Raw genomic sequence first — 284,247 nt, 5'->3', positions numbered from 1 at the left:
TATCAGTTAATTGGGAATTCCAAACACCCATAGGCCAGAGCTTGCATGGGACAAATGTCTGTGATACACTCTGCCCTCTGCACAGTAGTGTAATCATTGCAGACGCAGCCTTTGGGAGGTGAAAGGCCTATCAACGATTGAATCAGCAAACCTAAAATTACCAAGAGATGACAAATGTCACACTTTACTCACACACCATGGCCTTTGGGCTTTGAGCGTGATGCCGAGGTGATTTTATAAGGAGCACGCACAAGTCCCTACTTTGGAAGCAGAAAAATGTCCTCACGTGGTTCTGCCACCCTGGGGCAGGACCGTCTTTCCCACAGCTAGGAGAGTGCATGGGTTGGCAGCGGGAAAGCCTCCTTAAAGAGTGGGCAGCTTCTTGGGTCCATACCCCTTTTAGCTAAGGATGTGTCACCAACAATTCGTAAGTTTTAAATTGCGCGCGGTTCTCAGTAGCATGATGACATCTCACAACTTCCCGCTCTGTCCCACCGGAAACGCATCCTCGTCCAGCGTCTCCACGCTGTAGACGCTCCCCCGGTCGTCGGTCAGTGAGTCGCCCACTCGGGTATCAGATCGACTGTCGGGGTACCACACTGCAGGTGCTCAAGCACCCTTCTTTTACTTCATAATGCCACATTCACATGGCTTTCATTGCAGTACACTGTTAGAACCGTTCTATTTTATTATTCGTCACGGCTGTGACTCTCTTACTGTGCCTATTTTATACATTTAACTTTATCATAGGTATGTATATAGGAAAAACATAGTATATATGTAAGGTTTGGTACCATCCGTGGTTTCAGGCGTCCACTGGGGTCTTGGAATGTGTCCCCACAGATAAGGGGCACTGCTATATACATACATCCTAGCTAATCTCCTACATATGTCGCACACACCATGTCTTCACCAATAGAAAGAGCTAAACATGATAAGGTTCTGAACAGTCTTAATGTTCTAAAAGCATAGCCAGCATTTTAGGGGGAAAACAAAAACAAAAACAAAACTACACTTCAGGAATGGAAATGCTATAGAAGAAATTCCAGGAGGTGTTATAACCTTGAGACAATAGGCGAGTGGGTGCCTATAGATACCCATGGCTGACTGGCAGTAAAAATCAGCCAAATAACTACACAACTGAGAGCGGATGCCTCTGGGATTTCTCCAAAGCCTCATCTTTCTCATAACCTAGATGTCACTGCACCCTTCTATCCAAGGTCACCTCTGCTCAGCCCTGTGCTGTCAGAGAGCTGAGTCTTGCCCCAGTCTGTCATCTCTGCCTGTCCTTGGAGTTCTCCAGGGGACCCCACGCCAGAATCCACACCAGGGCCTGTTTCCCTGCCACCACTCCCGTCAGGCACCACGGCTGCCACATGGCATGGCAATGCATGCCCAAAGCTTGTCACCGAGGAGCTGTTGCCATCTCTGAGGACAATCAGTAGAGGAGGGCAGAGTGGCCAGTCTGGCTCTTGTCAACTGCCCTTGAACCATATATAAAGGAAAACCTTCAAGGCATAGGACGCTCAGAAAAGGGTCCTCTCCAACACGTGCCTTGTCATTTGTTTGTCCCTCATTGCTTTTCTAAGTACCCACAACATGCCAGGCCCTGGTTGGCACTCGATACACATCGGTGAATGAAAAGATCTCACGCCCGCGTGGGTCCCAGAGCCACAGAGAGATGGGTCTTTGCACTCAAGTTTCAGCTTCCTCACCAGCGAGGGACCCAGACCTCGTGTTTCCTCACTCTGGACCTCAGGACATCTCTTGTGTAACAACAGTCCCCTCTCACACTAGAAGTGCTCATGTGTCTTGGCACTGACTGTCTAGTGACACACTGACCACAGTTTTCCCTTTAGCCGGACTTCAGTCCTGCGAGCCCGAGGCCAAGCTCTAAACAAGTGAGAAAACAGCTAACACCTTTTGATTCCGATTATCTGTCTGACGAAAGGAGCTATGCGTACGGATGGGGGGAGGGCTTCATTTTCCCCACGCCCCAGCTCTATTAGTGTTTTGGAGGACAATGGGAAGATACTGACGTTTTCTGGGAAGGACTCGAAAGCATCACTGGACTAAATTCACATTTCTCAGGCAACACGGGTAACAACCCGTAACTAAGTGATAACAAAGACCATTCTGTCACAGTCTGAATCAATGAGCTTTTGCCGAATTTCTGTTTTGAGGGTAGTGATGCCAGTGGCTCGCTGAGGGTGAGGGACTTGCGGTGGTGACTGCTCACTCAGTGTCCCGACCCCTCACTCAGCGTGGCCGGGGGGCCCGGGGTTCACAGGTCAGGCTGCCTGGAGCAGCACACAAGACACCAACACCCTCCGCAGACTCCAAGCCCTGAGGTGCTGGCGTCACAGGGTGCAGCTGTGACCCCACTTTCACCTGGAACTCCTCGTCAACAGCCACCTGGGGCAGTGCTTTCAAAACTGATGGTCACAGCCCACTCACTTCCACGGGTTACAACCCGCATTTTTGAAAAAGAAGGAAAAGAACAGAGTTCAGTAGAAGACAGCAGAGGACACTGGACACAGTGGGTCAGCACTGTTCTCTGAACCTTTAGTTTGGGTAGGAAGGTAAATCAGAGACGCATTGTTATCATGGGCTGTGTCCTAGTGTCAGGACGTTTTTACCGAGGAGCTTGGTCAGTGCGGACCAAGAGTGGCCAAGGGCTGTTCTCAGTAGTTCTTAGGCCTCCCTTTCTCTACTGTGCTATTTTTCAACTCTCTTTTCAGTGCTGACGAATAAACAGTTGCTTCAAGTCTTTCTCTTGCATCCTTATTCCCCAAAGCTACCCACACCCAGCTGGGATCTTATCTGCCTGAAAGAGGTGATCTCAGGATATACACTACTTCTGAAGATGAGAGAGCCTGGGTAAAAGAGGGTCATTCAGGAAAATTCCAAAGATGTTACAGAACTTAAACTGGTCACACACACACACACACACACACACACACACACCACCCTTTTTCTGGCCAAGGCAGCCGAAAGTAGAATGTTTTCAGGACTGGCCTCAGACTCATTCGAGTCCCATGCACCATGGCTCCCTCCATGTCTAAGCTTCCAATGCCCTGCCTGTTTGCAAAGGCCGTCGCCGGCTGGCGAGCCAGACTGAGCAGACGATCCTCCAGCATGTGCAGTGGCTGAAACAGGCCCACTCCGGTGACTCGGCAGCAGCCCGGGCAGTAATCCTCCCTGAGCTGACGCCTGACACGGTGAGAAGCACCACTTCCCCTCCCAGCTGCTGCAGCATTTCAGGAGCCTGACAAGCAGCATTACGTCCGACCTAAACCTCACCTGTTGCAATGCGACTCCACGCATTCACTCACTCTGTCAGACGGTCAGCAGATCTTTCCCGAGCCCCTGCAATGGGCTCCCCTTGCATGAGACGGCAGAGTCTGGGGTACAGGCACTCACAGCCCAGACACAGGGACCACACACTCCTAAACCTCAAAGCCCGGCCACGTGTAGCTAAGGTCGCTTGTGCGATGAACACAACGGCTCTAGTGCACAGGGAGGGGACAAAACGGGTGGCCCGAGGGAGGGGGCTCTGCTGGTGAGGAGTGGAAGCTATGGACGTGGAGATGGACAACGGCTGGTGTCGTCCTCCTCAGAGTGTCTGTCCCTGAACTCCTCTTTTACGTCTCAGTTCAATGTTCCACATTAGTTTTGCTCTCTATCCCCAACTTGCAGCCCTTTCATCAATTCCAGCGTTGAAGTCAATGTCTTCTCTCTATATACATAATGCCATAAGCTATGAAAGTAGACCTTGTTTTGGTCCCTGCTCTTATCTTCAGCGTCGGATACAGTGCCTGGCGGTAAATACTTGTTCAATAAACATATGTACCCATTTTCCCTGAGCTTCATTAGGCTGATGTGGGGGCTGGGCTCATGTGTAAAATGAGCTCCTGTTACGAACAATGAAACGGACGTCCCACTCTGGCCACTGCAGTGCCCCCGCCCCAGATCTCTTGTGGTTATTTCTGAGAGTTCCCGGAGATGCCCTCACTAGGCTCAGGAACAAGATGCCGAGAGGCAGGGGCTACACCGGAGGCCTCAACAAGCGGAAGAGGTTCTGTGCTCTTGGCCACCCTCTCCGCACCAGAGCTGTGGCTGGGAGCCATGCAGAAGGGAAAGCAACACCACTTGCTCCGCTGTGTAACCTCTTTCACACAGGCACTGAAGCAGTATGGCCTGTGCTTTCAATCTGGAGGACCTGTGAGGAAAATACTTCTTCCCACATTTCCTTACAGCATCTTGTTTCCCCTGGACCCAGACGTGAGTCCGTGAGGAGCTCGTTGGGAGATACAGGCAGTATTCAGACTCTCTGCTCTCTGTGGATCATTGAGACGTGGGGATTGCACTTGTTAGCCCAGCTCTCCCTTAGGGGGAGAGGTGCCCATGAGGCCATTCAGTGTCCCCTGCAAAAGGGACTTCTCTGGTAGCCCATGGTCATTACCAAGCACATCTGGATTCCAGCACGGACCACGGTCAAGCCTGAGAGCCACCACTAAATTCCTTCTTTCCAAAGGAAACTTGGGCTGGCACTGAAATCTCTCATGAGCCTGAGCAAGCCCGTGTATATGTCATTCGTATCTTACAGAACATTCTAGAGCTTGTGGATGGCCAGGTCCAGACAGCACGGCCAGCGGGGGAACGCTGTGGGAGGACACCTAGCTTCTCTCTAACCCACGGACGTGCTGCTGTTCGAGTTGTTACAAAGGCAAATGGGAGAGAGAGTGTGGACCTCACAGAAGATACCATCAGTCCTGTCAATGCACCTCCAGGGAACAGACCCACTATTATCCCTCAGATCAGAAGGACAGCTCACTCAGCAGTGTCTGGATGGAATGCCAGCGAGCTGCACGGGACGCTCATAATTACACTCTGCTTATCTGGTGCTTTGTGAGTGTTCTGTGTGTGCTGGAAACCCACTGATAACAGGGAGGCAAATTGTGCTTGCTCAACAATCAACACATCGTTATTGACTGCCTACTAAGTGCTGGGCCCCCTTCTAACCACAGTCATAAACAAAAGACATCGGGTCACTGTTTTTGTGTAGTTTACCATATGTAAGGATATCCCATAAGTACATCATCAGATAAACACCAAGGCTACTCAGATAACCATACATCCTATGAAAAAATTAAACAAGGCAATAGGACTCAGAGATGACGGGGATTGGCGGTCCCAGATTGCTCCCCTCTTTTTGCATTTGCTAGTGTAAATGACAAAAAAATGAAATGCTTGTGCCCCCAACATCCCTTTCTGCTAGGGGGAGCAGCGTGACACACATCCAGGATGCAGGAAGAATACCCCGCCCAATACAATGCGGAGTCAAAGGAAAGCTGCTGATGCTTTGAACTTGCCCTTCTGCTTGTTTGGGACACAGACATAACGCCCAGAGGTGCAGCGATCTTAACGTGATAACCCCAGGAAGAAAGTCCAGATGTTAAGGGTGGCAGAGCCGACGGTGAGAGTGTCTGAGTCCCCGGTGGCACCACTGACATAGCCCTGCACAGCCCTGACTAACTACCCTGGCTGCTGTAAGATGTGAAGATCTATCGGTCTAGGCCTGTCTTAGGTTTATTCTTATTCTCAGCCAAATACTTTCCTAACTCATGGAGGAATATAGAATTGTGGCTGGGAAGCTCCTTTCCCCAAGGTGTTCAGGGAAATCTTCTCTGAGATGCCATTTTAACTGAGACCTGAGTGAAAAGAAGGAGCGAGCCATGTGACGATCTGGGAGAAAGAATTCCAGGCAGAAGAAGTAGCAAGTGCAAAGGCCCTGAGACAGAGAATCAGGGAGACCATTGTGCCTGAATCACACTGTGGTGGGCTGTGGCCACAATGGAGGTCCTAGAGGCAGGCAGGGCCCAGGCCATGGGGAGCCTTGGAAGCAAGGTCAAAAACACCGGATCTTATTTTAATCCCAAGGGGAGATTTGAGATAGATGAATTTGAGATACGTTTTGGAGGTGAAGCCTTCAATAGGACTTATCAATGGGCTTTGTGAAAGATAAGGAAAGAGAAGGAATTAAGGACAACTCTTAGATTTTTATCCTGCTCAGCTGAGGGAGCCATTCCGTGAGTGGGGAAGTATGTAAAAGATCGGGGTGGGGAATGAGAAGGGCATGCAGGGTCAAGAACTGTGTTTTAAGTCAAGTGAGAGACGTCTGTTAGAACTGCAAATGGTAATGCCACACGGGAAGCTGGATCCGGGGGTCTGAAACTCCCGGGAGAAGCAGGGCTACACACAGACATCTGGAACCAGGCTTACATATCTCAGTGGTGGCTCTGGACAAGACTTCTGGCCCGAGGACCTAGACCAAGAAGCTTAGGCCTGAGATAATGCCAAGATTTCGACGGAGGATGGAGGAGTGTCCAGAGAAGTGAGACAAAAACTAGGAAGCTTTGAGAAAAAGTCTTTTAAGAAGGAGAGCCATGAGCTCTGTTGAATGATGCTTAGTGGTCGCTGGAGTTCGCTCATCCAGTGTGTTCACCTCGCTAAGAGCAGTTCCAGAAGAGAGGAGGGCAGAAGCCAGATTTGAGTGGGTTCCAGACAAAACGGGCGATGTGAAAAAGAAGTAGAGACATCTCTTGAGCCCTGAGTAGCCCGCCTATGAAGAGAAGCAGGAAAATGGAGCAGTGGCTGTAGGGTGTTTGGGCAAATGGAGGGTTTGGGAGAGTTTTTAGTTAGAAGAGATCTTAGAGCCCCTGTCTGCACAGTTAGGAGTGAGGTGATGGATTTGTTACTTAGTGAGCTCCTGCTACATGTGAGGCACGTTACAAATTCCCGTAAAGTACTGGTTGGTACTTCGGGTTTGAAGCCAAAAGAGTCTGAGCCTTGGACTTGTTGGCTATGTGGCCTTGACGTCTTAGTTTCCTCACCTGAAAAATGAATGAATTAAAATTCATTTCAAAGCCAATTTACTTAACTAATGTAGCTAACGAAACATGGTACTTACCTCAAATGAATGGTGACCATGAAAATAAAGTAATACACATAAACGCATCCACAAGGCCTCACACATAGTACGTGCTCAATAAATATTTGTTCTTTCCAGAGATGAGACAAGAGAGCCCCAGAGGTTAAGGATCTCTGGTTATTGAGCAAAAATTAATACAAGACCCAGTCTATAATATAATATAATATAATATAATATAATATAATATAATATAATATAATATAATATAAATCTATAATATAATATAACATAACATAATATAATATAGGTTTGATATAAATTTTTGCTCCAAAAGACACATTAGAGCTGATTGTCTGGTTAGGTCTTATTTTCGGGGAAACAAGGTATCTAGAGCTTCTACTTTTTGCTAAGCCCCATGTAATGCCAGGAAGCACAGCAGTTGACAAGCTCAGAAGTGTCCCTGTCCTCACAGAGCTTAGCGTCGGTCGGTGGTGATGGTGGTGGTGAAACCAACCATCACTAACATGTATTTACAACTCACCAGGCCCGAGGCTTCACAGTAGTGAGTAACGAAAGCGGACTAAGTCTTGTTCCATTTTGTCTTTCTATTATGTCACCCTTCCCAGGGGTATCATTTTACAAGAAGAATGAAACCCAGCTCCATTGAAATAATCCTGCTGTGTGAAGACATGTTATTGAAAGGAAGACAGTACAGGCGATGACTAACCTTCCTTGCTTTCTCCTTGATTTCCCAAAGATCCTATCAGAACCGGGTTTGAAGTATTGTTTTCCCCCGCATCCTGCCTTCTTTCCCCTTCCTTGGTTTCTCCCAACGTTGTGTGGTTAATGAATGACACAAACGTGAGAGGCACCATAGTAAAGATCCTGTGGCGTATCAAAGATCAGTGTCACGGGCTGAACTACGGCCCCTCAAAACTCATGTTGAAGTCCTAACCCCCAGGACCTCACAATGGGACTGTCTTCAGAGGTAGGGACCTTAAAGAAGTGATTCCATGGCAATGAGGTCATATGGGTGGGGCTTAGTCCACTCTGACGGGTGTCCTTGTAAGAAGAGATTAGCACACAGACGCGTACAAAGGGGTGACTGTGTGAGGAGAGAGGCCTCAGAAGAAATCAGTGCTGCCAGTACCTTGATCTCAGACTGTGAGCCCCCGGAACTGTGAGCAAACAGAGTCCTGTTGCCTAAGTCCCCCAGTCTGCAGCACTGTGTGTGGCACCTGAGCTGACTAAGACAGTAAGTACAACACCCCGCGGCTTGCAGGACCTGGCAGTGTCGTGAGGAACTGGACATCTCCTACCAGACGCCAAGCAAGGAGGGCCATGCTGGCACCATGTGAGAAGCTGGGAGGTGAAAGTCCTGGCACCCAGGACAAATTAGTCATTTCCATCCTCGGAGTGAACAGTCAGGCAAAGAGCTAAGGAGCAAATACATGGTGAACTGGAACTATAATGACCCCCGGGGATGTACTGGGTATCAGATGGTTGACAGGGCACTCTAGTGAGATGGCCTGGCATGAATCATTTTTCTCCTACTAGGAGGTCACTCTCTTATTATTATTCTTACCAGGCTCTGTAATCAAATGATCATTCTAGCATTACCGCACTGTTATGTTCATTAAGGAGCAAAGGTATTATTGTCCCCATTTCACAGGTGGGGAAGTTGAGGCACAGGAAGGTGAGGTGACTTGTCCAAGGTCACACTACTAGTAAATAGTGAAGCCAGCTGCATACCCAGCAGTCGCCTGCTTCACTAGTCATATAACTGAGACCAAGCTTGGCCAAGGAGCGGGATGGGGGTGGATGGAGGCCATGTGGAGTGAAGGGTGTTTGGGGGAGTGGGATTCTTCTCTCAAGACACATAGGTTGGAATCTAAAGAAGTACACTAGGTAGTAGCTTGAGAAGGAAGGAGAGGTGACGGAAGTTGTTTTTATTTGAGGACAGGGAAGATTAGAAACTGTGGGTAACAGGGAGGAGGGAAGAAATACTGAAGATAGGAGAGGAGGTCATTGGCAAAGAAAGTTCTGGAAGGAGAGCAGAAGCCTAGCGAATGTGCATGTGCAGGTGGGGGCGTTTGGGGTGGTGAGGACAGAAATTGGAAGGAAATCGGGGCACAGTTTCCTCTGAGGTGAACACGCAGAAGAGCTACAAGGAACAGAATAGGAGACGGGGGGCAAGAGGATGGATGCCCATGGCCCTGGTCTGGTCTTTTCTTTCTCTCTTCCTTCCTGCTTTCCTTTCTTCTGTCTTCTTTTTCTCTCTCTCTCTCTTCCTCTTTTCCCTCCCTCCCTTCCTTCTTCCTTCCTTTTTCTTCTTTCTTTCTTTCTATTTATTTTACTACATATTTTAATTTTCCTGTGACGTACAAGGCAAGGGGAGAGAGTGGGGAGGAAGACCGAAGGGGAGCCATGAAATGTGGGGACAGATGCCATAGGGAATTGGAGAGATACGGAGGACAAGTCACCCACTGCTGGGGTGTAACTCTAGCCAGGAGGGGCAGCGTGAAGAAGGCGGTGGTGGGAGGGATCAGAGTGGGGTGGGTGTGGGGCAAAGTCCCGGGGATCCGAGAACTGACAGAAGGAGACAAGAGCCCCTGAGGCCACAGGCCATGACAGCATCACCTACATCCGAAGTGATGTAAGCATGCTGGGTCTTATATTGTCCTCTATATCCCTTCTCATCTCTTTCATTTGACCACTTCAAGTGAAGGGAGAGCCTCTTGAAGGCAGGAATTATGTCCTACACCCCAGTTTGCTTCCCACAGCATCTGTTCCCCCCTCCTCATGTGCTTTCAGCTTCCCACCAGCTTCCCCATGTGCAAGTCCAAGTTCAGCTCCAACAGCACTTTGTGTGACGTGGCCGCTTCTCCATACAGAAGTATTCCTGTTCCTCGGGAAAATCATAACTTTATCTCTTTTTAGTTTTCCACATCATAGTACAGTCATTTGTTCGTGTCATATCTCTCTCATCATTGAAGATGGAGGTAATTGTTCTCAACCACTCTTTAAAAAAAAAAAACCAGGAAGAAAATTGTAGCATGCCTCAGGGTATGCATGCATAATTAGTTTATTTTCCCTCCATACTTATCACTCTGATTTTTGGTAATCTGACTATTTACGTAGGAAGTCATTCTCACATTTCAGAGACTCAGTATTTCTCCTGGGCATGCTGGGGGTCCCCATAGGGTCTGTGCGCTGGAGACAATTGTTTCAATTTGTGTGGTCTAATAAGTGGTCTCAGAAGATTAGACGCGAAGTAACGGGAATCTGCAGGAAATCGAGCCATAAGGAAACCAGGGCGACATGAAGTCACATGGGTGAGGAAGAAAAGAGCCTCACCCCGGGGTAAGGACCAGTAGCAGAAGGCTAATTGTTACCATGGCTGGTGTGAGCCCACTGTGTCACTGCCTGAGCTAATGGGAACCTGATGTGTCCGTTTCCTGAAACCCCAGCCTGGACTTCAAACACAGCAGCCGTCCTGCAAGGCCAGGCTGGCTGGAATGGAGGTTTATTTCCTCTCCCACAAAGGAGTACCTCCCCACCCCACTCTCACTCCATCCGCTAGGATGCTAGCAGGGCTCTGGGAGCACTCCCCCCCCTCCACTTTCCCCCATGTAACACTTCATTCTGACCCACCCAGCCCCACCTTGAAAGTCTCTGACTTATCTCAGTGGCTCCCAAGCCCCTCTGACTCTAGACCGGAGTGAGAGAAAGCTCACAGGGCATTTATCAGCAAAACCCACTGGGCCAGCTGGGAGCACACCCAGGTCTACACATGCGTGTAGTGACATCAGGCCCTGAGAATTCGTGGTCGGTGGGTATGGGAGTGCCAGGAAAGAGAGCCCACGGGTGGGACAAACCCTTCCGGCCACGTTCTTTTGTCCTACCTGCATCTTAACACTTCTGTTTTGCCACCACTCCTGACAAGAGAATGACAAAGTGACCTTGTTTGTGTGACAGGAAAAGTGCTTACAGTCCCTGGTGGTTGGGGCCAGTCCAAAGCCCCAAGGCAGGCCAGCTAACCCTGCCTCCTCTCTGAGGAGGCGGGTGTTCTGGAAAGTAAAGCTTCCTGGGCTCTTTTTTCTGACTTCAATTCCCGCTGGCAGCCTTAGCGTTTTTTCCTTTGCTGAGATTTCTAAAGTTCCCTTTTTTTTTTTTACCTCCCTTATCGACATGTAAGCTCCACACGAGGGTGAAAAGGTAGGTGTTTAAGATAGACGACAACAGCTGGGATAAACGGCGTCTTAAAAGGCTGTCTTAATGAAATGCATCTCTTTATATTGGGGGCGTTTGTAAGCAGAATGGGAATGAAACTCGAGAAGATTCTGTGATAACCAGACTATATCCTGTCAAGAGAGAAGACTGTTTCTCTAATGACACAAAGATGAGCTTCTAGATAGCCCAGCAGATAACCGTCTTCCGCTCTGCGTCTCCCATCATAAATCTTCGTTCTTACTCAGGTTTTCTGTAGATTTCTGTGGATAGAGCTCATTTCCCTAGAGGGACAGGCCTAAGGAAAGATCTGGAATTCCTCCAGTTAAAAAAAGCCGCCATTCCGTTTAGGGAACACGTGCTCCATGCAAACCAATATCCTGCAGAGGGTGGTCTGCGTCTTCTAAAGCCTGTTTGCAGGTGGCAGAGCAAAGATAAGTCTTCTGATAAAGATTTGCTGGAAAGGAAAATATTCCTCAGAAGAGCAAAAAGCCCCCTAAACTCTCCTTTTCCAAATAAGATTCCTTTGGTGAGATGTTCTGCCGAGTTTTGCACTCTCAGGGCAGTTTAGTCACCTGACCGACAACCCCTCTCTTTTCAGAGTTGTCTGTGATTTCTCACTGAAAGGGCCCAGCCGTTTGCTAGGCCTCTAAGTTATTTGTCCTCTTTGAATCTTAATTTCTTTATCTTTGGTAACAGTTCCCTACCCTGTGGGTAGTAAATGAGATTGTGTGTGTGAAACTGCCCAGCCCATGGTGGACACTCCATTGTACATAAACTCCCTGCTTTATTTGATTTATTTATTTACACACAGACTGTATGGGGCGGGGCGGGGGGGGTTCAGAATCTGAACTGGGTTCAAGTTCTGGCTACTTTGTTTTGCACGAGGGGTCTCCTCACAAACACCCTAGGCTGGGGTCTTCCCTGAACTTCAGGCTCTTCGTCTGTACAAATGGGGAGACTGAAGTTCTCCTCTCTTCAGAAAGGACTGATGAGAACCAAATGAGCAAATAGCAATCTTGTAATGGACATTTGTAGATGTGTAAACTGTACAGCACATACATTTTGGTACTTATCGCCATCAATCGTCTTTGCCATGGAATAAAATACACCGGATACTCCCAACACCACAGATACACTTAAGAAATCAAAGAAAAATATTTATTTATGATAAAACAATTATCTTGCTCTCGCTTTGACTGGTTTTCTTACGAGCTGACTCTGAGGACGGCTTTTGCAGAGACACGGTACCAGAAGAGAGCACCAAAACCCATACCCTGTGCTGCAAGGAAGAAACCCAGACAATTAACGACGGTCTCTTCAAGTGCAAAATCTATGGATACCCAAATGATTTATGAAACTCCACTTGAGTGGGAGATTGTTGGTGTCCCTGGCACGCCTCTCCCTGTCTGGCCTCCCTTTCTTCTTCACAGGGATCCTGGCGCTCAGGGAGCCAGTGTAGGTGGAACAGCTGGAGGTCCCCAGAGCCCCCTGGTGTCCGAGCTTATCAGTGTTGACAGACAGAGTACATGAGGCCTCGCCTCGCGACCAAACAGAAAACACACTTCTCTCTTTCTCCCTCAGGAAAGAGCAACGTTATTTATGACGCTGAAATATATAGGAAGCCTGTGGTGCAGTGATGCCACTGGGCAAACTCCATGCCTGGACCTCACTCCAATCTCACCCATGACCGACCCAATTCCTAGGGGTTCCAAAGCCTAACACAGGCAACTTTTGTTCGTCCCCCAAAGAAATAGCATAGATGTTATGAAAATGATAGGTACCCGGGACCCTCTTTTTGATGCATTTTAACTGGAAGAGGAGTAGGAAGTTTGCACAATTCGTGAATTGAAGGACACACACATTAGATAAAGCAAAGACGTCTGATGCAGTGAACACCTCCCCCAATCCCCACAATCCACTGACTCATAATTTTGGACAAAGTTAATCTCTCTACATTTTGACTTGAATATTTCAGATTTCCATACATATATATATATGGCAAGGTCTTAGTGGAATGCACTGGTTTTATTAAGTTAATTTACACCTCAAATGAGAAAATAAACATCGCCCCAAAGAAGTCTGGATTCACTTCCTCATGCCTAATATGAATCGGTGAAAATCAACGAGTGCGTTCATTATTTATTCCACAAATATTTTGTGAGCCCTTTACTGTGGACCGAGTACTGCGCTTGGTACTGAGTATACATTGAAGAATAAAAGAGATGTGGTCCCTCCTTCAGCCCTGGCATTCCGACACTAAAACCACGTGCACAGCTTCCTTTGGCATAAGGAAAGAGAAACTGATACAAGAAAACCACCTCCACACTCACAGTAACTTCCACTATAAAACGGGCTGGCAGGTAGGAAAGAGTCACTTGTCACCTGTCAAGGGGAACCTGGGGCTGTCCGAGCCCAGCCTAGCCACTCAGGCAACAGGCTCGGGAGTCTAACTGTCTGGGCCGAATACTGGCTTCTCCACTCTCTAGCTGTGCGCTTTGGGGCAAGACACTTGATCTCCCTGTGAATCTGTAAAGCAGGACTTACGTTAATACCCCCCTCATAAGGGCTGTTGTGATGATTAACTAGGCCAACACATGTAAAGCCCTTAGCACAGTGCCTGGAAAACAGCAGGTGCTCAATAAATGCTGGCAATGGTTATTCACGTCTGGGCTCTCCCATCAGGGCTCCCCACACAGGGCAGGACTGCTTCCCTTCTCAGCATATGGCATCGACATGGGACACAGTTTCCCTTGCTGGCCCTCTCCCCGCAGCCCCTCTGTGCTCTCCTTGCCACACCGCGTCCCATCAGCCTGGGTGGCCTCATCATGTCCTTTGTTCCCAGCTGACTTCTCTTGCATCCTTCAAGGCTCAGCTCCAGCTCACTCCCCTGGGAAAATCTCCTCACCCCTGAAGGCACTCTGCTCAGCGACAGCTGCACGTGACACTAAGGACTCCAAGAGCCTACTGTGTGTTCCGTCCCATCAGAGGGGGGCTGCTCTGAAGCCACAGGACAGGTTCCATTCATGTTTGTTAAATAATTAGTGAGCAAACTGACAGAGGGAGGGAAGGAGGAGAGAAGGAAGGAGGGAGGAACGGAAGGAGGGCAGGAGGAAAGGAGGGCGTCCGGGAACCACCTAGTTGGGACGCTTCATTGTAACACCTGGGCCAGCCAGTGAGATAAGCTCCCTGAGGAGCTCTGAGCCCTACCACCATTGTTACCTCCTCCCGACTCCACAGGGCTCTGCTATTGGCCTAAAGACATAAGGGCAACAGCCAAACCCCGGGAACAGCTAGCTTTATATGCGCTCCCCACCCCTGAACTCTGCGCACACAGAGACCTGCACAGTCTCAGCACAGCACATGCGCCCGCCCTGTGTGTGTCAGCACAGGGAGCCCCCATTCTCAGGAGGGGTGGCTGTCCCTGCCTCGAGTGCATCAAGTCTGCAAGCGCACAGCTCCCCGCGGAGCACGTTTCTGGGAGCCTCTCCACAGAAACTCTCCACCTTTCTTAGCCCATGACGGTTGTCCTCAAATTGGGTTCATTCTTTCCACCTCTGGTTCACCAACAGCGCTGCATTCTGATTAAGGATGGTCACTCCCAACGCAACAACGCAAGGTTAACTTCCCCAAACCAAAGGCCCCGGCCGGCCGGGCACACCAACATTTTCCAAACCCTTACTTGCTGAGAGCAGGGAGAGGGGAGATTCTGTGTCTGAATATCACAGCCCCGAGCGCTGCAGTGAAAAACAATCACAGGAGGAGGGTCTCCTTCCCTGAGATCTCTGAAAAGGGCAGGTATTGAGTTCATCCGAGGAGACGTTTCAGCTACCAAGAGCTTTTCATTCCCCCAGTCTGCACAGAAACAATTCAACGTTAGCATAACAAAGTGTAGTTTTTCAAGTTTCAAAACTGAGCTCTCCATACCCCTGTATTTTCTCTCTCCCCTTTCTTAGCCTTCTGCGTATGAACTCGCTTTGGGCACACCGTGAGTGGTACCCATATCTTGATGTCTGGTGCCCAAGGCGATCGGCTACCCTTCGCAGGAATAAGGCTTTCTGATCGCTGTCCTCAGACCAGGTTCACTGTCACACGTGCTCCTTCGTTGGGCACTCATGACCTAGGGCACATACTCCACCCACCATGCAAAGGGGGTGCAGTAGCGAGCTCAGCCTGCCCATGGCCCTCTCCCTGGGAAATCTGGCCTCGTTTCTGCCTGGTGGGTGATAACGCGCATGTGGGTACCTAACTTGAACTGGGAAATGTATTTTTAAAATATGCCACAGGAATTGGATTTTTTAACATCAAATTTAATTTTTGACACAACGAGACACTTCTGTCCTCTGGCATAGCATCTGGGCGACCGTAGGTGCTCAGTAAACATCCATTTCTTTTTCGCCTACCTTTGAGAGTCAAGTCTTGTTAGAGATGAATTTGGGGTCTTGATTTTTCGGGCAAAGCATCAGACCCCACTGCCTGAAGAAGTTATCAAGCAGGGAAGACCATGGTCCTTGGACCTAGCCTCGTCTGGCTTCCAACCCTGGTTCTCCCTGCCACTCGTTGGAGCAGCAACACCAAAGGAAGTCACAGAAGCTTCCTGAGCCTTAAGCTCCTCATCTGGAAAATGGGGAGAATGGGACCTGTCTCACCAAGTTGTAAGATTACTTGAGATAAAGTAGGTAAAGCTTTGCTCATATGAATCAGGCATCAGTAGTAGCTACTATTTAATGCAAATAATCATATCCCCAATGGATCTGTGTTGGGAGACCAGCCTATTTACAGAAATTGGATTTTCTTAAGGAAAAACAAGCCTATAATTTGCAATCAAACATCGACCCTGGAACAGAGGTCTGTGGGAGTCTGGCACATCTGTCATTTTTTAAGACGTGTTATGACAACCACCTCCTCCCCAAGAGTCCTTCTTGCCCCAGCAGGAAGGAGACCAGCACATACACTCTTTCCATAGGATGGACCCAAATCTCGCTCTCCACCTGTCTAACCTCCTTATCCGAGAGCTGTAGCGAGTCTGAAGCAGGCTGTTCACTCGTTAAAGCTCTCTTTTATGTTTTCTCTCTTTCTTACAAAATCCTCCCAAACACTGCCTCGGGACTACAACTTCTGGAACCGAGGTATCGAGGTATCGGCCACCATACGCATCCCAGGAGAGCCTACGCCACCGTCAGGGTGCAGCCAGCTGTGGGTGCGCTCTGCCTGCTATTGTGTTTATTGCTGCAGGAATGGAAGGGGCTCCCCTGTCAGTAGGCACTGCGCTGTACTTTGCAGAGCCTGCGGTCAAGGAAAGCCAAGGCCCCCCTAACATGACCTTTGGAAAAATCTTTAATATAAAACAGTAGTTCTTGAATCTGGGGGACTCTTGGACTCTGGAAAGTCTGTTGACTCCATAAGAGCTCTCTTTGTGGGACTGGGGGAAATATGCAACTTGTTTACACAGAGATTTTTAACCCAATTTCAGATGACTCACAGGCCCCCTTCCGTCTGCAACTTTTGAGTACGTGTCTAATCTGGGAGAGTCCCAAACAGCACCCCAGTTCTTGCCGGCATTCTAACTGTCTTTTTCTGTGACTCGCGAGGAACCCAGCGCAATGGTGAGCACCTAAGAATCGAGCATTGGGCCAGAGCCTGCAAAGCCGCCTGGCTCCGCTCTGGGTGTCTCTGTCTGTAACAGAGGGGTGATAATTCATCCTACTGGGGACATCCTGGCCAGTTTCCTCAGGCGCAGACATTGTGCAAACTCCAGAAACTCCTCAGTCCAAGAAAAGAAGCATTATGCAGAAAGCACACTGCATGGTAATAAACCTGGGACCTTTCATGAGCAGTTGTTTGAGGTCATTTTCTCATCAACAGCAGTGGGCTCAAAATGGATGTGCAAACCAGAAGGTTAGGGAGTGCTGGCAGCCTGGGGGGCTGTTTTCTGCCTGGTTCAGGGGAAGCTGCTGTAGGAATTTTTGCCTCCAGCCTCTTGTTGAGTGACAGGGAAAGAAAAAAGAATCATTTGAAGCTCCCCGATTCAAACGGCTTTGGTGCGTCCAGAATGCCAGGCCCTCGCTGCCCTGGAGAAAGCCACTCTGGTGCCAGCTTACGAACAAATGTGTTCCCACTCTCCCCTGGAAAGGCTCTCCCCACCCCTGCTGAGGGGGTGGATTTCAAAACAGCTGACTTCTTGCCCTTTTTACTAGGACTGCAAGTGTTCCTGTTTCAATTCTAAAACTCCCCCCCACCCCACGCCACACACACACACACCCCATCTTGCAAGACTCCAAGGCCTCCCCGGGAAAGGCTGGTATTCTGGGTCCCTGAAATGGCGCCAGGCTATTAGGCACAGAAAGGAGATTAGAGGAAGGGTTCAGCGCAGCACACAGTTATGGCACTGGAAGCTCAGGTTGCATGTTAATGAAATGCTATAAAACATCAAACCCGAAAGGTACCACTCAAAGCCCCCAAAAGCCTTTGTGCAGCCTGCCTTCTGCAGCTGTGGATCTACAAGTCCCATGCCTTTCCCATACTTCCGTAATCATGCTCTTCCTCCTTTAAAGACACACAGACGCCCTCCCAGAGCAGGGTGTTTTCAATGCTGACTGCCCCATCTCTCCCTGACACCGTGGAGCCTTTCAGTCTAAACCCCCGCGCCGGCGGAGTCTGGCCAGAGCGCAGAGGAGAGGCACTGAGGGTGCAGTAATTAAGTTAGCTGTGAGCTGCTGCGAGCTGACTCGGGGATTTCATCGCAGCAGCTGCCTGCCTCCGTCTCCCCAGCCGCCCTCCCACATCTTCCTAGAGACCGGCTGTGTGTGTGAAGGAGGTGCTGTTTCCCACAGCTCTGATCTAATTCGGCTGAAATTCAATCTCCGTGTGACCAACGTCAGCCACCGTTCTCCCACCCGCCACCAGGCTCCCCTCTCCAGGCTGTGTGCGCTGCCCATTTACACTGTGTCTCACCGCCTCCCTCCACGGGCCCCTGGGTATAGACTTACGGTGTCAGTGGGCCAGCCCTGGGGGCCTGCCTGCTGGCCGGACGCTCACCCCTCATCCCCTGTGCTCGGAAGACAGACACCCTATACCTGCCACTCAGCAGCTTGAATGGGGCTCATGAGTTATCGCTGGAGAAAAGGCAGCTGAGCCAGATGAGGCTGGGAACTCAAAACAGATGTAAAAGACATCAGGCCGAGTTTTCTGTGGGTCTTCAATGCCCAGAAAGATTTATGACCCCTTTTAACCCTCTTTTAACGTAGGTTGAACTGGGCTTGTTTTATAACAAGGAAACAAGCCTGGCAGTCATACAGAAAATCACCAGGCGACATGGCCTGCCCCGGGGTCTGGGGACCCTGGCTTCCTTTCTTTGTCCTCTCTCCCTTAAGCTGGAGCCCTTAGCCTCTGCATTCGGTGGGAACATTCCATCACAACCTCTTTATAACTCTCGATCCCCACATAGCCCAAAGCCACCAGTGGCTTTGACCCTCAAGCTGGGTGTGCATCTTTACACTGAACAAGGAGATACGTATCTTTTAAAAAGCTGGAGACTGCAAGAGGCCACACTAGCCAGTGATGCAGTGAGTGGCCCTGGTTTTTTTTTTTTTTTTTTTTTCCTAATTGTCACGTAATCACGTTATCCGGGCTCAGGCATACTTTCTTTTGAGGGAGAACGCTTTGAACTTTGCTTTGCACTTCCTGCAAGAAAAGGATTTCTACCTCAGGGCAGGGAGGTACAGGAAAGCAGAGGTTTGGAAGCCTTTTACAAGCCCTGGGAAGGGAAAGGGAAGGGGTTCACAAAGGCATGGTAATTAGGGACGATGTGTCAAGACAAGCAGGTGCCTCCTGAACCTGACCCTGCTCGCCTTCTCAGGAGCTCAGCAGTGGGCACCCAAGCCCTTCTCGGAGGCCAGAAAGCACGGCGACCTGTCCTTGCTTCCTTCATTTTATTGCGCAGTGGGAAAGTGGAGAGTGAGGTCACACGTTTTGTTTTACTGTTATCATCTGAAGAGCAATACAGCGTGCATGAAAAGATGCCTTTTGGCTCCCAACCATCTAGCTTGCTTATCTTGATACACAGATAAGAAGAGGCAGGTGGAGCTGGAAAGTGTTTCCCTCACCTTCTGCAGACTCCCTGGTCTGGGTCGTACCACAGGGAACGGAACTGCAAATCCTGCCGACTGGGGGGAAGAGGAATGCTTCGTTTCAATTCAGCCTCACACAGAGAGTTTAGAAACTATGACCAGACGGAAGAAGTCTTGAGCACTCAAAAAAAAAATGTTTTTTAACCTACTGTGGTCACAATAGGCTGGGTCACGGCGGGAGGTGTCGTGAAATAAGGAACACCATTTTGGGGGGAGAAGAGTTTCCTCTAGTCCTGAGAAAGTGCCCCCAATGTTAACGCATCAATCTTAAGGAAACAGGCCTGGATTTTACCAACTTAATTTCATATAATTATTTCAGAGTTTGAGACTTTACAGGAAAGAGGGAGGGGAGGAAACAATGAGAAAATTGAAGAGGAGGAACAGGAACGGAACGAAATTGTCTTTGTTTTTAGATCCACGTTTCTGCCCCGTGCCTGGGGCGTCGGCTATGTTTCCATCCTTTAGGAGCAAACGCACAGCACAGCGTGTGGAGCCACTCGGAGGACTGGTTCCAGCTCCGGCCTGCTTTCCAGGGACACTTTAATAGGGCGTTCTTTTGTGTCTTGAGTACTAGGACACTAAATGTGTGGTGAAACGAGGCTGTAGGACCTACATGCCAGTCTGGCCCCTGGCTACTGAGTCCCAGTGTCTTTTGCCCAAGTCATTAAGCCGCAGGGTCCCCAATTCCATCTGTACAATGGAGGTACGACTACCTCCCCTGCCCGCCTCAGGGGGTTAGACAGAGGAGGACACTTCAGAGGTTAAAAATGCTCCTCTACAGATGAAAGGCATTATTTGTACAATAATAAAGGTTGATTATGTGAGTATTTAAATAAACTTAACTATTTCTTGTATTCAAGTAAGAGGTAGATGCATAGACTTCGCTAAGCCAACAAAAAAACGCAGCGATTATCTAGTTGATTTAAAATGCAAATTACAGAGCCCCCCCCCCCTCCAGAAGTCTCCATTCAGTAGGTGCAGAGTCCAGCCCAGGAATCTGTATTTGAAACAGACACCTTGGGAGAGCAGACAGGTCAGCAAGCCAACCGGGAGAAGCACTTTGTTTTACCAAATGAAGACATTTGTCCTTCACCCCGTCCCTGGCCATGCCCACGCTCCCATCGAGGCTGAGAGGACATTACTTTCACATCCCTTCATTAATATTTCAGTATCTACAACATGAAGGACGTCAAAGAAACAAAGCAGAAGGGGGGATTATGTAGATGGGTTTGGTTTCCCTTTAATGATGAGAAAAATGCATGTCTGCTCTGAGTGGATGATAAATTGATCCAGAAAATGTTGCACAAGTGTTCCTTGCTAAGCTGCAGGGTCAGAGTCAACAATATAAAAGAAAATATACCTCCGTTCAGTTGAAAAGGACTTACGTTCGAGGCATTGCATAATGGAGCCGGTATGGGTTACACTCTGTCAAATAGCCCATTCGGTTATTCAGCTTTCCACAGAACTTTGCCAAAAAGGACAATAAGCGACAGAGAGATTTAGCTCTTGTTGTTGAGTTTGTTTTTGCACCTGTGTTTTTTTTGTTGTTTTTTTCCTTTAATGACAATAGTTTGAGAACATCATGATAATGTTTTTAAAGATAGTCCGTGAAACAGTTTGGATGTGAAGTTGGGATAAGAAAATGAAGAACCTCTTATAAAAGGAATCCCTTTTCACTAACCATTGCCTAGAATTAAGTGAAAACAAAGAATGAAACTGAGGAAGGAGTTTCTAGAAAGATAAATGACTCCTAGAAACCGGGGAGTAACTTTTCACCAAAGTTAAACTCACTTGTCTCGCAACTTTCTAGTTGCTAAAACTTTCATTCGCTAACATGAGCGAAAACATTAACAAAAATGGCCTCTGGGAAATCAAAATAGAGAAGTCACAACCTACTCAACCAACTCACAGAAAACCTGAGTTTTTCACACAGTTCTAATACACACGCGTGTGCACATGTGCTCCGTGTGTATTAGTCTTCTACACCCACAGCAAACAATGAAAATTATAAAATGAGGGTAGAAGAATTTCTGAAGATGGGTACATTAATAACCAGAAGTGACTGGTAATGGCCTGATAGAAAGCAGGGAGACAGGGAGTCTATTTACAAGTTTATGAAATAAATTCAGAATCACAGAAATCTAGGGCCCTTTCTACTCCGAAAGACCCTCAGGACCCCACTGCACTGCAGCAAGTACAAAACCGTTGTTCACGAGAAGGTTCCCACGACATCAAGAAAAGGTTAAATTATGTTCTATTTTCTCTGTTCAAGAAGGGACTAAATAATATATTTGGGAAAGAATTCCATTAAAGTGTGTAAAATTAAAGAAGTTTCCATACTGAAGGTGGCAAATCCTTATCTTTCCAGAACTCTCACTTACTCAAAAAGACTTTCTTCCCAAAGTTTCTGGATAAGCAAGGTCTTAAGAGGAAGAAGTGGGGGGGAGGGGACAGCTGTTTTGAGTTAAACAAGAAGCATGTTAATGACAGCACAGGAGTCAGAAAGATACTCGGGCTTAGCCAGCCTGCTGGTCAGAGAAGTGATGTACTAAATAGTTGAATGCAAACAATGATTCAAGGTCTGTGATAATGGACGTGAGGAGGGAGATTCAGGAGACACTGAGGAATGAGGTACCCGGCATGAAAAGCATCCTCCCCCAGGCCTTTGGCCCGCAGCTGGAACAGGAAGTAGGCGGGGGTGGGGTGGGGGGACACCACCTGTCCCACCAGGTGAAGGGGGTGCTGAAACTGGCCTAGGCTACCTCACCAACGTTTGGGCTTTACAGAGAGCATTTTTGAGCAAGGTGATAACCTGAACTACAGATGGGCCATGGCAGGTGCGAGAGGGGAGAAAAGGGATGGTGTCAACTGAATATGAATGGTAAACACAAAGTGTCAGGATTACTAGGAAAGTTCCAGGCACCAGAGACACAAAGAAAAGAAGCCAGTAGGTCCCTTTATCTTTACAGTGGTTCCGACGAGGGGGTCAGCAGGTCGGGGCAGAGACTGCCAGTTAATTACTTCCGTGTGTCTCTAAGACAGCAGAGTGCCTCGCTCAGAGAGCTCCAGCCTCTTTGCAAGGAGACCCTGAGCTTCCTGGTGTGCACTGGGAAAGGCTGCTGGGGGTGCGGATGAGGATCCCCAGCTGGAACCTTCCTGCGGAGACGATGGCTGGCACCATGTCCCCGACCTGTGCTTGCCTTTCACCCCTGCACCAACATCACAAGCCCCTGAAAATTCCCCCCAACCTCCTACTGACTGGGGAACTCTGTCTCTGTTGAAATGACTGATAATGAACTGTCCCTATTTTTGAAGAGAAGAGTAGCAGGAACACCGTCAGAATCAGGACACGAACACTAAGTCCGGCCCTAACCCTCTCCCAAGACACTTGACAAGACATAGCCACACTTAGGACTTTTAAACACGGAAATTCTTCAGAACTTTTTTCTAGTTCTGTGTCACATCCTCTAATTTATGCTATAGATTATAGGAAACACAAATACACAGTTATTACAATTTTTTTTTTGAGTACGAGGTCATGGTTATGAAACCACCCTGCTGTATATAACTAACTCCAGAATCCAGCTTTCTCCTCAGCCTTGGACCCAGATTTCCAATTGCCTACTGGACATTTCCTCCTGGATATCTATAACTTCTCAACTCTTTGTACTTGAATTTGCTTTTCTCCCAATGCAGGTCTGTTGTCACCTTCTCTTCCTGGTAAGTTCTTGAGATGAAGTAAGACGCGTAGGCTGGGTGATGATAAAAGCACAGCCCACCACAGCACAGAGACACACTGGCTCTGGCCGAACCTCAGGGACGTTCACAGGACTTAGAACTCAGGTGGCAGTGCAGACCACGGGCCCACACATCCGCAACACCCCTAAGTCATTAGCACTTGAGGTAAAGGGGAATAAGAGGGGTACGCAGGCAGAAAGCAGCTCACCTGGATTCCCATCCCCAAAGTGCTCCCGCCCCGTCTTTCCTCACAGACGCACAGAAAGCAGAGCCTGAAAAGGACCTTGGAGACCTTCTAGTTCGGCTCCTTTGCGTGCAGATGAGGTCATGGAAATTCAGAGGTACTGTGCCCTCCGTCCCAGAAACCCCGTGGCAGGGCTGTCACTAGCCAAGATCATGTTTTTCTGCTTTCACCAGGACACACACACACACTGATGAGGAACAATGCACACCCTTTCCAGGGATCTTTACACTTTAGCAGGGTTCAAAGAACCCACTAACCCAGCTCTGAGGGCAGAGCGCCAGGGCTCAGCCACAAAGCAGAGCAGGGCTGTCCAGGCTAGCTGTCCACAAGGCTTCAGATTCTAGAATGCATCTCATTTGACATCACAGAGGTCTAACGTGTACACAAAGCCTCACTATCCCTGCAACTCTCCTCAGTATCAACGCCTTCGCAGCCAGACAGGGAAACACCTGTGACTCCACCGTATAGCACAGTCTGTGTGTCGTAATTGGGGTCATCATGTCACCAGGGCCACCTTCTCACACATGCAGCCGTCTACACGATTTCCCCCCAAAGAAAACTGAGGCTAATGAGAAACTCTCGTTTCCCTGTCCAGTTGTTCTTGGTATTGTGTTGCCAATTTAGGGATTGCTCAGCTATACATTTGAGCAGGAGGGGGTACTAATGGTGTGGGGTCACAGCCATGGACCTGGGTCCAGGAGATCTCTGTATTTCCTCTTCTTGGTGATTGTCAAGCCATTTCCCCGGGCAGCCTCATTAGATTGCAAGAGAGCCAGCATGCCAGGTAGTAGGCATTGCTTCTTGAACGTGACCTCACCCATTTCTTGCACCCCCTATCCTTTCTTCCTTAAAGATTGGAAAGAGCTTTGCCACTTACATTTACCTCCACCCCGATATCCCCCACTTCCTTCCCATTTCTCTTAGCAAGGTAATGGCAAAAGAAACTATATTCAGAAGACACAGTTGAACTCACATGTCGGAGGCACGCGATAAGCACTGATCACCCAATTGACTGGTATCCTTCCCTCTGTGCTTATGAATCAAGAAGCCCTGGAGCACAGGGCATGGCATTAAAAGTCAGATATTCACGTAGACTGAAGGTGATAAAGATAGAAATATTAAATACTAATAAGGGTGAGGATTGTGATTCTAGACAGGATTCTTGACATGATTCTAGATTCTGGAGAGGCTCATGGTTCTACATAGGATTCTTGACGTGATTCTAGATTCTGGAGTGGTTTATGATTCTAGATAGGATTCTCGACACATGGAGTTTTCCACCAATCCCAATAAGGAACCTACAGGATTTATTTCACAAAGGATCCATCCACCAGCATGAAATTCAAGTCTGTTCCCAATCTTTCAAAATCATGACTTTTTCAGTCAACTCTATCATATATTCATGTTTGTTTTAATATAAAATCCTCCTACAACTTCTAATACAACGGACGCTTGAAGAAGATTCACCACGTTTATTCTATGACTCTCAGTCGCCCTTGTAAGACCATTGCATAACCAACAAGTTAGAGAAATCTAACTTGACCATCCAGGGAACAACGGAGAAAGCCATGCTCTTTCAAGGTCAGAATTACAATTTTATTTTAAGCCTTCCCCTGCCCCCCTCCAAAGAAAACCCTCTAAAATCTGACATATGTTTCTATTGAGTAAGTTTTGGGGTGCTATCCAGTCAATGTGCCATTTTTTTCTAAATTATTTTTATCCACAGCCCTGTTAAAGGAATAGACCAGCCTTCCTTGTTAATTCTGTTTGCCAGCTGACTGGACCTGACCCAAGTAGATCCAGTCAGACACTCGCCTCAAAATTTAAAATGGGGTCCCCGGAATTACCTGGTGCTGGGCCTTAGAGATGAGAGGTCACACAGAGCCAGGGCTGGGGTATTTTTTTTATACCATGAACAGTCTGAATTAGAGCAAGCCAGTCCAGAGAGAAAATGACTTTTAAACAAAGCCATTTAAAAAGAGAGAGACTGCAGCAATGAATAAGTGAATAAAATATCTTTCTGATCAAAACAGAATTAAATTAGAACTCAGTAATGAAAAGCTACATAAAAACCACCAAATATTTAGACATTAAGCAGTATACTTCTAGATAAATCCCAGGTCAAAGAAAAAAATCTAAAAGCAAATGGGTGAAGGAAAAACACCCGTTGGTGTTGATGACCCTCTGAAATACTTGTAACTATGCAGAAGGATTAGGACACTGATATCAGTGCTGAGATGAAAGCCTCCCTGCTCAGCTGTGAGCCTCTGCACTTAATTCAAGGTTAAAGAAATCTTGTGTGGGTTTTTATGGAAATCAAAAGTACACGCAATTCTTCTGAAGGCTTGCTGATTGCTCTCAGGGCATTGTGTTTTAATTTTCATCTCTGGAAAATATCAGGAACAAGGAAAGCACTTCCCACCCCCACCCGCCAACCCCCGGCTCCATAGGACAAACAGCACTGAAATAATACCAACATCTTGGATCGACCTTCTTGAGAAAGAAGCTCGCCTCGCCCTCCCAACAGGCCCAAAGTCTGCACAGTTTGTGCGCCAAGAGTGGGACTTGGCAGCACTCCTTGTAAACTCCAACCGCAGGAGGCCAGCGATTGAATTGAGATTGTTTCCTCTGGTCAGATTTTGTTGGTGGGACAGCCCCACCAGGATGTGAATTCATCATGTTCCCCTTGGGTGGAGAGACAGGGCAGGGGGTGAGGACACGTGAGAGTAACCTGACACTACCCAGATAGAATCCTGGAAGATTATATTGATCTAGCCTCAATATCTTTTAAACTGATTGTAATTTAATCGACACAAATAAGGAAATTGGTAAAATGGAAATGGCGAGATGCAAAGGCAAACTTGGCAGCAAATTTCCCACAAGTCATTACCCAGCGTCCTTTGAGGGCACAGGCATCCCTTGTAACCTCTGAAGAGCCAGCAGTATTCAAAGGGGTGAGGTCCTTTTGTGACAGGTTTATTTCACTTTGCATAATGTCCCCGGCGTCCATCCATGTTGTAGCATGGGATAGGAGTTCCATGTTTTTTAAGGCTACAAAATATTCCATTGCATGGACACACTACATTTTTCTTTATCCATTCACATGAGTATGTTGGTGGATATTTGGGATGTTTTCACCTCTTGCCTGTTGTGAATGATTTTGTAATGAACACAGGCGTGCAAATGTCTCTTTGGAATGCTTCCCAAGTATCAAAATGATTCGCAATTTCTGGAGGCCAGGTCTTTCCTGCACCTAGCCTCTCTCTGGGGAGGACCATATCATCTGAATCAAAGACTGGAGTATCTTCTCTCTCAGAGAACTGTTTGCAGTGTATGAATGAAAGTGAATTTCTCCTTCCTGTTTACTAGAAGAGCCCTAGAGGTAAGTCACAGCGCCAGACCCTAACCCTCCCACCCCAGCCCCTGCACAGGATAGGAGGGGGGGCTGCTGCTTCCTCACTCCACCCCCTCTGCCCCACCTCCAGCTCTCTCCAGACAAAGGAGGGAAAGGTGAGGCCCCATGGTTACAGGAGGAATGCGCAAGTGGCGCTCAGTCTTGTATTTTTCATCCCAGTTGTTAATGTTTCCAAGAGCCTTTGGAGGTCTGGTACCCAAAACGTGTCCCCCAAGGGGTATGGACCTGTTGTGGTGCAACATCCCATGTCATTTTTGACATTCCTGACCCATGCTTGTTTGTCCCCTCTTGTTTAATTTTGAACTGAGAAGGAACTGGAATCAAAGTTGATTTCAATTATACACCTAAACTCTAAGATCTACAGAAATTTTAGAAACAAAATAGAGACGGGGAGAGAGAGAGAGAAGAGAGACAGAGAGAATTCAGCCTGAATGTTCGTTTTCTAAAAGAAAAAGAAAACCAATAAAGGGAAATTAAGTAAGAGGTTAAGAAAATATTTTCATGTATACACATTTCAATTTTTTATAGTGTGGCAATAGTTTTTACATCACTGTAGCTGTCTTATTTTAATGCCTTTTATTGTTAAATGCATCTTGCAAAAACAAAAATTTTTCTGAAATGTTTATATCAGTGGCAAATGGATTTTGGCACATTATCTAATATGAATGCTTTGCTTTTGAATGATCAGTAATACTGTTAAAACAATGTTGGATTATTTGTTTGAATTAACCTGCATAATAAAAAAACCACAGGCAGAAGAAAAAAGATAAGGCAGTTTTCCAGCATTCAAATGGTTATTCTTACTCAAAATTTCAGCTGGCTGAACCACAGTAGGTACTTGAGAACAAAACATCTTTATGTAGATTTTATTATCGCTAAAAAAAACAAACAGCGACAAAAACACTTGGGGGCCGATTTTCGAAGTGCAGTTCCAAAATGCACTGAGGCCCAGACTGTCGTGACACTTTGGAAGTGACAATAAAATACAGGTGGCAGCAGCACATGTCCCATCATGAATTATAAGTGGGGACCTCAACTGAGCCAAAACAGTACAAAGCACAACCCTAACAATTAAATATTTTTAAATTTAAAAAATTGCACGAATGACATGTCCAAATGTTGCCGTGAGACGGTAATAACACCATGCCACCTTTGTCTATCTTTTTCCTCCTGAGTTGAGATCCATCAACCAATTGGACATGCATTTTCCTGCATCTGGGCTCTCACTTAGCCAGCGAGGTGCTGGGGGAAAGCGGTAGTCAGTGTGGAAACAGAACTGGGAGGGAGTGAGGACCAGGGAGGCAGCGAAGGGCCTCTCTGCCAGAGCCTGTCAATAACGTGGGGCTGTCGGCGTGATCGCTGAGCGCCGCCCCTCTGCCCTGCTGCAGGCTCCTTTCCCAGTGGACAGTTGGGCCAGCTGTCTGGGCAGCAGGAATGGTCCTCCTTTCCCAAGCCCGGGCCTGTGGGAAAATCTTCATTGGCCAGTAATTGATTCCACCCTGCCAGCTCCATTACTTCAGGCTCCAGTCAAACTGGCAGGGAGCTGGAGAAAGGGGCCGCTGGAGGGGTGAGGGGGTGAGAGCAAAGGCCATCAGGGCCCCCTGCAATTAACACTAATCTGAAAATTGGCCTCTGACAGCAGAGCCCAGCACCTGACAGCTAATTACTTATGTCAGACTGATGTGCACTTCATAGAGAAAGGTTATTTATCAGAGACCAGGGTGTTCTGCCCACCCCCTTCCTCACCCCCGTTTTTTTTCTGTTGGTCTTAGTTGAAAACAGTGGGGAATTGTTCCTGGTTGCTTAGATCCCGGAAACTCCGAAAGTTCTCCTACCTCATCTAACTGAAAGGTTCCCAAATTTCCTTTCTAACACGTGGTGCACGTGTGCTGTGCAGCTCACCTGTACTGGAGACCAGAGAAAGACGTGGACATGCCAGCAGGTGGGCTCACTTCCTTTTATAAATGGAGCCGAAGTGATGGAGACATAGGAAATCCAAAACAGTCAATGTAGGTGCAATAAGGGATTCAGGAAGGGCAAACCACCTTCATTCACCTCCTTTTCAGAAAGCGAGTCCACACTGGGGAAGATTAGTCAATGGCTTATTTTGCAAATAAAATCAAAAGCCTTCTGTCTTAAATGATTTCAACACCTTTTCTCTGGCTTCATCTATCTGTGCAGTGAGTGTCCAGGTGACCCACACAGGTACATTGTCTTTCAGCTGGTGATGTGATCTGCCTTTCCAATAATGAAAGAGGTTATCAATAGAGAAGAGGGGTGGACAGGGGGCTTCCCTTTTCTACTTTATACTTTCTGTCAACAAATATTTTTTGAGCACTATTTTATGTTAGGCACAGTGCTGGGCATATGAAATAGAGTCCATTCTTGCTCTTAGGAAGTTTAAGGTTTGGTGAGTGACACAGACAAGTAAGGAAATTATACTGTGGCATGATACACATTACGAAAAGATTTGGAAGCACCTAAAACAAGACCTAAGCTAAACGTGTGGCACGTCTGAGTGGAGATCTGAATAAATAGAGGAGTTAGGCAGGTAAAGGAGGGGGCACAGAAAAGATAAAGGACATATGACCTACACAAAATCCAACGCAGGACAGAATTTAGCAGGGTTGAAGCCCAGTGTAGACATGACCGAGGAGGCTGGTAAGTAAGGCTCGCAGTTAATTTGTCCCAAGGTTTTCCAAGTAGAAATCACAAGGTTTCCAGTTTAGTGGACTTTTCACTATCCACCCTGGGCATCCCCTTTCACCTAACCTGACCTCATGCAGGTAGCCATGCACTAGACGAAGCCACGCCAGGGAAATTCCAGTCCGATCAACAAGCAATAAGGCAAGTGGGTGAATATTAGAGCCGGAATCAGAGCCAGGGAGAGTGGGCAACTACAAGTTTTTGCTCACCAACCACCTGTCTTTCCAGTGAGGATCCCTCTCCCCCGCATGTCATGTGAGTCTGGGCTTCCGTAAGGATTAAATTATCCAACAAATGTTGTTGAGTGTGTCCGCTGTGCCAGGCGATGGAAGTCACCAAGGATACTGAAATGGTCCCTTGGGACCATCCCAAGACAGATGCGAAACAAACAGTTATATAAAAAATAAAATAATGACATATGTGGTAAGGGATAAAAAAGTTAAGGAGTACATTATCAAAACTCATTGTCTGTATGAAACTGTTGTGAAAACTGCATGTAATAATGAAAATGAAACATACTGTCCTAAAGGTATCTAATGTGAAGTCATGGAAAAACGAGTAAAGAAGAACACAACTTGAGTTCTCACCATGTGTCCGTCCAGTACTGGGCCAGTGCTTTGTATTCACTATGTCACTGGTTTCTCTTAACAAACTTACAAGGGAGTTACTTTTTCCCAAGAAGTTTCTGAGACGCAAAAGAGTTAGGTAACTTGCTCAAGGCCATCAGCCAGTAGAAGGGGACTGGTAAGGCCTGGGCCAAGCTGGTCAGCCTCCCTGCATCCCTCCCTGCCAAGAATGCAACCCCGTCAGCACCTCAGCGGACTTCCGTCTTCAGCACCTGGGACTAGACCACACCCAGGCACATCACCACATCCAGCGGCCAGAGCAAACCTAACTAGAATATTCCATGCTCCCACAGAACACCTTTTCACTTAGTAAGAGTTATCACCTACCATCATCTTGGCAAAAATACTTATCCTTTCACAAGCATGAGACCTTTTTCTTCATAAGACCTGGTAGGTAGACATTGTGACACAAATCTAATTTCTATCCCATTTTTTTCTACTGCACTTACCACCAGCCCCTCTAAGAAGTGTGATACTGAAAATAGAAAAACTCATCAAACTTATGGTTTTTGAAAGACAGAGAAGTTACTATCAAAGCAGAAAAGCGGGACTATTCATTGTTTCTGAAAACAGGAAATCAGGGGAATAGACCAAAAAGAAAAGACCTTGCAAACAGATGTACCATCATACAAATGTTAGTCTTAGCACACGCGGTTGATTTCCAACGGGCCCTCAGTGGCAGAATTAGGAAGGGACAGTCATTATGCCCGGTCATCACTTAGGGAGCATGGCAGTTTTCACGGTCACGAACAAGTCTCTGGGCACCGGCACAAAATAACTCTGCTCTAAATAAGTAATGAACAGAGAAGCACCAGTGCAGCTCAGACACAAACACCTAGACAAAGCAAGCAAGTTCACAGCCGCTCCGTGCCCAGCGGCCCCGGGTTCTGAAGTTGTCTCAGGATACAAAGCCCACAGTTCCAACTGAGTGACCCCTGAGCTGGGGCTCCTGTCAAGACAATGTCAGTAGCAGCTTCTGGAAACCGCAGACACTGTGATCTCCGTCCATAACAGATCATTATGTTTGGGCTTGTTAATCGCCCGTTTGGAGGACAGAAAGAGAACAGTAACCAAAGTGACCAGGCTGTGGCCTGCACTTGGCCCCCGGCTCCCGCCTGGAAGCCACCTCCCCATACAGGCTTTTTATAGGCACCCAGTGGAAACAGGCAGATAGTCTCTCAGCCCCATGCGACGTCTCCATGTCACAGCTCCTGCTATCTGTTTGCAAGAAACCCAAGGGTGTGACAACACTCGCATCCACTTGTGTTGCCTCAATGCTTCTTCAGTCAGTGTTGCAAATGCTTCAGTCTTATCAAAGTCCTATTTTTCTTTCACCTGTCTATGTTTCAAAACATCTTTTTCTTTTTGAATAAAACCAAACAAAAAATAAAACACCTCTGGTATCAAGAGTGAACGTGATTTTGGGGGGGTTTGTTTCTATGAACTGATCTTAGGCCAATTTGCTTATAAATGAATGGTGAGATGGTCTGATTTCTGATTAAAGAGTATATATCATCTGTTTTATATAAAGGACTCATGTTTTGGTCTTCTCAGAAGTACTGATTTTTCTCAAGAAATAGTACCTGACAGCATCTTCACTCCAAGCGTGCTGTTTCTTGCGAGCCAGCTCATGGAACAGCCAAGGACAAGAAGAGCAATGTACCCACCTGGCTCCCAGCACCACCAGCACCACCTCCCACACTCTTCCGCTTACCACTTACCACATATCATGAGACCATATGTATGCCCAGGACCCCAAATATTTCTGCATGAGGGGTTCCCCATACAGCCCTCTGGATGGCTGGAACTCAGCCATGGTTCTCAAAGCTTCCCAAGTCCCTGGACACCATCAAGTGCCCCTCTAAGCCGAGTGACACCTGCTCTCTGCCTGTCTGGATGGGTGGAGGCCTGCTGTGAGATGACTGGCACAGTGGCAGACCCCCGGAGAACTCCCTTCACCAAATGCTAGGCAGGTGGGCACCACGGCCACCACTCCGGGCTGACTTGGAGCACAGACTCAAAATCATCATCATCTAGAAAAACAAATATTTTGGCAGCCCAAAATATAAACTCGCATCAAGTTTAATTGAGAATTATTATGGAGACAGGCTTGACTTCAATTGTCCCTTGGCCATACATATTCCAATCTCTTTGGGACCTGTTTGACACCTATTGACAACGTCCATCTCATGTGATCTGGAATTACCTTTCTTAACCTACATTAATTGCACCAAGCTAACTCACAGATCAACGTTTTCTTAAGCATGAAGATGGTTTTTTAAAAAATAATAAAGATGACTTTGGCTCATCCTATTCCAACAAAGAGAAATGCACATGGCTCGCAGTCATTATCTGGCACTAACTGATATGCAAATCCACCTCCCACCGCCCGGTGCAGTGTGGTGGCACAGCTGTGAGTCACCAGGCAGTAATGTGGATTTAATTTGAACTGGTGCTGGAGGTCGTGGGCACAACTCAAATTAGACATGTGGTGGGCGTTTAACCACAATATTACCAATTCCCATTCTGACATCTGACAGCCCTTAATAATTAACTGCATGTAAATGGTCAAACCTTCCCTCCCGGTTGGACCAGGCTCCAGCTCTACCAGTCCCTGCGTTGTAATTGTCAGTTGCACTTGAGACAAATCATAAGCAGTAGATCAGACAGCTTCAGGGGTCCCACGCTCTCTGATCTAGCTGCCTTTTAATTGGCCTGGAAGGCCTGCCCAGCAGTTCCCATATGCTGCCTCCTAGAAAGATCTAATATTCTCTCGGAGAAGAGGGAAATTGATTGTGCTTTGAGGCTTAACTGGAGGCTGTGGGAAGCAGGATTTGTGGCGGGATTGCAGGGTTCCCCCAGAATACACCGAGGGGGCCCCAACTCAAATGTCACTTCTCCTCTTCTGAATCTTCGTCCTTGTCTGACTTTTCTTCCTTCTCCTTATAAAATCTCTTATTCAGATTAAGCCCCTGAGTGACAGAGTGAGTTTCTTTTGGGTCCTCCATCGAACAGAGATGGGAGCTCTCTGAAAATCTACGGGAAATGCTGCGGAGGTAATCAAACCCAGAACTGTAAACCCGTCATCTCTTGAAAAAAGTAATACCAATTCAAACTTGGAAGCCCATGAACAAAACATTCTACTGCTTCTACTGAGCTAAGCAAAGGTTCTGGAGCTACGTCTGTCTTTGTTGGACAACACGAACATTCAACTGATTGTTCAGGCGGCTCTGATCGTCCCCAAAAAGATGATTTTACCTGACAGTAAAGGAAACCATGATTGATAATGCGTACAGCACACATATAGGGACCAATGACACAAGTACATTTATGATCAAATTATAGATAATTTTGGGGTGGCTGGATGGCTCAGTTGGTTAGAGTGCGAGCTCTGAACAACATGGTTGCGGGTTCGATTCCCACATGGGCCAGTGAGCTGCGCCCTCCACAACTAGACTGAAGACAACAAGCTGCCACTGAGCTGCTGGAGGGGTGGCCAGATGGCTCAGTTGGTAAGAACGCGAGCTCTCAACAACAAGGTGGCCGGTTTAATTCCCTCATGGGATGGTGGGCTGCGCCCCCTGCAACTAAAGATTGAAAACGGTGACTGGACTTGGAGCTGAGCTGCGCCCTCCACACCTACACTGAAGGACAATGACTTGGAGCTGATGGGCCCTGGAGAAACACACTGTCCCCCAATATTCCCCAATAAAAATTTTTAAAAAAATTATGGATAATTTGGATAGAAACAGAAATTAGTTTGCTTTTGTATTATGGACGAAAAAGATTTACTAAGCCAACGAATGATATAAAACGGATTGTAGAATTTGTAAAACAAGTAAAAGCATGCCCTTTGCAATGTTGTGAACTTCTGTGATGCACCATTTAAGTACAACTGAAGGCCAATTACGTTTGTTCTCTTTTTAGTAAAACAGAACCCCTAAGTACCCCCCTAAATGATATTTTATGACTCTAGTTGGATATCACCAAAGCATTAACTTTGCCCCCTTTTTTTTAAGATTCTACAATTGAGACTGGATTTGTCCAAGTTCGGCAGTAGCGGCAAGGTTTCTAAAGGAGCTGGAGGAGCGATCATGGCAGCTATTAGCAAGTGTAGTGACAAGCCTGCTGTTATGTGCTAAGTAGTAAGTAAGTAAACAGCTAAGGTGGCTCGCAGCCTCCTCTGCCCCAATCCCGTCTCCGCCTCTCAGGTTAAGCACACTTGAAGTATCAGCTCAATTATAACCTAAACTACCACGGAAGAGGAGGCGTAAGAAACAAAAAATGCATGAGAGAGAGAGAAGAAAAAGTGTTCTTTAAACATCATCAGGTGTATTTGCACACAGATGCATGAAGCAAACGCTAGATGTGAGGGCCCTTGGAACTTCAGCTATGGCTGCGTCCTGCTCATATTTCTGTGTCACAGAAAAAGGATCAGCCCCCTTTAAAGCCAGGTCTGAAGGAAGGGCTAAGATCAAACAGCCTCAGAATAACCAGGAGATTAAAGCTCTTCAACTTCCTGCCTTGGAACTAACTAACTAATCTGCTTAGAGTTGGAAGAAGATGAGGGGCACCATTGTACCAGAAAAGCTTTCTAGGTCAGAAGCAGCAGCAGGGCACGCTGGCAGGAGCCTGGGACCAGCAGCAAGAACCAGAAGCAAGAAGACTTCTGCTGTGTCCTCCCAGGTCTGCTCTCATGACTTCAGACAAGTCCACACATGCCCATGCTCTGGGGGTGAACCCGCTGGTCATCTCCCCACGTGGCTCCCCTGCTCAGACACTTTAGAAGTACGGGAATGACTTCCCGGCAGGGGAAGAAATCAGCTCCTGGCATCCCATTCTGTTCTCCTGACCCTTGCATGGCCAGGGCACCTCTCAGCCTTCACTGTTCCTCAGGGTCCCTCTTTCACTGCTGGTTTCTCAGCCTTCCCAGGTCCTGCCAACTCCCGGGTCTGGCTCTCCTTTGTTCCATTCCCAGCCTCGCCTTGGCAGTCCTGGGTCCTGGCCTCAGATATCTGCCATAACTCAGGGGCCTGGCATGTATTTAACTAGAAACCTAAAAGTATTTTGGAAAATGACTGTGAGCTGATATGAAAGGGTAGAGCTACTTCCACAAACCAGTAATGCTGACCAACTTCCACAAACAGCAATGCTGACTGACAGACAGGCATACTGTTATTTGATGAAACTTAGGAGAAACTTTGCAGAAAGTTTTAGTATGTCTCCTATCTCCCTTTCTCCCCAAAAATGTCAGGTATGTTTCTCCATCAGGCTTACACTCATGTACACAGTTGACCAGCTTATGAAACTGAGAATATTAATATTTAAACTAAAAAAAATGAAGTATCTGTAAATACCTTACAGTATCCTCAAATACTCACCATATCACAAAAAGGAAATTATTATAATATACTAAGATCTACCCCAAAGGTACTGTAACAATCTCCCTAGTGAAAAAAAAACTGATGCGTTATAAAAGTAAATATAGCATCAAAAACTATGGGATAGTATTCTAAGGTAACTTAATGTTGAAATGGAACCCTAAGAATAATTATATTTTGCTTTCTAGATATATTGAACAGTGAAAACATCCAGACTGAGCAGTCTTTCCTCCATCATCAACTTCTTCCATTCAAGGTGATAATGTTATTTGTACGTGTGGTCTCTCTAAGAATAGAAAAAACAACTTGGACAATAATACAGAGATTGCAAATGTTCATCAGGCAGCATTTATTTGAGCTCAGGCCTGTTCATTAAATGCCTGTTGCATTATGAACGGAAGAATGAATGAATGAATGAATGAGTGAATGAATGAATGAATGAATGAATGAATGAATGAATGGAAGAATGAATGAATGAATGAATGGATGGATGGATGAATGGATGGATGGATGCATGAAAATCCAAATGTTCGGACTGCTGCTGAAAACATTCTAAGCCAGTATCTAATCTATTGTTTTTTCAAATCTGGTAGCTCAGAAGACTTTCCTCAGTCTATAGTGGCATTTAAGCGACAGTCCAGAAATATTTTCACAGTAAAAAGAGACATGATTTGGGTGCCTTTCAAAAGTCCAACCAGTTTGACCAGGCTGGTTTTTCTCCTTCTGCCCACTTGACCCGCGTCTCCTTGGCTGTGGGAGCTGATGAAGGGGTGTGAGCGATTCCATCTGAACTGCTGTTTTTTCAGTGCGACGAACCCCTTGGTAGTGACTCCAAGTAGAGACGACTGTGATCCCCCCTCCGACCTCACTAGAGTCATTTAGGAGCCCACGAAGGTCGGGGGGAGCGGGGTGTCCTGACTCAGGCTCCTGAGCCCCGGAAGCACAGCCGGCGAGCCTGGCGGAGTGGGCTGAGCAGGACACGCACAGAAAGCATGCCAACGCTCCATCACCACCAGCTGAGTGACAAATGCGGACGGTCCCCACATCCTCAGTCCTCATGTGCTGCTCAGTTCAGTCCTTGCTACGGAATGAACAATTAGATTGCACATCCACTAAACAAAGTGTCCTACCAATGCCCAGATGGGCCCAACAGCATTAAATGCAGGTTTTTACCTAAAACAATACACTTTCTAAAGTGCCAACGAGGAGCACAATTCAGCGAAACGTAGATTACAATACCACACTGTATCCCTACTACAGGGCAATGACAAAAACTCTGAAGACCCTCAGAGCTGGCATGGAATCCAGCTCCAGGACTTACCGGCTGTGATATTAGGTAGTTAGACTGCCCTGTGCCTCAGTTTTTTAATCAGAAAATGGAGATAATATCTATATGTAATGATTCATAAGGATGAAATGAAAAAATGTATAGGAGGAACAGAGAGCAATACTAGCATCTAACAGGTATTTAGTACCTATTAACACTGTTATTACTACTAAGTACTATTCATACTCACCTAAAGGCCTTGGACAAACGTAAGACAGTGCTGATGACCACATGCTTGGGTTTGAGGGTAGGCAGGGTGAGGGGGTGCTGTTCTGAATTTAAAGTCAAGCACACAAGTAATAGCACAGGGATAGGAAAAGAGATCAATGAAGCAGAATAGAGAGTCCAGAAATAGTCCACATACATATGGCCAACTGACTTCCAAATTAAGGTGCTAAATTAATCCAATGGGGAAAGGAAAGTCCAGTCAATAAATGTGGTTGGAACAGCTGAATATCCATATGAAAACAAAACACAACAACAAAAAACCCTTTGATTGCAATTTCATTCCATACACAAAAATTAATTTGAGATGGATCACAGACCTAACCATAAAACCCAGGATCATGAAGCATCTAAAAGAAAACATAGAATATCTTTACAACATTGAGGAAGGCAAAGATTTCTTAGACTGCATATAAAAAGCATTAACCATAAAAGAAACGATAAATCAGACCACATTGATATTAAAATTTTCTGCACCATTAAGACAATTAACAGACAAGACACAGAATAGCAAAAGTAATTGCATACATACATCTGATAAAAGACCTATCTAGAGCATATACCGTGTTTCCCCGAAAAATAAGACCTAACCAGGAAATAAGCCCTCGCATGATTTTTCAGGTGACATCCCCTGAACATAAGCCCTAATGTGTCTTTTGGAGCAAAAATGGATATAAGACCCAGTCTTATTTTCAGGGAAACATGGTAATGAACTACAAATTATCAATTAGAGGGCTTTAAACTATTTTAAAAGGGGGCAAAAGAGTTGAAGACACTCTGCAAAGTCAGAAGTATAATTGTCCAATAAGCACATGTAAAAAAAAAAAAAAAATGCACGACCGAGATAGTCATCGGGGAAACCCGCGAGGATGCTAACACAAAAAAGACTAGTAATGATACGTGCTGAGGATGTAGGATCCTTGAAACTCGCATGCACTGCTCAAGTGGGGGTGTTAAAATGTTACAAACACCTTGGAGAACTGTTCGGGAGTTTCTTAGGAGGTTAAACTTACATCTACGCTAGGAACTAGTAATTTCACTCTTAGGTTTTACCCAAGAGAAATGAAAACATTTGTCCACAAAAAGAACCTCATTCATAATAGGTGTGTCAATCAACCCAAATGTCCATCAAGAGGAGAATGGATAAATGATGATGTACTCATAAAGGAATAGTACTCACAAAAGAACTGCTAATACAGACTCACTGTGGATGGCTCTCAAGAACGTCATGTCAGGGGAAAGAAGCCAGACACAAAAGGCTACATACCATCTGACTCCATTTCCATGAAATCCAAGAACAGACAAAACTAATCTATGGTGACAGAAGTCAGAAAGTGGTTGCTTTATTGGGGAGGGGGGCACTGGGGAAAGGCTGAAAAGGGGCACAAGGGAACTTTCTAGAAAAATGCAAATGTTATAGATCATATTTCGGGTGGTGGTCACAAGAGCGCACACAACTGGCAAAGCTCAACAAAATGAGCCCTGAAGATCTGTATGTTAATATATGGTAATTATACCTCAATTAAACATACGCACACAAGGCCAGGTGACCCAGGTCCTGCCTTCGCAAAGTTTGCAGCCCGGGTGAGGACAAAGGGATGGCCCCATTTAGATTATTAGAGAAATTACCGTACGTTTATAAAGCATTTGTGGAGCCTAGTTCATTCAAGCAGCATGCTGCATGGCACACAAAATGTCCCCCATGAAGCCCGTAACCTGCGTGACCTGGACAAAGCCTTGAAGGCACAAAGAAGCTCTTTGGCCCCTGCCCCACTGGCTAGTGATTGACTTAAGAGGAGTTGGCAGGTGGCTATGAAGGGGCCATTCTCCTTTGGCAGAAGAGCCCTAGGTTATTAAATTCTTCCTCTCTGGCCTGTTCACCTCCAGTGTGTATTGTTTTGTCTTGTTTATGTCCCACAGGGAGCAGGCCTCACTCAACAGTGGGACACGATCCTGGTGGTCACGATAGGACTGATAACACAGCAACCCTCTCCCCGCCTCACACTCGTCATCCTGGGACCAGAAAGTGCAAGTGCAAACCATTTGGCCCCTCTCCCTGTTCTTCTTAAGCTGGCTTTCTGTGTTTGTATCCTAGGGCAATCCTGCTTTTGAATTTGTGATGTTCTAATTGATAGTGCCTTTGGCCGAAACCTCAAAACCACTCGACAGAAGCCATTCCTGGTTCCCTGGGTCAGTGGATGAAGGGCAGTGTCCTGACACAGTTCAGAAAGAGTCTGTGGGGTGCAGGGGGGGAGAAGCCAAGAGCCAGTCCTTTATTTGGGGCATTGTTGCTGTTTCTAAACCATTCTATCTGTGTCCCCTTTTCCCTCACAAATGGAATATTGTTCCCTTTCTCTCCGCGAACAGGCACAAAGGGGAGAGGGGAGGGACAGCTTAAGAAATGGAGCAGGAAAAGGGTATACAAAATGGTTCACTTTATGAGTAAGACACGTAGACGAGAGAAAGGGGGGAAGGCCTGTGCGGGGCCGTTGTCCCTCTCTCATTTAGGGCAGATTAAATCGCACAGAGCAGATGGAGACAGTCTGCAAGGGAAGAGCTCACACTAGCATTCCCCCTCGAACCCTCTGCTGTGTGCTCCCCATTCAGTAAAAACACTTCATACATGTGATTAAAGGTAGAAAACACCCTCACTGATAATCCCCTGGAAATGCCACCTGTGCAGGTGCTGTGGCCACACTGCCCCTAACTCCTTAAAACCAGTGGGGTCTTCCCACTCAGAAGTGCAATTCTCTCCTTGCCTTCCACCGCCCAGTCTTTTAGAGATGGAATCCTTTGAGCTCCTCAGCCCTCTGACTTCCAGAACGTCCACATCGGAGCCATGTTTCAGGATTCCAGAGCAAGGATTCCTTGACCCCCCGCTTGGATGGTCTCTTGTTTTCCTCTACTGTTCTATCTGTGCTCTACTCTCTTAGGGCACTTAGAAGTGTCAGCTATAGCCATGCCCCTTTCTTCCTGCAACTCTCAGCTGAGGGACTGACTTCCTATCATCTCTGGGAAGACTGGCCTGTGACATCATCGCACTTGTGGGTCCATGAAGTTCATTAACTCCTGTCTCTGGTCCCCAGGAGAGCAGGAATGACGTCTTGCCTTATCGTATATCCAACATGATCCCTCATGAATAGTACACCATACATGTCGCGTGTGTTTCCTGTTCATGAAGCGTTCCTTGAATTTATCTCTTCGAAGGTCACGATGGGCCTTCTGTTTTGTTTTTTCACCCCAGAAGGGAAATCAGAAACAATACTGCAGTGAGAAGAGTAGCAGGTCTAGAGAAAGTGGCAATGGTAAGTGTACACAACTCTTTCGAGGAATTTGGTTATAAAAAAAGAAAGCGAGATAGAAGAGGAAATGGAGGTGGAAAAGGAATTGTGATCAAAGTAAAGGCTTGAGGGGTTTCTGAGAGCTGAGCATGTGTGTGGGCAGTGAGGGGGGACCAGTGGAGAGAGAGACACTGAAGATAAAGAGAGAAATCACCACAACGAGGTCAAAAGCTCAAAATGACAGGAAGAGTAGGTTTAAAAGTACAGATGGAGAAGAATAAAATGCCAGTTATTCTGAGATAACAGGATGAAGAAGATGAAACGAAGAGGAAGAAAGAAGAGAACGTTAATGAACACAACCAACTGGAAATAAGAGTCTCATGGGGATAAACCTTTTGAGTGGGCAGTTCCTGCTGGAAGTGAGTCTGGGAAGTCCTAGAGGGCCGGGGGTGGGGGTGGGGGGAGGTTGGAAGGGCCAGTGGGGAGGAAGAGGGTCGGGCAGCAGCTCAGTTAACTGTGAACTTCTTCCTGTGCCCCCTTCTCAGCTCCACCCGCCTGAAATGCTCCCCAGTCTGCAAGAACCATGCAAACACAAACAGAGAGCAAAACAGACACATTTAAGTACTGGAACCAATAGGTTCAGGTTGAACCAGTATTAAGAAAAAGTTGCTAGGGGTTTCACTTATGAAGTGAATTTCCTCAAATAGCAGGGGTGCCCAAAAAATGTCTACAAGTGGACACTTTGTCCAGCGTTGCCCAAGCAGTAGTTCGCCATCATCAGAAGTGTCTGGACGCTGATGGGAACCACTCTGAGCACTTCTTGTCATTGCAGAAGTCAAAGGTGACTTGGATTCATCTTTTGTTATCGGTATATATTGAGTATGACGATTTTAATACAGTTTTCCTTTCTTAAAATGTGTATACGTTTCTTTTGGCACCTCCATATAAGCGGCTCTTGAGCAGACACCGTTAGAAGTTGTACTTCCAAATCAGTAACCTGATGACTTCAAACCCACCGAGGAAAATGTATCCAGCCTCTCTGCTATGTTAGGTCGCGTGCAAGGCCTGGGATAGAAGGGGTCTTCTGACTTTAAGAAGCACGTAGACTAGTGGTAGCACAGCGCAAGACGTCGTGTGGCTCATCCCACAGGTCGGCATGCTGCTATGTGCCAAGCGTGTCACCCTGGGAGACTGACGCCCTCGCCATGCGTACGTACGGTCTCTTAGAACTCTGACACATGTTATGTAAATACCGATCGATTATTTAACTACAGACTTCATAAATGGTACAGAAGTGCTTCATAACTGCACGAATAAAAAGAGAGCATATAACAGACCTGCCCAGGGGGTTGGAGAAATTCTTTCTCAGGAATTAAAGGACATAAAGGAATAATTTAAACCAGGGGGAGGGAGGAACCATCCAGGTGGAGAGACGTACAGGCTGAAGGCTCGGAGGCAGTAAAGAATGGGGCATCTGAGCAAGTGAGAGGTTGCCAGGGTAGCTGGCACACCTCCCACAAGGGGATGACAGCAGGATGAGGGATGAGGACGGAGAGGAAGGTAGGACTGCCCCAAGGGACAGCTCTGTAAGCCACGTTACAGAGGTCGGACTTACACTAAGAGCAGTGAAAAGCCACTGGCATTTGAGAAGGTAACTCTGCCTGCAGAGTGGAGAATGGATCAAAGAGGGTGTCCAGCTTGGATGACGGGAGACCTGTTGGACGATACGGTAGACGCTCAGCGTGAGAGAACGTGTACCAGGCTTGGACCGGGTTTGGCCCTGGAGGTGGAGGGAAGCAGGGAGAACTGAAGGACCAAATAGTGGACAGGATCTGGGAGAGGAGCGCACAGTGGGGTCACGGATGGGTAAGTGAGGGGACAAGATGCCACTGAGACAGAGACCCGGGAGGAGGACTCCTGCAGCCATGAAGTGGATAAGCATGAACCTGAACAATCTCACAGCCGTTCCCGCGCCAGGTATTCTGCCAGCACAGTCAGGACGCTGCTCCCTCAGGTCCGGCCCGACGGCAGCTTGGTGGCGGTGACGACAAGACAAGCAGTCCCGGCTCACGCACGTGCACCCTGTGCTATCTGATAGGGTGGCAGTCTTTCCTTCCCTCCTTCTTTCCCTGGCTGAGGCCTCAGTCTGACACCGGGAACAAACAGAAGTCTGTGATACGATTTTTTGTTTTTTGTTTTTTTAAATTTCCAGTAGCCCTTTTACGTAACTTTCCACAATAACCGGTCTTTGAGGGCCTGGGACAGGCTGTTCTCTGCGCTGGGAGACACTTATCTTCCACACTCAGATGAAAAGATAAGCGTTGAGTCTATAGATAGAGCACAAGGCAGCTAATGAGGCATTAGGCAACGTGTTTCCTTGCTGCTAAAAGCGCCTCCGGATTTGCCTGGGCTGTCTCAATCCCTCGTCACCTACTGTAGCTCTGTCCTACTGGTGAGGGATTTGACACCTGACACAGCATGAGACAGGCACACAGCGGACTTCTGGTCTCTTTTCTTTAAAAGGAAAAGGCAGGGATTCAAAATTCAGAAGCAGGAGCAGCTCAGATTCTGATCCTAAGGGGGGAGTCCCCAGAGCCATGACAGCACTGAGTCAGGGAAGCGGATAGGGGTGTGCAGAGGGGTGGGACTTTATATTAGGGTGATCACAGGACACTTTGAGAAGTAACATTTGAGGAGGGGAAGTTGGTGGGAGTTGGGGGGGTTCGGGAATCATTCCAAGCAGAGGGACCGCCAGTGCAAAGGACCTGAGGGCAATGGTCTTGGTGAGTTTAAGGAACCGCAAGGCCAGTGTGGCTGGAATGAAGGGGCTGACACAGAAAATGGGAGTGAGGGTGGGAGCTGAGGGAGGGGCTGCTGCACAGGGCACAGTGGGCTGGGCCTCGGAGGCCATTCTAGGGACTTGAGTGTTTATTCTGAATAACATGGTGCATTTTCAGTAGAGAATGACACGATTTGACTGGTTCTTGAACGATCATTCTGGCTCCGATGGTGAGAAACGTCCATAAGGGAGCAAAGGTAGAGGCAGGAAGACCACTTAGGAATCTACTGCAGTCATTCAGGGGAGGAACGAAGGTGGGTTAGACAGAAGTAGGGGTGAGGAGAAGGGGTTGGATTCTGGATATGTTTTGAAGGTAGAGGCAAAGGATTTACTATGAAATCAGAAATGAGATTAAATGGAAGAGAAGGGTCAAGGGTGAGTCCAAGACCTTTGACCTGAGCAGGTGGCCAAGTGAAGTGAAGACAGAGACTGGGGGAGGTTGGAAGTGAGGGGGATCAGAAGTTCATTTTAGGAGATACTAAGTTTTGTGATGCCAACCAAACATCACAATGGAGTAGATGTTGAGTAAAGAAGTTATGTGTACAAGCCTGGTATTCTAGGAGGGTTCAGGCTAAAAATCCAAATTTGGGATTGAAGCCATGAGACCGAATGAAGGCACCTGGGGAGTGAGCGTAGATAGAAAGACGGCAGGGGCGAGGACTGAATCCCAGGCACTCCAACATTAAGATGCTGGGGAAAGGAGAAGTGCAAGCACGCTTGCGTGTTCTGAATGTGTTTCTAGATTATATTCTCCAACTCCCTCACATTCAGAGCTTCCACTAGAGTAAACCGGACCAGATAGATCCTTCTGCACCAAGGCCAGCAACTTCTGAGGTTGGCAGCGCCTTGGCTACAACTTTCTAGGAAGTCCCCTCAGAACTGGCCACCAAAAGGTGTCTGTAGAGAGTATGGGCCCAATATTCTAATCCCACCTTCTCTCGTTTGCATTTGAGGAGACAAGTGGGAGGAATGAGAGGGGCCTTTTTGATCCCGTCAGTAATATTTCCCAGGGAGAGCCAGTCTGGAATGGTCAACTACGAGATGCATATTCGAACATCAAGATGTGAAAGTCCTCTGTTCCTGCGAATTAAGATGCTGTTCACTGTCATTTACAAAGAGTGAAAGACAACCAACGCCCTTGGCCGGAGTCTTTACAGAATACTTGGAGACCATGAGCCCTGAACCCAACCAAACCAGAAATTCTCTCATTTCAAAGGATGACTTTTACAATTTATTTTTCCATGTGTGTTTTATGCCTGACTCTTGAGGTTTTAACATTGTGAAATTTTTTAAAATATGAAAATTACATTAAATAAAACGTTTAAGCTATTTTCTGATTGCTCTCTCTTCTCCAGCACAAACTGGGAAGAGAGAACGGGGGTCCTATTTATTTTTGAAATATGAATAGTTAAAGTGTTAGCTCATCGAGGAGAAAACACGAGGATCTGGAAAGAAATCATAGGGAATGTAGTTTTTTTTTAAAGAAAAAAATAAAAAGGAAATCGGATACCCTCGGGTAAGTGCTTCCTAATTTTCTTTTTCACAAACCTAAACTTTGTGTTGTTACCTTATTGTACCTCTGAGAATTTCTTAAATGTCTAAACAAAGGAGTAGAAAGGACATGGCTACAAAAGGCTCCCAATCCTTTCTCTGTGTCAGAATAAGACGCCAACCCCTAGTCCCATTGACTGGCTAGACCTCGTCTCTTGGAGCTGCAGAGAGCACAGTCCTGCCTCTTAACTTACCCCTATGTTCACTGGGCAATGCTAACTGCACTTTAAGCAACTTGGCTAAATAATAAATGAGATGCAGACACCTGACTCAATTTCTAGATTGATATTTACTTTGAAAAGGTTAAATCTTTCTTGTACAAGGAGGAGGGGGGAGGAGGAAAGAGAATGCCATGTTTCTGACACTCCTCTGCTATTCAGCGTCTCAAACACATTCCCTACATTTGTAGATGCCTAAAGATGTGTGTGCATCCAGACCTCAGATGAACAAGCGGGTACCAGCAATGAGGCCTTGTTTCCTGACGGCAGGTGCGGAGGCGCGGGCTTTAGAAAAACACAGACCTGGTTTTGAAGACTAACTCCATTGCTTTTACTACTCATGTAGATAAGGGCAAGTTACTTTCCCTCTTTAAGCTTTAGCTTCCTCGTCTAAAAAAAGAAGATAATAGGGTCGGCCCGGTGGCTCAGGCGGTTAGAGCTCTGTGCTCCTAACTCCGAAGGCTGCCGGTTCGATTCCCACATGGGCCAGTGGGCTCTCAACCACAAGGTTGCCGGTTCGACTACCGCAAGGGATGGTGGGCTCCGCCCCCTGCAACTAGAAATGGCAACTGGACCTGGAGCTGAGCTGCTCCCTCCACAACTAAGATTGAAAGGACAATAACTTGACTTGGAAAAAAGGCCTGGATGTACACACTGTTCCCCAATAAAGTCCTGTTCCCCTTCCCCAATAAAATCTTTAAAAAAAAAAAAAAAGATAATAAACACCTTTCCTATGGGATTATTGTGAGTACTAACCGAGATAACTTAGGTAAGCACCCGTCACACAGCTGGCGCTCAGCAAACGCGATGTTCCCCCCCCCCCATTAGCAATGCAGAGAAACAGTCTCAAGTACAGTTACTGGAGAAAGAAGGTGGTTTGAGTGTGTTTTGAAATAGACAACATCTACTAGAGACAAAGCACAAAACTATTTTCAAATGTTTACATGTTGTAATTTGCATCATCTTTTCTTAAAGCAAGGAAAACCCGGGCTTTACCCAATCTGTAACGTAGCTTTGTGACTACTGCTCCAGGGCACGCATGAGCTTTCCCCGCTTTTTAAATTGATATCAGATGAAGTTTTTCCAAATTCAAATATTAGGATACGTTTATTTTGGAGACCTCCATCAGGCATCCTTGCAATTGAGCTAAGCCAAATGAAATCCTAATCTCAGAATTTCATTTCTGAGGCTGTATTTCTATTCACGTAAATTCTTTTCCTCTTTGTATAGCCAGGAAGAAGCGAGTTCCTCTGATCCGGTTTCCTTATTTTTGTGTTCTCTAGAGAAACTGAGATCTTCTCTTTTCCTATTTGTTGGACCATAACCATGACCAGTAGTGGTCTGATGTGCTCTGGGTACCTCTAATGTAACTTTCCATGTAATTCTTGTGGTCAGTTCTTAATTTGCGTTTCCCAGATATTTTCTGTAATTTTATCAAATTGCCTCCCAACCCTTAATGACTTACGCAGACAACCTGGTGACCCAAATGTAACATGCCTAGAACTCATGGGCTGGATCTGGACGGCACAAACTAAGCAAAACCAGGCCTTGACTCTTCTTGGATGGAAAACCAGAGGAAAAGAGGATGGGAGCTGTATTATTTAGCAGATGATAACCTTTCCTGGGATCAGCCCTGAACCAACCCCCCATCGTCGTCTGAAGTTGAACTGGAGGGCATCCATTGGAATCATATGTAAAACTAAGGTGCTGTTAGTTTTTCCTGTCACAGTGCCTCATTTGTCTAGCCTTCCTGAGGGATGAGGAATTCTACTTACGTATTTCACAACCAACTGAAGCGTATTCCCTTAAGTGAAAAAACTTTCTATTTTAAATCGAAATCTTCGCGAACATTTCTATCTACTTCCCTGCCTCTATTTTAAGCAGAGTGCAGTAAGCCTCATTTCACCTTGCCTTAACGACTCACGTTCACAGTTCTTGCCATTTGGACTGATACATATGTCAGTGACCTCCAGGTCGTTCGTGCCAAAAGGAAAATTTTGCTCACTCACACGCACAGAGGCTCCAGGTGACTGTTTGCTTTTTCAATTATTGTCACTTCTTTTTTGGGTCTTAAATTTCCTTTCAGGTTTCACTGACAGTCTGTCTTCTAATGGCTCATGATGGGTTGGGGAATAAAAAGCCAATACCGTTAGAATCATGCCTCAAGAAGAAGCAAAGAGGCTCTGAGTGGAAGCCTGCAGGACTCACCTACTAATAAGACATCTAGCCTTTAGTGTACGGCTTTCTTGCTCTTTTTTTTTTTTTTCAATGCTCTCTAATTTGCTAGTTATATGTCTGAGCGTTAAGGCTGGAGTCCTGATGTGAAGGAGGCCCTACTGCAGCAGGGTATTTCCTTATAAAAGAACAAAAAGCATTTAGTCCTCGTCACCTCCAGGCACTTTTATTTCTTTCTTTCTTTTTTTTTTTTTGACAAATCCTGCTTTCTTGCATTTATTAATGGGAACAGAGCAGTGAAGTGACTTACACAATAGGAGGGGCTGGACCAGAGACAGAAATGGCATCATTTAACTTTTCTGATCAACTCAGTAAACTCATAATTTACAGGACTCATCCTTACCTGAAATTTCAGTGGAGTTTTTTTTTTTTTTTGGGGGGGGTAGATAAATGCTATGGACAGAGTGGTACCTGTTCATAACAAGACCATATTTAGTGATTTTGCTAAATGATTAATTTTCATAAATGGGAGGGCTGAGGAAGACCTTACAGAAAGAGAGAGCAGAGCTGTATCACTCCAGTTTAAGGGACTGGATGCCTCATGGTACCTGTTTCTGCCACTTGGGCCTCAGGGATCTGAACCCAATTTAGACTTTCAAGATGAGAGTTCCTGCCAATCACGTGGCCCCTTGAGAACATGTAATAAGGAGAAGACACGTGTTCCTTGTCAGGTGTCTAATTCCACCTGCTACATAGAAGGCATTGAGTTGATTTATTTGATTTTTAGGAAGGTAAAATCCTGCACACAATTCAACAACCCTTTAGCCTCAATCTTTAGAACACGAAGTTTTTGTTAGACGTAAAGCAGTACCTGAGATTAACAGATTTATCAGGATGTATCAAAACAAATAAACAAAAAGGATGCAAGCAGCAGCCATACAGGCCACAGCAGGAAAACGGACTAAATGTATTAAGAGCCCAGAAGTTCCCACCTTACCCCTGGCCATTCTGAGGTGGGAGCACGGGGACAGGGGGGGACCCCAGGTTACAGGAGTGGAGGGTGCTGAAAGCAAGGTACCTGCTGACCGCCCTGCCAGAGACTCCCAGGCTGAGAGGAACACTGTCTGGAAAAGAGGGTCTCGCCGTCCACACCCCACCCTAAACTGGTAGCAGTGGCCCCGAGAACTGGCGGACGCCTGGTCCACCAGGAATAAGTGTCCAGTGAACTGTGAGCTTCACTCAGTGCAATTACTTATCTTTTACATTAAATTCTGCTCAAGTCTCTTAAAATTGATTTTTCAAACACAGACCTATCTCCTTGGATTTGAGCAGGAAAGCAGAACAAAACAAAATTTCAATTTCATTTTGGTGCCCGTCATCATTCAGTCACGTCCTCTGAACATGAATGTGGCACAGAAAGGGAGGAAAACGTGAACTACGGGTATGGGGCCGCTTAGTTGGAATTAAGACACTACTTGCATCCATCGAGCGTCAGGAGCTCCCCAGCCTGGAATTTACGTGGCTTTAACAGTTTTTAAGGGGTTGACTTTTACTCTGAACCCAATGCCCCCCACCCCCACCCCCACACACGTGCAGGCAGACACAGGCATAGACACAGCTTATGTAAGGACGCCAGCACGGGCAAGGAAGGGAAGTCAAGATGCAGGGCAGGGGGAGCGGTGAGGATTAGGACAGGCTCCGCCAGTCGTATTGACACAGCGCTTCCCGCAGACGCCGCCTCAGTCATCCCGCGTGGCGCTGTGCGCGCTGGCACCGCGACGAGCTGGTTCAGTGGCGCGGAGGCTGGAAACCGAACGCCCGGCTCCTGACGCACAGGCCATTGTCCTCGGCACTCAACGGGCCACCTTCCTGGCAGGTGTCTGGTAAACAGGTCAACTGATCTGCGATTAGGGCGCCTCCTGCCTACGTGCCGTTCCTTCTTCATAGGAAATGTTGGAGCACAGATCAGTGACGCTGGGGCTTCGAATATCATCTTGCACTGGAGAAAACGGACTCTGAGCGCCTGCACAGGGGGCGACCTGAGCGGGAAGCCGATGCCTCTGGGGACGCTGAGTGACAAGTCCTGGGACCCAGGGGCCGGCGAAACAAAAACAAGCCGCACTGCTTCATTTTCTTGTACTCTGAAATGCCACTCACATTCCTTAGAGAGAGAGAGAGAGAGAGAGAAGAGGAAAAGGGTCCTGAGAAATACAATGATCGGCGTCCGCACTGCGGGCCAGAAGGCAGACAAGTGTCCCCTCCAGCCCAGGCCTGGGGGCGAGCATGGGGGGCGGGCCTGGGGGGCGGGCCTGGGGGGCAGGCCTGGGGGCGCCCCGCGGGGCCTACGCGTTCCCAAGCCGTCAGGGGTGACGAGGTGGGGACTTCGGCTTTGTGGCGGCTGTTTTCACACAAGAGCCGGTCCCCAGCCGCTCCCTGGAAAGGCCCCCGCCGGTCCCAGCCGACGCGCTGCAGCCCGGGTCACAAGGGCATTTCACAGCCGCTCAGTCGGTAAATGGAACGTCAGCTCTGGGGATCCCGCGTGTGTGGGGCGCGGGCGGCTGGTGGCGCTGCCCTGTCACAGCCCCAGGTCCGTGGGCGTGTGAGGGCCTCTGGTCCCCTCCCGGGCGCCCCCGGGCTCCTGCAGCCTCCTGCCCTGGTGCAACTTGCTAGAAACCCAGAGGCCAAGCTGAAACCTGGAGAGAGAATCGTGGGGAAGAAACCCGACCTAATCTAGGTCAGACCTGGAAAGATAACTAAATTCATCCTAATTAATTATTAGATTCTCCCTTTTAGGTAACGTGTACCTCAAAGGGGAATTTTCACCCAATTCGATCAGATACCAACCCTTTCCTCTAAAGTCATTTCACCTGAAACTGGGCGTGAGCACATGGGTCAGCCCCAGTCCGGCCTGGCCTCCCTGCCCTTTGCCCAGTTCAGGGATTCCGGAACTGCCCAACACGCCCGTGCATCCCCTCGAAGCGAGATGGCTTCTTTCACCATGGCCTCTATTCTGTTTCGGGGAGAGGCAGCTTGAGCTCTTGGGAAACACACGAGGTCCTTGCCCCTCTCGGCGTCACTCACTCCTTGGAGCCAAAGGGGTCACCGCTAATTGCTGTGATATCTGGACTTACTAACGTGTGTGATGACCTCAGCGGCAGGGCACAGCTGGTGGGCCTGTGTGAGTGGAGGCTCCCCACCCAAGTAGAGGCCCCAGACTCTGCACGCCTCACACACCTGCTTGGTACCTCCACACATTTATTCTTATTTACTCCACACAACAATCTATTTCACGGATGGTAAAACAAGCTTCTGGAGGCGCAGAAAGTTGCCCAAGCTGCACAGTTAGGTGTCAGGTGTGTCAGCCTCCATGCTCATAACACATGTTCCACAGTCTTGGACTCATAGAGGAGGAAGGGTACTGTGTGTGGTAAAGCAGCAGAAAACATGGACGGGAGGCAGGAAGGGAGAGGCATTCACTTTTTGTCAGACACTAGTTCAGAAACCCAGCTTGCAGATGCAACCTTCACTTTCTCACCGGAGGCGCCCTGCATTAGCGGTTCCCTCTCATTTTCCTCTAAGGGATTTCCTCAAAGGCTTGAGATTCTGACCAGCACCAGTGGTGTCTGTTTCTCAAATGCTCAGCAGGGGAGATCCCAACGTTCATTCCTCACTCAAGTCTCAGATAAGCTAGTGAAGGGTGTGAACCTGCTGTATTGCTCGGGTCGCCATCACGAAATACCACAGACTGGGTGGCTCACACAACAGAAATGTATTTTCTCACAGCTCTGGAGGCTGGAAGTCCAAGATAGGGAAGGGTGCCAGCATGGCTGGTTTCTGGTGAGGACTCTCTTCTCGCCTTGCAGACATCCACCTTCTCACTGTGTTCTGAAGTGACAGAAAGAGAGAGAACTCTCTTTTCCATTTCTTATAAGGCAGTCCTGACAGATCAGGACCCCACAGTTACAACCTCCTTTAACCTTAATTACCTACGAATGCCCCACCTCCTGCTACAGTCACATTGGCAGTTTGGGATTCAACGTATGAATTGGGGAGGCCACTGGGGGGACACAAGTCAGTCCACAGCGCAGTGCCAGGATTCAAAGCTCCCGTACCAAACTTCCAGTTATAAGACAAATAGGTACTGGGGAGGGAATGTATAAAATGGTGCCTATAGCTAACACTGCTGTATGGTTTGAAAGTTGGTAGGAGAGTAGATCCTAAGAGTTCTCATCACAAGAAGAAATTTGCTTTTTTTTCTTCTACTTTTTCTTTTTATTGTATCCATATGATATGAAGGATGCTAATTAAACTTACTGCAGTAATCATTTCACAGTGCGTGTAAGTCAAACCATTATGCTGTATGCCTTAAACTTACAGAGCGATGTACGTCAATTATATCTCAGGACAACTGGGAGGGAGGGGCGAGCTGTGGTACCTTCAATGGCAGCAAACAATTAGATATTGGTTAATGCACTGATATTAATGGCAATGGGGTGGGAGTAAATAGGAGAGAAACAAAGCCATGCCTTGTTGCTGCCATAGGAGCGTTTTCTGTTTTAGAATCCCTGACTTGATAGCATTATTTTGCACATACCATAAAGTGAAGCTTAATGCCATCTTCAGGGTGTGATACCATGAGACCATCTTCACGATGGAATTCTAATACAATACCTTCTGACACTTCAAAAACTAGACGTCTTTCAGGGACGTCAAATAAGATCTACTTTACAGAGAATTGTGTTTAAGAAAGATTCTCTCATGTAAATTGATGCCGCTACTATGGAAAACAGTATGGAGGGTCCTCAGAAAATTAAGACTAAAGCTACCATATGACCCAGCAATCCCTCTTCTGGGTATCTACCAAAAAATTTGAAAACACTTAGTCATAAAGGTACCTGCACCCCCATGTTAACTGCAGCGTAATTCACAGTGGCCAAGACACGGAAACAACCTAAGAGTCCTTTAACCAATGACTGCATAAAGAAGATGGTACATATATACATATATACAATGGTATAGTATTCAGCCATGAAAAAGATGGAATAATGTTATTTGTTACAACATGGATGGATCTTGAGAATCATGCTAAGTGAAATGAGTCAAACAGAAAAGGACAAGAACCATATAATTTCACTCATGTAGGATATAAAACAAAAAGCAACAAAAGAACACGCAAAATAAGCAAACTCATAGACACAGACAACAGTATCGCGGTTACCAGAGGGGAAGGGGGCAGGGGGAAGATGAAGAGGATAAAGGGGTTAAAATATATGGTGATGGACGGAGAATAGATTTTGGGTGATGAACACACAATGGAATATACAGATGAGGTATTATAAACTTTTACACCCGAAACTTATACAATGCTATTAACCAATGTTATCCCAATAAATTTTAATTACAAAAGAAAGATTCACTCATAACTAGAAGAAACTTACACAAAGATTTTTTACAAAGCTAGAATCATCTCTTTAAAAGAGCAATTTTGAATGCAATTCAAAAGAGCAATTTTAAGTGAGTCAGTGGATTGCCATTTTGGTACAAGTTTCATTTATTTGCAAAGCAAGTCCAGGAAGGCCAGATTGATCCAGAACCTGATTCTATTTCTCCATATGTGAAAAAAGAATAACCTTATTGGGAAGACTTATCTTCTTCAAGCATATGGACAACAGAAGCCATGATTTCATGTTCGCTTTCATTTGTCAAATGTCACTACATTTCTGTAAGTTTGGTTGACTGTGGTAAAGAGGTAGGAACTGAGCACTGCCAAGTTCTAATAAAATTCCTCTCTGACCTCAACGTCTGGAAAAGAAAAAGGATGCACTGGACCTTGAGTGGTGAAGCACAAGCTAAGACGGCTGTAGTTCTGGCCTAAAAACCTGCATCCTTCTGCCAATAATCCTTCAGTCATTTACATCTGAGGGTGGATTTCTTTTCCTCTTAAGCGATGGATGGACTCAAAACACCTTTTCCGCAGTTCAATCTTTTTACAAACCACTATATGTTTTCTTGTAGATAGTGTTTCTTTTCATGACCCACAGCCCCTCATATTATTCCAGTGTAGGTCACTGGAAAGTTTGATGGGATAGAGCAAGAGGTGAAAGTAGGGATAATTCCGGTTGATTGTGCCTGGCTGGCAAGCCCGGGGTGGGATGGGTAACTGATGGCAAGAGGTTTAGGGCTTCAGAACTTCTGTATTGGAAGTACTGACTGCCCAGTGGGAAGAGGAAATAAGATTCCAGCAGATGGGTAAGGAGCAAAGACAGGGGATTGGGAAGCAGACTTAATTTGCTTTATGGTTGAACTAGATTAGGTCCCCAGCAGGGCAGTAATGCCATATACCCCTGGGACATGGCACCCTTTGGGGAGGAAGGCCCATGTGGACCATCACAGAACTATTAAGCCAGAAACAGAGGTTACTAAACTGCTGTTACTAAAATAACTGAGACAACTACTGCTCAGAAATAATTAAGACACTGCATCCTCAATGGTAACTATTCAACATTCCTAGTTCCTGGGCTATCTGTATCCTAGATGTATCCTTTTATCGTTTGTCTCCATAGATAAGCTATATTAAGTCACATTTACTGGGAAACCTAGGCTCTATTTCTTGACCACCAACTACAGAGCAATTACGTGAATTTTTTTTTATTGTGGTGAAATACACATAACATCATAAAATTGACCATCTTAACCATTTGTAAGTGTACAGTTCTGTGTCTGTGAGCACATTCACCTTGTTGTGCAACCGTCACCACCATCCTTCTCCAGATCGTGTTCATCGTCCCACACGGAAACCCGACCTATTCAACAACAGCTCCCCATTCTCCCCCCTCCCAGCCGCTGGGAGCCACTGTTCTACTCTGTCTCTACGATGTGACTATTCGAGTTCCCTCCTAGAAGTGGCTCATACAATACTTGTCTTTGAGTCTGGCTTATTTCACTCAGCATGATCTCGAGGTTCCTCCATGGTGTAGCATGGGCCAGAGTGTCCTTCCTTTTTAAGGCTGAATGACACTCCACTGCATGTGTGTACCACATTTTGTTTATCCAGTCATCCACAGGTGGAAGTAACGACTTTTTTAACCAGCACACCAGTACTCACATGTACATATCACACTGTCTTTCAGATGAGAGCCCTTGGAAAGTTATACACTGCTCAAGGATGACGTGTCACGGCTGAACTGGGCTTCTCCAAAGTCCTATGCTGAAGCCCGAAACCTGAGCACCTCAGACGGGCCTCTATTTGAAAAGAGGGCCTTTAAAAGGATGATTAAGTTACAAGGGTGGGCGCTAGTCCATTATGACTGGTGTGATCTCATGCGAAGAAGAAATGTGGACATACAAGGAGATACCAGGGGCGCACAGGCAGACGAAAGGTCACGTGAGGACATAGCAAGAAGACAGCCATCTACATGCTGAGGAGAGAGGCCTCAGCTGAAACCAACCCTCCCAGCACCTTGATTTTGGACTTCCAGCCTCCAGAGCCGTGAGACAAATGAATGTCTGTGTTCAAGCCACCCAGTCTGCAATATTTTGTTATGGCTGCCCGAGCAGATGAATACACCTTGTTACAAATAAGCATTTTGCATGTGTGTTTTTTTGGTGACACTGCCTCAGAATCAGTTTAAGCCCATGCACCAGGATCAGCCTCGTTACTTTATAGTCACAAACAGTGTTACTCAGCTTGACCACTGGATTTTTTCCCCCATCATATTTGGCTTTAATTTTTCTTTAACGAAAAATTAAATCCTTTCTTAAAGGATAAAACACCTTCCACTGAGGACATTCAAAAGAACACTCTGCCAATTTTGAAGGCAATTCCAAGAGGAAATTGCTTTGAGCAATCGCAACAGAGTTGAAATGAGTATTTTGCCTACCATGCACCAGAGGCTATAACACTCATTAAAATACATATGCTCTATGATATTTGCTAAAGAACCCATCGCTTTATTTTATATTCCTGCCTCTTCCATCTAAATAAAATGCGTGTACCTTTGGAACCTGCCACACCCTTTTTTTTCCTCCCAAAACTCAAGCTCCTCAAAGAGTTCCATGATCTGACTCTTAATCCAAAGCTTCAGCCTCTGTGGCCTTAATCCGCAGCTGTACTGCTTTGATACTGTGGTCAGAAGGATCAACTCCCAGTGTCTCCCTCTCTCCTCTGTCCCCAGAAGGAACAAGCAGAGGTGGCGTCGTGATGAAAACACCAAATGGGAAGGAGAAGAGGGCAAGTCCTAGGAAACGGGGCTTTCGTGCTTTGAGGGAAAAGAACTGAGTTGAAATTGGGGACCTCAAAGCATTATAGGCACTAAGCTTGGTGGAGCCAACATTTCCAAAAAGCTTTCCGTTACATTGTCTTGCAAAGTTATTTCACCAGGAAAGAGGAGCTTGGGATAGGAATCACGCATGAATCGGCATTATTGCATCAATCTCTGGCTTTACGGAGGGTCCTTGTCCACAAATATCCCAATGGAAACTTTTCAAAAATAACACCAACTAACAGTCTCATTATTTTCCTCCAAAAGAAAGTCTTATTTCTTGTGGGGCTGAGCTCCTTGTGGATGAGGTCTGTGCCTTCATCTTCCCATATGTCGCACCTGGTGACACTCTATCCATGTTGAATGAATGACCCAGACAGCCCTTCACTGGGTTTTCAGTTCCTGGAATTCCTCTGTCCACTATCCTCTCCTCCGGTTCCCATTTCTATCTCATTCCCACTTGATTTTCTCTCATTTTGTGATCCTCATGTTGAAACCCAAATGTATAGTAACGTTTTGCCCATGGCCAGAATAGCGTGTAGCTTCATCACAGCTCTGACTTTCAACTTGTAAAGTCGGTGAGGGCTCTGAAATGTAAACGGATGCTATGTAAGCCTGGGTCCGAGTCCACTGGAAATAGACCTGCACTGACCCTCTTCTTGTGGGTCATCTCTCAGGCATTTGGAACTTGGAAAAAATGGTGTCGTGGCCAAAGGAACCCAACCATTACAACTCCCTTAATTTTTGAAGTCAAGTGGCCTTAAAGTGCCAGATTTCAGATGGTTAATACAATTAGGTTTATCCAAGAGAACTCTTTTAGTTAAGAAGAAGAAATCCTAGTGCATGATGACAATTCTTTCCATCAAAAAGGAGACCAATGGACTAACACACCTACTGAAAGGCTGACCTTCATCTTCTGTCTCGGAACTCGGTGACACTGAAAGAACGCATCTGTTGCAGGTTACCCTAAAGCATGCCATATCCGAAATGACTGTATGTGGACGGAGACCAAGGACGAGACCCCCACATGGTAAAAGAAGTTTAAACTCCTTATCATTAGGAAAATGCTTTTCCAATGGTTTCCCAACTCTTTCTGCAGACCTCCTTGCAGGCTGGCGGGGGGATGTGGGGGTCCCCTTTGTGAACGCCAAAGGCCTGAGGAACTTAACTGTGCCTAAACTTGGCAATCATGATCATGCCTATTGAGAATGAGCTTTCTCTTTTGAGGACCAAGGAATGCAATATGCACAATTTCTCTTTTTTTCCTCGGGAGCGATTTTATTCCTCATTAATGCCAAGATAAAGGGCTTATAAGGGCCCTTGACATGTAAACGTCTAATTAGGAAACTTTCAAAGCTGACATCTAAAATGCTCACTTTTTTTAAAAGAGAAGAAAAAGAAAAAAAGAATTTATCATTATACTGTGAAAGAAGTCTTCCAATAAAACGAGCTTCTTATCTGTCCATTCCACTCCAGCTGGGCTACGCTTGCTGCTCTCAATGCATGAAGTCACATGTTCACAGTCTGATCTGGAACAGTCCTGGGGGCACGTCTTAGCGTGAGTTTCCCTGAAGGATGAGCCTGACACCAGCCTTATGTGCAGACAGCTCACATGGGCGGTGATCCTAGAAAGCAGGGGAGAGAGAGAGAGAGAGAGAGAGAGAGAGAGAGAGAGAGAGAGAGAGGAGAGAAGCACCTACTGTGGGAGGCAGGGGCGTGACTCTTCTCAGGGACCACTGAGAAGCCCACTTAATGCTTTCCAGAATCTTCCTTGTGAAAGACAGGAAGCAGGTCCGTCTATCTATCAGCTCCCATCCAGTTGGTCAGAGGTCACCCTCAGAGTGTTAACTGCCTGATCTAGGCATGGGCTTGGGCTAAGCCAACAGGCTTCAGTATCATGACGCCCCAGGGTAGAAAACAAAGATATGTGATATATTATCTACTTCTGTATAACAGATAACCCCCAAACTCAGTGGCTTAAAACCACCAAGAATTATTATTTCACAGTTTCTGTGAGTCAGGAATACAAAAGCAGCTGGGTAACTCTAGCTCAGGGTCATTCAGGGGGTTGCAGTCACGATGGCGACCGGGTTTCTGTCATCTGAAGGCTTAACTGGGGCTGGAGGCCCTGCTTCCAAGATGGGCCACTCACATGGCTGATGACAGATCTCAGCTCCTCACTGGCTGTTTGCAGGTGGCTTTATTTACTCATCACATGCGCTTCTCTAGAGGGTTCCTGAGTGTCCTTACAGCATGGCAGCGAGCGTCTCCCAGAATAACTGATCTGAGAGCGAGGAGAGCAGGAGCCACAATATCCTTTATGACTTAGCCTATAGTACCCATGCTGTGGTCACACAGCCCAACCCTGCTACCATGTGGGAAGGGACTACACAGCAGGGCCACAGCCGACGGTGGGGACAACGGCGGCCATCATAAGGCTGGCTACCACATGTGGGCATGGGCGTAAGGGGCACTGTCTGTGCACCATGGGCCAACACGGCACGGAACTGTCCACCCCGGCCACGGCTGAAACAACACGCGAGACCAAGGATGTAAGGGGTGCTTTCCAGATGCCAGTTTGAGCTTCGCCTCCGTCATGCCTTCCAACAGTTGGATGCAATCAAGGCCTTGGCTCCTTGAGGAGAACGTCCGATTAAACAAAGATCCCAGAAAATGCTGATGGGCAAAGCTCATCTTGAGTTCTCAAATACCAGTACAATAGGTGGTCAGACATGGCAGACATCCTGGACTGATGGAATCAGTCAGAGAGTTTATTTCTTGGTTTTCTTTCACCCCCAGACTACAGCAGACAAGCTACAGAAGCCAGCACATAACTGCCTTTCAACAGGGAAGCAGAACACATCAGATGCTACGGTTTTATGGAACAGGACAAGACACAACCCTAAAGGAAACGAACCTGTGTTCAACACAAACGTTAATCGAATGATTCATCACAGGATTTATTTTGATTTAGTCCGGTTAATATTGCAACAGAGCCCTTGTCCCAAAGTCATGATTTATTGAAAACATGTAACAAAATGACCTGAATGAGTGTAGAAAAAAGCATCTCTACCCATAGAGTAGGCTAAAAAAAAAAAAAAAAAAAAATCCAGGTCACAAAGACTACTTGCCCATTCAACATCCATCCTCCCCTTTTTCCTTATTAACAGAACCCATTTTTGAGGCCCAGCTTAAAAATACTCCCCATCTAATCTGGCACCTTGCAGTAAGCACATGACACTGTTCTGACCAATAAAAGTTATGTGAAGTCTGATGCTGAGTTCTGAGGTTTTGCTTTCCTGATACACGCATTACTCCTGGTACACACATCATTCCCTTTCTGGAAAGTCGAGCTAGTGACTACAGCTGGAGCCCTGGCGGCCACCTTGTAGTCACGAGGGAAGGGCCAAGAGAACCACAAAGGCCTGGAGCCACCCAACCACCAGCCACTGGCTAGCTCTGTACCTGTGTGAGAATAAGAAACCTCTCTAGGCTAATGGCTTTAGCCACTGTTGTCGACTTTTCTCTTTCATCCAGTCAAATGCAATGGCTAATGAACGTAGCTCACACGCATACTTTCAGATCATTCCTAACCAAGTGACTGTTTCCATACATCGTCCATTTTAAAATTTGTAATTCTCTTCAAAGTTGTCAGGTTTATAAGACCATCATTGTTGATTTTCTTCTGAAAAAAATATCCGTCCCATGGTGAGCCTGACACGCCTGCACAGCGCTGTTTTTCAGTCTCTGCTCACCTTTGGCTCTACACTTACAGCAGTGTTTCTATCCAGGTCCCCATTCCCCTCCTGACCCACTCCCAATCGCCCCCACGTTTCCTCACGGAGGCCTTCCCTGACTCCTCCAGTCTCAATCCAGTTGCTCAGCTACATTCCCATGCAAGCTGAATTTGTTCATCCTGGAACTTAACCAAATTTATATTTACACACACACACACACACACACACACACACACACACCTGAGAATGTGTGTAACATCGTGTCCACACTGAAGTGTAAGCTCAGCGAGGCCAGAGCTACACTGGCTGTGTTCACCCCTATACTCCTGGTCCCCAGAAACGTGCTGGCCAGGGTGTTATATCCACACTGTCTTGCAAGGAGCCCCTGGCAAGTCCAGGAGGAATGCTCTTGTTCCAAGGACTCCGAGAATTTAAACACTGTCAGAGAGGGTCCCCACACTGCATTCTACTCATTGACATGTTTAAGCTTTTCTATTTGTTTCTCATTGTTGATTATTCCTCATTGAAAGCCTGGAGGGAGCAGAAAGGCGCCCGCCGGGGACAGCCACCTCCCCATGCAGGCCAGCCAAGCTTCCCCACTTGTCAGCGTTTCCAGGGTGACAGGCCAGGTACTAATCCCTCTTAGTCGCCCTAAACAGGGGGGGAAATACTAATTGTCCACAGTTAAGAGGCGAGAACCTCTTAATGCTTTCTCGGGTTTCTTTCTTTCTTTTTTTTTTTTTAAGGGCTGCATTTTGAAGAGGTAAATATAGACTGGAGAATATCTGTTTACACTCTGGTCGCAGAGCAGGCATCTGGGGAGCATTTAACTATGGTGATATGCTGCTCCCAAGTAAAGGTTCTGTTTGTGACAATATGACACAAAGTTATTTGGCTTTTCAGAAAGGCGCCATTCTCCTTCTGGCTTCTGTACAGAAGGAAGGCAAGATTTCAAGATAAGCTATTTTGAGAATATTAAAACATGTGCAAACCCAAATGAAAAGACCAGGAAAAACTGAAAAGGAATCTAAGTCATGAGAAAAACTGAAAATATAATACCTGCTTGGAAAACATAATGCCATTGGCCGTTTCTTCTCTATATTTCCTTCAGGTACCTACTACAATGGAAATGCCTGTACGCGTGTCCTGACTATCTGGCAGCGTGGGTTAAGCCAGACGGTCTGGGTTTGAGCTCCATGGAGGCAGGAAGTGGGAGAAGTGGGGAGGTGGAGGCAGGCCGGAAGCTGCATTTCCGGCGTAGGCTACACACTGTGGGGCATAGTAACAGCTGGAGACGAAGGTTCTGGAAGATTTGGGTGCTTTTATACCCTGATGACTTAGGTTCCAAAGGAGCCAGGGAAAAGAATAAATAAATAAACCTCCGCCTCAGTGATTTCATTCAAGGTAATAATAGCATAGCTTGCTTCATTTTCTACTGGAATTAGAATATAAAATCTAAAAAGTTAAACATTTTAAGTTACTAAATAAAATTAATTTAAAAGTAGACTATATGACGAAGATATAAATCAACTTCCCAGTCCTTTAGTCATTATTTGGGAGGTACCCACTTGAAGAGGGGAAGTGTGTGTGTGTGTGTGTGTGTGTGTGTGTGTACACATATATACATACATACACATGATATATTATATAAATATATATATATATATATTTAAATGTAAATATACATTTATAGATATTCATGGTTTTAATGTAACCTCAATACACTAAAAGCATTGTGAGAAAAGAACATTTTTAAAACTGGTAACACTTTTCAGTGCCTTTTAGACAGGAGTTTTTGAAAGGTTACTGGTAAGTTACCTACCACAGACCCATCATAAAGAATTGACCAGAAAATGTCAGAAACACGGGATAAATCTAAGGTAGAGAATTGTATCCTTTTGTACTTTTTCTGTCCCTGTAACAAGGGTGATGGGTTTAGATCCCATCCAGGATATGGCTGCTTTTGCCAGAGAAAGAAATATTGTCTCTGAATGTTATTCCACCGGGAAAAAAAATTTATTTTTTTTTAAAACCTGACAGGGCCAGAATATCCATCAAGAAGTTATGACCGTATAAAGTCACTTTCAAGTACACAAAAATAAGGGGTACTGGCGTCCTCTCTCTTTCCTCCCTGGGAATCAGACTTGTAAATCTGAACTTAAGGTCAGAAAAATGAGTTGCTTCCAGCATACAGCTGATATTGGTGCCAGTAAACTGTACACGATCGCTTAAAAATGGTTTCTACTGTTGCTGTTCTGTTCACAACTTGGAAGGGACACAGCCAAGAGCAGGTCTACTTGTATGTCCTGAAGTCCTAACAGGGAAACAAATGAAGAAAATCCCTAGAACGTGCCCGGGAAAGGACACGTAAGAAGGCTGCCCAGCGTCAGCAGTGTGGGTCTAGCTGGGCCTCCTTCATAGCTGCCATGCTGTGTTTTGATCTTTAGGTGAAGAGCAGAAATGTTTCTCCATGTTTAATCTGTGGGGCTTAGGCTGGAAGACACACAAATGGAACTGATGGAATTCTACTGTGGGTGGGACAATGTGATTATTCTGAGTGAAAAGTGAACCCGCCATCATTTACTATGAGAATGGGGGCATCTGAGAGGTTCTCAAACCAAACAGCAGGTATGCTCTCTTTGTGAGGACAAATCTGATTAAGAGGCACCCTTGTCTCCTTTTTCTAGTATTGAGTGAGATGCCAAATGCTTAGCTTCAATGGAACCGTTAGCCATCATCCATGAGGAAAACACTCCCTGTCAACACTTGGGGAAGCAATCCTTACGAGTGACGTAGGGAAGCAGAGGCCATCGCAAGTCCACAAGCCCTGCTTGCAGTTCATGAAAGAGCCAGAATGACCCAAAGGAGAACGCAACCCCGGGCCTTCTCTCTTCAGTCTCCTCCAACGCCCCACAACCTTTACATGTGGGAAGTTCATCCCTGACTGCAATGACTATGGCGAAAACGCAATGCTTGTGCCCCCAGAGAAGGAAAGGGCAGTTAACAGAAAGTATCACCCTTTAAAGCACACACAGTCACCTCCGTGTCTACCCTGTAGGCCAGGAAAACGCTGAACAAGGAGCCGTGGCCCAGCCACCAGCTTTTGGCTAGAAAATTACCAGGACCTGTGAATCAGACTCAGAGGGAGACCGGAAGCCTGTGTGTCCCTGACATGTGTCAGTGCGGCACGACCTGTTAATTCCTGTTCAAAGCCTCTAAGCCAAGTGGTGCAACGCCCGTTACTCAGAAAGCGTGGGTGGTGGTGGAGTGGGGACGAAGGCTGTGGAAGGGAGGGGGAGAGAAACGAGGGTCATCCAGGGACTGTCTACCAATCTCACTGCCCAAATGTCTGCTCCAGGCCTTGCAGAGCAGTTTGCTGGACGTCTAATCTTTCTCTGTTGGTAGAGACTCTTGACAATGGCAGCCACTGAACCAGCTAAATTACATTCACCAAACTGAGACGACTGTTTTCTACGGGTATGACACTGTGAGATGAGTAAAATGCAATCCCTTTCCTGGAGATATTTACCACTTATGAAGAAAACATAAATAATTCTCTAAGAGATAAATCTACGAAGGACTAATTGGCTTCAAAGCAGAAATAACTAATCCAACCATCCTTCCATCCACTCATTTACTTAGACACTTCAGGCCTAGGAAATTGCCCCAGGACACTCTTAAAACTGATGTGAAAAATAGTCAATTATTTTCTTATTTGTTTTCTCTTTTTCTAAAACTTTTCATTTCAGTGACAGACCGATCACAACTTTTAAAATCTAAAACAAAGATTTTATGGAGAAACAATGGCTACAACGCTTTGAAATAGAAATCACAAAATTTATGCACAGTTTTGCAATTCTACAAAATTTCTCTCAACCCTCTTCCAGATTACTGGTAAAACAAGCTTATAAATTAGAAAAGCACACTGACACTAATAAAAGTCACAGCTGACAGCAGAGAAAGGAGGTGGCAAAAATGTTTAAAGCAAACAGAACTAAAGGAAGCCTGTCACTGAGTCAGTTACTGTATAACCAAAAAACTGCCACAGTTAAAGCAGCGTGGGAGTTACCAGAAGCGGCAGGTACAATGGGCGTAAGTGAAAGGTACCAGCTGATATCACGGGCAGCGACAGGTAACAAGTTAAAAAACTTCTAAGAACACAGTGGTCCTGGGCCATTCATTCAGCAGCAGCGGGCAGCTCTACCCACCTTAATCCCTGGGAAATCACATCATTCTGAAATTGTTTTTCGTAATGGTGGCCCTGAGTCATCAGGGAAGACTTTAAATCCTGTTCCGTATTCTCTGATTTTAAAAAGCAGGAAATGCATTGGGGCCCGGGGACTGAGTAATTCATTTTAGAGTTTTACATGCAAGGTTTGGTTGTGTAGCTATTTACCCACTCCCTAGCAACTGAAATCTGATTAATCAAGAGTTTACAATGCTTTTGATCAATACAATTTCAAAAGCATTTTCTCTACCAAGTATCAGCCAGGGACACACATATCATTAGAAATGTTAGTCAGAAAAAAAAAACCACAGGTATTTTCCATATATACCTAAAATTATTTTAAACCTGAAACCTGGCCTGTGGCAGGGAAAGCATTTTGTGTAGAATTGATACAGAGGGAGAGATGATAGGGGGAAAGTTGACAGCAGTAGAAATGGCATGGGAGTCACTTGGCATGTTTGCTCACGCTCCTATGACCTGACTGCGCAGGCGGAAGGTGGCAGGGAAGGCGGGGTGGGGTGGGGGGCTGGAAAACATAAGCTAGCGACCCCACGCCTCTATGCAATAGATGTGACAATTGCAGTGTTTTGCCCCAATATGCAAATCCTAGGGAAGGGCCACACTTCTGTGGACAGTCCCTTCTTTCATTTGGAGGAAGAGATCAAAGGAATAGGAAATAAACCTGACAAACAGGCCCTTACGGAGGGGAGAGGGAACCCCTAACGCGCTGGGCCTTACTCTCCTGGCCTCCACAAGGAGCTGTCTTTATACTTTCAGGGTGATATTTCAGGGGCCCTCTGGTGAAAGCAGAAGCTGGTTTCTGTCTTGGGGCAGGAGGGCAGGAAAAAAGCCAAAACACACCCTAGGGTCCTGGAAGGATGAGCAAGCCTTATCTAAGGAGCTAGAAGTTCTCGGTTATAGGTGAGTTCTGTGTCTGTTTCCCTTCGGACCCATGGGAGCTTTGCAGAATCTTCCTTGCTGGTGATGGCCTTTCTCAAGTGGCCAGCCAGCCCATACTGTTAACATCCGTGAGGGATCACGTCCTACGGCCCCAGGCAGGCTGAGGGAATTATTTAGATGACAGCCATTACAAAGTTAACTCACCTCGCATGAGCAAGACTGTCATTTCTGGTTTACCAGAGGATCCAACTTTATAATCACGCTCTTTCTTGCTCTTTGTGGAATAATGTTTTTTTCTGGTTTTTCTAGTTCTTGCTCCACACCCATCAAGTACCATTTAAGGTAGATTATGTGGAGGCGGATGTATAACATCCACTTGGTAGATTTCCCAGGACTTTTTCAGGTCCATTTGTCATTTCAGACTTCGTTAACACCTGCACCGGAGGGAGAGCAGGAGAAGGGATGGTGCGATCAAACACAGAAATGACTAATGGACCAGAATATTTTTAAAAAACAAAATTACAGGCATAGGATTACCTTAAATTGGTATCCATTTTGTGGTTCTATTTTGGAAATTTACTAGTATATTGGGCATCACTAAATATGTCTAAAAGATAGTTATGCAGCAACATAACTGAGACATACCATTATTTCTGACCAACAAGTTTGCAGAATTTACCCACAATCCTCATCTCAGTTGCCTGCCTGAGTGGGATTCCCACTCCTTTTAGTATTGGTTTGGGAGTTGGGACATCATCTTTATCTACTGGCTTCTGTGGTCTTGACTGCACTGAAAATGAAAGATGCTGCCTTTAAATGTTGCCTGGAAAAAACACAGTATCTTGCTTTCTTTTATTCACTCATTTGAAGTAATTATTGCTATCACAGTGTCATGCGCATTTTTTCCCAAACCATAATGATTTGAGACTTATAGAGTACAGTATGAGAGTTGGTGGGGATTGTTTTTTGAAGCAGGCAATTTTGTGAAGCAAATGGCAGCAATCTACGCCATTTTCTGCTTTCTAAAGTTTTCATCTGTCCACAGCATGATCTCAGGGGCCATACAATTTCTTACCTGGAGGCTAAGATCCTACGTTCAAAATCCTGTTTTCCATTCCCCACACACAGCACGCAAGTGTGAGACTATAAAACAAGACACATTTGTTCACAGAGTTTCCTACATACTTTTGGCTGAGAACATCTCTGGGCTCTTTGTAATTAGTTTAAAAGAAACATAGGGAAAAGGTTATCGTCTCTTCAAATAAACTACACGTTTCCCTTAGGAATTTATACTAAAATGTGTATTTATTTTTGAAAACCAAATGATATGAATATAAGTAATGCAATACTGGGTCAGCCCAATGGTCTAACCAGCCTGTGGTTTCAGAGTCTCATAGTATCCCACTCATGCTGGCCTCAGAAGTTGTGGGATTTGTTTCCATCTCCCTGCTTGCCTTTAATACTCAAATCTGGACTTACCATTCATGGATTCCCCTAACTCTTTCCTGACCTGACTTACATCCTTAGCTTCTAGCAATTACAGACACAATGAGTCCCTGAATGGCAAAGGCTCTACCCCACCAGTCCTCAGGAGAGTGTAGCCAGGGTCCTACGCCAGGTGAGTGAAGGACGGGATGAGTAACTGAAACTGTCACAGTCGTCCTCTGGTTACAACCATTCACATCTCTCCCACACGCAAACTCACGGACTCACATCCTATGTCCCCCACTGGCCCCCCAGCCACATAATCATGGCGTCTGCCAAGAGTCCAAGACCTTGTGGTCTGCACGAGGTCCAAATCCTGCTACTCCTGCTCCAGAGACCTATAAACTGAGCAGAAAACGATCTGCATTCCACACAGCCTGGTCGGCTCCGATAGCCCTCCCCTCTTGGATCTGTGGCCTTGAGATGTCCTCTCCCCTTGATGAACTGGCTTCTAACCAACAGAATATGGCACTGTTGAGGGGATGTGACTTTTGTGATTAGGTCACATACTATAGTGACTTCCATCTTGCCAGCAGTCTCTCTCTCTCTCAAAAAAAAAAAAAAACATAAAAAAGCTTGCTTACAAAGGGGGGCAGGAGGACACTTTGGGGGGTGACGGGAGTCTATGATGTGGATGGTGGTGATGGCTTCATAGCTGCATCTTTCTGTTCACACTCCTTGTGTTGTATACATCATGTACAGATTTTCCACGTCAAGCATTTCTCAGTAACATGGTTTAAAAGACAGTGTGATTTGAGGTGGCACATAGAAAGCCTCCACCTCCAGCCAGGGGCATGCTGAGGTGACACTCCCTGGGCATGTCCAGTGACTGAGCTTGGCGGCACAAACAGCAACGGGCCACCGCAGACTCATGGACACTCCTCTAATGCGCCATCTGCTCTGGGGGGCCGGACCTACGTAGTGTGTGATGTGTGACAAAATATTTGATTTGCAAGGTTCTATCTTTTGCCCGGACCCCTCCCATGAAGTCCAGACCATACGTCATGACCAGCTGCCTTCAGAACATCTCTGAACTTAGATGGCTCAGGGGCATCTCCAATGTAACATGTCCAAAACGGCGCTCTGCACAGGCCCTCACTCCCACCAGCTCCTCCCGAGCCCGGTGAAGGGCAATTCAACTCTTCTAGCTGCACAGGCCAGAAAGCTTGCTGGCGTCCCTCACTCCTCTCTGAGCACACACTCCATGTCCAGTGTCAGGAAATACCTCTGCTTCTACCTTCAATATATATCCAGGTAGCATCATGCCCCACCTCCCCCACTGCTACCACACGGGGCCAAGCTGCCGTCTGTCGCACGGATCACTGCACGTCTCCTACTCCTACCGGGCCCGTGGCTGCCGCCCGAGTTCGTCTTCAGTCTGTACTTCCAGGGATCCTAACACGTCAGTCAGATTCCACGCGGCCTCTGCTCACACCCTCCAATGATGCTCCATCCCAACCAGAGCAAATGAACGCCAAGTCCACAGCAGGACCTCCGAGATCTCCCCACGCTCAGGTTCATGTGCTCTCCCCTTACGCTCGGCTGCACCGGCTTCCTCCCTCCTTCCCCTGGACAGGCCCAGTCCTGCCTCAGGGCCTTTGCACTAGCTGTTCCCTCTGTTCGAATCCTCGTTCCCAGAGACTCACGTGGCTGGCTCCCTCATTTCCTTCAGGTATTACTCAAAAATGAATTCCTGGTAACTGAGTATGGTGAATGCTAACCAGGTTTATTGTGATCACTTCACAACGCATACAAATATCAAATCAGAATGGTGTACACCTGAACCTAATATAATGTGGTATGTCAATTGTACATCAATAATAATAAAAAGAAAGTTCTTAGAAGGGCTCTATCAGTGGAAAAATAAACAAAATCTTTTACATAAAAAAGTGAAGTCATCTGTGAGGCCTCCCATTGACACCACCCCTAAATTTCAATCTGTCACGCTGATAACCTTATAACCCCATTCTCTGCTTTCTCTTATTTTATTTTGAGATCTAGCTAACATATAACATCACATTAGCTTCAGGTATATGACGTAATGATTCGATATTTGCTCTATTGCGAAATGGTCACATTAGGTCTAGTTAACACCCATCACCACACAGAGTCACAAAAATTGTTTTCTTGTAATGAGAACTTTTAAGATCTACTTTCTTAGCAACTTGCAAATATGCAATACAGTGTTATTAACTATAGTCGCCCTACTGTGCATGACTTCCTCAGGACTCACTTTAAAGCCGGAAATTTTTACTTTTTAACCCTCTTCACCCTTTTTGCCCTCCTTACCTCCCCTCAACCTGTTATATGTATCCATGAGCTCGTTTTTTTCTTTTTGCTAGATTTCACATTTAAGTGAGATCATATGGTATATGTTTCTCTGACTTACTTCACTTAGCATAAGGTCCGTCCTTGTCAGAAATGGCAAGATTGTCCTTTTCATGGCTGACTAATATCCCTGTGTGTGTGTGTGTATGTGTGAGAGAGAGAGAGAGAACACACACACAGATCACATCTTCTTTATCCATTCTTCCATCAAATTAGATGTTTCCATGTCTTGGCTATTATAAATGCTGCTGCAACGAACACGACGGTGCAGATATCTTTTCAAATTAGTGTTTTCTTTTTCTTCGGATAAATACCCGTAAGTAGAATTGCTGAATCATATCATAGCTCTCTTTGATAACAGCCATGCTGACAGGTGTGAGGTGGTACCTCACTGTGGTTTGATTTGCATTCCCTGATGGCGGGCACCTTTCCATGAACCTGTGGCCATCTATACGTCCTCTTTGGGAAATGTCTATTCAGATCGTCTGCCCTCCCTGCTTCATTTTTGTCCTCAGCACCTATCACGATATAACATACTATATATTTTACTTACTTACTATTTCCCCCAGTTGAAGGTAAGCTCCACGACACAAGCAATTTTGTCTAATGTGTTTAGAGCTGTTTCTTTCACGTTTAGAATAGTGCTGTGCACACAGGACACTCCAAACATATTTATTGCATGCAAGCGTTTCTCAGTACAGTTTACACATTCCAATCAAAGGGAAAAATGCGTATAAGAGCGCGTAGGGAAGATACAGCTAAAGGAAATTCTAACAGTAAGAGCTATAATTACAGACTTCATTTATTATGTCTTCTTTCAATCATGTATTCACAATTTTCAAGTTGCATTCTTGGTGAGTATCTGGGTTCAGCAAAGGAGTGGATGCACTAAGCGAAGTCCATTTATTTCTCACGAGGGTCCTCTCTGGATCTGGAGTCTTTACCGTCCTGGAGCCCTAAGAGAACGGCATCGGCCTCTAGTATTGTTGTGTCTGTCGTGGCTCCCAGGAACCGAGATGTAAGTTCAAGATCTAAAAGCCGCAGCCGGACTCTGGTTCCTACCAGGTATTTCCTAAATAGGAAAAACAGAATTTCATTAATGCTGCATATGTCAAAACATGAACCACTAAAGTAAAATCCAAATTCTAATTTTAATTTGTGTGGGCTTAAGTTCATGAGATTAATACTAGTAGCTGAGAAATAGTTGTTTTTGACAGACAAGTAATTTAGTTGTATCAGAAATTTCATCTTAAAGTTGCCTTTAAAGATTTTTATAACTAAAATAAAAATGTATTCCAAACTGAAATTCAAACCAGTTGGTTCCTGAAACTGACATTTATTTTAATATGTCATTCATTTTTAAAGTCAGAGAGTATCAAGGGGACAAAAAGGTTCTCAGACACATTTTTTTCTTCTAAAATTAAAATCTTCTTTTAAAGGAAATTTTGTAAAAGCAAAATGGAAAAAAAATCTAAGTGCAAGGTGCATCCTAGTGGGGATTGATTGCACTGTAACGCAAGAGTAATGCTGGCCGTAACAGGCAGGATCGCTCAATCTGGTCAATAAAATATTCAAGTTATTTTATAGCACCAAACAAAAACATACTCCTTTACCGTTATCCCTTGATCAACTATTTTAAGAGTTTAAACATGAACATTACACAAAGGCACAGGAGAGTGAAAATACTGCTACCAATTGAAAAGTAGAAATCATTAAAAATCAAAATATATACTTAAATTACTCTAAGTTAATCTTAAAATTAAAATAATTCTATGTAAGCAAGAAATGCAGAAACCAATGCTTTCCCAAAAAGTCACTGTAAAATGATTTTGTACTCCATATAATGAACAGTATGCATACAATGTCTGGTTAGGTATTCCGAAGTAATTTATAAATGGTCCATTTGGCTTTTTAACAAGTCATTTGTCTTTCTGATCTTGGAAGTAAATGTCCTTTTGTAAAATTTGGAAAATAATGAAGTCAGTTGCATTTTCTAGTCCTTTCCTATGTGTATTTACATACATGTACATATGTGTGTACTTGACAGCATAGATCATATTTTCTGTTCGTTTAAAGAAATGAAACAGATATCCAAGACTATTGAGGCATAGCTTTGTGTTCTTAGAAAACAGCAATTATAGGACATATTGCATACGAATTAACCACTGGGAAAATAAGGTTAGTTCACAGACAGGGCAAAGCGGAACTGTTTTGCACATTACCTGTGTTCTAATGGAGTCTTTCACTGTCTTCGGAGCATGACCCACAGTGATGCCTGATGCCCCTTCCTTCCCTCCTCCCCTGCACCGTCAGGTTAGTTATCACGCCTTGTTCATTTTGGGCACGGTACTTCTTGAACTTAGCCCTTCAAGTCTTTCATCCCTGGTTAGAGCTTGAAGTACGACTCCATCTTCCCGGGGGCACCTTTCTAGTCACTTCTCACGATGGGCTCCGCATGTGGCGCGCTCCAGTGGAAGTGGCCGGATGTCCTCACACTTCTCTTCCTCTGCCCCGTGGCTTCCGCTGCCTGCACTGCTTGAACTTGCTACCTACATCCTGTTAGTGCCCCAGTATCCAGGTAGAACGCATCAAATGCACTGCCCACACACATGGAGAAATGCACCCAAGAAGAGGCCTTTAAAAAGGCCACCGACGGCCTGGAGGGGGGCTGACTCTCCCGTACAGACTGTCCGTTCTGGGAAATCCAGGACACGGAAAGGTCAGCATATTTCTCCCTCAAAGGAACAGCCATACAACTAATGTGGAGGTTATCTGCGCTTTAACTTTGAAACACTTTATTAAAGGGAAAGAATGAATATATTTCTGAGAACCCCATCTCTGCCAATGTAATCTGAGGTGAACGTCAGCATCGTAGCCTCTGATAATGGCTTATACTAATCAGCCTTCCCATTTGGGTTTCCACTGCTCCATATAACGAGATTTAAAATGAATACGCCAGTCAAGTCTTTCCCCGGATTGTTTGTGCAGCCTTCAAATGGTCACATTATTCAAAGATTTGGGCCCAGGTATAAAAAGCCTCAAGAGGGAACGTAGTGATGACAGGTGAGGGCTCTGGAGCCTGACGGCCAGGTGTGTCCCAGCTCGATCACTTAAAAACACGCGACTTTGAACTCGTTACTTTCTCTCTGCTTCAGGGTCCTCGTCTGTAAAATGAGGACAATAATTCTGCCTAGCTCCCAGGTTCCTGTGAGCACGAGCTGAGTTACCACATGCCAACCCCTTATAAATGCTCAGAAATGTCAGCTACCATCATCACCATCACTGCCCCCCCCCCCCCAACCACCATCAAAACAAGCCCGGGGACACCTGGCACTCTAGTGGCGCACACGAGAGCACTCCCAGCTCATTCCAAGTTGTAATTAAATCAGTAACGAATTTCAGTAGAAGAGAAACGTGGAGGTGGGTTTTCTTCCAGTATTTGCTTTGATTCAAATCCTACTAATTTTAATGGCATAAGCGTTCCTCTGTTAAAATATAACATAAATGTTCTACAAAAACGAAAACTGTTTCTTTGCAAAAGAATGTTGAATTTCCTTTGAGGGTGTGAGGCAAAATAGCACTGAACAGAAGCAAGTAAAATTCAGAGAACTCCATATTGAACAGTCGCATTTCTCAGCATTTATCACAACACAACTAGAAACAAGAAAGCAGCATAAACCGTCAGTCACTGAAGGGTCACAGTGATTTATCTCATCTACTATTCTTTCCCACAGTGGCTCAAGGAAGACTGCAGGGCAGGTAGAGCTGTCTAACTTTACCTGTCTCCTGTCACTTGCTTCTTTAATTCTTAATAGAATTAAGCCTTCTATGAATCTACTGTATTTTCAGCACATACCATTTCTTGGAAGCGGAACATTAATTTCTCTAGGTTCATTATTTGTTCTTCCAAGAAGCGTATTTTTAGCTTCTTTTTAAATTTACCATTTCAATAATAAACTTCTAATCAACCACCCCCCTTCTTGACTTGATAGACCTGAATCTATCTCGATTATCTTCTTTCAATAATGGGGTTTTATCATTCTTATATTTAACTGGTTTTTCTTATCCCATTAATATCAATGGACTCTTCTAAAAAATAGACAAATACCTATGAACATAATTTTGCTACAATTTCAAAGGATTACTTGCAGGTCGTCTATGGACCACTAAGAGTAACGCCTCTATGTTTTTGGTCTATTTATCTTCTTGAGGTCAAAGAAAACGGTCCTGATTTCACCTACACAATATCATGGACTGTAATAATTACTACTGTTGCTTTAATCCCAATGTGCTTCTTAAGGTGGGAAAACCCAGGAATTCACTGAACAAGCTCATTTGGCCAATGCTCAGAGCCACACAGCTAGTAAGTGGCAGAGCCAACCACAGCCTTACTTTCTAATGGATGTAAGACAGAAGCTGTGTGTGTGTGTGTGTGTGTGTGTGTGTGTGTGTGTGTGTGTGTGTGTATGAAGACATTTTCCTTTCATTATTCCTGGTCACTTAATTAAGTCTAACCTAGTAGGAATGAATAAGGACAGGTGTTAAAGAATTGGGCCCACAGCAGCATTACATTTTCAACTTAAAAATATGGAACGAAAGATAAATCAAGAAAACATACCCAACAAAGGAATAGGCTTACGATCATTATCTTAAGAAGCCAGATGGGTCCACCATCTTGAATATTTACACCATAGTGTGTTGGAAATGTTTAGAAGTGCTTTTTGGTTGTCACAATATCAGCTTGACATTTAGAAAGGGTGGCTGGGATGTAGACATTCTGTAAAGCTCAGAACTCTTTGGTACCACAGAGCTGTCCCGCTTCTGAACTAGACATGGATGTGGGGGAAAGGCCTGCTTATGATTATCTAAGCCTGGAACTATGCCTGCCAAAGACGGAAAACAAAGTTATTTGTTTTTTAATAAAAGTTTAAGTATACAGTAAATATCCAAGAATGCAATTACTGTGCACATTGATAGAAGATTGACTTTGTTCAAAATCTTAGTAAGTGTTGTTCACTATTTCAGAAAATCACATTACTCAAGCAACACCACCATTTCACTTTTGTGTTTTGCTATATATGTTCAATGTATCTTTTTTACAGGTTAAACTTTAGCTAAATCTTTGCATTGGTAGATCAGGCTCCTCTATACCTGCCATCTAAAAATACATGACTGATGGTCTTACCTTTCAATGAAATGCATTGAAACTTAATTAAAATGTCAATGATACCAAAACTCTGCTGTTCAATCCAACTTTCTATGATAATGGAAACACTCGATACAATGTGGCTATTGAGCTTTTGAAATATGGCTAGTGTAACTGAATTGAATTCTTAAACTATGTTTAATTTTAATTAACAGTGCAAATCTCCAATTTCAAATTGACAATAAAAATAGTAAGCATACTTGTCCCACGATATACTAATACACATTGTTGCAGAAAGACTAGCTTCATAGGAAAAATGGAACTTTGAAATAATTTGTTATAATAAATAATTACCACTATTAATAGTTAGAACCAGCAATAATAAACAATCAGACCCACGTTTGCCATTGCTAACCCCGCAAACATTTCTTTCCTCGTTTTGTATTCTTTCTCAAATCTGTGACACTGTACTAGACACACAGCAACTGAACTGTCTTATTAGGAATTTAGAGGTTAAATTAAATTCTCAATAAAGACCGCCCCCCATGTTATAGACATAACATTGAAATACAGGAAGTAAAGTCACTTGCCTATACCACAAAGTGGTACAAGAGGATTCACACATTCTTTTTCCTCTTCCTTTTCTTAAGTTCTCAATTACCTGTGACTTCTTGCAAGAACTGTAAACTTAATCCTTTTAGGGGAGGTAAGAATTTACCACTTCATACAGTCTTATAATGTCTTCCCTTTGAAATAAAAGGTAAGCCATGTTGCTGCCATCCAACTCATTATTTTAATCTTTCCCCACTAGAAAAATGACTGTTCGGTGGTAACAAATAATGAATTAAATGATTAGAAAAAAAAATCTTCATGACTTCATGCCCTGTTGTCTATTTTTTTTTTTTACATCTCTTAATTAGGAGAAAACCCAGATATTAATCTTTCAGAAATCTATTTCATATTAAAATCACTAAATACTGCAGTTTTGAAGGGCAACGAGGACGTATCTGATGAGCAGGTTCAAATGAAGACAGCCTAGTTTTCCCTGCTCACGGCGTTTCTTTTAACTGGGTTTCTTTTAACTGGAAGTGTGTGCCGCGGACTGAAGTCTGAACTCCAGCCCACACGGCTTCCATCCCGGCCTTCACCATGACCACGCTCCTCCACTGTGCACTTTTCAGACCATATGCTGCAGTAAATGAGCTGCACATCGGAGCTGTTTAGGAAAAGGGCAATTAAATCTGGTTTTGCATTTCTGTATTAAGGACATAGTTTAAAGGCTTTCCTTTGGAGAGGTTTTTGACATTCTTTCCAGACATTCTTTAACATCTGTCAGTGCATGCTTGTGATGGTTCTCAGACTTAAAATAGACTTTCAGACTAGATCTTTGATACAAATATATTGAATAATACAAAGCTGACAATTACAAGGCTTGGATCGAACCTCAGTATCCAAAGAACAATACTGTGAGGAATTTTGACTTCGCTCGTCAATGGAGCTGTCCTGCTGTGATCATAATTCTCCGAGGGTTTAAAAACAGTTCTTTTGAAATCATTAACCATCTATGTTTTCATCCCAGTCAGTTAAAACACTTCAGAACTTTTTCTGATTTTCTTACAATTCCTTATTTAAAGCTTTAAGACTTTACAAGTAAATTTTTCTTTTTTGAAGAGAAAGAATGAAAATATTTCTAATGGTTTAATTAACACCAATCTATTTTTTCTAATTTGTATGAGTGTTCACAGTAATGTTGACCTATATGTAAGTGTGTGTGTGTGTGAGAGAGAGACAGAGAGAGAATATGTGTGTGTTTTGTGTGTACTTTGTTCCTTAAATGAACTGTGTGCATTCTTCATCATTAAAAGGCACAGTGCTAGAATAGATCTAAGGTCTTTCCCAGTTCTACATTTTATTCTATTTTTACACAATTTTAAGTGTTTGAAAACTAATATAGAGTAGGGTAATATTAAATGCAAAATTGATTAAATATATATACAAAACGCAAAAATTTAAGATTTTTTATTAGCTATATAAAACATTTTATAGCCTTAAAATTCAATTAACAAGTGAGCCTTTATATGCAAACTACTTGATATATTTTAGATTTGTCTCACTTTTTCAAAGTACCATCCGCCATGTCTCCTTGACCCACCCAGCCTGTCGCTTCCTTCTGTTCAGCCTGTAAGACGCCTATCGACATCCTCTCACCACCAAACGCTCTGCACTGTCTACCAAGCACAGCTGCCACGGGTAACAAAATAAAGGGAGAGCGTGTGCATCAGTTCCATAGCTCTCCAATATGTCCCTTCATTAAAATTTAAAATACAGCACACATCTTACATCCTAATTTATTATCCCAATCATCAGAAGACGTATATGGAAACAAAAATTATTATAATCATGACTTCCGCTACATGAATTATTACCAAAAGCCCTTTCAAAAAACGAATGACTACTCCTTAAAAAATACTATACAAGGTGTGACTATCAACTAGGCAAAAATACACAATGCATATCAACTGGCAATGGAAACCTGCATGCCCTTAGCTATAAGCAAAGGAGATTGCTCATAACACCAAACTACATTTCCTCAGTTGCAATCATCCTGGATAAGGATTTTAATCTTTTTCTGCAATTCTAATATAAATACTTATATGATTTTGTTTTTCCTTTAAGCCAGCCAAGTTCTTTTTAACCTTGTCCTCTTAATTAGTATTTTTTGCCACCATAACCAAAAGTTTTGTCTCTTAGTCAAACACCGATTTATTTTATGAAATGTGAAAAATGAAACATGTTTACATGTCCAATAAATGACTTCACTTTTTAATAATGTAGAACATGCATAGAATATATTATATGTGGCATCAATAACGACAGTTATAATCTTCGAGTTACAAAATAAGATGTGTTAAGAAATCCGGGAAAGGAAAATCCTATCATCTAACAAACATAGTAAGTCTATTTTTATTAAAAAAAATTGTTGCTGGTCAGAATATGAACATATATATACACACTGGAAAACAACTTTGCTCGTCTCATATTTGATGTTTAAAACACGCAATTCTAACTTTGACGTCCGTAATGTCTATACTGCCTACAATTGTTAGGAAATCAAAGACACACACACACACACACACACACACACACACACACACACACACTCTCTCTCTCTCTCTCTCTCCCCAAAAGTCCAAAGGAAACAGAATGAGTAAATACTCTCAGGCACCTGAGATACACTGATGACTAAAATTGGGGTCACAGTTGGAGCTAATATTATGGCATCTAAGCAAAAAGGCATATGTTTTATGACATATAATTTTTATTTTATGAGAGAAGAAAAAATATACATTTATTGCCAGAGACAAGTTTTGTCAGTGAAGCAGAAAGGAAGGAGTATGGGCTTTAAAGAATTAGAGAAAGATCTAGGTTTGATTGTGATTGAGTTTTCTCTTTCTTTTAATCTGGTTTCTATCTCTGAATTAGTTATACCGTGTTTCCCCGAAAATAAGACCTAGCCAGTCCATCAGCTTTAATGCATCTTTTGGAGCAAAAATTAATATAAAACCCGGTCTTATTTTAATATAATGTAACGCCCGGTCTTATTTTAATATAAGACCGGGTATAATATAATGATATGATATGATATGATATGATATGATATGATATGATATAATATAATATAATATAATATAATATAATATAATATAATATAATATAACAATATAATATAATGTCGGGTCTTCTATTAATTTTTGCTCCAAAAGACGCATTAGAGATGGTGGTCTTATTTTTGGGGAAACACGGTAAGTATTGTTACATTTGCCACAAATACCTACTTAAGATCTGTAGGGGTGGGGATTTACCAACAAGGAATAGAGACACTACCTCATCCCTTCCCAGCCCACAGAGACAAGATGAAGCAAGAGGCCATCTTCCACCAATTCCTACTTTATTTTAGCAGGTAGGTCCTGATTTCTGTGCCCTTTCCTCACGAGACGAGACAAGACTTTCTCAGATGCCTTTTAGAAAGCTAAACACTAAAGAGACTGTTACCACACTAGCTTGTGTGGGCTGGCGAGGGTCAAAGGGGGAAATCTTTCATAAAAGGATCAGACTCAGGCTGCAGATTTCATGCCGTCCCGAGCTCTGAACAGCCTCCTCTACAAGAAGGACCCAGAGTTGATGAGGGGAGGGGAAGGTGGGGGTAGAATGCAAAGACGCCTTCGCATGCTCACAAGGCTGAAGGTGGGTTGGTTTTAGAAAGACCCTTGGACTTGGAATAGATCTTGGGACTTGACACTTACAGGCCCTGGTTGATATTTGCCCTTTGTCCTCCTAAATCTGCCTAAATCTGGGCATGTTTATTAAACATTCCAGTTCATGCTCTTTATTAAAAAGAAGACAACCAACTACACAAGTACAGAAAGTGAGTAGTTTAAAGGCGCTTAATGTAATATCACATGGTTTTAAATAATTGCAAGATAGTAACAGTCAAAGTGTGGTTTTGCTCCCCAAAACTTAATTCACTTTTAGGCTGACTTAGTGTAAGTACATATTCCACGTAATACTGTCACTCTCCCTTCACTTCTCCGACCACATGCCGAGCACCGTGATCCCTTCTGGCAACACAATTGCAGGGTCGTTGATCACTGGGCTCCACCCAAAAGGACACGGTGACAGAATCTTATATCATGTTGAATGAAGACCTTAAGGAAAGGAGGATACTTAGCAGATTGAAAAAGAAGTACAAAGAGGACCTTATAACTGTCTGAAGAATTTGAAAGGCTTTCATATGAAAGAGGTCGCAATATTTACTGTGTATGTCTAGTTCATACGCCTACAAAAAGCAAAAATAAGAAAAATGGTAGAAGGTAGAGGATGGCAGATGGAGCAGATTTCAGTTTCACACAGGGAAGAACTTCTAACAAGGCTGGCGAGAAAGGGAATCGATTATTTTGTGTATTAATGGAGGAAATCACAGGGAATTTTCAAGATGGAGGTCACTGTGGCAATGATGGAGTTTCAATTTAGTAAGGGCTGAATTAGATGACCTCCAAGACTCCTTCCATTTCTGAAATTCTACGACTGTTTGACTCAGAATGCCAATTACGTCCTCCAGCACCAGGAAGCACAAAAGCTAGAAAGCAAGTTAAAAGCAGCCAAATTAGTCAGAAGGTAGGTCAGATATGCGGTGAAAAATGTAGAATCAGGTCACTTTCTCCACTTAATAACTCTTCCAGACCAGGAGGCACGGCACTCTCATTAATGACCTCCCACCCCACAGGCGCCCTGCTTTGTTTCCAGACAGCACTATCTGTTACGCACGACCCGCTGATTCACCTGGCTCCAATCTGAAGCTAAAGATGATTTGTGACATGACTGCTGGCGAGATGGCCAGCTAAACAAATGCACACTTAACTTGACCAGGAAAAAAAGTTATTTTACCCCTCCTATGAATCACCTCTGTAGGGAGGCGATTTCTACATCACCTTCTAGTACAAATGAGAAGAGACTTAAAAAGGTCAAATACCGCCATCTTTTTCTATGACCTGTACTACTCTCCGTAATAAACCTGTGTGAATGTGGATTTACGCCCTTCTACTTTGGCATTTGACAGATTGTTGGAGAAAATGATAGTATTAATAAATCCATATTCTCAGATGCTACCAAAACTTGTACAGCTGGTTCTGTACGCTGTGGTCTGCCCGGGACAACTTGCCCTTGCACCAGCGGTCGGTCGGTCATACGTGCTCCTTCCCCCAGCTTCCCGTCTCAAAGCCACACTTAATTATCTTAAACCCTGAGTGGCAGCTTAGGTGCTGACAATGTGTCACTCAGATGCCTCAAGGACTCCCTGCTCTCTGGGTCATTCCTATCAAAACAGGAGTGTGACCACACAGTGACCAGGGGCTTATACGCAGCAGCTTGATGGCTTGTGCTTCGTATCTGAGGAAAGAAAAGGTTTCTGAGCAGACTGGCATCTCTAGGGGGACTTTGTCTTAAATGCTAACAGAGTAAAACACTGGCAAGAGTCAAATATCTTTGGAATAAAATTCTGCAAAAAAAGAAATATGACACACTCCAAAGTCTCTGAATCAAAATCAAAGCATCTATTTATGATGTAAAAATGTATATAAAAGCATTTTTTGTTTGCTTTTGGTTTTATTTAGTAGGAGGTTGTGCCTACTTCCTTGGGATTAGGTAATGAAATTATTTTAAAGCTTTCACTACCCAGAAAACAATGTTCAAAAAATACTAAAATTCCAAAAGAACTGTGTTAGGTTAGCATTTTGGCTAATGTAAGTGTCTCTGAATAAATTCTTATGCTTTTAAAGTGAAACAATACAGGGTAGGACAGTGATGTAATTCTTGTCTTCCCTACTCAGAGGGGGTGAGCAGCCCCTGGTAAGAAAGTCTTTGCTTTGAGGAGCATCCATTCCCCTCGCAAATTCCACTCTTTACAGGTTACCTGTAACCAGCCTTCTTTGCTCATGCAAATGGACTTTCGGAATCAGTGCCTGCAAAATGGAGGGAAACCTCAAGATCTAGGAGCTTTTTAACACCCCAAGAAAAGGTGAATGAAGAGACTTCTGTTCAGAGAGCATATATCACGTTATAATAGCTAAAGAGAGCCCGCCATAGTCTATTGGTTTACTGGGTCGAGAGAACTAAAACCTTGGATGACAAACCAGCTGACAGAGTATGAGAACAATGCTGTTTCCTGATCCACTCCTGCTATGTGAACAGCTCTGTGATCAGTTACGTCACCTTGGGCAAGGTTATCTTTATTGGGAAATGGAATCCCCGTAGTACCGACCTGCTAGGATTGCTAGAAGACTGTACGAGAATGTACACAGAAAAGTCTACCAGGACAGGCCCTGATTTAACAAAGAATAGTTCGGGCAGATAGAAGCATTCCAGGTACACACAGAGATTGCTAAAATGTAAAACGTGTATCCTGCACCTTCTGTTCGGTAAGAACACCTCACCCTAAAAGAAGAAGTGGGTTAAGAAGAAACAACCCAATTAAAAAAATATTTTCTTTAACAACAATTCTGAAACAGACTAGTAATTATGAGGGGGGGAAAGAGTTCTATCTGAAAAGTGGTTACAGTTCTAACTTTACAGCCACGGACACTCTTGTTGGATGACATTGAATAAAAACTAGTCCTTGCAAAGTCATTCTGATGCCCGAGGATGGGACAGGCTCCGCGGCCACAAAACGCTGCCAGCTCTACCTTTTAAATAGAGTTTGCCAAGATGAGTGTGTTATTAGCCAGGCTTGGCTGAAACAATCCACTGCCCACAAAGCTACTTTAATGTACTGTCTCTATTGAAAATCACAGTAATCCAACAATACATGACGATCCTTTCCCATCACTGCAGCAATTCCCACCACAGGCAGCACTTTGTCCCCAACAAAGAAGCCTCACATTCTCCGTCTGCAGAAGCCCCAGTCCTGCCTGAGCCTGTAAGGCAGCCAAGAGGGACATCTGTGTCCTCGACAGCACACAGCACTGGCTCTCTCCTTCGCCCTTTCTTTCCTTCCCTTTCTGCTTTCTTCTTTATTTCCTAGACAATAAACTGGGCGATTGCTTGGTAAGGAAATGGCCTTTCAGTCCCTTCCTCTTCCCTTTTATTTGTTTGTTTGTTTAACATCACAGTCAGACAACTGCATCTGCCATCTACGATTAAGTCCAAATCCTGAAAACACAGTCAAGTTTATTTCCTGATACCGTCTGAGCTGACTTGGGGCCATCTGAAAATGCTGCCTTCAAAGATGAAGTGTCTTAATAAAAAGGAGCTGTCCAATTCTGAAAATATTCTAGAACTTCATTTTTATTTGTAGAGTGATAAAGCCAAACAAAATACTTTAAAAAATGGTAATATACTCTTAAGAATTAAGAAAGCGTATAAACTACATGTTCCCTGTAGAAAAGTTACAATATAAGCAACTACTTGCACAAGAATATTACATTTTGGTATTTTATACCCAGAAAGACTTCTGTTATGTCAACTTTCACCTCAAATCAATATTTAGCCTTAAAGAAGTAAAAGAAATTAAGGCAAACGAGGGACAAATGGACAAAGACAGTAAGTAGGACTTCACCAGAGAAAAGTGAGGTACGAGGGTCCACAACTTCTATCTGCTCCCCAAACACACGAAAATGCTCAATTTGATTAATGATCAAATAGTTGCAAATTAAATCTAGATATTTTCATTATCAATATGCTTAATATTTATTTAAAAACAGAGTACCCACGCTGGCACAGGAATAGACAAGTTGGGATTTTAAATCAGTTCTGCCTTTCCGGAGGGCAATTTGGGGATCTGGGCGCTGATACCATTTGGCCCTGCAATTTTACTTTTAGGATTTTATCCAAGAAGAGATGGGCATTAAGAATGTTTATTGTAACTTCATTTAAAATAGAAACAACTCAGAGATAGCCAAATACCCAACTATAGAGGATTTATTAAATAAATTGTGATACATCTCTACAAGGAGTAGTAGACAACCAAAAAAAAAAAAGGTTTAAGAGAATATGTAATTAAAAGGAAGTATTCACCATATAGTTAATAAACGAAAATAGCTGGTTATGAAATATGTATATATGATCTCAACCACCTTTAGAAAATATATACTTGCTGAGAAAAAATAAATGTTACTGATGGTATTACTTTATGGTGGTATGGTAAGAAAATTCTTTATTATTTTATAATAAATATGCCATTAGTTTTAGAACCAGAAAAAAGTCCCTGAATGAACTGCCTCTTGGAATTGATGGTGTAATTTATTACCATTAAAGAAATAAAGGGTAATTCATTCCTTCTCAAACATACATTAACATTTTCCTAAGTTTCAAAACAGTTCCATTGAAATAAGGTAAAATTTCACATGAAGGGTGCAGTGAGGGATACACAGGAAGAGGGAATCAGCACAATAAGAGATCGGGACCGGAAAAGTCTCTTAGATTTATCATTTTATGTAGAGGGGGCAATCACAAAATCATAGCTCAACAAGTTTAATGAAGATTCAACAGACTGATTTTCATTCCCGAAAGACCAGACCGTGTGAAATGTATCTCTTATTATCAGTAGATGGAAACAACATAAACACCAAATAACTACAATTTGCGCAGAAGTGTGTGTGATTATTGGGAGAAACGGAACAGATGGAAAACAATGAAGTTTCTAATTCTGTGAGTCACAGACAATGCGGAGAGCGCTTTTACCTGCATAGCTTCACAGTGTGTCACATGGCAAAACTAGATTACCAAGGAAATCATTTTCCAATTAACTTTGAAAAGGACGAAAGCATTCCCTAAGACCTTACGTCTGTTTAATCCCCTGACATGTTGCAGAGGAGTCAGGAAGCTACAGGCAGAAAATCGGTGAGTTCTGAAAGCATGTAAAGCATGGACCTGCTCTCTCGAGTTATATCACTGTTTCCAGTGCACATTTTGTAAACTGGTTTTAAATCACATTGTTTGTGATTCTGCTACAATAACCTGTCTGTGTATTTCTTTTGAATGAATGAATAAATAAATAAATAAATACATACATACATACATACAATTATCTGCTTAAAATGGCCAAAAAAAAAATAGTGTTTGCAAAGCAGCTGTCACACAAATGAGCGAGGCAGAGCTGCACTCTATTGACATCAGTTTACGACATGGTATTTAAAAACCATCACCGGAAAAGCGACAAAATCTCCTGGGTTGTGATCTGCATTTCTCCTCACTGTACACAGCAGAGTTCATGTTATATTTTTAAATTATTATAATTCTGGAAGCTACTGAATTCGCCTGTTTTTTGTGTTCCCTAGAATACGACCAAATCACGCTCATTAATAAAATTAAAGGCAGAATAGCAAACGAGGTATGTGAAGCCCTGCCAACCACTTTTTAAGGATGTACCGATTCCTTCTGATGTAATGACTGAACAAGCATGCTGCGGGGGCACGCGGCCTGTCACGTGGAACGTGGGTGCCACGTACCCAGACGCAGGTGTGGCTGTGCCACAGAAACACACACGCCTCCACTGAGCGCCAGGCTTGTTTTTTAACGCAGTTTCCTTAACTCCTACTATTGCTACACATGTGCTTCGGAACTTTACATGTTATTCCATCAATTCCCACGGCTGCAGAAGGAGATGTTACCATCACTATTTTCCGAGAGAAAAAAACGTTCCCCAAGTCACAAGCTAGTAAATCGTAAGAGTGGGATTCTGACTCCTATCTGGGCTCTTTTCACTATGTTAGTGGGTCAGGCAAGTAAACTGACTGGAAGCTAAAATTACGGGGACACCTCATGGCTGAAGTGTCAGCACCTGAAAGCCACCAGATCAAAAACATCTTGCTTTCTGCGAGTGTTTCCTCGTCCTCAAAGACACTGACAAAGCCCAACTGTTTACTCCAGTTAGACCCAAGCCAGGTGTGTGACGTAAGAGAATTCACAGATAAGTGGACCATTCTGTTTGCAAATCTGTCAAAAAGGTACATTAGACTGTCAAGTTACGACCTCACTGGTTTCTGGAGAAGTTGAACTGTAAGTTCAGTGATACACATGGGTTTTCTGTGTCAGGGAACCCTGATTTGATCTCATAAATAAGTGAAAAAAAATCTTTAGATGCATTTACAAACATTTCTGCAGTGAAATGAAGCATTGAACACCACACCTTGTAAGAGCGGAGCAGGCTTGGATGTGCTGAGCGGCCTGGGCGGGGGAGGGTGTGGGGTTGTGGGGCTGCTGCTTCCACTTCTGGTTTCCACCCACAGCACCGCAACCAGAGACGCTTACTGAAAGACGAGGGCAGGGCTTCTCCACAAATTCCTCAGACTGGATTCGGTTACCTCTCCCAGCTTTCACCTTCCCTTCAAAATGATTTCACTCACACTGCAAAAGCAGCTTTTGGGGCCGGCCACCTTCTCACACACTTGGGAGCAGGACACCAGTCCTCTGAGAAAGTCACTGCCTGCTCAGGGACACAGTGATTCCTTAAGTCCCATCGTGATGCCGTCACGCAAGCCAACATTGTCTGTGCCATCAATTAGCCTGTTGTTTTTTTAATACTTTGCCTGCATGGCGGTTTGAAAGCAGAAAGTATTCCTAGTCAGAGGCACCTAGAATACGCAGACTTCCTTGCCCTTTTTAGGTCATTGCACTATATTTAAAAGTCTACGGTACAAGCAAAAAATTATTATTTTTGTAATAAAACCCAGCCAGGTCTGTCATCATTTTGAAAAATCTGTTATTAACTATTCCACTGCAGAAGGTCCTTGGAAGGAGCGTACCTTTCGGGTTTGGCCCCTTTGGTCCCCATGTGATTATTCCCTCTGTCGCCTGGTCCTTGCCTCAACTTCCTACGTTACACTGTTTTTAGACGTACACCGCGCCCGTCTCTTCTCAGCTGGGAAAGCCAGTCACCCTACTCGGAAACGCACGTTCATGAGGGTTGATGAAGCTCGTTCTGAGGCGGGAAGCACGGTTTCTGCAGTTTCAGTCAGCACCTGGAGGAGTTGGGGGATGTGCTGACGGCTGGTTTCGGGGCCTCCTCCCCAGACATTCTGATCCTTCCCATTCGGGGGAGATCACAGTTACACACTGAACAGAAAGGTCTGCTAAGACGATACCAGGTGTTCAGGGGGTTTGCGGCCACTGTGCTTAGAACTCCCCGTTACTGCAGGTTCTCTGCTCTGTTCTGGGGAGCTCTCATTATAGGAATTGTACTCTAGACAAACGATTTTTGAAGTTTCTCTTATTCAAATTTTTCTTATACAGTTTGCTTTTCACAGCAGCTTTGCAGGATGGAGTATATGCGTATACCACCCATTTGGGAAGAACAGCAGACAGGGATTAAGAAGCCCTGCCTTTATTTCACAGCGAAAGAAACCATACAGCGGAGTCTCTCTCTGCACTGTCTCCAAAGGTGGCGCGCGTCGCTTTCCCAGAGTATCAGGTTGCTGGTCTAGGTCCACACACCACCTAGGTGATAATTCACTTAGATTTAAACTACTTTTTTCAAAGCCAACTTTCCCAAACAATGCATCATCTACATTTTAAATGCTAGGTGAAATTCTACCACCACTCTCAAAAAAACGACAAGGAGTCGTATTGTACTGCACAAAAGAAATGCAGAAAAGTATTGACAGTACAAGCAATCTATAGTACCCCTGGGGTAGAAAGGACTGTTGAAAGAGTTTTCTCACACATGAAAAAGCAACAAAGAGCACAACATTGATTACATTTCATTATTTTTTGGACCTAGGTACGGAAATACCTGAAAAAAAGCCATCACCTGTAAATATGAATTATCCCTTTGCCCACAAACAGACGAGGCAGTGATATACACCTATGCTTAAAAATTAAAAATTTAAATCACATTACTGGAACACTAGTCCCAATCCTAGAAAAATGTGTCTTTAAGAAAAAGTGAGACATAGAATCTTTGGGACTTATAACTATAAATGACATCATTTGGAGAAACATGAAAACCCTCAGCTCTTCCAGCCTTTCCTCATTCCCACACGTGGCAATGTAACGTCCTGACCCATTGCTGCCTCTGTTCTTCCAGGTCTCAAGAGAAGAACGATGCTCCAAAGAGCACAAACAGGTAACTACGATTCTCCATGCCCCCTGTTATTCTCTATGCGTAACATTTTGTGTGTGTGCAATCCTAAAGCCAGAGCTTTTGCAAAGCTCATTTTCCCACACTAAGCAAATATTGACTAAGACATCTGTGGGACAAATAAGTATAGTATTAGGTGGGTGCAAAAGTAATCTCGGTTTTTGCCATTTTTAACCCTTTAAACTGCGATTACTTTTGCACCAACCTAATATAAAAATTACACCCGCGAGACTCGCTGAGAAGTGACCTATTCAAACCTCCTGCTCCTCGTCTTTGTAAATCAACATGCTGCTTCTAATGAAATACAGCTCTTCTACGATCTTAGATTCATTTTTTTTTTTTTTAGTCAAATTAGCTGGCATGAACTCATGAGCTAGAAATAAATTTGAGAAGTTTAGTTTTAAATGTTGAAAAGTTAAGTTCATTGCCAAGGATAAGTCACTTGCAATGAAAGAGAAAATAGTTTTGACAATTTATTCAGATCTAAAGAAAAGGTAGCTGTGTATACCTTCCACGGCATTATGCAGCGTGAGCATGCATGACTTAACTACTGTAAATTAGGGAGAAAGGGATTGAGAGGGAAAATGTTTTTCATGTCCCTGCTAATGGCTGCCCAGCTGCTGTGGAAGGAAGTGAAGCTTGGTGTGTGCGTCTAACTTATTCTAATGTGATCAGGTGGTAAGGAAATTTGTGGAAGAGGTTTAATAAATAAGCTAAGTCAGATAGAGCACCTGGAGATCCGAGACTCAACTTAGAGCCCCAATGCACACAACGTTAGGCACTGACGTGGCCAGAGAGTAGAGCACAGAGAACTGAAAACTGCGGGGGAAATGAGAACATTCCTGATTTGCTTCAGGAGGTTCCGGGCTGCATCCAATCCCGCAGGAAAGTGGGTACACTGGTGGCAACACAGACCGCACTGACTCCTGGCCCGTCCTGGACTCAGGAAGTCACGCCTTTGGAAGCAGGGTGAAAATAAAGTCACAATTCCCAAAGCTTCACAAATTGTCATTGGCATGGGACAATGCTTTACAACTAGCTCAGGACGGCTCAGTTTCAACAACGGACTGCTGGAAGTGAAGGTATGAAAACTCTGTGATTTTGAAGAGTCTCAAAATCCCAGAATTACCCCCAAATTTCTGGCTAAATGACCAATTCCAGGCAATGTCTGTATCCATCTGGTTCTGCGACACTAGTTTCTTTCAGGAAACTTGCGTAAACAAAGCTGAGACAGCAGTACCAGAAGGCTGCAGCCAGAGCTGTTCTGGGATCACTGTGAAGGCACCCCAGTTCTCAAGACGGCTCTCTGGGTGCTGCTAGGGCAGTATTTGTGCACTTCCACCATTTCAAGTTAATGAAACTGCTGTTGAGATTGCTTTTAAAATGCTACTAAAATAATAATTTAAAAATTTTTCTAACAAGCAATTATAACCACTGTGTTTCCCCAAAAATAAGACCCTACTGAACCATCATCTCTAATGCGTCTTTTGGAGCAAAAATTAATACAAGACCAGTATTATGTTATATTATACCCGGTCTTATAATAAAATAAGACCCAGTATTATATTATATTATACCCGGTCTTATATTAAAATAAGACCTGGTATTATATTATACCCGGTATTATATTTATTATATTATGTTATGTTATGTTATGTTATGTTATGTTATGTTATATTATATTATATTATACCCAGTCTTACTATATTAAAATAAGACCTGGTATTATATTGTATAAGACTCGGTCTTATATAATATTAAAATAAGACGGGGTCTTATATTAATTTTCGCTCCAAAAGATGCATTAGAGCTGATGGTCCGGCTAGGTCTTATTTTGGGGGAAACACAGTATGGCTAATATAAGAAAAAACCTCATGTGCCATCTACAGATAAAAGGAATTTTGAGTATGTGGTCCACTTTTGAATAAAACAAACAAAAAACCCACAGTTGTATGTCCCTGTCCTAAATCACTCAGGAAGGAGAGAGTCTGGGGAAATAAAAAGTGGGGGGGTAGGTAGAGGGGGTGCCAGCAGAAAACTTATTTAAAATTACTTCAATATCCTTCTATTATTTATATTTTTAGGAGGAATTGATAGCCCTATTTCATTCGAATTGGGCAAGATCTTGGATTAAAAGATTCTCCCGGCCAACTGTCTTGTTCGTACTTCTGTTAAGTTTTGTTGTTAATACCAAGTGCTATTTCCCCAGCTGTGAAGCCAGGCTAGCAGCTGCCTCCGCAAACCAGCCAGCGCTATACCAATACATGAAGACAGCTGCCTTGCTCGTCTTTACAGATGAAAGTAGGGTGCTGAAGGCCTAGGAAACTCCGGTACTTGGGTACTGGCAGAGCTGCTTGCCTGTCACACCGCTGGAGAGTATGCCAGGTGACAACAGCTACAGGAGACGAAGGAAAGAATGCATACAACTAATTTCTACCGATAACACACTACATTTCCAAATTGTTTTCTTTACAGCATGTTACATTGTTTTTGATAATTTAAATTTTAGATTCCTCACCACTCTATGCACAGAAGCAAAACCTCACTATTATATAAACATTCCTGATTTCTGCTTTAATTTGAATATACTATGCAATAAGGAATCTTAAAAGATTTGTGTCCCCAAGTGTAAGAGTTACAAACAACAATTGATTTTTCTAACATTAGCATTGTTATAAAACTTCCAAATAATCTGAGATCATGCCAGGACAAAACTGAATTGGAGGCTGAAAACAACTTGATAGGAACTAACATTTGCAAGAAAGTGTTTCATTACAGTGGCCTTCTGTATACATTCAATGTGGATTAAAAGTCTAGAGTTTATAAGCAGAACTGATAATCATATTTCTCTTTTAGGAAATATTTTTACTTTACTAAAAATAGTGACTGTACTTGACCATGTCTGCAGTTTCCTTTGAAATATTGAAAACATACTTATATACATTTCAGGGGATGGTCAACAGTAATCATAATAAAATCCATATTTTAGAAGTGGTTACTTTAAGTGCCTCTATTACCTGTATTTCAGTGGACAACTGACCTTTTGCTAATCACCATATCGAATGTCAGAAAATGCTTCATTAGTGAAAATAATGGGCTATAATTAGAATGATGAATATTAAAAACAGGGTCCCATTTGTGAAATAAAAAGCATTTAAGAAATAGGGGTTGACTTCCTAGTATTTGAACGCCTGCCCCGTGCTTTCAAGAACAGAGCCGAGGAACCCACGGGGGCACGGATGCTTTTCCCTCTGGAAGATGCCTCCTTCCAATGAAACGCACTTCCATCTCGCCTGAAATGTAGAAGACGCTGTTTGCCTGTCGCACGCAATGAGGGGGGCAGAACTCTCCCTAAGTGCCCTCCTTTCTCCAGGGTGTTGGTCAGAGCCTCTGAGGACTGAGAGATGGGGTTTCCCCGAGTTCCAAGAACTGCCTGTGCCTGGGTGTGAATATCTAGCTGTAAATCTCTGTGTGTGTGTCTTTATGTGCAATGGCAGGGCTCTCAGATCTCCTTTCACTCTAACTTGATAACGAGCCTGTAAGTAGCAGCTAGTCCTCACCTACCTGGAATCTCTTTGGAGGCTATCATCGTCTATCGAAAGGAACCTACAGTGGGTTATGACCACACTGGCTCAGGTCTGCGTGGCACGGTGGTAAGGTGTGTGGACTTAAGAGTAATCTCACTGAAAGCCACAATCTTGTCAAACACAAAATTTCAAATCAACATATGACTGCTCCTATCAAGTGGCATTTATTAATATAGTTATGTCGATCTGCCTAAGAACATAGGACTTCACAACAAAATACATAAAACACAGTACGTCTCAACATGGCCAGAATTTTGGAAAGTCCTAGCACCCTGTTCACATGGGAGGCCATTCAGAAATCTGTTACAGTCTATTAGAGAACAATACACACACACACAGAGAACAACTGCACAAATGTTGGCAAGAAGCCTAACCACGAGGCAGCATATTTATAAACATAAATTTACTTTAGTAAACTCCCTGGGCAAGAGAACTGAGAAGAATAAACAGCCCTGAAACAATCCTAACTATATATAGAGAACTTGGTATATGACAGAGAAAGCATTTTACATTTGTGGGGGAAAATGATGAGTTATTCAACAAATCACACTGGGAAAACTGATTTTACATCTAGAAAAAAAAGTAGGTCTCTATATCAAATCACACATTGAAACAAGCCATATAACGGGGACAGGGCTTCCTTCTGGACAGACTGAAATGTTATAGAAGTAGATGGAAGTGATGGTTGCGTAACACTGTGACTGTACTAAATGCCACTAAATTGTACACTTTAAAATGGTTAAAGTGGTAAGTTTTGTTATACCGGGGGTGCCAAAAACATGCAGACATTTTAAGAGATGTTAACACTTTGGCCAACGTTGCTCAAGCAGTAGTTCACCATCATCAGAAGCGTCTGGACGCTGATGGGAGCCACTCTGAGCACCTCTTGTAATTGCAGACGTCAAACGTGACTTGTATTCAGCTTTTGTTATCGGTGTATATTAACATAGTTTTTTCCTTTCTTAAAATGTATATGCATTTTTTGGCACCGTCTGTATGTATTTTATCACAGTTACTATAAAAAAATAATTTGTAGATATATTACAGAAACTAAGTGTGAAAACTCAAGATTTAAATTCACGTATTATACAAAAACAGGGGAAGTACCGTGTTTCTCCGAAAATAAGACCTAACTGGAAAATAAGCCCTAACATGATTTTTCAGGATGACATCCTCTGAACATAAGCTCTAATGCGCCTTTTGGAGCAAAAATTAATATAAGACCCGGTCTTATTTTCGGGGAAACATGGTATCTTTTTGACCTCAGGGTAGGAAAGGCTTTTCCAGAATAGACACACAGCGCCATATTATTCCATCTATGTAACAGAATTATCCCAACACTCAGTGGCTTCAAACAACAGAAATCATTTTGCTCCAGAATATGAAATCTGGGCAGGGCTCAGACGGGACAGCTCATCTCTGCCCCACACCGTGTCACTGGGCTGACACGCGGGAGGGACCATTTCCAAGATGGCAACTTAGCACTGGCTGACAGCTGCTGCCCACATGTCCCTTTCCGCAGGGCTTGGGCTTCCTCACAGGATGGTGGTTTCATTCCAAAAACATCCCCAGAGACAGGAAATGGAAACTGCCAGATTCTTAGAGCCTGGGCACAAATCTGTCACAATGTCACCTCGGCTATATTTTATTGTTCAAGGAATCATGCAGCCCAGATTCAAGGGGAGATACAGACGCCCTTGATGGGAGGAATGTCAAAGGCTCTGGGGGCCGTGTTTTAAGACTACGATAGCAATTCATAAAGGAAAAGATGGGCACAGTTGACGCTATCAGAACTTAAAACCTCTACAAAAGTCAGCATGAAAAAGGTAAAACATGAGATAGTTGGAAAAGAGGTAATTTGTAACACATGTGAGAAAGAACTAATATCTAGAATACATAAAGAAGCAAATCAAAACATCTCATCTATTACACTGTCAAAATCAAGTCTACAAAAAAACCCCAATGTTTGGTGAATATGTGAGAAAATGGGAACTGCCATAAACTTGGAGAGTAAAATGAAATAATAACATTAGTGCAAAATGAAATAATAACATTAGGGAGCAATTTGGAAGTAACTAACAAAACAGAAAATGTATACATAGTCTCAACCCATCAATTAAGCTTCCAGATAATACAGGGAAAGAAATGCATTTATCCCTGGAGACATCTACAAGATGCTAACGCTTACCATGTTCAAAATAAACAAAACTAGAAGCCTCCTAAAGGTTCACCAAGACGGAAAAGTATAATAATAACTGGCGTGTAGTCAAGGAGTGAAATCTACGTAGGAGTTAAAGCGAATGAAGTAGATCTCAATGTAGATTATTGGACAGATTGAAAAACACAATGTTGAGTCAAAATATTACAAAATGATAACAAACGAAACATTTAAAAATAACGTTTTAAATTTTAAAAACATACACACAAAGCAATATCATATATTCTCTATGGCTATGTACACATATAGTAAAAATGTAAAAACCTGAAGTATACGCAACATATTCTAGGTGGTAGTTGCCTCTGGAGAGAGGGAAATGACACAGGGGAGTTGAACGAAGTAAATACACCAGAGAAACTTTGTTTGCCAAAGATCTGTTTGCCTCTTGATAGTTCTTGCTGGGTGGCCAAGTATTTTATTTCCCAGCACCTTACACCAAGGTGACTTCTTCTCACCAACGGCTATGAAGACCAAGGACCATCATGTGACTTCTTCTCACCAATGGCTGTGAAGACCAAGGACCATCAGAAGCAGTGGGAATGCCTTGCCCAGTCTCTCTCCTTTCCCATCAGCTTGATACCCATGAGCACTGTGACCTTGGAAACCATGTGATGAAGATGATGGAGCCACAAGATGGAAGGGGTCTGGGTCTTTATAACACCAACTAGCAACACACACACACACACACGACAGTGCTAAGATGAGTGAGAAATAGCGGTAAGCAATTAGAATTTGGGGATTTGTTTCAGCTAGCTTCATCCAACTATACAAAAGGGGGCTTCAATTTTTTTTAACCTATTGATTTCTGTTTCTTTGATTAAAAAGAAGTCTTCAGTAAAACCACACCCGCCACCACCAAAACGTCAGTGTTTGTTAATTCAAGGTAGTGAACATTCAGGTAGCTGTTACACTGTAGTTTTTCAGTTAAAAAGCGGTTTTATTGTGAAAGATTTAACAAAGTTGGCCATTCCCCTAATATTTTACAAGGCCGCTATATTTTTGCTGCAGTTCACATTTCCACTGTGTATGCTCCTAAAAGTTACGCTGTCCTCTAATGAGGCTACGCCTGTTTTTTCCAGATTGTAAATATTGCTTTTATGTCAAGGATTCAGCTCAGTTCACAAGTGTAGCTTTCCTCCCTTAACTCCATGTGTATCTGAATAAATGTAAAAACCTCCTTAACTGTTAAAATAGGTGACTTCAAAATGTTCAAAATTATATAGGAAGAAATTGTGTGGTCTAAAAAGGTGTGAAAGAATAAAGGGGAAAGCAAGTCCGTAAGTAATCCTCTGCAAATGAGGAGAGAAATAGCTAACAGTTACTGAGTACTTGTGTGCCAAGTACTATCATAAATCAATATGCTTAATATTAACTCATTAAGTCCTTAAAACAACCGTATAAATATGTGCATAATGTAAAGCCCCATCTTACAATGGAATGAAAGAGACTGGGGAGAAATAGTCCTAAAACTACTAAATCTAATTTGCTCTGGGAGCAATCCACAAAGGTCTAACGCAATTTCAAGATCAAGGTTCTTAAAATGGAAATCTATTACAAAAACTCTCCTTGATCCCTTAAAATGCTCCATTTTAAACACCAGTTCCATTGCTTACTATTTTGTCAATGTTTCATGAACCCATTTCTCTGCTTTACATGCCAGTGCCATGGCCCAAAGTTAAACCATCAAAACGTCTCACTTTAACTATGGCAATAATTTGTTACCTCTCTTCTCACCCTTCCCTCCACCTGAAAATTATTATATCACCTATATGTGCTACTAGAATAATCTATATAAAATGCTTACCCCATGGAATCTGACCATATTACATTCCCTTACTTCTCAGGCTTGTTTTGAGTATTAAATCTACTTCAAGTATGTAGCAGAGTGGTTGGCACATTGTAGAAATTTAAGAAACGTTAGTAAAGCTTTGAAAAGTAAGATTTATCAACCCCATTTAACAAAGTTAAGCAGTCTCAGAGAAGTTAAATAATTTAACTGAAGTAACTAACGAGGGAAGTGGCTGAACCCAGATTTGTCTGGCTCCAAACATACACATTTCCATTACAGCCACATTGCTTCCTAACACCGTCCCAAAGCAAAATTTTGAAACGAAATTTCACTGTAAGTTGAGGAAGGAATGAAAATTATGCTGTTATTATTTCTTTTCAAATTTATCAATAGAATCTTTTTAATAACATCTAAAAGGTAAATTTTAAAACACACACCTACAAATCTCTGATATATAGATCTACAAACTAAAAAATGTTTTCCAGTACGAATTAACAGCTTTACTATATATTGCACAGCAGATGAATAGTCAAGCAAAATAATGATACTAGCTAGTAGGAGGAAATCCCCAATAACACTTAGAAAATCCCATTAGTGATAGGTTTTAATATACCACTGCAGCATTCTTGGATTACTATCTTAATATGTGTATGTTTGAAGTAAAGAAATAGATGTTGAAATCTAAGTTTTTTCTTACTAATGAAAGTACAAATAATCCTGCCACCCCCAAAAAAATCTTCTTATTGAACTGAAATCCAATTTAACACTCTCCAAGGTTCAAAATCTTATAGAAAGAGAACCAATTTGCCAAAATTAGAGCTAGCTATTAAAAACATCACCACCGCATATTAAACTGCGTCTTCTCTATTTAAGACATCGTACTTGGAAAATAAATCCCTAGACTATAACGTACCATTATATCTCCCATTGTCATCTATGAGTGGTAAGATTAATTTTGTATTTTTTCTTTTTGATCTTACACAATTTTTAAATTTTCTAGTTACTTTTACAGTAAAGAAAAAAATTATCAGAAAGTTACTAATTATTAATCTACAAAATGATTGCTTTCAAATTAAAACAAGCATCTTTTAAGAGGTATTATCTGAATTTCAAATTTCAAAATGTTCCCCAAGTATTAACAAAATCAGCTTAGGTAAACAGAAAAAAAAAGAAAACCAATAACTTGACACTCTTGCTCTTTGATAACAAAGTGCCACTGAGTCAACGTATTTAGAAAACAGAAAGAAATGAAAAGCATAAAAATTAGAAGGGGTGGGGGTACGTTTTTCCATTGTTCACAGATGATGGTTGTGTCCTTGGAAAACCCAAAATAATCAAAGTAACAAATATTACAAATTATAAATTTAGTAAGCTGACTGAATACAAAATTGACACACAAAAAATCAAGCAGTCTTCACATAGGCAAACAAAAATTAGCATGAAGAGATAGTAGATGAAAAGACGCCACTGAAAACAGGAACAAAAAATAAAGTACCTGGGTGGGAATGAATATGAAATTATGTGCAAGACATCTATGAAAACCAACCCACAAACCCACTAAAATTCTCATCTATATGTCTCTCCTTTCGCCAATGTCAGACTGTGATTACTATAACTTTATAATAAATACTGACATCAGATAAGAAGACACATTGCTTTGGCTATTTTCAGTCTTTTGCCTTTGCACATAAATTTGAACATCAACTTGTCAATTTCTTCAAAAATGTCTGCCAGGATTTTGAGAGATTGCACTAAATCGGTAGATCAATTTGGAGAGAACTGACATCTTAACAATACTGACTCCTCCCTTTACTTAGCTCTTCTTTAATTTCCTGTTGTGATGTTTTGTGTAGAGTTTCTGCACATCTTGTTAAATTTATTCCTAGCATTTTTATGCTACTGTAAATAGAACTTTTAAAATTTCATTTTCTGATTGTGCATTCTTACTATACAGACTATACAGACGTTTGTACACTGATCTTGTATCCTGCAAGTTCGCTGAGTTTAAGTTTAGTACTAGTAGTTTTTTGAGGATACCTTTGGTTTCTCAACATACATGCCCATGATGTTCGCAATACGGTTTCACTTCTTCCTTTCCAACCTCTATGTCTTCCATTTCTTTTTCTTGTCTTACTACTCTGGCTAGAACCTCCAGTATAATGCTGATTGGAAATGATGAAAGTGGACATTCATGCCTTATTTCTAATTTCAGAAAATAGTGAACCTTTCATCCTTAAGTTTGATGTTACTTGTAGGTTTTTTATAGATGCCTTAACTAGGTTGAAGAAATTCCCTGCTATTCCTACTTTGCTAAAATGTTTACTATGAATATGCGATGGATTTTGTCATATGCTTTGTCCATGCCTGGTTATATGGGTTTTTCTCCTTTACTTTATTCATATGAAAAATCACATTGATTGACATTTTGTTAAGGATTTTTACACCCAAGTTTGTAAGAGATATTGGTCTGTAGTTCTTTTTTCTTGTGACACTTTTGTCTGGTTTTGTTACCCAATATTTATTTTCTTATGAGTTGGTAGAAAGTGAGAAATCAAGCAGGATAAAATAACAGGGCCCTACCTAATGGGTATATTGCTGTCACCATCATTATGTTTCATTAAATACTACCTTGAATTCTACCTTCCCAGGTATCTCTTATTTTCAGATATTACATAGTATAATTAATATGTATAGTAGAGTTCTGGTATACTATACCTACGTGAAGGGTAGTTCATAATAATGGCTGCTCTCCTCACATGACAGAGAAATCACTTTTTGAGCCTTCACTTTGTTGATGGGAAAACGATTTGTCAATAAACACCAAGTCTCTGGGATGGGATGGAGGCTGGCTTACGGAAATCACTAGCTAAAAACAGAATACTGGATGTGATCATAAAAATTGGACTATCTTCTATATATCTCATGCATCCACCCGAAGGTTACAACTGAAAAGTACATACTTTCATACGATGTTTGTGCATTATCAACAAAACATTTGCTTACCTAATTTTTTTGTTAGTGACCTTTATTTTTAAGTAGTTTGGACTAAACAGTAGCAAAGCCCTGTACTTTCTAGCACAGCTTTCTCAGCAGAGTCTCAGCCAGAGAAGTAAGTCCTACCTAGAGTGACATGAATGACTATTTCCTCAATTCTCCCAAGGATGATAAGAAGGTAATTCATTACAGTGTTCCTTAGAACATTCTTTCAAAAATGACATACATAGGTAATACAGTGGCAAGATTTATCTGTAAATGGCAACATATATGACACAATTATGAAATGTCTCAGATACATAACTGGAGGTAAAATACTTCCCCAAAAATCTAAAAGCATCTTTCCCAATATAGTTATCTTTATGAATAAGTCTGTTTTGCCATCTGAAGTAAAATTTTGAGTTCAGGGGCTTTTCTTTACATCAGACCAGCTGACCTCTCAGACGTTACTCAGGATAAGTGTGAAGCAATGTTAAATGAAGAAATCTCTGCTAGCTAACCACCATCCTGGAGTTTCTAGTGTGAGCTCAGAGGACAAGTCCTTGTGAGTTTCACTTTGGACTCAAATTCCAAACCACGTGTTTTCTCTGGTCACAGGAGACACTTCTGATTCCCAACCTAACACCCACGCTTGCCTGCCACCTCCATTTCCTCCTTCCTGACAGCTCCATTCTGTGCTCTTTTGCAGGGAAGGCTGGCTGCAGTCCCAATCCCAGGAGCTCGCAGGGCCAGGGTCACGGGTGTGCAGTCACTCAGGCCGGTGCTGGGTGTAATGCTCTGTGGTCGCTAATCTGACGTTCTTAGTAAATCTCCCTATGCATTTGCCTTGTGTAAGTGAAGTGGGATGAGACAATGGTGCATGCACTCAGGGCGTGGAGACTTGGTCCACGTGTGGTCCTGCGTCCTTATCCCATGATCAGTGGGGAGGCCCATGTTCCACAGTCACCTCTGCTCACAGTGGGGACCCGGGCACAGGCGTAGGTCGGGCAAGCACCCTGAGGAACCTCAGTGCAAGGGAAGAGGAGGCCACTCCCACCCCAGCGGGCAGTGCCATGGCACGTTCTGTGGGCGAACAGGTGGCAGCCTCTCATCTGTCCACAGTCCAGCTCCCTCTGTGCATCCTGGCAATGCTGGCACAGGCAGCGATCCCTCTGGGCGTCCCTGTCCTGTGGGTGGGGGTCCAGGGGGAGGGCAGGTGAACTCCCCTGGCCCTGGCTCGGGCACTTGCATTTCACACGGAACCCAGCCCTCGAAAACCTGACAAGTCTGAATCAGTCCTGGTGGTCTCACCCATCAATGACTGCTCTACAGCTCAGCCCAGGACGTACTTCTGGCCAATGACACACAGAAGAGCACATGCAGGGACACTCAGGGAAAGGCCTGTCACCCTTAGAAGAGATACAAGAAAGACACAAAATTGCCGGTTGTGGATGTGACAGCGGCATTGTTGCTGTTATGTTGCAACCATAAAGGGACCAAGCCTGAGTACAGACCTGTTTGGAGAGGAAAGCCAGGCTAGAGGGGGGAATCACCAAGAGGAGGATCCAGTTCTTATCACAGCTGAGTCACAAGTGCCCTGCCCCTGGATTCCTTGTTGTGCTCATTATTTACCCCAAACTGCCTTGCTGTACAGGAGGGTAAGGTTGGGTTTTCTGTCAATTACAGCAGAAAGCATTCTGAATGCTGGCAGCATCTCGATGCTTCGGGTACGGCACTTCGGGCAGTCACACAGATCTCATAGAACCTATTTTATCAACTTTGGAAATTAACTGCCCATTCACTCCTTTGAGATGTTCCCACGTCTCCTTCCCCCAAGTGAATTTTACATATCACCAAGCCCGTATTTTAAATCAAACAATTCAAAAATACCCTCTTCCCAAACTTGTCAGAATATTTTCAGTGATTTCTATGGTTACAGATAAATGGATAGATGCAATTTGATTCATATAGTTTGAGGCGTACTATCATGATGGACTTCACATGGGATATTAGAAAGAAAACTAAGTTTCCGGCAAGCCTACTTTCTTCCTCTTCCTACCCCCGCCTTCCAAAATCAAGCTCGTCAGCAACGAGCTGCATATCATATAAACAGAGAATAGGAACAAACATATTTCCACCGGGACAGAAATTTCGCCATGCTCTATTTGGCAAGAGAATGACCTGAGCTAGTTTTCACGTTGAGGCTGAGCTGTCCTTCCTACGGAGCGTTCCGGTCTCGAGATCCAAATGAGCTGGCACCTCATCTCCACGTGGAAATCCCCACAGACAGTACCCCAGGGGATGCGCCCTCCTCTCCCCGGTTGAGCTCGTCCACCTCCCCGCACCAGCGAAGTGTCCTACACCCTCGAGAGTCCCTTACTTCTCACGGGAGTTTCTCCACTACAGGGAACCAGCTGTTCAATACGACGATTGGGTCTCTCTTGAGAGCTGCCTAGTTCTGCAAAGCAAATGATCTATTCCTGGATAATTACAGAGCGAAGACTGGACTGGAACATTTACCATAGGACATATTTGATAAATTTGGGTTAGGTGAAGCATCCGAGAACAGGCCAGGGACAAACATTTCATCTCATTTGGGGGGAAATCGTAATCGCTTACAAAAAACCAAACCAGCTAAAACACATGATTACAGCTTTCTTAGGAGATACCTCTGGGCAGTGAGGAAATGAATGAAACATTCTTCGGAAGCCATGGAGCTGAAGTCAGCGCAGGAACAGAGCAGCTGCCGGTGCGGAGCGGGTTCCTGTCCTAATCCTGTGCTGACGTCAGCCCGAGCCTGAGAACCTGTCAGAAAGGTGCTCTCACAGTGGGAGACGTGGGGCAGCAGCTGCTGGAGCACGCGCGCTCCGCAGGCTGCAGCCGTTTCCTCTCACTTTTAAGAACTCCAGGGCGCTTGGGCTGCGTACTTTAGGACGCATGGGGGTGCACAGCTCTCCTGGCTGCCACAGAGGACAGTGACCTTTCAGTTCCGTTAGCACAGGGATGGCAAGGGCAGGGGTCTACCAGAAGCTCTCCCGGATCCGGAGCAGCTTCTGCACGGAGGATGCACAGCGTTAGGGAACACAGTGAGGGATGTAACTATCTTTCTCCCGGGAAGTTAAACATTAGTAGTCACTGATCATTTACACACACTGACACAGAAAGGACTTTTACAATTTTAGGACAACTGAGTACAGAAATAAATGCAAATCAAAGAAAAGCTGAGGGAGAGAAGGCAAAGCACAGGCAGAGGGAGGGGGGCAGATGGGCAGAGATGAAGACCGTGGCCTGAGAGGAGCAGCACAACAGGGACGTTGCTAAGACTCTGTCCTAATGTGTGACGCTCATTTGTGTAACAGTCCTCTCCTGAGTCCCATCCCCCCAGTGGCAACATCTCCAACAGCTTCTCTCTGATTCCTCGCGTGTGTAATTGGGGGGCAGAGACGGCAGGTCATGGTGAAGAACAATGGAATTACTGGACTCGGGAACGATGATACAAACCCCCGGCAATGCCTGGCCTGGAATGGCTAGTCCATGGGCCCCTGCCTGGGGGTGCTGCTGTCTCCCCACAAGTGGTCATTTCGCTTATCTCTAGGCAGCACGGCCATTACAAACAACTCCCAGTGGCTTTGCTTCTTCTACACTGATGGATGTTATTTAATCAAACACCAAGCATTGCGTCGATTGGGTGAGTGCCTACACTCTAACCACCCTCGATAAGGGGAGTGGGCCTCACCCAATCAGTGACACCCTTGACGGCAGTGATGAAAGTTTCCTGGAGAAGACATTCTGCTGGGAGACTGCTGCGTCAGCTCCTGCCTGCGTCTGCAGCCTGGGCGCTCGGCTTACCTCAGCCTCGCCAGGCCCCACAGCTGTGTGGGCCGATCCCTTAAGTAAGTCACCTCTGTTCACCGTGTCTGCATTTCCCACCGGTCTGCATCTCTGGAGAACCCTGGCTGATACGGATGGTAACAACACCTCTGCTCTGGGAGTGGAGACACTAAATCTTCCAGTACATGCTGGGTGTCCTTCAGGGCCAGGATACTGATTCCAGATACCGTAATCGGCTCCTGAGCACGGACTCCCCGGCTCCTGGGGACTCAGTTCACTACCCCAACCTTTGATCGAGGTGAGCATCTTTCCCGTCCAGTTGGCAGCTTTCCTCACTGTCCCACCTCAGCTGGATTCTTCCCGGCTGGAGATCTGAGAGAAGAGGGACCTTCCCCTTTTGCTCCATCTCCTTTGCTACATTTGATTCTAACATATAATATATAAAAAAACATGTATTTTTTCAGGCCTATATATATATTTCTAACTGTATATATTAAATATATTAAATATAATTATATATAAATAAATACATAATTTATATATAATTATATAATTTATATTATATATTGATAGTATAACTGTTATAAATTTTAACTTATGAATAAATACAATATAAGTACAAGTTATAAATAAGTTACAAATAAATAAAAATTTACAACTGTAATTTATAATTATTATAATTTGTAAACATTATATTAAAGATATAAATAGTATAAATATATTTAACTGCATAGTTATAAACATATTTATACTTTAATTTTATATATATACATATATATAGGGTGTGTGTGTGTACTTTTCTTTCTTAGAAATACAATAGGAAGATACATATAGAAAACCTTGATTATATCAAAACCTTGGAGGATGGGGCCCTCTGGTTAACTGAATTTCTTGGGTTGCTCGAAATTTGTCTCTTTTCTTGGTTGAACATATTTAAAAATAGAAAAGGGGGTAAGCAACTAGTAAGATGTTCATTTAAACAGAAAAATATCAGTACTTACATGAAATGTAAAAGATCTAAATATTCCAATTAAAAGTCAAGGACTGGCAGACTGGATAAGATAAACAAAGCCCAACTAAACACTGCTTACAAGAGTCATACTTTCAATAAATATAACACACAGAAGGTGGCAAATAGAAGTATGGGAAAAGATATACCATATCAACAACTTAACGACAATAAACCTGGTGTGACCATCTTTCTAAGAGACAAAGCAGGCCTCAAGGCATGACGCATGAGCAGAGATAGAAAGAAACATTTCAGAGTGACAAATGTCATTCTAAATGTTTAGGAAGCTAATCATACAGCCTGCAAACACGTACAACGCCGCCTTCCACGTAGACACGGCACTATAGGCCAGTTGGGGAGAACTAATGCGTGCTGTCCATCCGTGAGCACCAGAATAAAGCTGCGGTGTAGACAACAGCAGCTGGAGCTCCCTCAGTTTCCACGTGTGAGCTTGTAAAACACTGACGTGCACAGGAATATGTTACTTTAACTGCAGCAAAGGAGACTGAACTGACGATATGCTGCTGTTACTCTAACTTTAACTGTAGTCCTAAGGCAGCTCCGGGCTGAGAGCTGGAGACCTCCGTTACACAGAGGACACAGAACATGGGGAAAAATACAACTGCGATTCCCAGGGTGCTGTCCTACCTATTTTTAAGAGTGATGGCAAAGTTGGCTTCTCTAAATAAAAAGACACAATGAAGCCATTTCTAAAAACTACAAGATTTTAAGTTACATTTTTGTGGGATATACATAGCTTTTTAAAGTGGAATTTCATCCTGAAAGATTAAATAGTACAACTCTAAATAAATGAAACAAAAGGTTTCCTTCTATCCAAAATGGAAATACTTCCCACTATCTGAAGTAATTTTACCCAGAAAAAATTTTCAGCCAATAGAAATTCAAGCACATTTATAATATGGGTATTTTGGGTATAAAAGAAAGATTACTATAGAAGCTTTTGTCCTAAAAATTTGAGTTATGAACCATCTAAATAGCAAATTGAGTCATTTTAGTTAATAAGACAAATAGAAAATACTGAATTACCATCCTTGATCCTGTAGATTTGTACACTTCACAAAACTAGACTGTTAAAAATAGTAATACATTCACAGTATTTTATTTGAAAGGCTAATCTTATGATCAATATTAATTTTAATCAATAACTACAACAACACTGGAGTACTTTCCTTTCTTGAAAAAGCGCTGAGGCTAAACACTGACTGACTGAAACTTCTTAGCACTGCCAATCTCCCCATGGATCCTTCTGGAACATCAAATTCTGACAACATCCTGTTTCACTGGAGCTGTACTTCCCACATGGTGCAGGCTCAGAGGACAGGGCTTCCCTCAGTGGCCTTAGGCCGCTCCCTGAATGGAGCAGAGCAGTGAATCCCTACACAAGTCGTGCCTGCTTTTATAGAGACAAGTACAATCGGAAAGCTGGGTGGGAAAGTCCTGGCTGCTCGTCTCTGGTCTGCACAGCTCCTCTTTCCCACAACAGGTAGGCACAGCAGACTGCCGCTCAGCGCTCCCACCATGGCCAAGATGCTGAAACCACCGGTTTCTGCGGCTATTCCATTGTTTACAGATCTGGCTCTTTGCCAGAGCCTAATTAAGCCACTGAAAATGCCGGATGGTTAAGCCCCTCTGCACTGCACCCACCCACAACTCCCTGCAAAGCACTGCGACATGCTTTCACTTTTCCCCAAGATAATGTGCCAGACTGTGAGTGTTGGCGGGTGTGTGCAGGTACCCACGGTCCAATGCTCATGAACGGCACTTCCGGTAAAGAACAGGGTTCAGGGAACCACTCCAAAACAGATGTGGAGTTTGGTTTTATTTGTTAGAGTTTGGAGAAAAGTATGAGAGAACTCTATACTTTAATCATGTTTAATCTTAGGGAAATAACTTTCCATTAAGAAGAAGAAAACAACTATTTGGATCACAATGTCTGTTGTGAATCCTTTTTACCAAATGAACAAAAACATTACAGAGCTTTTGAAATTCCCAGAGCCACCGCTATTCATTAAAAAAAGAAAGCACCCTTTTAAGATGTAGGTGCTTTATCTTTTACAAAATGAAAAGATCAAACATAAAACCTATTTGTAAGCAAAGCAATAGTGTCTCTGAGTCTCTCCCTAAGATCAACAGCCGTGAGGATGAATCAGGGGAAGCAGTCACAATGGTGCAATGGGTGCAAGGAAGCGCCCTGCGAGGCCAGCCTCCCCTGATTGCAATCTTTAGACCCGAGGCCCATAACTCTGTTTAAGTACTACATCCTGAATAAAAGTTCATTCTGCTCTAATGAGAAGTGAAGTGGCGGGTGAGAGGAACACTGAGAAGCCTAATTGACCCCATACAATCTGATAGGGGAGAAGATCTCGATCTGAAGATAATTTACGAATATCTAAATTGGAGTCGGGAGAGATGCAGGGAATTGATTAGTCAGGCTAATTTTCTCTTTTTGACAACAGGGTATCTCACTCTACACATCACGGAATGAAGTCATCTTTTCTCCTTCCACATGCTCTAGCAACACACATCTGCTGCAGATGTTCTTCTGAACAAGGAGGCAATTTTGAAGAGACCCAAGAGACAGGAGTCGCTGCGCAGTTATCCAGTGTCAAGTGCAAATTCCCGTTTCCTCCCAATAGCTTCTCCCCACTCTTCTTGTGCTTCAGTTACTTTTATTTACAACGCCTATGACTGTGTAGGAAAATCACTCCCAAGTTGACTAATAACTGTGGTAGACACACAGCAGTGTTCTGACTTGGTGAAGACAGAATATTTCACACCTACACGACCCCACAATGTGGCCAAAACAAGAGTGGCTTAATTAATCGCTGGCCAGGAGCCAGATTCTTTCCAAACCAAGGCTTTTCTACAAGACGGCATATGGTTTGTGATTTCTTAGAAATATGAAAAGCCTTTTGAAGTGATTCCACTTGATTCTGTCAAAATAATTCTGTACGTGAAACAGGAGTACTAAAAAGTAGGGGGAAAAGTATTACTTGTAAAAACGATTTTATCCTAAGAACTTGAAAATTGTTTTCATTTCTGAGGGTTAAGATAGCGAGTGGCATGCATTTTAGTAAATATTTTATTTCCACATATGTAGTGCCCCACGTAGAAGAGGCCAACTTTACTTGGGAACAATAATGAGAAATACTATTTTTGAAGTGGAAGGAATATTTCTTCGTTATTTGCCCACCTTTCAAAGGCATTACATATTTAGTCTTTGATTTTTTTTATATTATTTATTCTATTTCAATTCAATCACTATGCCTTTTTTTCTCCTTCAAAATTGTGCTTGTGGTGAAGTTAAAAAAAAAAAAAAAAAAGGCATTTATTTTACTCTGAGTTCCCTGAGGGTAAGAGTCTCATATTATTCGTCATTATATGTTCAGAACGTAGGGTGCAGGAGTAACGATGGATTGCCAGCCTTTGAAAACCACCATGAACCCAGTGCAACCAGCCCAGCGCTCTGAGATGGGCACAGCAGGGGCAGGCACTGAGCCCAGCCTATAGGAAGGACTCTGCTCAGAAGGTGGCATCGCCCAGGTGTGCGGGCATCCTAAGTGCTTTCTCATCACGGTGCCAGTGGGACCCACTTAGAGAGATACCGCACCAACACACTGAGCAGGAAGCATCAAAACCTTAGGAAACAAGCTTAGACAAACCCTGAGTTACAGTCTTAAAACTGTGTTGCTCTCTCCTGCACCAGCTCTGCTCCTGAGATACCTCATAATGCTACTGGTGACAGTGGTTAATTAGAGAAACGGAGGCAACAGGTCTCTATTTGTAAACTGTAGCCCAATATCCAGCAGAGTCCATTACCTACACGGCCTTTAACAATCACTATTCAGACTGACTCTTGGAGGTGAATGGAAACAGGCGCAGAGCACGCTAGGGCTAACTGGATTTTCTTGGTTGGTGGGAACATATTTCTAAACACCTTGTTTCCTAGTATAAAAGTAGCTCTTCTCCAGGACGGCTGTATTCATCACTTTTCCTCTTTAGAATACTGAAAGAAACTAGAAAGGATAGGCTTTCTTAACATAATTAATAGCCATCAGCCTCAATTCACTCCAGCGTACTTGTCATGACAGGGAACGTGGACCTCTCGCGAATACCATCGCCCACTGGGGGAGCCGGCAATGAGACCGTGGGTAAAACACCGGCAACAAGCGAAATGAAGATGTGACAGGCAGACTTAGTATCCTGATGGGATAGTCCAGGAAGCATAACAATCGTCTTACCTCACACGCCTTAAAAACGAAAACTGAACCCAGACTACTGGTTCTGAGTCAGGGGAAAGCGCTGTGCGGGCAAAGGGAAATGGGTGCTGACAGCTGTGGCCAGAAGTGATGTGAAAGCAGCCACCTTGGTGATCTTTCAGTCCTCCCGACCCGTGATCCGTTCTCAGTTAAAAAGCATGAATGTCCAGCATATAAGAATCTAGACACAGGACGAAAACCACGTATTTTTTTCCTGTGGGGCAGTAACCAGATGTCAATAGCTGCAGCTGTGACTATATAATTACCTGTTTGCATTAACGCGGACCGCAGTTTAGATTTAATAGGTCAAATGACAATGCAGCAAAATGCATCGAGCCTATGATTAGCCCTTTTCAAACATTCTGTCCCTCGCCACTTCGACCCTGGGAACAGAGCAGGCACAGACTTAGGTCAATAAGAAACACTGGTCCGCACAATAGGCCTGGCCTCCAACGGCACTGTTGACAGACACCAGCACAAAGGCCGTGAATAGAGGCCCCCTCAGTTCTCACACAGAGCGAAGAATGACTCAGTGTGCTCTGCTTTGGGGCTCTGTTTGTACAGTGGATACAGCTTTTGTCCTCGGCCACTGTTCACAGCTCAGTGGGGCTCAAGGGCCGAGGAAGTGAAGGCGGAAGAATGCTGCCCACTCTTCCCTGTGGCGGCCCGTTGTGTCCACATGTGCACAGGACGGGGCCAGGGAGAACGGGCACGTCGCTAGAGGCCTCCCACGCCAGCGCACGCGAGCACACACGGAGAAGGCAGGACGCAGCGCGCCTCGGGAACTCACCAGTGCTTGGGTAGTAACACCGTCATTGACGGACTCGTTGTTCATTTGGTTTTTCTTTTCTGCCATTTTTTCTCCCCAAAGGCTTGTGTTAGGTGCAAAGAGAAATCAGGACTGGCTCGAAGTAGGAACGAAAGCAACGTAGGCCAGGACTCGGCAGAGGCCCGTGGGAATGGGGCCAGGAAGCAGGTGAGGAGGCCAGATCCTGGTGGGGCATGGGCCAGGCTGGCAGTGGCATTTCATTCCTTGTTTATTAATGGCCTGTGTTGTCTCAAGTCTATACACCCTCTCTTTATGCCTACATCCCAAGGTAACGGGGCTATAACAGGAAAGAACCCACCCCACTCACCCCAGGGATTAAACAGAATTCTAGACAATTCAATGGGCCTACACAGACAGATTCCATAGGCTGAAGACGGTGTCACACTGGCCAAGAACACCTAGCTAGGGCAAGGGACAAACTCCAGCGCTGAAAGAAACATCACTGAGCTAAGCCAAAACCATCTGGGCAGAATTGGATCTGCATTTACGTGTACATACGTCCTGGAAGGAGACTACGTGTTCAAACTCCTGTTCTGCCAATGACTAGCTGTGTAACGTAGTCTATAACCCCTGTGTATCTTAATTGCTGCATCTGTAAAATGGGATGTCCATCCTATTCTTGATTCAAAAAATAACTATTGAGATAATATTAGTATCTACTTCACTGGTTGCTCTGAAGATAAAACAAATCAATACACATAAGGTACCCAGAAGAAGACCTGGCACCAGGTAAGCATTCAATAAATACCGCCTGTAAGAGTGCTGGCCCCTAATGCTGCAGGACCACCACTACAATCCTACAGCTACAACTAATATCACCTCTCCTCCAGTGAGGGAACCCCTATATTCATGACTGCACAGGAAAATTCCTACCAGGGAATCGACACTGATCCTCGAATCCATGAGGATATCTCATTTACCCAGAGGCTGTTTCTAGTAAATACATAAACTCAAGTTTTTTGGATGCCCAAAATGTGACATAGCTATATATGTATGACACACAAGCCTATTAATATGAAAACTTTAAAGAACGTATATGCTTTGAATTTTTCCCTAAACCTACATCAATGTACAGCCTAATAATTATTCCCAGGGGGAGAACACTAGCAAACATTAATTAAGTGCTTGCTACGCTAGGGGCCAGATATGCTTCTAAGTGATTTATCTAAGGTACTATTGTTTTTAAAGGAAAGAAACTGAAAAACAGAGCCCTCAGTACTCGCTGACGATCACGCTGCTAAATAAGCAAACCCAGGCAATCTGACTTCTGATCAATCTTGTGCTCACAAACACTGCACTATCCTTTCTCATTACTAACCCCACGGAAGCATCCAGAACAACTTGTTAAGCAATACTATCCTTATTCTTAACGCTCAGCAAAGGAAAGAAGTCACTTTCTCAGAAGGTTCTGGCATGGAATAAAACCATATATCCACAGTGGCCTCATAAATGATAATACACTATGAAATAAAATAAGCTTAAGGTATATCCTGTTATCCTTTTTGAAGAACAGGCAGTTGCTGACCACATCTAGTCTAGCAGGAGTCATAAAGTAAAATGTTTTGTTTAATTGCTTTCCTAAATCCTCATCTCCCCACAACCTTCGTTTCATGCCTAAGAATGTCATTTTACATGTTAATTGTATGTGCAATGATTCTGAGAATGCAAAGAAGTTAATTAATGAAAAGAAATGCCTTGAGAACAGATGCTTTAACCATAAGTGACTACTTAAGAGGAAAAAAGTCCTCCATTTCAGTACTTTCAGAATGCGCCGCCCCCCCCCCACACACACACACATTTAAATCTCTACTGGTATCTATTGGTCAGTGAAACATCAATACCAAGCAAGAACCATGTCAGAAGTTTAAGTAGAAGTTTGCACTTATTTAAAAGTTCATCCCATATGGCTCTGATCTAATTTATTCTTCAAAATCTAAATCTACAAATATTCATGAATGATCTTGATTAAATTCAAAAATAAAGACACCAGACTTCCATATCTAGCAGTATGTTAGAACAAATAAACTGACTAAAGCTTCTGCTGACAAAGGAATAAACACAGTGGTTAAAATACCGAAAACAGTTTCTTTAATGGAATCATTGAGTTGGCAACTTAATACCGATTACAGAAAGGCAGAAAAGAGAAAGAAAGCTGGAACCCAAAGAATAAACAGCATTGAAGCTAGGCTTTGCAAAACTGGAGCTTCTTTTAACATTTCTATAGACATAAAGGGTCACTAAGTAACAGACAAACGAGAGAATTACTTAGAAGACAGGAAGCTCCTAAACTTGCATGAAAGTGGCAACACGTTCGGGTTATACACGGTAAGAACTGAAAGGACTGCTAGCAGAAAAGACAAATCCATCGTCAAAACTGTTTTACAAACGAGACATTTACAAAAACTGACCAACTACTGGGCTGAAGAAAATGTCTTAACAAGTTTCAAAAATTGGTGTCACCTCCCCGATCACGATACAATTATGCTAGAAACTAATAACAAAAAATTTCTCACTTGTTTGGAAATTTAAAATACAGTTCTGAAGAACTCATGGGTCAAAGAAGAAATAATGGAATTTAGAAAACAGCATAAAAAAGTACATCAAAATTTATACAACAATTAGCAAAGTTGCTCAAGTATACTAAGTAACAACATAATATGTACTAGTAAAACACTTCATTTCTTTTCTTGTAAAGCAACTCATTTAATAGCCTGCAGTTTTTCTGGCTTTAGTTCTTTTATCTTTCAGAAAAAGAATACTTAATGAGCCCAGTATAATTATGTATCTTATGTATAAAAATGTGACCGATATGTTTTCATCATAATAAACGGTTCTACTGTACTTTGTATTTATCGGGACCCTTCTTTGCCTAGACTGTCCCAAGGTATAATTTGTTTCAGTTAGTTTGGCATCTGAACATTTTTCATCTTGGAAGGAATCTATTTTGACTCTTTGACTCCAATGTGTGTATCTTTTAAAAACTGCTGAGCAATCGCATGCATGCTTTTAAAAGCAATCTTGATTCCTGAGAGCTACAGATCCAAGGTTTGGGTTCCCACACCCACAGAATTCACAGGTGAAATCTTAATCCCCAAGGTGATGGTATTTGGAGGTGAGGCCTTCGGGAGGTGACCAGATCGTAAGGGTGGAGCCCTGGTGAACGGGACTGGTGACCTTATGAATAAAAGGACCCAAGAGCTCCCTGTCCCTTCCACCCTGTGAGAACATGGTGTGAAGATGCCTGTCTATGAGTCAGGAAGTGGATCCTCCCCAGACTCGGACTCTGCCAGAGCCCAGATCGTGGGACTTGCCAGCTCCAGAACTGTGGGAAATACATGTCTGTTGTTTAAGCCACATGGTATTTTTGTTACAACAGCCCAAATGGACTAAGACACTAAGTTCCATTTTCTCTATATTCATAAACTGGCTAGAAAACTTGGCAAGAATCAAAGAATCATTTGAAAAAAGGAAAAGAACAGTAAAAACCAGAACCGTAAATTAAGTGTTTAGAGATAGACTGGATATGTAGCTGGATTTAAAAACTGGGGTTGGAACGCATACCACTGTATTTCCCACTCGAGGTGCTAATTCTGGTAATGTTCAACCCAAATGCCTAAGCTGGAATAAAAATATGAAGGCCCGACTTCTATTTCGAATCATTAAATCCAAGTCCGTTGTCTGAAGGCCAAACACTGTTCAAAAGGGTTAGTCCTGGTATGCCTGAGAGCACGTCCTGGTGGCACAGCTTTCGACAACTGCCAAGGCAGAGAATGAGAACGGAAGGGCTGCTGTGTGGGTACTGGGCCCTGGCTCCCACAAATAGCAATGAACTTAAAGTAGCTTAAGGAGAGAAGGAGAGGGAGAGGCAGAGGCAGAGAAAGGGAGAATATGAATGACTTTTATTATAAGGATACATGGGTGCCTTAAGAAAGCCTAGAGCAGATTCAAGAAGGGCTGGTCCCCGAAACAGAAGCCATGAGACTCGGGCAGTGTTTTCTCTCTCTCTCTCCTCTCTTCACTCCACATGTCCACATAACCCTCCCCCTTCCTCTGAGCCAGCTTTCTCTGCTCTCCAGTCTGCACGGCATCGATGGCTGTGCAAAGCCCATGAATTGACAAGTTAAAGCCCCAGACATGTGAAGAGTCTGCTTCTCTTTCGTTCCCCAAAACCAAAACCCAAGGGCGGGCACTTGGATGGCTTCCAGCTTGGTTCAGGTACCTCCTCTGGTCCAGTCAGGCGGGAGAGGCCGCGTGACTTCAACAGGGCTGCACACAGATCACTCCTTGGGCGGGGGAGCTGAAGGTGCTACGGTGCTGGAAACTGCAAAAGACACTCAGCAGAAATAAGAAACAAGTGCCTTCCAGTGGAATCTACACACGGCCCTGTTTACTGCAGCAGGTGTCAAGTTGGATAACAGAGGGTGAAGGCATTGCCTGAGGCCGTGAGGAGGGGTGGGCAAAGAGGTGGGGGCCGGCTTCCTCAAGTATGAGAGCTGTGTGGCCAGCACTGCCCCAAGAAGCTGACAGGAGACAGCTGACGGGCTCCACTGTCTGTCCATGCGGCTGGGACAGAAAGACTCCTCTGACAGAACCGCCCTTCCCCCTGAGTTTCTGCTTTCTACACTAAACCTTCTGCCCAGCCTCAATTCATATGTGATACATACTATTTAGACTATCTTGACTGCACAGATTTAAGTAAATAATCTAGTTGTGGAGGGCGCAGCTCACACTGGCTTATGCGGGGATTGACCCCGGTGTTGGATTTAAGTAAATAAAAGTTAGCTTGGCAAAATGATTTTGCTCATCACTCAGGTAAAGCATGGTTACCAGCCATTTGCTCAGCCTATAAATCCTACATGAATAACCTTTATCTCTTCTCCATCTCCTTCCTGCTTATTTTCCGGTTGATACTTACTCTAGAATATCTTTTTAATCAATCCCCTCCATTCCAGCAACAATGCTATAGTCTTAATTCAAGTTCTTATCTTTTTTGAATTTTTAGAATATCCATCTGATTGATCCTGCTGCCTCCACATCGCCAACATATGTTGTACTAGCTTCAACAATTTCCACTTTAACGCAGAACGCTTGTCACGCCCCTGCTTATAAATCCCCCCTAGTTCCTCACAGCAGAGGCGCCAAACATGCCGGTACCTCCATCGGAACCACCTGGATCACCGCCCTCATCCTGTCTCAATCACAATCTCCTCGAGTGGGGCTTAGCAGTTTGCCTTTCTAATGAAGCCCCCACTTGATCTGGAGGTAACCAGTCCAGCACCAGTCTTTGGATTTGCGTCACGGGAATGCTTTGTAATAAAAAGTCCTGACTCCCCAACTTGAATGCAGTCTGACTCCAGCCTCTCTCCTTCCAGGGCCCTCCCTGCCGACCTCCCCTCCCAGCCTTTTTCACAAACACAGCCAGGCCTTGCCTACTGCTGGGCATCCAGCCATCTGCCTTCCGCCCTTCTCCACGTAGGGGACGTCTACGTTAGGAATCAGCTCCAACGTCACCTCCTCTGTGAAGCCTTCCTTCACTGCCTCTCGCAGTTACTCATGACAGAGTGTAGGAGACAGTCTAGTGCTTAACAGCCCTGGCTCTGCAACCTGACTGGGAACGTGTGAATCCAGGCTCTGCCAATTACTAACGAGTGAGTAACACACGGCCTTGAACAAGTTACTTAGCCTCTCTGTGCCCTTACGTGGCTTCACTGTAAAACAGAAATAATAATCGTGTTGTGAGGGCCAGTGAGCTCGTGCATGGAAAGCATTTGCCTGGATCGTAGCAATTACTCATTAAACAATAGCATCCGATTGATTTAAGAATTCCCTTTCTTAGTTGTGGTACAAAACTAAGAAAAAAGTAATTTAATAATATAACTTCTTTTCATTTACTTCTCAAAAGGTGACTAAGGATGATGGACTAAACCCATTTCTGAACAAAAAAGTTATTTATATGGAAAAGACTTAGATCGCCTTTTGAAGTCATTCACTAGACAGGCAGAAATAATTTGGAAATCTTAGCTATATATTTGATTTTTAAAGAAGAAAGGAAATACTGGGCCTAGCTTTGGGTCATATTTTTTAAGTATATAGAGAAATAACTGAAAAATCTAGAATGAAATCTCATAGAGCAAAATTTCCATTACCTATAACATCAAAATTTCAGCCAAAAACATATTTCAAGAAATCCCATAGGTTTTCAGAAACAGTATAAAAACTTTTATGAATCCTGATCTTTGTCTAATTACTAAAGTAATACCTGAAATGGAAAAGGCAGAGTGAGTAAAAAACAAAACAAAACAACAACAAAAAACCCACCAACCTTGGTCATCTGCAACAAAAGGAAAACAAATTACGGTTATACAAGGTGAGAAGTACACGGGGGCAAACTGAATTTGGGCTCAGATATAAAGTGAACGTCTTCTGTGATATCACTAGATGCATTCTTATTTTTCCCTGATTTTGCTTCTCAAATATCAGCTAATAGGAAACAGTAGACACAGATACAGTGAGGTCTGGAAACAAGGGTCAGCTCTTCCAGAGAACATGTTTCTCCTCGGACCCCTCATTCATTCAGTAAATACTTACCGAGCACCTACCGAGTATATGCTTGGGTACAGCGGGGAACAAAAGAGCCAGGCCCGTGTGATGCATGACACATTCCCACGGCGCTGACCATGGGACAGCCTCTATAGCCCAAGCTCGGAACCTTATACACTGTCATAAGGACCACACGCTCCATCTTCACATTATCACCAGAAGACTCCACAAGACAAAACCCATCTGGCTCCCACACTAGGTCTATGGGTCCCAAAGGGTTAATGGGTGTTAGGGGAATCTGGGAACACCCTAAGATCACACGCAAATGTGTGCGTGTCCATATATGTGTAAATGTGCTTAGACAGACAAGGTGCTTTCTCTGTATTCTCAAGTGGGCCCATGACCCCCAAAAGTCTAAATATTCACTGCTCTAGGGGTAGGAAAATGCCTACAATTCCATGCTATGGAAAAGACAGCTGCCAGACGCCAACACAGAAAGCACTTGGCAAATTCCTCATCTGACATTTTATACACGATGTTCAACAATTTTATGATTGAGCAGTTATGTTCTGATCACCTAAATTCTGTCCTCTAACGTTCTGAGTACCAAACATCTAGTCAGTGCATTAGACAAAGGCTTCTTCCAAAAAAACTGTTTATAGAACCTGGGCTCCAGCAACTCTTGCAATATAATCCTTGTGTATAACTGAACCACAGAAAAATAACTCCTTAATTTGTGGTTAGAATAACGACTGCACAACAACCTACAGTGGGTGGCATGAAACTATCACAATTATAAAGTAACCAAGCAAATAATACACTATGTCTATAACAGAGAGAACGTTATAAATCCAAAACATACATTGCTATAAATAAAGTCTGTGGTTATTTGCTGAGACCCTCTGACTAACACTGCAGTGACAGGGCTACTCTTAGCGTGTTTTCTGAGGGAGTCAGTAAAGCTAGTTGACAGTAGACTCCGTGGCACCACATGCATTGTTTGGGCTAAGAAATGAGGTGAACTGCACTGTATAGTAACTTTGGGAAAATGCTGCCTTTAATATAAACAAACAATGAACTTTCCTTTAGAAGCCACGATAAGGGAGAAGAGGGCAGCTGGATTACTCCCACTAAATCAGCCTGCCAGCATTTTGGGAAACCATTGAATAAGAGCAATCAGTGTGTGTAAATGCACATTTGTTGACAGCTGTAATCAGATCATGGCCCCCAAAATGAAAATCATGGGTTTTAGAGCCGGGAAGGCTCTAAAAAGATCAACAAGACAACAGGACTGGAGACCAAAAAAGATGTGTGACTTGCCCAGTTGACAAAAACAGAACAAACCAAAAAAATGACTCCCATAGGTCGCCATTCTTACACAGAAAAAATATTTTTAAAAACAACTAATACAGAATTCATGTACCATACAGTTCACCGATTTAAAGGGTCATCATCACAATCGATTTAATACTTTCATCACTCTACACCCCTTAGCCATCACCCCTCTCCTCTCTCCTCCCATCCCTGGGCAACCACTAAGCTACTTCCTACCTCTAAATGTTGGCCTGTTCTGGACATTTCATACACATGAAATCATACAATATGTAGCCCTTCGTGACTGCATTCTTTCTCTTGGCATCATGTTTCAAGGTTCAATCATGTTGTATCAGGTACCAGTACTTCACTACTTTTTATGGCTGCGTAATATTCCACATGTAAAACACACACACACACACACACACACACACACAAGTTCATCAGTTGGTGAACACTTGGGTTGTTTCCACCTTTTCGCTACTATAAATAATACTATGAATATTTGTGTTCCTAGCTTTTGAGTGGACATATATTTGTGATCATAGTTTCGAGTGGACCAAGTTTTTGAATGGACATGTATTTTCCTTTCTTTAGGGTATAGATACCTAGGAGTGGAATTGCTGGGTCAGATGGTAACTCTGTTTAAGTACTGAAGGAACTACCAAACATTTTCCAAAGTGGCTGCACCGTTTTACATTCCCATCCATCAGAATGTTCTTGCTTTTAAAATCATAACCACTAATGAGATGATGAATACAAACGCCTTATTTTCTGCTTACAGGTAACTGAAGAACAAAAAAAACAAGTATTGGTAACTATGTTTTTTATAAACCACATATATTAGTCCATGAAATTCAGAACACAGAAAGGTAGCTTTAAATTGTTATTTTTAAAAGGGTTACCATGTAGTAAATATTCCCTTTATTACTTAAACCATATGAAAGTATTATACATGGGCTACAGATATATGTCACACATTCCTAAAATGTTGGAAAATCTTAAACATGAATAGAAAGGGACAAATTAAATTTTTCTTGAAAACTAAATTAGATTTTATCTAGTCAGGTGGTATCTATATACTTCTAGTCATTAGAAGGAGGAAAAAAAAAAACTATCTTTAAGATAGAAAACTGATGGGCATTCAACGGGGCAAAGTAAATGCAGAATGCTGATTTGGAAAAGAAATGAAAGCTGGCATTTACAACCATATAGTAAATTTAGATAATAAAGAGTTACTGCCCTGTGGGTTTGTGGTAAGCAATCTGGGGACAACAGCTTTACAAACGATGCATATACTGCAGAGTCAGGGGCTTTGCTTCTGTCTACTGGGCATGCTACCTAAATGGGGGGCCGGAGCGAGCTGGTATCAATGACTAAGTGTGAAGCAAAGACTGAAGGAAGTGATGGCCGAGCATCGCTAACTGCCGTGGGTGCTTCTGCCAAAGAGAGCCCAGAACCCTGGGAACAACAGCAGGCAGCGAGTGGGCGAGGGGAAAGCGTGACCAGGAGCACAGAGAGGGTGGGCATCCCCAGAAGATCCAGCCAGGCGGTACCCAGAAATCTAAGCTTTCATCACATTCCAGCACCAGCCGCTCTGTCCTTTCCGGTCAGCAGGGCTTACAGTCTTCCATAACTGCCTCTAGCCTCACCATGTCCGTTTCTGCCTAAGGGTGGCTGACAGGCAGAAACAGTTCCCATCATAACCAGCACCGTCATATTGAGATCTGCTTCCGTACACACATATACACACACTGAAATAAGTTTCCCCGAAGCAATAATTAGTCTTCCTATGTGCAATGCATTCCAGTATCTCCTATTCTATTTTGCTACCAAAAAAACAAAAAAAACTGAGAATGACCCAATACATTGTGACTTAAAGTTTATCGAGGACGTCTCAAAAATAATAATAATAATAATAATAATAATAATAATAATATGAATAGACTAACTTTGCATATGGGCAGGCAATGACAACTATGTCACAAGTGTTAACTAGACATTAGTGATTTCAAGGAGTAAGAGAGGTTAAAATGCAAAGAAATGTGTGTCTTAGGAACAACAGAAGAATGTAAATAAGAGCTCAGTGCATATTAGCAACTATCATTATGGGAGCAGGAGTTCTGACTTATTCCAACATAAATTATAAATAGCTTAAAATAAATTCACTAAATATAAAATTATAAAATACTAGAAGGAAAGATATATGCCAGTATTTCCATGGCGGCAATGGTCTTTCTAAGTATGACAACCAAAGTAGAAACTACGAAAGAAAAAAACAGATAAATCAATTATATAACAGAAAAATTTTACATGGCAAAAGTAACTGAGAGTAAATAGTTTTAACAGTTATGGCAAAGGATATAAATTAACAAGAAAGTGATTAGGTACAAAAGACTAACAAGCAACTGGGACAGGCCAATGAAACTGGAATATAAAATTAATTTAGAAGTAAATAAATGGCAAGATGTTCACCATTGCTTGTTATCAACAACACAAATTAAACCAATGATATAATTTTGATATAATAGACAAAAATTTTTTGTCTATTAGGTTGGCAAATGTGAAAAATAAAATGATAAGACTTACTGATAAAAAAGTTACTTTGTGGCAAATAGAAAATATGCATAAATTTTTAAAGAATGTATATCCTTTCCAGTTCTCTCACTACAAAGAATTTATTCCAAAGAAATAATCAATCACACCAAGATTTATGCATAGAATTGTCACTGAAGTGTTGCTTACAAAAATATTGAAAAATGGAAAAACCATCAGTATATATCAATAAGGGACTAGCTAAATAAATTACATTAGGTTGGTGCAAAAGTAATTGTGGTTTTTGCAATGATTTTTAACATTTTAAACCACAATTACATTTGCACCAACCTAATAGTAATGGAATGCTATGTAGTTTAATAATTTTATTTACAAAATATTTGGGTATCTAGTTGGAAGGAAAGCTAGTTGTAAAATGGTATTCAAAAATATGATTTTTTGTTAACTTTTTTACACATATATTAAAATGTGTAATATTTTAACTAGGTGCTCTTTGTTTTTTCCATTAATTTATTTGAATTTGTATCGTGAAATAAGCTTGAATTACTTTTGAAATAAAATAGAATTGTTAAAAATAAAAAGATGAGCAATCTTAGTTATATCAAGAGCTCCTATATAGGTTAGGAAGATGCTATAATCCCAAAGATAAGTAAGCTAAGCAAAGAAACTGACAATTTACAAAAAAAAAAAAAAAAAAAATACTATTAATAAAAAAACATGTGAAATGTTCAACCTGTTTGCATAAGTCTGCAAAACATCGATAATCTTTAGTTATTCCACTTAATCTTTCCTCAGGAAATAATCTTAGAAGTCTTATGTTCATAGCTGTGTCACTTATAAGAGTTAAAAGAATAGAAACAACCTAAATGTCTAATAAACACGAATGCTTAAAGAAATTGTGTTACATTCAGCGATATATAAAGCGTATAAAATTAAGGAAGAAACTCATGATATAAAATTATATAGAGAATGATTAAAACCATATACAAACAAAACAAAAATCTGTGTCTAGATGAAAAGTCTGGAAGGAAATGACTGATGGACCTTAGAGTTTCAGCAGTATTTTTTAAATTGAGATATAACTGGCACAGAACATTACTTTCAGGTGTACAACACAATGACTTGAGATGTGTACATAATGTGAAATGACCACAGGAAGTCTCACTGACATCCATTACCACACACAGTCATAAAACTGGACCTACGAAGTTTTTTAATTTTCCTACTTAGGGAATTTCCCATAGCTTTTTAATGAGAATGTATTACTTTTACAAGTTGAAACAAAACAATTAATAACAGAAATACCAACATAATTTTAGTAATTTGGCTTGATCACTCAATAACATTAGCTTTGACACTGCAGTAATCAACATACAGAATACGTGAATTAAAGTTTTCAACGAAAATGAAAAAACCAAGAGAATTAATTGGGTTTGGTTTGGTCAGTAGTATATTTTTATAATAAACAAAAGAATACGTAAAAATGAGGAAGAATACTTGCCTAAATTCAAGTGTTTGCATTTTCGGTAAGCCATAAAATTTCAATGCAAAAAAGCACAGCATTTGATGATATTTACAATGACAGATGTATAAATACTTCTTTTTCTACTTTCCTTTTTCGTATAAAAATGCAACTAGGAACATTTTGCTTAGTTAATTATGTAAAACTATGAACCTGAAAATAGAGCTATACAGCAGTGTGGACAGAGCACAGAGCAATGCTGTTCGTTAGAAAGACCAACTTTAAAATTAAGACTGAAAAGGTCAACACAGGAATAGTCCATCCCTTTATTAGTCAATGGCAGTTTACGGCAGACCACGGTGTGGCTGAATTTAGCTTCACTTAGATAACACTGCTTCATAATATCTCTGGTAAAGTGAGCTGGTAAAACAGGAATCAAAAAGTGTGGCCTAAGATAAGCTATGGCTTATACTTAATAATGCTTCTGAATTATTTTACAAAAGAGTATTGCAACCAAAGTTGTTGAAATGTGAAAAGTGATACTGAGAGGTACATTTTGATAAACACGTCATTTAAATACTTTTAAAAAGACAGAAAGCTGTGTCCTCAGTGGACAGAACATCCAGGATGCTCCCAGTGCATTGTGGGAGAGTCAGACCCAACCCAGAGCCTACGGTACACCAGGTTCCCAATCTGCAGAGTTTTCTGGACTTCTCCAGGCCTCTGTCTCCTCACCTACAAAAGTGAACGTTATCTAGCTCAAAATGTTACTGTATCTTACCCTCTTTTTCTCTACAAAATTCAATGCAACTTACCTCAAATAGAAAAAAGACAGAATAAAATAGTAAGCTAGGGTGATATATTTGAGGAATGAATGGAAAATTTGGATTATGACCTAATTTCACCCACTCTTCATCCCACCCCCACCTCCGAAAAATAAATAAATAAATAAATAAATAAGCAGTTTCCAAGAATTGTGACATAATTTTATTTTCAGAAAATGAAATCAGTGAATAACCACCCTTTAGGAAATGAGCAAAGAACAAACTCATTTACCATAAGTTAAAACATAATAATTAGAACGGAAAGAGGCAAAAACTCATTACCTTAATTATGTATTATGTTTTCTTTACTATAGAAAGTTGAAAAATGTTATCAGAAATTCCCTGTAACAAACATATCTTAGTAATCATTTCTAATATAAAAAGCATTCAGTCACTAATTTTTGTTTTGTTTTATGATACGAAGGGAGGGACACATAACCGTTACATTGAAAATGCAGCCACTCTACAAAGGTAAATAATTTTTATTCTGAAAAATACAAAATTTCCAGAAGAAAAACAGTACTATGTAGATGTTGGATAATGTTTGCTCAGAATATTGGCAGAGCCTCCCGTGCAGCTAGGAAGCGGCCGTCTTCTACAGGTCTAACAAGGAAAGGTAGGCTGAAGTCTAGAAGAGGTTTCTCAAAGAGCTTTTGTTTGCAAGATAAAAAAGAGACAGAGCGTGACTGTCCCTCCCCATTCCCTTCCGCTCTGGGGCACAGAGAGGTTGCTCAGGACAACCGCAGCATTACTGCCCCGTGACACAAGGAGCAGAAGCCAGTGCTGAGGCTGTCAAGCTGCTGGAGAGACCCTAGAAGCCACCCACAGACAGAATTCTTCTGCAAGAAACGTAAGTCCCTATCTGCGTAAGCCACAAGTCTTCAAGTGTTCTGCCATGTGCAAGTGACACAAGTCCAAGTGATTTGGGAAGTCACAAGTTCTCTGAGGCTCTCTTCTCACAACTGTAAAGTAGGTATAGATAGTAAGGAATGTACGTACAGTATCTGTTTCACATGTAGAAAAGGGTCAGTAATGTCCGTTGTTCACAACGATTGTGATGACGATGGCCTCATCTGAGTCTCACACCAACCATCTGGAGTAAGTACCATCATTTCATTCATCCATTTTTAAGGGTAAGAAAATTGAGGCTCCGTGAAGTTGAGCAACTTGCCCAAGAACATACAAATAATAAGTGGCAGAGCCAGGATTCAAATTCAGGAATACTTATTTCAGGGCGAATGATGTTTAGAAAAGTGACTAAACACAGTAAGAGCTAGCAGAAAATGCCGGCTGTTCAAACTGGATTCAAAAAAGAGGCGCTCGAGATCTAATTGTGAGCATTCGCTGGATGCTGGAGAGCTCCAGAGAATTTCAGGGCAGTCTGTCTTCCAGACCACAGTAAAGCCTTTGACTGCATCCATCACGAAAAGCCATGGGTTGCTCGGAAAGAAACGGGCGTGCCTCAGCACTGACTGTCCCCGCCTTGCCTGTACTGTGGACAGGAAGCCACCGGCAGGGCGGAATATGGAGGAACAGAATGGTTTCCTGTAGGCAAAGGTGTGTCAGATGGGTGCATTCTATCTCCCTATTTGTTCAGTCTGTACACAGAACATTACCATATGAAAATAGGCTAACTCGAGGAAGGAGGAGTGAAAACTGGCAGAAGAAATATCAAGAACTTAAAATATGCAGATGACACCATCTTACCAGCAGAAAGTACCAATGATTTGGAATGACTTCTGATGGAAGTGAAAGAAGAAAGCGCCAAAACAGGACAGCATTTGACCATCAAGAAGACAAAAATCTCAACTACAGGAGAAAGACACAACTTTAACACAGACAATAAAGACCCTGAAAATGTAAAAGATTTGGCTGATCGTGGTTCAGTCGTCAGTTCAAATGGAGACAAGGGAAGGCTGAGACTCAGAGGGCAGCAATGGAAGAATTAGGAAAGATCTCCAAGAGCAAAGATGTGTCGTTAGGGACCGAGGCTAAGATCATCCACCCCCTTGTAGTCCCAGTTACTGTGTACGGATGCGAAGATTGAACAGTGAAGAAGGCTAGTAGGAAAAAAGGAAAAATCGATCATTTGAAACATGGTGTTGGAGGAGGCTCTACAGATACCATGGGCCATCAGAAAGATGAACAAGCAGGTCCTAGAGCAAATTAAGCCTGCAACATCGCGGGAGGCAAATATGACAACTCTGAGGCTGTCCCACTTCCGGGCACATCAAGAAAAGAGAATGATGCTGAAGGGAGGAAAATGCAAGGCAGCAGGACAAGAGGAAGACCAAACATGAGACGGACTGACTCCGTAAAGACTCTCGCCATAGGCACGGGTCTACAGGAGCTGAGCAGGGCTGTGGGGACAGGACAGTGCAGACGTCACTTAATCATAGGGTCCCCAGGAATCAGAGACTATGCAATAGCTTGTAACACATGTAACAGTTGTGATAATATTAGAAAATTATAAAGAAAAGAACGAATATCTCCTAATTTTCAGTTCTGAAAAATAATAAATGTTTTATTTCAACATGATTTTTCTACTTAAAATTGAGATGGCTTTCATTTCTTTACTGAAACAGGTATACTCAATCCTCTTCAACGAAGGTAATTTTATTCCTTTATAACATCAACAGAAAACTAAGAACAGTGTATCTCAACCATTATCTACAACACCCTACTGTTAGCTAAATGCTTTTGTGACACTTGTCTATCCAACAAGTAAGCAATGAATATTTATGCTGAACTTATAATCGGCAAGGCACTATGCCAGACGTTTTAAATTATTTTTGCCCAAAGATACAGCATATGTTTATTTTCTAAAGTAACTTAAGATTCCTTTGGGGGAGAATTTTCTAAGAGTCCTAAAAATTAGGAAGTGGCTGCTGCTATTATCAACCACCATCACCATCACCACCATCACCATCACCACCACCACCGCCACCATCGCCACCATCACCATCACCAACATATATAGAACATATCTCACAAATTAGCACATGCTGAGCTTTATACTTTTGGAACATGTTCCTTCAAACGTCAATTGTCTCCTTCAGTAAAATAAACGAAACAAAAACTTAAAGAATTCAGGCTGAAGGCACAGTATTTGAAAAACAAGCTAAATTCAGAATTCAAGTTTCTAAATACATTAATTACATTCAGGAACCAGGCATACTAAAATATTTGCAATTGCAATTAGAAAAAGATATTTTGTTTCTGGAATAGATTTTGAGATTTAAAGAGTTTACGTTTAGTTGTTAATGTTCAAAAATAATTTGGCATATATCTTTCTAGCAAATATGAAATGAATGTAACGTAAAGGCCAAAACAAAAAGGGACGTGAGTGAAACAGAACTTTTGAGGTATGGTTAACTCAAGCAAATACCCTGAGTGTCAAAATACGGATATTCACAAGAATACTCCACAGTGAAAGAAGCATAGCTGTCTCCATCATATATCATAGCAAATAGTTGATAAACCCATTTTCAAAACAGTACTGTACATAAAAGAAAATGCTTTCAAGGAAAATACATCAAGGAAAGACTCATTTGCTTAATAAATTAAAAAAATGACATAGGCAATAGCATAAAATCCACATGAACATTATAATATGCTCAGTCAGTACTAATTAAGGATTTCATTATACCTACTTAATAGCTAATTTGCATTTTAAAAAGGAACACAAAGTATTCTATTTTAGGTCCAAATTAAGGTTCTGAATTAAAACTTTAAAAGAAACCTCACTATAGTATATTTATGAAAAATTCATTTCTTAAAAATTAAAGCTAAAAACAAAGTATCATATTTTCAAGTATCAGACTATATTGAGCCTGAATGATTCCTAACTTACCAAATAAAAAAGGGATACCTCTACACAGACACCTTTCTGTGTCATTTATAGGCATACCAAGTATTTTTCAATTATTCTAGTGCTGTGGTTTTTAAACCACAGGCAGGCACCCCAAAGCACTGCGTTTTGAGCTGGGGTTTTGGCTCTTGGGTAAATGAACGGCTCCTGTTCTTACTGACGGATATCGCCCCAGAAGCAAGCATCTCGCTCTCCACCCGTGTTCCGCCTGACCTGCCCCGCTCCACTGCCCTGCAGGTGCCAAGCCCTCCCGACCCCCTTGCCCTCTAAAACACTGTAAAGCCCTGTTAGAGGAAGGTGAAAAAGGAACAGGGAAGTAGGAGAACAGAACGTGACGGTGTATGATAACTTCAGAAAAGGGAAGAAGGGCCAACGAACAGTGCCGACTACCATAGAAAGCTTGAGCAAGGCTGTTGGGAAGGGGACCAGAAGGTCACTGACGAATTTAAGAGGTGCTTCCCATAATGGCCAGGGCAGAGCCGGCTGGACTAGACAGAGGAAGGCATGGAAATGCAGAAACAAGGGCAATTTGGGGGACAGGGAGTTTGAAGGAGAAACGGTAGTTTGAAGGAGAAACAAGGTAAAATGTTTTGAAATTTTATCAAACTCTTGAGAAAAAAATGACACACAGAAAATTTAAGGGAGAGAACAGGAAATCCGGAGAGTATTAGATTAAATCATATGAAATGTCAGATATTCAACTATTTTTTACTTTAAAAACCCCAGCAATTTCATATGGATTAAACTAACGGATGAACTTGATTTCAATTAAGGAGATAAGATTATCTGCTAAGGAGATGGAAGAAATGAACAAGAGGCCTAGTTGTAAAAAAAAAAAGATAAAGTAATAAGAAATCTACTAGAAATGAATGAATGTTGAGAACTCTGGTTGAAGCTGGATAGTAAGAACAGGCACTGAATCCACCTGGCAAGGTGACACTGCTTCTGCCAAAGGGTCTCATCTGCTCTTTGTACATTTGCATTTCACTTGTAGAAACAAAGCTGCTCAGCTCTAACCCTGCAACATCTCCTCAAATCAGTTACTCGCACTTACTGTGGCACAAACACAAATCTGCACTGATGTTGTTGCCTTTGGTTTTGGCATTTTGGTTTGGTTTGGTTTTTTGCTAAGATATAGAAACTTAGAGCTCAGTGAAGTTGCTAATTCCAGGTCTAGTGTTGTTACTCTACAGCCTGATTTCTCATAAATCCAGCCCCACACAGCCAAATAGCCACAGAATAACCACAACGTGCCTGAAACGGAACTCTCGTCCTGCCCGATGAACAGTAACTATTCCCACCACCCTACTGCCTGAATCTCTATTTTCTCTTGTCACCTTGGCTGGAAACCCCAAGCACCAGTCACCAAATCCCAACAGTCTCCCCTCGCTTTCCTTTCCCATCTCTTCTCACTCTCGTCCAGCCCCTGATCAGCCCCCACCTACGACAGTCTCAGAACCAGCCTCGTGCTGCCCGCTCCATCCCACACACCACGACTAGTGTCCTCGTCCCAAAATACCCATCCCCAAATACCGCTCCTCTGTCTCTCCACGGTCATACCTTTCCTGGCTGAAAGTCAGAGTTTTCTGTAAGGATTCTTGCCTGGATAGCAAAGCAAACATTTCATTCCTCCCTCAAACTTTAGCCAAGGCCATGGGCTCTTGACCACTGTAGTGGTTTTAAAATGTGTACACACATTTTGTACACACTGCCCTCTGAAAGGTGGAGAGCGATTCCCCTCCCCTTGGGCACAGTGCCTTGCTTCTAATGAACAGAATGTGGCAGAAGTGACAATATGTGACTAGGTCACAAAAGACATCACAACCGTTCAGTCTGGGGGAAGCTACCTGCTGTGCCATGAGGACCCTCAAGCAGCCCCATGCAGACAGGCCCACGTGACAGGCACCGAGGCCTCCTGCACTAACCCGCCCGCATGCAGGGAGCCCTGGGAACAAACCCTCCAGCCCAGGCAAGGCTTCAGACGCCTGCCGCCCTGGCTGATATCTTCACTGAACCTGCTGAGAAACCCTGAGCCAGAACCGTCCAGCTAAGACACTCCTGGATTCCCGACCCACGGCATTTGTGTGGGATAATGTTTATTGTTTTAAGCCCTTCGCTTTTGGAGTGGTATGTTCCACAGATGTAGATAACTAATGGAATCCTGCCGAGCTCAGGCTCAATCTGTGCTCACGCCGTCCTGCCATTATCCCTGTCACTATCCATCTCCCAACACCCCTTCCCCATCCTTCAGAATCTAGCTCAAGTTCCATCTCTTTGAGGAGGCCCCCTTTTTCTGTTGGTTTATAAAACCGTTTCCACTTGCATTTCTCGGGCTTGTCCTTTGCCCACCTCCACGCCTGACCACATAGTTCCTTCAGGCATTCCTTCGTCGATTCCTCTGTGTTCCTGTACTCTGTGTATCTTTCCTCCTAGAGATGGAATGCAGTCCTTCCAGACTGCATTCAGCACACTGCAATTAAGAGACTCGATAAATATTTGCTGAGAAAATGATCGCGCGCGCACACACACACACACACACACACACACACGCACCCTGGAAGTGTACTTGTCGGGCATAAAGCAGTGGTGAACGATACGGACTTAGAACTTCACTGTCTGGGGTCTGCTCGCTTAGCTGCTGTCCTTGGGTAAGTTTCCTAAAATCTCTGCAAGCCATTCTTTCCTTAGTGGTTTTTGAAAATAAGGAATTTAACAGTCTGTACCTTAGAGTAATAAACAGATTAAAGAAAACAATACATGCAAATCTCTTAGCCAAGTGCCCAGCACAGAGAGTGCTCACCAAATGGTAGCTGTTATTGTTCTTATTAATCACAAATTACAAAATACACTCTGACATTCTTGGTCCCTGAAAGTCTCTAGATGTTATCAAGTGGCAATCGAAATGAATACAAAATTCTAACAAACTAAAATAGAACTCACGCTTTCTATTAAGATAGCTTTTATTTTTTTTTTAAACCTACTCTTAAGTCAATAGAACGACAGCCTGAACCGATTGTAGGAATGCAGCCTTGACTTTTTCTCCTCTTTGCCCTATTAAGATATTAACTTCAAAGCTTTTGTGGGAACACTTAATTGTTTGCATTCCTTAACATGCAGCCACCATAGTAGTTTCCAGATTCACTTTTAACCTTTACAGTCCTGGGAAGGCACATACAGCAAACTTATTAGACATACAAATTTACATAATGTCTGGGCTAATACAGCAACTGTACATACGTGACTATGCGACACGAAGCAAATCAATGAAAAAAGAATCCAACAGAGCGAATCAATCTAATAAAACATTGCCATGCCAAATATCCTGGGGAGACCTCTAATACTATTCATTAAAAAAAAATTTTATTAAGGGATAATTGACCGATAACATTGTATTAGTTTCATATGTACAAAGTTATGATCTGGTATTCGTACAAATTGCAAAATGACCACCAGAGTACTCTAGTTAACATCTGTCGCTGTATGCAGTTACACAAGACATTTTTTTCTCATGATGAGAACATTTAAGACCTACTCTCTTAGCAATTCTCAAATATGAAATACAGTCTTATTAACTACAGTCACCACGCTGTACCATGACATCGCCAGGACTTTTTATTTTATCACTGGAAGTTTGTACCTTTTGACCTCCCCACCTGCACCCCTGCTTCTGGCAACCACCAGTCTATTCTCTGTGTCTGTGAGCGCAGGCTTTTTTGTTTGTCTTTTTAGTCTAATGTTATTCTAAGTCTGAATCACACGTGCTTCACGAACTCAGAACATTTCTGAGATCATATTTTATAATTTATACATATTCTCAAGGTTTCTTACTAACAGGTTAAATACAACAGATGCTCTTTCATCCTAAAAAATAATAAGAGATCTGTTAAGGAAAATCTAATAGAATGATTTTCAATCCCCATCTATTGAGAAGCATGCACTTTTTAACTGCGGACCACATTTGCTGGAATAAAAAGGACCACTTAATTCAAATTCTTATTCTTCTCTTTCCCCCCACCAATCCATCTTGAAAACTTTAGTTTTTGAAACACTTAATATCTATCCCACTCTTTATTTGACCCTATATATTATCACACAACCTGAAATAGAAACAAAGACTGGTAAATTAGCTTGTTTATTCCACCTTAAAGCCAAACAAAAGTCCAAATAACATTCAGTGCATGTGCTAGTTACATTAGAACTGCCAATCATGCTTGTTTTGAAACTTCGATTTTTCAGAGCTGTCAATCATGTGTGCTGTGAAAGAGATGCCAGTGCGGGAATAAAGCTTTAAAACATACCATCTTCATTACCACATGAACAAATAAATGGACTTTACTTATAAAACTGGACTTCAGGATATTACAGAAATGTATACTACTCTTGAAAAATTAGAATATAACTTAATGAAATGAAAAGACTTGGAGAATTTGGTTCTTTAACCAAAAGGGTAAGTATGGTTTGCTTAACCACAAGGATTTTATGTTTCAGTAAAAGGAGGAATGGGCCTTAACCGATACTAATCAGTTAAGTATTATGACCGTGAGTGGGAAGGAGAGAACCAAACTCTTCTAAACCTGGGCACTTTTATTTTCATTTCTGAAGCAGGCAAAAGTATCAATACATTCCCCTTCTCCACCTGCACCATACACCCCAACTTCCTGTTCACATAGTCATTTGCGTCTGAAATCAAACATCATTGGAAACTTTTCCGTCTACTTCACAACCCACAATTACTCAGTCACCAAGACCTGTCTCTTCTGTGTCCTAGGTTGCTAATGAAAGTCTCCCTTCCTGGTGCTCAGACTTATTTCACACGCTCATCATTTCTTTCCAGAAGCGTCCTTACTGGCCTCCCTAACTCCAGTTTCATTCCTCCAGTATATGCTCCACACCATTGCCAAATGATCTCATTGAAACACAGATCTCGTCCATGTTACCTGTTACAATACTTTAATGGCTCTTTACCACTTTTGGCACAAAGCCCCCATTTTTCCCAAAAGCATGCAAATCCCCTGGAGACCTGGCTCGTGCCCCCTGGCCACTCTGCCTTACTTCCTCCAAAGCGACTTAAGTTCCCAGGAGAGCAGGCTGCCCCACACTTAAAACTTCCAGGTGTGGCTCCCCCCATTTTCCGCACTTTGTATCTCCTGCCCATCTCTGACAACTCAGCTCCACTGTCAGTTCCTCTGGGAAAGCTTCCGACAGGGCTGACAGATGCATCGGTCCCTCTTCTCCAGGGCTACAGAACACAGGAACTACACCTCATTTGGAGTTACGTACGTTTACTTCTCTATCCCCCGACTCAACCATCAGCTCCCTGAGAGCAGGGATTGTCTTTCATCTATACATCGCTAGCATTAAACACAGAAGAGGAACGTAACAGCTCCCCCTTAAACATTTGCTGGCTCAGTGAAAAATTGCACCATGACCCAGTTTATCGAAAAATGAAATTCATAAAATCAGCAGCTTAATTCTTGAGACTGGTAAAAGGTATCATAGGTGTATGCCAAGCCAACCAAACTAATCAATGCCATGAAGCAACATTACGGGCTGATCAATGTTCTTAAGAAATTTACTGATTTATGTACAATTTCACTGTAAGAATTGGCACCATCTCAAATAGTACTTGAGAGCCACTAATCCTGTGTTCTTTCCACGACTGTTCTGACAGGAGGTGTGAAGGTCTCAAGCACAGCAACTGCTCATGTCCAGGTCACTCAGCACCTCGACGGGCTCTGCAGACACGGCTCTGATATGTGAGCAGCCCTGCCGAGGGCATCAGCGAGCAGGCAGGGAACACGAGCAAGACTCTCACACGGCAACACTTCACTTATCAGGACGTTGGTCATCTGGTGACATCGAGTCTCCTCAGAACACGATGAGAATTAAGCAGAGGAGTTTCGAAGCTGTCGAAATACATGGTGAAGTCCATGTACTGAAGTACATACACTTCCTTACAGAAGAGGCTGCCAGGTCCTTACTCAAACACTAGTGATTCTCTTTCTTAAGTACAATAAATGTAGTGACCGATTTCCCAGCCATCAGAATATTAGAAGAAGAAATAATGAGGTCTAAGCAAGCTAAAAATGCAGGCACAGGCACAACAGCAGAAAAAGAAAGATGACACCTAAAGAAAGATGAAATACGAAAACTATATATAACTGGGGGACTACGTGGTTAAAGAGGAGTAATTCTGTATGCCTGAACTGATACAGTACAGAAATTAACGTTTACAATTATGATCTTGGTCATCAAAAACAGAGACAAAAAAAAAATAACCACGTTAAACTATTTTAGGTTTAACAAGATTTTTAAAAAAAAGTAGATGACATACCTTATTTTAAAAAATCAAAGAATTAAAAATTAAGCATTACATGTAAGGAGTCATCTTTCCACTATTTGTAGAATAAACTTTTTTTGAAATATATCATTCCCAAATAACAGCATGGCTGCTGGCTCCACGCTACTAATCATTGTTAGACATTAACCCGTTCCTGTGTATCACTATAATTATGACACACATCCATTCCGAAACAAAGCCTGGGCCCGCTGGTCGTTAGCTCACTGGTGGTGACACTGTCCAATCACTATGGACACCTCCCCAAGGACCACAGTGCACTATAAACATGGACACCTTCACCAAGGATGTGGTAACAGGCGACCTATTATTGGAAAATGGGGATAATATGCTCTGCTTCCTAAGCCTCTTATGAGGAATAAATTGGACAATATACATAAAATGCCAATGTAGGTTTTCAGAAACTAGCTGTTAGGATTATCAGATGGGGCTATGGAAAGGGGTCTTGATCCACACTAGGGCAAATTTTGGGAAATTGTGTGTTGTATCAATAAGAAAAGAAAAAATGTCTAAAGAGAAGGGCAGGCAGGTTCACACGATGATGGGCCAAGTGATTTATATTTTTAAGTCACAGTAGAAGCCTTCTGACTCAGGTTGGTTCATGAAAAAGCAGGTCAAAGTGAGGACTCATAAGTAAAGTATACACATACACTGTGAAGACATGAACTTAATTAGCACTAACCAAATCCTCTGACACAGGGCTGGACCTTCTCGCTGAGCAGAGGTCTACTCCCTGGAGCTGTGTACTGCTTTCCTACGTAAACAACACCCCTGTTGCAGGTCTGTGATCGCCAGGGTCAGTTGCTTTCAAATCAAACAGGAACAGAAGGATATTTGGAAAGCAATTCCTTCCAGATTGTTATGCTTCCCCCCAGTCTTTATGATTTACTTGCTCAAACTAATTCAATAGCAATTTTGTTTTAAAAAAGATCATCTCTCCTTTATGGAGTCTTTCCAAAAAAAATGTCTTTCATAAGAACAAAAACCCTTTCTGTACTCATGTTTTATTAATTTATGCCATAATCAAATAGATTACTTAACAAGAATATAAATAGGTTTTGGAACAAACACAACAGTTTTTTCCTAAACTATACCTCAACTGCAAGAAGCAAAAGTGCCCAGTCTAGTAGAGGACTACTAATTTCTAATTTTCCATGTAGTGCTGGTATCAGTCAGTGGATTTTAGAGAAGAGAACAGAGTGTTGATTAATTTAGCAAGTCAGTTAATTCAAAGATAATTGCCAAGGAAGTTTTGGCAATTTATTTTGTTTCAGTCTGATTTCTGATTTCAAGTCATAGCTGAGATGAAAAAAAAAATTTATAAAGGTTAAAACTTTTGAGGTTGATACTGTAAGCATTAGGTCCCTTCCAAACCTCCAAAGTGAATTTTCCAAATTCACTTATAGTATTTCTATTTTGCACTTCACTCTAAGTAGGTCACCATATATCGATCATGTTTAAATACATGGTTATATTCTGAATGTTACTATTAATGTAGTCTCTTTCTAGAACTAATTTTTCTTCCAAAAGTTTTTCAAACTTTTCATTTGTTTGCAGTAAAAATACTCACCATCACTCCCCGCACACACTTTAAACAAAATGTTCCCAGAACTGTAATATGTAAAATAATGACTGTAGAGCTATTCTGAGAATAGGACCTAACTTCCCCTGTACCCCCCGAGCAATCACTGAAGCCTTTCTGCACAACTCAAGAGCTTCTTGAGACAAAGGCTGAAAACTGTTTCTTTAAACTGTAATCAAAAACTAATATTAAACAAGAAGAGTTATAGAACTTATTAAAAGGGTGCTACTTAGCGAATTGGGATATTCAGTTAACCAAAATGATTTCTGATTGTTATCGGTTACTCTAAGTTTGAAATGCCACCAAACTTATCAAAAGCAGTGGTGAAAAAATTAAAACATGTGCTAAACTGGGTATTTTTTAAATTTCAGTTATTTTTCATTGCATTTAATCTTTAAATTGTTCTAACGTAGAATCAATTAAATCACACATAAGTCTAAATGAAGAGAAAAAACAGTTCTCAAAAGGAATTTTTAAAAAGGAGATTAGGCTGATGAATGATAAACGAATTATGTAAATACCTACATCTTACTGACAGTCACTTAATTAAATAAATGTAGCAAAGCAGGAAGATTGGCCGTTACTGAGACTTCGCCTCCCAGAATCCACCCTGCCAGAGGCCTGACGCCATGAAGGCAGACAGCAAATGTGTGTTCAGCCCAACAGCTATCCTATGTGATGGTATGATCTAAACTTGCAGGTGGGAAAAGGGGACGACCAGAGACGCATCCGGGTCCCTTACGTTCCCATTTGCTGTTATCATCCTTCCACTAATGATAAAGCCAACAGGTAAGATTTGATTAAAGTATTTCCCATCCACAAATTTGGTTTTGGATACAGGCAGGAAGCAAAGTAACTGGTACAGTAATTATGCTGACCTGGTCCTTTTCTACAATACTTTCAAAGCCTAAGTGACAGGTAGCTAAGAGAGACCTAGAGAATGGTTTTGGGGAGAACATAAGCATTTCTACGTGTAGAAACCAAGACATTTACTAGATATTCTGAGAAGAGTATAAACCTTCTTTTCATGACAAATTAAAAACTGGACAACAAGGAATTACTAAGTTAGAAAATTTCTCCCCCAAAACAATGTGTGTAGATAAGAGGTGTAGTCGTTACCTTCACAGCCATCGGGGCATGTGTACATACAGGTAGGCAGGGAAAGAAGTTAACCACACTCTCCTGGTTAAATCTTGGCGGAAGCGAACTGCTCCCTTCAGCGTGCGGTTAGAAATAAGATTCCCAGCCTACAAAGCCAGAGGAGGAGAGCGTGAGCCCTGACTCTTGTTTATCATTTGGGGGGGGGGGGAGATGAACATTCAAATCTTCCCCGAAACTATTCTCACTGCTTTGCAATGCCGTGACTCTGGCCCAACCTGACTAACTAGCATTAGGAAAGGAAATATGCATAATTTCTGTTTTTTTCAAACAATCAACAAAGTCCAATATTTTTGAGGTATCCCAACGTTAAGGAACATGCTTAAAGCGTTTGGAAATGATTCTACTTACTCTCCATCCACTTCTGGTCTGTTACATACACAGTGAAACTTGCCGCCAAAATCTATATAAAGATCGTTCTCCACAATGTGAAAGATTCGTCCAATGACCAGTTTATCCTTGGCAGGGCCCATCTGTGTGAGAGGAGAATGTCTCAGCATAGACGCGAAGGATTGCTCACTTTTTGGAGAGCCCTAAACATGAAAAGAGATACTTAGATGCATATAATTCAGTATAAAGGTATGATAGTATAATAAGATCTTACAGGAAAACATTTTAAAAGTCATCTGCTGTATATTTACATTTTGTAGCAATAATACGCTATATTTAAGTGGAATTTTGCTTTAAAAAGCCAGGCAGACTCCCTTTCCTTCATGAAGAGGGGCCAGAGGAACGGAGGCTTCTGCACGTGGCGGGGGATGGCATGGTGTGGTGGCCCAGAGTGGAATCTGGCATGTCCCCACATGGGGAAGGTCTGAGTACCCGAGAGGACATCCAAGAGGGCGGTGGGCCTTATTCCTAGTACTGACCATCTGCAAAAAAAATGCCTTCGAATTCCGGTTTACTGAGATTATTCTTGTAATACAAATTTAAACAACGCATTAAGGTAAAAATGATGAAGGGTCCCTTTGATTAGTAGGCGGAACTCAAGTTCTCATTGCGCAATATTTTTAAACGGCTTGACTTTGTTATAATTGACTTCTTTTTCCTAAAGTAAAATTTCAGAGGAAAAAATAGCTTCTTTGTTTTGTGCTGCTCATGTTCTAGGAGTCTTTTTAACATTGAATTTAACTTGAGGTATGACTGAATAAATAACGCAGGCTGCTTACTTTTTTTAACTGACAGCGTATTTCCAAACATTCTTTTTCAAATATCCATGCGTAAGATTTGTGCCTTCAACCCCTCTTTGTGTGCGGTGTGATGTCTGAGCACTTTGGCTCACACTAAAGGCAATCCTCAGACCTATTTGTGAGAGCGAATGACAGAAGAATATGCATTTGATCCAACTACATACATCCTGTATTTGGAATGAGTTTTACACTTGTTATTCAAGTGAGAATTATTAACAGCTTGATGGTGTGCGTACTTAAAAACTATAAAACCATAGTTCTGACTGAATGCTACTGCATGTAGGACTCCAAGAATTACAAACACGAGTGCCAGGCTGGGTGGGGGCTCGGTGAGAAGAGGACGTGCCAGCGTAAGGTACAGTTACCACTTGTAGGTCCAGCTGCTGTTGCAATTCAAGTCCAGTGTTGCCATAACTTTCGATTTTCCAAGAAAAGCCAGAAATCCATGTACCGATGCAAAATTTGCTCTATTTAAATGTTTATATGTTGAAAAGAAGTTTTTCATTTTATAAATCTGGCAAAACACACATGCTGCCCCATGGTCCAAAAGTTTACGGCCTTTGCCTCAAGAAAGTCAGAATGCATGTGGGTGATGCCAGATCGCTTAGCTGCTGGAGGAGGTGGTGACAAGTTTGTCCCAGCGGGTTGACACACACTGGGAAGACATCCCTAGCACATAAGTAAGGGTCGCTCTAAGCCAAAGACAAGCCGTAGACCTAGATGCCAAATAGAGCTGAAAGGTAGCCAGGAATATGAGCCATAATACGAGTTGTATAATTCCACACAGGATAATATTAAAGGTACTTAAACACGTGTCTTGAAAAAATAGTTCTTTCTCGCAGACAGCCAAGGATGAAACACACACATCCGATAGGCTCGACACAGACGGAGCTACGAGCTGTCCTCTACAGGTGAGGCGAAGTAAGTCATCAGTGACAAGGGCAGCTACTGAGGTCCTCTGCTGGGAGCCGTTTCGTCACCCTCAGCAGCTGCCACCAGCGCAGCTGAGAAGAGCACTGCTCAGGGAAGAGCAGGCAGAGCAGCAGCTTGGGGTCTCGTCCTGCTCACTCGCTCGCAACCACGGTGGCTCCTTCCCAATTTCCCCAATGACTCGCTTTCCCTTGTCCCACTCCTGTGGCTGACGGTCCCTCTCTCCTCTTCCTCTCACTGCCCCTTCTTTTCTTTGGAAGACTTTCCATTGAAGCCAAGGTCTAATTAAAACAGCCTTGGAAAACAGGAAGATCCCGGAGTAAATGCACTCGTTACACATTTATTGAAGAGAATGCAGCCACCACGAGGGCCTGTCCCTAAAACAACATAATCTCCCTACAACCATGAAGAGCTATGTGGGCTACGGCCAGTACGACAGTACGTGGTGATGAAGGGCCGTCATCGCCACCGAAGCAGTGGCCGCAGCAACACAGAGGGGACACAGCAGGGTCTTGCTCCCACCTGGCTGCAGAGAGTAAAGGCAAAGGGTAGCAGTGCCACAGAAGTCAAAGAGTGAATTCATTCGGTATAATACGTACTGGGTTGTGAAACCCATACATTGCAGGGAACACTGGCCCGCCGGTAGGTGTACTTAAAAACAGCAGTGTGCATATTTATATACATACGTATATTATGTATACATGTATGTACATGTGTGTATATACATTTATACAAATTTACACATGTCTACAGTAATATTATACAGATATAAATTCCTCAAAACTATCAAATGCTAATAATTTCTATACAGAACTATTTTTCTTCGTATTACAGAAAATCTGGAACGCAAAGAATATATATTACCTTTAAAATGTAATATACATAGCGAGCATCGGGCATAGATCTAATATCCCTCTCACGCACATGAGGGCCTTTACTCTACGGCTTGGAAGCAGAGGTGATCATTGCTAAAAGAAACATGGGCTACCAACTGGCCCAGCTACCTCACTGAACATGTGAACACCGTGCCTAATAGTCAAAGTGACACGATGTCCTGAGCAGTGATTCTTGAATACAAGGTGCCTCAGAAGAAAAAAAATAGAAACATTATTTGAAAACTTCAAAGGAAGGCAACTATACAGCAGAATAACAGAAATACTTAGGAAACTTAGGTTTCCTGTGGCCAACTCAGCCATAAATAGCGAAAAAATCTTGAATAAGTCATTTAACCTCTCTCTGGATCTGTATTCTCATTTGTAAATAAAAGGATTGGATACCTATAGACTTTAGTACTAAGAATTCTTAAACATTCTAAAATATAAAAAGGATTTTATAAAATAACAAACATTAAAAATGGAAGACAAATCCTACCCAGCTTCCTCTCCTAATGTAAACAATAACAATAAAAACAATGAAACAGTGTATGTGTTTTACTTCGTATTAATTAGCAAGAAGAAAAAAATTTCAATATGCATCTTCTCTGACAAGTAATTTTAAAATGACTCCCTTCCATTAACTGTGCTGCAACAACTTTTGTTTCCCCAACCCTAATCAATACATGTCATGCTCATAACAATGTTTTTTCATTAAAATAAATGGTCTCGTGGTTCAAGGTGGCAGAGTGAACGCTTACATTTCTCTTTCTCCCTCCTGAAATCCCATTAAATGATGGTAAAAGAATGAACGAAAAAATGACAAATCCTCATTACTGAAGAGGACGGAAAGGAGACAAAAGCCTACAGGAGATTTCAACAAGGTGCTAGGGGACAGAGAGCACGCAGGAGAGCGGTAATTAGCGAAGCAGATGGAAGGAAGCTGCAGCTAAAAATACACGTGAAAGGACGAAGCTGTGAAAATAAGTCGATCTATTGTGAAGAGTCCTGTGAAGGTGTGGGACTGTCCTGCCAGGAATCCCAGAAGCTGGAATGAGAAGAGAGGTCGAGCAGGACAGGAACAATGAGAAGATTACAGGCAGGGCAGTCCGTTTTCTGTCAAGCACAAAATACCTGGCAGTGAGGCCAAATGCAGACACCGAGTATGAGGCATTAACTACCCTGGCAAAATTAATACAGTATTTTTTTCTCTTCTCTAAAAAAATAATTGAATAAATTATCTAGAGAAGAATGAAGTTTGGGATGACTGGTCATGGAGCAATAGGTAACACATCCAAGCAGTAAAGCAAAGAATCAAAATGACAGCTGTTTGGCAAGGTGTGAACAATCAGTCAGGACGGGAGCAGGAGGGCTCCCCAGGCAGGCTCTGCCGTGTGACAGACAGGTGGTGCCCATCCGGGCTCTGCCACTTACCAGCTCTGAGGCGGGGGCAGCACGTGCTACACCAACTCACTGTGCTGCTGTTTACTCATCTGTAAAATGGGTGAATAGTTATACAAATTTACAGGGTTGCTGTGAGGATTAAATAAATGCACAGCCATCAAACAGTGCCTATAAAAAAGGTAGGTTTGAAAAACATTAATCAATTTCTTATAGGCCCACTCACACCAAGTTTTATTGACAAACCAGTAGTTTTCAAGTGGGACATTTTTGCCTCCCCCCACCAGCCCCAACATTTGACGTCTGAATGTGTGGATACACGTCTGTCATGACTGGGGGTGCTACTGGACTCTAACGCATAGAGGCCAGGGGTGCTGCTAAACATCCTACAATGTACAGAATGGCCCCCATAGCAAAAAATTCTCCAGTTCAAAATGTCACTCGCAGCGAGGTTAAAAAACCCTGGACTAAGCGCAGACAGCAGCACACAGCAGAACAGCTATCAGAGCAAGGTGTGTTCACTGAAGGAGACACAGGGTGGCAGGCCAGGCAACAGATGAAGGGAGTACAATTCCAGAAGGTCAGAATGGCTGCAGGCGGTCCCAGACTGAGAAGGACGGGAGGAGGGCCCAGAAAAATAGTGGCAGATAAAGACCTGGTGAGGGGCCTGGAGAACATGACCAGGGTAAACGGCCATCCGGGAAGGGCTCCGGAGTTTGAGAACCTGAAGGTAAGACTGTAACAAGAGATGATGATACAGACATTATTAGATCTGCAAGTGAAGAAAACTCACAATGAAGGTCTTTTTAGGTTGGAGCAAAAGTATTGCAGGCTTTGCATTTATTTTTAACCTTTTAAACTGCAGTTACTTTTGCACCAACCTAACAGAATGCGATCCTGAAAACCTGCTGTTAACGTGCTGGTGAAGTCATCGCCAGAATGCTGAGGTCAGAGAACCTGCAGGTGTGACGAGAAGAGAGAAAAGCTGGGAGCCCAACATGGAGAAAGAAACTGAAAGAACGAGAAGGTCTCTTGCAGGGCGTCTTTTCTTCCATACTTTTCCCTGGTCTATGGAGTGAGGGCTCAAGGTAGAGAAAGCCACGCGGAAGATACTAGAACTTGCCCTACCTACCAAACACGCCAGATACACTGCATTCCTGGAGGCACTGCAGCAATTAGTGCCACTTTCAAGGACAGGAAGGGCGCGGGTGGTGACCCCCACAGCCCTGTTCAACTCGCCTCTGTGGCCTTGCGGAAAACAGATGTTCTTAGAGAATGACAGTTGATGATCGTGAACTTAATCAAGTGGTAACTCCAATTGCAGCTGTTGTTCCAGATGTGATTTCACGGCCAGAGCAAGTCAAATATCCCCCAGCACCGGGTATGCAATAACCAAGCTAACAAATGCTTTCTTTCTCTCGACATGGAAGTAGGCGACACATATAGCTGAGGGTTCCATTAATTCTGGTCCGTCACACATGCTGACTGCACTTGGAAACAGGAAGTTCCACCTCCTGCAGACATGGTAAGACACGTATGCCAGAGGGTGGGAGGTAACTCCCACAAAAATGCGGGGCCCTGGGCAAGTTCCTGGGGCCAGTGGTCTGGGCTCCGGCAAGATACCCTTTCTTACCACCGAGAAAGCAGCTCAATGCCCAGTGGGCCTCTGAATTGTGGAGGCAAAATACCCTATTGGACATGCTTCTCTAACTTTTTTTACCATGTAATCCAAAAAGCTGCCAGTGCTGAGGGGGGCCCAGAACAGGACAAGGCTGAGCACCAGGTCTGGGCTGGTGGGCAAGCTATTCTACTACTTGGCCCTCACTACCCGGCACACGTGTGCCAGACCCTGACGCAGAACGGGGATGCTGACAGACATGTCCAGGTGACCCCAGGGCAGAGCCGCAGTGGCCCTGGAGGCCAGCCTTCCAGTGGGCGGAGCTCTGAGCGGTGCCCAGTGATGGCTTCACCTGGACAGAGACGCAGCCTAAGGTACGGGTTTATACTGATTTGTGGGCAATGATGAATGATTGTGCTGGGCACTCAGGGATTTCGAAGGAACATGATTGGAACATAGATGATGAGAAGGTCTGAGAAAGATACGCAGACAGGCCCCTCTGAATGGACAGAGTGAGAAAATAAATGAGTCACATGTGAATGATCTGTTCGGGGGAAAAGGATCTTAACGACCAGGGGATAAGATAACCAGCCCTGTGGACGCCGGTCAGCTCTTTCCCCAGCCCCTCCTGCCCCTCGCAAATGGGTTCAGGAACCAAGTGGCCATGGCAACGGGGAGGTGCCTCTGTCGCAGGAGTAGGAGGGGCTTCTCAGCATGTCCCAGACCACTGGCCAACTACAAAGTCACCAAGGCAGCAGGAGCCTGCGTTTTTGTGGGACGGACGTGATGTATGGATTCAGGAACAATGACTTCTCCTCACCCACGTTGATCTCACTGCAAACACCGTGAAATGACCAACTGCCCACAGCAGAGACCAATACTAAGCCTCCAATTGGCATCGTCCCCTGGGAGCATCAGCTGTGTACTCAGTTGATGACACAGGACCATTCTAAATGGCTGTGTTATCACTGGAATAGACACTCTGAATATGGATGTCCCTTCCCGGCCCACAGAGCGTCTACCAAAACCACCATCCAGAAACATACAGAATCCCATTTTCATCGTCATGGTATTCCACGCAGCGTGCTTCTAACCAAAGGAATCATTTCACAGGAAATGAGGTGGGATAATGGGCTCACGTCCATGGAATTCACAGTCTTACCAGTGCTGGGCCTAACAGACTAGTGACACGATTGTAAACTTGGTTATTTTGAGACCACTGTAAATACACATGCAATTTTAAGATATGATACATGGAGAGAAGCCCTGTCCTTTACCCAGTTCCCCCAATGGTACCACCTTGTAAGACCACAGTATAGTATTACACCCCGGAAACTGACACTCAGATTTCCCCAGTTGTGTCCGTGATCTTTGTGTAGCTCAGTACAATTTTGTCCTGTGAAGGTTCATGTATTCACCACCCCAGTCATTACAGGACAGTTCCACAACCACAGGGACCCCTCGTGCTGTCCTTTTATAACTCTCTGTCTCCCTTCGGCCCACCCCCATCCCTAACTCTCAGCGACCCCTGATCTGTTCCCCATCTCTGTAGTACTGTCATTTCAAGAACGACACATTTGGGACCTGCCTCTTGCACTCGGGATAATTCCCTTGACAGAGAAGCATTCCAGTTGATGCGAGCAAAACTCGCTTGTCTCTGTTTATCGCTAAGCAGGATTTCAGGGGAGAGATGGAGCAGTTTAACCACTGAGCCGCTAGGCTGTTTCCAGTTTGGGCTATTACAAGTCTAGCTGCTGAGGACATTTGTGGACAGGTTTTTACAGGAACGGAACTTTTCACTTCTCGAGGATACGTACTCTCTGCCCCGGCGTGCACCTGTTTCCTTTGTGGAAGTCTCCACTAGGCCAGGGACTTTGAGTCACCTACTCCAGACTGGGCATCTGCCACTCATTGTCTGCCAGTTGCCAAGAGCAGGCCGCCCAAAGCTTTAAAGAGGCAAAATCCAAACTGAATCAACACTGTTGAATTTTATTCCCAAATCCCTAAAACCAAGCTCTACTCAAATGCAAGTTTCCTCATTCCCTGCTATTTAATGCCAATAGATAAAAACAAACCTAAGGGTCACACTCGTGTTACAAAATTCAGTGTAATGAAAGGAGAAAAATTTAATATAACCTTTAAAAGAGAAAACAAAGTAAACCCAAACCCAAACACATTAAGAGAAGGGAACAAAACCGAGTTAAGAGCGATATACAGATGGTGAAAGCTAATGCTGCCGAGAAACCGAAAAGTCTGGCTGCACGTGATCAAATCACATGACCGCCCATGGAACAAATACACACAGAATATGGTCACTTTCTTTCAGGAAATGCATGGTATTATATAAGCATATTATTGGTGTTGATAAAAACCTACTTTCCCTAGAGATTTATATCTACTTCAACACACTCTTTCATTGTTTGTATATTAACTGGTCATTTCCTCTAAACATGCTTTGAAAATGTTAGGCTCCACTGTGAAACTAAACATTTCAGAAGATTTTTATTACCAACTCAGAGCTAAGTCTCCTAGAATTCTAATAATGTAAAAACCAGGGGACACCATGGTTAAAACCAGAAATATTTTTCAACATTCCTTTACATATTAGTTTATAAAACATTGGAATAATTTTTTAAATTGTCAATATAAAACCAGTGGAAAAAAAAGTGGTTAAATAAAACTATATAATATTGCTACTATATGTATTTAGCAGACTTAAAACTTATACTAAAAATATGAGAATTTTTTCCAATATATTGAAACAAATACTTTAAATAAGCTGTATTTCGGATTTTCCCAATATTCTGAAAAGACAATATCTGATTTAAATACTGTCTCCTGGAATATTCCAGCATTTTAAAATAAAAAAATAGCAATAAGAATATTCATTTATATTCAAGAGAGAAATAACATTTTAAAAATATTTGCATAAAATCTAATATATCTCTAAACTGAAACTATAAACTGTGTAACATTAGTATTCTACATAAATAAGCTAACATAGTAAAATGTTATTCACCATCTTAAAACAATACTGCATGGCCTTAAATTCTTACAAAACCTTATCTTTTCAAAGTGCTAAATATGCCACCCTCTACCGTTAGGAAACAGTAATATTCATAAAGCAGAAAACCAATTCTTGGCTCAACTGTCGCCATCTGGTGGCTATAAGAAGGGGGATCAGCCGCAACACAGTTTACAATTAGCTTAACAGTGTCAACAAATCTCTACTGACATAAGAGGGTTAAAGGCGGAAGGAAGGGAAGAAAAGGTACCTGACTTAAAAAATATATTTTACCAGGTGCTCGATACATAAATGATGTGTTATGTTGGTTACAAAAATGCAAAGGACTTGGTCCCTACGGTCACAAACACACACACACTAGTTAAAGAGACAGCTGCATAAACCAGTATTAAAAGTAATGAACCAAAGGAAAAGAGGTGGCTAGGTGAGTGGAGTGAGGGCACCCACAGACCTGCACACAGAACAATGGCATGTCAGGTCACTGAAACAAGATCGCTGTAAGGAGTGACCTCATTGAAATTGTAGGGTAAGGAATTCACGGTGAATGGCCCTTGATTAGATTCCCACCAGCAGGGGAAAGCTCCTTTTAAGGAAAACTCGCTTGGCTCTTACTGAATATCGCTTCCCTCTGAGGTGCATGTATAGACACACAAGTCCGCACTTTCAGGATAAGAATTAAATTAATGGGTACAATTTCAACTTGCATCATTACACACATTTTTAAATCCAGTAATAGGCCACCTGAGATGTTATTTCTCATGTATCATTATTTAATCATAGAACTGTATGAATTTAATTCCAATTCAAATCAACTAATATTAATATGGACTCAAGCCCTACCTGTGTGTAAGGCTTGATGCAAGGAAGGAAAGGAGTAAATGAAAACATGACCCCTGACCTCCAGGAACTACAATCCAAAAAACAGAAGGAAGCAAACTCACAATAAAACAAATTCACTTTACTATAAAGAGAGTGTGTACCATAAATGTAGTACAAAACAAGGCGACCCCCGACATCCAAAGGCGTTTCATCTGGTTGGTGACACAACAACGGCCTAATACAAGAGGTGGCTTTTACAACTGAACTTGCAGGCAGGGACGCTAAATCCAGGACAAAGAACAAAAGTAATGAAATAGGGATTTATTTAGGGAACAGCAAACTGTTTATGTTCCAAAAAAATTTTTAATAAGAAACCATGTTTCAAATGAAATTTTACATAGAACCCCAACATATATATAACATAAATGTATTACTTTGTTGGCATAGTGTATTTTATGAGTTCAAACTGATAGCATTTACTTATTATTAGGTCAAAAATGTGAAATGAACATGCAGTTATTTTGATAAAAATCACAAATTGGTATCAGGGGTGAGGGATAACAACCTCAGTCTCCAATTTCTGTATTTTGTTTTCACTGCCCAATATCAAGAAAACCCACTTACAGTAATACCCCACATGGGTAAGGGGGCGAGGAAACAGGCACTGTCATGCACTGTAAACGGGAATGGGATACAAACAGGCCGCATCTACCAAAATACAAATTGTGTGCACACTTTGTCCCAGTATATATTCCATAAATATTCAACAAAATGCAAATGCTCACTGTAGCACAGTCTGTATGAAAGGGGGGAAAAAAGACAAACAGAAAGAATCCAGAAGCTCATTAATTCCTGGTTAAATAAATTACACTATATCCTCATCATAGAATACCAAGCATTTTTTCAATGAGTTAAATGTACACTACACATATGTAATGAGAAGGAAAAATATTCAAAGTTGTACTTAAGTGACAACAGCAATTTTCAGCAGCAGCAACTAAAATACATACTTGTACACCGAGTGCTTAAGTATCAGGCATTTGTGATAAGTGTTTAAATAACGAATTCATTTAATCTCATAATAATCCTATCATCGTTTCGTAAAAAAGGAAGATACACAGACATTAAGTAATTTTCCAAGGCAACACAGCTAGTAAATGATAGAAGAACCAAGATTCAAACCAAGACTTACGCTCTGAAACAGTAATGTACTCCCAAACAGTACCAACCAATGTGTTAAGTTTATAAATATATACACACATATGTATCAATAATTACCTTTTATTTACATGTGTATACATAAAATTTCTGGAGTATGCATTTTTAAAACATACACCCTCCAGCCTTCAGAAAGTGAGAAAAAGAGAAAGGGGGTTGTCACATTTCTCATAGTAACCTTCAATGCTATTTAAATTCTCTTTTTAAAGTAAGCAAATATTACTTTATAAATTAATTTTTTTCAAAAATCCTGATCACACAATAAAGATGAACTTTATTCATCTAGTAATCTCAGGACACTATTCAATTCAATAGATCCAGAAACTTCAAACACTAACGTGCACATTTTTTCACAAAGTTGAATCTCTGTCAACACCTAGTAACTGCTCATATTGCGCCTCATAAACATAAGTCAGAAAAGCACTGAAAACCTCCAATTAACATTAAAATTAAAACAAATGTGGTATTTTCAGTTATCTTATTAGTCCCACAATTGTTTTTGCTGAATTATTATTCTGGGTAAGCTCATATAAGGAATATACGCAAGCTTGTACTATTCTCACTTGTACAACTGTTTTTGAGCAGTCACACACAGATCTCAGGTCAAAGAACAGTCTAGGCCTAATTCAAGTTCAAATATGCACTATGCATACATTTCATTCATTCACCCATTTGGCAGACACTTACTGAGCCTCAGCCCACTAAGAGGCACGCACTGTGAGAGATGCCAGGCAGTTTTCTACAGTCCCGGACACTATGTGTCTGTTAACTGTTTGATACTGGGCCCCAAGGAGATAAATACAGAAATTGAGTGTTTTTAAATAACTTAATATTGCCAGACATCCAATTTCACGTCTGTTGACTCGAATGATTAAAAAAATCTGGCTTGCATTTACGTCTATTTCTTCCACTTCATTTATCTAGTAATTCTATCATATTTGACCAATGTGTTGCCTGAGACAGATGGGAATTTTTTTAAAGTCCTGTGGGGACAGAGCCAGGAGAGCAGTTTCCAGGCTCTCCGCCTCAGGTGGAAAGGTGCTGGCTCAGGTAGTAAATGGCCATCAACCGTGATTGGATGGCCATCAGCTGTAGCTAGTTGGCCGTCAGCTGTAACCTGTGAGCCATTGGCCACTAATATAACTGCCGGGGCTATGCCAGCAGCAACTGGGGGCTAGCAAGAGGATGGTGGCTGAGCCTGCAAGAGAGGAATGCAGAAAGGCGGGTGCCCAGCGAGAATATAGTGGTATCACTCCCCCCTCCATGGCTCCGTGGGTGTTCCTTTTTGGCCCCACCATGTCCTGTGTTCTTATGTGGGGAGCAGGACCAGAGGCCCCGGAGGCCATCCCATAGGACAGCCACCCTGCACGACAGCTGTTTACAGGAAAGTGAAACGCTGACACGTTCAACTGCTTGCTCCAGTTCATAGAGACAGTAATTCTCTCCACCTCGCCACTGAATTAACACAGATTTATAAAGATCCTTGCACGCCAGACAGCAAGCTCCATGCAGGAGCTACAGCCTAGACAGGAACAGCAGAGAGCCCAGCCTCTCCGGGGTGAGTCCAACTCGCCTCCGAGTGCAGGACTCGCCCTGGACCGCCTGACTGGCAGCGCTCGCTTCAGGAAGACACGCGCAAAGGAGTGTGGACACCGCGGGTGCAGCCCGTAAATGCCGCACATAAACACAAGAAATGAAAGAAAACAGCAACCACGCGCCCCATTCCAAGTGGCCTGCCAGTGGGTAGGCAAGACGCACCCCCTGCCGGCTCCACCCCCTACGCCAGGCCCCGCCCCAGCCACCCGGTCCCGCCCCCACACCAGGCCCCGCCCCAGCCACCCGGTCCCGCCCCCACACCAGGCCCCGCCCCGATCCCGGAACCAGCCGCTGCTACGGGCTCCGCGCAGACTGCCGGCTCCACCGCAAGGCCGGCGTCCGAGCCCGACTCTCGGCCGCGCCCCCAACGCCGGGCTCCGTCCCGACTCCCGGGCCCGCCTACCGCGTCACTGGCACAGCTCCCGCGACTCACCCTCGTCCGTCCGAGCTCCGCCTTCCGCTGCAGGTCGGAGTGACGCTCCAGAGCGCTCGCGAAACCGCCAGGGCGCGATCTAGACTCCGTGGGCTCGGCATTCTCGCTCCCGGAGCCACTTTCAGTGCCTGCGCCTCTACAGGGCCGAGAGACGAGGAACACTCGCAGGAAATGACTTTCGGCAGTCAGGGCACGGGTCCGACAGAGCGCTGCCATGATGGCTCCAGAACCTCTGACCTTTAACCTCTCCGCGAGCGCGCAGGTCACGGGTGGAGCAACAGAAGGTCCGCCTTTATACCGCAAAGCACTGATGCGTGGTGGGCGTGGCCTATTCGGCGCACGCGCAGAGTGGTGTGGGAGAGGCTGGAAGTAAATCGGTGGGTTAAGTGGTTGGCCAGAGGTTGTCTGCTGGCAGCAATCCGCTTCGTTTTGCGTGGAGACCGTTCTTCACTTCGGGAATTTCGGCCTCCCAGGTATCCCTTGGGCCTGTCCTGCTGTAAATTCTGATAATGCGACACTTGCTGGCCCCCACGTGGCTGCGGGGCTCGTTCCCCTATCGCTCATCAGGTCTTTGCTCAGATAAGAGGGTCTCCTTGATTTCATTATTTAGAATTGGAACCCCAAATACACACCATCGGGCGCCCCCGGTTTTCTCTCTACCGTTTACCGCTTCTTCATATGCCATTTTACTTACCAGTGATTTTGTTCAGCGTCCGCTCTCTCAACTTGGTAACAGGGATTTTGCTGTTGGGTCCCTGACACTGGGCACATAACGTATTAGGGCGCAACCAGTTCTGAAATCTTGGATCCAAGTTTGTCCTTGCTTCCTCTGTGGTCAGCCCACCCACGTTACAAAACATCTTTCCGAGACATTGTTGTCACTTCCAGATAAAAGTACGGAATGTGCCTAAATAGGCACCACCAGAGGGCCCCCCCTCGGTTTTCTCCCTTTCCCAACAATCTTAATTCCCAGAATTGGCCCCCACGCTTCAAAACCGAGCCTAACACCGTAGAGTGTTTACAAATTTACTTAAGAGTGTTTACAAATTGAGCTGTCCATCCATTTTCTATCCAGTAATTTTATATTAGTTAGGCAATTGTTTACATGTAATTAGTTATTTTGGGGGCCGGTGGAACGCACTCTTTCCAACTCATGTGCAAGTACTTTGAAAGAAGGAATTTTTATGTATGACCACAGCCCGTTTTAATGATACCTTTGACTACGGATTTTAAATCTTAAGACGACATACAGAACAGCAGAAGTACAGTAACTTGGGAATGGTGTGTAATTGTGTGAATCACGTACATACAGAGACTTATTACTAGCCAGCTGTCAGGTAATCCTTAGGAATTCAGTAAGGGGCTCCAGATAAATTCTACTCCAGATAAATTCTCCTCTCTTCGCACTTAAACCGTTTGCCTTTTTCTGTATGGCTGTTGCTGCTTCTACTTCCGTTCAAGGAAAAGTGTGATGAACTAGGGAGCATTGGCCAGTGACCGTAAGAACCCTTAGTTCTAGTCCTGACTCTAATCCTGACCTCAGGCAAACCAATTTAATGTTAATTTGGCTTCCTCATTTGTAAAAACAAATTACTAGGCCCTGTGTTAAGAAACTGCTGTGCAAACTTATCTGTATCTGGCCACAGGATACACAGGATTACTAACATCCCAGCTCTTAGAATTCACATGATGTACGATGTTCATGTCTTACCTTAGCCAGCTGGTAGATTCCTTGAAAATTGTGACAACAGGTATTTTGGAATTAATCCTCAAATTTTTAACATGAGTTTGTTTCAGCCGACATCAAGGTATGCTTAGTTCTCTGTCTTTGGTAGAGCACCAAATGAGAGGGGCGTAAAGGACTCGGCAAATTGACAAAGAGGTGTCCGCACACTTTGTTCTTGCCTACGCAAGCACCAATTGTGACATCAAATCGGAAGGCAGTGTTTTAACGTCTTCAGGGCACCACAGGGATTCTGCTCCTGCTCTACTCCTTGGACCATCCCTTCCTTCTTTATTATACAGTCCTCTTTCCCCTATAGCTTCAAATTGTTACTATGCTTTGTAAAAATGTTAGTAATGGCGGATGGCAAGGAAAGTGGGTAACAGATTGTTCAAGTCTTGGCTCCACATCTGCAGGCTGTGATCTGTAAAAGGGACACTGTCACGTCCTGGAGTCAAATATTAAGGGACATGGGTGTACAGTGTCCAACACGTACTGAAAGCTCGATAAACAGCAGCTATATGGAGGTGACCAGGAGGTGATGAGACGTTCATGCCCCTTAAGCATGCATGAAAACCTGGAAAAAGGACACGGCCAGCCATACATTTGGGAGATATTAGTGTCACTCTAAAGACAGTCTTTCCAGCCATAAGATGAATAAGAGCATTAAGAAGATTGTGTAGCAGATGAGTGGGGCTAGGCAGTAACATTTAAGGAGGTGGGAGAAGGGAACACTACAAAACAGTCGACCTGAAAAATAAGAGAAGTAATCCTAGAAACCAAGGGGGAACTTTAAACTCCATTGAAATAGAGGGTGTGAAAGTGAAAGATACTACCCACTTAAAAATACCCCAGCAACAAAATTGTGTTTGGTTTTTACTAGGGGCTAAGAAAACTGCCACATTAAAATAATCACACTGCCAGCCAAACTGAGCAACATCAAAATTACATATGAGAGTTGGCACGAATTTTAGTTGCCAAATAGCATTTATTTTAAGTAGGAAACCCTGGCAGGTGACAGCCACATGCGGACCCTGCCCTCTGGTGGCTTATAAACTATGATTGAGTTATTTTGGCTTGTTTTCATTTTTGTTCAGAATACGAAAAGAGTGAAATGTAAGGTTTGCAGTTTTACTTAAAAGTGACAACGCTTTGTATTAACTAATCCAATATGGTCTCTATAAGTAGTCCTATTACAATGGGACAGTCACTGATGAATGGCCAAATGTCTCCTCACTAAGGGCAAAAATTTGATTTTTCATAAGGGTCAGGAGAGGAGTTATCACATCTTTCCTCAACAGACAGGTAATACATACAAAAGGACCCACACCCAAATTTCAGAATTTTTATTGTTTTCAAATACTATACAAAAGAAAAATAGACAGAGTGCATTTCTTGATTAACAAATCCAGAAATAGTGATTCCAAATTAAACATGCCTTTTCTTTTTTTCAGTAGTTTCTTTGAGTTTCTAAATGATAATCCAGTGAGTTCCACGCTCTCCCATTGATTACTTTGGTCTCATAAGCATAAGAATTTTTGCTTTATTTCCCACAAACTCCGTAACAATGGGCCATGTCTTTGTAAGAAAGGGACAATTTCAGGGGTTGTTCTCTGACATTTCTTGAATCCTTGAATATCTGCGAGTTCACCCTCAAGTTGCTGTTTTTTTATAGCATCAAACAAAACATAATAAAGTGTAACTGAGTTCAAAACATTGAATCTTCCACAAAGACCATTTTGAATAATATTTCTAAATCCATGTTTTATTTTTCTAAATTCATCCTCCCTCTACTGTTGACTACTTCTTTTAAGAGGCAGAGTACTTTACGCTAGATTAAATCATTTTCAGATTACATGATTTCTCTGATTTCTTCTTTCACAGCCATCACCAGTACCCACAAACACCCATCCCATTTTCCACCCCTATTTCTATTATTTCTCCCCACAAACTAGAGATTTCAGGATATTTCCCTCAACTGAAAAAATTGTCATCTTACTCCATTTTGCCTTGTTAAGATAGTATAAGGGCCGGACACTCAAGAAACAATGTGATAAAGAAATACTGTGATAAAAAAAACTGAAAGACTACATAGTTGGTAGAAAAATATAACTTAACAGTTATGCTGAAAAACCACAATATTTCTATTAAAAAACATTTTTCTATAGCTTCACTCCTTCGGGACAATGCTTCAACAACCTTTGCCTTCAATCCTCTCTAAGGAAATAATTTATAATACATTAGTCTGATACCATGAAGCAGTGTTGAAAGCAGATGGTAAAAAAGTGCCTTATTTTAAAGCATAGGACACCAGTTGATTATTCAATGCAACAAGCTGTTTCCAGACCACTGGTCTCATAATAAATACTGAGACCTATACCACTGATACACAGAATTTATTAAGCTTCTCACATGGAATAGAGCGGAGTGCCAAATGCACCTGAAATGCTAACAAAAGCTCTCAGAATCAAGAATGGCAGCATGTTATTTTATAACAACCAACACTTGTGGCTTTTCAAATTTAGTTTTCCTAAGATAACGTACAGAGTACATCTATTCATGCTTTTTTAAAATGCTTTAGGTCACTCCAAGCTTGGCAGTGAACATTTGGCATAAACAATAATAAGACAATCACAGCTTGATAACTAGCAAAGACAGCGTTGAGGTTATGACCATACAAAGCATAAGGGGAAGGTGATGAGTAAGTAGCCTCTAGAGTTTGACAGTACGTGGCCTCCGTGCCATTACTGCTGGAGGCTTTGGTGCGTTCAGCCCTGACACTCAGTTTTCGAAGTTGGGGGCGACGTCTACAGAATCATTCAATTATTTCTTACACACTGGAAACATACAAGTAGAAAATGATGAGTTGATTTTTATGAATGTGTTAAATCCTCTGGAGTTATCACCAACCCCTTGTTATAAAATTTTTTCAAGTTGTATCAGTCATAGAACTCGGTGTGCTTCCTATTTAAAATGGTGCTAAATGAATTAAATGGGAGACAGCAGTGTTTTCCGTAGATGTGATTGATCTTAGCATTTTTGACAGCTACCTAGATGTAAAAAATTTTCAGACTTTTGAATTGAGCATTGGATGAGAGTGTTCCTATTTCAACCTACTAATAATACAATATGCTTGGTTCAGAATGTTCCTTTGCAGTTTACTCTGGTGAACTCTAATCGGGTGAAAATAAGTTGACATAAGTAACTGGCGTAAGAAGGAATACACGATAACTGTCACAAATGGTAACAAGCAAGGATGTGAGGGTTCCACTCTCAAGTCACCTAGGAATCTGGGTTACTGTACATATCGTCACTCACAAAACTATAACAAATGGGATGTAGTGCTGATTTATTTAGTCTGGTGTCTTCAGACACCCAAGATATAAGATAGCTTACACCAAAACAATATTCAAAAATATCTCTTGTACCTGGTAGTCCTTCCCTTGGAGGTAAAGAAAAGTATGTCCACACATTCAATAACCAGGATTCAGAAAATTGTAAAGAACAATTTTAGTTAAAAATCAAATATACAGAGGTTCAAAGACGAAAAAAAAAATCATATGGAAAAGATCAAACTGGCATCCCCGATCCAGAGCCACTTTGTAAAGAAGGAAAGCCATTATGACAACCTGCAGCTTTTCAGACCATTCTAGTGAGGGTCCCCAGGTACTACCCGCGCTTCCTAAATAAAGGGCCTTAAACGCATATGAATGGGTATTGTGTTGCCCAGGAACAGAGGTGAAGATACATTTATTTTGTTCAACCCACAGACTATTTGGTCAAAGGAATACGTAAAGCTAAAGAAAAGCACATGGGGTGGAAATTCACAGCAATGAATGTTGACAAGATGTGCCTGGATCCCGCTCGCAGCATCTGGCAGTGGGTAGCAGAACCAAGGTAGGAATCTCACGCACTCTCCTTTGTATGTTCTGGAAGAGGCTCCGTGGCAGTCGTGCTAGCATTTGCAGTCGAATTCAACACTTCTCCAAAATCCCCGCCGGCAGGCTTGGTCCCCCCTACTTTAGACTTTAAAACAAGTTCAAAAAGGAAAAGGCACCGTAAACTTCAAGACATCATGAAACATAAACTTAGCTGACTCTGCATAAAGTAAGTCCAATTTGACTTTGAAGAGCAAATAGGAACACAATGGCTCAGTGATTATTATATATGCAGGGAATTCAGTGCACTTATATAGAAAAACATGCAGTCTTCCCTGATGAAACGTTCCGATTGATAAATTCTGCCCCTCCTCCTTTTTTCCCCTATCTGCTCATTGTTCTGCACAGGGAAATCTGTCTGAAGAATTCTTTAAGGCCTATTATTCTAAAATACCAATTGAATTCTCTTAATATTTGCATAACTTTGTAGTCCATCAGATTGCGCATTCAGCTTCACTCATGCATGAAACATGATTGAGTACAACAATGGAAAGCAACATGTATTCTGCTACAGTGTCGGCTTTCTAACCCATTGTTATTCATACTTAGAATGTGCTGCAAAGACCTACAGACTCCACCTCACCTGGGAGCTTGTTAGAGATGCAGAATCAGAGACCTGCCTCCCCACCTCCGTCTGCAGACCTGAAATCTACGCTTCAATAAGCTCTCCAGGTTCTCCCTCCACACCGACTTACCTGGCCTGAAATTGTCAGTAAACACGTGTCGGAATGAATTGATCTGCCTTCCATTTGTACAATATTTTATGCTTTCAAAATCCTTACACGTGTCACTTCATGCTCAACAACACTGATGTATCTATGCTTTCTCTCTTCCGGGAGGACAGGTGACTAACAGTAAAAAACCAGTCAGTGCAACACAGTGGGTTTAACTCGACCTGGCTCTTAGCTCAATCTTAATTGACTCGCCGGAGACTCATTAGCAACTGCAATCTAGTTGGAAATGTCTCTCATTCTTTTTGCTTTCCCATCCAAAATCTTTGAGTTGTTTGAAAAATTTGCACAGTTTTTATATTTCTTAAATTTTAAAAAGACATTCCTAATTATAAAAAAAAAAATGTTAAAACTCCTTATAATTCAACATGTCTAAAACTGAACTCCTACTCCCCACAACTGGTCCCTTTTCTATTCTTTTTTAAGACTTTGAATGGCAGCAGCATCTACCTGGCTGTCCCACTCAGCCACCTGGTAGTTTTCCTCGATATGTCCCCCTCTTGTTCCACATCCAGTCAATCACTAACTTTTTGTCTATCATTTCTTATTTCTAAACATCTCTCGACTTTGTCCCACTGGCGCTACCTTAATTTTGGGCCTGGATTATAATTCCTGACAGCGTTTGTTTTTCTTCCCTGCTTCTGTAATTTATAAATGATGCACTTAAAAATAATGAATGTCAACTATAATTTTATATATCTATATATGTCTATATCTATATATAGTCAGAGGATGTGGAGCACAGCATAAGGAATAGAGTCAGTGGAATTGTAACAGCTGTATACGATGTCAGAGGGGCAGTAGATTGCGGGAGGGCGGTTATCACTTTGTGAGGGGTGTAAGTGTTGATTACATTCTTTTGTACACCTGAAACTAATAATAAAAAACAAGAAAAAATAAGTAAAACATAAATGACTCACCATTCTTCTGAAAGACTGACTAAATCTGCATTTTTAAAGTTTATTTATATAAGACACTTAAGATGTTAGTTTTAATCCTTAAAAAATACCCACCATAATTATCAGGATTAGTTTAGGTAGAAAGGAACCCATGGGCTTTGCACAAACTGTAGAGAAGTGCGGGCAGCGATGGGAACTAAACAACCTTTCTGGTGACCTGTGATCCTAAGAGTGGATGATTTTATAGTTTTGAATATAATCTTGAAGATAATGCAATTTACAAGTTAATAAAGCTAATCATTATGGGAAACTGTCCACCTTCACTGAAATCAAAGCAACCCAACAATAAAACTGACTCATCAGTGATGATCACCACAGCATCGTCATTATAATAAAAATGCCCAGTAATTGAGGACTGGACACACAATGTCCATTACAAGGCACATGCGAGCAGCCATTAAACAACATACGGAGGAGGAATACTTAATGGTACAGAAAACTACAGTGTACGGTGGAGTTTCTTCTAAGTCAGACTAGCACAGTTATCTGGCATACACCGAGTGCCACTGTCTCTGTGTGGTACGATCAATTTGTTTTGTTTTTGTGCTTTGCTACCTTGTTTTTAATTGTAGACAATAAAATTTATATTAAATTTTGTCCAATTACAAAAGTATTTGAAATGAATCACGCAAGAGCAGCACACACTTCTAAGAGCTATTGTATTTTAAATTACACATTTCTTTTCAGCACTTAAAATGCCGTCATGCATTCTAACACACTCAGAAACACTGAATGAGAATACACAGCACTTTAAATATCCTTAAATATCCATTAATAATGTATAGAATAAAGTTGTTAAAGTTCTTTAAATATTTTTAGCATGAAACAGTAATTTGAATGATTTACCCACAACCAAAGAAGGTTAAGACACCAAGAAAGATAAACAAACAGCTGTTCACCTCTCTACTTGCCTTTAAGTTTTCAACCTTTTCTTCAAATGACTTGAAAGTTGGGGAGTTTCTATGGAGAGGAGAGAAAAAAAAGTAAAATTACAAACATTGAAAAACAAAAATCCATCAATTTTGAAAACATCGTTAGTTGATTTTATTCCTCTTGGCCATTATTCTCAATCAGCAAAAGCACAGATGTATCTGTCTGTACCACAGGTGTGCAGGCACACACACATATGTATCATTCTGTACAACGATCCACGTCTTCTAAGGTTTCTACAATGATGCTGTGATTCCGCGAATGAGGCCAGTCTTAGACATAGAGCTACAGATACAGTCAAGTACCGTGTGAAGAGGAAACAAGGTAAAGCACCAATTCTGTCACTTCCCAAACCAACTTGTCGCAGTACAAGGAAATACCACCGTTGGGTCAGTTTAATTTGGGTGAAGGCACTATGCTCTAGAACTTGTGTTTAAATTCCCATGTTGCCTGGCAAGATTCCTACTTGAACCCACATTGACAAGCAGACTATAGGTGGGTCCGTACCAGGGGTCCTGGTTACCAGAGGGCAGCAAGACAAAAGGAGCGACCAAAAGGAAGGGAGGCGTGCAGACACGTGGCTGGCCTCTTCACCAAGCTGCCCAGACAGCCAGAAGCAGTCTGAGTCCATGGAAAGCCCCTCCCACATCATCCATATTAATGAGGGCAATCACAGCACCTACGTTGCTCACATCTGGGTTCCTGAAGTTTTACACTATCCACCGCCTTGAATATCCTTCCTACTACTGCCATGATGGAAAAGGTGAAGACGGGAGCAGGGGCTTCCTCCTTCCCACAGTGGTGATGGGCAACCATTCCCAAAGTGTGGTCCCCAGGCCGCTGCCTCAGTAGCTCGAGGGAAGCTGTTAGCAATGCAGATTCTCAGGTCCCACCCTAGGCTGACCCTGGCGGGGGTGGCTGGAGGCAGGCAGGAAGCAAGGGGCCTTTTAACAAGCCCTCCAGGTAGTTCTGACATACGCTGAAGTTTAAGCCAAACACCCGTTGTTAGAGACCCGCGGCCTCTCTAGAGAAGTAGATGAGCTAATAACATGTACCAACTGCTTCTGATGAAAGAGGACAGAAGAATTAAGTGGCAGTTGGCTCCAAATGTCATAATGGGATGCAGGAAGCGGAAATGGGGAAGATGGAGGAAAGCGAAGTGTAAGGAACTTAACGTGGACAGAGGTGGTGGGGCACCTATATCCATGAAAAGGTGGATTAGATGAGTCGTGTCCACTGTCGCGAACAGATTTCAGATACGAAACAACAGGGTTAGAAAATAAAATAGAAGTAATCATTCTTTTTTAAATCACAAACATTTCATGGCTCTCTGGCTCTCTCATATCCACCCCTTCTAACATTCCGGGAAGAGCAACCGAAAACTGACACACTGTTAAACATGCAGCTTGTTTCGAGTAGAATTCTACTTCACAACAGCTCAAGGTACACGTCTCAGTCAAGAAGAAGAAAGCACAAGACCAACGTTTTTTATTTTGTAAAAATATACTTTACCTCATAGCAGGCATGCTAATTGAATGTTGAATGGAGCGTATACTAAGAGGCAGCATTAAAAAGAGACAGAAATGAAGTTAGTACAGTGGTGATTAGACATTATAAAGAGCAAGCGAAACGTCGCTTTCTAGGAGCTTGTTCTTCGGGCACCAGGGAGAATTACCTACTTTTTGAGGTGGAGGAGAGTCACAGTTATTCCCACATAATTTACTCCTATTCCTGAGCCATTGTAACCCCCGTCGTTAATTGGGCTAATGATTCAACCTTGCGTGTTTATAGCACTTTGCAAACTATAAGGCATCGAGCACCAAGGCTCAGAAGTTCAATGATTTACCCACGATCACAGCAGAGTCAAGAACGTGGGCTCTGGACTCCTAATTAAGTGTTCACCGCCTCCCCTCAAAAAAAAAAACAAAAATAAAAAAACGAGACACAAATACAAGTACACACACACACAAACCAGGCCAAGGAAGGTCTCCTCAGCCGTCTTTCTCCCACTTATTTGGTACCAGAACAGGAAGGTTTCAAAATAAATCACCTATTTTAAGGGATTTACATATCCCTCCTTAGTAGCAGCAGTATCCATTTTCTACTAAGAGACATTTGTACTTCATCTCAATTAAACTAAACATTCTTACTGGTCATTCAAATAACACATGTCCCCTGTTTTACTAGGACCAACTTCTTACTCAAGGGCAATGCAGTTCCCTGTTTAGGTTCAAGGTCACCTTCTCTCAGCCGTCTCCCATAGAGGCCACCTCACAAGACAAAAGAAAGTACCTCAATTCTTGGGCTCACAAAGTCCCTGTGTCCTGTTGCTACTGCCACTGCACTTACAATACTTTGATCACGGACACGGCATTTTTGGTGAGTAATCTTTCCTTTGGGTAAACTGGACAGTCCAAGGTATGCATTCTCAATTCTACTTAAATATCGTGTCTGTGTATGATTTGGTTTTCTCAGACTTGGTCGTTACAGACGACAACGTATTTCAAGTATAGTTCCCCACATCTCATTTTGCATTACGTAATAATATGGAGTATGAGCTTTGATATAAATCAACATACGCTGGCAGTTGGTGCAGTCAAGAGAATCAGTCAACTCTTTGGACATCCTCCTACTTAAGGTTGTAGATCCCCAGAGCTCAGCATTCTCTCTAGCCTATCACAGCGGTAAACTATCCCGGGAGGAATTTGCTAATTCCTTTTCTGTTTGATCTGTTGCAGTGTGCTGGATCCATATTTGAAGGGTATTAATAAAAATCATCCTTCTTAGTTTACAATGCCAGAACTCCAAGCATTCCCTGCCCTTCCTTAGAACCCTCTAAAGAAGCTGCCCAATAGCCATACTGCCACAGCTGTCCCCACCATTGTCAATTTGACACATGGGCCAGTACAGCTCCACCCAGTACAGCTAACCTGGTGGTGGTCTGCACATTGTGTGGACTGAATGCAAAAATAATAAAAAGTCAAAACAGTTAAGATTCTTAGACCGAGATTCTGTGATTAGGACACTCAGCCACTGGTCAGTCGGGATAGGAACTTGAGGAAGATATTTTGGGGGACCAGGTGCCAGCTGCAAAAATGCAGAGGACACCAGTTCCCAAAGAAAGGACCAAATATCAGCAGAGAGACAGAGGAAAGGAGGGAGAAATGGCCATGCAGGGAAGAGGGCTGGTGGGAGAGGAACAGTGGTTTCCTGGGTTTCTAGAAGCTACTTTGGTTTTAATGGCTTTCCAACCAGCGGGGCTAGTCAGAGCGGGGCCACGGCTTGCTTCCTTCCTTTCTTCTCCTTGGACTCTAAAAACGTCCTTTCTCTGCTACACATTCTCCCTAGTGAGTTATTTTGCATAATTTTCTGTTTCTTGTAACTGAAAGACTTTTGACAAGAACATTTATTTTTGCAGAAATTAACAAATGCTGGCAAATGAAGGTGAGGAATGGCCAAACGTGATAAACTGCTCGTCCATGGGACTCACACATTGAATTCAAGAGTATCAACAAAATGAGAAAATAGGTGGATAAAGTAAGTGTGCATTTCAGAAATTCACAGCTGATTCTAGTGACTGTCCCTAAGCACCCCCATAAAAGGCTGTTTGGTGGGTTCTGTGCCCCTTAGACCAGCATACAGGCCGGTTAAGAGGGCATAGGTCAAAGGCCAAGTGGAAGGAATAATCACAAAATGAATCCTAAATGCCTCACGTTGACTGTAAAATCAACACCCAGGGCACACATTGATTCAGGATTATCCTGCATAACAAATAAGTCCTGAGACATAAAGGCTGAAAAACCAGAGGGGACCCTGATTCTCACTAAGGGCGTCTTCATCTTCTATTTACTCTGACTCTGGAAAAGGGATTCGTTTAAAAAGCCGAATTGATTTTTTAAATTGTCTTTGTTTCTTACATAGTTATTTGATCTTTCCATCCCTAATAATAATTAATGGGGAGGAGGAGAGTAAGGGAGGAAGGAGCAGGAAGGAAGCAGTAAGTAGTATATACAGAAAAGGAAGAGTTAATATTTAACTTGTTTGAATGCTGACTATGTGCCAGAGAGGCTTTTAAGAGCTATCTATGTATTATTATTCCATTTTGCCCTCACGGTCATCTCTTGATTGTAAGTGATGAACCAAAGTAACTGCTGGAAGTGCCTGGGGGATTGGGGGTGGGGGCACAGTCTTTACTGTCACTGCTCTGAGAAGGTCTCCTTCACAAGTACTATATACAGTCTTGCCTGGTATATAACTGTTCACCATCTTGGTTATTACAGATGACTCACTGAAACACATACTCACATTTATTTCACTTGAGATTATATTCTTTAAAGCTTTCAAATTTCACCCAGCTTGTTATTTGGCTTGGTAACTCCAACCCTATGTCTAGAACACTTCCTGGTACATAGTTAGCATTCAGTAAATACTTCTGACTGAAAGAATGAATGAATAAAAATGAACTGTTTGTAACTGAAATTAGGAAATATGGGCACAAAAGGTGGAAAAGTTCATTAAGGCTTCTCAGACTCTAATCCACAGGCACTCTCTTTTTAACAAGAGGAGAAAAAAAAAATCATTTCTTTTCCCATTAAGTGGCAGCAATTTTCAGCAAAACAGAATTGTCTAGAATAACTTTCATGAGCCCCACACAAATAAAAAATATCTAGAGGTTTATATGAAGACACACACATGTAAAAAGGAGAAATGGCTTTGGAAATAAAGGCAAAGTTAATTAGCACTTCCTCTTAAATAACCAAAAAATACTTGACTCATGAGGCTGCTGAATTATTACAGTATGCTTTACTAACATGAAAATCAATGCTTAACACTGGCACTAAGTGAAATAAGAAGTTTCTTTTAAAGTTTCTCTCAAAAAATTAAGGCATAAAGTCAATGCTTGCCCTATTATGTGTAGGAAATAAGCAAATAGGAGAGGGGTGGATATGAACACACCACATGGGGGGAAAGCTGGCTGTCCCCAGAGGTTCTCCCAGGGTGAAAGCACCGTGTCCCACGTCTGGCTCCTAATCTTGCTGTGGCAAACAACTAATTCTCAGGGCATCAAAACCAGGTCTCTCTCTCTCTCTCTCTCTCTCTCTCTCTCTCTCTCTCTCTCTCTTCTCCTTCTTCTCCGTAACACACCCACTCACGGCTTAGGACAGATCATCTAAACACCAAGGGCTAATTTATTACTTGGCAACATAAAATAAAAATTGTTGACTAGTCTAACAATTCTGGTCAGCAAAATATGCAGAATTCGGTCAGAGAATGAAATCATTGCCACAGTCTGCTTGGGAAACGGGACCCAGAACAAAGGAGCGTTAACAGGATTAACCAAAAGTGGCCTCCTGCATCCGGCTCTGCTTCCCTGGGAGAAAAGGCCCTGCTGGGAGTAAAACACTCAGATGCCACTGTCAGCTCCCTCTTCTTGGACAGTTCTTGGGGGCAGGTGGCCAGTATTTGCCTCTGTGATATAAAGATGTGGTTTTCTTTATATGTTTTCTATGATACACGTTTTGATACACTTTCTATTTTATGTGAACACATTAAATCAGATTACCACCAGAACTTCTTGGCCTAGAAATTATTTGTTTAAAGGACTTGACCCAATTTTTCATTGGTAAGACCAAATCATGAAATTTAGCTTTCAAAAGATAACTTCTGTCCTTCATTTCCAAGTTTGCGTCAAAGACTTACTTTAACTCCCACGGATTGGTAGGCAGTATGTTGGAAAACAAGGCTGGAGATGGTAGAGAGTATAGTCTCAATTGTTTTTGAAATGAAATGAAATGAAAAAAGTGGCCAGAGAAGTGCAACACAGCCCCATGTTTTTCTGGTGAACCAGTAAGACGGCACATACTGTGCCATCGTGCGTCATTTAAAGGTGGAGAGAAAGAATGGTGTTGCGTACCGATGGTACACGTCATTCCTCAGCAGCACTCACCTGTCTTTCTATTTTTGCTTCTATCACATCTAACATTGTTTCATAACCAGGGATTAACAGGGCTCCTCCATTCCTAACTCGTCCCGAGTCCCCACTGCCTTCCCCGACTCTATCCACTCAAGCATTTTAAGGTCCCTGTGAACAAGAACCTTTCTGGTTGATGGTTACAGCCTTTGAACCTGCTCACAATAGACAATCTGATGGTGGCAGAATGGGTGATGTGACTGAATAGGTAGTCACACAATTCAAATAACTTCAGATAAAATTGTCGTCGTTGCCTGGAGCACCGAGGCTATTTTTAATAGAATACCAGGTACAGAATCACCTCCTATAAATGATTTCTTGATTTTCTTTTAAAGCACAATTTTAGCTTTAAAGGGCTCAACATTTACAGTTGATTAATCCCCATGACTTACTGTGACGTCCAGGACTAAGTGTCCCTACGATAGAAGGGCTTTATCTGTTAGGTACCCATTTACTGACGCAAGAAGATCAAATACCTAGACCTCAGCTAGTGACTGTTGGAGAAGACAATTAGTATGCATAGAACAAAGATGGCTGCTACTATATTATCCTTCCTGCTTACATTCTAAAGACCTTCCTCCACCTTCGTTTTCTCCAACTACTAACTGCATAAATGGTCTCTATGGGAGAGAGAGGAGAGGTTTGCTCCACATCACAAAGGTTCCTTCTGTAAGGCATGGTGTGGGCTGACGTCCTTTTCATGTGCTTTCTCTTTTAACCTAACAGACGTTATTTTTCCTTTTGCAACAATGAAATTTCTTTGTGCGCATAGTTAAAGAACATAGCTAGTGTAAAGAAATAACAAACAGTACACTCTGTAAGCTAGTAAAACAGGTACTAAAAGGTGCAAAGTAGTAGCGTATTTTATCTTCTGTCTGCTTTAGCACACACACACACACACACACACACACACACACACACACACACACATCAGAGTAACCCATATAAGACGGAAGACTACCAGTACATATGCAGTCTATTACATTGCATAATGGGACCCAGGTGAATGACCCATCCTTTTAAGAGCACCAAAGAAATGAAGGCATCAATACCAAACAAACAAAGTCAGACATTAAAAGGGAGGAATTCTGCGTGCCATGGTAGAGTGGCTTCTTTAAAAAAAAAAAAAAAGAAAAGCCAAAGTCCTTTCCATATCCCTTGATCCACAGGGTCAATTTCTTCTTCTTTTAATTTATCCATTACCCATGGTATACAAGAAATCCTCCCTTAAAAAACAGGAATAGCATTAGAGCAAACTATTCTAAAGGCCAGAAAATTACGTAGTGGACAAACACGACCATCCAACGTGGCATCACAAGCTAGGAAGCACACTTGTCTGTGACAACTGCTGAGTGGCAGTGACGGTGCAAACCCTCCTTACCTAAAGGAATGTGCAAAAGCTTGCAATCTGCAAGAAGCCAGAGTAAGCATTAAAAAAGAAAGGACGTTCTGGTAAATCTAAAACAATTAAATCACCTATTTTTATAAAGTTGTGTAAGGTTTTAACTGAACTCAGAAGTGCTGCATAATCGAGTTAGCATAAAAGGAAATGAGAACACCTGAGAAGTGTGTGTGAGTGTGTGTGTGTGTGTGTGTGTGTGTGTGTGTGTGTCGTCCAAGGGTTCAAGAAAGCTGTGTTTATTACGTTATGCTTAGAATGTCGATAGTCCAAATATAATGAGCAAGTCATTTGGTGTTTTGGGTACAAAGTATAAAACACTGATAGCCAAAGTTGTTCAACCAACAAAATTCTGGTTGTAAAATCCACTTTCCCCACAAATGAAAAACACAAAGTCATGCAATCTGAGGGTTTTTGTTTTTAAAACACAAGTCTTTCATGCCAACAGAAGCACAGCAAATTTAAACCCCATCTGTCATTTTCAGCACCATTCTAATTCACACGTGGGGCAGGGCGAGGCACACAAAAGCACTGTGATGCAGTTTTATCAAACCAGCCAGGAAAATTCGGCAGACTCATCGAAAAAGATCAATGCAAAATAAAAAGCGAAAGCTCAAACTCAAGATTTGGGCCTAAGCATGAATGTCAACACGGCTTGCAGATCAGTGCACAAGTGGGCGTGTTGTAGTCACATCATGGTGTAAGAACGTACCACACACAAGGGAAGGGAAGGCTCCAGCCGGGCATACGCTCCTGGATGCGTCCTCAGTGAGACGCCAGGCTCGGCCCACGACCACACTCTTGCAACCACGAGAGACATACTTACCCCGTACAGTCAGGAAGCACTCAAAGGAGAAAAGTTCACAACCAGAATTTTCCAGCAACTTTAAATGTATTCTGGAGACGACCCTTTAGAACGCTAATGCCTAAAAGTGAGACGGCTGTGCCTGGAAGAACTGAGGCAGCGATTCAGGGCCTGCTTTGAAGGTGTGCCCGCCCTCACGGGAACACGTTCCAGCCTCGTCCAGAACCAGTCAGGAGACAAAAGCAAGCGCGGTATATTGTATAATAATTTGCCTCAGCTACTTAACGAGCAAGGAAAATGGAGGACGTACTTTACATCTTCCAGCTTCTTGGTGATGACGGATCCCACAGACGCGAAAGCAGCTGAAGCCTTCTGTCCAGCTTGAGACAAGGTTTCCGATGTCTTTTTGTATCTGTGTTAAATGATAAAAACAGAGCAAAGAAAAGTAAGCCGACCTGCTTTTTCCCAGGACATCTAACATCCTTCACAACCACCAGCTCAGCATCACCATGTCCTCTTATCCCTGAGCATCACTTCACAGTCTTTGTGGGGCCCTGAGAAGCTGGCAAGACAGACGCCTGTAAAGGCAAGGCCGAGGAACTCAGGGGAAGGCCTAAAAACAGTCATGGAGCAAAGATGAAAGTGAGCCAGAGGCTGAAAGAAATTATACCTCTTAGTCTTGCCTTCTCCACTTAAGCCAAACAAAACAAAAATGAAATCAAATTCCTCACATGCCTTTTACAAGTTTATCTCCTAAAAAGGGGCCAGAAGCGAGGTCGGGGCCATGTACACTTTATTATCCAAATGAACTGTACGAGCATAAATAATTTTTTTTTTAAATTTTGCGTGTCTGTAGAATTACCAAATAAGGACTTGTGGCCTCTCAATAGAGGACGGAAAAGGTACAATACTTCACATGGCTGTGATACTTGCTGTGACACAAAGGCACAAAGGTATGATTCACCACCTCCCCTTTCTCATCTCCCCAGGGATTAGCAAAGGGGAAACAAAAACAAACAAAACAAAAGGATATGGTACCTCCTGCAAAGACGTTCAGAGCCCCGCATTATAGAAAGGAATGCTCAGGCATTTTTACTCACCCTTTCAAGATCGATATTAAACACAAAGACAGTTTATGGTGCCACAAAGAATAGTTTCCTGCATGTTTGCCCACTTCCTACTTCTATAGGTAGAAAGTGGGCCAAGGGGGTGGGCACGCTAGCGCTGTCGTCTCAGGATGCAGTCGGCCCTACCAGCTTAGCAGGTGAGACTGAACACAGAAGACAGACAACGGCGTTCAGAATCTATTACTAGAAGCATGCTCCTTCTTGTGCCAGAAAACAACACGGCACCATGACAATGCCATGTCCAAAGTCACGTGAGCGAAAGACAAAAAGATAAGGGGCGAGCCTCTACCACCAGTGATGTATAAAGCAGGGTCAAAAAAGACTGGTCAAATCCTGCCTCCCCATTTGGAGAAGTTGGTGACCTCAAAACTTATCTGATCCTGTTTGTTTACCCAGGATTCTGTCACCACTCACTCCACTGGGTTTGTCTGAGATCTAAATGGCACATGCACATATCTGGCGAGTCAATCTACAACATCTTGGGAACTTAGATTTTCTTTCTTCGACTCACATAGGGCTGTTTTTCTTTCCATTTCCTAGAACTGTCTGGAGGACCAAAGTTAGAGCACCATCAGGTACATTGAGAATTGGGGTGAAAGTGCCCTGTGTAGCACAAAGAGAGGTTATAGAAGCATCCTCGCTGCACTTCTACTCCCCTCCCCAGACAAAAGGCAGAAGTGTCCTTTACATTCTCTAGAAAGACATATGATCAAGGGGACCTACGCAGGTGTTGCTGTCACATCTTGCCACCCTTTGGCAATGTTCTGTTTTAGTTCCTGTAGTGAATTGATCCCAAGCTTCCGTTTGATCTCAGCTAGATGCTTCTCTTTTGCTGCTAATACCTGAGACAGAGTCTGGATTTCTTCTTCTACCTGCGAGGAAGAGGGTGGGGTAAGAATACAGCAAGGTCATTCGGTAAGTTCAGACTATTAACGCAAAACTATATGCACCATTCTAGCTATTTCAAAACATTTTTTTGATTCATGTATCTGTCTCTTTAAAAACAATGTATCATATGTTATAAAGTAAACTGGTCACATGCTAATAATAACGCGTCCTGTAGAGTTTCTCTTTTGTCTCGTATGTATTTCCGTCTCGAGTTGTCCTCAGCCTTCTCGCCTCCCCCTATATTTCCTTACTCAGCTACCTCCTGGAAACGTAGGGCTTGAAACTCTACACAGATAACATTCATTTTATTCTACCATCCCCTCCCCTGACCCTTGATGCTGGCTGACCAGCCTTCGCTAGGTGGTTAGAAGTGGGCCCCTGCTCTACAGCCTGTAGCCAACAACCAGTGACATGGCTGATGTGAAAAGAGATGCTTGACTGAGCAGACTCTTTTTCATTCAAGAATCGAGCTTGAGAAACTGAGAAAACATTGGGAGGAGAAGCTGGAAAGACTTGGACAAAGAAGCCCTGAGGTACAGGTAGGGCACAGTGAGATCATGAGATGTTGTGGAAAGCTGAAATATACCCGAGGAAGCCAAAACTCTAAGCAGAAGCTCTGAAGAAAAGAAAAAGACTCACAGAGTAGAGGAAAAGGTTACGCCAGGAAAACAGAAGGAAAGGCCAAATCCACAATGTGGAAGAGACTTTTTGTCCCAGGAAGTTGAAAAACTAGGTCCCTAAAGTATATTCGTTAATATTCAAGACCCTGAGAAGAATGCTTCTCTTGGCTGCTTGAGGAGCCATATTCACAGCCTGGATGTACCGGTACTTCTATGATTTCAATAACAACATGGCCTTAAAACAACATATACTGTCAAGTAAGCTGTTTTCACTGCTAATTAAATCTTTAGAGAGCAAGAAGGGAAGAAAAATAGTACTCAACATAAGGAGAGAAGGATAGGGCCGGCCCGGTGGCTCAGGCGGTTGGCGCTCCGTGCTCCTAACGCCAAAGGCTGCCGGTTCAATTCCCACATGGGCCAGTGGGCTCTCAACCACAAGGTTGCTGGTTCGACTCCCGCAAGGGATGGTGGGCTGTGCCCCCTACAACTAGCAACGGCAACTGGACCTGGAGCTGAGCTGCGCCCTCCACAACTAAGACTGAAAGGACAACAACTTGAAGATGAACGGCACCCTCCACAACTGGGATTGAAAGGACAACAACTTGACTTGGAAAAAAGTCCTGGAAGTGCACACTGTTCCCCCAATAAAGTCCTTTTCCCCTTCCCCAATAAAATATTTAAAAAAAGGAAAGAAGGATAAATCAAATGTAATCCGGCTGCCAAAAAAAGGAAAAAAAGAAGAAGAACATCGCTCTTGGATGGTATGAACAAGAATGCAGGTCCAGAACAAAGACGATTCTCTCTGTTTGCCAGAGAGCACTTCACATGATTGTACCAGCTTTGGAAGTCACGTTTTAAGATGTACATTGACAGAGTGGAATATGAGAAGAAAAAGGCAATAATGGATGAATGATAAATGAAATTAAACATCAAGTAAGTTAAATGAGTTGCCCTAAATCATCAAACTCGTAATGTAGGAACTAGAATTTCAACACAGGTTTTCTGCCTCCACGTGTCAGTTTACTGACAAATTTCTCATTGCTCACTTTTAGCTTTCCAAAACCTCTCTCTTCACCCCAAACTCCAAATCTTCAGACACACCAGAGAATAGACTTAAATGGTACGTTTTTGACCTCTTGACATTCTCTGAAGTACTCAATTCCCCTAATGAAAGTGGGGAAAAAAGACCACTGTAAATATTTCTGAACAAGACATGACCCAGCGTATTCCCACCTTTGTTGGTTACATTGTGCAGCTAATACACCTAACTTAGCGCACCATACGTACAATACTACGATCCCTTGATTCAGTATACCAGGGGCACCAAAACAATGTTCACATTGGAAAAGATGTTATCTATGTACTACTTTGAAGTTGAATTGAGTTACGGCAGCCAAGGATAGTATGATGTTTCGCTCAAAAGATGGCGTTAATCAAAGGAATGCTAGCGTCATTCATTGTATTACAATCTTAATACAGCTTTTTCCTTTCTAAAAATGTGTATACATTTTTGGGGGGCACCATCTGTGCGTGTGTGTGTGTCTGTGTGTGCTTCAATATATTACATATTCTGTATGTTCAATATATTGAATATATATTGTATATCGAATATATACGTGTGTATATATATTTATATACCTTGTGTGTGTGTGTGTGTGTGTGTGTGTGTGTGTGTGTGTGTATCTTAAAAGCAGAGCATGATTAGGAATCTCTGATATAAATAAAAAACAACGAGTGGGACAGGTACTACAAAGCTATGGTAATCAAGATTGTGTAGTACCTGGCATAAGAATAGACAGATGGATCAATGGAATAGAACTGAGAGTCCAGAAATAAACCCATACATTTATGGTCACTTGGTTTTCGACAAAGCTACAAAGACAATGCAGTGGGAAAGAACAGTGTTTTCTACAACGGTGCTGGGACAATTGGATTTCCATGCACAAGAATAAACTTGAACCTAAGTCAGACTACATATAAAAATTAACTCAAAATGGATTGGAAGTCCAAATGTAAGAGCTAAACTATCAAACTCTTAGAGGAAAACACAGGAGTAAATCTTCATAGCCCTGGATTAAGCAACACTCCTTAGATACGACACCTAAAGCACAAGCAAACAAAGAAAAACTAGATAAATTGACTTGAGCAAAATTGGAAATGGCTGTGCTTCAAAGTACACATCATGAAGTAAAAAAACAACGGACAGAACGAGGGACATACTTGCAAATTATATATCTAAGAAAGGCCTCGTATCCAGAACACATAATGAACACTTATAACTCAGTAATAAGAAGACAACTAATCCAATTAAAGAATGGTCAAACAATTTCAACACAGTAGCCCCCTCGTCCACGGTTTGGCTTTCCTTGGTTTCACCATTACCTGTGGTCAACCACAGACTGGAAATATTAAACGGAAAATTCAAAATCAACAATTCCTAAGTTTTAAATTGTGTTCTGAGCAGCATGGTGAAACCTTGAACTGTCCCACTCTGTCCCACCCAGGGTGTGACTCATCCCTTCGTCTGGCATCTCCACTCTGTAGGCACTGCCACCCGTCAGTCACTGGGTAGCCATCTGGGTTATCAGATCGACTGCGGTATCACAGGGCTTATGTTCACGTCACCCGTACTTTACTTCATCGGGGCCCCAAAGCACAAGAGTGGTGATGCCGGCAATTCGTATATGCCAAAAAAGAAACTATAAAGTGCTTCTTTGAAGTGAAAAGGTGAGAACAGTACAATTAGATACATGAGAGAGAAAGAAAGACTACATTCACATAACATTCATTATAGTATACTGTTATAATTGTTCTATTTTGTTATTAGTTATTGTTGTTACCCTCTTATGGTGTCTAATTTATAAATTAAACTTTATCATAGGTATGTATGTACGGAAAAATATATAGTATATATAGGGTTAGGTACTATCCGTCGTTTCAGGCATCTACTGGGGGTCTTGGAACGTATCCTGAGGAAAAGGGGGACTGCTGTAAATCGTTCACCAGAGAAGTTATACAAATGACCACTGATCATATAAAAAGATGCTCAATACCATTCATTGGTAATTAGAATAATACAAATGAGTTATCACTTCACCCTCACTAGAATGGCTATAATCAAAAAGACAGACAAAGAGTTCGTAAGGATGTAGGGAAATCAGAGCCCTCACATATCACTGGTGGGAATGTAAACTGGTGCAGTTTGCCGCAAAAACAGTTTGGCAGTTCCTCAAAAAGTTAGACATAGAGTTACCATATGACCCAGAAATAACCTAAATGTCCATCACTTGATGGATGGGCAAACAAAACGTAGTATATAGCTATACAATGGAGTATTATTCCGCCCTAAACAGGAATGAAGTACTGATGTATACTACAGCATGGATGAACCTTAAAAACAGTACACTAAGTGAAAGAAATAAGGCACGCAGGACCACGTGTTGTTTGATTCCCTTCATATGCAGTGCCCAGAATAAGCAAATCCGTAGACACAGAAAGCAGACAAGTGGTTGCCAAGGTTTGGGGAGAGGAAAAATTGGGAGTGACTCTAATGGGGTCTGGGATTATTTTTAGGGTGAAGAAATGTTTTGGAATTAGATAGGAGTATAGTTGTACAACTTTGTGAATATACATACACCACTGAATTATAAACTTTAAAAGGACGAGTTTGATGGTATGTAAATTATATCTGAAAAGGGAGTGAAAAAGAATAATGACTGTTTGGGGAGGAGCTGTGTTTCTCTTCCTTTAAGTTTCTAAAATTATTTCAAGCACTGACTGTGATGTAAAACCTTTCCAAACTAAAAACTATCATTTGTTTTGCATTTAAATGATTTTATTACATCCAACTATTATTAGTATATGCTATTATTCTTATATCATAACCATGAGGAGAAGTAGCATTATGTCTGCGATATGTCATGGAATTGTTTTTTCTTTTTTAATTTGGATAAACTTCTGATAAAGCATGGATACTATAGAAATAAAAGGGCAGGTAAGCCCACAAACGCCAGAGTTCAAAAAGAGATGATACAAGACTCTGCTGCAGTGCATTTCCTTGTGACCTTAACCTTCATAATCGTGGGTTAGGGAATGGTTTCTTACATATGACACCGAAAGCACAAGTCACCAAAGGAAAAAAAATAGATAAATTTGACATTGTCAAAATTTTAAAGTTCTGTACTTCAAAGGGCACTATCAAGAAAGTGAAAAAGGAAGACCCACGGAACGGGAGAAAATACTTACAAGCCACAGATCGGATAACTTCATTTGTTAAATAAAAATGATATCATCTATTCAGAGATTTAGACCTATGCTTTCTCCTCCAACAATCATGGTAGCAATGGCAGCTGCCTCATAACTGTTGTGATGATTAACGAGATAATTCTTGCAAAGAGCTCAGCTTAGCGTACACCACCAAGCAAGGAGACTGGAGATACTAGGTGCTATCACTGTTTTTAAAATATTATGGCTAATGCAGTAATAATACTTGGAACTAATGAGATTCGGAGAAAACTGCTTTCTCATGCTCTGAGAGAGAACTTTTGACCCTGCTGGTGTCCACAGGAATATCTGTGTGCCCTTAAAAACCGTTAGACATGGATTCTGCTTCTAGAAGTTTGTCCTGAAGAACTAATTAAAGGAGTACGTAAAGGATCATATGCAAGTATTTCCATTGAAATATTGTTCATGATAGCAAAAAATGGGAGCGATCTAAGTGTTTATAAAAGGATTTATCCATTAATTTAAAATGAGTTCATAGCAATTAAAAATGGGCTATGCAACAATTAAAAATGAGGTTGTAGAAGATTATTTATTGGCATGAAAAAATGTTTTTGAAATTCAGTATTAAGGTGGGGAAAAATTATAGATGTATATTCTAATGCCTTCTTAAAATATAGAAATATTTATAGCAACACAGACATCGAAAAAGTCTGTAAATTTATACAATGTTTTTAACCAATGATACTCCAAAAAAAGGTAATACTTGTATAGAAAACAGAGGGAAGGCATATTTGGGAAAAATAAAAACATTGTATTAAAAAAAAAAAAAAGGAAGAAACAGTCTAGAAACAGATAATCTAAAATTTTGACACTTAGGTATTTTTAACTTCCTTCAGTATTTGTTATGTTTCTGCAATAAACACATATAACTTGTAGAAAAAATATTTTTGTTTTTTTCTTTTAGGTATGCACTACTCAGTATTTTTAATTCTTAGTGTCCTTGTAGGGTTTGTCACCAATCTGCCTTATCCATCCCATTCCCACCTTGTTTATAAAACCTTATGTACAGAAGTGGAGAGAACAAATACAGAGAAAGTCAATGAGGAAATGGAGGACGGGAACAACACTATAAACTAACTAGATCTCACAGACAGATGGAACATCCTCCAGAATAGAGCATATATCAGGCAAAAAAATCAGGTTTCAATAAATTTAAAATTATATAAAATACCTTCTCCAACTGTAATGGAATAAAACTCAGAATCAAAAACAAAAGGAAAACTGGAAAATTCAAAATATATTAAAATTAAACAAAACACTCTTAAACCACCAATGGTTAAGGAAGAAACCACAAAGGAAATTGGAAAATACTTTGAGACAAATGAAAACAAAAACACGACATATTAAGACTTATGGGATGGAGTGAAAGTCATGCTCAGAAGGAAATTTACAGCTATAAATGCCTACATTAAAAAAAAAAAAAGATCTCAAATCATTATATCTTAAGGAACTAGAAAAAGAAAAGCAAACTAAACCCAAACCTAACAGAATGAAGGGAATAAAATTGGAGTGAAGATAAACAAGGTAGAGAATAGAAAAACAATAAAGAAAATCAACAAAACCAAAACTTTAAAAAATATCAATAAAATTGACAAATCTTTATTTTAGCCAGAAAAAATAAGAGAGAAGACGTAAATAAGTAAAATCAGAAATGAAAACGGCGACCTCACAGACATAAAAATAATTATAAGAGAAGGCTATAACCAACTATATGCCAACAATCTAGATAACCTAGATGAAATGGACAAATTCCTAAAAACATACAAATGATCAAAACCGACCCAAGAAGGAATAGAAAATCTGAACAGACCTACGCCATGTGAAGAGATTAAATCAGTAATCAAAAACATCCCACGAAAGAAAACCCCAAGACCATATGGCTTCACTGGTGAATTTTACCGAACATTTAAAGAAAAATTAACGCCAATCTTTCTCTAACTCTTCCACAAAATAGAAGACGATGAAACACTTCCTAGTTCATATTAAAAAGCCAGTATTACTCTGATTCAAAAATTAGACCAAGAAACGAAACTGCAGGCCAATTTCTCTCATGAATATGGATGCAAAAATACTCAATAAAACACTAGCAAACCAAACCCAGCAGATATTAAAGGGATTATACAGGCATACGTCGGAGATATTGCAGGGTCAGTTCCAGACCACCACAATAAAACGAGTATCACAATAAAGCAAGTTCTAATCTTTTTGCCAGTGGAGGGTCATGCCTTCAATTTGTAAAAAAAAAAAAAAATCGCAATATCTGTGAAGCGTAATAAAGAAGTTCAATCAAATGAGGTATGCCTGTATTCCATGACCAAGTGGGATTTATCCTAGAATGCAAGGATGCTTCAATGAAAAGCAATCAGTGTATTATATACCATGTTAATTGAACAAAGAGGGAAAAAAAAATACATGATCATTTTAATAGTTCAGAAAAGCATTTGACAAAATCCAACACTCTTTCATGATAAAAACACTGCACAAATTAGGAATAGAAGGAAATTTCTTAAATGTGAATAAGTGCATTTATAAAAAGCTGACAGTTAACATCAGGCTCAACGGTGAAACTCTGAGAGTTATCCCCCGAAGATTCAGAACAAGACAGGGATGCCCAGTTTCACCGGAGCTGCTCAACATCATACGGGAGGTTGTACCCAGAGCAATCGGCAAGGAAAATAAAGAAAAGACATTTAAAATGAAAAAGAAGAGTAAAATTACTTTGAATTGCAGACAACATGATTTTATATATAGAAAATTCTAAATGATCCACAATCTGTTTCAGAGCTAATAAATTCAGCAAAGCTACAGGATACAACATTAACATGCAAAATGCAGCTGTGTTTCTCTATAATGCCAATGAAAACTCTGAAAAGGACATTTTAAAAAGTCCATTGATAATCGCATCAGAAAGAATAAAATACTTGGGAATAAAGGTAACTAAGGAGGTACAAGATCGATACACTAAAAACTCAAAACATTACTAAAAGAAGTTAAAGAACATCTAAATAAATGGAAAGACATTCCATGTTCAGGGATTGGAAGCCTTAATAGTGTTAAGAAGGCAATACTCTCCAAATCAACCTACAGATCCAATAAAAGTCCTATCAAACTCCCAGTGGCATTTTTTGTGTATGTGTGTGTGGGTGGAAAAGACTCTAAAATTCACATGGAATTTCAGGGATCCTAAATAACAATTTTGAAAAATAAGAAAAAGGTGAAGAACTCATACTTCTGAATTTCAAAAACTTCTACAAAGCTATAGTGATTAAAACAGTTTTAGTACTCTCAGAAGGACAGACATATAGATGAAGGTAACGGAATCAAAGGTCCAGAAATAAACCCTTACATCTATGGTCAATTGGTTTTTGACAAGGATGCCAAGAGCATTCATTAAGGATAGTCTCTTCAACAAATTGTACTGGGAAAACTAAATATTCACATGCAGAAGAATGAAGTTGGACCCCTACCACAAGCATCTAAAAAATTAACTCAAAATGGATCAGAGGCTTAAATATAAGAGTTAAAAGTCTTAGAAGAAAGCATAGGGGTAAGTTTTCATGATCTGAGTTTTGGAAATGGATTCTTAGATATGACATTAAAAGCACAAGCAACCAAAGAAAAAATAAATCGGACTTTATCAAAATGTAAACTTTTTGTGTATTAAGATACTATGAAGAAAGTGAAAAGGCAACAAATGGAATGGGGAAAAAATCTGCAAATCATACATTTGCAAATTACATAAAGAGCTCTTCAATCTCGACAACAAAAAGACTAAAAGAAAACCCAATTAAAAAAAAAATTGGGCAAAGGATTTGAATAGTTCTCCAAAGAAGGTATACAAATGGCTAATAAGCACATGAAAAGATGCTCAATATCATTAGTCATTAGGGAAATGCAAATCAAAACCGTAATCAGGTTATCACTTCACACTCACTAGGACGGTTATAATAAAACAGACAGAAAAAAACAAATGTTGGTAAAGGTGTACAGAAATTGCTGATGGGCATGTGAAATGGTGTGCCTGCTGTGGAAAACAGTTGGACTGTTCCCCCAGAAAGGTAAACATGGAATTGCCATGTGATGCAGCAATTCCATTTCTAGGTAGAGAGCTCAAGGAACTGAGAACAGGTACTGAAACAAGTACTTTTACAGCAGTCAAAAGGTGGAAACCACCCAAATGTCCGTCGATAGACAGGGGGCTAAACAAAATATGGCTGCTACATGTGATGGAATACTACTTAGCCATAAAAAGCAGTGGAGTGCCATACATGCTAAAATGAGGACAAACCTCGAACAATTATGCGAAATGAGAGAAACCAGATACAAAAGGTCAGGTGTTGTAAAACTCCATTTATATGAGCTATCCAGAATAGGAAAATCCATCGAGACAGAAAGCAGATGAGTTGTTGCAAGCTAGGGGCGGAAGGAGAGAAGACTAAGGGATGCCAGCTTAATGAATACGGGTCTCCTCTGGGGTGGCTGAAAATGTTCTGGAACTAGATAGGGGTGACTATTGCACCACATCATGAACGTGCTAAAAGCCACTGAGGTGTACACTTTAACATGGTTAATTTTGAGGGGTGGCCGGATGGCTCAGCTGGTTAGAATGCAAGCTCTGAACAACAGGGTTGCCAGTTCGACCCCCACATGGGCCAGTGAGCTGCACCCTCCACAACTAGATTGAAGGGCAACGACTTGGCGTGGATGGGCCTGGAGAAACACACTGCCCCCCAATATTTCCCAATAAAATTTATTTAAAAATAAAATAAAATGGTTAATTTTGAGAGAGAGAGAGAGAGGGTAGAACAGCTGAAAGTCCAAGTGTATTAGATATAGGGAGTTCCCTACAGAGACATTCACTAGCCCTCCCCTTACCATTTTCTACTTCTCACCCTACTTCTCAGATCCACTTAACCATGTACACCTTTACTCATGTGAAAACAAACTGATATCTCTTCACTACCTCCTCTCCCCCACTCAAGACCTCTAGGACAAGTAAACACAGCTTGCTTTCGTTTCCCTGGAACTGCCTTTTTAAGATATTACCACGTACTTTAGAAACACAGTGACAATACCTTTTAAGTACAAAGCAGAAAGTTCCAGAAGGAACACTCCTTTACCTTTGCAAGTTCTCTCCTTAGCTCCTCTTGCTCTTCCTCTGACAGGGTCTCTGTGGCACCAATCGTGGCAGCAACATCTTCTCCTGCCTCAGGTGCTGGGTCAGTTCTCAGAAGACCTTCATGGGGATTAAAAAAAAAAAGTCTGTAAGATATGAAAGCTAAGTTAAATTCTCCTTGAAGCTCCTCCACTGCCCAGGCCAGACTCAAGCCACTGAGATTAGATCCATGCATCATCTTTCTGCACCTTCAAATGACCTGGCTCCCCCAGAAAGAACCACAGGAGTCTGAGCCAACCATTAAAAACCACCAACTTCGGCTCTGTCAGAATCGGAATTTAGAAAATACAGCATTCTCTCAGCTTCTTTCACGTCTTCAGTCACAGGAGAGTCACTGCAGAAGACTTAAGAGGCTAAGAATGGGTCTCGGCAAGGCTTTCAATGCGGAACTAGTCAACCAGCATGACTAGCAATTCACACTAACCCGGGGCCAGGGACTGTCAGTGTCTTTATCTTCCTCTGTGTATGGAACCCAACAGGTACATAACAACCTCGGGAGGAAGAATACTGAGCAAACTCAATGCCTAAGGAAATGTTACTCTATTTCTTTCCATTAGTTAATAGACATAGGAAACACCTTCTTGTAGCTTTTAAAATACATCACCAGATATCTTTTTTAAAGTCCCTAATGTGTATAGTCAGAGAAATGACCAACGCCCACGTAGAGCTTTCCACATTAGGTATGACCAATCCCACCGCACCCATTCCCCTGGAACAGAGCCAGGGTCTGCCCGTCCATCAGGAAGAACTTGGTATCTCTAGAAAGTGGGCAGGGAGGCTGCTGGCTCTCAGCAGCTCTCCCCTCCCTCTGCCCACCCAACTATGCACAGGGCTAGCGGGAGGCCAGTGAGGCCCCCACACCCTGGGTGCAAAATTTAAGGGGGCACCCCAAAAATCCAATATAAATAATTTTATGATTTTAATGCAATATTTGTAAAAAAAAAAAAAAAAAGTTCAACCAAAAAACCCACGATGAACAAAATACCAAAATTTTAAACAGACAGGCTCACTATTGCTAATTTGTCCTTTTGCCACGGACTCCAACCTGGCTTTGCTCGGCACTGTTCCTGATCTTGTCTTCATTTAAAATTCTAATATTTTGTTCATCATGACTTCCTTTACATTATTTTTAATGTTTGAAAATGCTACGTTAGCATGCTTTTATCTTGATCACGGAGATTCTGGGTGTCCCCTTTAAACTGTACACCTGAGGCAAGGACTTGTCACCAGTTCACGGTCCTCCCCATCCATTCCCATGTCACGGGTTTGTGTTCTCGCAGGCTCCTATAGTAACAGACTTTTTCACATAGGGGACCCGGGGAAGGTCTCCCCTTCTCCCTGCCAGTGAGCATCACAGCTACCACCACGGTTGTTCCCCACCCATCCCACCCCCAGGTCCATTTCTGAGAAATGCTAGGTCAGCCATAGCAGCTGTGTGGCACCCACCCAAAGCCAGCTGCTGGGCAGCAGATGACGGACGTGACAACCAGGCAGAGAGGAAGAAGGAAGAAGAAACACACTGTCCAACAAGCAGCCAGCGCTGCAGCCACCCTAAGGGGAATCGACACGTCAATGACAGAACGAGTATGTACCCCGCATGAAAGACACAGAGACAACTGCGACCCAGCCTACTGTCTATTAACTGCATAATGGCAGTTAATATTTATAGGAACAATAACCACTGGCATACAACTACCAAAACAGAGCCCACCTGAAAGGTGTTTCCAGAATTGTTAAAGTGATACCCACAGGCTGGAGTGGCAAACAGCACAGGATTAAGTCCTCTGTACAGAGGCAACCCAATCAGACAACACAATCACAGCCAGCTCAAGGAATAATTGCTTCTGTAGGTTCCCTCTGAAATAGCTTCCAACAGACTGCCTGAGTGATGCTTCTAGGACAGAAAGCTGAGCATGCCATTCTGCAGCTTAAAATCCTTTCGTGGCTCCTTGCTGTTTTCAGGACAAAACTCAACCCTGTAGTTGAGCGCACAGGCCTTACTGGGCCCATCATCTGCTACCTGGCACTGGCATTCCAGACTCCAACTCTAGCCAAATCGAGATATAAACAAGGTGCTGTACTGGGTACTGTTAGATACCCCTGAGGAGGGTCCGTGTGTGCTTGCAAATTCATCCCCGACACCAGGTTATGTGATGGAGTATGAGACTGAGGACAGAAGACGAGCATACAGGTAACAGTTACACCCGCAACATAGGAAGAACCATAATGCCTTAGAAACATTCTTTATGTTTATGTTTTGCTGAGACCTCTCAAGTGCCCCAACTAGAACAGGACACCCTCCCCCCAAAAGAAAGCAAAATTCAGGTGCTACACCATGCCTTAAATAACGAAGAGGCTTTCATGCTTTTTAATAAACATTATATTGCACATCTATTTAAGAAGAAGAATGAAATATCTGATGAATAATAGTACTTTATGTGTAGCTGTCCAATTCCAAAAAGAATCTAAGGGGATTCTAACACTATTCAGATATTTAGTTAGATTATCAGGGAAAATAAATGTCTCAGGAAATGGGGTAAAGGGGTTGCCCACACTTGGCGTCAGAACCTCCAAGGTGACCTTGAGATATTCAGGATCTGAGCAAGTCCATAACGACATGTTCTGCTTTTTTCCATATTCGCCTGCAGGTGGCAGCAAATGGTCGGCATTCTAATTTAAAGGTGAGGTTTCTTTTAGGATAATCAACTGGGGTGGGGGGAATGGAAAATAAAGGACATGAAGGAAAACAGAATGGTAGATATTGGAATCACCAGCAAAACATGTCCTGACTGAGGGAAATTACTAATAACCACGGCCATCACCTCAGCATGCGTTCCATTCAGACCCATGTGCGAGCTGAGGGCTACACATATGCGACATCATTCACAGGCAACACATGTGTGAGGTGGGGATCACCACTACCTTCTACAGGCGGGGAAACTGAAGCTTAAGCAGCTCGCCCACAGGAACCCGTGGTGGAGTCTGGCTTTGGAATCTAGATGGTTTGATTTGAAAGCATGTGCTTCAAATCACTGATTTCCACAGCACAAAGAGTAGAGACTGAAGGTCAGATTTGGGAAGACACCTAGAAGCAACAGTAAATAAGAATATACAAAATAAAAGGACCTGGTAGACTAGATCAAAAACAATTGCTTCATTGTGTCCAAATGGGCAGTTTCCCTAAACCTAGAGTTCAAATTGTGCCTATAGGTTTTTCTAGACATGCTCCCATTCCCCTATGTTCAGTAAGAGTGCAGTATTTATTGTAGAGGTGGAGTCTGGCTTTGGGGAAAAAAGATGTGAATTTCTCATTCATAACATGAAGCTTGGGAAACAGGAACGATTTAATGTGCATGTTACTTAAAACTATAAGTAATCCAAAAAATTCTGATTTGACTCTTAATTTTAACGTGCCTCCTCAGAATCTGATGGAAAGAATCTGTTTTAAAAAGAGAGAAAGGGGACACAATATGACTACAATTTAATGAGGTCTAATGTACTAGCCAGCCACGGAGAGTCACAAGTTATCTCATAAAAAAATGAAAAACGAAAGCCTTACCACCAACTTGGGATGCGAGGAGGGGAATTTATTTTCAGTAGGGCAGGGAGGCCCTCCGAGGTTAGCAACTTGTGTTAGTCACAGAGGTGAGATGCAAACACAGGCCCTTCTGACTCTAAACTCTTTCTCCTTCACATAACACTTTTTCTCAGAGAAGCGCCAATGAGCAGGGAGGAAAAAGGGCAAATCACCGAAGTGCAGCTGGAGGCAGAGGACAGAGGCGTTTTATAATACTTCACGGAGGGTCTGAGAATATATGGGGCTCCCACAACGGAGCCTAAGAGCCTTTCTGTTATTAACATGTTAGCCATTTCCTTAATTCTTCTAGCTGTGCCAACAGATTGTCCACCTGTCTTCAATTCCATGCATGAGACCCCGGAGAGTTTTGGGGGGCAGGGGAGGACCTGCAGCCCACAGCCAGGCTGCTGGGTGGGGTGCCCAGGTGAGAGTCCCACTGCCCAGGAGGCAATGGAGAACATGGCAGAGACCAGGAGGGTCATCTCCATCAATCCTAAAACACAATGTTTTTCTTTCACATTTTACATCTTTGAACTTGAGATGTGCTGTATATCCAGCCAGGTAAGCCGTCTTTGATGGCTTAGTTGTTTATCACTTGTAACTGTGCTTCAATATCTGCAAAATGGGCAAGAGTGGCTTAGACAATCGCAGATCTCTTCTTTTTTTAAGACAGGCTGCAGCACAGACATTTTGTGGCTTATTAAATAAACAAACAAACAAAAAACAGACATGGGTTATTCCTAGTTGAAAAGCAATTCGGGTAACTTACACAACGCACGTGAAGGTGTTTCAGAAAAACTTTTAACTTATTTTTCTTTAAAAAGTATGCACAGGAGCAATGTGGTCAACATACATGTCTGAATAAATCTAAAAGAATGTTAACGGGCATAAAATTAAAATTTTAAGTGAAAATAAAGCATTTGCTTTTTTAGTTTAACTTGAAGCCATTTTTTCCGCCTTAATGAAACATAAAATAAGGGTACATCTTAAAATCCGTGACATCTTAGATGTGATGAAATATGATACTTCAGACTTCAGGGAACTTGTTAGTAAATTTGAGGAAAATTAAGTTCTTAGGTTTCAGGCTTCGGTGGAAATGTGTGTGACGGGCCAGTCATGTGGGGAACGATGAGGAAGAATGGGGAAAAGATTTCAGTCTTGAACGTGTCTCCATGTCTGCCCCACAAAGTCCCAATGTCATATCCTTATCTTTTCAGTTCAGTACTCACCGTCCCTGGAACAGTGTTTTATTTGAACTGATTTATTGGATTTATTGAAACTAAGTTTCTCTTTATGTGCCCATGCATAGCCACCACTCCCATGCTTGCCGCATACTCCCAAAAATGTCCACCAGGGAAAGAAACAAGCACTGACTTTGGATCCTGTATCTTTCACCCAGTACAGTTCTGGAGGACAGATTCTCAGAAACACTCTCTGAATAAGTGATTTACATGAAGGTACACAGTTGAGTTAAAGGAAAGGAAAGAACTGTCTTCCCTTCATTATCTACCTTATAGGTTGAGCTTTTTATTTTATATATTTCATTCTCACTTCACTGCTTTCACCTACAAAGGTTTTTCTAGTTAGAATATACAAAATGTCACTTTTCTAAACAAATACAACTGTGCCTTACAATCCATCCAAAGGTGATTACATTTGGAGGTCATCTGCCTTCACATTACAGAGAAAGCGCCTACACCACAGGTGGTACAGGTGGGGCACAAATGATATCATAGAAGGAAGAATATAATGAAAAAAACATAAAAAACAAAAAACACAAGAGTGAAAATCTTCAATCACTTCTGGTCCATCAGTCCCCATAACCCCAATCAAGTGTAAAACTAGTAACTGGGGCACCCCACAAAAGAGAAACAAAAGGTCAGCCATGGAGAGATTGGGGGGTCCCCGAAAGGAAGTCACTTCCATCCTTAAATTTCCTCTCTAGGAATAAGGAGGGTCTACATTTCTTTAACTCTGATCCGATTTTTCCTTAGAAAACAAACCATCGGCGTGTCTGCTGCTTAAGGCCTTCACAATCATGAAAAACTTTCATGAAGTGATCACCACTTCCCTAAAAAGAAGGGAGAATGACAGAGAGCAGAAATCAAGCAGGGTAATAAACAGAGTGCGAAGAAGGGCTCAGCTAAGGAATTTCAGTTTCGTTTTCTTATTTCAGTGTTTTCAGAGTTTCAATTTGACAGCATAAAACTAAAATGTCAGATTTTTAAGCGGCTTCTCCTATTTCCTGGCATCGCCAGAAATAACCCAAGGTTTTTTTTTATAGCCCAGGACTGCATCCTTCTGCACACCAGAAAATTCTTAAGAAGAGTGATTCTATATAAATAACATTTGGAAAACCATCCCTGTAGGGAGTCACAGAATGGAACAGAAAATGTCACAAAGGACCCCAGGTACTATCCTTTGAAATGCCAGCCCTGACCAGCAACTGCAGACATGGGATGGGATGTTCAGGTCCATGGAGCAGAGAAAGAATCAACAAGCTGCCCCCGCAGTAAAACCCATGACCAAAGGAAAGGTTATGCCTTGAATGAGTATGTTGTTCTATCATATTCATTACCAGAGAGGCCAAAATAGTGGGATGTGAAAAAAAAACAAAAAACACACAAATAAAAAGCCAACCACTGGCTTGGGAACTGAGACATAAGTACAAGTCCCAACTTACGCTACCTGAGCTTTGTGACTTGGGGACTTCATAGCATGTCTCTCGGCCTCAATGTTCACATCTGTAAAATGGACTGAAATATGAACTAGCTACTTCTTGCCAGTTTCGTTCCATCCATCCATCCATCTATCCATCCATCCATCCATCCATCCATCCATCCATCCATCCATCCATCCATCCAACAAATATAGAGCCACAGATGTCAAGCGCGGTTCCAAGTGCTGGGGAAAAGCAGTGAATGAAAAGACTGACATTCCTAATGGAGCTTATATTCCTGATTCTGAAACTTACTAGAAATCAGTGTTTTTCGAAGTGTGGGCTGTGAAACCCGCTTAACAGCACCAAATGAACATTTTAGAGAGAACAAATCGGACAGCATGAAATATCAGAGTATGTCACACATCGGAAGGATAAATTCTGCTTCAGTGGTTGATATTTGTATTGGCGAGAGCTGCAGGTCCAGAAGTCTAAGGCATTTCGGAAGGTAGGTTGGTTCCACGGAAAGAGTTGAAAAGTCCCTGACAAAGATCTCTTTCTGTTTCGGCCACTGGCCCTCATCCCGCCCTTCACTCAGATTGCTTCTGAGGGACATTCTGCCCATAGATTAAATCTCATTATTTTCTCATTGGCCCCACGATGGCATTTGGGATAAATGTGGAAGAATGTGTTTGAGATCAGCGTTCCCAACCTTTCTGAGGCGGGTTCCTTTTAACTTCACTTCTCTGCACACTACTTGTCTGCTGGTTAAGGAAATGCACAGGAGCTTTTAAATGGATTAGTAGTGTTATCGGTCCTGAGAGCTCGACATGGAAACACAAAGAGAACAAATGCAAAGAAGACTCAATATTCATTCCATCTACGCCCCACGTTTGATGTTCAAACAGGCTGGCAGGCTTTTTGTGCCCTGAGGGGACCCGGAACTGAGACTGGGGGTCACTGTTCTAGATGCCCTGCTTTCATTTGCTTAGTCGAGACTCACCGTGTTCCTTACTAGATGATTGCTTATGATGGTTTCTGTTTGCTTTACTGCTCTCTCCCCCTCCTTTTTTTCAATTAAAGCAAACTGCAAAATGTGAGCGCTAGTGGGTACCTGAGTTTAGTTTTTGTTGTTCCCTTGCTTTTTTATAATTCTGTTTTTAATCCTATGAAGCCAGACTCCTACAGATTGCTACTAGGAATTGGGAAGGTAATCTCTGGAAATCTGCCTAGAGAGGTACCCAACCCTACCAACTGCTATTGTTTTATCAGAAAGCATCCAAAGGCAGCAATTATTGCAACTGGGAAAGTGAAAGGAGGTGAAACAGAGATACAGAGAGAGTGCCCGAGAACTAAAACAAGCCGTGTAAACCCTCCTGAAATCTCAGACCCTTGCACGCTGATCACCAGGCTCTACCTCAAGTCAGTTAACTTTTGGCCCCGTCACTTGGGCTTCCCTCCGTCATGGAACTCTAACTCCCCTACTGTGTGTGCTGTTCTTAAAGCATTTCCTACACACAGGACTCAGAAGTCAGGACGGATGACGCCATCCTTTTAGGGCCAGGGAGAGGGCAGGATTCACTTTGTGACAGAGGTCCAAGAGGGCCAGAGAGATAGTGGAAAGGCAGCAAAGGAGAGGGCTTCCTGGCACGCTGGCTCCCCCAGAAGACACCCAGCTGCTGCCCACCAGCCCCCAACCTCTAGAGACCAGCTCTGACACGCTATTTCCAATGCTCTCCCTTCTTGGAAATCCAAACTACACCCCAAAGGTGACTCAGATGGCAGCCAACCACCAGAGGACTGTTGTTTTTAGCACACACCTTACCGTCAGCAAAGCCACAACTCAAATACTGATAACAGGTTTCATGCTGTATCCATCACCATTTTTTTTCTACCTTACAAAGAGCAAAATGTGACCTATTCTTCATTAATAAGGAAAAATGTAACCTGTAGGGAAATCTGCTTACTTCTCTGGCACGTCACAGAGGTCATTTAACCGTCTCCGAACTTCACTGTAAAATGAGGGAACTGGCCTGGATAATGGCTAACAGCTCTGTGAAGTTTCGTGCTCCCAAATGCAGACCTTCCCAGTGGGAACTCCTGGCCTTAGAACACTCTCGAACCAGCATGTATGAAGGAATGACCAAAGGAACTGCACTTGGAGCTTCTCTATTTAAAAACAAATCTCTTGCCTGGTTATTTCCATATGTCGCTCTTAGTATTCCGGAACAAAGTCCAAGGCAACCTCCACAAGGACGACCTTAAATGTCACCAGTGGTGGAGATGCTTAAGCCTCATAAGCCTTAGCAAAGACAAAATCGGGGGTGGAGGGGGCGTTCTTCATAAATTACATAGGTGACTGAAAAACAAGTGCCTTCAGATGCCCCCATTTTTGTTATTTATGTGCTCAATGAATTCCAAGTGATCAAAAGAACTCGAATGCTCATATAAATATCATTGTCTATAAAATCTAAAATCCCATTATACATGCCTACGTACATTATATGTATACACATGCGCGCACGCGTGCACACACAGACACACACACACACACACACACACACACACACACAAAATATTTCATGAGCCATCTATCTCTCTGCTTGAAATCTGTAACTGCGTTGTTAACCAGTTTCAACACGGCAGCACCCCGGTCCGTCTTTACACTTCGATAATTTTAAAGCCAGGCAAACCCCAAGGGATACCCAGGTTTTGTTACAGCAAACTTCACTTCAGAAAGTTTGTAGTTACCAAATTTCGGAAGAGTAGGTGATCCGGGTGGAGATGAATTTCCACTGGGAGACAAGTAGAGATAGCTTTTGTTCACGCCCGCATCAAAATCAAATGGGGACTGGTAGTCCTCGTAAAACTCCATCTCTCTAGAGTCCACTGCAGACAGATGCAGGACCCATGGTATGGCAGTCACCTGGAGCTCTTCAGTTGAGGTCCCGTCGCGCCACGCTGCCCTCCACCCCTACCCCGTGCACCCTCGCTGAAAACATCAACCTGGGGTGGAGGGACCCGGCCTCCCGGCCCAGGTGCTTTCTGCTCAGAGCCTTCCCACCCTCTGGCTTGTTTAACAAGTGACTTCTCCTGAGGACCCAGGAAGTCTCTATTCACCACCTGCTGCTCCTTTTGGTCAACAAGGAACAACCTGGCTGGGAGCGGCGCTTTCTTCGGTCAACAAAGGAGGGCTGGGACCTGCACCACGGCCGGCTGCCCAGAGGTACAAACAGTGCAAACACACGCCAGACGCTGGCAGAATGACAGGAAACTACCATTTAGCTTTTTGTTGTTTTTTAGCCAGTCAGCTGACCAAAATTACACCAGGGTGGACTTAATCCTCTAGGACAAGGAAGGATTACTACTCAGTAATCTCCAGCAAATGCCATCTGGGTGGTACTTTGTTTTTACCTGGATTACAGCCGGGTTCTGAAAGCCAAGCGGCCTGGGTTTGTGATCAGCTTTCTAAGTACAAGTTGGTATAGAATTAAAGCTCTACTGCCACTATTACTTTATCTAAAGTAACGTCTGATTTAGTGTAACAAAAATTTCAGTTTGACCTTCCACCCTTCCTCCCTCCCTCCCTTTCTCCTCCCTCCTCCCTTCCTTCCTTCCTTCCTCCTTTCTCTCTCTCTCTCTCTCTCTCTCTCTCTCTCTCATCCCCTTCCCTCCCCTCCCCTCCCCTCTCCTCTCCTCTCCTCTCCCTTCCTTTTCTGGGAAGTCTGTTTTAGTTACATGTACTTTAAAGAGAAGAACCAACTCTGAAGGTAGAGCTTCCAGGTATTACCACACCTCCTTTTTTTAACCAAGGCCACGCCTCTTCAGGTGCAAGAAACCTGGGTGCACACATGCAGGCAAAACGCCTGCAATGCAGAGGCCTGGGCCCCAGTTAGTCTGTCAAAGAGAATTCGAAGTGACCACATTCATTTCCTTTGCACCAGTCTCTGAGCAGACCCATTCTAGCTAACTCTGGCCTTTGCTGGAGGAACTTGGCAGTTCCTGCCACTTTTGCCCACATGATTCATCTGCTACTAAGGAGGTAAAAATAAAGGGCACTCTCCCTTAGGTGGACATGGTCTGTCACTGCATGACAACAACAAAAGAAGCCGTTCTATCTTTTCAACTCTACCTGATAAAAAGGGAACTCGATATACTTTCCCTGGATTGGAAGCAACATGAAAACCTAAATTATTTTAAGCATTAAAACAAAATATGGGCCGGCCGGGTGGCTCAGGCAGTTAGAGCTCCGTGCTCCTAACTCCGAAGGCTGCCAGTTAGATTCCCACATGGGCCAGTGGGCTCTCAACCACAAGGTTGCCAGTTCAATTCCTCGAGTCCCGCAAGGGATGGTGAGCTGTGCCCCCTGCAACTAGCAACAGTAACTGGACCTGGAGCTGAGCTGCGCCCTCCACAACTAAAACTGAAAGGACAACAACTTGAAGCTGAATGGCACCCTCCACAATTAAGATTGAAAAGACAACAACTTGACTTGGAAAAATGTCCTGGAAGTACACACTGTTCCCCAATAAAGTCCTGTTCCCCTTCCCCAATAAAGAAATTAAAAAAAAAAAAAATCTGCATGTCTAGTGTATAAAATATAAGTGTACCAAGACAGTTTATATTCATCTCAACTTATGATTCATTTTCTATTTTTCTCTGTTAGTCTCTTGTTGTACTCAATTTTTGGCAAGTCTTTATCTTAAGTTTTTAAAAAATTTATTTGTAACAACAACAAAAAATCAATCTGTATTTTTCTCCTAAAAGACATCAAAATTTGGGCAAGTCTAAGTGCTGTTCACTCGCTATTGAAAAACAGAATAAATGGTTTCCTTTCTATTATTATTTGAAAAAATGAATTGTCTGGTTTCTTGACCCCCCACAGTATCTCTTCCTGAGATGGGACAGTGCCATAGTTATGTCCTTGGGCCAGAGTGTGGTTGGTAGGGTCCCTGCCCACTCAGTACTCTCTGCGGCCATCGGTCACTCACTCACTGGTAGAAAAAGCATTTCTCCACACCCATTCTGCCTCCTAGGGCCACAAGCATTAGAAGGTGTCATGGAGTGAATGTTTGTGTCCCTCAAAATGTATAGATTGAATCCATAACCCCCAAGATGATGGTATTTGGAGGTTGGGCCTCTGGGAGATGATGAGGTTCAGATGAGGCCATGAGGGTGAGGTCCCCCTGATGGGACTAGTGCCCTTGTAAAGAGAAGAGAGCCAGCTGAAGCTCTCCCTCCACCATGGGAAGACACAACAAAACAATAGCCATCTTCCAACCAGGAAAAGGGTTCTCCCCAGGAACCAAATCAACCAGCACTCTGATCTTGAATTCCCCATCCTCCAGAACTGTGAGAAATAAATGCCTGTTGTTATAAGCCCCCTGGTCTATGGTAACTTATTATAGCAGCCGGAACTCAGAGAGAAGACATCAGCACTGATGCATATTCAATGCCAAGCCTTTATCTGCCTGAAGCACTGCCTGTTTTCTGCTTGCTAACGTCCTTCATCTTTCCACACTTAGGCAGAAATGCCACCTCTTCTCAGAACCCCTCTCTCCTCCCAGCCCTGGCTTCCTATAGCAGCACACAGAATGTCCTCCCCTCCACGTAGGCACCAATTCTCGAAGTTTGGGTTCTGATCAGTGTGGAAAGAAGAAAGCAAACAGTGGCTCGGGCAGATATGACATGCCTTATATATAAATACGAGGATTTAGAATTTAAGTGATGGCTGAAGTTTTTATATGCTTAGGAAGAATCTTCGGACTGTTCTATAACAGCCTGCCTCTCTGAATCAGCTGTAGTTCTCCCTTCAGACCCTTGTCAAGAATTCCGGCATGAAAGGAACGTGAGAGCAGAAGACCAGAGGTGGACAAGGCATGGGATATGTTAACAGAATGGCAAAAATTCAGTTGACTCAAGAGTCAGGTACCAAGGAAAAGGGAGTTGTAAGATATAAAAATGGAAATGCAGCTTGGGGACAGACCATTAAAGACCTTAAGTGACAAACTTTTACACTTAATATATACGTGTGCCAAAAAGCCTCTGAAGGTGTTTGGACCAGGTAAAGACAGGATTAAAAAGTTTTATGACGATGACTCTGGAAACGGTGTATAGGATGCACTGTAGGTAGAAAAAGGCTGAAAGAGAGGGGACTCAGAGCGAGTCTACTGTTACAGTCCAGGCAGGAGGGAGAGAAGCCTCTGTAACTGTGGCAGCTGTTTCTAGTTCCTGCCGTGGGCTATTGGCCCAAAGGAGGAAAAACCAGGTGAGATTTGGCCCTGTCCTGCTGGACACTGCCACGCGGGTGTTCCAAATGGACTTCAAAATCACCATGCACAAGACTGAATTCACCAGTTTTCCTCACGACGCTCCTAAGTCCAAGTTCGTCATCCTGAGCCACCTCGGCCTGACCTCAGACGAATGGTTTCCAAGTATCCCTGCTTTGCAGGGAGGCACCACCAACAGCTGCTCATTCACCTTGCACAGCATGCCTTCTCGTCCCTCCCACTGTTTGTCACTGTCCACACCCTAGTTCAGACCTACCTGGAGTGTTCTGGTAGGGACCCGCCCAGCGACAGGGTGGCAGATGCCTGCTGTTTGTCTACCTAGCGCCCTCTTTTCTTTGACAAATCCCTCTTCACCTGCCCCACGGGTTAGAGTTGACCACAGTTCCCACCTATGCCCGGCTCTGGGCGTGGGATTGTGCTTCAGAACCAGTCTGTGCAGAACCCCCATCCCCTGTTCACGGGGACTGGCCTAAGGGTAGACATGTGATGCAAACAGCGCCAACTACAGGCCTTCTTTGATGTTCACTCGATGAGTAAGGCGAGAGAGGGACTCTTCCTGTAACGTGAGCTGGTGGATACCAGTATGCAGGGTCCAGGGGGCTCTCTCTCTCCCCTGGCCAACAGGCAAGAGAATCAGTGCTGACACAGGGAAGGCATGAAATGGAGACAGGTAAAGGATGGAGGAGCCAGTCGGAGCCCCCCCTCCCCCACCCCAGCTGCCCTGGGCTTCCCAGTTATTAAACAAACACATTTCCATTCTGCTTCACTTATGGTGGATGTTGGCTTCTATCATTTCAGTGGGAAAAGTCCTACAATACCTGCTTTCCAATCATTTCCCACTATTACCCCCCCCACACACACACACACACACAAACACACACATATTTCAACCATACTTGATTTTCCTGTTTCTGGAACACATCCTAAACTTGGCCTAGACAATGTTCTCAAACTAGAGTCTCTTTTCCCTGTATTTTTACCCCTCAAATTCCTACCTACTCACCAAGCTCAACTTAATAAGTCACATATAAATGGTATATGTCCAAGGATGTTCATGTTAGTGCTATCGAAAATGGAAAAAATCAACAGCTCAAGTGCCTACTAAAAAGTGGATTACGTATTTAAATGCTACATAGAATATCCTGATAAAAGTGAACTGTCATCTTAAGATGCTTAACCATAGAGCTGGGAGAACTATGGGGGTAGCTGGGCCCCTTGTTAACTCTCTAGTCCTGACTTTCTGTTAAAACTTTGCGGTAACTTCTGGGGGAGCAATGCTAATAAATAGAATAGCCACCTTGGAATTGGGGCTTTTTGCACACGTGTGGCCTGTTGGAGTATCGGTAGGAAGTGTGCATTCGCACACTACTGGGGTGACCTCGTTTCCTTTTCTTTTCCCAAATCAACTGCTTTTTTGGTGGATTTTTTGGAGAGTTATTTTGGCCAGCCGACAATCCATATAATAGAAAATTAGGCCAACATTAATACAATGATGTAGACATGTCTATATTTCACAGGGAAAGATATTCTTGAGACAGTCAGTAAAAAAAAAGCAATGTTCCAACACTGTTTGTATTGTATGATCCATAAATGTGTAATAATTGGGGAGAGAGAGAGACCAACCAGCCAAAAGAGAAACAAAATGGTCAGGAGAAATCCATCCTACAACCCCAGGAAAGTGCTATGCACGGCAGTGTCAGCAGAGGGAGCCCCTGCGCAGCTCAGGTTAACAGCCGGCTAAGTGCACACTACAGAGCAATAGCCCATTAGGTGAGTCATGCTATTGCAAATGGAAGGGGAGGAAGTACAAACGCCCATAAAGAATATTAAGTTTCTGCCTGCCTATTAATACATCACTCAAATCGGTCTGGGTAGGCTCTCCCTAATTTTGAAAGATATTTAAGGGATAGTCTGCTGTAAAAGCTGTATGACACATACAAACATGCACTTGGGGGGCTTCAGAGGGCACACAGACAGACGATGTGATTACCCGATAGGAGAGGCAGGCCACTGAAAGGCCAGGAGGACGTTCCAGGACGGAGGCTGGGGGTTAATGAACACCACACCGGTTTCACTCCCCGCCCTCCCACCTCATGCCGCAATACGCAAACTTTCACTCTAAAGCACACAAGAAAGAGTACCATGATCCAAGCACACAGAAAAGCACTTAGTTTTAAATATGGAATTTAATTTAAAAAATAAGCCTCAAAACCACTGTGAGGTAAGCAGTATGACTGTCCATGTTTCAGATGGAAAACAAAGCAAAGGCAGTTGCTGTAAACACCCAGACCCACCTAACGCTAGCAGTGAAGGAGCTGGGATCTGAAACCAGGGGGTCTGCCTCCAAAGCCTGTGTCGTTTCTGGAACAGGAGAAAGTGGAGTAAAGTTAAGAACCAGGCGAGGAGCCAGGATGTCACATGCAAATCACCTAAGGATCTTATTACAATTCAGTCGGCATCGCTGACAAGCTCCCGGTGACAGGAGGGTGCTGGTGGGGACCACACTGGAGCAACCAGGTGATGGAGGCCCTGGAATGGCAGCCTGGGGAGTGCGAACGTGATTTTTACATTTGTTAGTGTTTATTTGATCCTCCAGTAGCACAGGGATAGTGACATGATCTCCAATTTTCAGATGAGTAAATGTAAGGAACTGAGCAAGGAAGAACAGAGTCCTACGGTCTCAGAGCAGTGATCATCCTCACTCCGCACCTAAGTCCCCTTATTAGTAACGGGCGGGAGAGGCACAGAGCTGTGCCTTAGAAAGACTGTTCTCGCCTTTATATGAAGACGGATTACAGAGGGGAGATGGGAAACCAGGGAAACTATCAACAGCACCAAGGACTGAATTGTGTCCCCTCCAGAAATGCGTATGTTGAAGTCCTAGACCCCAATGTGACTGTATTTTAGATATAGGGCCTTGAAGGAGGTAATTAAGGTGAAAGGAGGTCTTAGGGTGGGATCTGAAAGGTCATAGGGTGGGGCCCGAATCCAAGAGGACTGGTGTCCCTATAAGAGGACGAGACGCCAGGGACACACACACGCAGAAGAACAGTCTTGTGAACACAGCAAGAAGAAGGTGGCTGTCTGCAAACCCAGCAGAGAGTCCTCACCAGAAACCAACCCTGCTGGCTCCTGGATCTTGGACTTCCAGCCTCCACCGCTCGGAGAAAATAAACTTCTGTTGTTTAAGCACCGCAGTCTGTGGCATTCCGTCATGGCAGTCTGAGTGGACTAACACCAACAGTGTGCTCCAGGGAACAACAGTGAGACGAGAAAAGCAGACATATTGTGAGACACCACGGAGGGGTCACCAGCAGATCTTGGAGCCCAACTAGGGTGTGGGGGAAAGAAGACCACTATAACCGTGGTTCCCCGGCAGGAGTTGTGTAGATGGGACAGTGTTAATTAAGACGGCAGCAAAAGAGTGTGATGGAAGGAGGGAGAAGGGAAACTTTAGATGACCAGACAATGGATTCCATTTGGGCAGGTTTGGTTTATAATGCTCAGGAGATTTTTGAATGGCAATGGTCTGCCAGCAGTTAGAAGTTAACCTCTGGGGCTCCGAAAAAGGTGACGGCCAAGGATGTCAATGTGGGAAACGAGAGACTGTTAAGGGAGAGCCCAAAGAGAAGAGAGCTCCTATGAAAGAAAGAAGAAAGGAATGGAAGGAGAGAGGGAGGGAGGGAGGGAGGGAGGGAGGAGGAAGGAGGAAGAAAGGAAGGAAGGAAGGAAGGAAGGAAGGAAGGAAGGAAGGAAGGAAGGAAGGGAAACAAGATAATGAGTGCCTGCAAGTAGAAAGCAGGTCACGGAGCCTAAAAAGGGGTAGGAAATGCCCTTTGGTGGTGATGACGGTGACGACAACAGTATGATCTATCCCTAAGGAGCCCTTACAATGCTCCAGACATTCTTCTGTGCACTTCACACTGACCTTATGGGGTAGGTTTTTCTCTAGCCCCATTTTACAGATGAGAAAACTGAGGCACACAGAATTTAAGTAACTTGTCCTAGGTACACAGCTACGAAGTGGTGAAGCTAGGGCTTGAACTTGGGTAGTCTGGCTCAAGGACTCTTAAAAAGCAAGAAAAAGAACATGGAAGATGATAAACCTGAGGGACCAACATCACGGGAATAATGGGACAAGAGAAAGTGGACACCACTAAAAGCAAAAGAAACTTCAAAACAAGTCTAGGTGGAGTGTTTTTCTGCCCTCTCAAAAAAACTGGAATTGCATCCGGGTCCAGCAGACAGACCAGGGGCCTTCTGTTCCATTAAGAAATGTTTTTTGAAATATTAAAGATCAAGAGTTATAATGAGAATGAGGCTTCATTCCTTTCCTCAACCTATCTTCAAACATATGTCCCGGTTGACCTTTAGCTGGGAAAGCCAGAACCTGTTGAGAAACCTCAAAAATGCCTGCCTTATCTGTCACAAGCCAGAGACTGGAATCCAAAGCGTCCAAGATCTCACTATGTCAGGAAGGTCCCTCCTCTCTGATGCCTTCGGGCCATGTTCCTGCCGAGACTGTTCTCACACTGGAGGTATCATTAGAACACCGGAAAATAATACAAGGCTAGCGCGATATTCATTATGGACCCAGATAATTAACTACGATATACAGCTTTTTCATTTTATAAATAGAGTTGGAGTTGAAACTTTACGGTCCCTCCTGGTGGTTTCCACGACTACAGGTTCAGGGAAAAGTTCTCCAACCAGTGCTTCTCAGACTTTAATATGTTCACAGAGCATCTGGGGACAGTGTTGAACAGTCAGCCTTTGGACGGGCTCCGGGCAATTGCTGATGCTTGCATTAGATAGCGGACACTACATCTGCCTTAGGATGAAAGCTTGAGAAATTCTAAATACTCACCACTCTCTGTGGCCGTAGCACTTTCTAAATAGGTATCTCCTTTTGAAAATAAGAGCCAGATTTTACAGCGAAACAGCTTTGTGTGTGTGTGTGTGTGTGTGTGTGTGTGTGTGTGTGTGTGTGTGTGTGTGTTTCTGTTTTCCTGCTATCCTAACGGTCCCCAAAGCGTGCAGGTTGAGATAGGGGACAGAACTGGCTATGTGACGACAGGGCGTACACCTGCCTGGCCTTTTCAATGTGGAATTTCTTAGAGTCTGGAATTACAACAACATAAACAGAGTTGAAACAATGGCTCAGGAAGACGGGAATGAAAGCAGGCCATTCCGTCCCAGAGTCTCAACAATGTATTTAAGAGCACAGGGGTCTCTATGGTGAGATTATTGGACAATAAAAGAGCTTTCGATCAGGCTAAATGTTTCCAATTTGCTGACTGAGTATAAACAGACCTCTGCAGAGGTACATAAACATGCCCCACTGTCAGAACCTACGTAAAAGGAAAAAACGCACTGGCGGACCAGATTTCAATTTGGAAAAACATCCACCCTGCTTACACAGCTATTCTTAGCAACTAGAGGCTCCTGTGAAACACTTTTCCTTAAGGGAATGGGAGGTACTCAAGAACAGTAGGCACTTATTTAAAATTAATATTTGGCCATGAACTTCCATCATCACAAACATACTCAAAATACTCTACCACCAACTCAGACATTTAGGCAGCTCAGCTTCCTCTTCAGCTGTAATAAATTAATTAGGTGTATCCATTGGGTCAACGATTGAAAAACTACACAGCATGAATACTGCCCATTGTATCTCAAATGTTATGAAGAAATAGAGTTTCGTGCCCAAATGTCTAGCGTTTCTGTCTGAACCTGCTACTCTGGTTAAGAAATGCCATTTACAATGATAGATTTCACATATTTTCCCTTTGAAAGACAGATTTTACATACTTCCTTTTTTAAGGTAGAACACCAATGCTTACAAGTCAACTCAAGAGAGCCCGTTGGCTTCAAACCAAATCAATGACTGGCAGGCAGAAACAGCCTTTCTTTCTTCCAACACAAACCTGAGGACCTGAAAACTGTAAACATCTGACGATAGTACAACCTCTATTTACTATTGTTAAGACTCCTTGCTGACTTTTCTCAGTTTTATAAAACATCATGACTAAACAGATATGTCTCAACACAGCATACAGTGTTATTTATTCCAGTAAGCTCGCTTAGTGGTAAAGGGACAACACAATTCGAGATGCATCCATCTATATCTATCTATCTATCTATCTATCTATCTATCTATCTATCTATCGAGAGAGAGAGAGAGAGAGAGAGAGAGAGAGAGATTGTTGATAGCCACTGAAATTTTGGGGGTCTTTACTATAGAAGAATTTAGAGGAAGCTGAATGATAGAAATATACCGCCAAATAGAGCTTCAGATGATTTTTTTAAATTACTCTTTTAAAATGGTCATATCCCTAGATGAAAAAGTTCTGGAAACAGATAGTGGTGATGGTCGCACAGTAATGCAAATGTCAATAAACGTAATTAAGGGCTATCCCAGAGAGCCCTTCAAAATAATTACAATTACAAAGTTTGTGTTAAATGGATATTTTACCACAATTAAAAAAGATCATGTACTTATGAGAGTTGAGATAGTCCTTCACACTTTAAAGAAAATTACTTGAAATTAAATTTAAATTAAATTTTCCTGTAAATGACCAGACAGACCAAAATAAGAAGTGTGAAATGGAGCCATAATGGAGGGATGGAAGCACACCAACCATGACTGTGGACTGCTTGCTCTTACACATTTTAAATACTCTTTCCTGAGGGCACAATCAAGACCTTTGTGTCCAGATTGGTTTGGAAAATGTTTCCAGGGAAGAACAGGACGCCCCTGGCAGAGGCCGTGGGGTCGGGTTGTCACAGAACGGAGGCCACTGTCAGAACGGTTCCTGGGGAGACAAGGGCAGATCACCAGGCCAATAACCGATTTCAGATCCTGCAATCACGCACTTACGTGTTCCCCCAAATGAGCTGAAAACATATGCCCACACAGAAGCCTGCACACAAATGTGTACAGCAGCTGTAGTCCTACCTGCTCTAACTGTAAGCAACCAAGATGCCCATGAATAGGTGGGTGGACGAACGGCGTTACCTCTAGACAATGGAGGATTATTCAGCAGTAAAAAGAAGTGAGCTACTAAGCCATGAAAAGACATGGCGGAACCTTAAATGCCATTGCTTAGCGAGAGAATCTCTACTGTATGATTCCAATGGTATCACACTGGAAAAGCCAGGAGGAAAACTAGGGAGGCAGTGAAAAAATCAGGGGTTGTCAGGGGTTCAGGGGGAGGGAGGGATAAATGGGCCGAGCACAGAGGGGTTTTAGGGCAGTGCAACTCTTCTGTATGATTCTGTAACGGTGGACACGTGACATTATGCATTTGTCAAAACCCATTGAATTGTACAAAACAAAGAGTGAACCCTAATGCAAACGATGGGCTTTAGTTAATGATAACATATATCAACATTGGTTAATCAATAATAACATATGTACCATACAAGTACAAGATGTTAATAATAGAGGAATTTGCAGGGGTGGGGGGTGGATGTGGGAGCTCTCAATACTATCTGCCCAATTCTGTAAGCCTGCACCGGCTGTAAAAAATAATCTAATAAAAAAAACAAAAAAACAGTTCACTTACTCTGCCACTCGGCCTGGGGGAAAACACCCAGGGCACTGCCACTCATCTGCTGGGACTGTTATCAGACCTCACGAGTATCTGAAGGGCTACCCCAGAGAGCACTATATGTGTAGTTTCCAGGGCAGATCTGAGTTCATGATAAAAGGAATGATGCCTTAAGTACCAAGTTCCATTATTAATGGAAAGTAGACAATCACTTGGACAGCTCTGGTTAAATTCCTCCCATGCGTTTAAGAAAAAAAAAAATAATAGTGGTTTGAATGTCTGCTTTCTAGCTAAAGATGTTGTGAATTTACGGAAGAATGTTATCATCTTCAAAGAATGTTCCACTGCAGGTGAGGGTGGTACCCCAATCTGGCTAGGGCTCTAACATCTTTCTAACACTAAACAGATACAGACATCACTTCAGAAGTAGGACACCAAGTTCAAGGCCTACACTTGATCCTTACAAGGCTTTTTTTCTTGGCAAAATTCAGTGCAAACAGCTTAGCAAGATGGCACGCCTGTCGCCGCCCAATAATACAATTACTAGTGGTGACTCTTGGTATTGCTGTGGATTTCTAAGACGGCAGACACGGCCCCAGCACCTCCACTGAACAGTGTTCTAAACCTTTATCAAATCAGAGAACGCCGCCAAATTTGGATTCTCCATAAGAGGATTTGATTTAGAAAGATCGTCCGCTGGTCACATATGGCCTCCCAATTTTAAGAATGGAAATCAAAAGGTGAGAACAGCACGGCAGACTGACACAGGAACAAGGTCTCAAAGGCTAGGAACCAGAATGGTCCTCGACTGAATAGGAAGATGAGCGTTTTAAGCCAGCTGACCTGGGGCCTGATGAGTTTTCTCTGCCGTGTTTCTTTTTTTTTTGACTTTTAAACAGAAACAAAACGGAAACACTATGCGAAGAGTTCCCCTTATAGCATTTGCTCTAAGATAGTGGATGCCTTCCGCACTTCCATCTAAAACCAAGAGTTTTTACCACAGAAGCCAGAATCTGCCTCATTGGGAAACTCTGTCTGAATCAAGGCTCATCCTGGCTGCAAGGCAAGGCCGCTCACCGTTTGGAGTCTCCAAAATGAGTAAGACTCAGCTCCTTCTTGTCACCCAGCCAGCCCGGGTTTATTGAATGCTGGACTGAGTGTCACAATGATAGACTCTCTCAGGCCTGTGTCCTTAACCACTACCCCGTTCATCTCCCACATGGTCCAGGGCGTGGCCCAGGCATCCATATTTTTAACTCAAACCCCAAGTGATTCTGATATGGATGGTCCATGGATACACTGGCTGCCCAGGAGGAAAGAATAATAGTAGAAGTCGTATCTCTCCATGTCTGAAAAAGCTCGTCAGGCTAGGTAACTGTTAGACTTCTTTGCTAAGGTACAAAAAATATACAAGCACGTGGAAAAGAAATTCCACTTCCAAATGGAAGCATCCAAGCAATTCATACCAGTGCTCTTCCTGCCAGCACGCTCTCCATTCCCACCCCACCCCCACGTTCAATGCCATAGCACTAGCTTCCCAGACTGCTCTCCCACGTCATCGGCCACCTCCTCACTCACTGCCCCTACCTTGCCCACCCATTTAAAATCACAACTGTGCTCTCTCCGAAACCACCCACACATAACCAGTCCCCATTAGCTTACTTTCTTTACCTTTCTATACCGTATATTACCTAACATACTATATAACATACTTATTACACATTTGATTAGTGACTGTCTTCCCACTGGTACATAAGCTACACAGGAGCAGGATTTTTGTTTTGGTTTTTGGTTTATTTTGTGCACTGATCTATCCCTAAGTGCCTAGAACAGTGCCTGACATGAATAAACATTTGTGGAATGAATGTCACTGCCCAGTGCTAAACCTCTCAATAGCTCCCCACTGGTTACCAAATCAAGTCCAAACATCCCCTAGGGCTTCCGGAACTCACTGACTTTTCTCATTCTTAACCCCCCCCCCCCCCCAATCAATCAGACGCAGAAACCAGGGAATCACTATTTCCTCCGTTGCCGGCTTTCTTACCCCTGTGCCTTGGTTTGCGTGTCCCTTCTTCCAGGAGTACCTTGTCGGATACCACAACACCTCCATCTACTGGCATCACACCTGTTTCAGAGATGCCGTTTTCCAAGGCCTCTGAAATGGCGTCCTTTTTCAAGTACTTCTCCGATTTCAGAGGCATAACAGGCTCCGCTCCAAAGGCTTATCTTCTGCCCAATGCCCGACTTCCTCGTGTTGTCGCTAAGTGTGTCTGCGTCCTATCTCCTCCGCTGCTGGGAGCTAACGGAGGGTACCGAAGGCATTTAGGCTTTGGGGTACATCGTTTCCTACAGAAGAGCTGCCCAGCGCACATTTTGCAAGTCAGGCCAAGCAAGGCGCCTATCACTTCTGCACCCTTTGGTTTTTCACAATTCCTGTCACGTGCACCTTTTTAAGCTTTTTCACTCTTTTAAGCACAGAGGCTGCCCTTCTCCCACTTGACCCCACAGCTGCCATTTTACCACGATGCCAAAACCAAAACTATCACAAGAACACTACAAACCAATATTTCTAATGAACAAAGACACAGAAATCCTCAACAAAATACTAGTAACCTTTATCCAGCAACATACAAAAGGTGGTACATAACATGAAGAAGTGGGAATGCAAGATTAGTGTAAAATCCCAAAGAAAGCAATGGTTCATCACACCAATAGTAGAAAGGGCTAAAAACATGTGATCAAAGTAAAGGAAACAAGAGATGCAGAAAAGGCATTTGACAAGATTCATCACCCCTTTATAATAAAAACACTGAACAAACTAGGAACATAAGGGAACTTCCTAAACCTGGTAACAAGTATCTATGAAACCCATTAAGTAAGTTAACATCGAACATAATGGTGAAAGATGGAATGGTTCCCCCCAAGATCAGAGACAAGACAGGATGTCTGATCTCACCACTTCTATTCGACATTGTACTGGAAATTCTAGCCAGGATACTGAGGCAAGAAAATGAAATAAAAGACATCCATTTGGAAATGAATAAAACAATCTCTATTTGCAGATGTTATGATCTTGTATATAGGACAACTACAGAATTGACTATAAAACTATTAAAACTCACAAATGAGTTCATTAAGTTTGCAGGATACAAGGTCAACATACAAAAATTATCACATAGCTATACAACTGCAAAGAATAAACTGAAAAATGAAATTAAGAAAAAAGTTCTATTTACAACTGCAACAAAAAAATTAACAAAAGTGAAAAATGTATAATCTGAAAATTACAAAATACTGTTGAAAGAAATTAAATACAGTCTAAATAAGCGTGAAGACATCCTACGGTCATGGATCAAAAGATTTGATATTGTTAAAATGGCACTAGTCCCCAAATCTATGTACAGATTTAACATAATCCCAATCAAAATTACCTCACTTCTTTGCATAAATTTAAAAGCTGGTCCTAAAATTCATATGGAAATTCGAGGGACACATAAGAGCCAAAACAATCTTGAAAAAGAAGAATAAGTTAGAGTATTCACATTTTCTAATTTCAAAACTTACTACAAAGTTGCAATAATCAAGATGGTGTGGTATAGACATAAAGACAGGGTATTAATTTGCTAGGGCCACGTGACATAGGAGATAAATATTTGGTCTCTGCCCTCAGTTGTTGATACAAAGCTCCTAAAATCCGTGGAATTTCCTGGATGATAGGGGTGATAGAAGCATCTTACGCAGAGCTCCAAAGTTCCCTGGAATTTCCTATGTAATCGGATCTTTTGTTCTAATGAGGCAACTCTTGGATTCCTCAAGGATAGAGGCTGGTCATCAGCCAGACCAAGCCATGATTAGAATCTTGGAACTATTCACCCCTGATACCCCAGGGAGGGCAGAGAGACTGGAGATGGAGTTAATAATCAATCATGCCTCCATGATGACTCCTCCATCAAAATCCATAAACCATGGCGTCTGAGGAGCGTCCAGGTTGGTGGACACACAGAGGTGCTGGGAGGGTGGTATGGCCACCAGAGACAGCATGGAAGCTCCACACTCCGTCCCCACACCTCATACTCTATACCTTTTTATTTGACTGCTCATCTGTATCCTTTATTATATCCTTTCTAATAAACCAATGAGTAGGTAAGCGTCTCCCTGGGTTCCGTGAGCCATTCTAGCAAATGGTGAGACTGAGGAGGAGGTTGTGGGAAACCTGGATTTACAACTGGTTGATCAGAAAACCCGCACTTGCAATTGGTGTCTGAAGTGGGAGTGGGGGTGGGGGCGCAGTCTTGTGGGATTGAGCCTTTAACCTGTGGGGTCTCCAGAACTCTGGGTAGCAGGTGTCATAACGAAAGTATAGGATACCCAACTGGTGTCTGGAGAATTGGAGAATTGCTACGAATAGAGAAAAAAGGTGGGGTCATTTTTGTTTGTTTGTTTGTTTCTTTTTTCATTTAGACTGCCGTAACAAAATACTACAGACTGCATGACTTAAACAACAGAAATTTCTTTTCGCACAGTTCTGGAGGCTAGAAGTCCAAGACCAAGGTGCCATCAGGCTTGATTTCAGATGAAGCCTCTCTTCCTGGCTTGCGGATGGCTACCTTCTAGCTGTGTCCTCACATGGCCTTTCCTCTGAGCATGTACGGAAAGAGAGAGACCTCTGGTGTCTCTGCTTATAAAAACACCAGTCCTATCACATTAGGGACCCCTCCCATGACCTTAATTATCTTCATAAGGCCCTATCTCTAAATATAGTCACACTGAAGGTTAGAGCTGCAACATAGGAATTTTGAGGAGATACAGTCAGTCCATAGTATTTAGACATCCAGATCAATGGAATAGAATTGAGAGTCCATAAAGGAATACTCACAGTTTAAGGTCAACTGATTTTTGATAAAGTGCCGAGACAATTCAGTGGGGGAAAAAGTCTTTTCATCAAATGGTACTAGGACAACCAAATGTCTACATGCAAAAGAAGGAAGACGGATGCCTACCTCAAACCATACACTTAGCATTAGGATCTAAGTGTAAGGTCATAAACTATAAAACTCTTACAAGGAAACATAGACCTGAATCTACATGACCTTGGATTAGGTAATGGTTTCTTAAATATGACACCAAAAGCACAGCTACAAAAGAAATTGCAAATAAATTGGATAGTCAAAATTAAAAACTTTTATGCTTCAAGAACACCATCAAGAAATTGAAAAGACAACCCATCAAGTGGGAAGAAATACTTTAAAGCCATGCATCTGATAAAGGATTTATACCTATAATATATAAAGAACTCTTACAATTCAATAATGAGAAGACAACCAAATTTAAAAATGGAAAAGGAGCTGAATAAACAGTTATCCAAAGAAGATATACAAATGGCCAGTAAGTACATAAAAAGATGGTCAACATCATTAGCCATCAGCAAAATGCAAATCAAAACCACAATGAGACACCACTTCATACCTATTAGGACGGCTATAATCAAAAAGACATTTATAACAAGTGTTGGTGAGGACATAGAGAAACTAGAATCTTCGTCCACTGCTAGTAGGAATAAGAAATAGCACAGTCGCTTCAGAAGATGGTCTAGCAGTTCCTCAAAAGGTTGAACTTAGAGTTACCAGGTGACTCAGCAATCGCTACCCTAGGTATCTATCCAAATGAAATGAAAACATACATTCACACACAAAAAAACTGCACACAAATGTACATGAGTATTCAAAATAGCCAAAAGAGTGGGAATAGCCTAAATGCTCGTTAACCGATGAATGGATAAATAAAATGCAGTCTCTCAATACAATATTATGCGACAATAAAGAAATTAGGTACTGATACATGCTATATCAAGGATGAATCTTGAAAATATCGTGCTAAGTGAAAGAAGTCTGTCACAAAAGACCATGCATGTAGGAATCCATTTATATGACATGTCCTGAATAGGCAAATCAACAGAGACAGAAGGTAGATTGGGGTTTGCCAGGGCCTTGGCAGTTGTGGGGTGGGGCAGTAGAGATGACTGCTACTGGGTAAGGGGCATCTTTTGGGTTGATGTTCTAGAATGGATTGTGGTAAAGACTGCACACGTATATGAATATACTAAATATCACTAAACTGTACACGAAATGGGTGAGTTGTATGGTATGAGACTTAGGCCAATCAAGCTGTTATCTTAGTTACAAGCAAGGTAAAGGATAATACCACATACAGTATGTATAATATAATCCCATTGGTACACATTTTTACCATGGGTAAGTGTGTATGCTGGAACACCGATACACATTTTCTGGAAAGTCAAGAAACTTAACATTAACATTGGGAAGGGAGAGACCATGGTGCATGGGTTAAAAAAAAAAAAAAAAAGGAATTTCAATTTGCTTTTTATCCCTTGGTGTTACCTTAAAATTTGTATTACACCGTGTAAAAGAAAATGTAAACTTTGTTTTTAAATTAAAAGAATAAGAGCTTTGAGCGGTAATTAAAACCACACAGCACTGGCATAAAAAGAGATAAATAGATCGATGAAACAAATTGAAGTCCAGAAACAGAAACCTGTACACAGAGGAATTTGTAGGTGATGACAGTTAATATCAACGGAGAAAAGATAAACCCTTTCTTAAGTCAGGTCGAAATTCCAGATGGAATAAAAAGCTCTAGATAAACATTAGTAAATACACCCAATAAAAATGTTAGAAAAACTACAGGAGATAACTTTCATAATTTAAGTGATGACTTCTCTAAGGTACAAAACCCAAAAGTTACCAGAAGACTGACAAATTTGGTTACATACAAATTTAAACTCTGTTATGATACAGGATAATTTAAGTTAAAAGACAAGTGGTAGCCTGCAAGAAAATACTTACCACGGATGGAAGATTACATACTTTTTGTACCGTACATATAATAAGAATTTAATAGATGGTATCTTAAAATAACAAAATCAAAATTAATGTCTTTGAACAAAATAATGAATTACAGGTTGATTCTGTATAAGTTATTAATGGCAACTGAAATACAACACATATATAGAAGTTAAATGCAGCTTTAATCTTAAGAATGGCTTGTTTATCAGCACTGTCAATTGACCTTCTTCAGTGAGGAGTATAAAACAATGTTTATTATAATTATTTCAGCTAAAAAAAACTAAGACAAATATTTCTCAGTAAGCAGGTTTTCTTTAATTACCACATGTCTTACAATATAGAGGTAGCATTCATGTGGTATTTAATACAAAAAAAAAAAAAACTGCACTCAAGTAAACATTCAAATTTATTTATGTTGGTTCTCTCTTCCTCTCCCCACATAAATTTGTGAATATATCCAGCGAGGTACAAGATCATTACCGAGACAACTAAAATCAACACTCTACCATTTCCCACTAAGAACAAATAAACAATTTAAAACTAAGGGTTACTTAAGGTGAACCCAGCAAAACTGCCACCCTTTCGAGGCCCCAGAAAAGGCAAGATGTGACAGCAGCCCAGAACGCACACTAAGTGACAGCACGCTTCTCCTCTCCGTGCAGGATAAGAGGACACGTTATTCAATTCAAAGATTACAGTCCCACAGACCAGGGAATTTTGACTGAATGTTTTTATAACGAGCTCGAAGAGAGTCTTAGGATTACGCCCGCTTAATGCCGCCATTAATCCTCATGAATACCATATTGCAACACTAACAAAAACATGGTATAAAAGTAGACAACCCCAAACAGACCAGCCAAACTAATAATCCTCTGAAACCTCAGGGGCCATGTGGAAAATGTAATGTAATTATCTCCCCTCAACTCTGTCCATCTGTACAAGGGCTTCCTTCTGGGATTACATTCTCAGTACGAACGTCTTAAATTAATTCCAAAACAAACCTGGCCCAGACCTAGCCAGGTGCCTGTAAGACACAAACCTATATCGGTTGATCACTTTTTGTTGCATCGCACACAGACAGCCTGGTATACAGACCGGCCTCCAGCCTGACTTTATCCTTTTCTTTATTCATTTGGAATATTTCCATTGATTTCTGGCTGAATTCCTAGAGCTACAGGTGATAAGACACAGTGAAAGTTTCGGGGTTCTTTTTCTCCTAATCATTCGTAATTATATAATTAAGACTAACAAATTATATTTCTCATTATTATTCCTACTTTACATATTCCCCTTGTGCTTTCAATATACTATCGCATTTAAGCCTTCAGGGGGAAAAAAAATCCTGGATACGATCTTTTATCATTACCATTTTATAGATGAGAAAACTGAAAATCAGGTAAATTATTTCGTTTGGCTAAAATCTCATGAGCGTTCTCTCGTGAGAACTAGGAATCCGGCCTTACAGTGTGACCAGGGCTTTCGCTCTTGCAACCCTCGGCATCTCCAAACAAAACAGAACATAAGGTGAAACCAAGCTGAGTGCACAGAGGGTTCAGGCATTGAATGAGAAGTGTCCCTTGGGCAGAACTAATGGCAACAAACAAGGACACGAAGTGAATGACCTAGGTTAGACAGTAAGGTCTGGGGACCCCTCACCTCCAAGCTGAGAATTCTGACTCCTGCTGACAGGCCAGTGAGGAGCAGGCCCGGAGCAGAGCGCAAGATTGGAAGGAAAAAGCAGGGCGATCAGAAGCAGCCGGAAGGTCCTCAAGAAATATTCGAGCAGGGGGTGTTGGGGGTGCGGGCGGGAGAGGAGGAGATAAGTGTTGGTGATGGAAAGATACTGAAGTAACAGTTCAGCTCTGCATCTTACATGACCCCCTCTGGTGACTGTGGAGGGGTCCTTTGGGAGAGACAAACCCAGAGGCAGAGAGACCAGTTAGTGAGGAGACCCTGTGAGGATGAGGTCCTGAGTTAGGGAGGCCCTGGAGGCTTGTGACAGAGAAAAAGATAAAATACTGAGAACTATTTAGGATATAAAATGTACAGTCCTTATTAGATGGCTGTTTACAGAGGAAGAAAAAGAGGGACCGACTTTCAGATTTCTACCATAGAAGACGGGGTGGATGGTGGTGCCCCCAACTAGGAAAGAGAACACGGGAGGTTCAACAGGTCAGGAGAAAAAGAAATTCCATTTTGGTCAAGCTCATGGGATAGCCAAGTAGATTTGTTGTACGGGCGGTTGGAAATAAGACTCTGAGGCTGATGGGAACAGCTAAGTAAATCAGTAGCACAGTATGGCCGCTGAACACTCGACAATGCACAAGCTCTCTGAGGGAGAAGATGCAGGGTGACAGGAACACAAGTATCCTTAAGAGACAGACAGAAAAGCTAGAGTCATTTAAGCAGTGGTCACACGGCCATGAGGAGCAGTGGGAAAGTTCAACGCCTGGAAAGAATGGGAAATACTTTCAAGCAATAGAACAGGCTAAGTCAGCAACAGTACAAAATAATGATGATGCTATAGCAAACTAAATTAAAACAAAAGCATTAAATAACAAAATTGTAAAATTTGGAAGCAATCCCACTATCCATCAACAGATGAATGGATAAATAAACTATATATATACCATGGAATGTTATTCAGCCTTAAAAAGGAAGGAAACTGACACATGAAGCTAAGTGACATAAACCAGTTAGTGTATGGTCCCAGTTATATGAGGTACTAGTGTAGTAAAATTCATAGAAACAGAAGGTACGAAACAGGGCGAGAAGGAGAGAAGGAGGAAGGGAGGAAGGGAGGGAAGGAAGGAGGGAGGGAGAAAATGGCCAATCGTGTCCAATGCAATGGAAATAGCTGGTAAAATAAGGAAGGAAAAATCGATGGCAGACAGCTGTTGACTGGTGATGTTGGCAACAGCACTTCAGGAAGAGTGAACTGAGCATGACCAAAAAGGGAGCAAGTGAACACGACCACAACAGGTCTCTCTGGAGAACTGTGCAGGAGAAGGGGAAGCAGGGTTAGAGACGGGCCTCTGGGCAAGGCAGGGTCCAGGCTTGTTTCATAGACTAAGGCAGCAGTTCTCAACCTGGGCCGGACAGCAGTCATTTCTAAAAGCTCCCCGAGTTAAGAACCACTGAACTCAGAGGTAACAGTTTACCAGGAATTCAGAGAGAGAGAGACAGAGAGAGAGAGAAGAAATAGGGGTGGTGGGGAGGAGGGGGGGGAGAGAGAGAGAGAGAGACAGAGACAGAGAGAGAGAGAAGAAAGGGGGGGGGGGGGGAGGAGGGGGGGGGGAGAGAGAGAGAGACAGAGAGAGAGAGAGAGACAGAGACAGAGAGACAGAGAGACAGAGAGAGAGAGAGAGAAGAAATAGGGGTGGTGGGGAGGAGGGGGGGAGAGAGAGAGAGAGAGAGAGAGAGAGAGAGAGAGAGAGAGAGAGGAAAAAGAAGTGGGGGAGGGAAGGAGGGACAGAGGCTGATCTGATCGATAGCAAGACTCAGGAAGGAGCAGGGCAGAGCTTCTTGGGCAGATAAGATGCAAACCCGGTATAGCTGGAAGGGAAATAGGATACGGGTACTTTTTCCAAGCAGCGATTCATAAGCATACCAAGAGTTCTGAGAAATTGTGATTTTTTATAAAAAGATTACTGCCTTTCATCTTATCTCAGATGCCTGGCATACTGACTATAGTTTGTTATCCCAGTTTTGTTTGATTTTTTTTTCTTAACCTGCGACATAATGCACATGTTTATCCAGTTCCAAGTTTTGTTGTTGCTACTACTGTCTAAAATCAGAGAAACCCCATGTATTTAAACCCTTATCATCGAGCTAAATATGCTACAGCTCTTTGCTTTATAGAATATCTTGAGTGCTACGAATCGTCTCTCCCAACTTGACAATATTTTCAAATGTAAACGCACACTAAAAGGAAATTAGTGAAATGGGGGTGGTGGGTGGCATAAAAACCTTGTGTCATAGACTGTCCAAGCTGTACTCAACCGCCCTAAATGCATAGCACGCCAATAACTACTATACTGAATGTCACTGTTACAAATACATCGACTCCCCCATTTTTCAAGGTTAAAGATACTTTAAAATTTAGCATTACTCAATGAGTCATGTTATGAGCTAGAAAAGTCATTGAGATACTTTCATCAGTATCAAAATTCCTGTCCCTCTTTTTAATTCGAAAAGATATAAGGAACAGTCTGTCAAAGTGCATCCATTTTCAGTTTTTCTATTTTTCCTTTTTCATGAATCAGGACCATACAAAGTTCTATTTTACTGATCTTTCAAAAAAGAAAAACACAGGTTTTGGATTAAACTATCTTTCTGAACTTTTTTGTTATGCATTTTTTATTTCATGAAATGCAGTTTTGATCTTCATTCATTCTCTCTTCCTAGTTTCTTTGTGTGTTTTTCTTTCCTTTTCAAATTCCTTAGGGTGACTTCCTGTTTTTATTTTTCCTTTATGTGTAGTATTTAGTCCTTAATAACAAAGTAATTTAAGCTACAAGACGTTCTCCTGAGTCCAGCTGTGCCCCATCAACACTAGTATGACGTTTTCTCCTTATTGGTTTCTAGACAGTTTGCACTTTCCCTTTTTATTCTGATCCAAAGGTTTATAACAGTGTGTTTCTTAGTAGTCAAGTGGTAAGATGTTTTTTAACAAACTCTTAACAGACTCTGTGGCCTGACCATCATTTTATAAACGCATGAATACAACTATAAAATAAAATGAACTGAACAACAAAAAACTGACAGAATGTTCACGTCATCACAAAATCTAATTACTTACAAACTCAAAAGGTATGTGTGACAGCGTGAGTGTAGAGCCCTTGGGTCCCGCCCTGGTGAGCTGATGTTCTCTCTTACATCCCCACAGGTGCGAGTAAAGCTATCAGGTGGAAGAAGCCTGGGTCCCTGAGGCTCTGCTTACTACAAAGCTGCCAAGCAGTGCCACCCAGCCAAGGACACCACATATGGGACCGATATGCGAGAATTAAAATGGTGTTAGGTGAAACCACTGAAACTTGGAGGTATTTACAGAAGTTGTCCTGTAACCTGTAACCGGACAAATACAGGTCCCATTTGTGATTTCTAAACACACAAGCACATATGTTGATATAGCATAGAAAAATATGCAGGTAACTATTAAGCCAGTAACAGCTGTTATCGCTCAGAAATGGGACTGGAAAGTAGATAAGGTTGCTTTTGCTTTTTCCTTTACGCTCCTCCGTGCTGTTCAATATTTTTTTTCTTTTTACATTTACTAAAGACGAGCTTATGAAAAATCAGGTAGCTGCTGAAACTATCAAAGTTTACTTAAACAAATTGCCAGCTGTCCAGAGTACTACACAGTACTGAATAAACAGAAGTAATAATTACCTCATTTATAATGTCCTACGTTTCAGCCTTTCTAATTTCACTTGAAATTTGTTCATTGCATACCTATTACCTTAAAAATTCATAAAATGAACTTCTTTTAGCTTTTATTCTGATTTATACTTACTTTTATGCACAGAAGGAAAGATAACATGTCTTATAATGGTAAAGGCTATTTTCAAGAGGTACAATATTTGACTGAATTTATGGTACATGCCATTTCTTCTATTTATCTTACACATATAGGTAATAATTTATCAATGAAAGTTTTAACATTTCCATCAAAATTTGCAATAATTTTTGTTTAAATTCACTTTTTTTTCATGTTTTCTAAATTTCTCCAGATCATTTTTCCATCTGCATTTTTTGGGGGCTAAGGGAGGACAGACAACTACCAGAATGACTCCAACCTTTGTAATGTTATACTCCAATCATAAAAATATATAAATTATAGGATCATTTAAAACTCTACACCTGTGAGATTTGCCTGAATGTGTTCTAACTTGTAGGTAAAGTTAGTTGTGATGTTCCTTCATTTATGCGTATTTTCAAGAATTTAAATCTTTGAGCAAGAGCCCAGCTTGACGGCTTCCTCATTCTCACCTCCTTATTTATATTAAACATACACGGGTTTATTAATAATAAAAAGATCTTGGTTATTCCTACTACTCACATCTGCTTGTCTCAGAACACAAACTGTCTAAAAAAACTAATTCTTGAATCATTGTTATTATTTTTAAAATCACAGCCAGACACAAAATATTGAACAAATATTTCATTATAAAGTAGTACATTCACATGAGCATATCATTTATATTCAAATTAAATTTCAGTAGACATTATGATATTACAAATCACATATCCACTAAATTTATATGGAGGAGGGCCAAGAAGAAAGCCTAGTGTTGAGGTGACGAGGAAGGAGCAGCACAGGGGGTTCGCTGAGAGATCCAGAACGGCTCCCCTACTAGAGAACAGGGTGACCCAATAGCCCAGAGTCCATTCTGTTTGACTGTTGTGTTTCTCTTTGGTGTTAAAATCTGCGTTATTAATATAGTATGCATATTTCACAGCAGAATGTCGAGCACAAAGTATGTGCTAAATACTGGTTGGTACACTAAGGAATAGAGTCCCTTTAAGCGCTAATCTGTTATTATTCAATCTCCAGGTGGAATCCTCTTCCTCTGCCTAAAAGATGAGTATGTCTCCCAAGCCCTCACTCCAACTCCTCCTGGGCCGGACTCCATCTGGTGGCTGTTATGTCAGGGGTCAGGGGGCCCTGCTGAGCAGTTCATCTCCTCCCACCCCCCAATAGTGTTGTGATTTGGCCACATCCTGTCTTCCATGGGGCTGGGCACCCTGCGGTGAAGTCTTCTCATAGGCCCAGAGACGGGTGCCCCTTGGGTTGACGATACACCATGACAAGGGTGGGTGAGGTGCCAGGAATGAAGGGGAGTTCATGAGGCGTGAAGTTGGTTAAGGACAGGATACGAAAGCAGACTTCCTTTGGCTGTTCTCTGCCACTCCCTTTTGAGTCAGAGAAACAAACAAACACAGGTGCCCTGCCTAAATGACTTGGGGAACAGTGCCCTTACGGAGATACGGCACAAACGAGGAAGTCCCTCAGCAATGGGAGAAAAGAAGGGGCAAAAGAGGACCTCTCCATGGGTTACCCTCAATAACTAATTTGTTACCATGAGCCCCGTGCTCCTTTTGAGTTCTTAGTTCATAGTTTTCAGGTTCTAGCCGTTCAACCAGCCATCCTGCCCTTTGATCATGATGGGAAAGGAAGACCTATTTATTCACAAAGATAAGTTCCCATCCTGGCTCCAGCACCTACTACCATGTGACTTTAGCCAGGCCATCTAGCTCTCCCGTGTTTTTTTCCTGTATTTGTAAAACTGAGGTAACCACACTTACCTTGGCAGCTGCGACCAGGAATACATGTGACCTTCAAAAGCACAAGGCCCTGATGTTCAATAAGTGTGTTCCCTTGATTTCCTTTCCATAAATGATAGGCCCCTCTTTCTGAACCACTTCAGATATTATCACAGGGTAGAGCACACCCAGGCAAACAAGGACTGGACACCCTCTGCCTGACGGGGAGCGGTTCCAAGGATGGCAACCAGAAGTGCTGTGGCCCACCGTGGGTCGTCCACACAGCACTGCAAGGGGATACCAACCCCGCTCCAATTCAAAACTGAAACTGAACTTGACTTCTTCCCTCCAAAACCATATATTCTTTCTTCTATTTGTTTCCTCCTGATTTCTTATGAACAGCACCAGCACGTTCTCCAGTCGGCCAGGCTTAAATCCTCCATAATTTTTACTTCTGTGACCCATCCACCAAGTCCGCCAGAGTGCTAGCAATCCTTCCTCCAGTGTCCTTCCATCTGTTTCCTCTTTCCATCCCGCCTACCACACCTCAGCCCTACGCCACATCACCTCCTCGATTCTCCATGAATTACCTGTAGAAACTGTCTCAACTTTCCAACCTGGATTCCAGGAATGTGACGATACCACAGACACTTATGAAAAGCAAAGGACCCATAATTGTTGGTACGTTTACGGGAAGCTGGGCACTGAAGGGGAAGGGCAGCAACAACACAGTGCGGAAAAAGAGTAAGTAGGGTCCCTTTTATTCTTTAGGACCTAGGTTGTATCATGTCAGCACATGAAGATGAAGACACGGGTCCAGAAGTCTTGGTTAGAATTTAGATTGGGGACGTCATCCAAATACAGAAAATAGCAAATAATGAAAGCTGGTTCCCCGTACACAGTATGTCCTGCAGTTAATGACACAGCAAACACATGTGGCCCCCAATCCATGGTCACATCTATTTCAGGAATAGTAATGGTAGCTGTTAATTGTGTATGTACCATGTACCAGGCGTGTGCTACGTAACCTACGTGTGCTCTTTCCCTCCGTTCTTACCGCAACCCAATGAAGGGGTGTTGCAATCGCTGAAATACTGGAGATGGGGGAGAGACAGAACCCTGAACTACGAGGAAAATGCTTTGCCTCAATAGGAAAATATCCATGTAGTACCTCGGCGTCTCTGAAACTGTTAGTGCCCATCACCTCATTTGATTCCCACAATAATCCTACACGATAGACATGACAGAAACTATTACTCCAGACCTACAATTGAGAAAAGCTCCCTCAGAATCAGTGCAGTCCACTGTCTTCTTGACTTGAAACATCGCTGCAGTTTCTATCTAGAGCGGGTACAAAAGGGCAGTATCTGTGCCCACTTGTGAGGGGAGCGAAGGGTACCTCTGATGCCCAACGTCTCCTGTACCCTTTCCTCTGTGGAGGCCTGGACCCCTTCCCCCAGGAATAAAGCGAGCCAATGCAGCTAGAACAGTGGTGTGACAAAACGTAGCACGTATTTAACTCTCCGGGAAAGAGAAATGCAGAGAATTCTAGATGGGAGCAGATAGCACTCTGGTAGAAGATAGGAGGGACATAGAAAAGTTTTTTATCCCCCCAGGAGACCTGAGCTAGTGGGGGATCTACAGCAGTTCTTCTCCAACTTTAGAAGTCATCACAATCACCTGGAACACTTTGAAAACGTGGACTGCTGAGCCCCACCAGAAATTCTGATTCAGTGAGGGAAAGCCTGAGAACATGCATTTCTAACAGGCTCCCAGGTGGTGCTTGCGCTGCAGGTGTGTGCTCAGTAACCTTTGAGAAGCATCGCTCTTCAGGATGATGGCTGCTTTCTCTTCTAATGAGGGTCAGCATGCCCAGTTACCCTTCTGCTTACCTAATCACAGAGCAACCCTTTTCTACCATATCGTAATAAGTAGAAAACCGAGGGCAGGACGCACCTTTCCGCCATATGCGTCAAAATCTTAAGAGGTTCTCTTTCAGGAAGAAGAAAGCTATTTTATGGTGCAATGATTCAGTCTCCTTTTAGGATTACACCTCACCTTTTTCTTCCTTCTTACAGGTGATTTAATACCTGACACTGGCATCACATTTCTAACCAAGGTACTTTAGGGAGACCATTTCCATTGGGGAGGGGTGGGCAGCTATGTCAACAAGCTGACACTTGTTCTGAATTGTATTAAACCCAACATACCCAAACTCATCATCTTCAGTTAAGCTAAACTGTGCTCTTCCACCTAAATCCCCTAGAAGTTATAACTACCAGCCATTCATTGGTGAAGGTGGCCAGCCTCCAAGATGGCCCAAGTAATGCCTGCCTCTTGGTACTCATAGCCTTGTATGGACCCTCTCCCATTGTATCAGAGTTGGTCTATGTGACCAATAAAATATGGAACTGAGGGATGATATGTGACTTCCGAGACTAGATCATAAAAGACACTCTGCCTTCTGCCTGGAAAGGCAGATCCAAGAGAGGGAGTGAGTTATGAAGACGCTCAAGCCGCTCCATGCCGAGGTCCACACAGCCAGGAACCGAAGCCCCTGGCAACAATGAGGTGAGGGAGCCATCTTGGAAGTAGGTCCTCGGTCTAGTCAGCTTTCAAATGACTACAACCCAATTGTCAACTTGATGGCAATCTCATGAGAGACCCTAGGCCAGGCCACCCGGGTAACCTGCTCCAAGATTTCTGACTCATTCCTGACATAATACGTTTGTTGTTCTTTTAAGCCTCTAAGTTTTCGGGAAATTGTTCTGTAGCAATAGGGAACAACACAGCTATCCAATTCAGAAACTGGAGATATATGAAGGCTGAGAGTCCTCAACACAAAGGAGATGAAGAAGAACTGGGGTGCCTGGAGAGTTAATGAGTTCCCCTTTAGCGGATGTGTGTAAGTGTGGGATGCAGAACTACCAAACACAGGTGTTGGGGACAGGGTGCATGCCTGGTGACCTTAGGGTACCCCAACCACACGATCCAATGAATTCAAGTGTTCTGAAGTTCTCCCTAGTCTAGCTATGTACACAGTTGTTGTCACAAAAGCCACAACTGAATAATTGATAAACTGGCTAAAATCCATCCAAAGCTTCCTCTTTAGAACTTTGGAAATAACTCATTATTTTGATAGAGGAAAGTGGTCACACAGGACCTTTGCCTGAACATTTTCATTTCCAACTCCCGCTCTCCCAGACAAGTTGGCTGACTTTCCCAGCCAACATCCAACTAGCTTTTGTCTCAGAGAACTATCCTGCCCTAGTTTTCTCACTCTACCTGCCACTAGGAAATGCTCTGGGACAGCTCGGGTGAAGACGAAGCCTGAACGTAATCTGTTCCCTTGACTGAAATTGAGAAACTCTAACTCCTCAGCCATTGACTTTTCAACATTTCTGGTGTTTATGTCACATACACACAATTTAGATTTAAATTCAGAAAACGAGGCTCAGCATTACAATGTGAAAGTTGACATGAGTGAAGCCATTTTAAAATGGAGCCAGTGCCGCCACACACGAGGAACTGCCTGTGTGCTTTGCTCTTGACCCCCAGGGCTGTCTGCTATGGGCCAAACCAACATTGTCGTCCAAACAATTTTTTGCAAAGCCAGCAGGAAAGCAGACGTCCTGGCCACAAGGCCTGACAGTGATGGACTCTTTATCTGAAGATAGAATAGTAACCAGCCATGTATAGCTAGAGAGTAACTCAGCTTATTAGCACCGATAGGAATTTCTTTACTCTTTTCATGTAATTATTTCCTTTCTTTTTCCCACAAAAACCCTTTGTCCTCAACCTGTAATCGGGACATTCTTAGGGTTTCTGCCTGAATCTGTGCTTCCTAAATTGCAATTCTTTGATCCCAAATAAACGCTATTGCCTTTCATTTGGGCTTTTAAATTTTAGGTTAAGGACAAAATGCAAGACGTTTAATATTATTCTGTTCTACTTGTTTTTTTTTTGTGTGTGTGTGTTTTTTAAACAACAACAACAACAACAAAAATAGGTAGTCTGAGACCCAATTATGAGTCCCAATACGCAGCTTGAAAAATATATAAATCTTAAGACATATTCAGCAGCTCCTAGTTAGAGACTAAAGTGAAACAGGAAAAGTCAAAATAATAAATGCCCCTCAGTGCCAATCATGTGTAAATGCTTAGTTCCACTTTCCCACAGCCGTAAAATATGCATTAATTCTTGGGTTTCCACCTCATGCAGGAGGACCTCAGGCAGTTTCTATTCAAATGCAGGTAATTACCCAGGTCCTACCATTTTTCCAGTCTTACAGCTAGTGATTGGAAAACCCACGAACAGCCCACACTAAAATTCCCTTATCACTCTTACCAAGTCTGGCTCAAAGATACATTTTCAATCTTGTCAAACATTTTTTGAAAGGAAGTAGGAAGACAGCAAAGTAAAACACTAAATTTGCTTGAAGAGAAACCAGTTACATTTTTGTACTTCCACAAAATGAGCCACTGGTTGCAGTTAAAAAAGAGTAAAATCAATCTATAGAGACAGAAAGTAGATTAGTGGTTGCCTGGGGGTGGAATGTGGCTTGACTGCAAAAGGGCACCCGGCTAATGGAAACGTTCTAAAATTGGAATGTGGTGACAGTTGGATGGCTCTGTAAGTTTACTAAAAAAAAAAAAAAAAAAAAAAAAAATCACTGAATTGTACACTTAAAACAAATGAATTTTAAGGTAAATTATGCGGTAATTATTTATTGCAAATTATACCTCAATAAAGTTGTCTTTTAAAAAAAGATCTACCATGTGTGTTAGATAAGGGTAAACATCCCAGAAAATACATGTTGGTTAAAACAATCAAAGTGCAGAATAATGTGTGTGATATGTTCCCATGCGGATTTTTAAAAAGTGACACACATTACCTGCCTGGACATTTCTGGAAGGACATCCAGGAGCTTGATCAGGGCAGCTGTCTCTGGGAAATGGGTCGAGGGTAGGAGAGTTAGATTTTAACTGAATACCCCTTGTACGGCTTGATTCTTTTGCCTTAACGTGTATTATTTTTCATAAGCATAAAAACAATTTGGCAGAAGCAGGACTCTCAAAGGAGTCCCACACTGTCCTTTGAAGGAGGCGACAGTCCAAACCTTCATAATTTATATATTTCTCAGTAGAAACCTATGTTAAAAAGATGACAGACTGTCTTTGACAGTAAGGTACCAAAAGGGACAGAATCCTCAGTCTGAAACCTTATTGCATAAAACCCAACAGGAAGAGAATTTGAATGCCCTTTGAGGAGGAAAATGTGCTTTCATAAGATTTAGCTGTCTGCTTCTGCAGGTGCAGGAATGAAACTCAGAGTGGCTTATGCTTTGCAAATTGTAAATCTAGAAAGGCATTCAGTTTGTTCTGTACACGTACAGGACTTATATGCATCTAGAGAATTGAAAATATACTCCTCAGCAACATTTACCAAAAAGAAAAAGAATACACAAATGAAAACACTGAAAATAATCCCCACAAGATAATCCCGCTCCAGAGATTGTAACCCCACAGTAAGTAGCTGCCCAGATCTCACCTCACTCATTTGCTAGCCTTTGTGAGTCTGCGTACCTGGCTACCCAAGGACACAGACACCCTGAGAATCAAGACTGTGACTCACTGCAGCCCTCGCCCCCACCCCCCCAACTCCCCAAAATGCAGCCATCTTCTGCCCTTCAGCCCACTCTGTCATCACATGGCTTCCTGATTCAGAAGACCAAGGCGACCAGAATTTGGACCATAAAATACCATCATTCCCAACTTTCAAACACAAGAGTCACGTCTGACCTGCATCCGGAATCATTTGTGGCTCTTCACACCCAGATCCCACCCGCTTGTGGCAGGTCTCCTTCCTCCCCAGTCACCCATGACAACGTCCACCATGAGGACCACCTCTTGCCACAAGACAACCCCCCCAACCAAGCCCACCCGCTCGGCCCCAGCCCCTCTGGAGGGGCCCACCTGCTGCTGCACTGCCCCCTGGAGTTTTACCCCGGCCACTGCAGGCCCTATGGCCACCCTCACCTATCAGTGCAACGGGGACTATTGCAACTACAAGGTCTGATAATTGACTTCGCGAACTTGTTGCAATGATATTGCTGCCCTTTTGTGATATCAGAGGGATTATTCATTATGAATTTGTACCAACTGGACACACAGGTAACCAAGTTTACTATTTGGAAGTGCTGAAATGGCTGCGTGAAAAAGTTAGACGAAAACGACCTGAACTTTTCGCCAACATTCATGGCTCTTGCATCATGACAATGCACCAGCTCACATGGCACTGTCTGTGAGGGAGTTTTTAATCAGTAAACAAATAACTGTATTGGAACACTCTCCCTACTCACGTGATCTGGTGCCCACTGACTTCTTTCTTTACCCGTAGATAAAGGAAATATTGAAAGGAAGACGTTTTGATGACATTCAGGACATCAAGGGTAATGTGAAGGTAGCTCTGATGGCCCTTCCAGAAAAAGAGTTCCAAAATTGCTTTGAAGGATGGAATAGGCACTGGCACCAGTGCATAGCTTCCCAAGGGGAGTACTTCAAAGGTGACGGTGGTGATATTCAGCAGTGAGGTAGGTAGTGCTTTTTCTAGGATGAGTTCGCGAACTTCATTGTCAGACCTCGTACATTACTCAACATTCAGTCACGGGTTTGTACTAAACATTTGCCATGTCCAAGACACCGGAGGGGAGGAGGGAATAATGGGAATTTTGTAGATAATATTTAGAAGTGTTTTGTATTGTTTTTTAATCCAGTAGCAGCTCCATTGAGCCATAATTCACATACCATAAAATCCACCCTTTTAAAGGGTACAATTCAGTAGTTTTGAGTATATCTCACAGAGCTGTGACACCTTCACCACGATCTAATTTTAGAACATCTCATTATCACAAAAAGAAATCCCACACCCATCAGTATCTAGGATAGTGTTTTTATAGGAAAAAAATTTTTTTCAGAGTTCCAGACTTGCAAAGTTTTAGAACATTACAAATTCTGAAACACTCATGTCCTCCCAAAGACTGTACAGTATGTGATCTAGATTCATACAGTTAATAATTACCCACTGCTGGGCAAATGCGAGTGAAAAGGCAGAGCTGAAGCTTTCCCTTAGAGAAAATTCAGCACAATGGTTAAAATAACAAGCAACAGTAAAGAGTGTGGATTTGGACAGCACCTGGGGGCTGATAAATGGCTCCAACACAATGGCTTTCTTCTGTCCTCCAGAGCATCTGGATAGGTATGTGGGGCATCTACAAATGGGGAACCTGACCTTCAGAGCACGTGCCTGACCCACAGTTACCCGGCCTGGTCCCCCAGCCCAGCTCTCCTATCTCTTGGTCTTTTTCCTGGACCCACACTTTCAACCAACATCACGAGCAGACTCTGTGTTAGCATTAAACAATTCCAATTTCCTATCTTACTGGAAAACAAGAAAAGAAAAGAAGCCTATTTATGCTCTCAACACAATAAAACATGCCTTTGTTTTATGCTAAGGCCCTGGAGATTTTTTTCAGTGCGGGGCCAGCTGTGACACACAGACACTGGTTCAACCCATGAGGCAAATGCTTTTTCTTTGTTTCGTGGAGAGGCTGTGAGCCCTCTCTCTATAGCCCAAGGCCTCGGTTCTCCTGAGGTCACCTGATAGCAGCTGAGGAACCTGACAGAGAACTACCTGTGCCCAGCCCCCACACAGTTGGGAAAACAGGCGAGAGTTAGAAAGTTTTAATTAAAATGAGGTCAAATTCTAATTACTTTACAATTGTCTCCAGAATAACACCATTTCTTACTCATCTAGTGCTTAATATAACCTGAACCCCAGGGACACCCACTCCACCTTGTAAACTAGAGGAAACAGCTTGCTTTTTCCAGGAACCTGAACTCTTTTTTCAGACATAAGGTAGTATTTAGTGGGTGTGCTCATTAGTGCTCAGCCCTTAACGGCCTGAAAGAGACGAACAATTTCTGCAAAGTAATCCATTGTGAGTAACAATGGATAAGACTTCCCTATGGCTACTGAAAACACCCACAATGTAGGACACCTAAACGCTGACACCCACTGGGATCCACACCACACACACACACACACACACACACACACACACGCACACACACACGCACACACCACAACTCCAGCATGTACTCTATTCTCACATAAATTGGTAACATGTGACTTATCTTTCATGAAAATGCGTTGGACTCTCCCCCACCAGAATTATTTACTCCTTTCTCTTAAGTCCAGTTGCATGGTCACTCCTTTTAACAGAGGTTATTCTGTCCTACATTGCTCTGAAGACTCACGGGCCTGCATCCCACACCAGCCACAGGCATAGGTCAGGTCTCTGTCTTCTCACTAAGAGCCAATGGGCAGTCACATCAGGGCTTCTCACTCATCCCACACCTGTGTACAGAAACGACTCGGAAGGGAAACCATGGGACATTAGTGAGAGTTGGGCTGGTCCCCAGTAAGAAGACTTGGTTAACACTGGAGAAGCCCGCTCTTTAGTCAGAAACCACTTTTGGAAAATGGGGAGAGTCGGAGAAAGTGTGTGCAAAAAAGCACAATCAGATTGGTTGTGGGCAAGACTGACCTTTCCTTCCCTTCCCTACCTCTGCACTTCCCCTGGAAACCCCATCAGAAGAGAGTGGTAAAGAGTGCAAATTGATAGAAACGTCATGTTTGCTCATTCACAGGGGACATGATGTAAAGCACACAGCTCAGGAGTCAACAGAACAATACCCACAAGGAGCTGCAATGGCTTCCAGCAGCTGATGGCAGTGGCCCCAGAGCACGAACTTGGGAATCAGATCGTTCTGGGTAAGCTTGATTCCACACTTAGGAACCGTACACCCTAGGAAGGAAGGAAGCGTCCACTTCTCGGACCTTCAGATCTCCCACCTGTCAATTACTAAGGCAGGTGTTGAAAAGACCAAATGAGAGATGGATTTACAGGTTTCTGTGAAACCCCCAGAAGGGTGATTGTCATCCCTGCCCTTCTTTCCCCTTCACTGGAGAAGTTGTGGCCCAAACATGAGTTGTGTCCCAAACTCAATTAAGTCATCTCTATTTGCCTTTGTTGCTACAAATCCCCCCCAAAAAAGGGCCTCCAGAGTTGGGAAGACAACCCTCAAATTCACTTATAATGATTCATAAACACACCGCCCTAATTTAAGAGTTTGGTTCTTTGGAAAGTACATTTTCTCTTCAACCAAAACACATTCAAACTTAGCAAGAGGACACCCGTGAGCATGTTCCAGGCTAATTAAAGGCAGTATCACCGCATAGAACTTACTGTAGCTAATTCATCTGCCAGCATCCCCCACCTAGGTACACCTTCCTTAGGTACCAAAGCCATTGATTCATTTCTTGTTTTGCGTTCTTGCACGTCATACAGTTAGCACACTGTCCACCACTCTAAAAGCAACCAACTGATCAATCAAGTAGAAATCACCATTTCTAGAACTTACCCCTACTCTGGGGACCAAGAATGTATACACATTACAAAACCTAGTAAGGATCGGACAGATCCATTTTCAACAGGAAGCACGTTTGTTAAATGTTTATTAAGATTCTAGTACATGCCACTGTAGTAGGCACCAACGCAAACAAAAAGAAGCAAAACACTTCTCAAAAAATGTTATTTAGGCTCTCGTAACATGAATGACTGTTTGAGATTAATTTTTAAACATTTGCAAAAGCCACATTAGTTCATTTGCTGGTTAATCTGTAAGGTGTAATCCATATAAGAGATTCCAAAATTTAAATTATATATAACAAATTCTGTAATCAGCTTTAAAAAACAAACAAACAACAACAAAAAAATAACGTTCGAGGTATAGTCAGAACTAAACATGGCAATCATGCTTCTTCAACTGAACAGTAATCCTTGTCAGGCAAACGGGTATGGTAGTATTTTGTTCTTTTATGTACAATGAAGAATCTCATGATAATATTACAAACAATTAGTAAATAAATTACATCTTAATTTTATCAAAACACAACACTAGAATTTTGCAACAGGAAGCCATTTCTGACTAAAATAATACAGTATTTTAACAATATGGAACAGTTAAAAACAGTAGACATATTACAATAGGGGAGGCCATAGGGGAACGGATCAATAGCCATCAAAACCAGCGGGGCTTTTCAAGCTGACTGAGGTTAAATGGCCTTTCACTCCTGCTCCCCTTTCTGAAGGGCTAGTCACACAACTGGGACCAGCCCCTCCTTCTCCATAGCAACTGCAGCAGGCACTTCAGGGCTAGGAAAGCACCACATGCCTCCCCTCCTATTAAATATTTATTAGGTTTCAGAACAGTGGTCGTCTTGGGGAAATTCATGAGACGCACACACGACTCAGAGTCCACCGCGCTTCCTTCAGAAACATCCTTTCTGTCAGATTCGCTGGAACAAACCCAGAAAGGGGGTGCCCACAGCTGGTTCCTTGGGATGGGCAGGTGTTAGACGCCCTTTTACATGGCACTGTGTCATTTCTTTACATGGTATTCAGAGCCCAAACCCAAGGGTTTTCAAATTTTTTAGGTTATCTCAATCCCCTCAGCACCGCATCCAGTAAATCATAACAGAAAAACAAAAATCAAATAAAGCACAATATCTGTATCAAACTGAATAAGCCCCTTAGATCTTGCTTGTTTTGAAAGAATTCACACATTGTCATGAATTACTCTGTGGGTTATTTTTTAATCTGTTTCCACACACCACAGGAGGTTCAAAATGCATAGCTGTCTTAGGCTGAAGTTCTCCTGAAGGGAGTCCCCTCTGGTTCTGGGAGGCGCTGGTGATAAAATTGGCATAAATTTTATTGTCATTTATTAAAGGTATTTTCACATCCCAAAGCAGAAGTGCAAAACTAAGTAATAGGTATTCAGGTTTTCTGATGATAGAAATAATGTCTTGGCTTTAAACGCAGGTTCTCCCATGGAGCTCAAAGACACAATAGCGACCCTGTCTGAGCTGGGCTTGCCGCCAGAAGTGAGGGACATATGTACAGATTTTGATGGCGACTGATCTTTCAGCAGTTGTCACCATGAAGGTCTGGACGCATTTTCACAGGAAAGCAGTTTCTGTGCTAGAAGAAGCCAGACTATCAGGGAGTGGCTGAAATACAAGAACCCTTTCTGCTTCTTTTCATCCAGGACCTGGCTCAGTGCCTGGCACACAGTAGGTGCTCAAGGAGTGGGAATGAGGGACTGTAGACACGTCGGAATTTTCCTCCTTCAGGTGGGGGGCACATTACAGGGCCACCCCACGCCCAGCAATCACTCTTAGGAGCAGCACAAAAAGCACGACAAACTGGGAAAGACTAATACAGACGTCAAATCTTTTAGTCAAGAAGTAACACTGTTCCTCTGCATAGTAGGCCAACTCCAGACTAAATCAACACTTTCACTTTGAGGCAAAAGGAGAAAAAAATATTTTTTTCCTTAAAAGCAATCAACGCCCTTTATTCTGAGGTAATGTTCTTCCTGATTTTGAGAGGGTAGAGGAGTATTTAAAAAATCTCACATTTATTTTAAAAACACCGTCTTGTTGGTTGTTTTATGACTTGGCAAAACAAGGAAATGACAAACCCAGTGTGAGCTTTCCCCATCCCCCGTAATTTTAATTTTAGCAATCTTTGTAATATAAAATATTAGGAATGGCGGTGCTAGGATGTCACACCCACTTACCCTGTACAACTTACCTACGATGGCAGCCTTGCCTGAGACCTGCCCAACTCACCTCATGTCCCGGCACATATCACTGCCGGGACACGAGCAGAAAAAGAGGAATAACTGGGTTAAAAGGTGGAGGTTGCGTTTGGTTATAAGCATATAGAGTCTGACACCATATACTTATATAGCGACACTGTATACTGTGGGAAGAAAATCCAGATTGGAGAAGTCTAATGATGACTTCACATACATTGGAACCATATCCTCTGGAAACTTTAGCAAGTGAGCCATCAGTACTGAGGGCCATTCTTAACAATCAAGTGAACTGAGAGGGGGGGAAAAACAGTTGAATATCGCTGTTTTAGGAAGTCTACGGAAAATGAAAAAAAAGATTGGCCAGCAGCCCAAAGCCCATGTCGGGTGGAATTTGTGAAGGGCCCAGCCAGCACATTTTTACAATTTTCCTAGCAACTCTGCTTTAGCCCTAGATCAGGAGACTCAAGCAAGTTCCACAGGGCTGGGTATTGAGGTGGTCAACATAGCGAAGAGTCAGAGTGACATTCCCCAGGAGAACAAAACTGAGGTAGAAAACACACACACTCAGCAGTTTCAACTCCGCATTACCCTCAACCAACGTGCTCGCATAAAGAAGGATTAAACAACGGCATTCAGGAAAGCACTTGTGTACAGTAGTTTCAAAAACTACGGTGAAGTAGCCAAACATCCATTAACAGAAGTTAATCCGAGGCACATCTACACCCTGGAACACGACGCCGCAGTTAGAATGAAACGACCAACACATACGAGCACAGAAAACTCTCCACGACACAGAGCTGATGAAAAATACAGAAGCATATATAGGATGACAGCATTTGCTTTTTAAATTTATTTTTTATTTTTTTAATAAGCAAGCAGGGTTTATTAGTGATACAGTCTCAGGGAAGAGAATGGGCCTAGCTGAGGTGGGGAAGAGGGAGAAGGGGGAGGGAGGGAGGGAGAGAGGGAGGGAGGGAGGGACAGAGATCAAGGGCCAGAGAGCTGAGGGCGGGCCAGAGAGAGGAGCATTTGCTTTTTTAAAAAAGACACACACACACAGACACACACACACACACACATACACACACACGCTCACAGTATCAATTCTATGAGAGCCCCCAAAGTGTGGACCCTCGAGCAGCACATCAGTGTCACCTGGGAACTTGCTAAAAATGCAGATGCTCGTGCCTCCCTGTGGACCCACTAACTCAGTGATGTGGGTCTAGCCTCCAAGGCAAGAACAGCTGGCCCTGCGGTGTACGTGGGTCTCTACACAGATGCCTGAGAAAAAGTCCAACGGGACGCACACCAACCTCAGAGGTCTCCGAACAACTATCTTTATCTATATTCTATTGCCCCTTTTCTTTAACAAGGAGAGTGTTTGCATGCATTTCTCCCACAACTGCTTTAGATATTACAGGTGCTGGGAGGGGACCGGGCAATGATTAACTCTGTAGTTGCAGTGAAGGAAAAGCTGACGGGATGGAGAATGGAGGTTCCCCAAGGGCTGCTGAAAGGTTGGAGGCCACAGAAGTCATAAGAAACCAGCCCAGAAGGACCTGGGCCGCAGAACTGGCAGCAGAGTTCAGTGGGTCTTCCCGTGGAGAGAGAGCATGACAGTCAGTTCCCAGGAAGGACAGGACAACTAGCTACCAAGGGATCAAAACGACCTTGTTGTGGGAAAGCCAAACCTTTATGAAGTCTTTCGTTATCCTGTTTTGTTGATTCTGGAGCACTACACACAGCGGTGGCCAACGCCGCTCTCATACCTCACTGTCATCCTTACATGTGGCTGGACGGTCTCACAGGTGACAAGAAAGGAAGCTTTGAAATCTAAGTCACAAATCCTAGTGAGGACATCTAGCCACTACCCCTCTAAGGCCTGATCATCTCCCTTCAAGGGAGTAGGGCCTGGAAACAAATACACACACACACACACACACACACACACACACACAACCGGTGTTTTACTTCCCAATAACTTCATAGTCAGAAGTGAAGTCAACCATTACTGCCAACATTTATGAAGATAAAAGAAACACACAAGTGTAGTCAGGAATCCACTTGAAAATCAGGCTTATGAAAACCTATAAATCTAATAAGAGGATTAGCCATACTCCATTTTCAGTTGAAAGGTGACAGTAATCTCCACACTACTGCTGCAAATCGTGTTCCAAACCAGGGACAAAACAAAGTGGAATCTCATAAAGAATTATTAATTTTCCGCTTCTAAGAACCTTTTTTTAAAAAAAAAAAAAAAGTGAGAGCTTAGCTGATATGATGTCAAAAGGTCACAGAAACACATACCACACAAAAATTTTAAAAGCCAACATCTAAGACAACCTAGATATTCTCACTTTACCTCTACGGTAAACGACCAAGGAAAAGTTTCACTCTCTATAAAAAGTACTCCTCAAATTTCACTGACGAGAAAAGGCCGAAGAAAAGGACACTCTGGGTCCCAGGTTTGGGGCCATCAGCTACTCCGGTTTCAGGCTTTATTCTCTGGGACACTGAGAGGTCATCACAGCCCATTTGGTCTCTGATAGGAGTGAAATCCCGTGCTGGAAGTGACTGTGGAACTACAAAGAAGCAGCTGTGTGCCACCCAGGTTTCTGGGCCATGTTTCTCCATGGTACAGACAAAAACCTCTGCTTTTTTAAACCTGAAAGCCAGTACAGTTCTTCTAATCTCCCACCATTCAGTCCACTTTTAAACAAGACCAGCTTTTTAGCTGTATCCATTTAAGAAGCTTGGATTCTTTCCCCAGCAAAGATGAAGTGAAAAGTGTTATTATAGCCTCACAGCATAGAGACACATCCAATTAAAAAAAATATTTTGTCATGACATCAAGAGCAGTAAAGAAAAATATCCTTTACCTCCAAAGAGAATTACAGCGTGAGCAGGGGAGCATGGTGCAAGGTGTTAAGACAAATTACAAGATCTTGCGTAATAGGTCTACGGCACTGTATCGATTCCTAAACGAGGTAGGAAGCAAGTTAAGTGAAAAGCAAGACACGGGACAGAAATGCCTTTAGGTCGCTGTTTGTCAGAGAAGGCACAAGTATTTACGGATAAGCAACTTTCAGTACAAACACAGCCTAGTACTGGGGTGCACACCTCGGGCAGCGGCCTTCTGCGGGGTTGGCCTTAGCGGCACCTTCCAGAACTGACATTTTTGAATACCCAGTAACAGCTGGAGAAAGGACGCAGACTGCACAGGCCTGCCTCCACCGTCCCCACAGCTCCCACCTCAGGGGCGGGTCAATGCTTTTCCTCCCCCCATTCTGACCGCCCCCCACCCCAGGTACAGCGCTGATCTGGAGAGGACGGCCACCGCGTCCTTGGGCCCGGCCAGCCTCCCACAGTCAGTGACACAATCACTGACACACAGTGAAAAACAAGGCCCTGAAACCAAGGCTGCTGTGGCACCCGGATCAGGTCTGAAATGCCGCTGTGAAAATACCCTTCCTCCTCCACACACACCCCTGCCAAATGCCCTCCGTATACATTAATATGTACAACGTGACTGGCAAACCCAGCTTTACAGAAGATCTGTTATGTGCAAGGAGTCAGGCACAAGCTGGGCTTGGGGTCCCTTTGAACAGAAGAAACCTGATACCCGAAGGCCTGCCAGAGCCAGCAGCCTGCGTTGCAAGTAAATACTGTGATGAAGAACCTGAATATTGACTTGACAGGGTGTGCCCGGGGGAGGGGGAGGGAGGCGGGTGCACAGATATTAGTGAACAAAGAAAACAAGCCGGCACCTCTGTTTTCACTTTCCCTAGGATGTGCTTATGTTTCCACTAGTAGATGGATCCCTTAATCAACATGTATATTTGAAGGACTGATGCTCCGACACCAATGAATAAACATGGGAGAAGAGTGTTTAAGATTACCGAGGTCACTAGGTTTTTTATGAACAAGAAATGTTGATATATGTTTTCCTGCTATGATTATGTTTAACTGATGCAAAAAGAAATGATAATTATTGCAAAGCATAGAAAAATACTAAATACATTAAGTACAGCGGCCCAGCAAGTGAAGAAAGTTATTGACGGCCATAGTTGCTTCCAAAAAAGAAAAACAGAAAAACAAAGTGGGGATGTTACACAGGGATCGAGTAAAGCATTCACTGCCCGTAGCTGCCTGGCTGGAGCCAGGACCGAGGAAGCACCCATGAAGGTGATGTCATCGACAAATTCCTTCTTTTCCACACAGTACTGGTTGAAAAGAACTAAGAATTTCTAATTCGTCCCAAGCTGAAAGGCCAACACCACCCCCATCACACCCTGTGCACCCTTTCCTTCACCTTTTTCAACATCTAAAGAAAGATGAGCTGAACTGCCATACTGTGAAGGACACAATGACATTTTCCTTTTGTTTGGCGCAGAAAATATGGATGTGAGGCAGTGGTATTAATGGGAAAGTGAACACGTAAAAAAATCCCCCAGAATTGCACGTTTATTGTCAAAAGCACTAGGGTAGCTGGGCGGACAGGCGTCGTGGTCAGGAGAGCAGGGGACTCAGGGTCTGGGGGTTTCTGCTGTTGCCTGTGGGCAAGTGCCCTGAGAGCTCAACCCCGGGGACCCAGATGGAAGGGACGCCCACCCCACAGCCTCTCCTTCAGCCCATGTGGCAGTGACACTATGACAGAGGTCCTGGGATGGCACCAGAACAGAATTGCTATTGACTAACCACTTCCCTCGATTCCTTTAATTGAGGAAAAAAAAATCAAGTTTCCTCTTCATCTTCTAACAAGTTTTAAAAATTATGTGACTCTACGTATTTCTACTTTGCCCAGAATTCATACAAAGATCCAAACACTTAATGTATGATTTTTGAAGATTCCCAATTAATAATTAGAAATATTTTTCTAAGCTTTCAATCATTTCAACACATACCAGAGAGAGAGAAGAGAGAGAGGGATCTAAATTAGTTTTGCAATAGCAATGCAATTAATTAATAATAAATGAACAAACTAGGAAATTCTTTTTCAGGGTGTTTTTTTTTTTTTAATTCTTACTGGAAAAAAAATTTAATACTAATAAGAAACACAAAATATACTCGTATTCAATGAGCCCATGAAATCCCTTGAGTGAAAGCAAAACAAAAAGAACAAGAACAACAAAGCTCTTGAGTTCCACTTTATGGCCCAAGTAGGGAAAGATTTTTTAAAAAGTGCAAATCACGTGAAGAAAAAAGGAAGAGAGAGAGGGGGCAGGAGAAACAAAAAGTGAAGAGGAGTAACAGAAACACTGCAAGAAACGCAGAGAAAACCAATGGAGAGGAAGGACCGATGTGTGACTGGAGGTTTACACTTCACTCTGAATTTTAGGAAATTGTCCAAGTCATCTAATGCACTGAAAAGTTGGCTGTTTCATCAGCGTTCACTGCTTTTCAAACTTAGCATCTACAACCGTCATGATGGGAAGCATAATCAGATGAGGAAATGTCATCAGAGCGTCTTCCTCTGCAGGGACCACAGGCCCCACCCGACGCAGGCAGACAGCAGCAGTGGGGCGCCCAGGCCTGCAGTCCCTTGCAGGGGCTGCCAAGAGGAAGTAAGCTGGGGAAGAGACTGGGAAGCTGGGAAAAACAAGGCCCTGAAACCAAGAGAAATCTGTCAAGTAATCATCACTGTTAGTCACAACCTTCATTTACTCCTAAAGCAACCCATTTCATTTCAAAACCAGCAGAAGAGGCAGCTGCAAGGTCTGTTCCTCTTTCAACAAGGACCTGAGGAAACAGCTGACTGGACTCTCCAGTCGGGGGACCGCCACTCTGGAATGAAAATTATTTCTCAAGAGAACCTGAGGGAGAATATGGGACAAATCCAGACACTGCATGAGTCGATTCCACAGCCAAGATGCTCCACGACCAAAGCAATCCTTCACAACAACTCACGTTTGCCCTGAGAAATCACCACTTTAGGGGGGAAAAAAACCATAGCGTTACTGTGATTGGCTCGAATGTGGTCACCTCTGGACTCAAATGCTTCTCACAGCACCCAGGGAAGGCTTCGTACTTCCGCTCCACTAACACTTAACAAGTACTTATTATCTGCAAGGCTCTTACACACTGAAGTGAATTATCGCTTATAGACTTGAGTTCCTTGAAGGTCAAGCTCTAGCAATGCCTATTAAAATACATTTTGCACTGAAAGTATCTTCACTAAAACCGGTGACATACACGACGGGAATATTAAATCCCATTACTCTCCCCTGCCTCTGCTTTCTTCTCTCATTTTATGAACACACACAAATGTCAAACACAGGCAAGCAAATCTCTATCATTTAACCCAATGTCCCTTCGAAGCACCACTTGGCTTCTGGAAAGAGCAGTCTGGCCTCTTGCATTGCCTCCCTTTACCATTCCCACAGGCCCCGAACCACGAACACACAGGATCTTCCCTCCACCCGTTGGCACCCACACCCCAATCCACAGAGCTTTACCCACGATTGGTCCTCATCACCTAAGCCAATACCTGCTTTTCCCTCAATTGGCTTGGCCTCTCCACAGCCTCTGAGAGTCAAGCCCTCATTTCTGAACTTGTACCTTCCCCGCCCTGCCCTGAAATGTCCACATTCCATGCTCAATTCTCTACTGTTTTTCCTAGGCTGTCTCAGCAAGTTAACAGCTGCAAACACCACACAGGCTGAGGTCTCCCAAACCGAGCTATCCTGCCCAGCCCCTCCCTGAGATGCGTGGTTCACTCCAGCCACATGGACGGCCCACACCTGGTGGCGGGTTTAAACCATGTGCACACACTCGTGGACACTCTTCCCACCAAAAGTGAGGTCTAATTCCCCTCTCCTTGAATATGGGCTGGACTTTGTGACACATTTCTAACCAACAGAATGAGGACGAAGTGACGAAGCCAGGTGACTTGGAGGCCACATCATAAAAAGCCACACAGCTCTCTCTGCCCACCCACCCCTCTACCTCTTGGGTCTCACACCTGGGGAGCCCTGGGCTAACATCCTAAGGCAGCATGCTGTTGGGTCAGCAGCATGGCCAGCAAAACACAATACTCAACACAGGCAAGCAAAGAGCCATCAACAAACAGAGCCAGGTTGTTTTGGCTGGGACCACGCAGTAGGACCAACCGGTACCTGAGGCTCCAGCTGTTTGCATCTTCCAGGTATAACGACTTCTAGCTTGATGCTTCAAGTTGCCCCAGTTGATGCTGAATGGAGCAGAAACCAGCCGTCCCCATGGAGCCCTGCCCACAGTACAGATCGGTGACCAGAATACATGCTCTTGTTGTTAAACCACCAGGTTTTGGGGTGTTTTGTTATGCATCCCTGGATAACCAGACATGCCCCAAACTAAACTCAGCGTCTCCCTCCCTCTCTGCTCTTCTTTTCATCACTCCTATCCCAGTTCCTTTTCCATGCAATCTGAAAGCCTTTCTCTAATCTTCTTTATCATCAGACCCCCCCAAATCAGACCCCCCAACTCCCTTCCTCACCCTTCTTTCTCTTACCACTTTGAAACATTCCTACTTAGCCTTCATGTCAAAGTTCAAAGGTCATCCACATTGCAAACGCTTTTCTGATGACTCAGGCAGAACAGCTCACTTCCTCCTCCGTCACAGTTCATCGTGGCCTAGTTGGATGCATGCTTGTTTCTCCAGCCCCGCCTGGGAGCTTGAGGGCAGGCATCATATCCTACTTATCTCCGAGGGAAGTGTTTCATTTGAACTGGAAGCCCCTGAGTTAGCATTTTACCGGAATATCTAACCCTCAGTTTCACAGTCAGTATTAACGGAACACCAGTGCTAGTCACAGATTATCCCTTCATTTCCACAGATAGTTGAGGTATTACCAGCCTCAAAGAGGTTGACCGACTTTTCCAATGTCTCAGAACCAGAAAATGATGCAGCTGAACTCTGAACCCAGATGCAACTTCACGTCCGACATTCTTTGCCCTAAACATTTGTAAGTATTTCTGACGCACAAGGACAGACAATCGGCCATTTTCAGGCGTAGACACACTTCTTACTGCTCCCTCCCAAAGCTGCTGCCATAGCCTACTGCTCTTTTGAACAGTAGTTTTGAAAGGAAAAGGGAGACTGGATATAACTCTGCTAGACATTTTTACATATTATGAAGCTACAGTCATTTAAAGAGGTTAGTTGATGGGAATGAACAGATAGATCAATGGGAAAGAAAAGCACATAAGAATTTAGTATGTGACAACAGTAGTATTTCAAATCAGTAGAGGAAATATCTAGTAGTCAATGAATGGTGTTGGGAAATTGACTGAGTAGCCAACTGAGGGGACAGTGGTTAAAATTCATACCTCACACTTTTTATCAAAATAAACTCTAGACGGATGAAAGATTTGCATGTAAAAAATAAAACCATAGAAACATACACTCAAAAGTGAGGAGGGCATTTCTAGGAATGATTCAAAAGCTAGGAGCTAAAAATAAAAACCCATCAATTAGAAGTTCTGCTTGGGAAAAAATGACCATAAAGTCAAAAAAAGGAACAACAACCTAGCAATTCCTATCGTGGATGGAAGGCCGCATTCTATAGATCAAGGAGAAATTGACAACACAATTTCTTTGCCACAGAAATTGGCAAAGTATATGAACAGGCAATCACAGAAAATGAAATACAGATCTTCAACATATCAAAAGAAGCACAACCGCCTTCATATTAAGAAAAATGTATACTGAAACACACCGGGAAGCCCTTGTTCCCCTAGGACCTAAGCAAAGATGAAAAAGTGTGACAACACCCTGCCACAGGCCAGGGGAGGCAGAGGCTCACACCTGCCGGTGGGGTATAATTGGTGCCATTTCCAGGGGATAGGACACAGCACTGTTGGAACACAACAGTCGCATTCTTCTAAGAACGCCTCCTGCAGACAGACTGGCACATTTGTCAAATGGCTTGGATACAGATTTATTTGCTGCAGCTTTGTTTTAATGGCAAAATTATTAGGGGAAACCTAAATGCCCATCAACAGGGAACAAGTTAAATATCACCCATTATGGGACATAATGGGGGGGGCACACACACAAATTTTTTTTTTTCCTCCCACCTTCTAAGTTCTTCTGGCTGGGGTACTAATCAAATTAACAGGAGGCAGATTAACAGGAGACGATGTCCCTAGCTCATTACAGTGTACATGCAGGGGTGCCCTAACACCGAGACCCGAAGACGCATTGGACAGTTGAGGCTTATGTGTACCTTTTTGGACCAAGGAGAAGGGGGCAGGGGTCTGGGATTTCAAAGGCAAAGTAGGCAATTCATGGGTAGACATGAAAGAGCAAGCATGTGCGAAACAAATTCTTGCTGGGCCACCCAGAAACAGTGGGACTCAGAAGGAAGGTCAACAAACAGGCTTTGCTAGATTTCTTCCTGTCTGACACATTTTATATTATGAAGCTAAGCTGATGCTCTCTTCCTTTAAGCAGGTTTTTCCATCTGATTTCTTTTAGGCAGGTAACAGGGGAAGGTCAAAGTTTCTTTCTGAGTCTTTTGATTCTTAATAACCAGCTTAAAATCAATAACCCAAAAGGTATATTTTGGGGTAGCAAAACTTTGTTCCCTTTCAGTAACATGGTACATCTACAAATAGACGTCTACAAACAGCCATTAAAAATGAAGCAACAATACTGTATTATATAAACATGTTGAATGACCTCTGACGTAGACACTGTATTTAAGTGCAGGAAGTCAGGTGCTAACCAATTTGTGCCAATTTGTATAATATATCCTCGCAAATATATGTATATAAATACATAATACAAGATCGGACAATTGAGTTCACAAACTTCCACCGTGCAAGTTCACAAACTTAATTGTCCAATCTTGTATATATTTAAATATAAGTATAGGTAGAGTACATACATAGACTCTCTCTGGATGGAGAGATACAACCCTGGGAACAATGGTGGCACTACTACCCGTGAGATATAGCCCAGGAGACAGGACTGGCAGAGAGATTTACATTTTGCAACCTTTCAGTCATTTTGAATTGCGTCATGAGCATTAATTACCTGGTCACACTAGTCAAAGCAACATTAGAGAAGTGTGTTTTAAAAACATACTGTATCTTCTTTTAAGGCAAGTTATAAAATGAAATATTCAATAAGAGATTATTTTGTGACTTGTTGAAAAATTTAGACATAAGGATGGGTATAAACCGATATGCTAATAGTGATTTAATTTTTGTAGAGTAGGATTATAAATGATTTTATTTTATTTTTCTCCATCTATATTTCCTGGTTTCTCTAAAAACAAACAACTACTCTCAGCTACCAGAAAGTACTTTTAACTCAAACATTTTTTTAGCTTCCTTGATTGACATTTTCTAATAAAAATACACTGCTAAGATTATGGATTCTGTACAGCTGGTGCTCAGACGGTTTAAATAAAATTTGGGAGAGTCTCAGGAGACAGATTTTACAATAGTTAACAATTCAAACAGAAATAATTAACCCCCAAAGGAAGATATAACCATCTTAGCCTGAAACAAAAGGAAGAGTAGCACTGAAGTTCAGGGGATTTGAGTGTTCTTTCTTTTCTTTCTTTTTTCTTTTCATTTTTTTGTTTTGTTTTGCTTTTGTTAGTGACCTAATTGCATGCACTTGGGTGTTCTTTTTTGTTTTGCACTGTGAGTGTATTTGTTTAGCTATGTGCATGGATTATTCTGTTCTGAGATCTCGCTAAACACAACCCCTCCTACCACTCAGCTTTCCCCTTGGGACTAGGCAGGCTGCCGCATAAAAATAAATGCAGGAAGTGAATGTAAGCTAACAGAGACATCACACCGGCACCATATGGAAAGTGAGACTCTGACCAAAGACACCGAAAACCTGGCTGGGTCACACACAGAGATTTGTGAGCAGACCCTTAAAATTGTTATCCAGCCATCTCTACATTTGTTTTACTTTTAAATAAATGACACGTCACATTTTTGTTATTTCTACAGCATGGTTACAATGCTGAAATCACAGTGATAGATCATTATGTCACTGTTCCTTACAGCTTTCCCCTCTCCCCAGTGTTTTGGCCCCAGCAGCGTTCCCTCTTCCCCTTAAAATAAAGTTTTGGTGTTTGTTGTTGTCTTTTTTTAAAATTCAAACAGAGATAAAATGCTTAGTAGCTAGCTGACTGTCACTTCAATAAAATGGTGCTAAACTACAGGTTACTACTAACATAGGAGAATTCTCAAGTATAAATATTTATTCAGCCCCATCAAAGGTACTCAGGAGGTTTTTCACACAGCATATGCCCTAATTAGCATGGCACACAGCACTGTCAGAGTAGGAATACCACACACGTTAAACGTGCTGTGCGGGGCTTAACACACTGAAACTTTTGAGAGGCACCAGCAGCTTAAAGTATATTTTAAATCACGTGACACCGACTGAGCTCTCGATATAAGCAGAGTATTGTGTACAAAGTGTGGGTATAGGAGAAGTTGGGGAAGAGAGCAGAATCTGAGTCTCATACTGAAGAGTATTACAATATGTCATTGAAATCACAAGGAAAACTGTTCCTTTCCAACTTTATAGCTCTGTTAAATAAATACGTTTTGAGAACTTCCTATGAGGAGGAAGGTGTAAGGAGACATTTTCAAAGAGAGAAATGCATTTAAGACAAGAGGTAGGGCATATAGTTTTGCATCTAGAGTCTTGTTTAAGGGACAGACAAATGCAAGCAACTCCATTCACATTAAATAAAAAGTAAATTAAACAAATCCTAAAATGTCCTGATTTGGCTTTAAAAACTGTGCAGAAATCACAATTTAAGAGAGAAGCACAGCATTTTACAAACCTTATTGCAGCCAGCATTGTTTGCTAGTGAACATGCTCTGCACAATCCCAGATTCCTTCTTCACTTTAAGCCCGGCGTCTCATGGATTCCCTGGACGCTGAGCCATCCATCCCACTCATTCAAAAACCTCACATGAAACTTACACTCTAAGCCCAGCAAAGCCTGGTGAGCAACTTTCTCCGCCTCACCCTGGAGTTCTGCTTCTTTAAAACGCAGGGGAAAGAAGAGCAGGAGGAAGTGGGAAGCAAGAGGGCAGCTTGGAGGGTCATCAGCGGTTCCTACAGCTGGAAGTTACTCCTGGGCACTTTCCTCTTCCATGGTAGGCCGTCCACAGACATTTCTGAGCACCTACTATACGCCATGGGAACATAAAGATGAAACGGCAAAAAAGACAGGCCGATGGACCCAGACATGTAAGGCAATGCCACATGGTTGTCACCCAGCACAGCTGTACAGGGAGCCCGGTGACCTGCCCCTGGCAGGTCACTCATCTTTCATTCCAAAGCCAGGCTCCAGACTCTCCACTTGAAGAGGATGGATTTCCCTTGCCCTCGAGGACTAGCCATTAAGAACAAGGCCTACCATGACTAACTAATACCTTGACCAGAGAAAAAATATATAAATTAGACACAGAAAAAGAATCCTCTTGTAAGCCAAAGAATTAACAAACTATGTCTTAGACATACATACACAAAAACGAGGCCTACACAGACCACACACAGTGTATCAGCCAACTGGAATATTGCAGACGTACTAGTGACTGATCCTACCAGCCAAGCAGAATACAAAATCTAATAAAGTGACTCACTCCACTCACCCAAGCCAACCACAGCGACTGACTCCATGTTTACAAGTACCAAACACAGTTGTTGTTCTAAAAACATCATTCTGTTAAATATGACAATGGAAGACACGTACAAATGTGCATATTCACATGTTTGACACCCCCATCGTCCCCATTAAAAACCAGACAGAGTAATGCTGGCTTACATGGTGGCTCCTAGGCCTTTTCCTAACGACACATATAAGACCTGTGCTGAGCTTTCTGAAGCAAACATTTGAATGCCTACTATGTGCAAATCACCATGGTACCCAACCGTGGGCAAACATGAAGTACATGCTTCTAACCTCAAGAAATTTAAAATGTAGACAATATGTGTGCGTGTGTGTATACATATATATATAATGTATTACATATGCATATATGTAAAATATATATTACATATTGTATATATGCGCTCATGTTACATGTCAGATTAATTTGATGGGTGGGGAGAAAGGAAGGGTTGGAAGGCTCCAAAGATTCTATCTTACAACTTCTCAAAAGTAAAATACAAAATTCTACATATGGAATACGGTTTTATTTACATAGGAACTCACATGCATGAAGGTAAATCCTGGAGGGTGACAAGCAAAAGAGAAAAACTATTGTGTTAGGACGCAAAACAGCGTAATTCCTATCCCCACTTTCTAAAATTTACCTTCTTGTTATCTTTGGTATTTGTTTTTAGCGTTTATGTATCTTTTTAAAAGTGTGCCACGCATCTGTTACAGCTTACTGCGTTATTATGGGCAAAGGCCTCTAGGATGGGGAAATACTGAAATCTGAAAACGCTACCCTACACCTGCCACATCTCTCTTAAACAATGATTCCTTTGGGGGCACTTGCGCTTGACGCACTATTTTCAGAAACACGTGCATCCAAAGTTATGGTAAATAGACTAAGTGTTTTGGGTGGTGGGGTTTCACCTTGATGGCTAAAAGAAGACCCTTACTATGAAAAGCTGCCTTCTCCCCACATAAACCCATAGACACCTCTCCACAATCTGGGGATCCATCTCATGTTGAATATCTGCGTCCAAAACCATCGTCATGGGCTCCAACGCCACCCGAAACCCTAACCGCGTTAATCTGAGAGGGCAGAAAGTCTCACTCCTTGGAAGGGGGTCGGCGGTCATGGTCCCATCTTGAGGGACGAAACGACCCCCCCCTCCCGTGCCCAGTGCCTCAGTTTCCACCAGTTGAGAGCCAGTGTGCGGCACTCCCTCAGCGCTGAACCCAAAGCATCACACCATCCGCAGTCCCGGCCCCGTCGCTGCCTCCCAGAACCTTCTCTGTCATCACCCGCTCCGGCCCCCCGCGCTGTTCCCTCCAGCTTGGCCGCACCAGGAAGCGCGATCGGATCCGGGAGCTGTCACGCGCGGCGCGGCCGCCCCAGGGGACCCCGTGCACCTGCTGGACCCGCGCCGGCCCACCCCGTGCCCGCGCCCACGGGGGGGGGGCACGCAGGGCCCGCGCCCTCACCTGGCTCGCCACGATCCATGTCGCCCGCCCGCTGTCTCGCGTCCTCTGCGCGGCGCCGCAGCCCGAAGCCCGTCCCCACTCCGACCGCGCGCCGTGGGCTCCTCCTCGACTCCGCTGGCCACTCCCGCCCAGTCTCCGCCCCCGGAGGCGGCGGGCGCGGTGGCGCTTTCCCTGGCGCCACCCAACCACCTGACCGCCAACCGGTGCGCCCTGCCACGTAGCCGGGCAGCAGGGAGGACCGGGAGCGCGGGCCGCGGGGCACCCGCAGGAAACCGGCCGGAAGGACGAGGGGGAGCTCGGCCAGGACGTGGAACCGAGCACGGAGGCTGCTTGGGGATCGGGATGGCGTGTGCGGTCCACCCTCAAGTTATTTCTTGCATCGAGTGTCCTCTGAGGCATCCACGACCCCTTTCTCTGCCTCCAAGAGCACCCGATCTTGGGTACTGCTGACGAGAAAACACAGGAAGGTTATTCAGAAAAGCCTTGCCCCCCCTTACAGTCTTCAGATTCTCCTACCGAAATAATACCGTGTGACAGCTTCAGTAACTGGGTCCCAAACAAGCGAAGAGGCCACGATTACGCAGAATCTCCTGCATGAAATATGTACCCCTCTCTTTTCACGCCCAGGGTGGGTTTTCCGGTGACAAATTAGGAAGCTTTTCATCTAAGAGCTGTTTCTGAGTGCAGGATTAAACAGACCACTCTGAAATGAATTACGTGAAATGTGGGAAATGGATTAAAGTAACCAGAGTCCAGAATGATCAACGGGGATCTGTTGAAAATGTACTTTGAGGCTTCAAACGGACAGTCTGGAGTTCCCGTAGAATGACTGTTAATTGTTAGCACAGCGCCCTGCTTTCAAAGTGCGTTTTGCAGCTACCAGTCTTCATGAAGTCACTCTGATTTTATCGTGCCAAGGTGACGCCTCAGTTGCAGAAGCCCTCTGAGTCTGAGTGACGCAAGCGTCTTTCTGTGTTACATGGAGACGGTGCCTCGGGTTTCAGCACGCAGCAGCGTTGCATAGTACTTCCCGTGCGCTAGGCTTTCACTAACGTGTTTTTCAGTTATCAGGTAGTCAGCTGAAGCAACTCCATGCCACGTAGGCTATGCAAAGTGCAGCTTCCTCCGGCCTGCATCTCCCACCAGATGAGACTTTTCCTCTTCGGTCCCTGGTACCCACCCCTGCACTTGTCCCCTCTCTTGTGTCACTGACCCCTGGCACTCAGGTCTCAGGCCAGCGGGCTACAGCTATAGGTCCTACTAAATTATAACCTCCTACCTTGTGAGCTCCAGGAGGTGGAGGATTATTTTGGTCACCTTTTCATCTCTTTTATGACACCACGCATTTAAAAAATATTCTAAGTTCAGCTTTCAAGTTTGCGTTTTAAAACGATGTATATCCTATCTGCTAACAATCCAGTGTTGGGAAGAAAGATGTGTCAGTAATACGCTTTTTAAAACTTTTTAAATGGAACAGTAAGGTAAATTTTGGCATTGGCAGGAAATTCTATAATGTAAAGAATTTTTTACAAGTTGCTGCGCAGATCTATTGTATAGAGAGGATTTCCAGAGAGGCGATCTCAGCCTATGAACTAACTTGAGGACAAATAAATTGCACTTGAAAATAAATGTTGTGTAGAAATATTATTCATTCTATTTGTAGCTATTTAACTTGGAATTTCACTGTTACGTTTGCTGGAAGTGAAAACATGCCCTGTGTTGTAGAAAAACGTATATGCTTGTTCACATCTGTGGCAGAGAAGGCTACCAGCCTACCAGATACCACGCTTTCCTATCACCCCTTCCTGGAAGAGCAGCACATAGGACATAGGAGCAGCAACGTGTCCAGCTGAAACACGGGCTGTTTCAGCCTCCCTTGCAGCTGGGAGTGGCTCTCTGACATATTAATGACCAGTAAGATATGAGCAGAGTTTGCTAGTTGGAACCTCCAAGAAATCATTAAAAAGAAGACAGACTTGGCAATATTATTTTGTCCTTCACCCTTCCCCTTCCTGCTTAGAAGGGCAGCAGCCATCTTGTAAGCATGAGGAAGAAAGCCAAGCCAAGGATGGAGAAAGGCAGAAAGAACCTGAGTCTTCAGGGGCATCTCAGAGCTGCTTCTTACAGGAGGAAATAAATGCCTGATGTTTTTTAAGCCGCTCTATTTGGCTTCCTGTTACATAGAGTCAAATGCAATCCTAACCGATACAACCTGCCATTAAAAAATCCCCTTTCTGGCAGCTTTCAACACAGGCGAGTTTGTGCAGCCCTGAGCTTTAGAAAAATATTAACATATTTTTTTCTGTGAGGTTTTAAATAAGCACTGTTCACACCATAAACAACCTAATATGTGATATTTCCACAAAAGCCTGCTTTTCTCTTGTGTCTTCCCTCTACTTAATTATTTTTTCCTGACAAACAGAAATTGCACGTGCAAGGGACGCTGTTACTTCTGAAATGAACGGAGCTGATGTTTTTGCACCTGCGAGACTCTCTGGAGGATGGCTAGCTCTTACACACCGCACCTGGGTGCACTTAGCTGAACCGTCCCTTAAAAGGCTCCGTACACAAGAGAGGCACTAGGTTTACTTGGTACTGTTCTTGTTAATGGTGACGTGGATTTTCTCTTAAGTTTCTTTTTTCAGATACCCATCTGCTGGTAAAACGTCTACAAGGAAATTTCCCCAAAAGCAGATGAACCGAAGCAAATGAAAATATTGAAGGGAATAGACAGAAATAGAAGCTATACAGTAGAAGTGGAAACTTTCACACTCTGCCCTCATTGTACCCACCCCTTCATCTGATAGCCAGCAGAAAACACACAAAAGGTGCAGATCGTGGATTCTCTCTGCAGGCCCACCCCTCACGCAAGGGTTCACATGGAGGCCCTGGCTTTCCAGGCTGGCTCTGTCCTTTCACCTCGGGCTCTGTCCCACATCCATCCATAGGGCCTGGTATGCATCTGTGTGTGGACACCTTCGCCACATTCCCCACCTCCATCTGCGCTTTCCCATCAGCCACCCCTTGGCCACACCTCAGCCTAGGATTGCGCTGTCCTGGGGAAAAGTCCAAAGGTCCCGAAAACATATCCTGGGCAGTTAGATGGGAGATTTGGGACTAGCAGGTAGCCAGTGCCCAGTCTATAAAGAGGGTGCAGGACGGGGTGGGCATGTCCACATGGCATCACGGACTCCTCACCCAGAGTAGAGGTGTGAGTGGGCAGTCTCTAGAGCCCAGCACAGGGTCCCCCAGAAGCCTGGGTCTGTGATTGCCGGATAAGATACAGGACACCCAGTTCAATTTGAATTTCAGATAAACAACAAATAATTAGTGTAAGTATATCCCCAGCAATATTTTGCAGCATACTTCTACTAAACAAGTATCTATTGTTTATCTGAAATTCTTGACGGATTCCTGTATTTTCATTTGTGAGCTCTGTCAACATTACTTGTTTCTATGGGCATTTCTGGCTCTCTGATTTGTCAAACAACGAAGGCAGATGATGCCACAATTTTGAAAAAGTTATCATAATCCAGGGTTAGGAGGTCCAAATAAACCAAGAGCAAGGTTGGAGAAATATTGATTTAAGGTCAGGTAACTAACACTTAATTGCTTAAGAAAATAGCTCATTCCCTGATATAGCTGCATTCCCTCAGCTATATAAAAGACTGACGGTGAATGTGAAATAAACAACTTTGAAAATGTATCAAAATGGGTATTGGCAGGAAACAGTACTTCATACTAATGGATGTTAGACATGTAAATCCCTAAACATTAACAGGAAGCGATCTCACATCATTGATCTTGGCTATGTTAAGAAAAGCCATAGACCACTTAATCTTCCTTGTATTTTCTTAGCCACTTTGAATTCTGTGTGTTTATCAGATTATACCAGGGGAGCTGGGCAGGGAGGAGAGTACAGGCAGAGCCATGGTCTCTTTTCTTCTGGTTTTTCTACCATCTGTTCTCAAATGTTTTCGTCTTCTTATCTGTCCATAAGATTACTGCAAGGTAACTGCGGGACATGTCATTCCTGCAAGGATGGTGAGATTTCCAGAGCACCAATGTCCTTCTTGCAGAAATGCTGTAGGCCCGTATGGCAAGTGCCCAGAGTCAGGGCTGGGGACCCAAAGTCTGTGCCACTGTCACCAAAATTCAACTCTTCCGGGCCAATACAACTCAGAACATATCACTGAACTATCACTTACAAGTAATCACTTAAAGCCACCACAACCTGGTTTCTTCCTTCAGCTTCTCTGGCTCACTGCCTCCTCTCTAAAATCAGGAGATAAATTATGGGATAAAGGTGGCATAGCACACACATTCATCCTTTTTAAAATTTATTTTATTGAGGTGTAGTCCACGTAACATAAAATTCACCCTTTTAAAGTATACAATTTAATGGGTTTTACTATATGCACAACATTCGTTAATTCTTACCAACACTTCTAAAATTACAGAAAAGGGGTAAGCCACCAGGACAGAGAGAATGCGAGAGACGACCTAATGACATTGACCTTGCAGATCTGAGAAAGCTGGCTGCTAAGCTAGCAGTGGGGAAAGCCCTTAGTTGACAGCCATCAAGAAAATGCAGACAGTCCTGCAGTCATATGAAACTGAATTCTGCCAACAACCTGAATAAGCAAAGAAAGGTTCTTCCCAAGGGCCTCCAGAAAGGAACACGGCCCTCCAGACACCTTGACTTTGGACTGACAAGACTCACGTTAGATTTCCAACCCTCAGAACTCTGAGATGATACAACTGTGCTATTTTAAATCACTCCATGGACAGTGTGGAACATAAAATCAAGTAAATTTCCTAGAAAGAAGAACAAACAACAAGAGCTAGGAAACAGGGAAAACATGACAAAGTTAGAGGAGAAAGTTAGAAAACTGATCCCGGTCGTCCAACATCCAAAAAAGAGGTCAAGAAAGAGATGGAGGAAATGAAAGAAATCGTTAGTGAAGTAACTCAAGGAATTTCCCCAAATGGAAGGACATGATTTCCAGATTGAAAGGGCCCACTGAGGGCCCAGAGCACCATACATATTTAGGGAATTCAGAACACTGAAGACAAAGACCCTACAAGTTCCAGAGATGAAAAAAAGGGGTCCCATTCAAAGTAAAAGGAATAAGAATTTTTGACTTTTGAGCAAGGCCAGAGGACAATGGAGCCTTACCGCTAACTGGCTGAAGAAAATTGATTCTCACCTTACTTCCTCCTTGTATTGAAGGAACAGAATGGGAGTGGATAGAAGGAAGTTATAGATGGGTGATGGCAAGGGGTGAGTAGAGGGGTAAATCCTCATCAGTCATAATGGAAGTTGGTAGATAATGCCTAAAACTGAGGAAGTACCAATATGTGCATGTTATTTAAAGATAAGAAAGTAAAAAATAAGAAGATAAGAAGAAAAAAGGAAGGGAGGGAGGGAGAAATAGAGGGGAAAAAAAAGAAAAGAAGACAAAATGATTTTAAAGCAGTTGCCTTCTGAGAAGCAAATACAAGGGCAGGAGGGATGGACCTCTGGAGTGTTTTGTAATGAGTCTTGTTTTCATCTTTAAAATATGTGCATGTGTAACTTGAATAAAATGAAAAAACCTGGAAAGTAAAAATGAACAAAAAATGATCAATTACTAAAATGTAAGTTTAAGTAAATAAATGAAATAGCATGAACACATTGGGTAGACCAGACATTTATTAGGGAGACGTGATTTTGCATTTCCCTTGAATTGCATTGACCTTGAAGTAGCCTGTGGAATGTCTGTACTTGTTCTGGGTAGAATGCTGTCAAGCCTGTCACATTTCCAGAGAGATATAAAGGCCCTAATGATCCTATTTCCAATTTCCCTTTCAGCTCTAAAGATTTTGGTGCTTAGAAGATGGACAAAACATATTTTGGGATGAAAAAGCAAGGCAGATTGCAATCACATTGTTGGAAAAGCATATTTGAGGATTCGATTGTATGCATAGAAAAATATCTGGGAAGACATTGACCAAATGTTACTGATAGTTACTTCTTGATGGCAGATCAAATTATTTGTATTATCCTCTTTTGTATGTTATTGGCATTTTTCTTAACACCAAGCTTGTGAGAAACAACAAAGCTATTTTTGTTAAGGAAAAACATCTGAGGAATCAATGACCAAAATGTTTCTGTTAACTTTCTCTATCCCACAAGAGTTTTAAAACTTCCGGTCTTAGAAATACAAATTTCCAATGTTCAACATCACTAATCATCAGAGAAATGCAAATAAAAACCACAATGAGATATCACCTCACCCCCGTTAGAATGGCTATCATCAACAAGACAAATAGTAACAAATGTTGGAGAGGCTGTGGAGAAAAAGGAACCCTCATACACTGTTGGTGGGAATGCAGACTGGTGCAGCCGTTATGGAAGGCAGTGTGGAGGTTCCTCAAAAAATTACGAATAGAATTACCATATGACCCAGCAATCCCTCTCCTGGGTATCTACCCAAAAAAATCTAAAAACATTTATCTGTAAAGATATGTATGTACTCCAATGTTCATTGCAGCTTTATTTGCGGTGGCCAAGACATGGAAACAACCGAAGTATCTTTCGATAGATGATTGGATAAAGAAGTTGTGTTATAGATACAATGGAATAGTATTCTGCCGTAAAAAAAGATGAAATAGGCCATTTGTGACAACATGGATGGATCTTAAGATTATAATGCTAAGCGAAGTAAGACAGAAAAAGTAGAGAACCATATGATTTCACTGATATGTGGTATATAAAACTGAAAACAACAAAAGAACAAGACAAACAAATGAAGAAATGAAAACTTACAGACACAGACAATAGTTTAGTGGTTTCCAGAGGGTAAGGGAGGAGGCGGTGGTATAGAGAGTAAAGGGGATCCAATATATGGTGATGGAAAGAGATCTGACTCTGGGTGGTGAACACACAATGTGATATATGGATGATGTATTACAGAATTGTACACTTGAAACCTGTGTAACTTCGCTAACAATTGTCACCCCAATAAACTTTAATTTAAAAAAAAGAAAGAAATACTGATTTTCAATCAGCCAGCTTCCCAGTACTTTTTCATTCACGTTTTTTTTTTACGTCTACTGATTGCATTTTTCACAAAACCAAGTTCTTCAGAATCACCTGAGATTTCTGCATGCTCTCCTTTCCCCAAACGCCACTTGTTAAAATGGAGAGGAACAAAAACTAAATTATCACATCAAAAGTTACCCGTATTGTTTAATGGGTACAGTTTCAGCGGGGGAGGATGACAAGTTCTGGAGATGATGGTGGTCATGGTTGGAGAAGAATGCAAATGTGCATAATGCCATGGAACCATACACTTAAAATGGTTAAAATGGTAAATTTTATGTTACCACAATTTTAAAAAAGAATTATTCAACACTTGTCCTTCATATTCACTTCTAATTAATCATTACAAGTCATAGTTGACAGTTTGGGAGGGACTGAAAAAACGCTGAATAGTTTGAGAAGGATGCTGAATGCTGTGGAATCTCTCCACAGCCATGTTTTCTGAAGGCAGCCCTTGATGCGACATAAATTTCAAAGTTTCTATCATAAAATAAATATTTTGTTGTTCTTCCATTAGGGACATGAATTCAAAAGATGTTGAATTCTGAAGAGAGGAACCAGAAAGTAATACGGGTCCCCTGTGCACACTGTTTTGGTCATTATTACAGCTGGATTCCCTGGGAAATAAACTGTGAGGTGGAAATTTGTGCCCAGGAAGTTTACTGGGGAGTGCTCTGGGGACAAACCTGTGGGGCCAGAAGTAAAATAAGCTGAGAAGACCTTTGACACAATCACAACAAAGACCTTGGTCCCGTTCTTCTGGGAAATCTGGAGCTGGGACGTCCCTTCAGAGTTGTCCCAATTTGAGGGATGGGACTCTGCCTTTATACCCTATGTGGACCTGTCCTAGAAAGTAGGCTGCCATCAGGAAATAATCGTAGGCACGGGGCTTTCTCCGCTGAGGGCAATTCTCCAAGAGGAACATGGTAGAGATCCATCAACTGGTAACACTCCCAGGCCTGAAGGAAGGACCTGGGTACCACTTAGCATCCTCTCAACCGTAGTCTATAAACTTCTCAGGCTTTTCTACCTACATTATAAATTATTAATATCAATCAGAATAGAATGAAGAAGTGTCAAGCAATGAAATAAAAACTAAAGCTACCTTCCAATGAAACTGGAGTGTAAGAAAAATGTTCCACTGCCCAAATGATAGGCCCTTGACCCAGAACCTTTCCCAAAGGGACACAAATCTACTCCTAACGGAGTAATAATATACCATAACATCACTAAAATCTTTTTAAAGTAGCTCCAAAGAAACCGTCACTCATGGTGTATTTTAAGCCTAGTTCTCCTTTTCAAGCGAGGGGGTGGGGACAGAGAGAAAGAAGAAGGAGGAGGAGGAGGAGGAGGAGAAGGAGAAGGAGGGGAGAGGGAGAGGGAGGGGGAGGGAGGAGGGGAGGGGGGAGGGGAGGGGAGGGGAGGGGAGGGGGAGGGGAGGGGGAGGAAAGGAAGAAGAAAAAGAAGAAAAGAAAATGGAGGGAGGGAGGGGAGGGAAGGAAGGAAGGAAAGAAGGAAGGAAGGGAGCCATTTCATGAATCCTATCCAGCCTGAGATACACAACAGCCTAAGTTCCCTTCCTCCACAAATGTACCAAAATTAAAATGATGGATCATTGAAGAGAATCTCCCCTTCCTCACTTATCTTCGCTCAGTTTCCTCCCCTGGGAAAATGGCAAAGAAGCAGAGGCTTCTAAAGTAAACCATTGGCTGCAGATATGAAATCACTACCATAGACCTACTTCTTCTGACACAGGAAAGAAAAATGTTCTCTTCAGTCTCCACGAATAAACCATCTGAGGGTTCCCCATTAGTCAAGGGTCTCATGGGTCCCACGTGCTGGCCTGTGGGTGAATTGTCTGAAAAATATTTCCTATGGTTCTCAACCTTTTCTTTTAAGCTTTTAATTCCTCACTGAAAAACAAATCACGCTGTTTTCTCCAATTCATACTTCATTATATTCAACATTGGAATTTGAATGAAGACAAAATTAATGTGAAGGTACATTAATAAATACTCTGACTTCCCCCAAACCTTGGGGCCACAGAATGGCGCCCTGCAAATGAGGACATTAAGACACAAACACGTTAAGCAACATACTCAAAATCCCATACCCCTCCAATGTCAGAGCTGTAACTCACCAGAGATCTCCCTTTCGGTTTAGAGATCTTTCCACTACACCATGACAGCAAAACAGTTCTGAGGGTGCATGAATGCCCTGACACAGCTTCATTCAAGAAAGAAAAAACAAACAGCCCACAAGTGAACATTTCCTAGCTAACCCACCACCAGCCTGGTGCCGTCCCAATGGACAGACCTAGGATCAGAAAACTGGGGGAAGGATGCCCGATCCTCTTTGCCTCAGGGTAGCACAGTAGGATGCCACGCACGTTAGGAATAGGGTTCCAAGACTTGTCTGGAGCAGAGATCCTAATTCTATAAATCACCAAGGCTGGCAATTCTAACTCAGTCTCCAGCTCCGAAACGTGATTATACAGGCACTCGACCCCAGGGAACGACTGACTCACTGCTTAGGGGAGCAATGTTTCCAGCGGTGGAAATCATACAAACAAGAAAGACTGCAAGAAACATTTCACTAACTCTGGCAGAAGTAATTAACACCACTGCCTCTGCCCTGGATGCAGCACCGACCAATCACAGCTCTTTGGCACAAGTGGGAACTGACAATAACATCCTTCTAGATTCCCTGTTGTCCAGTCACGTTACACTTCCTGTTGTACTTGGGTCAAGGAAGCAGGCTCTATAAACAGACTATGCATCGTCTGAAGGAGTTAAGCTACTTGGCTTTCTAAGATGGATCCTTGAAGCCTGTGGGATTTATCTTCTTGCCCTGGTTTGAGCAATTGGAGTTCCTGGTTTCGAAGCACCTTACAGGTAATATGAATTGTGCTTGTTTCTGTCATAGAGGTCATGATATTGGTTCACTGCATCCTCTCCAGAGTTTGAAATGCATCTGCTCAGTCACATCTTGCCAGATGAGCACCGTGATGATACAACGAAAAGTCAAGGAGATCTCTCAATATACTTGGCTATGGAAACAGCTGGACAATCCCCGAGATGTAAGGTTCTGTATTTCAAGCGTTCTCTGGGTTGGTCAACTTATCAACAGTGAGAAAATGACCAAAAGAGGTCCTGGGAGACTGAATATAGAAATGGATGATGGTCAGACCGTGTATGACAATAGAATTGGACCCAGAACTGGTTCAAACAGCCAAAGCACAGCCTCCACCGCGAAAAGCCCAGAACAGTCAGGATTTGGCCGCCGACTGCTGGCTTCCCTACTTGTCATCCCTGCTTCCAGCTCAGGACCAACCAGAGAGTCAAACATGCTGACCATATCACTCTTGTGACTAAAATCTTTCACTTGTGACTACATACGACTTTCAAGGTTTAAACGATACTTTGTAGCACATACTGGAGTTTGACTGCAAGTGACAGAAACCCAACTCGGACCAGTTTAAGAAAAAAAGGGGGTGGCTGGTTCACATAACTGGACATAACAAGAGTGAAGTAGGATTCAGGCACAGTTGGGTCAAGATTAAGCTAATGGAGTTGGGTGGGGTTCAAGGTCAGGAAAGAAGCTAACAGGATCTTCTGACTGGGGCCCTTTGGGCTATTCCAAGTACTGTTGCTACACTGCTTCCCACTCACGACGAGTAACTGGTATCAACGTTTCACGTGCTAGTATATATCTTCCCAGTTCTACGTTCAGTGACTGCATGTTGGTACCTTGCAGTGAGCCATCCTGAGAGTATTTACACCATGGAAATTGGCAAACGCTACAGATCGAAGCTGTTCCCCCACCAGCCCCATGAGAGTCAGTGCTTATCAGCATGCCACAGGCTGTGGTGTAGCTGATAAGCAATGGAGGCAGGTTCCTTCATGATTTCCTTTGTCTGTGAAATGTGGAGAATAATTGTGCCTATATCATGGGAGTGCTTAGAGAATTAAATGAGAGAATCTGTCCAACATGTAGAATACTCTTAGTACTCATTGTAATTTACTTGAATCTAAGATGCTACCAAATTGACGATGCAGCATTTACATCATATGGCCAAGAAAGAAAAAACACTGTTAATTAAATTATGCTTTCTAACCACATTGATTGAAGACCTATCTCAATGCCAGAAATGGAAAAATGTGAAAAAAATTTGTCCATCTTAGTATGAAGTACAGTGGTTTGCTTATAAAATGCTTCACTAATAGATATTATCACCGTGACTCGCCAAAATGTGTGTGCATATGTAGTAAACAATCATTTGTCTCATTCTGCCATTTTAAGTATCAATTTACTAAAAATTTCTGGCAATAAAAATGCTCAGAAATTAGATCCCTTCTACTAATGAACGCGCAGTATATAAGTACAAGAGGAGATTAGAAATATGACTATTTTTTCAAAATAACACCAAACATAAAATTCAATGAGTTTTGAATTTCAAAATAGTAGGGGTGTTTTTTGGTTTTTTTTTGTTATTTTAAAAAACAAAACCATGAAGATTTAAACATACAGGAAACATGAGGGGAGGCCAGACAATAACACTTATCATCATAAACAAGTAAATGCAAAATTAGGAGCACTCTGAAAATTCATCCCCATTTTAGAAAAGCACATAAACTTACGTGGAAAGTGAGGGGAGTACTAAGTGTACGTATTTGACTAATTATGCATGGCCTTGGGAAAGGACGGGGAACGGTAAATTATTACAAAGGAAGGGATCTGGCTCCCGTGTAATTATCTCCAGGCTGCGGGAATGAATTTATATTGTATAAAGAAAAATTCCTGGAAACAAATGAACGCAAGCTACCAAACTTGGAAAGAGAAGAGAAACGACTGTGTTTGTACAAAAGAACTTCAAAGAGAAATATGGTTTATTTTCTTTCTTACACCATTGTAACTAAAAATAAAATATCAGAACCTGCCATACTGATGTGAGTTTACAGTTATCAACCAGAATAGAGCTTTAAGCAGGTGATAAACCATAGTGACGTTCAATAAATCTTTACTCCAACCCCTTTGGAAGTCTGGCTAAGCCCTCAGTGGAAAGCCCCCATGCAGCTTAACAAGATCTGGCTTTTGACCTCAAAATATCTCTCCAGCTCAGCACACAGTTTCCGGACTCCTTTGCCTAAATGTATATTGTCAGCTAACCACAGCTGAGGCCCTGCGAAGGAAAAAGTTTGCAAATCACTTTTCAGGCCATGCGGGGAAGGACAGTCCCAAAGACCAATGTAATGGACATGGTGTGAAATTCTGAACCGGGGACATCTTTAGGCTTTGTCATTTAGACATGCACCATGGGCAATGTGGCCTGTGGCCCTCGGAGTTCTTATCAGCAGAAGGGAATAGTAAACAAGACATATATTCTTAAAAGTGCTTTGTTAGCAGTAAAAGTGCTTTACAAACACAATCAATGGATTATTGTTACTACTATTATTTGTCCTGCAGAGCTGGCAAAGTGGCAGTCACCATATCACTGTGTTGTGAACTGGGGACAGAATTCCATACGACACGATTATTTGACAGTGAAGATACATTCAGATGTCTTTTTAAATCTAACAAGTGTTTCAAGATAGACATTTCACTTCATTTTCTCTTATAAAGTCTAAAGGAATGCTAGAAAACCTACAAGCTTTTAATTCAGACAGACAGGATTTGAATCTGGATGTAATACCTTACTAGCTGTGTGATGGTGGGCAGGTTACTTAACTTCTCTGAGTTTAGAAAGCCACCTCCCACACTTGTGGTAGGCATTCCATTATGTAAACTGCCCAGCTCAATAAATTCTAGCTTCTTCCCTCTGCTCTTAAATCCGTATATTTTTCCTTATGTGTTGCAGGGAGCTTTGGAAGAGCTCCATGGGGGTGAGGGGTGGTGCTTTACAGATTGATAACAGCACTTATCCCACTCTCTCTTCATAGTATCTGGGACTATGTTAAGTCTTTACAGAACTTTATTTAGTCCTTACACAACCTTGCAAGGAAGGTTTAATGTACTGGGTCAGCTTCCTATCGCTTCTGTAACAACCACGGGCTTCTGTTGCGTACAGCAACAGAAATTTATTCTTACAGTTCTGGACACCAGAAGTCTGAAATGGGTCAGCAGGGCTGCACTCCTTCTGCACCCTCTAGGGGAGGTCCATTTCCTTGTCTTTTCCAGCTTCTAGAGAGCGCTCACCTGCCTTGGCTTGTGGCCCCTGCATCACGGTAGCCTCTGCTTCCATTGTCACATCTCCTCTCACCTTCCTGCCTCCCTTTTTCCTGCAGAAGGACCTTAGCAATTACACTGGACACACCTGGATAAGCCAGGCTAGTCTCTGCACTTCAAAATCCTGAGTCACAGCTGCAAAGTCCAGGCAAGGTAACATATTCACGGACTACGGGGTTAGGACATGGACATCTCCGAGGAGACATCGCTCTGTCCTCCACACGTGTCTGTTTAACAAATGAGGGGGTCAGGCTTCTCAGGTCATGAATCAGAACCTCAGTTCTGAGTCCCCACGGCGACCTCCACCCTTAGCTGTGCACCTGGAAGCAACACTGTCACTCGGTAAGAACAGATGTGTTCCATTTGGGGTGTGGTTATTACACTGATTGTGGTGACAGCATTTGATAAGTAAGGATCAGGCATGCATTTACTTCCTGCCTTGGTTTGAGACCAAGCAGTGTCCCTCCTATCCAACTGATCAGCTTTGAGAAAAATTTAGTAACCGGCTGGCATCAGACCAGTCATTACAGAGAATTAAACAAAGGCCCAATTCATTGTCCCTGAGGGACTTTCCAAGACAAGAACTATAAAAGTACAAAAGTATACATGTAAGACTGAAAACCAGTGGGGACTGTTAGACCCACTGGAAAGAACAGTTAGCACCTTCATTAATTTGGAATTCTTTTGTGGGTCTTTTGTAATGGAGTTGGTAACTTACTCCAGTTACTGTACCTTATTTACCATCACTTCATGAAAATATTGAGGTTGAACCCTTGCCTTAAATTTTTAAAGTCTGGAGGTGAAGCCTATTTGTAGGAATTCAAGCAGTAATAGCTGCTACCGATGTGACTTCTGCTCAAGCAAATAGCTCCAAGGTTTCCTCACAGAAACCGGTGAGAACACTTCACTACCATTGGAGTTTAGAGGGACGCAGAAGCAAGCTGCCCCCCCACCCCACCCCAGTCAAGAGTTTGCTAGGTCCTTTACACATTCCCTCTTTTCAGCATTTGCTTTTGCCAAATTTTAAAGCAGCTTTCTTGCTGGTAAAGATGTTGATGCTATTGGGGACCCTGGATGGCTCAGTTGGTTAGAGCACACGAGCCCTTAACAACAAGGTTACTGGTTCAATTTCCACATGGGATGGTGGGCTGCACCTCCGGAAAACGGCGATGGGACTTAGAGCTGAGCTGCGTTCTCTACAACTAGATTGAAAGACAACAACTTGGAGCTGATGGGCCCTGGAGAAACACACTGTCCCTCAATAAAAAATAATTTTTTTTAAATGTTGATGCTATTTATTTACATCCTGGGGGGAGGAAACCTGGAGGGAAAAGGAAGAATACACAGGGATTTGTGGTCTCGGCAGCTGTGGGATCTCAGAAAAAGGAAATAATCGGAGGAGAGAAAGGAAGAGGAGAGAGCAAGGGAAGAAGGAAATGAGAAGGGACCGATGGGTGGACGGGAGCAGGACAGCAAACCCGCCAGTTTCTGTAAGTGAGAACAAAGGGATCACAATTTCCATCCTCTTTCTAGCCTTTTTTTTTTTCTTAAGGAGCTAGAATGAGACCCTTTCAGGTAATTAGGTCCTAGGGCTGTTGTCCCAGACACAGGACACCTATGTCACTGCTGAGGCAAGATGACTGGCTTCTCTCATGACGGACTCTGGCTCTTAAAGTCAGGATGAGAATATTTTCGGAGGGAGGGAGGGAAGGACAGAAAGGAGGGACAGAGAGGAGGAGGAAGAGAGGACGAGAGGGAATAAAGCGCCTGCTGGTCAGCGGCTGAGCTGGCTGAGTGGCCTTTGACCTTTGGAGAACAACTCCAGTCAGAGCTTCTGTGCCGTTTTCTGGAACGCTCAGGTTGCACACAAAATGCTAAAGTGCATGGACTACATGCGTATGTGGATGAAAATGGGCCTTTGACCTGCAGCTCTGGAAACATGCATCACTCAAGGAAACAGGAAGCTGGATCTCTCAAACCAGGGATAGAAACTGAGCGCTGGGAGCCCCATGGGCTCCTGTCGAAGTCAGTGGGTTGCCCCCATTTTTGCCGGCAGTACCATTTTGGGGGATTTGGGAAAACACCACATCTCAGAGGTGAGAGGGGTCAGGGAAAGCCATGCGTGGAAAAGAGAACATACTCATCCGGTGTGCCGTACAAATCATGAGGCCATTATTTGCTTATCCAGCCAAATATAAAGCTTCACTCTCTTTCTCTCTCCATAGCTTTCCTTCTCCAGTTTGTCTGTGTTTATGGCTTTGAAAATAATGAATGTCCTAATTCCAGTGCCAACACAATGCTCCTGTTTCTATACGCCCCACACTGCAGTTCTAGATTCATAATTCCGTGAAGGTATTTATGTCTGGCAAAATTTTTGCTTAGCTCGCCATCTAATTCAACAGTAATATATTATCTACTGAAAAATAGAGACGTGATACAACAAACAGCTTGACTCTGGAGGATTACCTCATGTATCGTGCCAGATCTTAAAGGTCTGTCTTTCCATTCTTCAGTCTTCCCTCCATATGACGAAGATAAACGCTTCCACAGGCATTAGCTAATGGCCCACTGGTTTCAACGAATTTCCTCTGAGAAGATTTATCTCTCTTTGCGTCTATGGCAGCACACTTACGGGTTTACGAAGCAGTCTCCCCTCACTCACCATAAACACAATGAGTGAAGAACAAAACGCTATTTTTCACACATGCGTCCCTGCCAACACATGAAATATTTGTTAAGTATTCCATGAAGATTTCATACGCTATGGAAATTTAATGATCAACACAAATCTTGCAGGAGAAACTGTCTTTAAAAACGTTTTTTCTGGGCGGCTGGCGGCCGGGTGGCTCCGGTGGTTGGAGCCCTGTGCTCACAACACCAAGGTCGCCAGTTCGATCCCCACATAGGCCAGTGAGCTGCGCCCTCCACAACTAGGCTGAGAACAACGGCTTGACTCAGAGTTGGGAGGCCAGGGAAGGGGAACAATAAAGAAATAAAAACATTTTTTCTACTCTGTTTGGCTTTTGGTCAGGAGTGCCATCTTTTAAATCTGAGTATTGCCCTAGTCCTCTGAGCTGATGAAGGAATGAGCAGACTGGCAGAGGAATCCACCATGGGCCGATGGGGCCATTTGGGATTTGCCTCCCTTGTGACAGAGAAAGAAACTTCGATGTCAGTCCTCCATGCATCGTGCCTCCTCAGGAGGGTTTCTAGAAGTCAACTTGTAAGCTAACCACCCCTTGTCTACAATGAGCCAGACCCAATTGTCCCTAAGTTCGTTGATGGACTCCTCATAGCAATTCCCTGAGGTGAATCATATCCCAATTTTCCTTTTAATTGATGCATTCGGGTCTCACCAGTCTTTGGTGATAAATAAGGTCATAATTGTAAAGTCTCCCGCTGTGACACTCTGCACACCCTCTGACTAGGAACAAGACATGTCATCGCATTGTCCCCAGTATGTGATGAGCGTGTTGGCCCTGGGCCAGCCCCGGCTCTTCCACCCCAGCTGCCCTGTGAAGTCCCAAACCAGGCCTCTGAGGCTGCCACCCGTGAGCCTGGGCCTGGGAGGAGTCTGAACAGGAGGAGAAGGGAAGAGGGATGGAGAGGGACGAAGAAAAGGCACGTGCAGGGGACAAGCTGTGTGCTTTCCTCACATCACCCGTTTGTCACACAACAACACCATAAGTCCTGTAATTACCCCCATTTTACGGGGTGAAGGAAGAAAGGGGGCCTCTGAGGGGCTGAGGACCAGGACCAGCTGGCAACCGGCAAGCACCAGTCACACATGTAGGGGTGTCGCCCCCCCCAGGCCCTGTAACTGCTGGGCTAGTGTTAGCATTACCCCACTGCTGATCGGTTACACCCGTAGATTTATTCCCAAATACCTGCTCTTAAAAATGGGTGTTCTGTTTAATTCTGCCGCGGAACAGTGAAAGTCCACACCAACCCCTTCGACACGATTGCCTTGGTCTGCTAAGTGGTCACAACGGAATATCACAGACTGAGTGGCTTAAATGACAGACACTTATTTCTCATAGTTATGGGGTCTGGGAGTCTAGGTTATGGTGCTGCCCCATTGGATTCCTTGCGAGGACCCACTTCCTGGTTCATGGATGGCCATCTTCTCACTGTGTCCTCCGATGGCACAGAGCAAGAGAGAGATCTGTGTCTCTTCTTGTAAGGACACTAATTCTATCATGAGGGTTTCACCCTCGTGACCTACTTGTCCCCCAAAGCCCCCACTTCCAAACATCGTCACACTGCAACTTAGGGCTTCAACATATGAATTTTGAGAGGACACATCCCGTCCAGGATGACGATGAATATAGAAAACTATTTACCAAGAGAAGTGTGGGTCCTTCTTGCACATCAGAACTATTTTGTCCTATATAGTCTTATATAGGGGTCTGTTTTCAAAGACCTTAACTACTGCAGAAGTGAATTCGTTGCAAGGTGATCCCATGTTCTGCTTCCTCAGTACTGCCTGTTATCCTTAGTGGAAATTAATAACACCCCCTTTTACTCTCAAAAGTGTCCTGGTCTGGATAACAAATTATATGAACAGCCTTCTGCCGATCACCTATATTTCCAAAATATATTGGTAGATTGGATAGTTTTGATAACTTTGAAGGCGGGTGATTGGCATATGGGGATTTATTTAATTTACATAATAAAAGTCATAAATATACATCTTTACAGTACAGTGTTTTTATACGGTTTCAACAAATTTACTTTTAAGTTCAAGCATCTGTCTCTCTTTCAAATATAAAAATATCATTAATGGGCAGAAACTTAACAGTTCTTTTTTTTCATGTACACAATTGCGTTCTTGAGGAGTTATTGTAACTGAAAAGCATGCAGGTTGAACTATTATCATGGAAAGGTTTTTGAATGAATTAGGAGGATTTGTCACATTAAAAGACTCGAGGGAATCCTATCACCCAGAGAAGAATCTCTTTGTAAAGAGATCATTAATGTCCTCATTTTCCTTCTGTGCAAGCGTGCATATTTTATATAGCCCAAGAGGGAACATAGTTTACACATTTTCTCATCTGTAAAACAAGAAACAATACTACCTGCCTAGAAAGCTGTTGTGAGCATGGATTTTTAAATGTCATGTAAAGAATATGGTTCAATGGGGTGGCCGGTTAGCTCAGCTGGTTAAAGCACGGTGCTAATAACACCAAGGTTGCCAGTTCGATCTTTGCATGGGCCACAGTGAGCTGGAGAGCTGCGCCCTCCTTACAAAAAAAAAAAAAAAAAAATTACATGGCTCATTGCCTGGCATACAATAAAAACTCAATGTGACTATTTATATCAGCTACTGCCAAAATTTGTATTTATGGTGAGACGAGGCAGTATATCGTGGAAAGTGTTAAACCATAGCAGCAACACAACACTCTTGAAGCTAATTTCTTTCAACTGCTCTATTTATTTTTTTGTGATTGAAAGCAGAGAACCCAAATATCTCACATGCCCGCCTGGGCAGTGAGAGAGTAAGGCTTATATCAAAAAGATACGTAAACTAATGTTACAGTCTCCCATTAGTTCATCCATCATCCAGTCAGTCGGGAACTATTTACTGGATACCCACACTGTACAGCTAGACTGGGGACTGGGCCCAGTGTGCCATCTGAACGTAGGAGACTAACATGGGAAACCAATATGGCTGCAATACTACAGTCTTGGTTTACTTTGGCGGAATGAGGAAACCCCAGTTACAGTATAAATCTTTTCATTAATCAGTAATATTCCTTTCCGCCCTGCCCTAGAGTTATTTTCCACATGTTTTAGCAAGGAACTGAGATGATCTGATGTGCTCTCCACTGACTCACTTCCATGCCTGGAGGCCCAACACAGTCTATGGAAAAACCTTTCTGTCCTTCTTTTCATTCTCTCTCAACCCTTCAAGCCTTAGGGCCTTCGAAATAAATCAGTACCAAATTCATTAATTTAGGCATTCCAACAGAACAAAGGGGAATTCAGAGACTGGACGAAGCATTAAAAACGTTTGGAATACTTTTTCCCCCAGAGTGCCCACGTTTCTTTATTGGAAAGCAACAGTTAATAGTATTCTTACAGCAGAGCTGCCACTGCTTTACTTGCAAACAAACTAAGAGCTTTGTCAATCATCGTCTCTCCAAATTAAATTTAGAAATAACAAAGTTAGCATTCCATAATTTAAACAATAGCCACTAGTTAAAAAAAAAAAGAGAATATAGTAACAAAATACACAATTTCTTGTAACCTGCTTTTACTCCACGTTATGAAGAGTTTTCAATAAAACATACATACTCAAGTATATTACAAGTTAAATAATATCTGGGTAATTAAAAATATTTAATAAGTTTTCCTGAATATGTAAAACACTTTCCCCTATTTGTGAAAAGCTTGCAACACTTCAGAAAGCAAAATCAGTAGAAAAAAGCATACACCTGTGGTATTATGCATTCACTAGCTTCGTGTTGCTAAAAATTCTCATTGGCGTCTCATTCACTAAACAGCAGGAAAGCTCTGGCTATCTATTAGCATGTTTTCAGTTACAAACAGAAAGCCTAATTAAACTGGTCAACAATGACTAGAACTGGTTAACAGTAACAAGAACTAGCTTAAGGCAGGGCAGACTTCGGAGTGCCTTGATTTAGCAGCTCCGGAATATAGAAAGAAGAACCCAGGTAGGGTGACAACTGAAATGTCACACTTTTCCTCTACACAATCTTTTCTTTCCTAGAATCTATGGCCTTCATCCATCCAATCCTACAGTGATATAGCCTGTCTAGAACTGGGCCTACCAATCAACGGTATGATTTCCAACAAACCCTCAAACCCTGTTAGCCCCCAAAATCTCACTAATCTATCATTCTTCAGAATAATATGCCTTCACAATACCTTGTTCAAAGAAATTCAGTGTAGTGGGAGAAAAGAACTTGGTATCTGAGGATTATCACTACTGCCCGACTGTATGATTTTGGGACTTAAGGAAACATCCAAAATGTCTGTCAGTAGACGAATGGATAAAGAAATTGTGGCATATATACAGAGGGTGCCAAAAAAAGTATACATATTTTAAGAAAGGAGAAAACTGTATTAATATATACCAATAACAAAAGATGAATACAAGTCACGTTTGACTTCTGTAATTGCAAGAGGTGCTCAAAGTAATTTTACTAGTTTTTTCCTTTCTTAAAATGTGTGTTCATTTTTTTGGCACCCTCTGTATATGACTATTATTCAGCCATGAGAAAGAAGGAAATCCTGCCATTTGCGACAATATGGATGGAACTTGAAGGCATTGTGCTAAGCGAGGTGAGTCAGACAGAGAAAGACAAATACTGCAAGATATCACTTATGTGAGGAATCTAAAAAAAGCCGAAGTGCAGAAATAGAGAGCAGAATGGTGGTTACCAGAGGTTCGGGGTAGAGGAATTCGGGAGATGGTGGTCAAAGGGTACAAACTCAGTCTAAAGATGTGAAGCTTAAATATTATTAGATATTGGAAAATTGCCTTCTAAAATATTTCATTTTTTTATTCTTAAAGTTGAACTTGGAAATATTAGCTCTAACCATCTAACCTACTGACTTTTTAGTCTCTTATAGGTCCCATTTTAGATACTGTTGGTTTTATCTCATTTCTTTGTCCTCTTCTATATTCCTTCATTCTCCCTTTGTTTTTCCATTTTGATGACTTGTCTTTATACTATGTGGGCAGAATGGGGCCTGGAGGAGTGTGAACCATGGAAGGTTTACAGTGTAAACAAGAAATCTTTTTCTCCCAGCTGCTCAGGCACCTGCTCCCTGGGCCTCCTGTGAAAACAGATTTCCTGGCACAGTTAACAAGTCTCTCAAAAGAATTTCCTCTGAGGAGACTTTGCAAACTCAAGAGTTAAGTCTCTCCAGAACCATAAATTCCTTAGTGAGAATAGCATATTTGATTTGCTTCAAAAGTGTTACTTATTGACATGTCACATTCTTTGGCATTTATATAAAATGGCTTGTCATAAAACCCATGGGCTGCAATTGGAGTTTAGGCAAACTGCCCACATGAAGCCATGAGCCAGAAGGTGGCCATGGCATGGGGGGACTTGTTCAGGTGACAGCCTGGATTTGGTCGCTGGTCAGGATGAACCTTCTCGGAGACTCTGAAAGGAGGTGAGATTTAGCAGCCCCCTCATTGGCACCACCTCTAATCCAACTGTTTCCAGCCTTTGATTATCATAATGATTCCCTTCCTTCACTTGCAGAATCTCAGGAGTCTCTTAAATGGTAGGTGCTTCCAACTCTCTTCTTATCTTGGGGACCAAAGAGAAGCCGGCTGGAGATGAGGTTACCTCTCCAAGATATTTAATGGATCCATTGTGTTTATGGTGGTTCTTTCCATCTGATAGATTCTGTATCTTGCTATTTAGAATGGTCTAGAGGGCAAGTTTTAAGGAGGAGAGACACCGACACCCCACCCCACCCCTTATATTCTAATCACTAGCCCTGGTCCCACTCTGGAAACTTCGTGAGACAGAGGGACACAGCTGATTCTGGGCTGCTGAAATGTCTTGCCCATCCTTTAAGGAAATAGGATGATCTCCATGGTAAATCAGGTTTATGAAGACAGGTTTAAACAACATTTAGGATCTGGGCCTCACTGAATGCCCTGATTTTTTATAGCTGTCTCCCCACAAATAATTTACTGGGTTCATTAAGCCCTCAATGGGTTAACCTCAATATCGAATTCCTCAGCCCCCAGGGTAATCAAGCAGCAGAGTTGCAGCCAGCCTGAGCTGCTGAGATGGCTATCTCTGGCAATGAGCAGCATCTTCAGTTTATCTAAATGTGTTACTTAATGTGCGCCAAGATGTGGAAATCATTTAGGACGCCCTGTCTTGAAGAGCTCGGCCTTTCAGCAGGTTCTTGCTCCATGGTGCATAAGGAAATACCCAGCAAATTCATTCTAACTTGTTCCACAAGTGTCCTGGGAGCATCTTGCCTTCTCAGTGGAGCTGAGTGCCCTTGACCTGGACCACATAACATCGGCTGCCCCAACAGTTTACCGCTCTTGAATCACTGCGTATTATTGCTACCATTTGAGCCAGAGGCTTGATGCAGCTGCCCGGCTGAATCCCAGACGGCCTCGAGGATGCAGCTCAGACTCTGTCCTGCTGTGGTCGCTGCTAATACCCCTTATGTTAGTTCCTTTGCAGACCAGACAGGTCCCTTTCCTCCATGTCAACCTCTCTTAAGGATTCTCCACACTCAGATCACCTTTCAGATGCACTTGAACAATCTTTTCCACAGGATTCAAGCTTGACACCAGTTTGTTCCAAACCAAGTTTGTTCCAAGCGTGGCCCCTCTCAGACCCAGAACCAATAATAACCTTTTATCCCCTTCAGACCAAAGTCCAGAAGCCAGTCCTGTGTTGTCCTATCCTGGTGGTGAGTTATCCTTCCAGGGTCTTAGCCTTTCCAGCTCTCTGTCTAGCCCAGTCCACACACACTTGTTCTCAAAGTGTGTGTGTGTGTGTGTGTGTGTGTGTGTGTGTGTCCTCAGATATGGATCTTCTGTCTCAGGCACTGTTAAACCATTTATCGTCACTTGGAGAATAGATATGATTGGATTATTTGAGGTGTGAACTTTCCTGGGCTTTTGAGGTGGGGTTTGGAAATAGGAAAAGACATGTGTTCCAATCAGGGACTCATTAGCTGATGCTTGTCAAGAACTGGACCTGCACTGCTGTGGGATTTGGGGCAAACGGCGAGAGCTTCCTGAGGAGGCTCTACGACTTTCCAGCGAGGGATACAAGAAATGTGTTTGCTCCCTCCTTCCCTTTCTCCTACTTGCTTATTTTTAAAGCCACTTATATATTGACTGATAAGAGTTTTAGATGCACTGGACCCATGCTTATCATGTAAAGAGACCAGAAAGACCAGAGTGCTTTCATCACAGACACTATCCTGAAGCAGGAGTAACCCAAATAGATACCTGGCCCGCTGGGTAATCATTACGAGAAAGAAGCATTGGACTTCAATTGCTCTTGCTTTCATTTTTCTCAACTTTCCTTGCTTTTTCACTTTTAACTAGTTTATACATAACAATTGCATGTAACAGGTGTCCTCGTTGATCTATCCTGGAGTCCATTTTGCAGGGAGTTTATGGTGAAAGAAATGTCAGGAAGTAGCATTACTCAGTGCCGGGTACTATATAAATGTTTGCTGAAAGCAATTTGTTATTGCTGTTGACGAGGAGGTTTGTAGACAGTTGCTTTAAAAACTGTCCAGGCTAAAAATATGACGTAGAACTCTGGGGACTGGCTGCTCATTCTCGCGTGCAGTGGAGGTGAGTTGGCCTTCTAATAAGACCTGATTTCCCTATTCATCTCCTCAGCCTTCACAACACTCTGTCTTCAGGCTGATTGTCTCTTGGCAGAATCAGGTACTGCCGAGAAGATACTTCCTGTTAGCTATACAGCAGGTACCAGCTTTTTATCAGCTAACAGTTGAGAAAATCAATATCCTTATCGGGCTGCTTCAAGGAAGCACAGTCCGTTCACTCTTTACGAAAGTCTAAAACGTATCCCCGGACCAAGCCAGACCACAGGAGAGCTGAGCTCCAGCCGGCTGATCGACATGGGGAGTATAACGCTGCTTACACAGAAGGAGATCCCTCACCCAGATGTGACATGTCGGGGAGGCTTTCCAGAGAAGGACTGAGAGAAGCAGGTACCATCGCAGGCAAAGAAAGATGGTGGGAAAGAGAGCCACGAGGGGGTGGTGGGCAGACAGAATGTTGAAGGAACTGAAGACAATTCAGTGGCTGGAGCCTGTGGAGGAAGTGGCAAGAGGTCAAACTATGCAGGAACATGAAAACTAGGTTAAAGGTCTGAATTTTGTCCTAATGGCCACGGGAAGCCACTGAACAGTTTTATGCAAAGGAAGTGATGAGCTGAGATGTACCTTTTTGAAAAACCATTCCAGTTGGACTGCAGTGATAGAGGGAAGCGTGGGAAGGACAAGACTGGAAGCTGGCAGACCACATGGGAAGCTGTCCTGGCAATCTAGGTAGGAGAGGAGAGTTGATGGAAAGAAGTTCTGCCTATTGTCAGGCACGCTATCTGAGGTGCCTTAAAACCTCAACAAAATCTTAAAAAAAAAAAAAAAAAGAACTCCTGCAGTCAGCCTCTCACTTGGCTTTCATATTTCCTGGTTGCACATGCCTTATTATTATTATTATTATTTTTTTTTTAAATAAGGGTCACTCAAAGTGGTCTTAGAAAACAAACAAACAGCAAAACAGCAATACTAAGAGACCACACAAGTTACAGGCAACTTCATTTTGTTTGTTGGGAGATTTTTGAGAAATATATACCATTCCACTTTCCCATTTTATTTTTTTAATTAGACCTCACCCTTATTCACTATCTACGGCATACTCAGAATATATACAAGTTCCATATCATGACAGTTAGGAGCCGTCTTTGACTTCTATCTCTCCTTATCCCTCACATCTAAGGAATCACCAAGCCCTGTAGACTCTGCCTAGTAAGTACCTCACAGTCTTTTCACTTCTTTTTTCACCCCCCACCGTTGTAGTCTGGGTCACATCACCTTCCACTTCCAAAGCCCCCTAACTGATTTTCTTTTCTTGGGTGTTGCTCCCCTCCTATCCATTTTTTCGCTCTACAGTCACAGTGCTACTTCTCATGTGAAATGATCACACCCCCACGCCTCCATCATTCTTTTGATGCCCACAGTGACTCTTCTTTTTCCTTCAGACAAAAAGCACCCCTCCTCTCCTCCTTCTGTAAACTCAACCTTTACCACTCTCCTTTTGCATTCTCTACTAAAGCTTTCCTGAAATTTATTCTTTTTACAGCCATACCTCGACCCTGGGATTCACAAAAGCTATCCCTTGGAACAGCTTGGAATGTGGTAAATTCTCTTTTCTTCTGCTTCTCTCCTATTCCTTCCCCAGCTCTCAGTCAGTCTCCCACAATTCCCAGATTTGCTTAAATCTCCTCATTCTGTTTTTATAAGTATCTATAATGCTCCTATCATAATTTCCATCATCATTGTTAATTTTTCTTTAAGTGCATCTCTCTCCTGGTTGACCAATCCTATTTTGTTCCCTTCACATGTCCCCTGGCATATAGAAGATAAAAAAACATGTGTTTCAAATAAAAATGAATTATGAAACAATCTTGAAAAAAAAAAAAGAACAAAGTTGGAGGACCCACATTTCCCAATTTCAAAACTTACTGAAAGATAATAGCAATCAAGAGGTATGGTACTGGCATAGAGACAGACATATCGTCCAGAAGAGTATAATTGAGAGTCCAGAAATAAACCTATGAATCTGTTGTTAACTGATTTTTTTGACAAGGGTGTTAAGACTAGTCAATGAGCAAAAGATAGTTTTTTCAATAAATGGGGTTAAGACAAGAAGATATCCACAAGCAAAAGAGTAAAGTTAAACTTCTACCTCATACCATATACAAAAATTAACCAAAAATGGATCAAATATCTAAATACAGGCGCTAAAACTATAACACTCTTAGAAGAAAATATAAGAGTAAATCTTTATAACCTTGAATTTGACAATGGTATCTTTGTTACGACACCAAAACCACCAGCAATAAAAGAAAAAAGAAGATAACTAGGACTTCTTCAAAGTTAAAAATGTTTGTGCTTCAAAGGACACTACCAAGAAAGCAAAAAGACAACCCACAAAATAGGAGAAGGGCTTTGCAAATTACATATCTGATAAGGGACTTGTGTCTAGAATACATCTGTTTAAAAGTTTCTTATAACTCAATAATAAAAAGACAACCCAATTGAAAAATGGGCAAAGTATCTGAATAGACATTTTTCCAAAGAAGATATAAAAATGGCTAATAAGCACATGAAAAGATGCTCAATGTTATGAGTCATCAGGGAAATGCAAGTCAATACCATGGTGAAATACCGTTTCATAGCCGCTGGGATGGCTATGATCAAAAATACGGAGAATAAGAAGTGTTGGTGAGATGTGGAGAAAGCAAAACCATCACACACTGCTGGTGGAGATGCAAAGTAGTGGAGACAGTGTGGAAAACAGTCTGGCAGCTCCTCAAAAAGTTTAACATAGAATTACCATATGACCAGGCAACGCCACTCTGAGACAATGAAAACACATGTCCACACAAAAACTTGTACACAGGTGTTTATAGTGACATTATTCATAATAGCCAAAAAAAGTGAAACAACCCAAAGATCCGTTAACTGATAAATGAACAAATGCGGTACATCCGTAGAAAGGAATATTATTTGGCCATAAAAGAAAGGATGCTCTGTACATATTACAGGTTGAATGAGCCTTGAGTGCATCATGCCAAGTGCTAAGTAAAAGAAGCCAGTCACAAAACACTGCCTAGCATATGCTTCCATTTATAAGAAATGTCCATAATAAGTACATTTTTAGAGACAGAAAATAGATTAGTGTTTGCTTAGTCTGGGAGAAATGAGAGGATGGGGAGTGGTACCTAAAGGGCAAAAGGTATGTTTTGGAGACGATGAAAATATTCTAAATTTAACTGTGGTGTTGGTTGCACAGCTTTATAAATATAGCAAAAAACATTGGATTTTTTTTCTTTTTTTTTTTTTTTTTTTTGCTTTAAATGGGCATGTGAATCACATCTTAATAAAGCTGGTACAAAAAAAAATGAGTGGGGAAGAGAAAATAATATATAGGAAGGAAGTGGAAAGGGGGAAAGACAGAAAAAAAATGAGGAAGTGGAAGAAAAACGCAAGAAATGAAAAGTCGAGAGTGGAAGAGAAAAACACCATACAGGTATATCTGGAAAAGACAGGGCAAGAAAGGAGCAGGAAGAAAACAGCTGAACAAAAGGGAGAGAAATTAATTTAGCATTTAAAGGCCTGTTCAGAAGTAAAATGACCTTATCCCATCCTGCTATTCAATTGACTACTTATTGCCACTGTCCCTTTAAACTTATCAGCTGTGCATAACCACCCTTCACAGGTTGGTGGCCTTACTCTGAGTGAGGAATAGTCCCCAGCAGCCCACAGTGGAAATTTTTGTCTGCGCTTCAGCTCTTCAAAGGGTATTTGCAAAGGGCTGGCAATGCCTTCACTGGCTGTGCCCAAAAACCCTTCCCAGATGTGCTTATTTACGAAACACTTGTACAGTTGGCAACACTTCAGCTAGACTCTCGACCTCTTTCCTGCCAACTCGAGACATCACGAAGAGCAGATTTTTCTCTTCCAAGCAAAAAGATTTAAGAGAAGAGGGCTTTACCCTGACAAGACTCTTGGGGCCCCATTCTTCCCCCCTACCACTATTCCTAAATCATCCCGTGTCATGGATGCTGTGATATACCACCCAGATACCCCTTCCGGATTGAAGGGCTTAATTCTCAGTCGTCAGGTGTTATGCTGACTGACAGCTTGCAGCTGTCAGCCCCTCTAAGAACTGTCCTTGCTGAAGAGTGTCCCTTCCCCATGGTCACACCCATTCCCAGTGGTGGTCTTCATCCAAGGACTGGTTAATACAGGTATACAAAGGCCTGACCCCTCAGCCCAACTCCCAAAAGCCCAAAGGGCTGCCCTAGCTTCAGAGCTGCCTGCGTCATTGGCTGAGGTCTCCAGGGTGACCACGTCACAGCCCAGCAACTCCCTCAGCCCAAGTCAGCTTCCTTCACAGCCCTCCCAGGTGTGGATCCCAAGTCTACCCTCTAAGGAACAGTTCGTGCTAATTTCCATCTCAGTCTCTGCTTCCTGGAACTCAGCCTGCAACAGTTGGTACTAGAGGTAGGATGGTCTGAGGAAACAGACTACATATGGTAGGATTCCATTTATATGAAATGTCCAGAATAGGCAAATCTATAGATGGAAAGCAGATGAGTGGTTGCCTAGGGCTAGAGGAAATGGCAGAAATGAGGGTCACGGTAAGAGGTGCAGGGTTCTTGGGGGCAGGGCAATAAAAATGCTCTAAAATTGATTGCGATTATGTATGCACGACTCCATGAACGTATTAGGTTGGTGCAAAAGTAATCGAGGCTTTTGCAATTATGTTTAATCTTTTAAACAGCAATTATTTTTGCACCAACCTAATACTAAAAACCACTGAATTGTTCCCTTTAAATGGGTGAATGGTGTGGCATGTAAATTATATCTCAATAAAGCTGTTTCAAAACAGAGAAATTGACATGAGTACATTGACAGGTAAACCCAAACTGAGAGTTCATGGCCAGCAGACTTGCAGTACAAAAAATGCTGAAAAGAAGGTCTTTCAGCGAAAGGCAATTGACATGATGCGTAAACTCCACTTGCAGGAAGCAAAGCATGAAGAGCACGGGAAAGTGTGTGTCGGTGGGTAAATGCGCCCACCTGCCTACTCTGTCCTGCCCACTGACCCCATTTCCTCTCCCCTTATCCCCCCCCCCCCCACACACACACAGAGTCTTCATTTCTTTACAAAGCATGAATGGATATTCTACAGTATTTTCACAATTTACCAATTGATGAGCGTTTTGATTAAAGTTTGGAACTATTATGAATAAATCAACTGACATTCATATACAAGTCTTTGCAGAGACTCATTTTTTTTTACTTTCTCCTGGGTAAATACATAACAGTAAGGTGGCTGGGTTGTGTGAGAAGTGCATGTTTCACTTTATTAGAAACTGCCAAAGTGTTTTCCACGGTGTCTGCTCTATTTGCAACGTCAGGTCGATTAATTCTTTGTTGTATGTGTGCGGGGTGGGGGCTCTCCTTTGCACTGTGAGATGTTTAGCAGCATCCAGCTTCTACACACTCCATCCTCTACCAAACTTGTGTTATCAATCTTTGGAGCCATCCTGGAGCATGGGTAGTGGTAGTTCTTTATGGTTTTAATTTGTTTTTTCCAGGCGACTAACTATGCTAAACATGTTTTCATGTATTTATTGACTTACTTGTTACCCATATAGTTATTGCCTTTGGTGGTATGTCTTCAAACAGGTAGAACCTGTTTATTTTTTGTTTGTTTTCATTGAGCTGTAAGAGTTCCTTGTATTCTGTATTCACATTCTTTATTGTATATATTTTTTGCAAAGATTTTTCTCCCAATTGTGGCTTGCTTTTTTATTTTTCAACAGTGACTTTTCAAGAGCAACAAGTTTTGTTTTGTTTATGAAATCCGAATTATCAATTTTTTCTTCTTGCTTCATTCTTTTCTTGTTTAAGAAATTCTTGCCTTACCCAACGTTGTCGAGATTTTGTTCTATACTCTTTCCTAGAAGTTTTAGAATTTTTGCTCTTACATTGAGGTCTATGACCCATTTACAGTTAGTTTTTACTATACTGTGTGAAGTGAGGATTGAGGTTCATTTTTTTTTCCTCATACAATTATTCCAACACCATTTATTGAAAAGACTATTATTTTCCCTCATTGAATCACCTTCCTCCTTTGGCACCTCTGTCAACAATTAACTCACTATATATACGTGTGAGTCTGTTTCTGAACTCTCTATATTCATTTTTGCTAAACATCTCCATTCTTATGCCCACGGTACCACAGTCGTGATGACTGCAGCTTTAGAGCAGAATTTTTCAACTGCAGCACTATTGACGTTTCAGATCGATTCATTCTTTGTTGTGTGTGTGCGGGGTGGGGGCTCTCCTTTGCACTGTGAGATGTTTAGCCGCATCCAGCTTCTAGCCTCTCCATGCTGGTAGCACCCCCTCTCCGTAGTCATGAAAATTTAAAAATGTCTCCAGCCATTCCCAAACGTCCTCTAGGGGGCAATAGCATCCTGGAGTGAGAACCACTGCGTTAAAGGAAGTCTTGGAAGCAATTGTGTACGTCCTCCAACTTTGCTCTTTTCTCTTTGCGATGGAAACCATTTTGGCTCTTCTGGGATTTTTTGCATTTTCATATTAATTTTAGAATCTGCTGGACGGTTTCTACAAAAGTGCCTCCTGAATTTTGAATATGACTGCATTACGTCTATATAGATCATTTGGGGGATAATTGGCATCTTAAAGATATTGGGTTTTCTGATTCGTAAATATGTTTAATAAGCTCACTTTAAAAAGTGTAACAGGAAGAGAGCATCTGCCTCTCTTTGTCTGCCACTTGCTCCTCCCCAGATGATAACAGAAGGACTTTGTGAATTGTGGAGAAGATCTAACCTAGCGTGGATCCGTTTTTACTTTTTCAAGATGATGGTAGAATGGTTATGCTTTGGTCCACTCTTCTCCCACTTCCACCTGGTAAACATTGCAGACTTCAGGCTTAGTTTGCTTTCTAGAAGGTCCATTCCTCTTTCCCCACTACTGGGGCTCAGAGCATGTCAGCGCGCTCAAAGGAGTGATTCTGAGTAAGTGCGTTTTCAGAAGCTAGGCTCCAGGTAAGTCATCCCGTGATCTAGTCTTGGAACAGACTGGATTGTGACCAAAGATTCAAGCTATTGTCCTCAATTCACTTTTACCAAACATAGGATGGACAATTTATCTCTACCCGCTAGACTCTGATGTCTCTCTCTTTATTGGTTTGAAACTCATGAGGTAGAAAAAAAGAGTATTTTATAGAGCATCCTGCAAACCCGAGCAAGACCAAAAATTCAAATCAGACAATTTAGCGGGGAGTGAGACTTGATGTCGTTGACCCTCACACGTGACTAAAATTCAAGTTTCATTTTAAAACATGAAAATAATGATGTGTCTGTTTCTGAACCAATGGAGTTGAAATTTTACACATGGACGAGTTCATTGATTTCACTCGCTTCATTGCTCATGAAGATGGTTTTCCTGGCAACGGCTACATCAAATAATAGTTCTTAAAACTTTGACATACAGAAAAAAAATTAATAATTAAAAAAATATTTGACATACAGAGAACCTTCTTAAAGTAACTTAATAGCATTGAGTAAAAAGTGATACCTTTGCAAGCTACTAAAATTTTTACACATCAAATAAAAATTGCCTGTCAAGTATGAAATTCTCACAATTTGAAGACATGAGATGCACCACACACAACTATCCTTTCTTCCTGCTGAGTGGACTTCGCTTATAAATTGTGTTATAAGAGATTTTTGACCTGATGTTTTGTGTCAGATTTTTGACCTGATCTTTTCTGAACAACAGAAAAAAGGATACTAGTGACATAAACATGCAGTTTAAACTTCTATAAGTATGCTATCAAGAAAACGACTCTATTTATATAGGCGTTTATTTAATCCCTGGCACTGCTAGGGTTTTGAGATGTAAAACTGGGTAAAACCTGGCCCTACATCTTGAGAAGTTTACAATCAGGTAGGAACCATTCACTTGTTCATTCATTCATTCAACAAATATTATAAAGCACTTGAAGCAGGTAACTTTCTAAGAGCTGGGGGGGGGGGATGGGTGCAGCGAGAACAAAAAAACAAACAAAAATCCTTGTCCTTATGGGAATTTACTGTCTAACAAAAAAAAAAAAAAAAAAAGCAAATAAAGAAATAACATACATTTATCAGGTTGTAAAAAGTGCTACTGAGGAAAATACAGCAGAGATGAGGCATAAGGTGGGGTGGGTGCTGGGGGAGGTCACACTTGTCATTCTTTTCCTTGCATCGCAGAAATCCTTACTATGTTAAAACTGATGAGCTGGACTCCATTTAGATGATCTCAGTTTTGTTGGCACCATGCAAAGCATCACGGGAAGTCTCAGGTGTGAGGTATGCTTTCTTCTCTCCTCAGGATATTCGCAGCAGGGTTAGCAGAGCTTCTTCACAGCTTGCTGGATCTGCCCTTGACAACCACACCGAGCCCTGGGTTTTGCTGTTCTCCACTCTCCCTGACCCACTTGGAAACCGAGGGGGGACCTAAGGATGGCACAGTGGTCAAGCTTCGCCCGCCTGCGATCAGACTTCCTGTTCTGAAGGTACATGGCCTTCCTTCAGGGTTGCAGTGTCCTGGGCCACCAGACGGTGGAAGAAATTGTATGGATCTTTTTCTTCTTCTAGCTGTCGATTTCTTTCTGCGTGGCCTTCTTGGCTTTTAAAGCCTTCTCTTTTGCTTTAGATTTGGCAAAGGATCCTTCTTTCCTTTTTGAATTATTTTCTTAGAAAAGTACAGTAGTCATTTCAAGTAGGGTACTCAAAGAAGGCTTCTAGAGGATGTACTATTGAAACAAAGATTTGAAGGAAGTGGGAGAGCTAGGCATGAAGATATGTGAGGCAAGTGCAAAGGCCCTGGGCTAGGAATATGCCTGGTGTGAGGCAAACATAAAAACACACTTGTGGCAAAGAAAATACTCCCAAGAAAGGGACACTTAAACTCTACTTTGTATAAGTAACCGCTAAAAACTCCTTTTCGTTTAAAGATCTCAACTACATTTATAAACAGTAACTAGTTAACCACTCCGATAGGAATAGACATGCTTGTTGTAGTATCTATTTTATGCATCTGAAAATGGGGAGACGATAAAGAGGAGGAAAACTTAGGCCACATGAATAAGAGCATGGGCATGGAAGCTATTTTGCCTGAGTTAAAAATCCCAACTTTGCTCTGGGCAAGTTATTTAACTTCTCTTTACCTCAGTTTCCCCCTTTTAAATGGAGATAATAGCACCTCTGCTGCAGGATGGTTATGGGGATTCAATACCATCATACAGAGGAGAGAAGTGCCTCTGAAACTTTAATGTGCATCCAAATGTCTCTAAAAGGCAGATTCTGAGTCTGTGGGTCTGAGGTGGCCCCTGAGATTCTGTATCTCCAAGAAGTTGCCAGTGACGCTGTTACATCAAGGGCGGAAAGCATTTAGAACAGTGCCGGGCACACAGTATGCGCTGAATAAATTCAGCTATTATTATGCTTTCACACCGTGGAGTTGGCTGGAAAGCGATATTAAAAAGCCAACAATTTTCCCTCCTTCTCCATCAGATGTTTCCTGACAATACTGCATCCTGGAATAGAATTCTACTGCATTCTGAGTTCAAGTGATGAAAGTACATATGGATAATATGGTTTTCATTTTTAAAATCTATCAACAGAAGCACGCTCTTTGGATTGATGGTTTTGCGCTGTATCGGAGTACTCAGTACCGGTGCACAGCAGGCATTCAATAAATACGTATCGGATGAAATGTCCAGAATGTCCAAATACATCATCCTTCTAGGAATTCACAGAGCTGTTGGAGTTTGGTTTTATTTTAATGCAGTGGCTCGTGTGCCATATCATTATTGCAAGTCGTGGCAATTGTGTTCTCAACTCCAAAGTCTGTTCTTCTAGTCTGATTGTGTTAGATTCCAAGGCAATGCCCCCTCACCCAGCCGCTTCCTTCTTCCTGTGCTCCTCAGCCAGACTTTACATGCTTACAGTGCCCTCTGCTGTTCACAAACCAGTCTGTGTGTGCCAAATCCAGTCCGGAGAACCGCCAATCAAATTCAGACACTGGATTCACTTAGCACACTGGGGAGTTGGCATCTGCCTTTAAAGGAGGGAGGGTGGCAGTCTAGGGACTGACTGTCCACGCGGGGAGGGGCGGGTCTCTAGGTCGGCCACACAGCAGGTCCCACGTGAAGCCGACCAGGATCCCCAGAGAGGAGACAAACGCTGCTTGTGGGTTGTTACCAAACCCCGTCCCTTTCCCCACAAGCACAAACTTACTCTATTAACCGCCTTCTCTCTACTCTAACCTGATCTTGACCCTCTAAGGTTCGTTGCATTGTCAGCCCTTCCCCATCTGCCCCTTATTCCACCTGCCAAACACTGATTCTTCTTTGGAGAAATCCAGGAAAACAAGCAAATCCTGAGGTTACACACGCAAGGCCCACCAAGCACACGCAGCCCGTCCTCCGCTGGGCTTAGATCCCGTTTGTAACAGCGCCTTAACTTTCTCAGCATTTTCAGTGTATTCACAGAGTTCTGCAACATCACCAGAATCTAATAATTTTAGAACATTTTCACCATCTCAAAAAGAAATTGCTTCCCCGTCCCCATTCTCTCCCCATTCCCCCCACCCGCTCGGCCCTAGGCAACCATTCACCTACTGCCTGTCTATAAATCTGACTATTCCAGGTATTTCCTAGAAGTGGAATCATACACCATGTGGCCTCTTATGAGTGAATGAATGAATGACTTGTTTTGCTAACGTGCTTTCGAGTTGTAACACATGTCACTGCTTCCTTCTTTTTTATTGCTGAAGAATATTCCACCGTATGGACATGCCATCATTGACTTGTTCGCTTGCCAGTTCATGGACAGTGGGGCTGTTTCCACTTTTTGGCTATTACACAATTGTGCTGCTATGACCATCCATATACAAGTGTTTGTGTGGATGTATGGTTTCATCTCACTTAGGCGGAAATCTGGGAATGGAATTACTGGGTTGGTAACTTTATGCTTAACATTTTCAGGGTCCACAAGACTGTTCACATCCCCTACCCTTTAAGTGGGACTTCATAACTCACCGCCACCCAAGAATAGAGGGAGACTAATAAGGGGGAAATACTGTTATCCTGATGACTGCTACAGAGAATGTTATTGGAATAATGATCGGGAGATTTCTAGCATACAAGTGAGTCAGGCTGGCTTCCTCAAGAGCAAAAGCCCAGGCAGGTCTTGACCCGGGAAATTGTTCCTGTACATTATTCAGCTCTTGAGAATCTGATCTTTCCTTTCTTGGCAGTTCTATACATGACGACCAGCATAAATGTCCCTTCCTTTGAAACCATTTGCTGACTCACTACTTTTAGCTTCGCTCATCTCTGAATTTCCACCAAAATGTTGACCATTATGAGACACTCTCATTAAAGAAAAGTAATGTGTGTGATATAAATTATTTTCACTGATTTTTTTTTTTTTTTTTTTTTTTTTTGCTGGGTGCCTTACTCCTAATATCCAGAAACTATGAGGCTCAGCTTACTTTTTATTCCATTTAAAAGCCATTCAATTCTCTCCCTGGCTTTCTTGAGTCATACTGATCTGACTTCAACCCCTGTCCATGTCACCTCATAATTTATCAGAAAGAAAAAGGACCCCTAGAAGTGTCCCCATTTCTAACAGCCTGAAAACAACCATTGGCCTGAGCTGAAATGAACGTCAGTTCAGTAGAAAAACCACAGTGCAATGCAAAAGGGAAGGCGGGATTTTAAAAATATGCCTTCCCTATAGAAATTCAGACACTAAGGTACGACAGATGGAAAGTCATGGGCGTGAGTTAAAGGGGAGTCATTCCAGACCACTGCCGTGCAAGGGGCTGGCACGGAAATGCAGCTTTTCACGTTGGGGGTTGGAACAATGAACAATGTTTATAGACTATTGTATTTGATTTCTCTAATTCATAGCTAATTAAATGCCTACTCCATTGCATATCTGAGTTTCCAAATTTCTCAGAATTTCCCTAAATCCATATAGCTGCTTAGACAGAAGAAGCCTAAATATCAACTCAGATATATATATATAGATTCCTATGCCTTATATATTCCACTATTTAGGATGGAAAGATAATTTTGAAAAGGAGCTTGTAAGCCAAAGTGTTTCACCAAAAATGTATGTGGTTTATAAACACGTGGCTATAAGGGAACTGTAGAAGAGGCAGCAAGTATACTAAAAACCTTCCCATGTGCCATAACCACATTCCTCGTGAGGACAGGGCATACTATTGTTAAATAAAAAGTAAAGGTGAAAGCATAAAACTAATAATAATAAGAGGGCAGGAGGAAACTTTTGGAGGTGATAAAACATTGATGGCATAAATTGGTGACACCTTCTCAGGTGTATACTTGTCTCCAAGCTCATCAAGTTGTATTCATTAATTATACACAGCTTTTTGTATGTCAAAAATTAAAACTAACAACTTTTTTTAATTAAAAAAATTATTTTTTACCCCTCCCAAAAAAGTAAAGAGGTGTGTGTGTGTGTGTGTGTAAATTTCCAGGTAAATGAAGCAGTCTAATAGGGGTTTTGGTTGGAGATCAAAAGGACGGGGCATTGTGTTATCTTAGTGACGTACTACAGCAAAGAACCTATGTCCCAGGTCCCCTCACCTCACTTCTTACCGTCCCATCCCCCAGGTGTGCCTCCCACCCCTGCCTCGCCAAATCACAGTGCTTGCATTTCTCCAAACTGTACACACCTCCAAGACTTCCTCAAACGGTTCTTTTCCCAGTCTTGTTCACCTGGCCTGCGTACCACAGGGTTTTGAACCTGCCAGTTCTCCACAAAACGCTGACCGAATAAACGAAAAGTCTCAAAGGAAACATATTGTTGTTGTCACAATCAATACATTTCTGTAGCTCAAGACATTGAGATACCGAGGTGCCAAGTTACTGAGAGAGTTGCGTGAAAGGATCCATGATCAAATGACAGAAAAAATAAAAGCTGTAGGTGTGTGGAGCCGGTCTGAGTGTGGGGACAGTTGGAGGATCTTACGGGCAGGGGGAAAGTGCCATTGCATGTGGGTTCCATTCTTGGGCATTCGAAACTGCTTCCTATGCCTAATGCAAAACCCAGTGATAAAGAAACAACTATAAAAACAGGAGGGACCTCTCAGTCCTGGGGTTGAGGATTCATAGAGTGAGAGAAGGGGGAATTGTGAAAAGCACAGCCCACCGAACTCTGCCCAGGAAAGATCTTACCAGGGGAGCAACATGTAACTCCGTTTTGCCTTAGTAACCTTTTATGGACGTTTCCTCAAGGATAACAGCAGGACACAAATAACCCTGAAGGATCCAGGGAGGGCTCACAGAGTGAAGTGTTGGCATTATCAGCCCCGTTGTAATTTTTAAAAAGCACTTTAGCGTCTGCTCTGGTTATTTTATATTTCCTGATGAATTATTGCTTGAAAATGCTTGCATCCATTTTCCAATTCAATAAAAGCACATTAGAGAGCATCTTGCTTTTTGTTAGGAAAGCGGCCCACAGAGGTGGCAAGTGGAAGGCCGGACAACAGGGATGGTGGCCGGGCCTGCACTGGTCACTCCACTGCCTACGGCGACACCCAGGGCCTGTGCATTAACGATGCATTTCCGACCTGCTATCTGTGAGTCTGGGAAGTGTCCGCTTTGGAAGCTGGGCTTGTCACACTGAGCCACCCCTTTCTGATTAAGGCCAGTTGTAGGACACACAATCATCTCTGGAGGTTGGAAAACACCATAAATTCCTCAAGACTTCATTTGAATCAGAGTGGTTGCTGTTCCCTAGGAGCCGTGACCCTGTCGCTGCCCCTGAAACAGGAGAGGAAACACATGTCCTTTCCGGCTTCCGAGGGGTGTGACAGCAACAGGCTGTCCAAGAGGGGTTCTGACAATGTGACGACCCTGCCACGGACATCCAGAGGACATGGCAACATCCTTCCCCCCTCAAACACAAAAGCAGCCTCTTCCTCTGGGGACCTACCCCAACATCCCCCATCCTACTGGTGACTGGCCAGGGCCACACCGTGGGACTCTCTCAGGGCTTCTCCCATCTTCTTGGAAATGACAGTCTGCCATCAAAGCACGCAGAAGTCCTCGTCTCCTCCAACACGGTGAGATTCGGGTAATAAGAAAATGCCACAAATTTCTTGAATGTACAAGATCAGTAGAAACCTCGTTGCCAAATCCACAGCCAAGAACTAAAAACTAAGCGGTCTGGCTTGGTTGTTTTTTTTTTCCCCCCTCTGAAGGGTTTACTTACATATCAAGGACCATCAGATTCTGAGGATCCGTTAAATACCCACAGAGTGGAATCTGTTTACCTCTGTGCCCCGTTAGAGACACTTAGGTGTTGGGAACAAGTCCTACAACGAAACAGAAATGACAAGTGGCAGAAGGGGCCAACTGGGACCTCCCGCACTGACTGTCCATCTTGCCCCTTCTCCTGGGCAGCCTCCTGCAGTGGTGAGAGCTGGGCTGTGGCTTCAGAGAGGCAGAGAGTGAACTCCCAGCTAGCTTGCTCACTCACTCACAATTGCGTTCAACTGACGCCAGGCTAAATGCTTTACCTCTCGAACCTGAACAATGTGAATAAAATGATCTCATGAGATCTCCTGTCGTTTTAAATGATGTGACCACTCTCACCCCACTTTCTGCTTTTATTTTCTTGACAGCATTTGTCACGGTCTGAAATTACTGGACTACTTGTTTATTTTCTGCCCATCGCCCCTCCTCTGCCATGTAAGCACCTGGTCGGCGGCATTTGTTTGGTGCTGTTTTCCCATCGGGGCAGTGCCTGGTACATAGTAACTGCTCAGTGAATATTCACTGAATGAATGCAAGAGAAATTAATGCATCGGTAAAGCACTGAATGGAGACTCCATATTTGTTGGTTTTCTTCCTCTGCAAGAGCTTGTGTTGACGTCTGCGTTGGCTGCAGGTGTGTGCAGGGAGGCAGGGGGCTGGACTGGATACAGCACTGCCCACGTCAGCCACAGAGGTCAGCAAAGTTCTCAGTGCTCAGGCAGAGCTGGTCTTCACTAGACTCTTTAACCTCTCATGAAGGCTTTCCGAGCTATGACCTTCTGCGTGGCCTGGAGAAGAATTTAGCTTCCGGTTTAAGGTGATTTGTTGGTCACTTGGTCTTCTTGTCTTAGGCCCATTTCTGAAGCTGACTGGTCCTCTCTCCTATGGTGTTGGATATCCTGGGAGAAATTCTCTGGCTGTGGTGACGGTCATTCAATAGGTGGCACTCTCTCCCACAACACTGTCCTCAATGCCTGGAGGATAACTGATTAATCACCGGACTGCAGTTTGATGAATAACAAGGTAACAACTTCACAACAGTCATGCTAATTAACTTGCTACTTTTGTTTTCTTCCGGTACACCACACCCCACTCTCAGCTCCTGTGGTCTCAGCGCCTTTAGAATTTAACCCGTGTTTGACGACCTTGAACGTATGGAAGGCATGCTGGTCCTCCTGGAGGGAGACATTCAAATTCTATGCTTGAAGTCCAGTGTTCATTATTTTTTTGATTCATTCACTCACTCCTTTGTTTATTCATCAAACCTTCTCTGTGGGCCAACACATATCTTGGTGGTGAGAAGAACAGACTCCGGGGGTGGCGACCAAGGTTAGAAGGTTGGATCTGCTACTTATTGACTTTGGGAAAATTTATTAACCTTTCCTGATCTGTAAAATGGGATAACAATAGTACTTATCTCATAGGGTTGTTTCAAGGATTAAAGGAATTGTTATTTACACAATAATAAGAACTGTGCCTGGCACACACTCACGCTAAATAAAGGTATATTAAACAAATACTAGCTGTCTAATACTTTGTTAATGACTTGCTTAACTTTCAAATGGACGTGGTGATGCTTTTTTAATACTGACTATGTTGCATATTTCCCCCCATTTTAACAACTCTGAAATCAGGAGGGGATGTCATAATTTGGCAACTTTTTTTCCTTCTGAGTGATATACAAAATAGTTATTCGTCTTAAAATTGATAGTATATTGTGTGTGATAAAATATGGCAACTATGTATAACATCTCTCCCATTTTGCTGGTCCCTTCCTCTCAGGTTGCAGGTGTATATGTGCTCAGATTTTCCCAATTAGGAGGGACAGAGAGAGAGAGAGAGAGAGAGAGAGAGATGCCCCTGCCTACCTCTGTTCCCTTAGGATCACTTGTGTCTGTGTAGAACGCAGCCTGGAATGGATTAAGGGGAGAAGGGCCCCTAGAGGGTTTCAGTAGGGCTTGCAATCTCATCCTGGGGTCTCATTCTGTCTTCATTCCCATCTCAGCTGGAGATGGCACACACCCCCATGGGAGTGAGGGAAGGAGAGGGTCCTTCCAAAGTGAAGCACAGCCCCACCCTGTGGTTGATTATGCTCTAGGAAAGGCTGGGCTTGGACTGAGAGCTGGATGGGTTTTCAGGACAATGTTTTCTCAAGGCCTGGGCTGAGTTACAGTCAGAGGGACTGGGCCTGGTAGCCCCAGAATTGGCCCAAGTTACTGCTTGGCTATAGTCTCTGAACAAAATATGGAACCTGTATTCTTGGGTTCCATGTGCACCGGGGGCCTATGGGCACTGAGTACAACGCTGCCTTTCCGTCGGTTCTGTGCTTTTTCGGGCCTTCTACTTAGATTCTTTCTTCCGGGTAACTTAGCCACCTTGTACCAACCTGCCTCCTCCCCTAAAAGCCACTGAAACTCTCCTCCCCTTGGAGACTCTACTGGGAGACAAGGGATTCTTCAAGACGCCCAGGTGGCCCCTCGTCTCTGGCCTCCCGTCCTCCTAAGACGCCCCACGTGTGTGACCCTTCTATCTGCCTCCGTCCATGCATGTGAGCACCATCCCCGTTCTCCTCCGTTTATCCTGAAATACTCTCCCAGCCCTCTGCCCACAGAATCCGCTAACCCCCCTTCACGCTCCTGTGGCCACTCCTTCCCTGAGTGCTGCTTAGGTGCTGGTACAATGTGGGCACACGCAGATGGAGCTCACCATCTCTGCCGCGGGATGTTCAGGGATGGCCTCCTCCGGTTCACAACAGACTTCACACACGTGTCCTGATCCCAGCCTCTAAACTGCCGCAGAGACGGGCGTCTACTAGTCATATTTCACAGACAAAAACTGAGGAGAGGAGGAATTCAATGACATCCTCCAGGGCCAGGGCAAAGCCAGGACAGTCCCTGACGGAGAAGTGGAGAACTAGACGTGGAGAACTGCCGGCCACCTCCTTCTCACCCTGCCCTTGTTCTCCCAAGTTTCGATCTACGTGGAGTTAAAGGTCCTGGTCCACCCCAAACTGTAGCAGCCTGCGTCAGACTTTAAAATCCTCACCAGAGAGGACCCTAGCCCTCCCCTCCGCAGCAGACTCAGAACTTGCCTCATCTTCCTTCCCGGCCTTTTCGCCTTAGGGTGTGCAGTTGGGGGTTGGGAGGGGCGACAGCCAGTCCATAAATACTTGCTGAGCAGCAAACACCCTGCAAGGCTCCAGTTATTCACCTTGAATTCACCTTGTGGTAGAGGAGGGAGGATGTTAACACCAAACATTTTTTGAGCAAGAAATTAAAATAGAGACCCTACATAATGTGCTCATGTTTTGAAAAGCGGAGTGGTAGGGTGTATATTTGTTTTTCTATTTTTAATTGTTACATTTTTATAGCGAGGATTCTATCCAAGCCTGAGGTCTAGGCAGAAGCCCCTTTGGAGAGAGAAAAAAGGCACAAGGCCACACAGCGGCGGCCTTTGTCCACTGCTCTGGGAGAGAGGGGACTTGGGACTTCAAACAATCCCCTGGCCACACTTTGGTGCTCTCCATACCCCCAGGTGTTTGCTGAGTCACGGCCCACCCCCCACTGGGGGTGGGGTGGGGAAGGCTGCTCTTCAAAGTAACAATGGCAAAAATGCTGCTTCTAAACACCCCAGAGGAGGTTTGTTCCCTATAGAATTGGTTCTAAACAGAATAAGCGGGTGGGGAGTAGGGGGAGTGCTGCTCGTGACCAGAAACTCTGTTATCCTCACTTAGCTGTCAAATCTTTAGTAGGACACATGGGCACTCCCTGTGTCATACATTTGGGGTGGCCCTTCCTTGTTTATTTTCAGGTGGGAGTAAGTGAGTATTGTTTACCTCACCGGCCTCCCTTCCCCCAAAAGGAGTGGGTTCCGCCCTCTTTATAATATTTGTGTCCTGATGTTTACGCCTCGTAATAACCAGCCTCGTCCTCCTGGGTAAGTGGTTTAACTCTCCATGGCTCTGCTTTCTTCATCCATAAGATGTGGAGACAAACAAGGCCCAACTCAAAGGGCTGTGCCCAGGGTGGAATGAATTGACACACCTCTGTAAACTGCAAGATTCTAAACAAAGGTTAATTGTTTGATTCTACTGTTTTACTCTTTTATGGTGTGGTTGGAAGGCATCTGCTTCAAAACTCTCTCCAAACATTGTTATTTATCATTATCTGCAGTGAAGGACCACTGGATTCATAGAGACAAGGAAAGGCCCTCCTTCCCAGGAGGGAGGAACAAGAAGGGGAGGAGTCCCCCCTTTTGAATGCCTTTCCTGCCCCGCCCACTTCAGCCCATGATGCTCCCCCATTCTCAGCCTCCCTCAGACTCTTCCCCTCCCAGCCCTGACTCCCGCTCCCAGATCACAAACCTTTAACTCTCAAGATAACGACACACAACACGACACACCGTAAAGCACGCTGAGATGAAAATGGTCGATACGCCTGAGGTTGTAAAACTCCCACACCAGATTCAACCGAGTGTGACACATCCATTGTGCAGAGAGGCACCTGGGGGTCACGCATTCCCTGTATCGGTATTTTGGACAAGACTATGGAGTTTGGAATTTGGTCTTCTAGGCAGGAGACAGCAGGTGGGGTGTGGGGTGGGGTGCCCCCACTGCTCCCCACGGAGCTGAGGTCTTACCCACCCAGAGGAGACTGCCAAGGCACCATGGAAATGGAAACCGTATTTATGGGCTTTTGCCACAGTCCTCCTATCCCACTTAAAAACATAAGGAAGTGCTCTCAACTTTAAACAATAAGATAATTCAGAGAAAAGAGAGCCAGTCTTCGCCCACCGCCCCCCCCCCGCCAAGAAAAACAACTGCACAATTTCTAAGACTTGGCTCATGTGTGATTCCCCTTGGGAGCCTGTGCTCCATTTGGGGTTGCTGTGGTGGCCTGACTGACAACTGTCACGGCTGCCGAACCTGCTTCCACAGGTACCTGTCTGTCTCCCCTTCTGGGCTAAGGCCTCTTTGAAGATAGGCCAGGGCTTCTTGGTACCCCCCCACCCCCGCCTCACTGTTCACAGCTGGCATGTCCTGGATGCTGAATGCCATTGAATGAGTGAAGGCGTGTGGTGGAGTAAAGCCCTTTAGAAACTGAAATACGTGACATACATGTTTCCTCACCCTCATTTGAAAGAAACACACCATCTCTACCTACCAGAAGCAAACAACATCTTCCCATCGATCCAGCTCATCCACTCAGACACTATTTCAGGGCCGCCAAGTGGCCAACCAACTCAGCTGAGAGTGCCCCAAGTGGAAAGACCAGCCAAATGCCAAGAACCCATCCCCTACTGTGACTTGGTTCTGGTGAGGTCAGGTGGAGAAGGATTTGGGTGGCATGGAAAAGGCCCCTGCTCAAGACTAAATTCCACATGAACGCATGAACGGTTGGTGACTAGGTCATCCTGTAGTCACTGAGCAAATATGTATCTGATACTCCCCAGACAAGCTCTCCTCGCTCAAACACAAATGGTGTCTGTCCTCAAGCTGATGGGGAGGTAGCTGAAAGTTCTGACACAAATCCGAGGCACCCAATGCAAACTGAGGCTCTTAGAATGGCGCCGAGAGCCCCGGGTGGATTGCGGGTTGTTGCCTTTCCTGTCCTGCCTTCCAAACCCAGCAATGACCCAGCACGAGCTCCTGAGCCTGTTAGGACCTGTTTTCTGCATGAGTAACAGAGATGATGGTACCCACAAGTCACCCCTCGTGAGAGCTGTGCAAAACACTCCCCAGTGTGCTGTGACTCCCTGGGGAGAAGTACCCAGCGCTCCTAGCAAGAAGCGCAGACAGGATCACGAGGGTGCAAAAGCAGGGACATTGCTTCTGCCCAGGGGCTTTGAGGAAGGTTTTCACAGGGAAGGGGGCATCTGATACGGGTCCTGAAGGACAAGTCGGAATTGGCCAGGCAGAAAGGACAGGCGGTAGATACCAGGCCAGGGGGACGTGTATGTGAACTACCGAAGCAAGACCTCGCTTAATGTCTTCTTAGAATTTGGGAGGTTCGGGCTTGGATGGCAGGGTGTGGTGCAGGGCTGGGGGCGGGGGGCCATCCACTTGCTGTTCCTTTTACCCGACACAGCCGCATGGCTCACCCTTCACCTTCTTAGAGTCTTTGCTCCAATGACACCCTGACCTTCCTGTGTCAAAGGGCAGTGGCCCCTCCCCCTGCACCTCTGGTCCCCTTTCCTGCTCTGTATTTTTCCACAGCATTTCTTGTCAACAACAGTCCACGTGCACTTTTATACTTGCAGTCCTTCTCAGCACCCTCGTCCCCTCCCCTCCCCTCCTCACCACCTGCATGGAAGCTCCCTGAGGAGAGGAATTTGGGTGTTGTCTTCACAGGTGGATCCCCCATGTCTCCCACAGTGCCGGGCACAGAACAAGACAGACAGCAGGCCATGTAGTTCACTCAACACATACGTGTTTGCTGCCTACAACGCATGAGCGCCAGCCTGTTGAACAGGGGTCTGTCCACTCCAAGAGTGTTGCAGGTGTGCAAGGGCTGGGACCTCCTGTGAGCTCTCGGGGTTCCTCCCCAGGGTCTGAGAGACCCTGCTGAGGAGCGCTGACCATCCCACTTGTCTTCCTTGGCCCTCTCCCTACAGACTTTTAAAATGGAAATGCTCTGGGGTTGAGTCCACTCTTCATAAGCCTCTATGTGTGACGGAGGTTGTGTGTCTGGTGCTGGGAGAGGTGACTTTGGGAATCCGAGGAGAATGCCAGGTGCCTGGGGGAGGAGATGTTGAAAGGCCAGGGTGGGGGTTCAGGAATGGAGGCGCCCAGAGACACGTAGCCTCTTTCACAATCTGGCCTGGGGCTGTCCCTGTGATTGGGTGTCTCAGCCAAGAATGTCCCCAGAATTCCAAGTCCTTTCGAGATGCAGTCTTTCTTATCCTATGTTCAATAGCCCTCAATAAAGTAAGTTTAAGATCTGGAGAAGAAAGGGGTTTGTGTAGATAGCTCAAGGCGAGGGCAATGAGGGTGCAACTTTTCTTTGGGGTTTTTTTTTTTTTTTTTGTATGAAATATCACAAAATACAGAAAAGAATAATTCTAACGAATAGCCTAACAAGCACTCTATTTACCAATTTAATATCCATTTACCTAGTTTTGTTTTGTTTTTGTTTTCTGTAAGAAAAGCTAACATTGGGCTGTATTTTCCCCCTTTTAACTTTTGAAGCCATAAATAATTATACAACTAAATAACACCAAGAAAAAATGTAAAAGACCATCCACAAACTGTAAAGAAGCGTTTGCATGCTACTCACAATATGTAAACAGCTCTACAAATCAATAAGAAAAAGGGAATCCATTCTTCTTGTTTTGTGACAACTGCAAATCTGGGGGCATCTCGCTTTGTCCCCTCCTGGCTTCCTGCCCCCTCTGTGCCCCTCACCCGCTCAGGGCAGAGCAGTCTTGAACAGAAAGGACCCCATTTCCTTTCTCCCTGCCCTGCACCCCTTGTTCCAGGAAGCAGGACTGAAACAAGATGAGACAAGTTGCCAGGGGATCTGAAATACCTTCTCTTTGCACTCTCCACTTTTTTTCTAACAGGGAAAAAGAATGCTGGTTTGTCCCTTATGTGACCAAGTGAAAGAGAGGGGCCTTAATATGTATTGCAAGAATCTTCTTCAACTTCTCGACCACGTGGGAAGGTGGGCAGCAGTATGTCCATTATACGGGTGGGGGGAAAAACCAAGCCTAGCAGGATCAACTCCCTTCCAAATGTCGCACAGGGAGCAAGCACCGAAATAGCATTTGAAGCAAGGACGGTACGATTGCAAAGGTCAAGCTTTCCCCCCTAAATGATGGCACTTCTAAGAACATCATCATGATATCTCAACTTGAAGAAGTGTGTCTGACAAATCTGTATCACTACTCATAAGCGCGACACTGTGACAAGGTCCTGTGCCAGGTGGTAGGAGTGAGGACAAAACTGCAGTGGAGAGGGGAGCCCCAGCTGTCCTTCCGGTGGGTCTGCCATGGGTAACCAAGGAAGGGGGGCTGCTAAAGGGAACCACAGTACTGCGCGCTGAGAGTTCCCAGTTCTCACAGGTGCACAGAGAACCCTGCTCCCAACTGGTCTCCCACATGTCACCCTCCCCTGTGGTGGGCGTGTGACCCTGGAAGAGCTGAGGTCGCAGATTAGATTCCAATCCTTTCTCTGCTCCCCCACCTCAGGCAGTGCACTTCTCTCCAGGTCTCCCATTTCCTCTTATTTGCAAAGTGGGACTAATAGCTCAGTCACAGGGGTTGCTGAAACCCTAAATGACAAGTAGGTAATGAGCTGAGCCTAGGGCCAGGCAGGGAGCCATCCCTCAGTGAAGAGCAGCGAGCTGTGTCTGTTTACCTGTTAAGATCACGCAGACAGGGATTGTGAGAGGCAGGAATTCATTCATTCACTCAGAAATGTATTCATTCATTCCACAACTACTTATTGGACACCAGCTGTGTCACAGGAAAACTTTTAGGCTTTTGCTGTGCATCAGGCAATAGTGCAGACTGAGATCCTGCTCTCCAGAGTGGGGAGACAGATAATAAGCCAAGTCAATGAGTAAATTATACGATATACTGAAGAGTGGCATGCGGCCTGAGAAAAATATAAATAGAGGGTCAGGGGGTGGCCGGTTAGCTCCGTTGGTTAGCGCGTGGTGCTAATAACACCAGGGTTGCCAGTTCGATCCCCACATGGGCCACTGTGAGCTGTGCCCTCCTTAAAAAAAAATAAAGATACTAGAGGTTCAGGTGACTTTCCAAGTCATGCAGTCAGTGTGGACCCGCATCCAATCTGACCATTATCGATGAATGCTGACATTGGTTGAGGATTTAGTTGCAAACTAACGCTGGTCCTTTTTTCTTTTTTTCAATCATAGTACATTGTGCTTTTTCTAATCATCTCAGTGTCCCCAATCAAGCAAACCTCTTCACCTACTGAGAGTTGAGGGCTCCATTGCAAATTCTAGATGCTGCTCCCAGATACATGGTTTTCCATTGTTGTTTTGTTTGCAACAAGAGTAGCATCCAGTGGCCATGTTGTTAACTACATTATTAAAAAGCAAACACAAAAACCCCAAAGCTACAGGTTTGAGGAGACAAGCATCTCATAACTTGAAAAATCTTCTAAAAAAAGAATCAACCACAGAAACTCCAGGTTGGAGGGAACTTGAAGGTTATACTCAAGTTCCAAAGAGCAATGTGGTACAGCATATGAACTGTGGTAAACTGAAGCGCCATGTCCTGGGAATTCTAAGTTGACAGATGTTGATAGAAAGAGGAAGACGTGCTTATCAGTAGATTTTCTTGAGAAATCTTAGTAACAGGGAAAGGAGGTTTTCCTTCCCCAAAATGCTACGAAGAAGACTCCTGGTGAGACATGGTGTTAATTTTTTTCTGTTAAATACCTCAGGGCAGGCAGAGCTGGGAGTAGGGTTTCCAGACGGGAATTCCCGCCTGTTCTCAGGAATTTTTTTCGCTTATCTGTTCCCGAATCCCGAGATATAAACTGTTTTCCACAATGAATCGTTTCCACAAAGTGACGGCCGATACTACCAACCACCTGGGTTCAAGGAGCCGATTTTCCCAATTTCCCGACCAACTTTTCTCGGGATTTGGGAATGAGAAAGTGAAAAAGATTCCTGAGAACAGGCGGGAATTCCCGCCTGGAAACCCTAGCTGGGAGAAATGCTACGGGAATCAGGACGGGCCAGGCCTGCAGGGCTGTCGTCATTCTCACTCTAATTGTGGTTGACTATGAACATTTGCAAACACACAGAGAAGTACGAACAGTACTGTTAAAAAATATCCACCCCAATCCAAACTTAAATTGCAACAATTTTCCTTACTTGCTTCAGATCTCTATTTAATACGGACGGGGAGTAACTAGATCCAGATATAACTGATGTCCCTTTCCTACTATCCCTCGGCCCTATTCCTCTCTCTCCCCTGAAGCTAATCCTTATACTTCCTGTTCATGTGTCTATATGTTTATTAATATGAGAGTGTATAGTTCTGCAATCAAAATATAGCATTGTATGTATGCTTTTAAAATTTGCATACATGGTATTATATGGCATGTGTTTTAGCCTGGCTTTCAAGATCTTGTTGAGATGTGCCGGCATTATTAGCTACAGATCTAGGATTAGCCAGGACAGGAGGTAAAATCTGCTGAGGCAAGGAGCAAAAGCTACTTGAGGAAACGAGCTGCACGGCAAGCCAAGCCATTTAAGTGTCGGGTAGAATAAGGGAGCGGGGAGCAGGAAGCTTCTTTATAGGATTTTCCACCTCAGTCTCCTGGAATTTTTTTTCTCCTACCTATCCTTACAGAAGCAACCAATATTTCAAATATTTCCACCACAGGTTAAATCTGCCTGTTCTAGAATGTCACGCACACAGAACCGTAATCGCCTGGTTGTGTACCCTTTTGTGTCACGCGTCTGTCACCAAGCATCCTGCTTCAGAGGCCACCACGTTGTTGCGTGGTCATCGTTCATTCCTTTTTTATGGCTGCGTAATGTTTTGTTTTATGAATATACCACAGCATCTCTTTTTATCCATTGTCCTATTTATGGACACCTGGGTAGTGCCTACTTTTGGCTATTATGCATAATGCTGTAGCCCACGTCCATGTTTTTGTGTGGACATGTTTTCGTGGGGGTGTAAAAAATTAATTTTCTTCCCACTTTCTAAAGTTCTTCTAGCTGAGCTAATGGTCAAATGAACAGAGACAGATGCACAGGAGGAAAGGTCCAAGATTGATTATTACAGACGTACACGGCAGGGGCAGGGCATAATAATGACACCCAAAACACACAGGGCAGTTGAGGCTTGGAGGTCATTATGCACAAAGGAGAAGGGGCGGGGGGCTGGGATTTTGAAGGGGAAAATAGGCAATTCACAGGTAGCCGAAAAAGAGCAGAACACACATGCCAAACAAATTCCTGCCAGACGACTACACAGAAACAATGGGGCACGGGAGCTAGCTAACAGGCCCCTGCTTGGATCCTTCCCATCTACCATACTTAATTAAAATAGGCTAAGTTGAAAATCCTCCAGTGAATGTGATAAGACTCCCTTCCTGAAGCCCGGCTGGTCCTGAATTACCTTAGGCAGGAAAGGAGGAGGGTCAAAGGTTTTTCTCTGACTTTTTTTGTTTCTTAATAACCAGCTTAAAATCAGTATCCCAAAAGGCACAGTTTGGGATGGCAAAACTGTGGTCCCCTTCACTTTCATTTCACTTGGGTAATTCCCTAGAAGTAGGATGGCTGGGTCATATGCTAAATGTTTGTTTCACTTTACAAAGCACGGTCATACTATTTTCCAAAGTGGCTGTACCATTTTATGTTTCACTAGCAGTGTGTGAGTTCTCAGGGCCCCATATCCTTGACAACATTTGCTACTGTCAATATTTTTCATTTTTAGCCATTCTTGTGTATGTGTATGTATCTCTTTTTTTTTTACTAAAAATTTTTATTAGTTAAAACTAGTTTTAAAAACAAAGAAGATTATATATAGCATATATATTCTCAGTATATTTGTATATATTTACAGGACAGCTATTAAAAAATCTAATAAATATTATTCTAAGAACATTGTATACACCAAATCAAATTTAAAGAATGGTGTCATTATATATAACAATTCTAAACTTTTATGTATCTAATAACATAGCTTCAAAATATCTCACTGTGGTTTTAATTTGCTTTTCTCTGATGCCTAATGATGTTGAACATCTTTCAAATTATCTTTGAACATGATTTGTTATTTCTATGTCTTCTTTTATGAAGTATTTGTTCAAATCTTTTGCACCCTCTTTTTAGTCTTTTGCCTATGTTTTTTATTGGATTGTTCATACTGAGTTATAAATTGAGTCAGATAGAAGTTTTGCAAAAATATATCTGGTCTTGTGACTTACCTTTAAGAGCAATAATTTTCAATCTTGATAAAGTCAGCTTATCATTTTTTTATTTTATAGTTTGGGCTTTTGTATCCTGCTTAAGTAGTCTTTTCCTAATCTAATACCACTAGGATTTACTTCTAAAAGTTTAATTAGTTTTAGCTCTTACACGTAGGTCTGTGAATCCATTTTGAGTTCATCTTTGTGTGGTGTGAAGAGAGGATCAAGGTTAATTATTTTCATATAGACTATCCAGTGGTTCTAGTACCTATTGTTGAAAAGACTACCTTTTCTCCATTGAATTATCTAACTAGGCACCTTTGTTGCAAATTAATTGCCCATATAAGTGTGGGTCTATTTTTGGAAACTGTACTCTGTTCCAAATAAAACTCTTTTTCTTTTTCCTCTTCTTGCCTGCATTTTGCTATCACACTATTTAAAAGGTTATTTGTTCACAGTTTTTCTTGCGTCTCTCATAAATATCTCCTCACCCTGGTCACCACCTGCAACATTGAGAAGCCCTGCGCTTCCTGCCTTTCTTCTGCTCTCTACCATCACTTCAGCATCTACCTCAGCTTCCAGGGCTTTAAACTAATTAAAAATGGACTGACTTGAGGCTCGCTCTCTTGTATTTTTCTAAGCCATGGATAATGAAATCTTCACAGACACCGGTGCTAGTAACAATAGCTAACACTTCCATCATAGGTGTTGTCACTGATCTAAGCACTTCAAACGTTATTTAACTGCCCCCA

General features: G+C 43.1%; 1 protein-coding gene and 2 long non-coding RNA genes across 13 annotated transcripts; 2 read left to right on the top strand and 1 right to left on the bottom strand.

Annotated features, from left to right (window-relative positions):
• Window positions 1–47,438: 47,438 nt before the first annotated feature.
• On the bottom strand, window positions 47,439–233,770 carry TPD52 (tumor protein D52). 11 transcript variants are annotated; one of them, XM_074319265.1, is made up of 8 exons: window positions 233,615–233,770; window positions 173,514–173,629; window positions 163,325–163,473; window positions 161,785–161,886; window positions 160,652–160,678; window positions 154,812–154,853; window positions 153,281–153,329; window positions 148,073–150,767 (listed from the first exon to the last, which is right to left on the bottom strand). In XM_074319265.1, the coding sequence occupies exons 1-8, from the start codon at window positions 233,631–233,633 to the stop codon at window positions 150,648–150,650; spliced, it is 624 nt and encodes a 207-aa protein (XP_074175366.1). In that variant the 5' UTR covers window positions 233,634–233,770; the 3' UTR covers window positions 148,073–150,647. The 11 variants fall into 11 exon arrangements, with proteins under 11 accessions (XP_074175367.1, XP_019581130.2, XP_074175366.1 ...); XM_019725532.2 differs by lacking the exon at window positions 233,615–233,770 and adding an exon at window positions 182,557–182,980 and having other exon boundaries at window positions 153,269–153,329; XM_019725540.2 differs by lacking the exon at window positions 233,615–233,770 and adding an exon at window positions 182,557–182,971.
• LOC109444299 (uncharacterized) lies at window positions 124,944–132,030 on the top strand. Its single transcript, XR_002136826.2, has 3 exons — window positions 124,944–125,466; window positions 127,055–127,265; window positions 128,490–132,030. It is a non-coding gene; the product is annotated as an uncharacterized LOC109444299 (long non-coding RNA).
• LOC141568686 (uncharacterized) lies at window positions 150,513–151,416 on the top strand. The gene is made up of 2 exons (XR_012491910.1): window positions 150,513–150,638; window positions 151,229–151,416. It is a non-coding gene; the product is annotated as an uncharacterized LOC141568686 (long non-coding RNA).
• Window positions 233,771–284,247: the final 50,477 nt, after the last annotated feature.

This window comes from Rhinolophus sinicus, linkage group LG14 (genome assembly GCF_036562045.2).
Source record: "Rhinolophus sinicus isolate RSC01 linkage group LG14, ASM3656204v1, whole genome shotgun sequence".
Classification (NCBI taxonomy): Eukaryota; Metazoa; Chordata; class Mammalia; order Chiroptera; family Rhinolophidae; genus Rhinolophus; species Rhinolophus sinicus.
Note: the sequence above shows the minus strand (reverse complement) of the source record. Positions and strands in the feature narration are given on the sequence as shown.

Excerpts from the sequence above, each read along its gene's own strand:
- TPD52 (XM_019725532.2), bottom strand. The coding sequence starts at position 182,680 with ATGGAGTTTTACGAGGACTACCAGTCCCCATTTGATTTTGATGCGGGC. Across the intron at positions 161,887-163,324 it reads GATGTGACAGCAACACCTGC|ATACAAAAAGACATCGGAAA; the intron begins GTAGGTCCCCTT and ends CATTTAACACAG. Across the intron at positions 150,768-153,268 it reads ACTTAAAGGCAAGTAGAGAG|TCTAAAGTAGGGGGGACCAA; the intron begins GTGAACAGCTGT and ends CTTGTTTTAAAG.